Consider the following 202,847-nt stretch of genomic DNA (forward strand, 5'->3'; position numbering starts at 1 on the left):
TTGTTCTGTGTTTTTCTTTGGTAAAACTTTATATTTTTCACTTTTGATTTTATTTGAATCTGTTTTCTTGCATCAAATAATTTGCTTGTTGATTTTTAAAAGCAATAGCATGCAGAAAATGGTATATAGCACAATGGTATAAATATTGTTTAAATTAGTGGTGGGAAATATCAAACACTTCTGTCGATAAATAGCCGTACTACAATTTGTCAGAGGGTTTACAACCACAGTACCATGTCCAGACATGCATGTCATGTGCAGATGCATCAGAGCATGCAGACAGGTACGAACACACTCACACAGACACTCTCTCTCTCTCTCGCTCTCTCTCTATCTCTTGCAAACACATACACACACACACACACACACACACACTTGTTACACTTCAGAGCCAAGGTTAATTTAGCTCTCCGCTGAACAGACACATTAACCTCCTGCTGATTAATGTGGTTACTTATTCACCAACAAGATAATCTCACTAACAAGCTGGGCCCACTGCCTCTATTTGTGACAAATACACACACATGCACCCACAGATACACACACACACACACATGTGCATACAGATATTGGAGAGGATGAAAGCAATTATCAATTTAAATGTTCTATGCAATGACTCATTTGAACCTGGAAGTGATTCAACGTACAACAGTTTATTATCATGGCGGTATTCACAAGAAAACAACAAAATGATGAACTAAAACAGTTAAAAAAAAAAAAAAGGTACTGAAAATGTTTTTACTTAGCAACTTGTCTGTATGAATTTGAATATTGAATATTGAACTAGAATTGTTTTTATTTTTTCGTGGCATGTTCTCACCCCACACACCCCCCCCACACACGGGGGGACTTGTTGCCAAAGGGTAAACTGTGTAGACTGTCGGTTTTGAATGTCCACCATCATGTCGCTTTGAAGCATGGGTTTGCTTGGCTTCGTCTGGCTGTTTGTAAGCCCTCATTCAGTTTTTGTGCGTTTTTTGGCTGACCTGGGCACCTCAGTGTTTGGCTTGCAGTGACTGTCCGTGCAGCTATAAACCTGTGATACAGATGGTCAGCACTTCTCATTAATACGTGTCAGTGTACATATTGGGTGTCAGTATAACCTGTGGGGTGAATGGAATGCTTCTATCAGATATTTCATTGTTGATTAAACCACTCAGCAGCCAAGCCATTCGAAAGGTGCATGATTAGATCTTATATTCTTGGAAGTTGTACCTAAATCTTGAAAAGAAAAAAGAAAAAAAAAAGAAAAGGAAAGGCATGATATCACTAAAGTTTCAAACCTTGACTTTCACAGGCCAACTTAGAAAATACTGATGAGTAAAATGTTCAGCCAGTCATTCACAAATCAGGGCATGTCATTTTGAAAGCACAAGCCTGACTGGTAGCACTTGCTTCTCGATTAAACACAGAAATATGGAGGTTGTGTATCGGCACCTCCAACTAAATAGTATGAGATATGTACATGAAAAGACGAGGTGGAGATGCTATCTGGTCGACATGAGGTGCATGAGACAAAAACAGCCTTCAGTGCGACCGGATTCACAGAGAGGCAGACGGACACACATTCTTACTGTAAATACAAATTAATTCTTCTGTACAGCTCTTGAGTTTTGAGTACGGCTGTCATGTGCATCCCCATGCCGTATTTGCTGCCAACTTTTGTGTATAAAAAGAATATTTATTACCACAATGAGGATGATGATGATGATGAAACTAATGATGATGATTATAATTATTATTATTGCATAAGCATAGTGTATGTGGCTGACTTGTATTGACTGTTTACAACAGTGGAACAACACTCATATTCACAAACATATCCAGTCTGTGTTGAGTTTCTATACATATTGTGTATTGTAAAACAAGACGGAAAAAAAAAAAAAAAAAAACAACCTCCGGGGCAATCACAGAGTGGGATGCCTTTATCAGACTATCAGGAGGTTTCGATTGGATGGATACGATCTGGAAGGTGACGAGAGTTATGGGAAGAAGCTGAAAAAATGAAACAAAAAATCTGGAAATTATCATTCACTGTTGTAAGTGCAATGGGCAAAATGTCAGTCGTGTATCCATTGTGAAACCTTGTGTTCTATTCAGTGTATTCCTGTAAACAGATAGAGTAAAATTTTGGTGCATCATGTCAAGTAATGTGATTAATGAAAAATATTGACCCTGCAATTTCCAAACAGAGAAAAGAATAAAAAGAAAATGAATATATTGTGGTTATTGTCTCAAATGGATGGATGTGTGTGTGTGTGTGTGTGTGTGTGTGTGTGTGTGTGTGTGTGTCACCTACTTCCTTTGCGGTAGAGATAGAGACACTTGGTAGAGGTTGTGTAGTAGCTTTGCTGCAGACAGAGAAGAGATCAAGAATAAAACCTTGAAGGCGGCCAGACTGTTCAGATAAGACCAGGCTTTACATGCCGAAGCGCTGATGACTTATCCCTGTGTGGGTAGCAGGGAGGCAAGAGCAGTGTGTTTGCCAATGCAATCGAGAGAGATGGAGGTGTGACTGTGTGAGGATGTGTGTGAACCTGCATATTCAGAGTGAGTGAAAAAAAAAATACTGTAGTTTCTAATCATCCTCGCTTTGTCTGCTGTTCTGTTCTCCGGTCTGAAAATCCTCCATCTCATGTTGCGAGATGTAAATAACCCGTTTAGTATTTATCTGCTGCCACATCTCTGTATTGCAAATACGGCTGAAAGTGGAATTGCTGAAGAGTGGTTTTAGTCGTTTGATTGATATTATGGGCTGGCAGAAGAGCATTTGGACACGCTGGTAAATCTTCAAGACATTTATGCGAGAGGGTTGAAATGGTGGGGAGGCCCAGGTATCGATGCACCGCAGAGGTTTAAAGGCTTCAGGGTGCGACAGACTAAATACTTACCACATCTTGTAACTGCCTTTTGAAACCCCCGTTTACAACAGCTGATCCAGGGTATGGTAATATGCAGTATGTGGAGATGTACATAAGAGATATGTGGGATTTAAACCTCTCTCACGATCTCTATTCTTATTCCTCACACAACTGAATCTGTCACTTCTCTCCCACAACAGCTGGGTCACAGAATCAGTTTAGTGTTAATGTTGGTTGGTATTGTTCTGTTAAAGGGATATTCATTCGGCCATTGCCATAATCTCTCTATAGTTTTAGGAGTAGGTTCCTTACCTTTAATTGTCATTGCAAGCTGCTTTTCGATCGGCAGGGCAGAGACGCGAGCTGCCCAGAGCTACACTACAGAGGCATTTCGCTCATCAAGCTCATCAAATGCACAATTCCAATTCCAAAACGTTCTGGTGGACAAGTTGTGACCTGCACATTCACTACGCTATAAAATAATAATGGAACGTTACCAGACAGAGTTGTTTTAGAGGCAAATGCATAGCCGGAACTACATTCCAGACACGGCTGCTGCGAGGAAAGATTTCAGAAGCAAGAAGTTCTGAGTATTTGCTTCATATGTCGTAATGTTACATAATTATATTATATATTATTATTTCATAGCGTGGCGAATGTGCGGGTCACACTTGTCCATGAGAGTGTTTTGGAGTTGTTGGATTGTGTATTTAGTTTGATGAGGGAAACGTGAAAAAACCGTGCAGCTCACGCCTCTGCCCCGCCGATCGGAAGACAGCTTGCACCGACAATTAAAGGTAATGAACCTACTCCTAAAACTATGGGATTATGGAAATGGGCGAATTTGCAAAAATGGTGAAATATCCCTTTAAGGATTGTTTGGTGTGTGTGTGTCCTATGCCTTGTAGGTACTGAGTGGGTACAGGAATTGGCTCACCTTTCATGTTAAGCCATGTGTCATTTCAGTATGTTTCATCTTGTATACATCTTCATATTCCTGGTGTCACTGTGGTGCATATGTTACGTTAATTCACTCACTCCCACTGACACACTGACTCACCCCTTTACGACGAGGTCTCATGCTGACACTGGAGTGCAGCTCTGGTATTAACTTACCAGCAGCCTGAGCGCACGGGTTGCTGCGTTCTTCATTGTGCTGGTACGTGAGGCAGCACAGCTCAGTGAAGGACTACTCCAGCGTAACAAAGTTGAATGAACCATCAGGTTACTATGAAATCACAACCCAGTCTCCAGCTCCCCTTTCCCACATAGCAGCATGGGCATCAATAATCCTGACTGCAGCTCTCGGCTGCCCTCAGCAGGTTAGGCACAGAATAGAAAGCAGAGGAGCACAAATAAGTACTTTTTTTAAATGATCAATTACATTTGCAAAGATTGATTTTCTATTAATGTGGTTTGTCATATATAACAATGATACTGACCTGGTCTAGTTATATTATTCAAAAGAAGTTATATGAGTGTGTGTGAGTGAGTGAGACAGACAGAGAGAAAAAGAGAGAGATATTGTAAAATGAACAATGATTCTCAGTTGTGACGATACACTCTTGACTTTTAGGAAAACTACATGACTGGACAAACAGACTTTTTTATTTAACAGAGTCACAAAACAATGCAGGTGCATTTTGAAATGTTTTATAACTTTGCATGCATGACCTAGGCATGAGCTTTTAAAGGGATAGTTCAACATTTTGGCAAATTGGCTCATTGCCATAATCCCATAGTTTTAGGAGTAGGTTTGTTACCTTTAGCTAATTGTCGGTGCAAGCTATTTTTAGAACGGCGGAGCAGAGCGGCGAGCTGCTCAGAGCTACGCTATGGAGGCTCATGGGATTTCTTGGTTTCCCTCATCAAACTCATCAAATACACAATCCAACAACTCCAAAACGCTCTGGTGGACAAGTTTTGACCTGCACATTCACCATGCTACAAGATAATAACTACTCTGTCAATACAGAGTCCAAAAGTGCAAACAGAGGTACACATGTTGGTTCTTGTTGTGCGTGACGTAGAGCTATGGATACAAGTTGAGTTTATTTTATTTTATTTTATTTCATTACCTGTTTATTCGGCTGGGCCAGTGCGCCAGTGTTATCACACTACATGCCCCAATGTTTTTTCTTTTCATCAACTGATCCGCGGAGCCTGTGTCCGTGAGACAGTTTTTCACTTAAACGAGAAATACTCAAAGGTGAAGACCAGATGAAAAATCAGAGCTAAATCTTTGGAACCTGGGCTAATTATGGCTGATAGAAAAAGACATTAAGTCTATTTAATACAACCAGCTGGGATCCTGTAAATGCAAAACAGGATGAGGCCTAAACCTGGACCTAAGTGCAACCTCCTGGATGCTACTCCAGAATATAAATTGGTGGTCAATTATAACTGCAAAGATTACACATTCAAAAACAACACTGGGATGTGAGAGGATTAAACTGAACTTTCACCCAATTCCACTGCTAAAAGAAGGTCACTGGTTTCCTTAATAATGTCAGCCTGTGTACTTTGCAAAGAAGAGTGGACCCAATATGAGCAGGGACATAATGCAGAGGAAGTTGAAATATCTAGAACGTTCTGTTGTGTGAGGTTAAACTGTCAAACACATTCTATCTAACATTTACTGTATAGAGAACTATAGCTCCTGCAGCATGTGAGATATTACTGGCAGGACTTCAGCAAGAACCAGCACATATTCATAGCCGATATGTTCATCTATTTTTATAACGATAGGTTCTCAAAGGTTAAAACACTATTAAATTGCCTTAATAAACTACCATGAACAGTCACATAGCTACAGTATATTGTGGTAATGTCTTAACCGCTATGTCTTTATTGCTGAGCCCATCTATCAGATTTAAAACTCAAAGACATTCATTTCCATCAGACAGAAGCAGGCCATGTGATTGGACATGGTCTCTGTGACCACGCAGTCTTAAAAGGGAAGACTAGCACAAGGAGGTCAAGGATGGACGCTGTGAGCACATGATGCGTGGGGTAGGGGGGAACAGTGAGTCAGCTCATACAGCCTGAACAGTGTCAGGTTAAAGAGTCAGCAGTATGCAAGTTCTACTTCCAGGATGCACTACAGGTGTGTGTGTGTGTAGTATTCACAAATACTACTAAAAGAAAATGATCAGATCACCTGGATAGGATGTCAATGCCAGGTCTGAACTCACTGCAGTCAGATCCCGGGATGGGGGGTGTCTCTAAACACTGATGGGAATAACGGCGCTACTTTTTTCAGTAACGATTAAACAAAAGAGTTACTGTTTCCCCCGTTATAACACTGTTATCGTTACTGATAATAAAATGTAACTTGTAACTTGCCTCGAGAAGTTCCATCACAAACCAATACACACTTTAAAGTGTACGTTATATAGCATTTTTTTCAGCCCATTAATAGTTATCTGGAAATACTGAGTGAGTTGTTTAGTTCCATATAAATGGGAGGTTAGGGTGGCAAATCCAAGTAATTTGACATATTATAACATTTTATAACAAAAGTAACGCAATAGTTATTTTTCCTGGTAATGAGTTACCTTTCTTAAAGGGATACTTCACCCAAAATCGACAATTCACCAATTTTCTACTCACCGTCATGCCAAGGAAGGGTTTGGAGAACTTTCGAGTTATCAAAACGCTTTTGGAGTTCCAGGGGGGTAGGGGGGGTTATGATGATGTTTACATCATACATCCAGTGGTTTACAACGCCGAACGAACATCTCGCAGCAAATCTTGTGCATGTGCACAAATATCAACAGAGCCACTGGGAGCTACTACTACAACAAGGCTAAAAACAGAGATCTAATTAATGTTTTCTGAACAACTTTTTCATGTCGCGGCTTCAGGACACTTGGGTCAGTATGGACGAGTAGTCTGGAGGTATTTGGATGTTTCATAGTGTGTATTTTGGACGATTCAAAAGTGAGCACTATCCGCCACCATTATATGAAAATCTGTTTCCAGCCAGACCCCCCCATGGAACTCCAAAAGTGTTTTGATAACTCTGAAAGTTTTCCAAACCCTTCCTTGGCATGACGGTGAGTAGAAAATTGGTGGACTATTGATTTTGGGTGAAGTAACCCTTTAAGAGTATGAGTAAAAAGTAACCGAGTTAGTAACTGAATTACTGGGGAAGTAACTAGTAACTATAACTACTTTTATAAACATGCCCAACACTGTCTAAAAAAAATTAGGAATTGTGGGGAATTGAGTTGGCTCATCGGTGTTGGTCTCTCAACAATCATGATTCTTGATTTCATCCATTTCCTGAAAGCCATCAGAGGAGGCTCTGCCTCTGAGCCAGGATTCATTTCCTCGACGATGACAGCAGAGAAACACTCTGAGTCATCCTCAAGTGATGGGAAGTGTGACATAAAGGAGGTAGATGGAGCAGGGAGTGACCACAAGCAGTGACCGCTCATCCAACAAAATGAATGTGTCATTATAACAGCTAGAGTGAACTCACACATGACCAGAATGAAGCTGACTCACTGTCCTTCAAGCAGATGATGTGCCCCCCCCCCCCCCACACACACACACACACACACACACACACACACAATGCAACTGCAACATTTCAGAGAGACACTTAGATATTTCTAGGAAAGTAGCCTAAAAGCAAAAGTGATTAAGGAGCCACTTAACAGGACTTTACTGTGTTTAACTGCAACACGAGAGGCCAGCAAAGAGCGGACCCGACCCACAACCCTATGGAGCCCTGAATACGTCCAGATCCATCAGGCTGTTAGAGCAAAATGACAAATGAATGGGGCAGAGGGAGAACTGGCTGCTCAGGCTTTCCTCCCTCACCTGTCACTCACAGTCTTAATCTGCTTGCCAGCAAGTCCTGCAGACTGCATAATCAATGCACAGCCCTTTAATAATGAAACAATCCTTTTTCCAGGCATTTATGTTTTCTAAAGGGGTTGTTTGTTGACCACTGCTGCTTCATCGGGGGGGGGATTAGAAATACATAAAGAATGAGATCAATAACTTGAAATTAGCTGCTGTCATGTCTCAGAAGAAGAAAAATTGCCTCTGGGGATCAGAAGAGAAGCTTCAATATTTGGGGAAAAGGGTGTTGAATCACCATGATTATCATTATCATCATCATGTGCTCAATTAAGACCTGGTTGGCTTTATCCCTGGCAATCAATGTAAGCAGATACACTATTGAAACTGTGAATGTGGTTTCTGAAAAGCCTTTTTTTCCTCCTTCCTCTATAATCTTGGTATTTTTGAAGAACAACTTCTCAGTTTTATATTTGGAAAAAAAAATCTATGTTGAATAATAATTAAAGATATAAAATATAATGTAGTGGGAATCCCTGGTCTGACACCAGACACAAACCATGAAAGAAGTTACATAGTAAGGACATGCAGAGTGATTCCCCCAAATTTGGCACTTTCCTACTCTTTCCACCATCAACTATTAAACTGATGGGAAACAGACGAGGGGCCGTCCTCTGACAAACAGACCAGCTTTTATTAGATCAGAGAGATGTACAACAGAGAACAGACCACAGGTCAGAAGGTCTGCTCCAGAGGAACAACTCTTCATTTTGTAACAATACCATTCTGTCAGTTGGTATTTGGTTCTAATACAGGAAAAGAGGGCAATTCCAGCTGACACAGTGTGAGGGCGGCCGGGTACACCCTGGACAGGGCCACACAGAGACCAACATTCATGTTCCCACACTGTGGGCGATTAAAAGTTGTAGATTTAGAGTAGTAGAATCGACCTGTTGTGAATGTCTTAAGACGGAGGGAAGAAGTTGGACAGAACCAGCACAACCCAAGCACGCAGGAAGAACATGCAAACCCCACCCAGAAAGGCCTCAGGCCTGGGGATCGGGCCTCTTGCTGAGGCAACAGTGCCACCGTGTCATCATGCCACGCCTAATTGCACAAAAACTGTTGTAGTTAGGACAATAATGAGCAGATTGATCATGATCATTCCATCTATTCACTCAGATAGGGACTGAGAGTAGGCTAATATAGTTATTTCATTATTTAATTATTCATAAATGGTTGATAGCTCCTATTAATATGACAGTACACAGTCTGACCTACTCAATAACCTTTGGTCTATCCCACAGAGTCAAAGTATTCAGTGAAGGCCTAAGAAAAATATCACAATTTTCTGATGGTCAGTGGATCAGTGGCAGACAGGGCCTTCAGTAAGAAGGCCAATTCAATCATGCATGTATTATAGGATTATGCATGTTTGTAACATTTCACATTAATGTGGACATGAATTTGATATTGACGTAGTAGGATATGTCTAAGCCAATCATATTTTTGTGATTACTTCCAGTTGAATGAATGCTGGCGGATTAGCTGCCTCTGTATTATGGGAAAAAAAGTGCTGACTTTTTTTCTTTTTTCTCAGAGCAGCCTACTGACTTTAAACTCAGTATTCTGAGAAAAAAAGTCAGAATTCTGTGTGTTTAAAGTCAGAACTTATTTTATTTATTTATTTTTAAGAGTGGCTCGATCCTCCTACTCTTGAGCTCTGGAGATTTTTTTTCTCAGAAAAAGAAAAGAAAAGAAAAACTTTTTTCTCACTTTTTCCCCCATAGTGGCCCTGATCCTCTTCCGTTCACTACGAACTTTTCGTCTGGTGTGTGTGCTTGGACTTACTTCAGCTACCTCCTCAGTCACCTGGTGGCTGCTGTCTTTCACCGGTATGTGGATCAATCAGCTGTTTGTATGGACGGTGCTGCAGGACTGTCCCGTCCTTAGCTTCATTTTCAATGTATTGATGGCGGTAACTCCGACAAACACTCTGCTACTTCCATCTGTCCAACGGCGCCGCTGTATCTCTGCCTTCACATCGGCCGTCATACCTGTCGGAAAACCTTGTCCTGGAGCTTTAAAACCGACGACTCCAAACCACTCCAAACCACTACTGTCCATCTGGTCTTCAACAACTCCGGACGGAAAGTTGACCTCAGTGTGTTAGCCAGTCTAGCTAGGTCGGCAGAGTCGGATAGAACCACAACAACTTCATCTTCAGACTCTTCACCTCCGCTCCCAGAGCAGGCTCCTCTCCTCCAGGACGTCCTGACACACCGAGAGTTGGATTTTCGGTGTTTGACAGAAACGTGGTAACAACATAATGACTTTTCACAGCTGAATGAATGAAATTAAATCTACTCCTGCGTTTGTTTACTTTGTTTACAAATCCCACTTATCTGGCAGAGGGAAAAATCTCGCGATAATTCCCCATTAGCTAAATTTGATAAGATTTAGCTAAAGCAGGATATTTGTTGAAGATGTTTCTGAGTAGATCAAAACTCTACATGATTACATGTTGCTGGTTGTTAACTTTGCTGGTCTCTAGGTGCGTTTACATGGACACAAATATTCGGAATAAAGGGCTGATCCGAATAAAAATGTGTCATGTAAACAAGTCAGTTGGAAGATTCTGATCGGATTCGGCTCGAGCCGAAAGAAATTCTGTTCGGATCGAGAGGGGTGGTTTATACCGATCGTTATTCCGAACGAGGTCCATGTAGGGTGACCTTTATTCAGTTTTGTGTCTTAATTTTTCCTATGTTTGAATTGTTTGCAGTGTTCAGGTACATGAGTCAATAGGCTATACATTTCATATTGAAAAACCTTTAAATGTGTTGAACTTCCATGTGACATTTTTTATTGCCATGTGTGGTCCCATGGTCCTATTGGAGGAAAAAGGCAGCTATCAGACAGAGGTCCTGTGATGATAACCTAATGCAACACGTTTACATCACCCATTTGTTGTATGCTTGTGGGTTAACATATTTTATTTTGATTAAATTATTACAGAGCAGACTCTCGACTCTGAGGACAACACCCATTGGTAAACCAAATGGAAGGAGGGGTGAGTTAATGACTTAGGACATAAGACTCTTTATTGATCCCACATGTGGGAAATTGTCTTGTAACAGTAGCAAAGAGTACATGATGTGTAAAGAAATTAGGAATAAAATAAAGGATTTACCCTGTAGCCTACAAGAATATAAATATAGCTACACTACTCACTAAAAGTTAGGGATATTCGGCTTTCAGGTGAAATTTTAGGGTGAAGCTAAAATGCCTTCTAACCTTTAAAGGTGAATTTAATGTGACCTTCTCTAAACTTTTGAATGCACATGTCCAACTGTTCAATGTTTCAGTAATTTTTGCACAAGTTGCTGTTCTCTGACAAGGAGCTTAACAGCAAATTTGATCCATGATGAATCAACCAATTTAAATGTCCTGGTTCAATTAGAACTGGTTAGCTGGTCTGTCGTCCGCATCATGCTGTTCACATTTTGACATCATGAGACCAAGACAACACCTAACAATTGATCAATTGTTCAATCAATCAGCCGTGTAGAGGCTGGTAACTCTGTAACCCAGAACCTCAATGACCTTTGGTTGCCCTTCAAGAAGAGTGGGACGTCTCAGCAGACATAAAATGAGGAAATAACCAGTGCATGCTTCTACTGAAATGCTCTACTTTCATTATATAATATCACTGTAGCATGAAGTTTTCACATTTTCCATAAATTTCACCCGAAAGCCAATATATAAACAAAGATATGTACTGTTATGTACAAAACATATTTTTAAGTAGAAAACTGTATGTTTGGTCAAAGAATGTGTTTAACGGCAGCAGCTTCCAGTTGATTGATTCTGAATGACTGAATGGCAGTATTGTTGCTCTGGATGGCGACAACTACGGGTTAACTCTGACAGCAGGTTATTGATTCTGCTTATGTAAGAGAGGCAGGGAGAATATTATTGGCTGAAAGGTGACCATGTGGTCCCTATGGAAGCCCATTTCCACCACTTGATGAAAAAAAATTATGAGATAGCCTACCAAGTATAATTATGCGATAAGTCAAAACAAGGAGCACGCTGTCCTTGGTAGCAGGATGGCTATGGAGTTTTCATCAGTTTCAAATTCCGGTTCCCTTATAATCTATCTACACGGACTGTAACTGGAGTTATAGACCTATTCATCTGAACGGATTAAAAAACATAACATATCTCACACACTGTCTGGCCACACAGTCCAGTGTCCAGTGTCACAGTCCAGTGTCCCAGAAGGATGAACTAATAAAACCGCCATCGGACGAGCTGTGAATGCACCGCAGACGAACCGACAGCATGTAGTCCAAAAGTTCGCTCTGAGCATAGACTGATTAAAAAGAGAGAGCCGTCTCTGACATGCCGGTAAACGGTGGCGGTCCTCTGGTGCTCCTCTCACACACTGTGTGGCCTCGCTGTCGCATCATAGCAGCCTCCCACCGCCGACCCAGAGTTTTATCCACCTGTTCACTGTATTTCCTCACTGTGAAAGTGTGTTCTTCATCCAGCTGTGGACCTACCGGTATGCTGCTAGTCCTGCCTAGCATGGCTAGATGACAGCACTGTTCCTGTGTCCCTTGAGCATTAATGTTTTTTAATCCATTCAGATAAATAACTCCAGTTACTGTCCATGTGGTACAGTATCTGTCCTCACTGTTTTAAAAAGTAAATTGTATGGGAACCGGAATTTGAAAACTCCATAGCCATCCTGCTACTGTGGAGCCCCTCTGTGTGCTCCTTGTTTTGATTTATCTCACAATTTTGACTTAGTATCTCATTTATGACTTAGCTATCTCATAATTATGACTTAGCTATCTCATAATTTTGACTTAGTATCTCATAATTTTTTTTCATCAAGTGGCGGAAATGGGCTTCCATTAGCCTGACAAGCCAGACTATAATGTCTAGTCTGGCAATGACCGGTAGACCTCGGCTCAATCCAGGGGGCAGGATGAAGGCTGTCTTTCAAACTGCCTCTGCACCAATAGGGTAGCGCTATGACTAATCAGAGCAAAGAGCAGGATGACTTTAGCCTGACAAGCCAATTAAAATGTGTCGTCATTGCGTTAAACCCGCCCAACAACTCTCTAAACAGATAGAGCGCTGTGATTGGTGAACACAAACGGTGTTCGAGACTCAAAAAGTTCCTATGGCTCGTTTCTAGACCCACCTGCGGAGCAAATATATTTGCTGCCGCTAGGGTGCGTCTAGATTTCTAGGCTAGGCTTCCATAGGTCCCTGTCATGAAGTTTTTTTTTGAATGAGACATGGAAAAAAGGCTCCAGTAGTCTGAAAGAGACAAGCACATCTACAGTAACCAGTCAGAACTCAGACTGCCAGTCATGGGCTCTCTCCTAGTGGAAATGTTGAGACGAAAATCAGCTGGAGCTCGAAGAGCCTCTAACTGTACCCATTTCTCCACTTCCTGTTCATATAACCTTGCATGTGTGCATGAGACAGAAAGAAAGAGGGAGACAGAGAGTGTGTTGTGTGTATCTGAGTGTTTGTGTTCAGGGCACAGAAATGCTGATGCCTCTCCTTTGGGCCCTGTCAAGCACGCTTAGCGTCAGTGTTTACAATGCAAAATGGGAGAAAGTCCCTGTAAATTCCAGGAGGCCTGAAGGCAGGCGAGGGGAACAGGAAGACAGAAGCCAGGGGTACATTGTTCTGTTTTGGAAAAGTCTGCAGGGCTCTCTGTTTGAACACTTCTGAAGGATGTATTCACCTCGTGGTGAAGTCACAGCATGTGATGTCCTGAGTATAGACTGATTCATGCTGCAACATAAGTTATTCTGTCAGACCTGCTCACTGTATCTGTGGTTGCCCCCAGGCAAATCTTATTTGTAATGCTGACAGTTTGAATAATGAAGAGGAGCCAGTTCAGGCCAGATAACATGTTGCTACTGTGTTGGTTGTGTCATGGCTCCAGCTGTTTGATAACTGTATTTTTTTTGTACAGATTAAACAATGGAGATATCATACAATATGTTAATTATTCATGTTTGGAGGTGCTGATGGGTAGATTTTGTTGCCTCTGGGCAGAGTCGCACTGTGAGCTGTTTCCCCCGGTTTCCTGACTGTTGACTGTAATTTCATATTCCATGCAGGCGTGAGAGTGGTATTGATCCTCTCATCTAACTCTCAGCAAGAGGGAATAAATGTTTTTACTAATGTGACTTTAATTTGAAATATTATAAACTTATACACACATCATCATATCCTATTCAGCATGATAGATGGACCCTAACCCTAATTTATCTTTACTTCCTCTCCTCAGCCAATAACATCTCAACTGGATCATCTGTGCAGGAGTAGTGAAGGAGCAAGAAATCAGGGGAAAGAGGCAGATAAGGACAAAAGAAACATTATAGCCCAGAGTAGTGCCTGTCAGGTGTGCTAGTGTCAGTTCAAACAGCTCCATCTCTCGGTATATCCCTAACATTACTTGTTCGTAGGTGTGTTCTGGTGCAGAACCACCACACGGACACAGTCAGGTATGCACACACATAGTAGACCACCACAGAGACCCAGCCCATTATTCTTTCTGGATAACTGCCAGCGGCTGGTGTCTGGTTACAGAGTAGTTGCTTTCTGTCTGACTCAGGGCGTTGCTCAAAGATTGGCGTTGGGTGAAGGCCACGGCAGAGGCATCATTCCAATTGAACTGTCAACCTTTGTCAGTCAGCTGGTAGAGTGGGTTGGCAACAGCAGCAAAGTCCCAGAAATAAGTGGTGATGCTTTAATGATTTCCAGAACCTTTTTGTAGATCACTAATGTTGTGTGTGTGAGGGGTAACCTGAGCAGGATCGGTGGCTACTCTGTGAGCATTTTTACTGTGTCAGCAGCAGACAACACTTTGCAGGGTTCAGCTGCATCTCGGCCTCAGAGATGAAAGTGAGGACCTCACTCAGGTTGGGCAGGCCTCCATTAAAGGGATAGTTCAACATTTTGGCAAATTGGCCCATTGCCATAATCACTTTAGTCATAGCAGTAGGTTTGTTACCTTTAATTGTCGGTGCAAGCTGTTTTTAGAACAGCGGAGCAGAGCCGCGAGCTGCTCAGAGCTACACTACGGAGGCTAACCCCGGATTTCCACGGGGTCCGTCAGCACTGCGGTACGGCTGTCCCACGGTTTTGCTCCATCCTCTAAAAAAATAGAACTGCTGGGAGAGAGCTGGGTCGCTGCTGAGACGCGCCGCGGCGCGCCCGGTGGAAATAATCACATTGATTAGAGTGGCATCGATGCTGATGGACCCGGTGGAAATCCGGGGTTATGGAATTTCTTGGTTTCCCTTATCAAACTCATCAAAAACACAATTCAACAACTCCAAAACTCTCTGGTGGACAAGTTGTGACCTGCACATTCACCACGCTGAGATAATAACGGAATGTTATGAGACAGAGTTGTTTTTGAGGTAAATTCATGCAAAACCGCTGATGCGTGTTCCCGTTGGCAGCAGTTTTTCGACAAGGAGTCTCTGCATTTTCCTAGAAAACAACTGTCCATGAATGTGGTCAAAGCAGTATTTGAACAGACAGAGAACTGCCCCAGCCCCTTGTGATGGCAGTTCTTGTCTTCCATCAGGGGCCAGCTCCAGGTTCCAGAGGTCAGAGGTTGAGGGGCCACTTCTTCCCTGGACCCTACAATTAAGTTGCTGGTGTTATCAGTTTGAGGAAGATGGTTAGTGACAGCATTCGGGATTTATTTTTCCATGCAGACCTGTCAGCTGCCTTCTGTCATACCAAAACAACCAGTGCCTCCAGTGGATTGTTGGTGGGCTTGATAACCTTAGAAACAGCCATATTGTGGGTTTGTTGCCACTGGTGGTGGGTAGTTTTCACTGGTGTAGGAGCCATTCTCGGCTTTTACTTTGGTATGTATTTTAGTGTTTATTTGTAACTTCCGCTCACACAGGAAGTGAGGTAGGGAATACGGTTACGGGGGCTATTTAAACTGAGCTGAGCTATCGGCAGATGTTGCTGATTATTTTTTTCCTATATTTTTTCATTTGGTGGCTTCAGGACACTTTGGACGAGCAGTATGGAGGTATTTGGATGTTTCATAGCGTGTGTTTTGGACGATTCAAAAGTGAACTCCATCCGCCGCCATTATATGAAAATCCGTTGCCAGCCGGACCCCCCCCTGGAACTCCTAAAGCGCTTTGATGACTCTGAAAGTTCTCCAAACCCTTCCTTGGCATGACGGTGAGTATAGAACATTGGTGAATTATCAATTTTGGGTGAAGTATCCCTGTAACCTCAAATGCCTGGACCTGGAAGCTGGCAGCAGCTGTGCTATGCTGCTGACTGCACTTGAAAGACATTGCTTTAGTTGTGTCATCCCATTATACCTGGGCAACTTGGCTGGTGTTGGGTGCAGCAGTGAGTTGCAGCAGACTTGGTTGTGCTATGTTAACAGCAATGGGCTGCAGTGGTTTGGTGTGTGGAGCAGGCATCAGGTTGCCACAGAGTAGACTGTAGGGTTACAACAACTGGCTTTGTCAGCTGACATCGCTTTAGGTACAGTACTCCTATGTTATCTCTGTGTCTGCAGTAATATCTTAGATTTTCAGTTGCTTCATAACCTTCCTACTTTTATATTGTCTTTGTTTTTACAAAAATAACATTTTACATGCATGACTACTTTATTTTTTTGTTTTATTCAGAAAAAGCAGCAATAGCCTATAAGATTTTTTTTTTTTTTTAAACGGAGTACCTTTTGCGTTTTCTAAAACCTGCAGCATTACACTCGTCTATGGGAGGAAATGCTGCACTAGAGTCTAATTTTAGGGCAGAATATTTCCTCTATACAAACATTTTGGGAAAAAAACAAACTTAAATCTACATGTACAAGTTTGGTTACATATCCCAAAATCTGAATCACCCATATGATTTTATATAATGTCCCTATCCTGACTATAGGCTGCTATATCTACATACATTAGGCTATAACCACGGTGAATGAGCGACCGATTTATTTAGAGCCAATTAGGTGATTCCCATAAGAGCTGGATTTGGATTTTTTTTTTTTTTTTTAAGCTAAACGTCAGCAGTTAATGTGAGTGGACAGGGTCAGTGATTCCCATTCAGCACCGAGATGATGTGAAATCCAGTGCAGGCCCCGCTCACCGCATCTCATCCGCCCATCCCCTCCTGCCAGCTGCCACTTGCAGTAGTGGTGATGCTGCTCCCTGGTGTGTAGAGGAGGAGAGAGAGTGCGTCCGCTGCCCAATGACAGCGCAGGATGCTGAGAGAGGCTGCGAGGGTGAATGGAGGCGACAAGATGCCGTCTAGAGCGGCGAAGGAGAGGAATTAACATCGATAAAGGTACATTTGTCTCTTTTATTCTGCACCCAGTCCACCCGCTTTTCATTAGACACACAATGATGCTTCAAATCCGTGGAGTGTCCTCTCGTTTTATCCCCCTTTTTTTATCAGCGACTTGCCGGAAAAAGCTCCGGCTATAACCCCCTTCTCATTCCGTGGACGTTGATTGCATAGACACAGCCAGTCACTGATCACTTGATGGCTGAGAATTTGCTTTTTTTTTTTAAAGCCGAGTCGAGGCGATGGTACTGTAGCAGCGCCGTATTTCAAAATAAAGGTTTGGGCACGGCGGGTAGGACTAATATTTCATTGGTGTGTTCAGGTGCTCGACGCGCGCCACACTGGAGCCGTCGAAGATGTACTAGGCCCAATGAGCTGTCAATGGCTCGGTCGTGCCTTCCTGTGCTGCATCAAATGTAATTCTGCCCACCTCAGGTGCAAGACACCGACAGGGGAGGAGAATAATTAAAAAGCAGATGCCTCCGTGTAATTAAGATAAACATCTGTCGAGGACGCTTCACGTGTTCACCGAGCCTGTTCGAAGCCGTTTGCTAACGAGCAGTTTTCAGCTCGGCACCGGGGACGTGTCGGGCTGGTTAACCGGGGCCGTTTTGGAGTCGCACATTTACATTTTTTTCTCATCCAATCAACCAACCGGTGAAGTCAACGAGAAGCACGGGGGCGTTAAGGCTCTGTAGTAGAATACGTGATGAAGAGGCTGCATGTGTTGCATGCATGCGCTTGGCCAAAGTGGCACTGCAGCCGCACTGAACCGGTTGGTGTCTTATTTTCACATTAAATGTCTCTATTATCAATCTGTTGTAAAGGCTATTTATAGATGAATGTCCTCCTTTGTCCCCCCTCCAGACATGCGCCCTGACCTTAAAAGCACACTCCTAAGATCCCTGGTTTTAACTTGTGGTCTCGTCCAGCACTGTTTTTTTTTATAGCCTATATCAGAGGGAAAGAAAGAGACGCCTGCATGCCCGGCTTTCAAAATGTCATGATTGCCTCATAGAAATCAGTCTCCCTGACCCCTTTGATAAACTCAGCAAGGCCTGTGGTGATTTTTTTTTTTTTCAGAACATCTGTATCCTCCTCTATCCTCTGTCTCTGCATCACTGCTCCCTGAATCACCAGTGATCATTTCTTCAGTATTGACATTTACTGACAGGTTTTTTGGGTGCTGCTGCTGGGAAGTGTAATTACTTATTAGTAGCTACCTGGGTAATGGCAGCAACAGCATAACCTGTATTTGCTTAAAACTGCATGAAAAAAAAATCAATGTTAAAGGAAACTATATCTGTAATTACACCTAATAGCTGAAAGCTGCAGAACATGTAACATGTGATGCACCTGCTTTTAGATTTTTACTAAAGTTAAAGTGTTGCGGCTGGGCCTGTCAGCTGAGATCCCCTGTGCTACACCGATATTAGCACTGTCTCTGCAATAATATGATAGTCTCCTGTCTTATTGCACTTTGGTCACTTCCCTCTCTCTGGCTTCCTCAGCAATGTGCCTTGGCACCGTGGGGATCTGGCTGATGCAGTGGTGAAATCCTCCATTGCAGATATGAAATTTTTACTTTAGGGTTAGAATGAGTATAAATAGATTTGTTAGCAAAGAACATTGGTTTAGAACTTCGTTGTCTATTATTATACATTTGATATTATTAATTTTAGCTCCACAGATAGGTAAATCTGCTGTTTTAATTTGTTTAATACAACAGAAACCATAACATATTTGGGTTTTGGACTGTTATAGTAAAACAAAAACGTATTTTCAACAATTATCATGAGCTAAAGGCGTAACCCAATTGGAAAAAATACAGATAGACATTTAACTCTCTAAACTGGTCTGATCAAATCACACAAATTCAGTATTTCCATTCCAAGACACTAAGGCAATCAATCTGTAAAATCTGATCAGCCCAATGTGATTAGACTGTGTAGCTACCGGATGGACAGAAAACAGAGGCATCATACCACACAATACAAAATAATGCCCCCCAGCGGTAAACTTAAGACATCTGATCTTTGTTGAGGTTGACAAGTGTGTTTTTTATTTCACATTTGAGCTTGTAGTCTGTTATATTCCTGGCATATGTGGCTTTGTTGGGTACAGTAGCTGACAGTAGGGTCTGGCAGGAAACATGGGCAGCGAACTTGCAACAAATATCCCCAGCTGGGATGTTGTGGTCACATGGCACAGATCCCAGATCACTGGTCCACTAGCATGCCACAGTTGGCATCATTTTTGAAACTCTCCCCCACCATCATATTACTTATTGTTTTTTGGCCTGTAGTTTACCATTACAAAGGCAGCCACATAAGTGAGTCATAGTTGAAGTTGAGTCCTTCTTGATAGAATGTGTCAGCTGCAATAGGGGCTGACAAAGGGCAGCGGAAGATAACATGAGGGAGATGTACAAAGGAGAGTCACTGTCTGGATTGCTGGTGAATCAGTGGGGACGTGGACAGAGTCTCAAAAAAGATGACAACATATGTCAAACACAGAGAAACTTCACAAAAGAGGAAAAGTCATTAGAAGTAGATCTTAACAAACACTGACTGAGCAAAGCTCATTGGACTCAGAAATGGCCGCTGAGTGGAATCAACAGCCTAACAGTTGTTCTGTTTGTTCTGTTTCCACTGGCCTGCTATTACTGTTTTTACTCTTAAACCATTTAGCGGCCAGTCTTCACAGACATGCTGTAGCAAGCTGAGCGCTGAAGATAAGCACTGCAGTATTTGTTGTTGCATATGTCTGCGTATTTAAAATTGGAATTTAATTTCCCAGTGTCTCTCAGAGGAACTAAAACATATTTTTACCAGTTTATACCACACAATATGAAGCCAAAATCTTAAGGCATGCTCCGCCCAAGCATTTAAACAGATTTGTTTGATCTGTTCTTTCTTTTTATCTCTGTACAGTCCCATTTGGAGACACCTGTTACTTAATAATGAACAGAAATGACAGTGTTCTATGAGACCTCCTGCAGTGATCTGCCCCTCGCCAGGACTTTGATACGCCAGTGAGCTAAGGGATGCTGCTCTCAGTTATTATATCACAATGAATAAAAGACTTTACATAAAGTTAAAAACTTGGGGCTGTAAGAAAGACAGCACCTGTACCGCTACCTGCTGTCATGTCACCTTGGTGCTCCTACATTCAGCTGCAGTTTGTTTTTTCATCCACACCTTTTCGGAAACTTCTGCTGCTGTTATGTCAGAAGGCTGACGTACTTTATCAGTGTTAGTCCAGGCGTAGTCACCATGGCAACTGAGTCAGAGCAAGAGTCACCAGAAGAGAAAAGTACCATAGTTCACTTTGACTGAAGAGTCAATTTTATTTTCTCCAAATAGCCTGTGACTGAGTCAGTGTCTTTGTCCTCACCCAGGAGTGTGATTCAGCTCTTGTCCACAGCTTTCACTATTCTACATAAAATATCCTCCATAGTGTAATAATAGTCCTGTCATCACCTGCCATCTCCAGCTTTATTAAATCATAGCCTGTGATGTATCTTGAGATATATTGGAGCTGAAGATAGCATGAAATGGCAGAGCCATTATTACACTATTAAAAATTAAGCATCCCACATCCTTCTCTCCTTGTTAGCCAGAAGGATCTGCACTATTGGACCTTTTTTGTGTGAATTAATTAAAATTTTAATTAGAATTGTGCCAACAAAAGCTGATTAGGTTTCTGTCCCAAAGCCTGGTATGCTTGTTATGATTATTTTATTTAGCTAATCATAATAGAACCATGCAAATATACGGTATTGTCCCCTCCATGTCCCAACAGTAATCAATATCATCAGGTATACAAAAACCCAGTTCTCTGCACAGTTTTGCTGTGAATTGCAGAACACCTGTGGTTATTGAGGTCCTCTTGTCTATTTTAATTTGTTAAATTTCATATGTTTATGAGACAATTCATTCAGCTGAGGGTTGATTACATTATGTCAAGTGCCATGGGACTGATGATGTTCACTGTCTGTTACAGCAGATTTTTTATTGCTTTGAGCTACAGTTATTGCATTGATTGTATTGCACAGGGCCCTTTGTTGATCTACTCTGCTGCTTTCTATACCATACACCATACATTGTTGGCTCTGTGTACATTAGTGATATGCTATGAGATAATTAATTAACATCCCACTCTATAAAGTCCTCAGGAAATATAAAAAGAGCTGATCAACTGTAGGCAAGGAGTTGATATCACATTCACATGAACTGATAATAAGCTATACATCATTACTTGATGTGCAGAATCTGTGCTTGTAATAAATCTAACTCATAAAACAGTAAGACATCATCTTTTGAATAATTAAATCACGGCCTGCATATTTTTTATAGAGTTCATTTCAAAAATACCACCTTCTTCTGGATCATATATATCCTGTCAGTAGACCATGGATGTTATTATTTACTTAACAAGAGACACTTCACTGTGCAGAACAGACAGTTATGCTCTAAGATATTTACTCCGTAGTGTATTGTATCCTGTGTTTTAATCACTGTGTTGTGAAGCTGAGACACGGTGTGGATGTGATGCTGCTCTGTCTTTCCTAAACGTATCAGCACAAGTAATGGGATTTAGATAAACGATGGCCACTGGGATATCCGGGATGATGCTGGTAAATTCCTGTGGGCCATTTCAAACAGGAGCCACACAAAATGTGACAGTTTCCTGCTGGTATTGACTAACACCGTCATAAAGCTACAGACTTACAGACTAAATCTATTTGTTTCTTCATGTTTGTTTTCTGAGGGGAATGTCCTTTTTTTTTAAAAGAGATACTTCAACATTTTGGCAAATTTGCCATTGCCATAATCCCTATAGTTTTAGGAGTAGGTTTGTTACCTTTAATTGTCGTTGCAAGCTGTTTTTTTGATTGGCGGGGCAGAAATATGAGCTGCTCAGCTAACGCTATGGAGGCATATGGTATTTCCTGGTTTCCCTCATCAAACTCATCAAATACACAATCCAACAACTCCAAAACGCTGTTGTGGACAAGTTGTGACCTGCACATTCATCACACTATGAGATAATAATGGAACGTTACGAGACAGAGGTGTAAAGCAAATGCGTAGCCAGAACTACATCCCAGACATGGCTGCTCGGCAGAGTGACTTCAAAATCACAAGTAGTTCCTTCCGAATATTTGCTTCATGTGTCATAATGTTACATAATTGTACATTATTATCTCATACAGTAGTGTGGTGAATGTGCAGGTCATAACTTGCTCACCAGAGCTTTTTGGAGTTGTTGGATTGTGTATTTGATGAGTTTGATGAGGGAAACCCGGAAATACCATATGCCTCCGTAGCATTAGCTGAGCAGCGCGCGACTCTGCCCCGCCAATCAGAAAACAGCTTGCACCGACAGTTAAAGGTAACAAACCTACTGTTACAGTATGACTATAGGGATTATGGCAATGAGTGAATTTGCCAAAATGTTGAAATATGCCTTTAAGTTGATACATGTTTACTGAGCCTTTCATCTGATACACACAAACGGTTGTTATTCACCTAACAGGTGCTTCTCTCCTGTTTTCCTCAGATCTGACTTTGATGTGCTGCACCTATTAAGGCATGAAATAAGCCCCCCATGTGTGGTACAGAGAGTCAGAGCAGTCTCATTTCAGCGTGCCCCCGTTAAGGACCCCCCTGGTGGCCACACCGCCGATTCACAGGACATGTACGGCAGTGCCAGAGCTGTAGGCCATATAGAGAGCAGCCCCGCACGGTCCCCGCGCCTGCCAAGGTCCCCCAGACTGGGCCATCGGAGGGCCAACAGCGGGGGCGGGGGTGGTGCGGGGGGCAAGACGCTCTCCATGGAGAACATCCAGTCCCTCAACGCCGCCTACGCCACTTCAGGGCCCATGTACCTGAGTGACCACGAGGGCGTGGGCTCCACTGCCACCTACCCCAAAGGCACTATGACTCTGGGTCGCGCCACCAGCCGGGCCATGTACGGGGGCCGCGTCACAGCCATGGGCAGCAGCCCCAACATCGCTTCAGTGGGGCTGCCCCACGCTGACCTTCTGTCTTACAGTGACCTGGGCTCCCTCTCCATGCTGCACCACCACCACCACCACCAGGGGGTGCCCTCTGCCCTGCTGAGGCAGGCGGTGCGGGGCAGTGGGGGGGAGCTGCTGGAGATGCAGGCCCAGCTCAGGGACATGCAGAGGGAGAATGAACTGCTGCGCAGGGAGCTTGACCTGAAGGACAGTAAGTTGGGCTCCTCCACCAACAGCATCAAGAGCTTCTGGAGCCCCGAGCTGAAGAAGGAGAGGATCATGAGGAAAGAGGAGGCGGCACGCACGTCCATCCTTAAAGAGCAGATGAGAGTCACTCACGAGGAGAACCAGGTGAGAGCTGCCCTCTGAGGTAATCCACTCATTACTGCAGTAGATATCAGTCGCTGCTAGTTTGCTGTCTTTCTTTCTTTTCTTTTTTCTTTTTTCGATCAACATTTTATTTCAATTTTCAAGTTAGAAGAAAAGAACATGGGTGAATAATACCAAGGCACAGGGGGGGTGTACATAAAGACAATACACATTACTCAAAAAGACACTGACAGACAAGACGCACACAGAAAATAAAATAATTTAGTATAGTACATTTAAAAAAAAGGTTAAATAATGTATGTACTGTATGTATATAAAAAAAAATTGCAAAGGCATTGGTTAGCAACTCGCCAACATTAAAGCCGCCCAAGGTACAAGAGAGGAAGAAAAAAATATATATATATATATACGTATATGCACATATATATAAACATACTGTATGTGTATACACATTCTGATGTAATGCAGCTCTGTAATCACAGTTATAGATATATATTTGTTTATTTCGATCTGTGCCTCTGCCTTCACCATTCCTTTCTCTGCAATAGACCACTGTCATCCCCAGTCCAAGAAATCAGAGAATTACTGCAGTCAGTCATGTTTTTCAGTACTTGTGGAAACCTTTCTGGACAGAGTTCTTTTGTGTGCATAAATATTTAACACACACACTCTCCTCGCCCAGGACTCCAGTATCGAATCAATGTCAGAGAGACCACTTGAGCCACAGGAAATACTAAACCCTTTCATCTTGTTTTCTATAATTTAGTTTTTGAAATCTGTGCTAATATGCCGAGCCACCAGGCCCGTAGGAAACCACCGCGCACAGTTTTTAACCCTGCCAACCGGCTCTCATTGGTTTATGGACCCGGAGCGGAAAAGGCACGACGACGCTGCCAACGGGTGAATTGTAGCTTCCGTGTAAAGTTTGGCCACGGCGACTCTGTATTCCGCTTTATTTGATCAGATTGTCTTTATCAGATGGACGATAGAGAGATTGCTTGCCCCGTCGTGGGGGGGGTTGTAGTCATGGCCCAGTTAAATCAGTTACTGACAAGAGTAGGCACAGGGCCCAGAGACAAATGTCAAGGACACTTAAACACTCAATGTTTGTCTTGGTCTCTATCTCTGTCTCTCTCCTTTCCCACCCTCTCTCCTTCACTTAGTCTGACTTTGAGCATCTCTCTCTGTCCACCTCTGTTTATCTCCTCTCTATTTCCACTTCCATGCAACAGGGAACATCTCTCTCAGTCTATTCATTTTGATAATCCTCATGTTTGACCTCAGTCGCAGTTACATTTTCCTCTTCAAAACCGAGAAACAAATTCCATCATCTCCGGAAATGTCCAGCATGTAGGCTAAGAGCCAACAGCTCGCTGACTCATGGTGCAGTCCAGACGTTTGCATATAAAACACCTTTTTTTTGCTTTAGTTTGATGTTTCCTCTGCGAGCCAAAGTGCACAACACACTCAGATAGATTGTGGAACAGGTCAACGTATTTCTGGAGTGGCTGGATGAAAAGTCCACAGTGAGACGGGGCTGTGGGATGATGCAGCAAATTAAACAACGCCTCCAGCAACGTAAAGGAATTTTACCAGCTGGTCGTGGTCTCCGTGTCAGTCCGTCTACGTTTTCCCCCATCTGTCCAGCTGAGTGATGCTGTCGGACACACAGTAACCAGAAGGCCACTCATTACTCAAGGCGGCGCACGCTGTCACTCCACCTCCTCAAGGTCATAGCCGGATGCTATTAGCGTGACCCTTAGATGAGAGCGGTCTGCAGACGTCTGGCCGGATGTGGGTTTATGGACATCCCCCCATCTGAAACGCAGGTTTTTCACTTGAGAGTTTAAAGAGGCTGCAGTTGAGTTTCCCCCAGCCCGTCCCTGAGGCAGTCCCTCGCTGGGGAGCATGTCAAGCTCTCCGCCTCACAATCGGGTGGTGGCGATCCCTAGAGGGGAAGCAAAGGTACTTTGATTCTCTTCTATCTTTATGATTCATGAAAATGTGTAAAGGACAGTGTTGTGGAGAAGAATGTGCCTATTGAAGCTGCCACTGACAGGACCCAGGCCATTCATCATTTCACTTATTTCTTATGCTCAGTGCGATTAAATACTCAGCACGGATCCTCGTGTACAGTGTATTTTTAGCCCGGCTTCATACACTGTAGGGAGCTGAATGTGTCCGGCTGAATGTGAAAGCTGTGGGCTTTTATGCTTTTATGCTCGACACAAAGATTTTTTTTTTTTTTTGATTTTTTTTATTTTTATCCACAGCCTTGTCCATCAGTGTTCACTCTGACTCTGCGTTGAATGATATTTATATCCCTCCTGGTTGGGTTCATTAATGAAGTATGTCAGCTAATAAAAGGCAGATGTGCCTTGTTACTATAATTGGTCTTTTCTGTCTTGATTTCTGGGGCTGGGAGGCATCCTTACGTAAGCGTACACTTACGGTGGGATGGTTTGGTCACGCCCATCGGGCCGGTTGAGAGTCTGACTGAGGAGCAAATTGCCTCATTAATAATGGAGTAATTTCAGGCCAGTCATTAACTCTGTCTTGTAGCACCCTTTGCAATTGCATCAGGTGCCTCGGGCCTCTATTAGCTTGAGCAAATGCCATGCATTATTTATCATGTGAAAAATCAAAAAAAAATCAGGGAATTATACGCTGCCTTTTTGATGCCACGTTTTAGGAAAAGACTAAAGCATTGGAGTGTGTTTTGCAAAGCTCACGTTCCACTGTGAGCGAAATACCAACCACTGCCCGCGGAGCTTTAATCAAGAGACGGTCATGTCATCACTGTAGGGATGATTAGCCCCAGACTGTTGTGTGTGCTGCATTTTTGAATGTACTTTAAAATTGTCCTGAACCGTTTGACTTGAATTCAGTGGGATTTTTTTTGTCGTGCTGAAGCTGGACACGAGCTGCTAGAGGCGAGTGTGTGAGCTAGAGCGTACCATATCTGACTGAGTCATGACCACTGCTGTTCAGCCGCCCAGTCAGCCTTCATCAACGCAATCCCCAAAATGGAGGCTGAGCTTCTGAGCTCACGCTGCCTCGTTCTGTGTCTGCGCCTCAGACATTTTCATCCTTTACCATAAACTGCTGATCGTCACACGTCACCGCACCGTCAAAGTGTGGACACGTGGATGCGGTGGGGGGGGGGCGTGGTGTCTAAACCAAGAGTGCTGTGGGTTGGGATTACAGTACTGTATGTGGAGCTGCAGCACACATGTGAATAAACATGCCATACAGTCTGTGGTGTGTGTGTACTGTGTGTGTGGATGGAGATGTTTGCATTTTTTGATTAGCAGTTTTCTTCCTTTGTAGTCACGCCAGCTGCTAATGTGTGTAGAGGTTTAGTCATCACCAGCAGGCTGGCTTGTGTGGGAGAGGTATTGTCACAATCGTTTGCACATGTGCTTCGCATACAGTACAGGCGTTTGGCTTCGTGCGGGCCCAGGCATAATGAGCAGACATATTGACGTTTTCAGTGATGCCGTGACACGGGCAGCTCATGTGGACGCAGGAAGTATCTTTTTTTTTTCTCTCTCCCTTTATTGCAAACAAATTAATTTACAAACTAGTCAAGCAAATAGGAGATTTCTGCAAAAACGTATAGCAGAGATTGAACGATGAATACAATTAAATACATAAAACATGAGATATAAGGGCATGAAATCAAATAAACAGACAAAAATAAATAAATGCATTAATAAAATGAAATAAAAAAAAAAAAACTACCTACATCTAAAGTATAGTAAATACATTAGGATTAAAGGGTTGACTTGATAATTGTTATGCTTCATTAGTCAGATCATTTTTGAACACTGAATAGAAGTCTTTGGCAAGTTTGGATTTGATACATTTAGGGACTTAAAGAGGAATTATGCAAGTCCGGTCGCTTTTCCTCTGTTTTGCTAACCTTCCTCCTGGCCATGTGCATTTGTTTACAACAAAGCCAGTGAGAAATCAATCAATCAAGCAGTAAAAAACGTATGATGTTACAACGTGCATATTTGTGTAGTTTAATCCGTCATAAACAAGAGATTATGGGTTACGGGGGCGTTTGTGTCACGATGCGCACAGACAAGAGCTAGGACGCCGGGGCGGCGGCACTGATCTTACAAGCTTGGTTTTCAGCCCAGAGATGCAATAAGTGACACGCACGTGGAAGGCAGAGAGCCTCCATTCTCCCTTGTAACAAGTTAAGCCATTTATTAAACCATCACAATTACTCCAAAGTTGTTTAATTAAGGTAAAAAATGTAGCATAGTTAAGATACAAATCCTGCATAGTTCCTCTTTACCATAAAGGTGAAATTCATTTAAGAAGCATGTGAAGACGGGTGAGGTTTTTAGATATTTGTCTTTATGAGTAAAGAATTTGGCTATGATTAGTAAAACATTTATCATGAAGTCCAATTGTTTGTCTTTTAAAATAACACCAAAAGTAATGTAAGTCAGACATTGCTGAGTTTTTTCTTTTTAACCAATCTGAAAATAATTTCCCGAATAGCTGGGTTTGAGAGCATGTAATAAAGAGGTGCTGTGTTGTTTCAATGTCACCTTTACAGAATCAGAAAACACATTTGTTGCTTTCAAATCCAATCTAATAATAGTCTTAAAAATTCACTACATGGGTAAAAATCACTCATTATTTTGTAACAGATTTCCTTTGTTATGGGTGAAACTGGTTGTTTAAAAAATTCACTCTCAATTTAGATACTGTAAGTTGATCAAATGTGTGCTTAATTTTATTTCTATCAGCTTGAGGAGGGTACACAGGAAGTATCATGTGAACAAACCGTTGCGAGCAACCCCCAACACCTCCATACTGTATACAGTATCTGAGCGCATAAGATGGCCGCTGCTCCACCCAGAGGACGGGAGGGTGGCGGAAATGAGGAGTCTCCCTCTCCTCACTTCAGCTCAACAAGATGAGATGAGAAGCAGGGAGACATTTGCGGAGAGCAAAGGCTGGTGAGATGAAGGTGGGAGTGGAGGGAGGAAGAACAAAGCAAAGGGGATGAGACGTGTTCCAGTCCGCTGCTGTCTCCCCCCTCCAGAGCTGTGCAGGTTTAGATGAGATAAGAGCAGCGTCGCCAGTGCAGAGATGTCCGTCTTAACAAGTCAAGTAAGAATTCAACGGTGGAGATATGTTCTTCTTAATTGGACAAGAAAGAGGTTTTCATTCAACGTCATTTCCACTGTAGTTTTACGTCTTTTTAGAAAACAGAACTGCAACATCGCAGAATAAATGTAGATAACATCATCTAAGTGTCTCATCTTAAATGATCAGTGTTCTGCATAACTTTTTGTTTTGTTTTGTTTTTTGGGGGGAGTCAAAAGAGAGACAGGAAATCGGGGAAAAGGAAAGGACCGCTCGATGCGGGATTCGAATCGGGGCCGCCTGCAGTGAGGACTGTAACCTCAACAAATGGGGCGGGTGCTCTACCAACTGAGCAGTGTTCGGCATAACTAATTACGGTACTTTAAAAAAGTAATTACTTTTAAAAAGTTTCGTGTTTAGTGGGGCAGTGTTTAGCTCAGTTGGCCTCGTGCTGGCGGACTACTTGTTTACATAGACCCTTGTTTATCCTGTTACATGCAGCGTCTGTTGTTTGTCTGACGTCTGCCCCATTTCATGTGAATGCAACATCAAGAATACGTTCCGATGTGCAACCACACCGCTAGATGGGGGTAATTCCTACATATTATACCTTTAACCTCCCATTTATCTGGAACTAACCAACTTACTCAGTATCCCTCCGCAACCCACATGGCCTTTTTCTGACTAGTTGATGGACTGAAAAAAATGTATAGGGTATATTGGAGAGGCAAAAAGTTTGCTCTATGGTGAGGAAGTAAAGACAACAAAAAGTCTCACTGAGATTATTACAGAATAGCATATCGAATTAGAATGAACAACCAGCAATAGTCAGCATTGCAATGATCATCAAAGAGATTCAGAGACCACGTCACGCTATTCGGCCAAATAGGCTGCAGTGTCTTTCAACCACGGGGGGTCTCAAGAGACTGGATCTTTATACAATTATGATCACGTACACATGTTTATCCAGACAGTACAGAGTATGTCTGGAAATTAAGCATTATTTGCCTAAGAGGTACATACTTATTTGTTTAAAGCAGAAGTAAGCGATCCGGTCGTTTTGGCTAACTTCCTGTCAGCAGATGGAGTTAGCAGTCCCCGCCCTCGTCCCTACGTCACCGCATCCCCTGGCTGCACACACAGAGAGGACTGCCCCTTTATGCCGTTCTCTCTCCTCATTGGATAAAGGTTGTAGGATACAAGGAAGTATACAAGAAGTTTTCTCCTCGGCTTACAGCAGAGCAGAGTGACTGACAGACCCGTGTTTCAGACCAAACACTCTATAGAAGTGATTGCTGTCGGAAGATATAACTATTTAAGACTTATATTAACACAAATATTCCGCTTACTTCTGCTTTAATTAGAACAGTTTGTCAAAAAAGAACAGAATCGATTATGAAATTGTTACACACCACAAAAAAGAAAAAACAAATTTCCCATTACATATATACAGTAACGTACACCCTAACAGGAGTATTCTTTTATGACAGGACTTGTTGAGTCAAGTAACGGCGCATTTTATTGTCACAGCGTTACAACAGGGGATACCGTAACTTTTTCGATTCCTTGTTACTGAAAAAAGTAGCGGCATTAGTAATGGTGTTATTCCCACCACTGTAAATGATGATGTTTTAACGTGTAGGACTGAGATTTCTTTTGTAGAAAGTCACACATGCAGTGAAAGAGAAGCCAAAGTACTCTTAGAAGGAGAGTGGGTGTTTGGCTGCAGCCTTATTTGAGCTGTGTGTCATGTTTGCAGTATTGAACTCCACAGAAATAGAGCAGTTTATGTAACGTCTTGTTAAGGATCATTGTCCACGTTGTTCCTCTGGTGTTGGCCTGGAGAGCTCAGTGTCTCTCCACTGTCTCAGTGACCTGCTGACACCTGCTCCGATCAGACACAATACGCCCTGGAGCAAAGGGTATTTACTCAGGGTGTTGTTTAGAATCAACAGCCGTGTGACAGTGGTTTAATGATTTCTATTTGAATGGTTCATTAATTGGTACTGACAGTCAGACTGTTTGTCTTTGTGTAAAATCACTGTGAAATGATACTTCACCTCCTCATCACCCTGCAGCTGTGAATCGCTGCAGGGCGATGAGGAGTATTTTTCATTAGCGTGAAGTGACAGATTTAATGCATCGTATTAAAGCACATAGCTGGGATCCATAGTGCCACTGCCCAACAAATGAATAGCTGCTAATGCAGCCTGTGTTGTTCTCTCACAGATACTGTATAACATAGAGGCTGACAACAGTCAGAGAGAGCAAAGATGTTTACATTTTCACTTTGTGGTTAAATATCTCGACGCCTAGTGTTTAGATTGCCCTGATAATTAGTACAGACATTTGCAACTTCCTCGGGAGGAATTGAATTAAAGTTGCTGTTGATCTCTATGGATCTAGTACCATCATCAGATCAGAATGTCACTTTGTCTTCAGTTCACAACAAAATATCTGCGTAACTCATCACATTCCCATCAGCCACTGCTGTAATTAGTAAATGCTAGCAAGCTAACACACTGAACTGAGATGGTGACCATGGTACATGGCAGAAATGTCACTCTGAACCATAGATGGCTTACATTTTCATATAGTCATTGTTGTGAATGAATTTCTTTTAGACTTAGTGCTGGAAATGCTGCAATGAAACTCTGTGTGTGTGTGCGTGTGCGCGTGCGCGTGTGTGCACATATAATACCATCAGTCACTTTGACACTTTGACACTGAGTAAATGAAAGAAAGTCTAGCTCCAGAAATCTGCCCTGGTAAGTCCTATAGTCAGATAATAAACAGAGGTATAAATAAAAGATATTAGAAAAAGCCTTCTGCAGAAGCACTGTAAAGAACATATATACATGTATATTCAGAATGCAGTATAATATTACTTAACTCATGCACAGGTAAATGTCCTGACTCTCAGATTTCTGCATTCACAGTCTTTCCTGCTTTGTTTCAGCAGAGTGGAGATGGATAAATGCCACGTGTGCTGGCAGGTCTAATTGTATATTGTCAGCCATCACGACATGCAACGCAGACATTAAGAATACGGTGAGCAATAGGCCTCTGACTCAGCGCTTTCAAGCTGTCCATCTGACACACCCACTCTTTGCAACACACTTACGCATATACAGTACACTGCACATGTAGCTGCCGGAGCAGTTTCAACGGTTCTAATTTCCCATTGCAAAACACATTTGTAGTCATGGCAACAGAGTAGTAAGAATCTTGTGGTCCGTTGGTCGCACCGGCACTTTCCTTCAGACTGAAATATCTCAACATCTACTGGATGAATTGCTATGAAATACAGACAATTCATTCACGTCCCCCGAGGCGAACAGTCAGTCTCCTGACACAAAGACGGAGACGGTTTTGATTTTTTGTCAAATGTCTCACTTGGATAGGTGTGATGATGAATGGACTGCAGTTCCCCTGTGGAGTTCATGGTGACCAGAGGATAAATCATAACAACTTTGTCTCTCGTGTGTCAAAAATTTTGTTTACCAGTGAAATTAAGCAGATCATTGATGGATGGCCAAAACATTTCGCTCAGTCATTCTGGGCCCCATAATAATAAATAATGATAAAAAAAAACTTACTTAAGTGATCCCCTCATCCTCATTAGAGGGTGGATTTCCATGTAATTTGACGCATCAACGTCCCCATCATGGTGAATTGTAACGGTTTTAGTGATTGTTTAATTTTCCTCTAGTGCCACCTTTAGGTCAAACATTAAATGTCAGTTTTGATTTAAGACCAAGTAATGTGCAAACTAATGACATTCCCGTCTGTCTCGGCTGCACTTTGTGTTAACTGCTAATTAACAAATGTCAACACTCTAATGAGAGGGTGAACTTTACAAGCATTACGGATTCTTAACATAAAGTTAAACCACACAGAGAAGAGAAACTGTTCATCTTGTGAAAAATCAAAAAATCAAACATGTAGCACGCTGCCGGCTTTATAATTAACCTGCATGTAAGCTTATTGGGCTTTTTGCGTCTTGAGCTTTTAGGGAGATGAAGGTAAGACAAGCTCCTTGTCTACTGTAGCTCTCAGAAGGATCTTGTGTTTCTGCACAAAAGGATTTTTGACATCCTGTTACTCCTGGCTGCCCCAGGTGTCAGTCAGAAGGGGCGGGGCGGGGGGGGAGGACTCCTGAAACCCCTGGAAGCTCATTTTCCGGACGTGCAGCGGAAGCGAAGCCTTTCCTGTAAGGTTTGGTGACCACAGCTCCAAGTATCTGCTGAGTCATGACTGACTCACAGGAACTGGTACTAATTTTTTTTTTTTTTTTGGCTGTAGATGACGGGGGATGCAGGAGGACTGGCCATATAGACCCTTTAACCCACAGTGCAATTATGCAAATGGAATCAGTGGAGTGCCTCCTGCAGTTTAGTTCCAAGACAGCAGGTTATTGATCAGGGCAGAGCACTGATGAGAAAGGCAGAGGGAGCAGTGTCAGGAACAAACAGGGGAGCAGCTCTGATATTTTCAGGGAGTTACTACTGACATGCTCATAACTCATGAAGGAAACCAGCTATTACTCATTTTGATTGGTTAACCCCACCACAGCAATATCACATGCATTAAATAATGGTTGAGAAGTAGTATTTTATACCCACAGCTAATAAATGATTATTTATGAAAGGATTACACCACACCCTAACCCATCCTTATTGTGCTGTCGTTGATTTACGCCTCTGACAGTGTGCAGATCCTGCCCATCTGTATTTCTAGTAATTACGTGCTGTGTTTGATAGCGTTAGATGTGAGTAAGCGATAGCATGGTGCATGCAAACGAATGTAAATTATACTCATTACACTCATACAGTGTGAATTTGAGATACGAAGTGGTTTCTGTTGCTGGACCGAATGCCACTGACTCACAAGGGAGTGTGACAAAAACTGTTGAAGATGGCAGCGCTCCTGCAGTCAGCTGGAGATCCATCAGGTCCATGTGCTAGTGCAAACACTGCCCTCCTGTGGCTGGAAGAGTAGGGTACACTGTCACTGTGTGAGGCCAGGGATGTTAGAGGGATGGAGAACAGATTCAGCCTTTTGATCTGGTGTTGGTCCTTTAAAGGGGACATATTATGGAAATATCACTTTTTGAAGGTTTTTTTAACATATATTTGGGTGTTTGTCTTGCCTTCCAGCCCCCAAAATGTGAGAATTGACAAAAAAAATCTGTAATGTTCAAGCTCACTAGGTTGAAATCCATGTGGTTTTACGAGCTGTTCCCTCAGTTGTCTTCCAGTGATGTAACCGGGATTCGAATTTGCATAACACCACCCCTACCTGGTAGCAGTAGAAGGGGTGGGGCAAGCAGTGGTTCATTTGCATTTAAAGGGACAGGCACTGAAACCAGCCGTTCTGAACAGGGCTGTTTTGAGAGGATGAGAAGAGCTGTGATGTTTGATCCTTGGGGTATTTTGACCAAAGCATGTCACAGCCGGGGAACTATTTAAATTTGTGGAAAGAGGGCATAATATGTCTCCTTTAATAAAGTTTCAGATTTACAGTAATACTCAGTATTAATAGTGTCAGCAGGTCGTAGCTGCCACTGATGACTAGTTTCACATGCTGCTAGTTTAAAAAAAAAGTATTAACCATTTCATCTGTAAATGTCAGAAAGTAGTGAACCAGTTAGGCCAGTTAAAATGTTTCTGAAGATGAACACATCAGAGCAGCGGTCTAAAGATATTCAGAGAGCTCATATTCACACTGCATAACAAGTGATCAGCTGATAAGTCAGCTTTTTCAGTCTCATCATTATCTGATCACCACTAAACTATCACTATTTTTCTTTCTTTAAATTGTAATGTCACCATCAGAGATCAGTAAAGATAAGACGATGGTGATGGATTGGATTGGAGCCATTTTACAGCCATTTCGAAGCTTTTTCCTCATCTCTCTCCAGAAAGGGCATCTTGATAAAGTCATATTTTGTCTGAAGCTGTATCGACTTCTCTCCCAGGAGACATTTTGACTTGTCGTAGCAGGAAAAGCACCGGTGAAACTAATTTCGTTAATAATGGCTCCGTTCTATCAGGTGGCTCAGAGAGCCAGAATGTAAAAATACCAAGACGAACAAGCTCACCTGAATGGAAAGCGATCGTTATGAAAATGATGCATTCAGATGTCAGATGCACACAATGCTTGTCATTATCATTTGATTTGTCATTGCTTGAATGAAAAAGGAAAAAAAAAAGGATGCATTCTGCCTGTGCTTTTGTTGCTATGAAAAGCCAAAGTGTCTGCTGCGAGAGAGGTCTGTTGTGACTGGGATGTGCTGACTAAAGGGCTGAGGGGTTGATAAACATGCAGCTGGACAGACGCTGATGAGTGGCTCTCATTTGAAACTCTGGCTGGTTTGTGTTGATCATCCGTCTCTGTTGCATCATGCTCTGACGCTCTGTTTTTTACCATACATTTGTTTTTTCTGTTCATTCTGCCCATGCTCTGCAGCTGCTGGATGCCAGGAGAACCAAGGTTTGTCCCTATGTTTGCACCACTTCCCGTGTGCACAACATAGAGTCACCTTCAGTGTGGCGTGTATTTTTTCAGACACCTGGCAATCCCTTTGCACCATACAACCTCCTCTCCTATGAATCCCGTAACCTCCAATAGGAAGTGAGATATCTGCAGCAGTCCGATCTACCCCTCCTTGTCCCGTGACTCCTCATATGTTTCCCCATAAACTCCATAGAGGGGGGGGTTAATAAGGGTTCCAAATGTGTCTGGTTTTCCATCTCCCTGTAGCACCACAAACCCCAGACTGCCTGTGAAGTTGATTTCAGTGTAAGAAACTGTTTCTTCTCCTTCATATCCAGACTGGGCCATTTTCTGGACTTGGATTGATTGGTCTGTTTTTCTCAGGGAAAACGTCAGCAGGCAAACTGAGCCTGAGCCTTGACAGAAACTGGCCCTTTGGCCCCAAACTTTATTCCCCTTTAATCTGGAATTCAACACAAAAAGAGAAATAATGAATCATATCCATTTTACTTTATTAAATCCCAGACAAACGCAAATTCAGACCTGTACAGCTGTGGTCAGAATATGACTGTTTCCTCTCAGTGTGTGAATCCGGAAGGTCCAATTTTCAATATTTCATATTTTTAGCTGTCCACATCCACCAGTGGTAACGGCTCATTATTATCTGACGCTTGCTATTTGTATCCAGGCCTCTCAGATTGAGTGTCAGAGAGCAAAGACCTCTGCTGCGCTGCAGGAAGGCATCAGGGGGGGGTTCTCTGCTTTGATTAAGTTTACAGCTCCCATTCATTCTGCTGTGTTTATTGGTGTAAAAACAGAGCAACGGCTGTAATTTAGTGTAATCCTTGTTTTTTTTTTCTACTAGTAGGAAAATTCAATGCATTCAAATTGTATTTAAAGAAAAGGATCTATTTTTCCTCACACATTATAGAGTTTGACAGAATCAGTCATGAACTGTCTCTGTGCTTCACAAGATATCCCAAGGTAAGTCAAGTATTCCCCATCTTTGACCCACTGTTGCATTTCTCCACAGAACCACAGTGTGCAACAGCATTTCAGCAGTGTGTGTCGATGTGTGGTTTTCCCTCATGTGTCGTGTAATCAAAGACAGACTTTTGCGCGTTTGTTCCTAAAATCAGTAATTGTTTAGTCTCTGTCTGTTTGCTTATGGGTCAATCAGCACCTCCAGATGACCATCCAGGCCCTGCAGGACGAGCTGCGCACACAGCGAGACCTGAACCACCTGCTGCAGCAGGAGAGCGGCAACCGCTCCGCCTCCGAGCACTTCACCACCATCGAGCTGACGGAGGAGAACTTCCGTCGGCTGCAGGCCGAGCACGACCGACAGGCCAAGGAGCTCTTCCTGCTGCGGAAGACGCTGGAGGAGATGGAGCTGAGGATCGAGACCCAGAAGCAGACGCTGGGCGCCAGAGACGAGTCCATCAAGAAGCTGCTGGAGATGCTGCAGAGCAAAGGGCTGCCGCCGGGGCCGGGCAGGGCGTCGGAGGAGGAGGAGCAGGAGAGAGCCAGGCGCATTGCCGAGGCGGAGGCCCAGCTGGGACACCTGGAGGTCATCCTGGACCAAAAGGAGAAGGAGAACATCCATCTGCGAGAGGTATCCTGTGACCAAGGTTATCTGGAAAGAAATACATGAGGTCCAGGGTGGGAGAGTTCAGACTGCCTGCTTTATATTTTGCCATCACTAGAGGGCAGCACAGTAGTGTTACCAAATCCATATGCTCTGCTTTGCTGCTAAAGTGTAGCATATTGATTATGTAATGGATGACTGTTTATGCATTTTTGGTTTTTTTCTCTATAGTCTTTTAAAGGGATAGTTCACTCAAAATTGAAATTTCACTCATTATCTACTCACCCTCATGTCGACTAAGGGCTGGGAGAAGTTTCAGAGTCCTCCGTGCGTTCTCTGAGTTACAGGGGGTCTCGGTGCAGCACTGCATGTCCATATGACGGTTGCAAATGGATACCACTTTTCTTCATATCAAAAAGACACACCAAAAAACATCCAAATACCTCCATGCTGCTCGTATGTAATGTCCGTCTTGTATTGAAGCCCCGAAATGCAAAATTCTTCTGAAAAAAATTAAATAAGTCTATATTTCAAGCTTGTTTGCAGCGGAAGCTCCTCTTCCTGGTTTGTCTAAATCTCACAAGATTTGCGCCGGCGTCAGTGCAATTACTGCCGCTGGCGCAAATATAGACAAAAATATAGACTTATTTAATTTTTTTCTGAACAATTTCGCATTTCGGGGCTTCAATACAAGACGAACATTACATACGAGCAGCATGGAGGTATTTGGATGTTTTCTGGTGTGTATTTTGTTACGAAGACAGTTGGTATCCATTTGCAACCGTTATATGGACATGTACTGCTACGCCGAGACCCCCTGTAACTCAGAGAAGGCACGGAGGACTCTGAAACTTCTCCCAGCCCTTAGTCGACATGAGGGTGAGTAGATAATGAGTGCAATTTGAATTTTGGGTGAACTATTCTTTTAAGTCCCTGCTTTCAGTTGAGCTGACATAGACTCTGCTGCACAGGTGCCAGATATTAATGTGTGTTTTCTGTAAGGAGCTGCACAGAAGGAACCAGCTGCATCAGGATCCAAGCAAAACCAAGGCCCTGCAGACCATCATAGAGATGAAAGTAAGAACCTGACTCACCATATACAGCCTGACCACAGCCAAACACTACAGTCACAGTTGGAAAAGATGTCTTTAAATAAGTTTCCTTCATCCAGTTGCAGCAATTTCCATTTGTTATGTTACACATTGTGAAGGTAATTCCTCTGTAACTGCACCAAACAAAACTACAGAACAGTTTATCTTAAAGGGATAGTTCAACATTTCGGCAACTTGGCCCATTGCCATAATCCCCATAGTTTTAGGAGTAGGTTTGTTACATTTAATTGTCGGTGCAAGCTGTTTTTAGACGGCAGAGCAGAGCTCAGAGCTACGCTACGGAGGCTCATGGAATTTCTTGGTTTCCCTCATCAAACTAATCAAATACACAATCCAACAACTCAAAAATGCACTCATGGACAAGTTGTGACCTGCACATTCAGTACGCTATGAGATAATAACGGAACATTATGAGACAGAGTTGTTTTCGACTGCTTGCTGAAAAACTTCCCCCGACAGGAACGCGCATCAGCAATTTTGCATGAATTCTTGAAAACAACTCTGTGTCGTAACGTTACGTTATTATCTCATAGTGTGGTGAATGTGCAGGTCACAACTTGTCCACCAGAGCGTTTTGGAGTTGTTGGATTGTGTATTTGATGAGTTTGATGAGGGAAACCAAGAAATCCCATGAGCCTCCGTAGTGTAGCTCTGAGCAGCTCGCGGCTCTGCTCCGCCGTTCTAAAAATAGCTCGCACCAACAAATAAAGGTAATGAACCTACTCCTAAAACTATAGGGATTATGGCAATGAGCCAGTTTGCCAAAATGTTGAACTATCCCTTTGAATAAGATGTTTATGCCTTAATATATGTTTGAGTCACTGCTACATGTCTAAACTGAGGCCTACACCAGTGTTTTGTATGTGTCTGTGTTCTACAGACTCTATTGTTGTCATTGTGATCCACAGCAGCTGAGTCAATAGTCAACACACCACATCACCCCTCTATCTCCCTGTCTCACAACACAGACGTGCAGACACTGTGCATCAGCTCACACAGCAGTTTGTGTTCACATAAAAAAGAATCAATATAACTGTTCAACATTTGCACTGGCGTCGCTCACCTTGGAGAGCAACGCAGTTCCCGGTCGGGTGGAACTGCGACATGCTGGTTTCATGACAAGTAGTGACAAATTAAATCATAAGGATTTATCCTGTCACATCACAGATGCTGGGTCTGTCATTTCAACTACAGTTTGTGCAGAGCTTCATTTAAAATGTGATGTTTCTGAAGACACATAACTAGAGCTGCAACTAACGATTATTTTTATTATTGATTAATCTGTTGATTATTTAAACAATTTCTCAATTAGTTGTTTGGTCAATAAAATGTTAAAAAATGTTGAAAAATGTCAGTGTTTCCCAAACTACAAGATGACGTCCTGAAATGTCTTGTTTTGTCCACAAACCAAAGAGATACTCAATTTATTGTCATGAAGGAACAAAGAAACCAGAAATATTCACATTTAAAGGGATAGTTGAACCTTTTGGCAGATTGGCCCATTACCATAATCCCATAGTTTTAGGAGTAGGTTCGTTACCTTTAATTGTCGGTGCAAGTTTTTTTTAGAACGACGAAGCAGAGCCGCGAGTTGCTCAGAGCTACGCTACGGAGGCTAATGGGATTTCTTGGTTTCCTTCATCCAACTAATCAAATACACAATCCAACAACTCAAACGCTCTCATGGACAAGTTGTGACCTGCACATTCACCACGCTATGAGATAATAATGGAACGCTACGAGACAGTCGTCGAAATGCAGAGACTGCTTGCCAGAAAACTGCCCCTGACGGGAATGCGCATCAGCTGTTTTGCATGAATTTACCTCGAAAACAACTCTGTCTTGTAAAGTTCCATTATTATCTCATAGTGTGGTGAATGATGAGGGAAACCAAGAAATCCCATTAGCCTCCGTAGTGTAGCTCTGAGCAGCTCGCGGCTCTGCTCTGCTGCTCTAAAATAGCTTGCACTGACAATTAAAGGTAACGAACCTACTGCTATGACTATAGGGATTATGGCAATGGGCCAATTCACCAAAATGTTGAACTATCCCTTTAAGAAGCTGAAATCAGAGAATTTTGACTTTTTGTCTTAAAAAAATACCCAAACTGATTATTTGATTATCGAAATAGTTGACGCTTAATTTAATAATCGATGAATTGCTGCAGCTCTACACATAACAGACAACGCATCAGGCTGAATCACATGTGATCATGTGGTGCACAGGGTGGGTAGAGCTTTCTGTGTGATGGAAGCAGATTGTGCAGGTTTTAAACTGGCATCTTGGGGGGAAAAAAGCAGGTTGTGGAGGAATGTGTGTGTAATGTTTTTATGTAACTTCCAAGCTTCAGGGGTTTAAAGGAGCTTTAAATATGAGGCAAACGTTCATTTTCAATGAGGAAGTGTTTAAGAAGACGGACTCGGATCAGAGTTTCACACCAGCATCATCATCAGATGTGAACGCTTTTAGCTCCTCGGCTCAAGTTTATTTCATTTTACAGACATTAATATTCCATCCTGTGATGAAGACGTCACACTGTTTGCAGATATGAAATGCTTTATATTCTGTTCTTAGGATAACGTTGTCTGCTCCAATCGGCACTTGTTGTACAGCAGCTGGATCTGGCAGCAGAGAGAAAGTGGGGCCATCCAGCTGTAGACACCCCCAGCCTCACTGCAGAGGCCTGACATCACTTCCTCAAAATAAATCATGACATCATTGCCGAGCTGACACAGCCCCTCTCAGCTCGGCTGGATCGGCGCTGTGCAGGCCCATGCAGCCCCCCCCCCCCCCCCCCCCCCCCCCCCCCTCCCCTCCGGTTGTGTGTCGATTTGCATGCAGAGCGAGGGAAGACCCGCCTCCTCCTCCTCCTCCTCCTCCTGTGCAGGAAGACCCTGCATGCATCTCTCCTCTCTCCCTCTGCTGCGTCGATGCTGATGGAAGCACGAACAATCCTCCCTCCCTCCCTCCCCTCCATCCCTCCCCGCCCCTCTCCTCCTCACTCACCAGAGACAGTGCACAGCTTATAGCCTGCCTGCTGCTACCATGGAAACAGGTGTGGTTGTTTATGACAGAGAGAGGCCAGTATGCAGGGAGATAGAGGGAAAGAGAGACACACAGAGGCAGGAAAAGAGAGATAAAGAGCCAGATTTACTGCCCAGGTCGATGTACCAGTGATCACATCATGTGGATGGAATAAACCCCCTCCCCTCCTCCTTTTTTGAAGGTATGGTGTCTTGTGTCTTACATCGCAGCGATGTTAGTTCACTGATGTTCGTCTCGTTAACACGGAGACTGAGGTGAGACGCAGCGGCAGGGCGCATGTACATGTAACACCGTTCACGCATCGATGTCAACCCCTCAGATCCCTCTGCGATAGTCCATCACTCCTCATTACGATACATGTTCCTCTGCAGCGGGCTGCGACTGACCCCCGCCGGCGGCCATAAGTTCATAAGTTCAGAGCCACTCGGAGGAAAAGGAGGAGACGCGCCAAAAGAGAGAGAAAGACAGGAAGGAGCAAGGTCGCTCTGCGCTTTGCTGGAGAAGGGAGATGGACCATGGCTAATCTTAAAGACGTTGTATTATTTATTTAAAAAGCCGTGAAGCTAAAGCTGCGCTCGCAGTCGCAGTCCAGAGACTGGATCCTGCATCGATCTGCGAGCAACTAACAGCGAAAGCTACAGCTTGTTACTTTTCTTTTCTTGCCCTCCTGTCGTTTTTTCTCCAGTCCTGGCCGATCCCTGCGTGCTGGATGTGCGCTCAGTATTTCCCAATGGTGATTAATCCTCTGAGCTGCTGCAAAGAGCTGGGTAGAAATCTTCAGATTTCACCGACAGATGCTGCAGTTGCTCTCAGATACACCAGAGAGCTTCTCCCAGCTTCTCTTTCTCTCACCGTATATCTCTCTGTCATTCTTTTTGTCTTTTACTCTCTCTAATTTTTTTTTTCTTCTGGGCTCTGGTTCAGGTTTATTTGCAGCATGCAACTTGTGGACATGCCGGCCAAGGTTTTGAGGTGTGTCTCCTCTGCCTGTTTGTTTGCAGGACACCAAAATCGCCTCTCTGGAGCGCAACATCCGAGATCTGGAGGATGAGATCCAAATGCTGAAAGCAAACGGCTTACTAAACACAGAGGACAGAGAGGAGGAGATCAAACAGATGGAGGTCTACAAGAATCACTCAAAGTTTATGAAGACCAAGGTAGATACCGTCTCTCCACTTTGCATGCACTGGTAGAAGTCCACATGCTGTGAGAACAGGCTGACAGAATCTGGGGAGAACACTAAATGCAGCTGATGAGTGACTTAAATGAGCTGTTTTTTTTAGTGTCATCAGCAAAGTGTCCTGCTGGCAACGACCTGAGATGCTTCTCTGCTGTTTTTCGAGAAGAGCTCAGTAACAAGAATACCAGAACAGGCTAAATCAGCAAGTACACGCTGTGGCTTGTAATAGAATACGCAACTTTTCCTTCATTAATTACATCTGAAAGGCCAGGACTTTATTAGTCTGCCGCCCACAGACGGTTCTGTGAGGTACATCATGTTCAGAGTGAGTTGGTGTTCACCTGCACAAAGTCAGAGTGATAGATCCGTTCTAATTCTAGTGACTTCAGCTGTCAGTGTTTCTATCAGCACACGCTCCCTGATGATATGAGAACTTGTGTTTTTTGATGGTGACACTGCGAGTGTGTCAAAGCGTGTGTGTGTGTGTGTGTGTGTGTGTGTGTGTGTGTGTTACCCTCTCCTTGAGCTTTGACTCTGTGTTTACAGTGTTGGGGAAACTTAAACTACATGTAGTTGAGCTACATAGCTTAACTACAATTTGCTGTAACTTACTGGTAGTTAAACTACATTCATATTTTGTGCTGCGTCAAGTATTTCAACTACTTTTTGCGTCATTTTTTGGAGTTTAACTCAATTTACAAACTACAATTTTGGCTAATAACAGGAAATATTTTTTATATAAAAAAAGACCTACAGTATATCATATAAATTTAAGTTTTCCATTATTGTGATCCAGAACTCTCTTGTGTTCCTATGTTTTTTTTCTTTTTTTTTTTGTTTTTTTTCGATTTCATCAACTTTTTCTTTATTTTCATGGGTCTTCTTGGTGTGAAGGATAATTTTGGTCCTGTCATGATTTTAAACATTGTTGTTCAAGACTCACCGATCTAGAATATGTCTATCTCTTTGTATTTTTTTATTACATTTTGTGTTGACTGATTTACATTTCTGATTTCCAAGTGGGTATTGGTGTAGGATTTTCATTTTCTCTTTATATTAGCCAACATGTCTATGGTGAACCTACAGTAGTATATTGACCAAAAATGTCTTTTTTTTTCCTTTAAAATATAAAAGTGAGTTGAGAGGCATATTTCTGCTGGCATGTGAATTTATTGTAGGATATATATTTTGTTTCATATACACCACATGTTGATTTAAATGAGTATAATTAAAGGGATAGTTCACCCAAAATTCAAATTTCACTCATCATCTACTCACCCTCATGTCGACTAAGAGCTGTACTGTGAGAATTTTCAGAGTCCTCCGTTCCTTCTCTGAGTTACGGGGGGGTCTGCGCAGCAGTATTTGTCCATATAATGGTTGTCAATGGATACCAACTTTCTTCGTCCAAAAAGACACACCAAAAAACATCCAAATACCTCCATACTGCTCGTCTGTAATGTCCCTCTTGTATTGAAGCCCCAACATGAGAAATTGTTCAGAAAAAAATTAAATAAGTCTATATTTTAAGCTTGTTTGTAGCAGAAGCTCCCAGTGTCTCGGTTCACTGCTCTTCCTGTGTCAGTGCAAATCTCTCGTGATTTGCACGAATGTCGGAACAATTTCTCATATTGGGGCTTCAATACAAGAGGGACATTACAGACGAGCTGTGTATTTGGATGTTTTTTGGTGTGTCTTTTTGGATGAAGAAAGTTGGTATCCATTGACAACCATCATATGGACAAATACTGCTGCGCGGACCCCCCCGTAACTCAGAGAAGGCACGGAGGACTCTGAAAATTCTCACAGCTCTTAGTCGACATGAGGGTGAGTAGATAGAAGAGGTAGAAATGTAGTTTGTTCAAACTACTGCCAGGCTCAACTACATGTAGTTTTACAAGCTGTGCAAACTAGGTTCCCCAACACTGTGTGTTTACATACGGCTCCTCATACAAGCCGACCAGCCGCAGACCAGCCACAGTTTTGTTATTCTATTTTTAGACTCTTTTCATCAATCATGAATAGAGATGATGTATAATATATGATGAATGCAGGGGGGTGGGGGGGGGAGTCAGTCCCAAATGCATTTTTAATGAGAGAGATGTGTGTTGATGTGTTGTGTTTTCTCCCGTGCCCTCTGTTACACACACGCGCCGCGGCGGTAAAACAATACAGCTAACGTAATGTAACGTAACGGGGCGGCGCCGCTGTCCTGTCTGTGTCACATGTCGCAGATCGACCAGCTGAAGCAGGAGCTGTCAAAGAAGGAGTCGGAGCTGCTGGCTCTGCAGACAAAACTAGAGACCCTCAACAACCAGAACTCAGACTGCAAACAGCATATCGAGGTGCTCAAAGAGTCTCTCACTGCCAAGGAGCAACGTGCTGCCATCTTGCAAACGGAGGTAATGAAAACATAATAATAAAAAAAAAACCTTCATTTGTTTGTACGCACGCAGTAAATCAAAGCACACTATTTGCTGCCTCGCTAACATCTTCATCCTCCCAGACAAACTGAGCAAATAATGGGGCTCGCCTTTGGCCCCAGGCTTATTACTGCAAATCACATCAGCACTGTATTTACTTTGGGGACTTCGACTGCAACTCGAGGCGCCGCCAAAGAAGAAGCAGGAAAAGTGGAGTGTAACCGTCACAGCACATCTAATAAACATCAAAAACATCAGAAAGCTGCACCAGCCAATGAATGATGGGAGCAGCATTACCGTCTCTGTAACGCACTCACTAATAAGTGCTGTCCCTTTTTTTTTCTGTAACTTCACGGAGATTAAGTGAAGATCAATAAACACTTCAAAGCACCTCCACTGAACGCTGAATGTTGTCCCTGCAGGCAGTCGAAGAATTAGCAAATTTGTTGTGTTTAATAACTCTGAAGTAGGGATGTCACGATTACTTATTTCACAATTAATCGCGGTATTAAACGCCACAATTAATTAATCGTAAAGATTCCTAAATACCGTCACTTTCCAAAAGAGATTATGTTGGAAACACAGAGGCAGATGTGCACAAAGGTTAAGGTAAATGTAAGAAATACTGGTCCATTTAACTAATGTAACATACTGTACAATTGGTAGGAATTTAAATGTTAGTGTCTCATTTGTGATTAAAAAAAACAATCAAACAATTAAAATAAACATAACCATTTGGTATAGATGACTAATAATGATTTGAATATTTAAAACACTTCCCCTGGAGGATTAATAATTGGTTATATATTAAAAGTAGATACTTAAAATATTTAGTGTATATAATTAGTAATGTAATTATTCATTAATCTCTTTATTTCAGACCCAAGGGGATCCATATCGCCATAAAAGCACAATAAGATAATAAAACAAAGACAGAATAAAAAATTGTTCACTATTAATTATTCCCTATTATATTTTGACTGTATTTGATTTTACACATTCATATGTTGTGAAATTAATTAATGCATAATAATCGTGATAATCGTAATAGCATGATTATTTCTCTGACAATAATCGTACAATGAAAATCTGTATTTTTTGTTGTTGTTGTTGAGTTACAGTCAGTTTCACATCATGAAGCTCTTTAGAATCACGATTTTGTCCGTGTGGTGCTGCAGGTGGATGCTCTACGTCTGCGTCTGGAGGAGAAAGAGTCCTTCCTGAACAAGAAGACCAAGCAGCTACAGGACCTGACGGAGGAGAAGGGCACGCTCGCCGGAGAAATCAGGGACATGAAGGACATGCTGGAGGTGAAAGAGAGAAAGATCAATGTCCTGCAGAAGAAGGTGAGAAGCTGAGATCAAGAAGAACCTCCCCACCGGTTTCTCTCTTGAGTTTTTTGTTATATTATTTATTGGCCAAACTAAACTGCAGTGTAGTGGGTTGGTGGGAGAGTGAGCTCCAGATGGAACTTGACCGTCAAAAAGAACAGAGTTACCTCCGTCAGTCCAGAGCAGTCACTCAGAGCAGAGTGGTTACTCTCTCCATTAAGAGTGAGAGAGTCTCTGTTGCTCTCAGGGGGAAAGTGTCCACAGAAAGACAAGCAAGAGGATATTTCTGCCTCACTGCCTCTAGTGTGTGTGTGTATGTGCTATAAATACTCTCCGAGTGTTACTCCTTCTCTCTCTCTCTCTCTCTCTCTCTCTCACCCATTCCTTTTTGCTCTTTCCTCCTCTCTTGTTCTACTGCACCTTCTTTCCTTCATCTTTCTACTTCCACCTGCCTCTTTGTGACCTCTCTGATTCCTACATTCTTATTTTTCACCTTATTTGGTTTTGTTTGTGCCATTCATATATTAATATGGTAAATTAATACACAATAATGATTATTCTACATTTTTAATATGCAGTACTTCTTAAAATTCTTTTTAAACGTGAAAAATGATTCCGTCTAAAGTCTCGGCTCATTTCAGCTAATGTACACGACGTTGTCTGCAGAGCGTGTTAATCTTCAAAGGCTTTTTTGCGATCTTACACAGACTTTGAAATATTGCTGTGGTTTTGAGATCATGCCGGTTACTTCTGTTTCACTGCTCCCTCTCCTCCCCCGTGGCACCACCACCATCCTGCCGGTCTCTCTCTCTCCCTCTCTCTCCGGGTCAGATCGAGAACCTGCAGGAGCAGCTGCGTGACAAAGACAAGCAGCTGGGGAACCTGAAGGACAGGGTCAAGTCCCTGCAGACCGACTCCAGCAACACAGACACTGCCCTGGCCACGCTGGAGGAGGCGCTGTCAGAGAAGGTACAGCACAGGACTGCAGCAAACGCAGCTTACCACCAGCTTCTGCAAGACTAAATCATTTTTCCTCCTCGGGGCTCTGTAGTGAATTCCTGAATCAATTTTACTCCCTCCCGCAGACTGAAGAGGTTAAATTTCTTACACCTTGAAAATGTTCTATAATAATACTGAGCTCCAGTGGTTCTGTGTGAGAACTCCAGCACAAAGTGATTAAGAGTAAAAGAGAACATTAATCAAGATGATGATGGGGTGCCAGAACAAACCAATAATTTCCTAAAACTAATCCAGTTTATAGATTGAGATTATTTTATTTCATTTTATCCTCTTTATTAGGGTTGGGCGCTATCCAAATGTTGATACTGTTAAACCTCCACATTCTACCGTGGTATACGGTATTACCGTGGCCAATTAAAAATCATGTTGCATAGCTCAGACAGAGTCACCAAAGTATACAAACAATAACTAAACATGTACATTACCAACATTGATTAACTTTTATTAACAACAAATAGCTTCTAACAAAATGTGGACGGCGCTGCCTCTCCAGCCGGTTCACCTGCAGCTGCACAGAGGAGCTCTGCTGCTCCTCTCTCCTCAGCTGCTGTTTGGCTGCACGTCGTCTCTATAACATGAGTTCAGCATCAGAAGGTCGAACCTCCATCGGAGCGCTGATCAGCTAGCAGCGTCTCTATGTGTTTTTATAACATATGCAAAAAAAAAATGTTGGCACAAGCCTACAAGACACACATGATAACCATGGCAACATAGTGCTTCAAATCTAGTCAAGGTTTTTGCAGAAGTTGAGTTTCTTCTTTTCCTCCATCTCTTCTCTGAAGCATCACGTGACCACGTCACATCCATCAACTTTATCAAACATCTTCCCAAAGTAAAACATGATGCTATTGGAGCAAAACTGAAAACTCAACCACACACATGTAGATGCCGGACATACACTTATTATTTAGGCAGAAAAATGAATTGTATTTAGTAGGTAATATATCAGGGCCCTATATGAGTGCACTGCAAGTCTTTTTTTAATGATGGTAATGAAACTGATACCGTTGCTATTTCAAGATACCGCTGTATACCTTATTACAGTGTTACCGCCCAACCCTACTATTTATTAAAATGTCTGCAACCACTGCAAATGAGGATTCTTAACAGTAATAGCGTGACACCAGTGTGGAAAATCTAGATGGTCTTCATGGATTTTGCATGAAAATACTCCTAACTCTGTGTGTGTGTGTGTGTGTGTGTGTGTGTGTGTGTGTGTGTGTGTGTGTGTGTCCGTGTCCGTGTGTGTGTGTGTGTGTGTGTGTGTGTGTGTGTCCGTGTGTGTCCGTGTGTGTTAGGAGAGGATCATAGAACGTTTAAAGGACCAAAGGGAGAGAGAAGACAGAGAACGTCTGGAAGAAGTGGAGTCGTATAAGAAGGAGAACAAGGACCTAAAGGAGAAAGTCAACAGCCTGCAGATAGAATTAACAGACAAAGAGGTCAGTGAGGGAAAAGATGTTGTTCTTATGTGAGGATGAAGGGGTGTGTTCAATTACAGAGTGCATCTACAATAGTCTCTCAATAATATTGATTTATGTAGACCCAAATTCCCACCATGTGCAAGCACAGCAGGAAAAATGTCCTCATGAGTGGCAGAACTAGATTCATTGTGGGCAGTTGAGAGAGAGAGGTAGAGAGCCGCAGTGCTCATGTGCATGAGGAAATAAACAAACAGGAAAGACCATGCAGTGATGCTCAGAAAATCACATCCAGAGGACAACATGGACAAAACTGTACAGTATGTACTGGGTTTATTTGATTAGTTGAAGCTGAGATTGACCTGCTGGTGCAAAGGGAAAGTTTAGATGGATTCAAGTTTGGATTTAAAGGCTTCAATAGAGTGAGCCAGGAAATGCTCTGCAGCTAACAGATGTCTTTTAAACTCTGAGACTAAACAAAATATACAGTTTAAAGTGATGAGACGAGAATGATGCCGGTATCTCATTAACACCGTAATGTCTGATCTGATTTGAATACTGTAGGAAGCCAATGAAAATGTTCTGTAATATGGTCAAAATGTGTGGATTTAGCTCAAATTCTAGCTAGACACAAAACATTCCAATAATAAAGTGGGATGAAACAGAATCAGTCATGGACACAAAAGTACAGAATTTTATCTCTGTCGATAAAATAAGAGTCTATGTGATGTCTTTAACGTGCTTTAATTCTGTGACGGTGAATAATTTGAAATGTAAAGAAAGAAAAGCAAAGGGCCCTGAGGTACTCCATATTTCACATTATGATTTGTTTATTATTATATGAAACATGCTGTGTTCAGGTAAGTAGGACTTAGAGGCACCAAAATCGCTTCCCAGCCAGTCCAGAAGAACACAGTGATCTGTGTGGACCAGCAGCTGTACTGAGGTTCAGAAAGGAAAGCACAGAGGTGGAATCTGGATCCATAGAAATCAGCAGATAGACTGCTGCAGTGAGAGCTGGTGCAGTGGAATAGCAGGCCCTCACAACAGACTGAAAATATTATTGTTTGATAAGTGAGCTCAGCTGAAAGCTACTGAGATCAAACTTTCCTGGAACTTTTGAGAAGAAGCGAGGATTTGATTCTGGGGAATAGGTGGAAACTCTGAAGGCGTGGCTCCTTCAGTAAAGTCTAACCACGACAGTTTTCAAACCAGTGGGGACAGTGCCAGCAGTCAGTGATAATTAACAATGTTCAGCCCTGACAGAGGTCTTTGGAGAGTTTTCCTGGCAGAGGGCCAATTAGACACGTGGTGGGTTTAGGACCTGAGCTAAGAAATATAATTAAATTTTTTAAAGAAACTATCTGGGACTCAATATAGAGCTCCGCTGGTTCTCCAGAGGAAGCTGAAGGAAAGAGCTGATCTGCTGCTAGGAGAAGGCTGCTGTTCAGTAAGTTTGGCTACGGCATTGAAATTAAAGCTATTGGATTTTTTTTATGACAAAAAAGGGGAGGAGAGTGAGAGAAGATGCAACAAAGGTCCATCGATCAGATTTGTTGTTAATGATTACCTTAAAGGGATAGTTCAACTTTTTGGCAGATTGGCCCATTGCCATGTACTGTAGGTTCGTTACCTTTAATTGTCGGAGTTGTTTTCAAGGTAACGGCACGGTGGCGCAGTGGTTAGCACTGTTAGCACTGTTGCCTCACAGCAAGAAGGTCCTGGGTTCGTATCCCCGGCCGCCCAGGTCCTTTCTGTGTGGAGTTTGCATGTTCTCCCCGTGTCTGCGTGGGTTTCCTCCGGGTGCTCCGGTTTCCCCCACCACTAAAAACATGTCGGCTAGGTTAATCCTCCAGTCAGCGCCACTGACCAAGGCACTGGCTCATGATCTGGAGTTGGTCCCCGGGCGCCGCTCCGTGGCTGCCCACTGCTCCTCAGGGATGGGTTAAATGCAGAGAAAGAATTTCACTGTACTAGCTGTATATGTGACAAATAAAGTACTTCTTCTTCTTCTTAAATGCAGAGACTGCTTGCCAAAAAACTGCCCCCATCAGCGGTTTTGTATGTATTTACCTCTAAAACAACTCTGTCTCGTAACGTTCCGTTATTATCTCATAGCGTGGCGAATGTGCAGGTCACAACTTGTCCATGAGTGCGTTTTGGAGTTGTTGGATTGTGTATTTGATGAGTTTGATGAGGGAAACCAAGAGCTGGTTCAAGCCTGGTTTTAACCTGTCTGTGCTCTCTGTCCGCCTGCAGTCGAGTCTCATCGACTTGAAGGAACACGCCTCATCGCTCGCATCTTCTGGCCTCAAGAAGGATTCAAAGCTCAAATCACTAGAGATCGCCATCGAGCAGAAAAAAGAGGAGTGTAGTAAGTTGGAGACGCAGTTACAGAAGGTAGGTGTGAGCATTTAGCACAGTCAACAGGAATGCATAAAATAAAAAGCTAAAGTAATGATTTAGATGTGTAATCTATGTTGTATACACCACTTGAGGTGTGTTATTTTCACAGTTAACACAATGGGCTCAAGGCCTCGTCTCTGTCATTTTAACTGGGAAATATCCAACCTCATTAATCACAAATAGTATTAGTCACTATTTCAGGGTGAAAAGACAAAGAAAGTTATTACAATGCTAAAATGATGCCAGTCATAAAAACATGTCCATACAAATGTATTAGAGCTACTGTAATGCTTGAACTGTGGAACACTCCTCTGTCCTGAATGAAGACTGTCGAGTCATCTTCATTGATCTTAACTGTAGATAGAAATCCAGAGCAGCATGTCCACTGTGCTGTGAAGAAAATAAGTAGCTCACTTAGAACCCATCGGCCACTTGAATGAGAACTATTAAACAGTTCTAGGCCTAAATGAATGAATTATTTCTTTTATTCTTATGATTTTGGTTTCATATGCAGGTTTTTCTTGCTCAACAAACTGTGATATTCAGCAGACAGAAAAACATACCAAAGTGAACACAAGTAAAACGTTGTGTTATTATCACTGTGAAACCGAGCAGACAGTCCATTAATTTCCCCTCCCTCTCCATAACCCACAGACTCTCCCTGTGTCTGTTCCTCTGCATTTGTCCGTTTGTGTTGCCCTTAACCTGTAACAACATGTGCTGTTACTGCTGTCACTGATGTGTCAAACATGTACTGTTCCTGCTGTTCTCTCCTCTGGCTCAAACAAAGTCTTAACACTTACTCTCCTGCCCCCCCTCCTCCCTCCCTCCTTCCACTCCTTCCCTCGACCCCTCCGTTTGCAATATAGCAAGCTGAGCAGCTATTCAGTCACATGAACAATCCTGTAAGTCCCGCTCTTCGGCTCTCTGAGGCACATATTGAAAGCATGAGGACACTGATAACTTCTCTGAACTATGCTAGGTGGTGATCATGCCAGACCCCAGCACAGGTTCTGCTTCCACCCACTGCCCCCGCCCAGATGCATGTTGACCATTGCACCGTACCGATATAACGAGCTTTATATTGCACTCAGAGTCCTGTGCAACGTGCTCATTCTGCAGCTGTTTGTGTTTGTGACACGTGGTGAAACTGGTGGTTCATATAGCCTAGTAATTACAGTTCACTGTACTCGGTCCGTTGGAATTTCAAATATGCAGAGCGTCCGTTTATTTGCAACTTTTTGAAGTGTGGCTCTGAAGTTAGTTCACCTGTTCACCTGTTTATATAACAACAGGGTTTTTTTTTCATCCACATGAGAAAGGCTTAATACACACTAAGGTCCACTGCAATTAGAGAGTTAGCTAGCGAAATGTTCTGGACCGAGATCATCTGGGCAAATGAGGAAATCCCAGAGTTAATACTGACATGTACAGCACTGGGCTTTGTAATCCAAGTAATTATGGGAAACACGGCTTTCAATGCTAGTTGTGAAAGGGTGTGGCCTAGAGTTAGAGGGATAGTTCACCCAAAATTGAAATTTCACTCATTATCTACTCACCCTCATGTCGACTAAAGGCTGGGAGAAGTTTCAGAGTTATCCGTGGCTTCTCTGAGTTACAGGGGGTCTCGGCGTAGCAGTGCATGTCCATATGACGGTTGCAAATGGATACCAACCGTCTTCGTAACAAAAAGACACACCAAAAAACATCCAAATACCTCCATGCTGCTCGTATGTAATGTCCGTCTTGTATTGAAGCCCCGAAATGCGAAATTGTCCCGAAAAAAATTAAATATGTCTATATTTCAAGCTTGTTTTGTAGCGGAAGCTCCTCGAAGCTCCTCTTCCTGGTCCGTCAAATTTGGACGAACCAGGGTCTGTCCTCTTCCCAGTTCATCCAAATTTGACGAACTGGGAAGAGGAGCTTCCGCTACAAGATTACGAAGACAGCTGGTATCCATTTGCAACCGTTATATGGACATGCACTGCTACGCCAAGGCCCCCTGTAACTCAGAGAAGCCACGGATAACTCTGAAACTTCTCCCAGCCCTTAGTCGACATGAGGGTGAGTAGATAATGAGTTTAATTTCAATTTTGGGTGAAGTTTTCCCTTTAACCTCTAGTTTTCTCATGTTGACGTGCACATCGGCCATGTGATGGTGAACTTTTCTCAAATATTCCTGTTACTTCTCTATCTTTGAAGATGAAAGGGGTCATCCCTATGTTTCCCGGGTTCTATGTTCCCAGCTCACCTGAAAAAGGCAGGAAACATAGCAGTAGCATTAGGGTTAGGATTTATGTTCCGTTGTGTGTGTGTGTGTGTGTGTGTGTGTGTGTTTAGAGATGTTAAAACAACATATTAATGCTACTGCTATGTTTCCTGCCTATTTTGAGTTAGCGGGGAACATAGAACCTGGGGGAACATAGATATGCTCTTTCTATTTCTAAGTTTTGCTATCGCTACTTAGCCAATGTTAGCATTAGCAGCTTGCTAAGAGCTTCAGCCACCATTGTGTTCACAAGACCAGATGTTAGACACGTCCTCTGAGCGGTGAGATTTCCTCAAGACAGACCGGACGCAGCAGTGACTTGGTTATGGACAGTGACAAGAGACAGACCAGAAGGTTTTCTCAGCTGGAGACAGCTCTCAGTGAGGAAAGCAGTCTGATGCTGAACTTAATGCTAACACTGGCTAAGCAGCAATACTTTTTTTTACCTAAATTTACAAACTTGCAAATAGTTCCTTCAAATATTATAATTATTATCAGTGTAGTAGCCTAGCACGAGTACCAATAGAATTTGATATTTTCTCATTTACATCACTAAAACACTAAAAACACATTTTGTTGAGTTCTTAAATTAAATTGTGAAGTTACAGCTGCTGACGGATAAAGTTTTTATTATTAGATAAGTAAATGATTAGTTGTTGTAATACATCATTGGACAAAGACAATAAATGGCAAAAGCAGCAGATAAACCAAATAAGCTAGGTCAACAAAACCCATCATGAAGTGCAGTTCGAAGTCTGGAGTTCTCCAAGAAGATTTTTTTTTTAATATTGTGATTCAATAATTTCTGGTTCCAAAATGGATTCATGTACATTTCACAGTCCAATCAGTGAGAATAATCTCTGAAACAGTCAATAAGTTAGCTCCTCATGCTTAAAATATGAAACTTCCCATTAGCAGATCTCTGTTGCATCTACTCCTCCACACTTTTTGACCGACAATCGCTAAGACTGTGCAGCTTTGTTGGGTTTGCATGATCTGGTCGACCTTGTTGCATGTTGTCACTGTCAGTGTCGCCACGCTTCTCTCTCGTCTCAGTGTGATGGTGCGGTTAGCCGAGGTGTCGGTCGTGGTCAGAGAACATCGCAGTGTTTTTTTTGGTGGATTTGCTTTTGTACAACTCTTGCACTTTTGCAAACTGTGTTGACATGTGTGGCTGCGTATCGTCCCAATGGGTGATGTGTACCAGTGTAATGTATTTCACGGAGAGCTACAAACTGTTGCAGCGATGGCGAGATTAGTCCATATTGAGCTGATTAGTTGGTGACAGATAGCTAATGTGACGGACTGATGATTCAGCATTTTACCGCCACTGATTTGTTACTATTTTTTGCTCACTGAAACACAGTCCTGTCCACACATACACAGTCCTGCACTTTGCACACTCACCAAGTCTGCAAAGTGACTGGGAGTCTCAACGGGCTGTTAAATGGAGCTAAATAATGGCTCTCTTAAAGCTAATGAGCCAGCGCCAGTAATGATGCCTTTGTCCACAACATTTTACTCATTCAGAAGGAGAGGGAGAGAGGAGGAGAGTAGCTAATATAAGACACTGATGGACTACAGTGTGCTGTATGTGTATCTCTTCCACGGGCAGGAAAGCATTCTGTGCTGCAGTGCGTGGTTGCGCTGGCGTCACAATGTCAACTGAGTGCATCTGTGTGCGTGTCTGTATGCCTCTCTGCCCGGTGTGTGGATGCAGAAAGCCCACGAGGTGGAGCAGCAGTCGGGCTCCAGAGGGAACCCGGACTACGTGGACAGAGTGAAGCTGCTGGAGAAGGAGGTGAGCTACTACAAGGACGAGGCCAACAAGGCCCAGACGGAGGTGGAGAGACTGCTGGACATCCTGCGAGAGGTGGAAACGGAAAAGAACGACAAGGACAAGAAGATTGCTGAGCTGGAAAGGTAACTGCCTGACTGGTTATAGGGGTTAGTGTTACAAGATATCTCATCTTCAGTTTAGCCTCTACTGATGTTGCACAGATCCGATCACATAGAGATCACATATCGGCCCAGATATTGACTCAGTATCTATTGATATAATGGGTATAGAGGGAGCCAGGGCTGACGTCAAAACCCGGAAGTTTAGCATTGCACTGGTTCCAGGAAAGGAAAGTGAATGGGTTTTTTGCTTTGCGTTTTGGATGATTTGGAGAAAGTCAGCTCTGTGGTTAACACAAGTTTATGATACTTACAAGCTTTGTTTTGTTTAATGTGGGTTTGTAGTTGTATTGAGCAACTTGTTAGCAACCGCCTTTTTTAGGACACGTAAAAGCTTCAAGATTCACAAGTAGGATATTTACTGATGTGTTTTATGTCATAGAACAAAACCTGAAACTTGCATAAGCTTTTGTTAACCACAGACCTAATTTGAGGTATTTCACCAAAATCACATTCAAAAAACGTACTGACTTTTAGACGAGAGAACCAGAAGCGCTACTGGCAACTTTACTTCACTAACTTTACTGGAAGACTCTATTGGATAATGGGGCTGATCCATGAGGCTGATCTATTCGCTTCAAATCAAATCAAATCAACTTTATTTGTCCAGCAAGGGGAAATTTGTCTTGGGCAAGTGGTGTCGTAACAGCTGCCTTGTACATGCAATACACAATACATACACTACTGTATAACAGTAACGAAGGCAAACATATCAGTTCTGTTTGTGAGGCGTGCTACATCACGTATCAGCAGCAGGTGCAACATGTCGGTAGACAACAAACACAGAGTAACAATGTTTTACAAAGTTAGGAAAGTAATGTTAAAAATAGTTACATAGAGACAGAGAAATAGAGAACATGCTATTAGATACCCTCAAAACTCAAAAGAAAAATGAAACATTGAGGTGAAGCAACCTTTTAGTCTTCTTATTTTCTACTCTGACCTTACGAGCAGTATTCACTTACCTCATGTCGAGTTTCACCTCAAAGTTCAAGTGTCGCTTGTTTTGCTTTGTCAGATATAAAGTGCTCTGTCCCGTGTGCTCCATATTTTAAATGACCCTCCATTTGCTTTTGTATCCGTGGCGTGAACGTGTCATTTCTGTGTGATGTCATAACGGTCTGTCCGCACACTGCACTGTACTGGATCCAGTCATGGTCTGAAATGCTGTGAGATACATCAGGTGACCGTTGGTGGCTCTGAAACTGCATTAGACGTGAGCACAAAGTGCCCTTCACTGTCCCCCAAGGTGGAAGAGATTTCATGTAATGGACCACATAAATAAAGCTGGTGGCCCCATCAGGTCTTGGCTCACCCCCTCAGTCTGCTACGTGGTCCAGAGTCTCCGCACTGGAAGAAGCTGATGTCTCTCTGGAGGAGAGCGTTCACCTGGAATGGATTTCAAACTGATGAGACGGACACGGATTGGTTGGAGCGCATGAGAACCACACATGAGCACTTTCTGTTAATGACAGCCCCCCCACCCCCCCACCCGTTTTATTGTCACTTATACAGTCCCAGACCCACAGCCTATTGTTAAAGGGATATTTCAACATTTTGGCAAATTTGCCTATTGCCGTAATCCCTGTAGTCGGTTAATTACCTTTAATTGTAAGTGCAAGCTATCGGTGGGGCAGAGATGTGAGCTCTGCACAGCGAGCAGTATTTCCGGGCGTTCCCTCATCAAACTCATCAAATACACAATCCAAACAACTCCCAAACGCTCTCATGGACAAGCTGTGACACATTGTGCACATTCACCACGCTATGAGATAATAATGGAATGTTACGAGACGAGTTGTTTTCAAGGTAAATACGTAGCTGGAACTACATTCCCGACACAGCTGCTCGATAAAAAGTGACTTCTAAAGCGAAAATAGTTCAGAGTATTTGCTTCATGTGTCATAATGTTACATAATTATACGTTATTTCATAGCGTGGTGAATGTGCAGGTCACAACTTGTCCACCAGAGCGTTTTGGAGTTGTTGAATCGTTTATTTACTGGTTTGATGAGGGCAACATAGAAATACCATGAGCCTCCGTTGCGTTAGCTGAGCAGCTCCCGTCTCTGCCCTGACGATCTCAAAACAGCTTGCACTGACAATTGAGGGTAATGAACCTACTCTAAGACTATAGGGATTATGGCAATAGGCGGATTTGCCAAAGTAACTTTAAAAGCAGTTACATTTTTTCTCTCCCAGCCAGTGGGATGGCCCACTTCGTTTCAGTGTCATGATAATTTGTCAGAGGTGTTGGATTAATTGAGTGTTCTTGTTCTGTTTTGCCATCTTTACCCACTTTTTCTGTCCTGTTCCCCCTTTCTATTTTCCGTTTCACGCCCACCTGTCCCTTCTTCATCCTCTGCCACTGATCACTTTCAACCCTTCAACCTTGTTATTTTCTTCTTTTTTTTTGTCCTTCCTTGAATCCATTTTTTCCAACCTCTTCTCCATCTTCCTTGCAACTCTCTCTGTTGTGCCCTCCCCTCCCACACCTCCCTGACACCAGTCCCCCTCCCTCTGCCCCTCGCCCCACCCCTCGCCCCGGTGGCAGAGCTCCCCCTGACCCGCTCCCTTCTGTGTCCGCTGCTCCCCAGCAGATAGGGGGCATGGTGTGGGATTTCCTGGGAAAGTGAGTGCTCTGCCCTGGCACTTCAGCTCGGCTGCGTGGTTAAAGTCCCCGACTGCGACTGCTGCAACTGCGTCTGGTTTCACCTGTGTGCCTGGGTCTGCCTGCTGTCTGAGGGATTCACAGATCTTTGTATCACAGTGACCTGCTCTGTTCTTAGTCCAAGCTGTCATAACCGTCTCTGAGCACATGATACAAAGATCCCTGGATTCATGTTTTGCTTTCTTTTCTTTGGCAAGTCTTTGCATAATAGTAGCTCTGTAGCCTGTGTGCCATGAATGGTTCCTGATCGATCTGTGTGAGCACGTGAACGAATGTGTGCATGATGCGAGTGTGTTTGAGTTTGAGAGAGAGAGAGAGAGTTTGTAGTGCATGTGCATTTATTCAGCCTGCATGTGCATTTAAAAGCCCTTTTTTCTCTGCCCTGATGACATAATGAGGATTTAAGTTAAAGGGACAACGAGGAGTTTTGGAAAAGCAAAGCGCTTTCACACTACATTTATGACGGCGGCGTTATTCCCATGACTCGCCACGAAACCGAAAGTAAAGAAATGCTGGTCGGCTCGACCAGCATTTCCACCACCACTAATAATAACAAAATAACGATAGAGACAGAACGATATATTTATCGAAAATGGGCCCATTAACAAGTGTGGGTAGCGTAGATTCATCCACATTAACGTGAGACTTTTTTATAACCAAATAGAAACTCCTCGTTGTCCCTTTAACAGAAATTTAGCTGTGTGACAAATCACATTACAAATGAACTGGATGTGTCTCAACATGAGGTACAAAGCTTAAAGTTTAAGGTTTGTACCTCAGCTAATGAAAAAGTGCAAATCATCAGGTCAGAAAGTTTCATTAAGTTTGAAATATATGGCATCTTGGCATATATTCTGTGATATTCATAGGATTCCCTGAAGATTAAGCATCACTTGACACTGTTGTTCCTGTTGTGGCCTGTTTCTGTGATGATGCATGGTATAGTAAAGTCACATGGTAAAAGTGATCACACCAAGGATTCAGCCAACAAGGAAGCAAATCAACATTTGTAACTCGGTCTCTCCAAAAATTGCTTCTGTAAATGCACTTTTAGTACTTAGTCATACTGTCAATCCTACACTGTATACTTGGTGTGATTTTCCCAACTGCTTTTGCTTCTGTACAATTTAGTTTACAATATCATACCTGCTATACCTCCTTTTGTCCTGTGCTGAAATATCTTGCGCACTAGTACACCTGCAGACACACACACGCACACACACCTGTTTGTTTCTTCTCGTGGTGTTTGTTGTGGCTGTTTGTTGTTGCTTCCTGTCTGTAAGACGTTTCTGTACTCAGAGCTGAGGCCTCCTCCTGCCGTGAGCACGCTTCCCCTGCTCATTCCAGCCACCCATCTGTTCCCTCCTCATCTGTAACTCTCAGTCACCCCCACACCTTTAAAGGGGTAGTTTAACATTTTGGCAAATTCGCCTATTGCCATAATCCCTATAGTCATAGCAGTAAGTTCATTACTTTTAATTATCAGTGCATGTTGTTTTGAGATCTGCGGGGCAGAGACGCAACCTGCTCAGCGAACACAATGGAGGTGAATGGTACAGCTCCCCTGTCCCTCATCAAACTCATCAAATACACAATCCAACATCTTTAAAATAAAAAAAAGTGGTGACCTGTACATTGACCACACTATGAAATAATCATGTATCATTATGTAACATTACAACACATGAAGCAAATACTCAGAACTACTTGCGCTTTTGAAATCACTCCGTCCAGCAACTGTGTCTGGAATGTAGCTCCGGCTACGCATTTGCCTCAAAAACAACTCGTAATGTTACATTATTATTTCATAGCATGACGGATGTCTATTTGAAGTAGTTTTCAGTATTTGCTTCATGTGTTGTAATGTTACATAATGATACACGATTATTTCATAGCGTGGTGAATGTGCAGGTCACAACTTGTCCACAAGAGCGTTTTAAAGATTTGTATTTGATGAGTTTTGAGGGACAGGGGAGCTGTACCATTGACCCCTATTATGCTCGCTGAGCAGCTCACGTCTCTGCCCCGCTTATATCAAAACAACATGCACCGATAATTAAAGGTAATGAACCTACTGCTATGACTGTAGGGATTATGGCAATGGGTGAATTTGCCAAAATGTTGAACTATCCCTTTAAATTACCCCAGTAACATCACCTGACAGCCCCAAACCCCCTTTTCAAGCGGTCTTTCCCGGTACCAACTCTCCTGCTCTCCCTGCCCAACCTGCCCCCCCCCCCATCCTCCCCCTGCCTAGCTTGCTCTACCAGACACTAAGGGACGTGATCAGCCTAGTGGCCTGCATGAATAGAGCGGCTGCACTCCAGGTCTACACGCGCTCAGTGAGTGAGGTGCTGTAGTAGGTAGGATCTGGACTGAACCCTTTTCCCTGAAGTGTCAGTTCAGTCGGGCCCCCCTCTGTCTGAACAACCCCTGCATCCATAACCGACCTCTCCCACCAGCTCACTACTTCCGGCCTACCCGGTCAAACCACTGTCGGCTTCCCCCTCCTCTTTGCTCGGCACTCACACCTCGTGCTCGTCACCTCTTCCTTTGCCCGGCTGACTTCTTGCCTGTCTGGCTGCATGTCTGCCACTCCCAGGCTTGGCAGCAGATGCACATGGTCCTAATGTTCCCAGAGAAGGTGCATCCTGCATCGGCTGCGTCAGGCTGCAGACGGCAGCAGCCGCCACAGGCAGCCTCTGTAGTCAGTGAACACAGTGAACGTGAACTCCTCCGGGTCCTCTGTATTGTTTTCTTCTGTTTGTTTCTTTTACGTTCTGGTTCTAATGGCTCTTTCTTTACTTCTTCCTGTGTGTGCTGTCGTCTCCTGTTTTCAAATGTCCACATGTCCCGTCGCCCCTTTCTCTTCCACCTTTTTTCCCCTTACCCATCTGCAGTCTAGCTCCAAGGTAAGCAATGCCCCTGCCCCCCGTCGTGCCTCCCACCGCTACCTACCCCCATGCTAACTCTGGTGCTTAAACCTGTGAGTCATCTCAGCAGTGCCATGTTAACACGAAGCTAACAATTCATTTGTGAGGCTCATGTCTTGTTGCTGTCGTGGTCATCTCATGGCTGGTACTATTTTGAAGTACATGTCATTCAAAATGCACCTGACGCTACACTCTTTCTACCTGTTGGTTTGTTTGTTGTGGCGTGTGGCAGCAGTGTAACTACAGTTTGGCATTTCAAAGGATTATTGGTATGAAATTGGTCTCATAGTTTTGTGGTTTTACAGACAAGGAGGCAAAGACCAGACTAAGAAGGGTTCAAATATCAAACTGGGACCACAAGGGGACAAGAAAGGCTTAGGATCAGACCCTCGGAAGGACTCCTCCATAGATGGTGGACACCACCTAAAGGTGCAGATTTAACTTAACGAAAAATTGTTAAACAGTTTTGAAATGCAGATGTTCACTGTGCTTCCCCTAAATGTGTGTTGTCTCTCAGCTGGAGGAGCTGATGAACACACTGGAAAGGACGAGGCAGGAGCTGGACGCCACCAAGCAGCGTCTGTCCTCCACACAGCAGTCCCTGCAGGAGAGGGACGGCCACCTCACCAACATGAGACAGGAGCGCAGGAAGCAGCTGGAAGAGATCCTGGAGATGAAGTTAGTATCTATACAACCTTTGACATGAGCCAAAGAGAGCCACTGTTCTACTTCTCTCAGTGTTTCTGATAAACACATGGAGGGATTTTTTTTGTCTCCATGCCAACACAGCTGTGTTACTTTTGAAAATATATATGAAGTCATCTTTTTTGTATTTGGGCCATATAATGGGTAAGATTATATTTGTGTCTTTATTATTCAATCAAAAAAAAAGTTGATTTAAACAAAAAAAAATATTTTCAATCAAATAATTACTAACTTCAATCAAAAAAATCTATTCATTCAAAGAAAAAAAAAGGGTTCACAGTCTCATATATTTATTTTGCATTCAAACACGTTTTTTATTGAAAAGGTTTTTTTTTTATTGAAGTGAAGTTTGTTTTGATATCTTTTTTGTTTCAATCAACTTTTTTTTTTTTTTGATTGAATAATCAAGACACAAATGTACTTCCATACACAACAGGCCACTATTTAACACTGTTACTCAGAACGAACATTAACACTTGTATTAAAGGTGTACAGAAATGGCCGTTTGTCCTGTTTGTCGCGCTGAGTTGTCACGAGCTGCAACACGAGTTTACTCGAGTAAGGAAAACAAATTTGATTGGTCGTTATCGAGCGGGCGGGATATTCAAAGCTTGGGGCGAGACCGAGCTCCGTGTGTGTGTGTTGTCTCAGACGTTTGAATGACGGATGACGGATCCAATATCAGTGGCTGATGAATCGTGCGCAGGCTGACGTATAATCCGTGCACCAAACAAAGTTTGGCCTACATCGTCTGATAGATGAGTTATTACACTCATTTTATGACCCAGAGTGGGCTCAAATTCAATTTTCTTTTCTGTACAGCTTTAAGCTTATTTCCTTCAACTTGGCATGTTTGTGGATACGGTCATTCTGTTTTTGTCTGGAAACATGGTTCAATTTGTCACACAACACTGAGGTGAGAAGTGGGGCATACAGTTCATGTTTCATCTTATACCAAAAAGCTATATCTATTTAAAGTTGTGTCAGCATTTATACCTCCACTGATTGCTGGTCCTGGTTTACAGTACAGTATATGGTTTTCATTAGGCCCATTGTGTATCTGATGAGGCTTCTGGCTTCTCAGAAGATATTTTTTATTTACAGACTTTAAGAAATAAAACCTCAATTTCATTTTCACACTCCATTTTTAACTGGCAGCTGGCTGTAGCTTTATATTTAATGAAAAGACAGGGGAATGGAATAAATCTTTGTATCTCTCAGCACAAAAGCAAATTAAGCATTTCTAAAATGTCAGACTAATCCTCTAAAATCTCAGCGTGAGATGAAAGCATGAGATATGTACGCAGTTGGAGTTGTGAAGCTAATTTATTGTCTTCTGTGAGAGAAGAACAAAGCAATCAAAGTTGTGATTGGTGTGTGGCATCAATCATGATCTGGCTCCTTTAAACTGGAGCCTGTCTAGAAGAAGATTCTCTGGCACATAAACAGCTTCTGACATTACTGAAGGTGAACTGATGCAGCTTGACTGTTCCTGTCTTAAAAGAACTTCAGAAATTCCTCCACAAAGTATTAATTTCATTCTAATATAAGTGCTGATTTGCTGATTGTGTTTGTCCACCTCAGACAACAAGCTCTCCTGGCAGCCATCAGTGAGAAAGATGCTAACATTGCACTGCTGGAGCTGTCTGCCTCCAACAAGAAGAAGACCCAGGAGGAGGTGATGGTCCTCAAGAGGGACCGGGACAAACTGATGCACCAGCTCAAACAACATGTAAGTACTGCAGAAGAATGTCATGGATTTTTTTATTTTTTTTATTTAATGCAGTGTAAGGTGTTCGTGGCATTCGCACTGATACTGTTCATCAGTATGAAAAGTATAGCATCTACAGCAAATACAAAGGCAGCCAGCCATTTTTTTCCATTTCATGAACAGGAGGTTGTACTGTACATACACACACTGAACATTTTCTGTGGGTAGTTTTAGCACTTTTCCAAAATATACCATTTTATTATTTTGAGAGCTGTGTTGTTTTTTGGGAGTAGTCAAGCCGTGTCTAGTCAAGTTTAAAACAAGTTGTTTATTTTCCATCTGAAATTTAAATCTTAATCTTCAATGTAAATCTATTCACTGTGTAGGCCCATTAATGTAATGTTCAACGTGTTCTTCTGCTCTGAACTTGAGACTCAAGTCAACTGTTTATCTCTGTGACTTGACTCTCACACAAGTTTAGCTCGTGCTCATGTGCAGTATAAATTAGCTCTGGGACAGATCATCTGGTCTGTTGTTGCCTTCATGACCTAATATGAAAATATGATGGTCAAAATATTAATACTGCTGACACATGCTGGTCATTTATATTTAATATAGGCTATAGTATGGAAGCCCTGAAGCAACTGAGACAGGAGTTTTTAAATAAAAAATATCCTTGCCTCTCATTTCCTATAATGCAGTGAAAGTGCATTAATAATAAAAAACAAGGATATAAATCAGAACTGACTGATTAAAGGAAGAATTCATCATTTTGGGAAATATGTGAATTTCCCAGTCTAGCAGAATAGCTGACGCAGTTTTACTGAAATACGTACATGTAAGCTACATATTTAGCATACAAAAGTGAGAGTGGTGTAATTATTTCCATCTAATATGACAAAAAAGTGTATGACTCCCATAAAGCCTATTTTTTCTTTTCACTGTGTTTTCTGATAATCAAGAGGTGGCCCATTCTAACAGTGCGTTCACACGCGCGAGTAAAATATTCGCCTCGCTCTACTCGCTCGAGTTTGCCCACTGGAATATTAGTTTTTACTCGCGGCACAAATATTTTGCTTGAGTTCAATATTTTAAACTTGCGCGAACAGGCGAATTTCGCTTGTTCGCTTCATGCACGTCATTCGCGCCACTCACACAAATTTGCATCCATTTGCGTCTTTACATTGACTTTGTATGTAATCTTATTGCGCAAAAAATTTGCCTCGTGCCTGGTGTGAACGCACTGTAAAAGACTGAACACTACAGCAACATGCGTATTATAATGTGTCTTTGTTCTCTTTCCACTATGATGGTGTGGTGTTCAGTGTAGCAGTTGCAGATCATGGTGCACTAACCACTCTCCTCCTCCCACAGACACAGAGCAGAATGAAGCTGATCGCTGACAACTACGAGGATGAGCAATATCACCCACACGGTCCTCACCACCCCCAGCCTCAGCCCCCACATGCTCAGTCTCAGCCCCAGTCCCAGTACCCCCACCCTCCCCACCCCCAGCAGACTCCATATCCACACACTGCACATCCGCAGCATCCTCAGCACCCACAGCATCCGCAGCACCCGCAGCACCAACAGCACCCACAGCACCCTCAGCATCCTCAGCATCCACAGGCCCCTCAACAGCAGCCGCATGCCCAGCAACCACAACCGCAGTACCCTCACCCACAGCACCCGCAGCACCCCCAGCAGCACCCTCAGCAGCACCCCCAGCAGCACCCCCAGCAGCACCCCCAGCAGCACCCTCAGCAGCACCCTCAGCAGCACCCTCAGCATCCCCAAGCACCCGCCCAGCACCAGCAGCACCCACGCCCTCCGCAGCCTCAGCACCCTCACCAACAGCACCCCCAGCACATGCCGCAGCACCCGCACGGACATGCCCCTCCGCAGCACCCTCACCCTCAGCACCCGCACGGTCCTCCCCAACAAGGACCACACCCCCAGCATCCACATCCTCAGCACGCCCAGCACCCTCAGCACCCGCAACACCCGCAGCATCCACACCACGGCCAGCATCCACGTCACCCGTCGCCTCATCACCGTGGAGGGCCAGCCCGGGGACCCCCACATGCTGGTCACCGCCCCTCCCCAGACCAGGTCAGATATCACTCCAGGTCATGTTATATAGGCAACGTGCACCAGGAGATACATCATACACACTCTTTAAAGGGATATTTCAACATTGTATTGGGGCTACACCGTGACATCCAGCAATTGCAGCGTGCACTCGCTCACCCCTCCCATCGGCAAAGTGACGGACGGTGGCCACCGAGGACAAACACGTTTGCAAACTAACAGCTAACTGATAACATAATCTTTGACCAATTACTTTCGGTTTTTAATCATTATTTTTTTAACACACGTGCAGACTTCCACTCGTGCCTTCAGTCATATTTCACAGCAAAAAGTTACACAGGAGGACTTACAGGATGTGCCAGTTACACAGTGCGGTCCCATGAAGGAAGATCAGAGGACAAACATACGGCCCTGCTAAAAAAAAAGGATGTGGGTCGCTGTGGTCTCCAGCCGGCTCTGCTGTCCCTCTCTCTTCAGCCTGGTGTTTGGCTGCACTTTATATAAACAGTTCAATGTTGTAAGATGTAGCCTAGCTGCTAATGCTAACTAGCACCATGAGTTGTTTGTAACAACAGAAAAATAAAATAAACAATACGTCGGTCATCCTCCGGGGGCACAAGCTTAGTCACAGACACTCAATAGTGCGTACCGTATTCAAAGATGGCGATGCAACATGGCAGCCTCCAGTGGGTGCACCCACCGCCTACTGTATGTATTTGTAAACAACTTATTCTGAGCTACAAGACAGCTTTTATTTGTATGCGGTTGTGATTAGAATTCGGTAAATACATATATGAAAGCAATATGTGATTTTTGCTAATAAAAAGCCAAATAAGCTACAGTACATACAGTCCCTTTAAGACAGCAGAAGTTTAAAAGCAGGTGATGCAGCAACAAAGAAAGAACAGGTTATATTTTAAAAGTATTGCTCCCTTTGCCTCGGCCCATTCTTGAGTTACCACTTTGGGAAAAAAAGAGTCATGACAGAAACTCACCCAGGTCAAAAAGTACACATTGCTCACAATATCCCAGGATCTGGAGATGTAGTATATTTCACACTCTGTCCCCGTCCATTTATGATAAGATGTGGACTGGACATGCTCTTAACTGATGTCAAATCACAACATCTCCAGATTTGCTCCAGGTTCTTACAAGAACCTTAGAAGAATTTTCTCTTGTGGTTTTGACACAGTGACAGCCACAAGGTTCTTTGCAAAGCACTAAACTTTTAATTTTGTATTTTAATACTCAAGCTTATTTTTCACACAGCTGTGTCAGTGACATTCCTCACTTCAGTTTGTGTTTTCTCCTCTTCATGCACATCGCTCCTGTTGGCCCACGACGCTGCCAACAACAGGATGACGAGGAGGGCATCTGGGCATAATCCTTGCTGTGACAACCAAAGCTCTAATGTTGTTTTGAGGGGTGAGACCCACTTTATAATTCTCTGTTTCCCGTGTGGCTGCAGTGTCCTCCGGGTTTTGTAACAAATGAAATACCTCTGTGACGTAATGTGACTTTTTCTTACCTCTTCAGATGATTCAGTCACTAATGGAGGAGCACAGCCACGTCATGATGTTGAAACACTACCCAACCAGACTTTTGTTATCTCCACTCAATCAACACTCAGCACCTGGACTTTTGTTTATTTTGCGGGGAAGAGGAGGGTGCACTCAGGTGTGCAGGTCAAGTGAGGAGGCTGACAGCTGGGCAGGTAAATTCATCTCTTTTATCTTTTATCGTGCTGTATATTTTCCTTTTTTTATTGTGAAATACAAATCCATCAGAGGTATTTCAGGGGATACAATATTACTGGAAAACATAAGAACGTGTCATGGGATACCATAGAACAGTATTGATGAAAAAATAATAAAATAGAAATTTTTAAAAAGAAAAAGAAGTAAGATTAATTACACACACACAAATTATTTTTACATACATAGGTAAATTCATGCAAAACCGTTGATGCGTGTTCCCGTCGGGGGCAAGTAACGTTCCGTTATTATCTCATAGCGTGGGGAATGTGCAGGTCACAACTTGTCCTGGGAAACCAAGAAATCCCATTAGCGTAGCTTAGCGTAGCTTAGCGTAGCTTAGCGTAGCTCTGAGCAGCTCACGGCTCTGCTCTGCCGTTCTAAAAAAAAAAAAAAACAGCTTGCACCAACAAAGGTACCAAACCTACTCCTAAAACTATAGTGATTATTGCAATACGCCAATTTGCCAAAATGTTGAACTATCCCTTTAAACTGTGACTTTCTTCATTTTCTACCTAGGGTGACCTGGGACCTATTCTTCATGTGAACAGGAGTAGATGTCGTCCACTTCCACCGTTCAAATTCAACCAAAACTCATGGATGTGGGACTGAGCCTGACGGCGGGCGCTCTCTGTCAGAGTGTTTGTGTGATCAGCATTAGCAGCCGTGCATCAGAAGTCTCACAGAGGTCACCTCACCTGTCCGTCGCCTGCTTCAGACTGACGATGCCCTCTCCATCCTCGTGACCGTCTGCCAGCCCACTTTTTTATTTCCCTCATTGTTTTTTGTTCCGACCGGTTCAAGATCATGGTTGTCCCGCTGTCCGTCTCACCTGCCTGACTGACTCCTCTGGCTCTGGTTGGCTCCCCTGCTGGTCTCTTGGTCCTCACTGCCCTGCTGACCCCACCTGGTGACATCTGACCCCTCTGCCTGGCTATCATGATGCAGAGTCTCTTCCGTTGTTTTCTTTTTTCTTTTCTTTTTTTTTTTTACCCCCATCACACCCCACCTCACCACCCCTCATGTTTAGCATCTCTTAAAACGTTGTAATATCTCCTCCCTTGCTTTTTTTTTTTTTTTTTACCCTGAGAATCGCATGTTCTACACATACCAGATTTGAGTACTTTTGACTTTTTTTTGTCATCATTTCTTGTTGGCAACAGAAAGAGCTTTGAGCTGACTGCTAGTACGCCTTTCGCCTTGTCTGCAGCATCGAGGGGTTTCCTTGGCTGCATGAGCAGGGCCCTCCAGTTCCTGGGCTTGTTTTGGCCTTAAGGCTGTGGTTGCCATTGATGTTTCTCTTCATGTTACCTCATTTAAATCAGAAGTAGTCAAAAAAAAGAAGCAATCTATGCAGATGTCAACGTAGAGTGAATGCATTTTTATTTACCCATCCTTACCAAAAAAAAAACTCCTCAATCAAAGTGTAATTAATCATCCAATCAGAGCGGCCAAGAGAGTGGTCAGAAAACGTCCATCAGAGTATTTTGAGTTTCTGATACTATGCACCTATGCACCTCCTCTGTGTTGCAGGAATCTTTTCTAATGGTGCTTCTGCTGGTGCTCAAACTAAATGGTGTCAGAAGACCTGGTCGAGAGCATCTTTTAGTCCTTTTACAGCAGAGGGATTCAATCCCACAATGGGCTTCACAACAACAACTGTAAAAGACTTTGTACATATGATTTGACAATGGGGGCTTTGTGAGCAACAATCACTTGATGACCCGCACAGAGGAGATTTCCCTCTCTGAATACTGCTAATAGAAGTACCATTATAGGCTATGAAGTGGAGGCCATGTCCAATAGATGTGTTCCCTGCAGGTCTGCTCCTGCCCCCCCTCCCCATCCCCATCCCCATCCCCCCATCCCTCCCTCGTATTCCTCCACCAGTAGTCTGTGTGACCTCCCTGAACATAGTGACTTGTTTTCTCCTTCTTGACAAGGTGGCCTGTGCCTCGTAAAAACTTAAACACATATATGATAGATATGCATATATTATACATATAGAGAGAAATCTATAGAGTGTGTCTATATGTGGTCAGAAAATTGTTTCAAACTGACGAGATACTATATGTTTTTTCTTCATGGTTATTTTTCTAACTGGCTAGAGGTCAGAGAGATGTCTTATCTAGAGTGTTGAGTGGTGTGATTTTTCCTCTGATTTGTACATTGTGAGAAAACCCCTCAGCAGCAAGTAACATTCCCTGTCTGAAAATACACGACAGCCCAAAAAAAAAAAAAAAAAAAAAGAGAGAGAGCTCTAGAACAGTCCATGGGAAATAGAGAAGTATATCCAAATCTATCTACAAGTCTGGAAAAGATGACATTATTACATTCCTCTCTAAATGTGAAAACAACTCAGTTGAAGACCACCTGGCCTGTGGTGACAACTAAGAACAAAAAAATAAAATGAAAAAGAACAAAAAAAAAAGGAATTTTGCAGCTCACAAAAGTAGCAATGAGATTATGTCTGCTGCGTGCAGCGGGCAGAAACTTGCACTTGTGAGTGAGGACTATCACTACCAACATCTAAGTGGAGGTTTGAGTGACTCTGTCGGGATGCATTTCTTTCGCGTGTTTGTTGTCGTCGTCTTGTAAACAGAAGTGGTGACATGTGACTGTGACAGCTGATTTAAATAGAAAAACCAACACATTGTTGCAGTATAGCAGAAAATTGAAGTAGACTGTTACTACCCCCACTTGCTCTCCTCCCCTCTCATGGTGCCTGTGTGTCTCCCTGATATGGCCAAGTGTTGATTGTTGTATATAAATGTCTTTTCACCAACCCCCCACCCCACCCCACCCACCCATCTTCACAAACAGAGGCGAGCCTCGCCTCGTTGTGTACGTGACCGCTTCCTCCATCAGCCCTTATAGCTCTTGTCACTGACCCAGAATCGACAGATTGTGTGAAACTTTGGTGTTTGTGTTTACAAATGTTAAGAGAAAGATCCTGATTTGGATTTGAGGAAAAAAAAAGAAAAAAAAAGGGACGACAATGCAAACAGACAGAGGAACGAAAATCCTCTCACTTCACCATCAGGGGGGCGGAGTACGAATCCTCCATTTTCAGGTCCTTATCTACTGAATACTTGAAGTAGGGGGTTCTCCTACCATGAAATAGCATATATGATTTACATGGTAGACCAACATGGAAACATTTCAACTGTGCCCATGCATGCTGATTTTTACATAATGTGCCAACTGAAAGTGATGATGTAAGGATAATCTCCTGTTCTCTATGCAGAGTGATTTCTCAACTGTTGTGTCAAAGAGGTTTAGGAGGACGCGAGGCTTATTAGAGGCTGGGGCTGGTTTCCTGGGCTTAGACTGAGAGGCTGATCCTGGTTGTGAATGACTGACACCTGCACTCAGCGTGAGGTGGAGTCAAGAAGTCAAAGTCTGCGTCCGTGCCTAGAAGCAGCCGTGTAGAGAGACGTGAGCAGAGAGGCCTGTAGATTCACCAGTCATTTTCAAAAGGCCTTCAAAAAAAAAGTATGAAAAGCCTAACATACATTTTCACTTTATTGTTGTATACAGGTCGTTTTTCTTTTCTTATGTACGTCGCTAAAAACTTTGGATTAAACAAATCACTGTGACCAATGCCAGAAACATTTTTGTTTGATAATAACAAATATTGCGTTTACTTTTTTATTCTTCATTTTTGTATTTAAGTTAGCTTTATTTATTGAATATGCCAGTTTGAGACTGTACTATTTGTATAAGTAAATGTTTTGAGCTGTACAGTAAAGACCTAGGAACAAAGTTAAATGTGAGTGTCCAGCATGCTGAATGATTACTTGTGTGAACGTGAGCTAAATCTCCCATTGAGCATCATTCCTCATACATTAATTGCATCTGCATCGTGCATTGTGACGGTGTGATGTTGTGTTTGAGAGTGATGTGTGTCTCACTTACTGTGTCCCCTTAGTAGACAGCCTGTGCAGTTTTGTGAGAGTGCAGCATGTTTTTGGGGTTGCTGGTGTAAATGTAATCAGAAAAAGAGTGCAAGCGTATGTGTGTGTGTGTGTGTGTGTGTGCAGCTGCATTAATTGATTTCTGGGTGTGTCTGTGTGTCAGTATGTGTGTGTGTGTGTGTGTGTGTGCGTTATGAATGCACAAGAGAAGAATCTATTTAAAAAGAAAAACTTTATCAGAGGAAGTCCCTAGAGAAAAAAAAAAGTGAGATTGAGTCAACGTTCTGAATGAAGCATGGATACTCTGTAATGTTTTGTTTTTTAAACCTAGGAGGCTGTCCTCAGTGCCCCAGTTTGCTATTGTATGTGCTGTATCAGAATATTACTATTGAGTGTTGGCCAGCTTGTTTATATCCATCAAATAAAGGTGACTTTCTTTCTGTCTCTGTTTGTGATTCTCTTCTCAAAGTTAAGATCAGTTTAATGTCCACAGTTTCCTGCTGTGTGTAATGCATAGTGCATATTACGCATTATGCACTAATAGGAGAATGTTTTTTTAATTCTCTAGAGTACTGCACTATACCTGTGCTTGAAAGAAAGCGTACATGGAGTATACTACAGGTGCAGCTCAATAAATGAGAATATCATGGAAAAGTTCATTTATTTCAGGAGTTCAATTCAAATAGTGAAACTTGTGTGCTGTATTATATACAGTAGATTCATTGCACACAGACTGAAATATATCACATCTTTCTTTATTTTAATTGTAATGGTTATTATGGCTTACACTGAATGAAAACCCAAAATTTCATGAATTAGAATATAGTGAAAAAGTTCCCTATTGTAACCTTATGGTGTCACATTCTAGTCAGCTGATGAACTCAAACTGTGGACCTGATAGTTGTATTCTAATTGAGATGCACCTTGTATTACCATACCAAATAATTCCGATAATTCGTAAATTTATTCCAGTAAAATCCTCAAATTTCATTGATATTGTTTTATCGACTATCAAAAGACTCATTCAGTTAATTTACAACATTATAAAATGATGACAGAGTTTAAGTAACCCTGTCAACGGTTGCCTGCAAAACACAAAGAATAATCCAGCGTACATTATGTTATACCTGTGTTGTTTATTTCATTGTTAATTGCAAAATTGGGAATTAGCAAACCTACACCACATTACAGCTTCAGTAAAGAGATTATGATTAACACGCTATGAGTGGAAAACAGTATACTACATACTTCATGAACTTACACTTGTACATATACTGTACTATATGTTGTAAATTCCTCATCATTACAGCCACCTGTACATCTTATATTGTATTTTGGCTGCTCCAAACACAAGCTGTTAAAAAGGACAATAAATATATTTAGTATAAAGACAATCACGGTTTATTTGAAGCTCACTGCCGGAACTGGTCAGTCAGTGAAATCTCTCCTCCTGTTTGTGAGCCGTGGCCAGACACGTACCTGTCTTCAGATTTGGCACAAAATTCACTTTTGGACTCAAAGATGAACTGATCACAATTTGGTCATTAAAGGTCAAGGTCACTGTGACCTCACAAAACACATTTGGGAAGTAACTTGTGAATTAATACACTAATGACACAATACAACATAAATGTCTAGTAGGACAAACAGCAATGTGACAACATTTTATATCCATGGACTAAGGCAATGATATAATCCCTGCAACTTGACAGGATGATAGTCATAGTGAGTCTGTAGTAATTGTAGTTCTTTCTCCTTGACATTACAGACCATGACCTTTAACCTTCACTGTACCTCACTTTCTTCATCAGTGGATGTAGTGAGAGCTGAGCAAAGATCACCCACTGATGAAGACAGTTGAAAAGCAGTTAACCTATTGGTAGACTTTGAACTGAGTCTACAGAGGTGAAAATACCTCACAGCCATCTACATTTACAGTAACATTCACCGTTTGTTCCTGCTCAGCTCTGTCATTAAAGTATGACATCTAAAAACGGTGGTGAAGGAGGTGGAGCTGCACAAATATCAAAATTGTCAGGTGGAAGATTCAAGTAGCAGGAGCTGTTTGTTTTTTTAATATAAAGGTAAAATGAAATGTAAAATAAATTCATGTATGGTGGTTTTACTGCCTGATGCCAGAGCCAGCAGATCATATTCTTATGAGGGAGTAGGTTTGTCTGACACAGCAGCAAATCAGCACTTTTGATTTTTCCGGGGAAAGCACAAACGACCAGTCCCATTGTAATTGTTGTCACTCATTCTGTGTGTGTGTGTGTGTGTGTGTGTGTGTGTGTGTGTGTGTGTGTGTGTGTGTGTGTGTGTGTGTGTGTGTGTGTGTGTGTGTGTGTGTGTGTGTGTGTGTGTGTGTGCGTGCGTGCGTTACTCAGGTATACTCACTGAAAATGCATTCATATTTCAGTATACCCACTACAACAAAACAACTATAGTTAGACAAGTATTGAACAGTGTATACCCACCTAAAAAGCAGTATACCCACTGCAAAAACTACTACACCACTGCGCTACACCCACATGTTATGTTGGCATAAAATTGTTTTTTTTTTTAAAGAGTTAAAAAACAACAACAAAAAGTTGAAGTCCTTTTTGGAAGTGATCTGAGTGTGTTTTTTTTAATCCCAGCCACCACCCCCTGTTGTGGGGACATTTTTTTCTCTCTTTCTTTCTCATTTATTTTTAACTTTTTTCTTTTCTGTTTTTCATTTTAAGCAAAAATGACACAGGTGGCAGTAACATACAACCCATCACAAACATAAGAGAGGACAGAAAACAAACACAACCCCCCCCAAAAAAACAACAACTAAAAAACCAAACAAGCTATAACAAGACAAAGCATCAGAAAAGTATCCAACTAAAAAATACCAAAAACAAAATCTGACACTGCGATCTAAGCGTTACCGAGTCTTGATGAAGCCCTGTAACAGACGGTCCCCCCTGTCAGAGAACCAGTACCCTGCCATGGCTGCCACGCCTCCCATGAAGACAGAGGTGTAGACCAGGTCTCCTTTAGCAGCCAGCGTGGCCAGAGCACAGAGCACCACCCCGAAGAACATCTGCTGCAGCACCTGCACCTCATCGTCCTGGATGTCCTCAAACAGACCCTTCTCCTCATCGCCTGCAGGAGGAAGCACGGACGGGTGAGCAGGTGCTGTGAGGTGTTAGGTGTGGCTCTGTGTGTGTGTGTGTGTGTGTGTGTGTGTGTGTGGGTGTGGCTCTGTGTGTGTGTGTGTGTGTGTGTGTGTGTGTGTGTGTGTTGACACTCACGGGGCAGCCGCTTCTTCTCACACACACCACGTCTACGGATGAATCCTTTAGCACAGTTGCAGCGGAAAGAGCCGTGTGTGTTGGTGCAAATCTCATCCAGGCCGTGGCAGGCCAGGACCCTGTCACTACACTCATCTATGTCTGAGCACAACAACCAGAAGAAAACACACAGTGACCACATGCTGATTAAATTATATTAAAAATGACCTCTGGTTTCTAATTTACCCAAACACTTGGACCCTGTCAGTCTGTAGCCTGGAGCACATTTTCTGCAGCGTGCTGGTCCACTGCCCATGCAGCCCACACAGGCCGAGTCACAGTCTGTGGAAAGAGAGAGGGAGACTGTGTGATATTTTCATTTACAGACTGTGTGAAGGGGAATTGCCGTTTTTTACAATCTGGACCTTATTTCTAACATAAAATATGATCATTTACTCACAGCTAACCCCGGACTCAGAGGGGAATAGCACTAGCGTATCATAACAACATATTAGCGAAATGAACGAGTTTTGTGGCAGATATGTGTTATTTAGAGGCTGCATTCCGCTGCCCTGTAAACTCGAATTACATGGATATACGCAGCTCTCAGCTGGATCTAATTTCGTCGGAACGACTTGTAATGACACCAGAGTTATCTGGGTAGGTAAATGATTTTATGCTAGAAATAAAGTCCAGAATGTAAAAAACGGCAATTACCCTTTAAGGGCTTAACCTGTCTTTTAAAAATCTGTAAGAAAGGTGGAGGTGAGTGTGGTTGTGATGTCAGTTGAAAAGTGGTGTAGAACATCTCTTCAAATACTGTTCCAAGTCATTTCTTTTTCTCCAGCCTCTTACATTTAAGATATTTTGCCTTTTTTTGCCTGCTTTGGACAAAACAAGCTGTTTGAAGACATGAACACATACTGTACATACATAGTGCTGAGTTGCTGACCCACTGACCTCTGCACTCAAAGGAGCCCTCGGTGTTGAAGCAGTAGCTGCTGGGAGGACATCTGCCCAGCTCAGTGCCACACTCATCAATGTCTATGAAACACATCAAGACATGTTGATGAATAGAATGACTGCGCTCTTTGTCTAAACAAGTAGGGGAGACCGGGGATGGTTGTAATATTTTTGACACTTCCGTCTGTATCTTGGAGCTCTTTTAAGCCAGTGTGTTCAAAATATGAGACAAACTAGTTCCATGTGTCTGCTATTAAATTGAGTAACTGTTATCTCTGCAACACAAACAGAAAATGCATGGTTTAGTCTTAAACACAAGGAGTGAAATGTTACAATTCACCCCATACAGTAGTCTGGGTTAGTTGTAACACACCCTGGGGTGAGATGTAACATTATTAAATAAGGATCATGACACTAACTAGATATTCAAAGCTTTTTAATCAACACTTAAATTACTTTTTAACATAATTGTGCGTGGGGGTGTGTGTGTGAAGGTGTGTAGGTGTGTGGGTGTGTTTGTGCGTGTCTCAAGCATGGATGTATTATATTAGATCCATGGTCTCAAGTATATTAGCTACTGTCAGCCGTAGTCTGATCCTAACCTGAACCTTAACACTTTCATCTTTGTCTTTCAAGACCTATATTGAAATTCAAAGAAAACATAATGCAATTAAAATTTGGGTTGGAGTAGGTTAATATACGAAATTGCCGTTACACCTAACTAGACTCTTACTCTTCAACTCTTACTCTTAACTAAAACATTAGCACTTCAACTTGCATGAAAGATATCTACATGGACACACATGATTTAGGTTTGATAATATAGCAGGCAATGCTATTACAAAAAAAAAAAAATATATATATATATATAAATAAATAAGAAAATAAAGTTTTTTCCCTCTAAAACTGTCCTGTCTGCCACTACTTTTTCATATATATATATAGAGTCAATCAGGTGATTCATAACTTGCTCCTGATTGGAGACCATCCCCCATCTCCCCTACATGATGATGTCCAGACTCATAGACAAATCTCGCTTACAGTACCTACACAGGTGTTATTATGGAGCGTCCATCCTGCTCTGCAGTCCTCACACCGGTCGCTCTCTGGGCCTGAACACTTGTTGCAGCTGTCAGGACAGCTGTGCACCTGAACGGCCAGCAGACAGCACAGCCAGGCAGCCTGCAGCAGCTTCAGGTTCCCGTCAAACGTCCTCGCTCCCATCGGCCTCATCTGCTCCAGACGAAGCCGTTTATCCCCTCCAAAACATCACATTCAGGTTTGTTAAATGTTGCTTGCAAGTATCAGAACAGCTCAGAAAAGATAGCTGTCACATTAGAATAGAGGTTAGTTTAGTTTTTATCCAATCACCCCGATAATGTTTTAATGTAACAACATGGATACTCTAACTCTAACTCTAATGGATACTCTAGCATAGGTAACAGGTACGTAACAGGAGAATTTCCACTTCATCTTACATAACAATATTTCACAGTTCTAATATTTCTAAATGTTTTTTTTTTTTTTTTACACTACACTAGCCTACATACTAGCTAGATCTACATTTATAGTTACTAAGAGTTGAAGTTATAGACATGTATACAGTATTCCAATGTTATGGTCCCTTTTCCATAATTAGTATTTTTAAGTTTCAAAGATTTTTATTCTAATAATACTTCCGTTGTTAGTCACTGCACACAGTTTCCTTGCTTGTGTGGCTTTGTGTTTCATTACAAAGAACATGAACAGAGTCAGTGAACTGAAATGTTCATTTTCTCCTGTAGATGCACAGATATAGGCTATATGTTGCTGGTTATGTAACAATTCCTCACAGTGCCTTTATTGCTAATGACAATTTAATGGCATTATATTGGTACTGAAACGTGGCCTGTAAACCTGTTGTGGTGTTAGTCTCCTACAGGTTCCTGTCTACAAATTAACTTACTGTCATTTTGTTACTGCAACAATCAACATACATTCAAGTCAACCTAAATAGTGGATAATACATGGTGGATCTTATTTACCTTGTGAATCTGGACTGTTCAGTCTTTGGTAAAGTTTCAAACCGCCGCAGACGCACTTGTCCCAGCTCTGCTTCGTATCAGGTTACAGGCCGAGACCCTCACGTGCCCACCGAGCGGGGCAATCAGGAGCCTCCTACCCCGCCCCACTAGAGTGTAATGTAGTTTGTAACAAGCGCTTCTCTTCATGCTGTACTTGACAGTGGGTTGCACCAATCAGATCCACCGTCCTCTATATTTATAGCCAATCACAAGCCGAGATCTGATATGCACAGAAAGAGGCACATTTATTTATAGACAAGTGTACATGGCCTACAGTAGGCCCACGTGGACACATTTAGTCTGTGGGCTGTTAGGTTTAACACTGTCCTGCATAAAAGATGAGTCCTGATGTATTTTATATTACATTGATCTTCACCAGAAACAACAATGGCAAAACAAACACTCTGACACTGCTATCAGCTGCATTGTTGTCCAGATCAAGAGCACTGCAGCTGTCATGGATTATCTATTTGTCTTAGTTCATGTTTTATTGAAGTTCAATTCCCTGTCTTCCTGTGTGCTCCCTGCTGTGATTACCTCATGTGTCTCACCTGTGTTGATTGCACCACCTGTGTCTCGTTCCCTCGTGTTTTTAACCTCAGTGTATTCCCATTGTCCCTTGTCGGTTCGTCTCTTGTCCATGTTCCATGCCTGTTTTCCTGCTTTCCTGCAGTGTTTCCCTTGCGTATTCCTGCTCTGTTTTTGTAAGTTAAAAAAATATTCGTACTTTGCTTTGTGTTTCTGCATTTTGGGTCCAGTTCCCTAAATCCTGACAGAACAAACCGACCAAGGACAATGGGAAAAAACACTGAGGTCAAATACACAATGAAACGATACACATGTGGTGCAATCAACACAGGTGAGACACATGAGGTAATTACAAGTGGGAGAACACAGGAAGACAGGACACTGAACTTCAAAATTAAACAGGAACTAGGGGCGGTGTTTAGCTCAGTTGGTAGAGCACCCGTCCCATGTGTTGAGGCTATAGTCCTCACTGCAGGCGGCCCCAGTTCAAATCCAGCGTCAAGAGGCCCTATCCTCCCCCTCTGCCTCCCATTTCCTGTGTCTCTCTCTACTATCCTGTACATTAAAGGCAAAAAAGCCCCAAAATATATATATATAAATTAATTAATTAAATAACAGGAACTAAATACTGGACGAGAGACACAAACCATGACAGCAACTTGTTATGTGGACATATTACACATCTCCTGCACTACCTGCACCAAATCTTCAGCTGATAACAGACCTACACAACTCCACTACTTCCTTGCTTGTGTAATGTTTGCTGCAGTGCCTAGAGGTCATGGGAAATTAAGTAAAATCTTACTGGAGAAATAAAAAGCAAGTGGGTCCTTTGAAATCAGCACTGTTTATAAAATTAATTCATGTACAAACCACAGTGACGTCTTCAACCAGGGGTCAAGCAAGAACAAACACTGACGAATTACATACTGATCATTGTTTTGTCAATGTACATGTTTAAAACAACAGACATTTACAGTGTAGGCTGGAAAACGTATGTGAACACTTTGGATAAAAATAAATAAAGCAAAGTGGATATTGGAGGTGTAGGTTAGGGTCAAGAAGACTTCTTCTATTAAGTGCTCAGTGCTATTAAAGTAGCACTATCGCAAATGCAGCAGTAATTGCAATAAAAAAAAAACTAAAATATGCAATAAATAGGTCCAGGGGAGCCATAACTATCTGTACACAAAATATAGCCAACAGTGTATTGCCTATGGAGCAAATGCAGAATTCCTTTTTGTTATGAGACAAGCCAGCCCGGCGCTTAGCCCCACCTCCTCAACGGCACGCTATGTAAGAGGACGAGGATGTTTATATACAGTAGGCTATGTCTGATACGCTGCACCACTGGTCCCATCTAGTGGCCGAACAAAGAATTGGAATTTGCGATAGTGCTACTTGAAGAAAACGTTTTTTGGGCTGATGAAACTAAGGTTGAATCCTTTCAGAGACACATTGGTGGTGACTGCCCACAGAATGTAAATGAAGATGGATGTAGCCTCCATGTCGTCACCCATATGTTTCTGAGGGGAGGTCCTGAGGCTCAGAGTGGACTGCTCTGCTCTGTATTCCTAGCTAATCCAAAAAAAAGTGGCTTGTGGGAGTAACATGTGCCTATTCTCTTTCACTGCAGTTTTTGGCACTTCCAATGGTGGTCTAATGTTTCACCCTCAGAGGTTGCCATTATGTGACTGCCCAGCAGCTAAAGTCAGAAGAGGGTTGGTTTAAAGCGGGAGAACCAAACCCAAGCATCAAAGTACATCTCCTGAGACTCATTTCAAACTACAAACCAGAATCACTGTGAGAAAGACAGAGCTGAGGCCTTTCTCTGTGTATGTAAGAGAAATGCTCCAGAAGCGCTATGTAAAGACAAAAGATTGTGTGAAGCTACTTCAGAGACACTTTGGCCCCATGCCTTTTTAACCACTTCTGTTTTCTGCATTTCTTTTTCGTTGGTTCATCAAACAAAGAAAGATCATCAAAGCCCACGCAACAGGTAACCTACCCGCTGGAGCTGGCTAGTCGTTTTTCAAGGTAAATTAATGCAAAACCGCTGATGCGCGTTCCCGTCGGGGGCAGTTTTTCGGCAAGCAGTCTCTGCATTTGCCTCGAAATCAGCTCGGTCTCGTAACGTGAATGTTAAACTATCCCTTAAAGGGAAGAGAAGTGGGACTGGGCCTTTGTCTACATTTGTGACTCACATGAAGAGCACATCATGGTTTATGACCAATCCATGCATACAACTAGGTCCTGTATGTGGACATGTCTGGCCTTGAAAACACTGAGAGGTAGAATCACCCACTGGTGATTTTGCTCCTGTTGACAACAACCATAATAAAGATTATTGCCAAGCTTCCAGAATGTCTGATCTTTATTTCATCCCAGTCTTGGATGAACGTCTCTTTCATGGATCCTTCAGAGGCTCTGACTCCAAGTTTTTATCAGCTGCAGTGTATTTACATAGCGATGTCATCTGCTGTTGTGGTTTCTCTTTAGTCTTTGCTTTCCATCCATATTTCCACCATGTCCATGTCTTTCCACCTGATCTTCCAGCCTGCTCCACAGTCAGCTCAGTTAGGAGAGCCTGAGTCTGGAAGGGGAGCTGGAACAGAGGCAGCCCCTGTAGAAGCTCAGGTAACTTCCTGTCACTGCTCAGGTGGGATTCAAATGTCACCAGAAGAAAGCGTTTTCCAGCCCTGCCCTGGAGCTTGTCAGCATGAATGATGCACAGGGCAGCTGTGAACAGATCAGAGTAAGGGGAGCACATCTGAGGGAGACCCCTCTCCTTTGTCTCAATAATCTCCTTGTTCTGATGCATCCACTGCTCTGCCCTCTCTATGGCTTTCCGGGTCAGAACCAACACAACTCGGTCTCCCTGGTTGTCCATCTCCTGTAGCTTTGAGTGCAACCACGGCAGAGGACCCCGGTTCCATTGCTCCTTCCTGCTCCACTGGTCCACAGACACATTGAAGCCTTTGTTGCAGAGCAGAGAGCCAAGACGACAAACTGAATCTGAAACACCACCATCCAGATCTGGGGGGCTCAGCAGCACCACGTGACCCTTTCTACCAACTGTAAACAGGGAAAACAATGGGACAAAAGTCAGAAAATTCACTTGTTCCACTGATGATGTCATGTATTTTTTAGGAAATGCAAAAAAAACAACTCACTTTTCACAAGTCCACCGTGATGCCAGCTCCATACCCATTCTATAAAAGTCAGAGAATTAAGAGTAAATTATGTGCATAAATAACTGCATACTTCAGGTCTGTTCTTTGAGGGAATACATATTTAGCACTCAAAATGCAAAATGATAGAGGCAAACAAAACCAAAACTTACTCTTGACAAAGTCATGTTGTAAATAAAACATGAGCACAGCCAAGCAAACCAGCAGCACAGCACAGACAACCAGGAGACTCCAGCGCCACCTGTCGGCTAAAAACACAACCCAGTTTATACCAGGTACTGTACATGAGCCGAACACTGGAAACCATGTCCCAACCAGAATCAGTTTCAATATTTATAATGTGTGACACACTTACTGTTTTTGAAGCAGAATGGACCCAGCTCAGACTCCATTCCCTTTACTTTTACCTGCACAAATGGATAAATACAGTAAAAACAATATAGTTATTCAGCTCTGAGAATTCATACTATATGACTTGCTTAGTGTTGAGAATACATTACCATAACACACGGTGAGAGCTGAAGGTCTATGTCTGCAAACGTCCCCATTTTTTCCTGAGAAGGACACAATTGTATCTGTTATTAGTCTCCTAAATATTATATATTATATTATATTATATTATATTATATTAGATTAGATTAGATTAGATTAGATTAGATTAGATTAGATTAGATTAAATTCGATTTTGGGTAACACTTTATAATAAATACACACTATTAAACATTAGTTAAGCATTAAATACTGAATTCATCATTTATAACACATGAATACTCATTAGTATGTAGTTTAAAAACACAGTTCGAAATATTTTACTTATCATTGATAACTCATACTCTATCGTTGATGAACTGTATTTCTAAACTAAATACCTCTATGCTAAATACTAGTATTAGTACTAGTACTAGTAAGAATTCAGTTATTGATACTTAACTAATGCTTAATAGTACTTATTATAAAGTGTTACCATATTTTGTGTATAAATTGGAGTTAAGGGGCTAAAGCCCAGAGAAAAACATTAAAATGAGGCTCACTATGGATTCCTTACCCAGAGTCCTTTGCTGTTTTGTGTCCATCTGCCACCAGTCAGCTGTTGTCGGTAGCCCTTCATCTCCCTGCAGCTGTGCTCTTTGTGACAGGGCCACACCTCACCCTCCAGCCTGCAGGGGGCAGATATGTTCCACAGCAGCATGGAGCCATGGGAGTTTGACTGAGCCTGGCCCACACCCACTGACACATTCTCCCACACGTTCCTGTGGGATATGTCTGGGACAGACATAAAAGAAACAGCAGAGCACCAGTGGTTAACAATCATTTATTCATTCATCATTCATCCTAAAACTGTCACTGACTTTGAGGCTTCTCACCCATGTTTTTGAAGGGGCAGCTTCCAGAGCGTACGTAGTTCTGATCATGCCACGCCTACAAAAACCATAAACACATCAATCATATAAATCTGTGTTGATCAGAGTGCTGTTAATTTGTCAACTTGTTAAAAACAGTACCTGAAGACACATGCAGTGGGTCACAGAATAGAGCGGGATTTTCCTCTTGGTCCAACTCTATAAAGTCACATATCAGAGAGAAATATATTTTGACTACATTTATCTTAGCTACTGTTTGTAGTTACTTACACTGACTTTTACAAACAGATGTGAACAGAGCGTGGAATTATTTCTTTAAACTCTCCAGTGCCACCACAGGAAAATAAATGAATGCTCCTAATGCGTAAGAAATAATAATAACTGGTCAACTTTAATTTGCAATTCTTTTACATAATGTTTTGTTTTCTTGTGCCTGAGTTAAATGTCTGAGTTCTCTCTCCACCTCTGCATCTAACAGGTGACTGTAACAGGCACCAGATGCAAACACTGATAACACTGACCTGACATGTCCCATTCTGCTCGTACTGGATGCACACAGACGGGAGGCTGCTGTTGCTGCCGTCAAACAGCAGCTCCACGTAGTTCACCTCCTCGTGGATTGAAATATTGAGTTCAGGCACTGTAAAAGAGGAAAGGGATACCTTGTTTATTGCCCAAAGACAAATAAAAAAGCAAGTGAAACCAATAAATGTTACGTGAGAACTTTTCTTTTTGTCTTACCGCGACACTCTTGTACACATCTCTTCAGCTCTTGGGAACACACTGAGGGCACATGATGATACAGTAAGTGTCACACACTCTTACCATATTTGTAGCAGACACTTGTGATTTAAATAGGTGCTTGGAAGTGAAACATTTACCCTCTTTTAGAGAAGGAGAGAGAACTTCTTGTCTTAGATGCAGGAATTCATGACGATAAACAAACACTTTACTGCTGAAGGAAAGCCCATATGGCTCAGTAATCACCATGGACACCTACAAAAGACACACAGTGAGTGAATAAGAGCAGAAAGCTGGAAGTGAGCCTACACTGTATGAGGCCATATTTCATTACATAGAGCTGACTGTACCTTCCCCTGGTTTTGTTGCGTAAGAGCTGTGTGATTAACCGTAAACTCCACCTTCTTGCATGTGGGCATGGACCACTGTGGTGTGTAGTAACACACTGTCACAGACACTGTTGCAACAGAGAGAACAAGTCAGAGATGAAGCTTTGGTGTGTGACTGAAACACAAATGATATCGTTACCTGTCAGAGAAGCTCTTCTAAATCTCTTCCACACCCACACCTCACATTCCATTCGCATTATGATTTTCGCATTAACACCAACTCTCCAGCATCTCACTGTCAGACCTTGGGTAGCGTTCAAAAGATTTTCCACTATAGCAACTACATCGACTATATTTCCTCAGAAAAGCTGGAAAAAATGATTTTCATGCATTAATAAAACAAATCTAATAGCTGAAAAATAGCTATATAGCTAATGTGGAATGCAATGTGGAAACTGAATGTTCTTTACTGTCCACTGTCTCTGGTTAACAAATAAATAAATAAAGCTTTGTGTCAAGCAGGAAATCACTAGGAGATGGTTCACAGTGACATAAATGGCCTGGTTCATGTTCTTTAAAGCCCCTACAAGGAACTTTCAGTTTGTATTGATTTTGGCGGCCCCTGTGGACAAAAGCGGTAATGTTTTGCCAGAATGAATGCATTTCCCATGAGCTTTAGCGCGTATTGTTGTAAAGACGTTTATCTGGCTCGCGCCTCAGAGTTCCAGACTATAACTTTTTTGTGAGCAGTTTTTAGTAAATTACTTTGGAAATGCATTTAAAATACTTTATACATCCTCTAGTCTAGCAGGACAGCGGAGCAGGCTGACGTTATAGCCCAGGACGGGAGCTCTGTGGGTGAGAGGAGTGGAGAGACTGGGCTGGCTGGAGCATAAACCAGCCACCTTGCCTTCACCCGCTGGGTGTTTGAAACTCGGGGCCGAGGAGGAAAAACCGAGTCTCAGTCAGCCAACCGTCGTCTGTTGTCTGTCGGCCGCCCACCGCGGAGTGTGAACTCTGATCAGCCAAGACAGACTTGGTCTGTGGAGCACCAGGACCGCTGAGGTTAGTGAGACCTCCTCTGTTGCTCACCCTGAGGTTTCTCCGATTTTTCCCTGTTAAAAGGGTTTCCATGGAGTTTTTCCTCAGTCGATGTGAGGGTCTAAGGACAGAGGATGTTGTTACGATGCCATGTAAAGCCCTTTGAGACAAACTGTTTGTAAAGGGTTAGGGCTACTTTGTTTTCATGCTAATGCAGCATTAGTATAATGGCCATTCACTTGTTCATTGTAATAGTTATTTCTTTGGAGATTCTCATGTGATATTAAAATAAAACTTGTTTCAATATTTTGTCGATCAAAATATGCATCACATAGCCTAGGTTTTTTTCCCACCATAAAGTAAACATCACTCGAGTCGTGTCTCACAGATGAGAGCCCGGAAAATCAAAGTGACGTCTTAGAACCCATGCAGTGAAGTTCAGAAGCATCACATTAACCAGGTGAGAGAAATTATTTGATGATAAGATATTGATTTTTGGGGCTGCCCTTATTAATGAAAGAGACTGCTGCAGCTGAGCCTACAATTTCTCTGCCTATCTGAGCCAAACGCGGCCGCCTCGGTGATTTTGGTCACCTCTTTGGTCTTTAGTGCGCGAGTGGGTTTCGGTGGGAAAGGGCCCAAACGGCTCTTTTAATGCTAAAGGTTGCCGACCCCTGATCAGGGTCTTATGCAGAATAAATCAGTTATTCAAAGATTAGACTACCGGGGTTTTTTGTGGGCCCTACTGGGCACGGGCCCCCTCGAATTATCATCACCTTTCTCCCCTATACAACGGCCCTGGCTGCAGCTGTGGCAGACAGGTCTGCAGGAGTCTCTTGCTGCAAGAATTTGTGCACTGTCTGTGTAGTAACAGTGATATGCGCATTTTCAGTGAAAAAACAAACTGTGCCCTGGGGGTTATTAATTATCATCCTAAATACATATTTTACGGGGACTGTCCTGAGCCCTGTCGCGTGTGCCATCCCCAGTCTGAGTGCCGTAAATTGTTTGTCCGTGGTCTGACCCGACCACTGCCTCCTGGTTTAGAAAAAGCTAGTCTTTACACAGATTGGTTCATTTCCTGTTTTAGGTCACACAGAGACATCAGCAGAAACCAGAGACTACTGCATATCCAGGTTAAAGTTCCTTGTAGGGGCTTTAACATACAAAACCACTAGTCATTGCCTGCAATGTTACAATAAAGGGCTGCATGTAGTTCTTTGTTATACCTTTTGGATTTTTCATCTCTTCACTGTCCTCCTCCTCCTCCTCATCAAGCCCAGAGTGTTCTTCATCCTCTCTGTCATTCTCCAGATGGATGTAGAGCTCTGTGTCTATCACCAGACACAAAGTGCACGACTCGCCACTCTTTGAGCACAACTTCAAATTTGCCGTCAGGTTTAGAACATCCACAGCATCACCATCGTCGTCCGGCAGCAGGGGACTTTTATCCTTCATGGTGCATTCAGAGAAACCCTGGAAGAAAAAAGCAACATGTGACATTTTATACAGTCAGTGTGGACAACAAATATTTGGACGTCCAACAGGCCTGTGATGTGACAAGCTGGTAGGTGGCTGTAACCCTTGGTCTGCTTTTAATGAAATGTTTGACAATCAAACATTAAATCAGTGTGAAGGGAAATTAAAACGTCAGAGCGGCGTAGGTCAACTCTCTAAGAAAATTAAATGTGTAATCTGTCAACAAGAACTGTCTGTACTGTACTGCAGCACGGGAAGTGTGTGTTTATTCAAGCTGTGTGTCCCGGAGTATACCTGTGAGCAAACAACTTCATCGCTGTCACGTCCCAGAAGCTCCAAAGCGCTGGCTGACGAGAGGATGGTCAGTGAAACCCACAGGATGAGCCATCCATGTGGGGACATATTTCCTGGGGACACTCAGAAAGGTTGGAGTCCTACAGCGGCTGTCTGCACCGATTCTTCTCCAAAACTGAAAATGTGAAACACAGCCAGATTCTTCCCCTCCATCCCGCTGCTGGGTTGGAGATAAACATAGTGATGATTTCCAGTGAAGAAACGTCACAGTTGAGCGGCAATCAGTGAATCATAACAAGCTGCCCAGGTTCAACCTTCGTTTATTGCCTGTGGGAGAAAAGAGTCATACTGTAAATGAATGCCGGTGCCGGTGCCGGTGTAGGATTCCTGTCAACTGCTGTGAAAACAACTCCGAACAAGCTAGCTCCAATAGTTTTCTTGTGTAACATTGACTTGATGTGTCAAGTTCACAGATCCTTTAATGGATATGATAACTGGGAAGATAAAAGCCTATTCTTTAAAAAAAAAAAAAAAAAAAAGAAACCCAGGCATTATACAAACAATCAGATATTTGAGATCAAGTTTTATAATTATGGTAATATTAGAAGTTGTTTTAAATGACACTCATAGACATATCATTGTGTTACCTACTTGGTTTGAGGCCGTCTTCAAGCTCTTCCTCTCCACGGATACTCAGCTCTACACCTCGTCAGAGCAGCCAATGTGTCATGAAAACAGTGTCAGTGTCCTGAGTCATGAGACGCCCCACCCTCCCTCCCCCGCTCTCTCTCTCTCTGTCTCTCTCTCTCTCTCTCTCTCTCTCTATTTGTCCTTCTCTGATTTAGTCTCAGCATAGTCCCCTTACATGTTAGTTAGTTAATTTCAGTTTATTTCGGACATATTGAAAGAAATAAGAAATACAGTAATGGACAGACATAACAAATAAATACTTTGCAAAGACAACACATAGAAAAAAAAAGATTGAAAATGAGGATAGTCTTTTTTGTTCATATCCGAAAAGGAGTGGGAAGAAGTAAAACTTATTTACTCCCACCCCCTACTCATAAATTAGCTATCAAGCTTCCTTGTCATAATCGATACAATAAGTTAATTTATAAGTTCATCTAACTGGATTTATTCTAATATATTATCACTAATCTTTATCTCTCTAATATATAGGCATATACATATATAAACTAAAGACATACAAATACATGTACAAACACATACTGAAGGTAACACCAACAGAGCAACAAATAAAACTAAGTGGGTAAATACCCAAATAAATAATAATAAGCACCTTGTGGTTGTCAAACACCCTCTTCCTGTTAAAATGGACATAACTGAAACTCCCCACTCTGAATTCCTCCACACTGTGCAACCAGACTACTACAACTACTTTTTCTTTAAAACAAGACTCCACCATCGTCCAGCAGATTAGTTATTTTAACTTTTGAATGTGTTCCATGTAGTTTAGTGTAACTGTGCCTTGACGAACATGTTTATTGCCTCTGCTCAGAAGAGTGTACCTTTGACCTGGACTTGTTCTGCGCTCTGGGGAGAACTATCTTGCACGAAATAAAAGCATGCACTGCTGACATGTAGCTGCTAAACTGGTTTTACCACATAACACTGAACTGTATACACTCCTGTCTTCCTGTCACTCCTGAGAAATGTGTTCAAACTGGATTCAAAACAAACTGTGTACACTGACCCTGAACTTTCACATTTTCTAAGTGTTTATACAGTGGCGGTTACTCATTAACTTTGAAGCATCCTTTAGCTGTAAAACACTGAGATACTTATGTGGAGTGGAGGTTATTCCAATCCAAAGAGGCCAGAATTTCTTCCTAAGGTCAACTCTGCTGCTAATAACCATTTGACAAAATCATTAAATATGACATGATTAAGTTCAAGACAACCAAATATGTAGGAAGCCATTTATTTCTTTAAGTTTGTAACATGTTGAACATTTTTGTCTATAATGATGAATCTTATTTCTATTCTGAACTAAATTGACTGAAGTAAAGTGATTCAACACTTGACATCATCCAGGGGTCTCTGCAGGGCAGCCTCGGCAGACATGAACCAGCAGTCCAGTGTGGTGGGAGGGGCAGTACTGTGGTCGTCAGCCCTGGATCTGCACAGCAGAGACACATATTGTCATAATCTTTGTAATCATAATTGGTTGTGTCTTGAAAACGGGAGCGTGCCTATGTTCCCACAGCCCTATGTTCCCACTGGATTCTCTCTACCTATCTGGACTCTATCTATCTGGCCTGTCTAGCCTCTACCTGGTCTTTTTATTAAACTTATCCAACTCCTTTCTTCATTGCCTAAACCCAACCAATGGTGGGACCAAAGGGCTGTGGGAAATGAACTGCACAGTCTGCACAATATCTTGATTACGAGCTTGTTTTCTTATCTCCAATGCTTTCTCTAGGCAACAAGCTAGTCTAAATGTTTCATGTGTAAACAGCTAATAAAATAGTAATTATTCTATCGCTTCCCATTAGTACTATCTGATCGTACCTGGTGACGTCAATCTCCTGGTCTTTAATCTTCAGTTTTGTTGAGGGAGTTTGCTGCACCTCCTCATAAACGGCTGGATTTAGGCCTGAACACACAAAGGACACATAGATATGATTTCATTTAATAAGACACTTTATCAAACTCCAAAATTGATGCAAATATTGATTCAATCCATTGCTTACTTGATATTACAGCTTGAAAGCAGATGCAACACTTTCACATGGTGCACAGATGTACATACAAGAACAAGCAGCATATTATCACCCACCGAAAATCCCTCTGGTGTTGGTATCATCAGATGGCTTCTGTCTCAAAACCGGCCACAGGAATTCTGCGCCATCCTTCTCGTGCATTAAGATAATGATGCGGATGTCTCCGACTGCCACGTCTACTTCCTTGTTCCTCCTGATTACTGTCAAGCTAGAAAAATATACTGCTTGTTTAACATTTCACTTTCACATTCACTCCCCAGGATCTTAGTTTGGAACACCTGTGTAGCTGTTATTGTTATTAGAGCTGTGTAGTTTTCACATTACACATCAGAATATGAAAAAATTATGATGGGATTGATCTTTTCTTATGATCTATTGCGACAATCAATAATTTATAAAAATGTAATTATTATTATTATTATTATTAATAATAATAATAATAACAATAATAATACATTTTATCTATGTTTTAGCACGTTTTTATTTGAATTAATTAATGTGTATTAATTCATCTTTACACCTGAAAGGGATAGTTCAACATTTTGGCAAATTGGCCCATTGCTATAATCCCTATAGTTTTAGGAGTAGGTTCGTCACCACGTTATGAGATAATATCAGAACGTTACGAGACGGAGTTGTTTTGGAGAGAATTTTGGAGTTGTTGGATTGTATATTTGATGAGTTTGATGAAAGAAACCAAGAAATCCCATTTGCCTCCGTAGCGTAGCTCTGAGCAGCTCACGGCTCTGCACTGCCATTCTAAAAATAGCTTGCACCGACAATTAAAGGTAACGAACCTACTCCTAAAACTAAAGGGATTATGGCAGTGGGCCAATTTGCCAAAATGTTGAACTATCCTTTTAAGATAGCATTTCCTCAATTCAGTTCAGTCCCTGCTTTTAAGTTTACTTTGATGCTGTAAGAGATCCAGACTCTTTAAACAGCAGTTAGAAGATATTGAGTTGTTTTGTGAGCAAAGCAAAGCCCTAACCCGTATCAGTGTAGTGTTCCTGTCTGATAACAAGCTCAGTGAGTGTATCTTGGCTCAAAAGGCGCTAAGCTATGCAGGGTCACAGCTTCAACAGGAATGATAAAGATCTGGTTTGTCTCACTGCGGCAAGTGCAGCAAACCAAACAGACAGGAGAATGAGGAAGATGTCAACCAAACAGTGTTTACACTCTGACAGTTTTTAAATGCAGTGGTTGTATTGGTGAATTAATAAACACCCTCAAGCGGTAGAAGGTGCATGTATGGATAAACACTCTCAGTGATGTGTAGTGTTTGGGGCTGCACAGCTCTGTTTGATTAATAATTAATTCAGATGTAATATTTGTGTGCCTTGATTAGACACATGTGTGTTTCATTTTCATTTACAGCACAGGGCACTTGGTTTAAATGAAAAGTGATGCCTCAACTCATGATCCCTGAACATAATAACGCAAAGTCACCTTCCGACTGAGACGGGATCCTGTCCTGTGATGCTCCTCCGTGTCTGTCCATCTTGTAAGTTGACTTCAATGGTGGTAACCTCCAAAAACTGGCCTGCTTTGAAGTGGATGGTGATTTTTGAGAAGCCTCCATTTGTTACTGAATCAAGCTCACCATTCACAGTCACCTCTGGTACAGGAGAGAACAAATGCAACTCAATACCACACTTCAAATTGGGTAAAACTATGAAATCAAATACAAACAAATAGAGGAAGTTCAATTTTGTGAATGAAAGTGGCACATTACTGACCCCTGCTGGGATAGTGAAGCAGCTTAAGGCAGATATTTCCAGTGATATCAAAACAAAGTGGAAGAGACTGAATCTCACTTTTAAGCAAAAACCTGTGGGACAGAGGAACTAGAAAAACACAGACACAATGTCACATACAGGGAAACACACGTGCTGAAAATAAACTGACTTTGCTTTCAATTACAATTGAACAAACTAAGGGTGCATTTTGATAATGACAAATCTAGGCAATTCTTGACTTTGGTGGTGCCCAGTAGAGATCAACATGTTTTGCAGCAGACAGGGTATTTTATTTATTTATTTATTTTTAGATCATTTGAGATTTGTATTGCTGTGATAAAATAATATATGTGCTTGTGTGGAACCAGCACAGAGAATTGAATAGATCTACTACTATGTTCTCTGACTCATAAGATTCAAGGAGCCCCAGTGGCCTTATGGTGTGTACCCATGTGTACTAGTGGAATACTATGTGGACCTAATTCATATAAAAAAAAATACAACAAAACGGAATACGCCGCACGTGCAATATCACAAAAATGTTAAGTGGTTTAATTTTATAAGTCACAGGCAAGTTTGTCTACATCTTTAAATCCTATGAATCGGCACCCTTTGTATAAATATTGACAAATTAATAAATCAATAAATCATAACTATACAATTAATTAAATGTATGCAGTACCAGTACCAGTGGTTGTTGCTGCTGGTGATGATACAGTGGCCGCAATGACAGCCGCATCAAACACCTCCACAAAATCATAATGTACATCGGCATAAGCTGGGAAAAAAACAAACAAACCAAAAAAACAATATATATATATACAAAACAATATATATATACATATATATATATATATAGAGAGAGAGATATAAATATAAGATCTAATAACTCAAAACAATGAGATAATTTCTCAAAAATAATGAGACACTCAAAATAATGACATAGGTACTAACTCAAAATAATAAGATACTTAGTCAGAATATTATATATATAAATGCAGTAAAATATCACTGATTTTAGTTGTTCTGTTAGGACATTAGAGTTAAAGGTAGAGTCTGTAGGATTTTCCTAAGAAAAATCTAAGACTGACACCGCAGCAAGCGAAACTGCGACGAAATCTTGCGCAAAGGTGTCCTGATATGCAGCGTGACGATTTTGTTTTGAGTATGTTATAATGGTTCAGAATCCAAACCAATCAAATTATCGAGGGACGTAAAGAAACCTCTGCCGCTATTTTTAGATTCCTGGCATTTCCTGGTTGCTTTTCAGCCAATAAGAAGTGTTCGCTTGCGTTGCTGTATGTCAGGACAACAGAAATCCTGCTAAATCATCACCTATGAGCTTCTACTCATGTGTGGTAGTGACTGTGTCTGCAGCTCGGTGGCTTGGTATGGCCCCCATACTCCAGAACCACGTTTGTACTGTATTTCCTTTGCTTCGCTGCTAAGCATGCATCCACCGTTTCTCCTTGACAGCGTCCAGTGTCTACCTACTGTAGTATTATCCACCTGAACTTTTTGCTTTAACATCATGCATTATGTTCTTCTGTTTTTCTTGGAACTGAAGGAAAGTGTTTAGTAACAGTAATAGATGAGACATGAGTGACCCTTGTGAGATGCACCCTAGGTGAATGTGTTTTTGTTGTTCAGAGCCTTAAGCTGATGTTCAGCCCTGTCCTGTCTAGATCCTGTCTTGTGTTTATGAACACAATACATGAACTGTGTATGTTAGACAGATACAGCTAATGTTTGGATTTGCAGAATGCTTCCATTAATGTCGAACAGTTAATGCCTAATATGGAAAGCTATATCCTTATGTTGGGAGAAGGTGGAGTTTTGGAGTTAGAAAGCATATAAAGATTGTGGTTTTGAGCCATAGAAAGAGATCTCACACTGGCACCATGAGATGCTCCAAGATTCGACATTTTTTGTGCACTGCTCTTCTTCTTGTTAATAAACTTCTTTTTAAATACAAGTGAAGACGTGTCGGCGGTAGTCCCTTCTTTTCATCAACACATCAATATACCACACTACCTTGGTGGTTGTTTTTATACAAGCCCACAGTGCTGTTCGCCCAGCTTCACCTGCGCTCTGTCATTGGCTGGGGAAAACACACTGACGCCGCCCAGAAATGTCCTGAGTACACCAAAACATCAAAGTATAGAGGCTTATATGTGGTGATGATGATGAAGCAGGACTTCTGTTGTATAAGTCCTTATTTTGTTCTTTAGGAAAATCCTACAGACTCAACCGTTAACTTAATATTTTTACTTAGTATCTCATTATTTTGAGAAAGAATCTCATTATTTTGCGTTAGTATCTCATTATTTCGATAAAGTAGGCTATCTCATTATTTAAAGTTAGTGTCTCATTATTTTGAGTAAGGCCAGAGATGTTCTATATTGAATATAAAGACTTTGGTAAGACTATAATCTTGTTTTTTTCCATCAAGTGGCGGAAATGGTGTTCCATAAAAAAGCCTACCGGAGTAGTCAGCACTTTGGAGACTGGTTCCGGAGGCATCTAGATCATGGTCTGGAGAAAAAGAAAATCAAAAAAGTTGTATATGGGCGTATTTTGGGTTGAACAAGACCGCTGAGGGACAGCTGGCTGAAGACACTTGTCCTGTCTCCAGAGCGTTCCCGTTTCGTTAGCTTTTTTCCTGAATGGAAACATTGTTTAATTAATTTCACTCGCATTATAGCCTACTGTATGCAATGATGGGAATAACGGATAACGGCGTCACTGACAGAAGTTTTACCTCAGTGGATGATGTGAGGGTCTAAGGGCAGAGGATGTTGTAATGATGCTGTGTAAAGCCCTTTGAGACAAAAAGTGTCTGAAAAATGGGCTATACTAATAGAATTGCTTTGCCTTGCAACTTTTTTCAGTAACGAGTAGGCTATAGGCTAATCATGAAAAGTTACTGTTTCCCCCATTATAACGCCGTTTCCGTTACTGACAATAAAATGCGCCTTTACTCGAAAGTCCCATCACAAAATAATACACATGTTAAAGTGTACATTATATAGCCTAGCCTACACATTTTTTAGCCGTTAAAAGCCAGGAAGTTAGGGAGGCGAGTCCAAGTAATTTGAGCAGTTTATAAAGAATAAGTAACGGAATAGTTATTTTTACTGGTAATTAGTTAGGCTACTAACTCTTATACGGCATAGCCTACTCCGCTTGTGTTTCACATGGACCTTTATAACTGACGAGCAGCATTGTCAGAATTCAGTGAAGCGATCAGAGGAGAGATGGAGCAAAGCCAAGAAAAGACAGAAAAGAAAAAAAAAGGTTGATGTTAGAGGACCATTTCATGTTGCATCCACTGCTGAGCTCTCACACACTAACAGCTCCCTACACATAATGTAAGGCAACGTGGCTTCATGTAAACGTGTTCATTTAAAAGAACTTGCTGTAATTATGTTTATATCGGCGGCTAGTTACATATATCTACAGCTCAAGAAATTGTATTTTTAATGTTTTAATGTGATGTTTTCAATTAGTTTTAAAGGAAGTTTTGCTGATCATTGGAGGCACTGATTTACAGCTTTTGCATGTCTTCTATGCTGAGAACTTAAAGGTAGAGTCTGTAGGATTTTCCTAAAAAACAAAATATAGACAACAGAAATCCTGCTTCATCATCACCTATGGGCTTCTACTCATGTGTGATGGTGACTGTGTCTGCAGAGCCCCCCCCCCCCTTCTGTATTTTGACGTTTTGGTGTGGATGGGACGTTTATCTGCCTGTGAATTTTCTCATTTGTCCAGTCATAGTTATCTCAAATAAATTTAAATTGAACTCAAGTGGACTTGGTTATTTGTCTAGGAAGACGTTTCACCTCTCATCCAAGAGGCTTCATCAGTTCATGTACGCATCTGACCAGGCTGGGACTGGTCCAACCATCTGGTGTGGAGATCCAGGTATTTAACCTCTGTGAGGGCTGTCACAAGACCGATGATGTCACTGGAACCCTTTGTGCTCCATGTGCCAATGACCATCGTTAGAGTGACAAAGTGTCACTCTAACGATGGTTGTTTAAATTTATTTGAGATGACGTTTATGTGGTATTTTCTCCCCGGCCAATGACAGATGCACTTACCAGTAAAGAAAAGGAAATTCAGTCAGAATTCAAACAAGAACTTTGAAGGCCGAAGTGGAGAAGGGCTCCATGGGTTAGTCCTGACAACTGCTACCGAGAGGAGGGGCCAAGTTTGAATGTTGTGTTCACAAATTGCAGCGAACAAACCTACTGACTCTACCTTTAAGAAATAGAAGTTCACCTTGGCGTGGCGCTGTATGGATGTGTGTAGAGGAGCTTTTGACCCTTTTTGACCCTAGAAAACAAACAGCCAAGCTTAATATCTGTGTTATCTGCAGTGATGTTTTAGTGAAGCATCAGTTAGTTGTATCAATATTTAGCAAAGATGCAGCACATTTTTTCATGTGATAACTTTTTGGATTTGGGGTTTTAGCAAACAATGCACTTGTCTTGGTAGCCTACTGAAATCTTTCTTTCTTTCTTTTGCATCTTTTGTTGACTGATCATTGACAGCCTTAGTAAAGTATACATGCCCTCTATGCTAACATGGGTGGTTAAAGGGATAGTTCAACATTTTTGGCAAATTGGCCCATTGCCATAATCGCTATAATCATAGCAGTGGGTTCACTGCCTTTATTTGTTGGTGTAAGCTATTTTTAGAACGACCGAGCGCAGCCGCGAGCTGCTCAGAGCTACGCTACAGAGGCTAATGGGATTTCTTGGTTTCCCTCATCAAATACACAATCCAACAACTCCAAAATGCTCTGGTGGACAAGTTGTGACCTGCACATTCACCACGCAATGAGATAATAACGCAACGTTACGAGACCGAGTTGTTTTAGAGGCAAATACAGAGACTGCTTGCTGAAAAACTGTCCCTGAAGGCAACGCACATCAGCGGTTTTGCATGAATTTACCTCTAAAACAACTCTGTCTCACGTTCCGTTATTATCTCATAGCGTGGTGAATGTGCAGGTCACAACATGTCCACTTCTCCACTTGTCCTTGGACTGTAGGCTATTTGATGAGTTTGATGAAAGAAACCAAGAAATCCCCTTAGCCTCCGTAGCGTAGCTCTGAGCAGCTCGCGGCTCTGCTCCGCTGCTCTAAAAATAGCTTGCACCGACAAATAAAGGCAGTGAACCCACTGCTATGACTATAGCGATTATGGCAATGGGCCAATTTGCCAAAATGTTGAACTATCCCTTTAAGAAATAGAAGTTCACCTTTGCGTGGCGATAGACGGTACGATGGACGGGACAGTGAAGGGACGCTTTGAAACACACGTGAAACTGGAAAACAAACAGCCAAGCTTAACATCTGTGTTATCTGCAGTGATGTTTTAGTGAAACATCAGTTAGCTGTATCAATGTTTAGAAAAGATGCAGCATATTTTTTTCATGTGATAACTTTTGGGTTGTTACACTAATGTATCCCACACAGACAGATGGGTTTTAGCAAACAATGCACTTGTCTTGGTATTGAAACCTTTCTTTCTTTGCATCTTTTGTTGACTGCCTCGGTAAAGTATGCATGTCATCTATGCTGAGTAACTGAACATGGGTGGTTAAGAAATAGAAGTTCACCTTTGGTCACTGAAGGGTGGCCTTCAATAACGCGTGTAACTGGAAAACAAACAGCCAAGCTTAACATCTGTGTTATCTGCAGTGATGTTTTAGTGAAGCATCGGTTAGCTCTATCAATGTTTAGAAAAGATGCAGCATATTTTTTTCATGTGATAACTTTTTGGTTAGTACTCTAAGTCAGTGGTTCTCAACTGGTGGGTCGGGGCCCAAAAGTGGGTCGCGGACCCGTTCTGGATGGGTCGCGGACAGCTGGTCAAAAAAGTAAATAATATTTAATGCAAATCTGATGTTGGACATGTCTTTTATTTTGAAAAATAACTTATATTGAAAGGCACGCGTCATGTGAACACATGCAGTTGTAATGCTCCTCCTCAGTTTCTTATTATTTGCTCTGAATGCAAAGAAATCAGTTTCTTATTAATGTGGCTTGAATGCAGTGAATCTTGTTTTGTTTTGTGGGTCTTTATTTTGTGCAATTTGATATTTATTCACTTTTGTGAATATGCTCTGAATGCAGAGATGCATTAGAAGTCAAATATATCATTTTGTTGGTCTCCATTTTGTGCAGTTTGATATTTTTTTATTCACTTCCGTACATGCAGTTGTCATGGTCCTCCTCAGTTTCATTCATGTGCTCTGAAATGCACTTTGCTCAATAAAGAGCAAAATTAGTTTTTAAAGGCTTAAAAAAATTCTTGGTTTGAATTCTATAAAAGTGGGTTGTGACTTAATGACCATGGGAAAATGTGGCTCCCAGAGTGAGACCAGTTGAGAACCCCTGCTCTAAATGTATCACAGACAGATGGGTTTTAGCAAACAATGCACTTGTCTTGGTACTGAAACCTTTCTTTCTTTGCATCTTTTGTTGACTGATCATTGACAGCCTTGGTAAAGTATACATGTCCTCTATGCTGAGTAACTGAACATGGGTGGTTAAGAAATAGAAGTTCACCTTTGGTCACTGAAGAGTCGCCTTCAATAACGTGTGTAACTAGAAAACAGACAGCCAAGCTTAACATCTGTGTTATCTGCAGTGATGTTTTAGTGAAGCATCAGTTAGCTGTATCAATGTTTAGAAAAGATGCAGCATATTTTTTTCATGTGATAACTTTTGGGTTGTTACACTAATGTATCCCACACAGACAGATGGGTTTTAGCAAACAATGCACTTGTCTTGGTATTGAAACTTTTCTTTCTTTGCATCTTTTGTTGACTGATCATTGACAGCCTTGGTAAAGTATGCATGTCCTCTATGCTGAGTAACTGAACATGGGTGGTTAAGAAATAGAAGTTCACCTTTGGTCACTGAAGAGTCGCCTTCAATAACGCGTGTAACTAGAAAACAGACAGCCAAGCTTAACATCTGTGTTATCTGCAGTGATGTTTTAGTGAAGCATCAGTTAGCTGTATCAATGTTTAGAAAAGATGCAGCATATTTTTTTCATGTGATAACTTTTTGGTTAGTACTAATGTATCACAGACAGATGGATTTTAGCAAACAATGCACTTGTCTTGGTATTGAAACTTTTCTTTCTTTGCATCTTTTGTTGACTGATCATTGACAGCCTTGGTAAAGTATGCATGTCCTCTATGCTGAGTAACTGAACATGAGTGGTTAAGAAATAGAAGTTCACCTTTGGTCACTGAAGGCTCGCTTTCAATCACGTGTTTAACTGGAAAACAAACAGCCAAGCTTAACATCTGTGTTATCTGCAGTGATGTTTTAGTGGAGCATCGGTTAGTTGTATCAATATTTAGCAAAGATGCAGCATATTTTTTCATGTGATAACTTTTGGTTGTTACTCTTGTATCTGACACAGACAGATGGATTTTTTTGCAAACATACTGAAGCCTTTTTTCTTTCTTTCTTTCTTTCTTTCTTTCTTTCTTTCTTTCTTTCTTTCTTTCTTTCTTTCTTTCTTTCTTTTGATGGACCTGTCCCATTAGGCTGTATGATCTTTGCATCTTTTGCTGATTGATCATTAGAGGGACTGATTTACAACCTTGGTTGTTATGCATGTCCTCTATGCTTAGTAACTGAACATGGGAAGTTCACCTAGGATTGGGTGGTCATGTGAAGTCACGTGATGGATCATTGATGTTTCCGGAAAATTAACATCCAAGCTTGACATCTGCCCTGCAGTGATGTTTCAGCGAGACATGAGTTGGGTGTATCAACATTTAGCAAATATGCAGCATAGTTGTTCATGTGATAACTTTTTGGTTGTTGCTCAAATGTGTGACTCACTGATAGATGGATTTTAGCAAATATACAATGCACTGTCTTGATTCTGAAATGTCCATTATGCATTTGGTATGTGTATGTAGTAGGTGGTAATTATTTCACTGTCAGGATCTCATATTTAATATACAGTAAAATACATACATGACATTAATGGAGGATGGCTGAAGGTTTTGCCTGTCAAAGAGAAAAGAGAAAACAACATGAATTTGATGTAGAATACAGCATCAAACAAATTCATAATTAAATTCATTCTTCAGTTCAGCTTCACATCCCACACTTGAAATCTGAATTGTCATTACACACAAAACATGAACAGTGAGTTCTACAGTGAGTGTACTAGGCATAGTTTTTTTTTCTGGAATTAAAAAAAAAATCTACTGATTGTAAATAGCATGTTCTGTTCACAAATGTGTTGCTCACTTTGTCCTGGACGTGAGGTTCTTGCTGATACTGCTGATCCTGCTGATCCTGCTGCACCAACCATTCCAGGATACCCTCTCTGTGGTGGCTGATGCTGGCCCTCCTTGGGTTTATCAAGCACATCTGTGCTCTCCCCCGGAGGCTTGGTGACCACCATGGATGTGAGTGGGGTCACAAAGCTGTACTTCAGCGACAGCTCCAGGGCCTCTTTCTTCACTTTTTCCTTCTCAGTTTCATTTAACAGCAGCCTGTGTGCACATGTTTTAAACATGATAGCTAACAACACAGTAGGCTTGTTTGTTATTTGAAACAGTAGCCAACCCAACTATCTACCACTGTTTGATTTCAAGAGAAAATCATCAGCTACAAATGAGAAATCTGTTTTTTTGTTTAAAAAAAATCAACCTGAAGTTCTGGGAAATTGTGATTAGCCTTTTCCAATATTTCTTTACATTTTATAGATTAAAGGTAGAGTAGGAGATCCTATGCAGGCTAGATTTTGAAAAAACGTCATTCAAAAGTCCAAGCCCCTTTCTTCAAACTTCTCTCTGAAGAGCCTGTTCAATTTCGTTGAATCTTTTTGACTTTAGCAAGCTACCGTAAGCTCTGGCACTGTTTTTCTGTATCATTAATCGTTGAAGACCCTGAGAAAGCACAGCAGTTTGAAAGACACATTCATTCGTGATGTTCAAAATGATTGGATGATGTTTTTACAGGACTGTCTGTTCCACAGCTGACTGACATTTTTCATTGTTGTGAAAAAGCCTTTGGTTGCAGTTGGGATGTGAGGAGGATTTCAAGCAATACAGTAAAAAATGCTCAAAAAAAGATCTCCTCCCCTATACCTTTAATAATAATAATAAAAAGATTATGAAACAAACAAACAACAACAACAAAAACCCAGAGAAAAAAACGCTTACTCTTTCTCCAGGAGCTGTTTGACAGTGAGGTAGGCCCAGACCCTCTTGATAAGGCCGTCAGACACTGCTTCAGGAGACTTCACTGTGGTGCTCGACTCAGAGAACGTTACCCTCCGAGTGCCCTGTGATAATGAATGAATAAATGAATGAATTTTATTTTCGAACATGTATTAAAAAAAATTATGTAACTATTTGTACATACAAAAGAAAGAAAAAAATAAAATAAATAAAAATAGAGCCAAGACATAACAAAACACTGCACATTGTTTGAAAAAGGAGTGGGAAGAAGTACAAAACTTTTTTTTAAATTTCCCACCCCTTTTGAACTATTCTTCAGTTTGTAACTAAACAGATATCCTTATAACTACATAATACACCTATATAAATATATACCATATATACACTTCATAAATATCTATAAAAATATATAATTACAAAAATAAAAATATACTACATACATATCCTTATAAATATAAATAAATAAATAAATAAATATACGTATATATATATATATAAACTATCCCCATAAATATATACCATATATACCAATACCATATACTAAGTTAGTTACAATATAACAATCAACACTATTCGATTTATAGATTTATCCCTCATCATTATCCTCCGTTAACATACTTCCTCTTCCATGATAAAGTCCACGTGAATCATGGAAACCTTTGAGAAGAGCATATCTCGTGCAGAGTGGACTGATTCTTACCGAAATGGCTACAACTTGTGGGCTGAAGGTCTCGATGTCATTGTCAGTGATCTGACCGGCCACCACTATCTCAGATCCATTGTAATACTGGCTGAAATTAGTCTGGGTTAGATTGCTCCCTCCTGTATAGATCATTGTCACATCCGTCAGCAGAGGAGTGGCCACCTCCTCATAGAAGCCCTGTTGATACACAGAGGACGTGTCAACTATGCTCAGTTTGTTTTCAGTGAAAATGTATCAGTGTGTTAAAGCAGAAGTAAGCGGAATGTTTGTGTTAATATAAGTCTTAGTTAGGCTATATCTTCCGACAGCAATCACTTACATAGAGTGTTTGGTCTGAAACATGGGTCTGTCAGTCACTCTGCTCTGCTGTAAGCCGAGGAGAAAACTTTCCTTGTATCCTACAACCTTTATCCAATGAGGAGAGAGAACGGCATAAAGGGGCGGTCCTCTCTGTGTGTGCAGCCAAGGGATGCGCGTGAATGTGGTGACGTAGGGACGAGGGCGGGGACTGCTAACTCCATCCGCTGACAGGAAGTTAGCCAAAACGACCGGATCGCTTACTTCTGCTTTAGTCAGGCTGTTTCATGTAGGTAATGTCATGCTTTAGCTTCATGTTTAGTCTTTGTGTCCTTTTATGTTAATGGTGTTCAGAAAATTGAATTTGATCCCACTATGGGTCTTAAAATCATCTCTATCAGACGTAGCCCAAACTTTGTGCAAAATTCTATTTTAAATCCGGGGTTAAAGTGGGGTAGTTTGTTTCGCATTGGATAATGCAGGCACGCAAATTCATCAGCCAATGATATCAGGATCCATCATCCGTCAATCAAATATCTGAGAAGAAGCTTTGACAGCGAGTAGTAGCAGATCCCTGGGGTCCATCACTTACTGTAGCCTAGCTAGCTAAGTTAGCAAGCTATAATGTAGCTAGCCTACTAGCTAACAGTTAGTTACAGCCGTTTTCCCACTAAAATTAGCGGGTCGTCTGGTTTTTTAAACGCGGGTTGACCCGCTAACAATCGGCATTTGGCCCCTTTCCCATTGACCAAAATGAGCCGAGTCTGTGATGGGACCAGACAGAGCATAAACCAGTCGCCTAACTTGCCTCGCGTTCATCCGCCGCGGAGCGTGAGGTCCGTCGGCTGGCTGAGCACCAGGACCGCGGAGGACAGCGAGTCTGCCACGGCAAATTCACATACGGCGACGGGCCGTCAACTCGACGTGCTGTGTCCATCATGCACCGCGCTGCCGGATCTCCTGCTCTACATAGACAATGAATGGGATCCGTCTGTACCAGTCTATGGGCACAACACGTCAGTTAAACAGACTCTTGCTTCTTTTGTTTTTCAGTCGTTTTTGGTCAGTGTTCTTTGATCTTTTGATCCCAGTCACGAATGAGAGAAGAGCTTTGTTTTGGTACGTGATATGAGACGCGACCGGCGCGATGACGTGGCGGCTCGTAACGCTCAGTGTCATCACGTAAATTAGCGGGTTGACCCAGGTCTGGCGTTCCCACTGCAAGCCGATCAGAGCCGAGCCGATTAAAGGCGATTTTAACCCGCGTCGCTTGCCAAGTCGTTTGACGCGGGTCGACACGGCTCGGCCTTTCCCACTGCCACCAAAAGCTGATTGTTAGCAGGATTTAACGGGATTTTTTTGACAAGTTTCAGTTAAGTTTTCAAGATAAGTTTTGATCCTCACTGTGAGCGTCTTTTGTTAGATTGAATTTTGTGTTCAAATAAATACCCTTTTTGTCATATCCACGTCTGTCCAGGAGTCGTGCATTTGAGTCCACCAGTGTTGTGTCAAAGGTCGTGAGGCCTACATATTCACCATGTGAAGGAAGTGCAAGCGATTCAAATATACCTTCAGCTGTAAGTCAGCGTCAGAGTCCTCATAAATCCGTCGTGCCACACCGTTGTTCTGCAGTGACATGGTCTTCAGGAAGTCAAAATTGACATCAAAGCCAAAACCAAGACAGTAGAGTGGGAATTTGTCTGCGATGGCCCTTCTCACGTTTGACTGTATCATTTCCAGGTTTGTCACCCCTGCGAAAACACAAGACATGTGGTTTAGAAAGGTTAGAAATTAAACTCAAACTCTCTGACATGATACAATCAAACAATTATCATGTGATCAGTAAAAGGTGTGCAAAGAGTTAAATAAATAAAATAATGTCCATGATCCTCCAAGTTCAGACAGAACTCTCTCTTTCAGATCTTTAAAAGATCCACATAATTCCTTTTATTTTAAATTTGTGCATGTGTGTTTTATCATAACCTGAGGTTGGGTCTCCATCAGTGAGAAGTATGAGGATGGATGCTGAGCCTTCTCTGGGATGGGCATTCAGCATTTTCGCTCCTTCCAACACTGCTTCATTGATGTCCGTGGCTGAAATGAAACGAAAAAAAAGGACAAATGTTCATTCCTTACACTCTGCTGTCAACCGTTGAGAATAAATCTATCCATTATACCACCTTACCTCCTCTATCTTGAATTCCCCGTGCAAATGTCTTGGCACTATCCAGGTTTTCCTTACTGGCCTGGACAAGTTCTCGTTTCCAGTGAGAAACGGAGCCATCAAAGGTGATGAGACCAAAGTGGTCATCCTCTGCCAGGTCATTCAAGATGTGGATTAAAGCAATTCTGGTCTGAGGGAGAAAATATATAAATACATATATAAAATATGTGATATATGATGAGTTTGTTTCATGAGTGTTCGTATATTTTCTGCAAAGTAAAGTTGATTGAAAATACATGACACACACTGACCTGTTGTATTTTTTTGCCATGCATGGAGCCACTTCGATCAATAATAAAGACAACATTCTTTGGTATGCGTGGAAGGCTAGATGGAGCAAAGTGATGAATGAAGTACCCGTCTGATTTCTTGAGGGAAGTCAGAAGAAAGTTGGATTTGGTTGAAAGGACAGGATAAAATCGGAATTTAAGGTATTTTAGTTATTTGTTGGTTTGTTTTTAGCTCTTACAGATTCATTACTGTATGTACCAAGTTAAAGGTAGAGTCTGTAGGTTTGCTCGTTGTGGTTTGTAAACACAACATTCATATTCATCCCATAGGTGATGATGAAGCAGGATTTTTGTTGTATTAGTCTATATTTTGTTTTTGGGAAAATCCTACACACTCTACCTTTAAGAAAGACGGAGTGCTGCTGTACCTTGAGGTCTCCGAATGTGGTGTTCCTGTTGACATCATACACAACAACCAGATCTCCATTCATACCCTCCTTTCCACAGCTGTCACATGTTAACTGCTGATCCTCGGTGGGGTAGAAGTACACCCAGGCCTGAAAACAGGATGAATGAATAAATGGCTTTCATTGGTTGAGTCTTCAGTTTGATTGATCTACGAAGGCATTGTGCAGTGTTGTTATTGCTGGAAGAAATAAATACAGCACATCTAGTACAAATGTGCAGGTAGATGTACTGTGTGTAGCAGTGCTAGGAGATGGGCTAAAGGATGAGCAATATTGGTATGTATACTGTGAGTCAAACAGTTAAATATGGATCAGAAATGATCATGATTGTGTTATTATGTGTGGTGTCACTACACACTGTACCTGTTTGTCAACATGTGTTTTGGTGATGGCATTAGCCAGGGCTTTGGTGCTCAGTCCTCCTTTGACGTCAACGAAACTGATGCCGGCTTTCTCATGAATGTACACATCGACCTGTCATTGAAAAAAACGCGATATTTAGAAGCTCTGGCCATGAAAGCTGTTGTTAGCACAGCAGTGATTTCCCCCCCAGATGAACAGGACAAACACACCTTGAAGTCTTTGACTGGCTGCATGGGGCGAGCGTGGATTTGCAGCTCATATTTCCCAAGCCTGCGTTTCAGCAGTTCCTCATATGTGAGTTCAAAAGTCACCTTTTTGTGCGGTGCAATGGTCACAGAGGTCTTAAATTCCTCCAGGGTCCTCCCAACAGAGCTGCAACACACACCATTAACATAGTACTAAATCAAAGGCATCCATGCCCCCACCCTGTCTGGCTTGTGTTATGACCCTTTAATATGAAACAATGTATTGTTGTGGCCCCTCGTCACAGGTTATGAGCTTAAAGGTATGAATTGTAAGTGATACTACTGCAACAGGGACTTTTTCCATCTGACCTGAAGATGTCAAAGCATTTAAAAGAAAGGAGCAAAAACAAGAAAAAGAGAAGTCAAAATGAACAAATGAACAATGTATGTATAAATGTACGCATGTACAGTACTGTGCAAACGTTTTAGGCGCTTTAAGTAAAGTGAAGGTCATGAATGGTCTTTATTTATGGATTAACTTCATCCAAAGGTCCGTCAACAGAAGAAACCTAAATCAGATCATCACTTGCTGTGACCACAGCTCCAGTTCTCCTCCAGACACTTGCACACAGTTCTTCAAGGTTCTGGTCTGGCAGCTTGTTGAAGCGTCTTGGAGAACTTGCCATAGTTCATCTGTATCAGTGTCTGTCTCTTCATAATGTTGGGATTGGGACTCTGTTGTGGGCTCTACCATCTGTTGCAGGACTTCTTGAATTGAAATAGTTATTTTTGACACTGACTGTAATGTTTGGGTCATTGTCATGCTGCAGAATAAATGTAGGACTGATCAGACACTTCTTGGTAAATGGACTTGTACTTATAAAGTGCTTTTCTAGTCACTTGGACCACTCAAAGCGCTTTACACTTATTGTTACATTCACACACATTCATACAGCTCTGTGCGCAGACAGGCTTGGAGGCTATTCATTCATTCTTCCACAAGGACACTTCGACATCCGGACTGGGGGAGCCGGGAATTGAACCTCAGACCTTCCGTTTGGTGGACGACCCGCTCTACCTCCTGAGCCACAGCTGCGGGGTCTTACTGCATAATGGATAAGAATCTAAACATCTGAAGTGCCCCAAACTTTTGCACAGTACTGTATATGTGTGTGTGGTGAGTGTGTGTGTGTGTGTGTGTGAGAGAGAGAGAGAGAGAGAGAGAGAGAGAGAGAGAGAGAGAGAGAGAGAGAGAGAGAGAGAGAGAGCTGTATAAGACTTGGCAATAATTTGAACCATTGGTCCATGTAATACCTGACAATCCCAGCACTTTGGCCACGGGACACAGCTTCAGTGTACTGCTGCTGAGCCTTCTCCTTAGCATTCACAATGCCATCGTACACCTGTCCATCTATAAACCTGAAGACCACCAAGAAAAATATCATGTTCATATACTTTCTCCTGCTTAAAATGTTTACTTTGTTATGTGCAAATAGCTGTAAATATTCACATACATTCTGAATTTACTGATGAAGGCATTCTTGGGAATCCGTACAAGGAATTCTATTTCTTTTGACTCATCCATACGATTGGCCACACGGCTTGTGATGACAGTGGTGGCGTAGCGACTGGTCACCGTGGAGTTGATGTGAAAGCTGTAGATGTCCCAGTCATCCTGCGCAAATAAGGGAGGCGGATTTCACAATAAAATAAACAAGACTTCATTGATCACTGGCTGAACACGAGCAGAGCAAAGATCAGATGAAGGAGAAAAACACAGTGTTGGTGGGAGGCATCAGTGAGGTCTCATTGGTCTAACTGCAGAAACTCCCCGTTCTCACTATTTTTCATCTTGATATTACATGAAAATGACTTGTACATATACATTCCAAATACTGTGTGTGTGCGAAGCAGTTGCATTACACTGAATTGTTGGCATTTTCTGAGGGCTTACTCTGATTTTAATTACGGTAACACTTTACAATAAGGGTCCCTTAATTAACGTTAGTTAGTACATTATTAAGCATTAATTAACTGTTTACAGATATATTAACAATCAGTATTACTTAGGATTAGGAAACACATTAATTAATGCCTATTAGTAAGCAGTTAATTAATGTTTACTACTCAAAGTTAGTTAATAAATTAATAATAAAAGTTGAATAATGTAATTAGTTATCATTATGTATGTATTAATTAACACATTAGTTTATATATTAATGCTTAATAATGTACTAACTAACGTTAATTAAGGGACCCTTATTGTAAAGTGTTACCAAGATTACTCTCAACTGATCATTAACCCTTAATTCTTAAGCCTGAAATGTAATGATCAATATATAGGGACTTTTTTTGTTGGCTTTTAAGTAGAGTAGAGATCCTTCACTCTCACTGTCTGGACAGATATATTCCCCACAGCATGACTAACACACAACCAAACACACATTTGAACATGAAACCATAAGGGGGGACAGAAACTGACAAAGATGTTGACAGACCAAATTTTTTTTTACCAAATCTATACCAAAAATTGCAGAAGCACAGTTCACAGACATCTGTTCATGTCTGTGTAAATCCATCTTCATTAATATAGATGCAGATTCTGCCTTTAGACAAATGTTCATTGATCACTGGCTGACAGCAAGCAGAGCAAAGATCAGATGAAGGTGAAAAACACAGTGTTGGTGGGAGGCATCAGTGAGGTCTCACAGTTCACAGATATCTGTGAAAATTAATCTGCATTTATATGGATATATATTCATATAGATTCTATGATCTTACCTTGTTTGGCAGTGCAGTAGCCAAAGCCAGCAGCAGCCCAAAGAGGGTGATCTGCAACACAGCTCTCTCCATGATGGCTCCCACCAGACTGCAGCCCAGGCAGCTCACACTGTCTTTTCAACTCAAACAGACACAATGTGTACATATGGTTTTGGGCAAACTTTTCTCTCTCCTCCTATCTCACTAGCACATAATCACACACGTGCACGCAGACACACACACACATGCACGCACACACATACCCCAACATAGAGAATTGGCTTGAAAATTTAAAGTGAAAGTGATGCACAGGGACATTCTGGGTTGATCTGCTCAGTCCACACTGTGAATGAAAACAAGAACATGACTGATACTGCATGGTGTCAAGCAAAAATGAATTTATTATTACTGTCTCCAAGTATGTACAGCTTTTGTGAAAGAGTACCGATCTGACGAGATCGGGAAAGTGTGTGGGGGGAAACAGCAGGCAAAAGCAAACGTACATCTAGCTTTCACTGCAAGCATTAAAGAGATCAAAGACAGGAAGTAGAGCACAAAGTAAATAGTAGTATAGACAAGAAAAAAACATCATTAGTCTTCATGAAGGAAAGACAAATGTTCAGTTTAAATAAAAATAGTATCACACTGTGCAAACTTGGAGGGATTTTATATGGGCATTAATTTACATACAGTTTATTATTCTTAACCTGTGCAAACAGCTGTTTAATGTCTTCTGTGGCTCTGGGAGAAATGCTCCCACATTTTGAAAAATAACTAATAATGTAAAAGATGTTACAGAGTTGTATTATGGGAAATGCGGCTCCAGCATTTCATGGACTTCACTCACACTCAGGACTAACAGGCAGGATATCTCAGCCTCTGCTGTTTCTGTGTGGTCTGGAGGTGTGCAGGACCTAATCAACTGATGAAGCCTCTTAACTGAAAAATGATGTATTTAGGTTAGAAGAAGCTCAGTCTGCACTTAAGCAAAGTGTCTACACTGGCTGACTCAGTTTTGAAGAACACAATTTGTGCCTCTTGTTTTTTGACTACATCATTTTTTTGCTACTGCTGTGTTTTCATGAGGATATGTCAACACACTGATGCACTCAACAAACTGCTCCTCGGAGGGATTCAAGGAACTTTATGAGAGGAAAGTATTGAGAGTGTTGTTTCTGAGGCGTTACTATTGACATAGCGAGAACGGTGATAGTGCAATATTTGGCGGAGGTCTTTGAACTAAGCAGTGATACATACAATTAGATGTACGAGCCAGATGATTGTGTGAGGCCAGGATCTAATGAACAGAAATTACAAAGCCTATGCATTATACAAAGACCATGTCAAACAGTTGTTGCTTCTCAGTAATTCACATTCTTCAATCATGGCTGTGCCTTTCACATCGTCAAATTATCAGCGTCTATCAAACAACAACCAACCACACAGTAATCTCTTAGTAACCACAAAGGCAACAATATATAAAGCTACAGACTGCATCAGCAGAGGTATGGGATGATTATGATTTTCGACTCGTGTGTTGAGTCCTTCAGCCCTCCTCTTCGTATGGTTTCAGTGCCAGTTTCTCTTCACAATGTCCTCCCGTCACCCACAACATCAACCTGTGCACATTCAGAATATCAGTGTATTCATGCAGGCTGTGGTGACGTCGGTAGAGCAATACCACAAGGAAATCAGTGAGCAAGGAAAAACCTACAGTTAACATATTAAATTATGTTAACCTACATAATATATTAAATTACCTAACTCAGATTTGGACTTTTTTTTTTCTTTTCTTTTTTTTTTTTACAATCTGTGATATTTTTTATCAACTGTCACATGACCAGATTATTGTGATTTATCATGTTCTGTTGCTATATTAAACATGTTTTAACCCACATTCATTATTCAAATCATGTTATTTACCTTCAAAGGTGAACGCATATACAATATCTAGTGTCTGCTTTTCTTCAGAAAACTGAAACTGCAATTCAAGGCACTCTCACAGGTGTTTTTTTTTCCACCTGAAGATAAAGTTCAAGTTCATTCAATCTCTTAAGGATATTTCAAGCGCTTGTGCTGGAAGCATTTCATTGATGAAGAGCGAAACCTATCCTTGGACTGAGAGAGCAGAGTAAAGCAACCAGTCCTAGTGACCAGGATGTCAAGTCTTCACAGTGACGGCATGATGGTGGCTAATTAGGTGTTGCATTAAGACACATAGCTGCAGCACCAACCTAGGGGTTATCTAATGTTAACTGTACAAACACAGGAGCTATGTACAGACTAACAAGGATTCGTATATACACACGGCAGCTTCTATATAGGAGTGATATGAGCAACACAAATATGAAATATTCATATAAACACAGGATGAATGAACAGTACAGTATGTACATTCAGTGAGTGGAAAGATATGTAAGCAATGACAAAAATCTGCACTTTTAAGCCTGACTGGGCTAACTATACATCTTTAAATGCACTACTACCATTACACTGCACTCAAGGATTATGTACTGCAATATGGACATGAGGTATGTTGATGCAAATGAAACAACATAAAACTCAAGAACAGAGGCGAGTATGTACATATGGTTACATACATGCTGGTTAAATATATACAGTATATGCACATAAGATTGATTAGAAGTATTATGAGATTTCTTTTTGGTAATAGAGTTGGAAGACACAATGCTACTCAGGTTAGAGAGTCCTGGCTTTGGGGTCGGGCGGCTGATGTGATGGAGCTGGAGCAGGACTGGGGGCATCCTGGGCTGAGGGCACAGCAGGAAAGGCAAAAACTCCTGTAGGGAGGGGGAAGAAGGACAAGGCCCTTAACGGAGCAGGGGAGTGGAGCTGATAGCTGGGATGGGACCCTGTGGACGGGCTGGTCATCAGTGATGAGCCCGGGCTGTCAGGCCATGTCAGGGGCAGACTGCAGGCCTCTGGACCAGAGGCTGTCCAGGATGAGACCTGCATGGTCAGAATGTGGACACATATTCACATTATTGGTTAACCGTGGACAATGTAACAACTCTATACTGCACTCTGTAAGCTTCACAGTAAACCTTTCTATTCTCATTAGCTGTACTGTGTTTGTGTTAATGTGTGTGTGCATCTATAGCCTATGTGCATTCATGATTTATATCTATGGGGTAAATTCACTGTCGCTGTCCTCACTGACATTTAAGTCAATTAACAAACTTACTAAATAGGCTATCTGCATTGGTGTTGTGTTGGCATGTGTACAGCTACACACATCTGAAGGTTTCTACTCCTGGTGTATAGAGAGGAATGTGTCTGGGTTCTAAAGGACTGTACTTTACTATACTATACCTTACTACAGTAGAGTATAGTAGAGTGGAGTAGAGCAGGTTGTTAACCGTGGTATATTGAGCATATACCACGGCTACTATTCGAAAGCCTTATCACAGCGTAAGCTATCACTCCGCGTCAGGCACGTATGACTGGTATGAAGAGAAGTTGTTGTCATCCATGACAACGGACTGTTGCAGTCCGTAGCCAAAGACAGTTGATGTTTTTACGATGTTAAAAAATGGACTAAAGTAGTTGAATTCACATGTTTAAGGTTAACTTTCACCTCCGGGGAGGGTTAACAACGGTAGAGGGGATTGAGCAGTGACTTTAACCTGAAAAAAAGCGGAGGAAAAGACGAGATGCAGAGCTAATTTGGAGCTAACGTCTGGAGAGGTGGGACTATTTTTTTCACAGTGAGGCTATTTTATTGGATAATATGTATTTCTGGTTGAATAAAACTACATGAAATTGATTGCGTATCCCTCTTTCATATTGTCATTATTGGTAACCGTTTTATAAAAGCAATATATCACTCCAGGCCGTGGTATATGCTCATTATACCACTCTAAGGGGCGTTGTTCGGCCCGACGCGAAGCATGGTATAATGAGCATATACCACGGCCTGGAGTGATATATTGCTTAAATACACTTTACATTGACAAATTTCTATATAACCAGCATGAATCTCACCTGTGAAGCATTAGTCAGTTGTCTGTGTGCTCGAGGCAGGACCTGATCCCACAGGTGCGGCCCACTGATGCTCAGAGAGTTAGTGCGTGGCCTGTGGGTGACAATAAGAACCTCCTGGGCCCAGTCGTCCATCAGCCGTTGCAAGTCTTCAGGCAGATTGTTTTCACTGGAATTCATAGACGTGCCAGAGTATGTGGCCGTCTTGTTGTTGCTGTTATTGGCCTGAGCTTGGGCCAGCCCCATCACTGGCTGATGAGGAGGAGGTGTGGCACCAGTAGGCGGCTGCTGTGATTGATTAAAAGCCCCTGATCCGGCTGCAGACCCTAGGAGGACACACACAAAAACACAAACACACAGACACACATCAAGTTCACTGAGTCAAGAGTAACTGGACTGTGAATGAATCTATTGTTAGTGAGGCACTAAATAAAGGCACTAATTCTACATACTGCCGCGCTCTTTGCCGAGACACAGTCGCTTCAGTGTCGACCCTATGAAGACAAAACAGACCTTAGACAGGTTATCATTACTATTACCTAGTATTAATGATCAGTAACAGGACGCAGTGCAAAACAAAGCTTCTAAATGCTGTCAGAGAGCAAAGGAACAAACTAAATGGATAGGCAATAGGTCCAGTGAAACAAGGCAGTGTATTTATTAGAAGAATCATGCAGGTGGTCCGGGTGAAGCCTGAGAGTCACACTGAAGTGCAGCGTCGGATTGTTAGAGAGGCTGAGATAAGAAACGTGAGAGTCAAAAGAGATGAGAGATTAGAAATGTCATGACAGACTGGTGTGCATGTGGCATGCAAATGTCCATTGCCTAGTAATGCAGGTCGGATAACAACAGCATTAGCATCAGTAGGAGAAACTTGGAAATGTTACAATTATAATGAATCTTGATTATCCAAACCTCAAACATCTGAGTCAAGTCAACACACATGTGGAATAGAAATGATTTACTATGATATTGGCCATTTTTTTTTATTGAAAAAAAAAAAGTGTAAATTCATCATTCCCTTTTGGAAACGTTTTTTCAAACAACCTCTATAACGAACAAACATTTAATGAATCAAAGGTTAACTTATTCAGAGCAAACGTGACTCTTCAGAGGGTTTGAATACACAATATCTTTCAGTGCAAACAAAGGACACGAGGTAGAAGCAAGTCATTCAGAATGAAGAGGAGCAAAAGGAAAAACCCAGGAGAGTTGCAGAACACTTTGGCAAAGACAGAAAAAAAAGATATCAGTGAGATTAAAGAGGAGAAATAGAAAGTGTGGAAAACAAACGAGTGACGCAATGCGAGAAGAGAGGAGATACAAACAGATAGACAAAGACACAGGCCCACTGAGAAATCTAGCTCGTGGCTTGCTACTGGATTTATAGGTCACTCTCTCAGACGGTTGAGGGTAATTAGACCAGCCTGTAAAGGAGCACAATCAAAGAGGGAGAAAGACACCAGGGTAAGAAGAGCACACACTGAAATACCCAATCATATTCAATCAAACACCACGGGAAGTCAGGATTTCCCCCCCCTGGATGTTTTAAACACTGGTAGTAGTGTACAGACTGAGTTTCACCTTGTCCGGGTCGAACTTGCGTTCCGGTGCCGTCTCCGTGGAGTCCAGCATAAATATTATCAGACGACAGAGAGCCCTTGAGGGAGCAGGGCTGCTGAGTCTGCACAGGCTCTGAGGTGGAGCTGGGAATGTGGCTGGTGCAGGACCGCGCCCTGCCATGAGTGGGGAAAGACCCTTTGGCTGGAGAGCCATTCAAACTCAGTGTGGGCTCACCTGTACCTGTAGCAGCACCTGGACACACAAACACACACATGCATAAGGATGACATACTCCATGTAAATATTCAACGTGTATCAGTGATTGTGGAAAAGATACGGACTGGATCTGCTGGAGTCACTTTTGGTGGTGACATTTCTAAACTGCTGAACCAGAGGGCTGAGGAGTTTGCCAGGCTTCAGCTTGTGCTTGCTGGACCTCTTTCTGCGGCCGCCGTGTGGCGCAACGTGTGAGAGACCCAGGCCAGTGGGAGGGGCTTTACCAAGCCGGCGATACAGCAGCTCCACTTCTCCCCGCTGATGGGCCTGCAGTTCAGAGATCTCCCTCAGATGTCTGAGGAGGTGAAGGCAAGAATATTTCAGGTCAGAATATTCACAGGTAAAGACCAGTGATGGGAATAACAGTGTTAAAAACGGTACCTTTTTTCCAGTAACAAGTAGGAATCAAAAAAGTTACTGTTTACCTTTTACTGTATAACAAAATATAGAGCATTTTATAATGGCTTATGAGGTCAAGTATTACAATAGAGTTATAATGCTCTATAATGTGTTATACTTATTGTTATAAAGCCTTATGATAATTTATGAGTGTTTATAATGATAGTTATACACGTTTATAAGATAATTATAACACATTTTATAACTATATTTATAATGCATTATCGATGCGGGCATTGTCAGTGAGTTACTAACAATTATAGTGTATTATAATACCTGACCTTATAAGTCATGATAAAATGCTTTATAGTGTGTTATGATTATTGTTATAAAGCATTATGATCATCTATGAGTGTTTATAACTATAGTTATACAGTGCTATTACTGACCTTATAAGTCATGATAAATATTGTTATAGAGATAGGAGTCAAATAAAGTGTTACCAAAGTGACTTTTCCTTGTAATCAGTTACTTTTATATAGTAGTAATCAGTTACTTACTCAGTTACTTTTGGGGGAGAGTAACTATAACTAATTACTTTTTAGAAGTAACATGCCTAACACTGGTAAAGACACAAAATAAGTGTGACAATAAAACACTGGCTCTTTACTTCTCCCTGAGTCTCTGTAGCTCCTTCTTCATGTCCGAGTCCTCCATCTCTGAGTCATTGTCGCTGCTGCCGTAGGCTGAGCCGTGCACGCCTCCGTGTCTGCTGGGCGAGTCGGAGCTCTGTACGCTGCTGCTGCGCCCTGACCGACGGAGGAAGGCCACCGCCCTCTTCATCAGGTCGCTTCCTCTGCGCTCGGAGCGAGTGTGCTGGGACGGGGTGGCGGGGGCCAGCTTGGCGGGGCTGCTCTCGGCCCCCGAGTCGGAGGAGAGGAAGCGACCGTGGATGGTGACGTCCACGGGGACGGAGGTGGAGGTCAGGGCGCGGGGCAGGGAGCCCCTCTTGGCCATGGAGGGAGGAGTGTCCAGGTAGAAGTCCGGCGGGGCAGAGTAGCGGCTGCAGCGCGTTCTCTGTGTGATGTCGTCTTCGGTGCTGATCACGGAGAAACGGCCGATGGTGGTGGAGACGACCATGGTCTCGGCCTGGACGTGCTCTCCGCCGTACGCCACAGGGTGAGCCGGGGAGGCGGCGCTGCTCCAGCTCCTCTGTTTCACATCTCGTCTGTTGGCCACTTCAGGAGGAGCTGAGATTATCTGCCGAAAGCAAATAAAGACTGTTCACACCGCATCACGATGCTTCTCCAACAACAAGAGCAGAGGGAATTTATCTGAATGAAATATCTCTAATCTCTTTTTCATACCTTAAATCGACCTCTTGTTCCAGAGCAGGAGGCGGAGTGAGGAACCTGTCTCCTCGACAATGAAGCTGCAAAAAACGTCCACGACACTGAATATACAGTAACAAACTAACACATTACAGTAATTCAGTTAGCATCTATTGATGCCAAATGTGTTGCATTAATTAACAAATGATGTACATACCACACACGGCTGAGTCACTTAGCGTGCTCAAACTATCCATCCTCTCTGGAATTTGAGGCTGATAGAGGAGATTAAATCAGAGGAGAAAACCACAAACACAAACACACCATTAATCATTGTCCTTTAATATAATAGACTTCTTTATATTGCATAAATGAGTGAGGACTGTCTAAAAATGTATATAGTATCTGTATCTGTATCTGTATCTGTATCTGTATCTGTATATCTATATCTATATACAGATACAGATACAGATACCGCATCTCAATAACGTAGAATATGATGGAGGTCATCAGTCTCCTCCATGATAGTGGAGCTACTGAACCACACTGACCATTTAAGGCTCAGGAAACCATTGCAGATGTTTGGTGTTAATCAGCTGATCAGAGTGTGACATCATTAGGTTATAATAGTGATTTTTTTCACTATATTCTAATTCTTTGACTTACTGAATTAGGTTTTTTTTAATTAAATGTAAGCCATAATTATTACAATTAAAAGAAATAAAGACATGTAATGAATCTATATTTGATATATTTGTTTGAATTGAACTACTGAAATAAATCAACTTTTACATGATATTCTAATTCATTGAGATGCACTTGTATATGCATATGTATATGATTATTATATTTAGACTGTGCACATAAATTCAATTTTTCATGTAAAACAAATTCAATCTTCCTCCTCTGAATTCGCAATGTGATTGAAATATAATAAACATGTCTATATTTTCCATAAGATTAATTGAAATAGGCAGTACTTTGTTGTCTATCCAGCTGCATTATTATAATCTACACACATATTGTACTCTTTAATTTACTGATGGGACTCTGATTTCATTGCACTCACCAGCTGTTCTCCTGCCCTGTACCGTCCCTCCCCCATCGGCCCTGGCGTGCTGTTTCCTGACCCTCCGGTGGCGCTGTCTGGCCCAGGAGGGGACTGAATGTACTCGGTCCCGGAGCCTGGTGTCTCTGCAGCGCTGCCTGATGGATACATGGGGGCGTATTCCTGGTAGAGCAGGTTCCGTAGTTTCTCATCCAGTGTTTTTATGGTGCTGTCCACAAAGCCTCCCCGGCCGAGTCGTCCCTCGCCATCGGACTCACCAGGGCCGGCTCCCGGCTGGGACGGCGCCGGGCTCTGGGGTAGGGAGGACACCTTGGTCCCTCCCACGCTGGAAAAAGGCTGATGGAGCACCACAGGCTGCTGCGGTCGCTCGCTCCGAGCAGCGGAGGCGGCGTAAGAGACGGACAGCGGCTCTTTGGACGAACCCGGGTCCTGGAGAGGGAGTGGGGTGAGAGGAGACCCACCCTGTGAACCGCTGACATCCAGAGACAGCGGCATGACCAGAGGGCAGCAGGGCACCTCGTCGGCCATAGAAACAGGACATGTCATGTCAGCCATCTGATGAGCGGCGTGGACCGGGGAGACGGAGCCCAGAGGGGATCCCTGGGACTCCTCCGCTGGGAAAGACGCATGCGGGGACGCCGGCGGCAGAGGCTGAGCCCTGGCCGGCTGGGCCTGATGCACACTGGGCTGCACCAAGCTGCCGGGAGGCTCCACCGACGATACGGACTGGAGGGTTGGGGGAGCAGACACAGGAGGGGACAGAGTGGCAAAAACAAGCGGGTCTGTGTTGGACATTATTGGGGGACTACAGAATCCATACACGTCGTAGGAGAAGCCTCCACTTCCACCAGACATAGTAGAGGATGACCCCTCTTCTGCAGAAGGAAAAAAAGCCAAATGAATAAAAGATCACAAGATTGAAAAATATTTTTAGAAAGTCATCAAACACCCATGAGGGAGCTGAGGAATGTCTTTGTTTCAGCTGCCACAAGATGGCGCTATTGTCCTGTGCAGCTGTCAGACATTGTGGACATGAAGTCACCTCTTACACAACAAAGAAATATGAATGATGTTTTAAAACGAAATTAAGAGTATATTATTTAACTCATAATTTTGCCTATTAGTTCAAATTTGTAAAATGGTCTGTCGTAAATATTTGATTCGGCATCTATGTGTGACAGGAAACACCGTAAATGTTTTTGTAATGATTCAATGTAGGAACTTGTAACTTTTATGTTTTGTGTCGTCTCGGTTGTTTTGTGTGTATTTGTATGTATTAAGTATGTACCTTTTGTATGTGTTTTTGTTTTTTATGTATCAAGTATGTGTTATTCATAGTTGGTTTGTATTGTCACTTATGAAAATGAAAAGACCCCAGGAAGAATAGCTGCTGCTTTGCAAAAACTAATGGGGATCTTAATAAACCAAACCAAACCAAACCTCTGGATGTAGATGGCCGTGCGATGCCGCTGTCAGCGGGCTGGGTGGTGGTTGAACTCCCAGGTGACTGTGTAGTTGTGCCATCGGATGGGGTGTCCTGGCTGGATGTGGGCGTCTCCTCCACGGGGCAGATTATGAACCATCTTTTTCCTGTATGAAGAACTGCAACCCAAGACATCAATTCATCTTTCAACATGAACGCAACATATGCAGAAAAGGATTTAGTAGATATGCAGATGGTGACATGTTAGAGACAGATCATTGTTTACCGTTCTGCTGGTAGACAGGCTGAGGCGCTCCAGGCTGCTGACTCTGCAGAGTGATACATGTGATATGAATATGCTACTACTTGCTACTCTGTGTTTATTTATTTGTATTTATACGTCTGAATAAGATCTATCTAAATAATATATGCATTGTATAAGCATGTGTGGTGCCCAGTGATGGGAATAACGTTAATAATGGCATTACTAATGGTACTACTTTTTTCAGTAACGAGTAATCAAAAATGTTACTGTTTCCCCCGTTATAATGCTGTTAGCGTTACTGACAATAAAAGGTGCCGTTACAAAATAATACACCGATTAAAGTGTCCATCAACTAGTCTGAAAAAAGACGTTTATCTGGAACTACAACACTGGTGGTGCCCTGTATTACCTCTCCCACTAGCCCCTCAGAGATTTGGCCCTGTTGTGGACTGCAGCTCAAGCTGGAGGCCCTTTCACCTTCTATGTCTTCATTCAGCATGTCTTCAGCTTTATCCATAATGTCCTTGAGCTGGTCAATGAAGATCTCCTTCTCTAACAGTAAGATAAAGCCGTTCTCCACCTGCAGGTTTACAATAAACAATATCAAAATACAAATATGGCCAATGCATAAGGCAAAAGCTGTGACTTAGATGCTGAACTAACCATATAGGTGGCGATTTCCTCTGGAGCATCTCCGTCGAGGTCAAATTTAAATGTCACCATTTTGTGATTGTGGGTCTCCAGCTGACATTCGACCATTTTATCACCGGTGTTGCAGACCTGTGGTGGCAGAGGTTTCAATTCAGAAAACATGGTGGCTTTCAGACATTAAAAACGTCTGTTGTCACAACGTTCATCGTGACTAACGTTGAGCATGCTGAGTTTGGGTTTGCTCGTCTTCTCTTGCCGCGAACGTGTGCGCGCCGACTTGCGGTGGTGTTTCCTGGGTTTCCCATCCCCCTTTCCTCCGCTGGCCAAGCTGTCGTAGCCGTCACTCATTTCCTTTCCGGACGCCACATCAGAGTTGAGACTACGAAAAAGAAAACATAAACACACTTTTGTCATCTCTAGATTTGTGACGTTTTCATCACAGTAAGTTACAGTACCTGTAGGGACACACACCTGTCATAGGCGTAGCTGGGTAAAGACACTGGTTTGTCCTGAAGCACGTCCTGAAGACAGAAAGTACAGCAGTGGTATTAATGTCAATTTGTGCTATTAGCTCTTGATATAATGGATTAAAGGGATAGTTCAACATTTTGGCAAATTTGTCTATTGCCATCTATAGTCTTAGTAGTAGTAAGTAGGTTCATTACATTTAATTGTCAGTGCAAGCTGTTTTTAGATCAGTGGGGCAGAGACGCGAGCTCTGCACGGCGCGCTGTATTTCCGCCTTTCCCTCATCAAACTCTTTAATTCTCTCACAATTCAACAACTCCAAAACACTCTAGTGGACAAGTTGTGACCTGCACATTCACCACGCCACAAAATAATGATGTCATGTTATGAGACAGAGTTGTTTTCGAGGCAAATGCCCGGCTACGCATTTGTAGTAGTAGTTCCGAGTATTTGCTTCATGTGTCGTAATGTTACATATAACTATACGTTATTATTTCATAGCGTGGCGAATGTGCAGGTCACAACTTGGCCACGAGAGTGTTTTGAAGTTGTTGGATTGTGTATAGTTTGATGAGTGAAACAGAAAAGCACTGTGAGCCTCCGTTGCGTTACAGTAGCTGAGCAGCTCGCGTCACTGCCCCACCAATCTAAAAACAGCTTGCACCGACAATTAAAGGCAATGAACCTACAGTACTCCTAAAACTATAGGGATTATGGCAATAGGCAAATTTGCCAAAATGTTGAACTATCCCTTTAACTTAGTCAGTCATTATTGGAAAAAAAAAAGGTTTAAAACTAATGTGAATTTGATTAGAAAGGCAGACAGTTGGAATATGTTTTCTGAGTAATAATAAGATGTTGCTGATTCAGAGACAATTTTTATCTGTGCGTGTGCATAGATGCGTAAGACACTCAAAAAGGTGCAAACTGCGGCCTCACCCATACCTCTACAGGAGGCTCTGTCTGAAGGGTGTTGGGCGCAGGTGTCATTTCGAGGTTTTGCTGAGCTGTGGCTGGGCTGGCACACTCAGGCAACGAGGCTGCTGTCTGGATGCCAGTAAGCTGCAGAGCTGGAGCTGCACCAGGAGCAGGAGCGGGGGCTGCAGACTGAAGCGGGGCTGGTAGGGTGGCAGGGATCGGGGCTGGGTGTTGGTGTTTACCGATGACAAAAGACGAGTCTGAACTTGTAGCTGAGACTTTGAGTGGTTCAAAATTGAGCCCTGATGCAGAAACCGGTGCTGTTACTGGGGCCGAGGCTGGGGCTGGTACTGCTACTGGAACCTGTATCGGAGTCGAAACTGGAGCTTGAGACATGGCTGCAGCTTGGGCTGATACTGGGACTGGTGTTTGGGTTTGTGCTGGGACCATAGCTGGGCTTTGTGCCGCCACTTGGGATTCAACTTGGACTGCAGCTGAGACTGAGATGCAGGCTGGGGCTGGGACTGGAGGTGGGACTGCGGGGCCTACAGATAAGTCCAGACCAGCTGCAGTAGTCTCTGCATCAACCCCATTTCTCCAGAGAGAAGTCTGAACAGAAGGCAAGACGGGGTGGACCGGAGCCAGAAGCTGAACATCTCCCAAATTCCCCTGTGGAGCAATCGTCTGTACCTGGAAAAACAAACCAGCACATTTAGGGTAATGTTCATCAGTTGGTTCAAATATTGTTTACCCTTAAGGTGAGATGCTATAGGTGAATAGGGTAAAAGAAAATAATCCAACATATATGAAACTTCCCAAGTTTTACATTAAAGAGACCCAGAGGAGTTTGCTTTTGGTTATAAGAGAGTCTCATATTAATGTGGATGAATCTACGTTACCCACACTTGTAAATGGGTCCATTTTCGATAAATATATTGTTTTGTCTTTATAGTTATTTTAATATTATTATTTAGTGGTCGACTCGCCCAGCATTTCTTAGTTTTGGTTTCCTGGACGCTGCCTGGCGGGTCATGGGAATAACGCCATCGAATCGCTAGTTGGCGTCGTTTATGGTCGGAACTACAACGGTATCTGATAGTCTTCTGTTTTCGCTTTTGTCCGTCTTGCACCAAGAATCCAAGAATTTCACCGTGTGCGCGGAGGCTCATGGGAAATGCAGTGTGAAAACACTTTGCTTTCCGAAACTCCTCGTAGTCCCTTTAAGACAATTATTTTTTGTATTACAAGTTTTGTCAAATTGTATGTTTAAATATGAAAATGAGGCAATATCTAATGATAAATATGCTAATTTGCATAAATTTTAGAGTCAAAGGTTTTTATGGAGGGGATTTTGGATATCTCTTTTTATCACTCTGTAAAAATCTAATTTCGCCCTGTATTTAGTAATAAAATGTTGTATAAATCAGGCGGTGAATGATATATCAACAAACCCTTCTGTAAAAACCTTCATAGTATAGAAAGGAATAAAACTGGAAGGTTTGGTGTCTCTAAGTGCTGCTGAAGTGATTTCTAGCTCAGAGTCTGAGGAAAATCTCATTTTAAGAAAATGACCTTTAAAGATTTGTATTGTAAAATTCCATAGATTGTAATTGTCAATCGTAATTTTAGGATTTTTTTTATCATTGTCCAGGGCAGAGCTTTACAATGATACCTGACATGACATGGGTCAGACAACAGGCAGTTGAACACAGAACACAGTTTGAAAATAACCACCTTAATGTGGATTTTCTACCATTTCTTTACAGTACACCTTTCTGAAAGAATACATGTTAAAGGGTAGTAGCATTTTTTTAAAGTGGGGTTGTATGATCTACATATATCCCCCAAGTACTAATTGCAGTAGAAGACTCTCTGCAGTCCTCCCGTTAGCAACGCCAGCCCATAGCCCTGCCCAGAGATTTACAACATACAGTGTTGTGAACAGACCCAAAGAAACGGCCTATTTTCGCGGCCTAAAAGAGGTTTTACCTGAAAAGAAATACACAGTTCCATTGTTCGCTATAATATAATTTTTTCCAGCCCCTCAAAGTGCAGGAAAAACGCAGTTTTTATTTGGACCTAACCAACTGCTGATCGGCGGGCGCTAACCCTGGGCGGAGGGATACGTGAGTTGGTTAGGTCCAAATAAAAACTGTGTTCTTGGGCTGGAAAAAATTATATTATAGCGAACAATGGAACTGTTTTTTTTTTTTTTCAGGTAAAACCTCTTTTAGGCCACGAAAATAGGCCGTTTCTTTGGGTCTGTTCACAACACTGTGTGTTGTAAATCTCTGGGCAGGGCTATGGGCTGGCGTTGCTAACGGGAGGAGTGCAGAGAGTCTTCTACTGCAATTAAAGTACTTAGGGGCTATTTGTAGATCATACAACCCCACTTTAAAAGAAATGCTACTATCCCTTTAAGGTAGAAAAATAGCCAAAAATCTCAAAATTGATCAGTACACGAGACAAGACACGTGCATGTCCTGCATGCACTGACTACGCCAACGGATAAGATAGATTGCCACCTTAGTATTACAGATTTCCCATGAGCAGCCATTACAGTGATAACTGAGTCGAATATTCACCTGGACAGGCTGCTCAGCCATTTCCATTTCAGGGTGGGGGGCGGGGTATGGGGTGGTTCGTACCTGGGAGAGAGGTAAGGGATGGGTGGTATGGAAGCTACAAAGGTTTGTCTTAGATGTGGGAGGGCCACCCTGCTGCCGGGGCGCTGCAGGGGCCATGGCCATGGTAAGAAGTGGGATTGGGAGTGCCACATTGGGCACGTGCTGAGGTGTGGATAGAGGGGTCTGGGGGGTGCCGAGGGTAGGTATAGAGGGCATGGCAGCATGAGGGGTCAGAGGCAGGGAGGGACGGTGGGGTGAGGGTGAGTAGTAGGCGCTCGACATAGGGCCACTGCTGCTGTAGGCAGATGGCAGAGGAGCTGGGGAGAAGGGAGGGGGCTGGTGGCCCCCTGTTTTAACAACAGGGTATGGTGAGGGAAACTGGGAAGAGAGAGGGAAAATGGATATACAATGAACAAAGACAACCAGTCGATAGAGAGAACATTCACACAGGCCTTTCATGAATTACTCAACCCTCTAACCTACATTGACCTTTGGAGGACGTTTCCAGCAGATTCTGTCTAGTTAGGGTCCGGGCAGCTAAGCTGCCGGGACACTATTGTATTCCTAGGAATTCTTCTTCTTTCTTTCTTTCTTTCTTTCTTTCTTCTTCCAAGGAAGTCATACTTCCCATGGGCGAAAACTCACCAAACTTCACAGAAACATCCGACCCCATGCCAGATTCACTCAACTCCAAGGACATGTGCCCCCTCCTCCTAGGGGGGGCACAATAAGCGTTTAAATTTAAAAACTTTAAAAATTCCTACCAAACCAACGGTAGATGCTACAGTGTTGAAACTTCACCACAATGTAGCCTCAATACTGCTGAAACTTTTGTCCACTTAAACTCATTACAAATTATGAAGTCCATCACTCTGTTTTTTTCAATAACTGTAAAACTTTTAAAATGTATCTCCTCCCACAATTTTTGCTCAATTGTCACCAAACTTGCTACAGAGCATCTCCTGACTGTCCTCCACAAAACTTGTTTCTCGGATTTTTGATTAAGCAAAAATTGAGCCTACAGTGCATGAAAACGTTTGACTGTAAACACTACTGTAAACATATACCATCAAATTCTTGCTAAATACATTTTCAAACTTCCTGAAAAAAAATTAGAATATTTTGGAGTCATGGTTAATGAAGTTTGGCAAATATCAGAATTTTAATTCAAAAACTGAATTTTTGAGAACATTTTGAATTCTGCTCTCATGGGAACAACTGCAGCCAATGTGAGTGTGGAATTTTTAAACATCAGATTTTCTCTTATGAAGCAAAACACTTATCATTAAAAACAAATCACCAACATTTTCATGCTGTCAAGATGCAATTTATGTATTATCAGATTTTTGTTTAGATGACTGAATTTCTGAAATTTTGACCATTTCATCACAACAGCTGCCCGGGCACCGACTCACCTGAGTGGATAAATGAAGCTACACAGCAGGTCTCACTACCAGCCAATTAGCTCAGCGAGTTAGGAGCTGGTTCTTGGTGTCAGAGGTTGTGGGTTCGAGACCCAGCAAGGGTGATGATGATGATGATGATGATGATGATGATGATGATGACAGATCAAAATGTCACATGTCCTCAAGCTGTTTTGCTGTCTAAATGCCATTTATGTATTAACAGATTTTTGTTTAGATAACATAATTTCTGACTTTTTGACCATTTTTGAAATCTGCCTTGACAACAGCTGCCCGGGCACTGGCTCACCTGAGTGGATAAATGAAGCTACACAGCAGGTTTCAACTACAAGCCAATTAGCTCAGCCAGTTAGGAGCTGGTTCTTGGTGTCAGAGGCTGTGGGTTCGAGTCCCAGCAAGGGTGATGATGATGATGATGACAGATCAAAATGTCAGATGTCCTCAACACGAAACACAAGACAATTGTCCTAATGGTGGCACCACAGCAAGCTTCTAATTTTAAAAATCCAAATAGCTTGGACTGGACTATGTGCGAAGGCTCCTAACATCTTAGAGTCACAGTAGATGTTTAACAAATACATATCATTACCTCAAAAACTGATTTTTCTTTTTACTGTGGTTTCAAATCTGCCTACACGACAGTGAATGGCTTACTCAATTTGTGAAGCCACTGTTGAACTGCCACTTGTCAATTAGCTCAGTGCGATAGACAACGGTCTTTGGTTCCCGAGGTTGTGGGTTCAATCCTCAACTGGTCCAAATTGGACATTATAAGGACAACTGTCTTGTCTTCCTATTCTCCTGTTTGTTGCTCAGAATTGCCTAAATTTGCCCAAAAGTAGCCCGGACCCGACCCATCGCTGCGCAGCAGCTATAATTTTACCTGATGTTTCTACTTCTACCACAACGCACCTGTGTGCTGATCTGGAGGGGCAGGAGTGGGGGAGGAGCACTGAAGACTGACTGTGGGAAACTGGTAGATATGTCAGGAGGACTGAGATGAGATGGAGGCTCGTCGGCAGATAAAAGCTAAGGAATGAAACCAAATAGATGATTTTCACTGTGACTGGAGAGTAGGACTTCCAACCAATTCTCTGTATTCTAGTCTAAAAGCTCAGCTTTAATAAAAGTGAGCTGTGGGGCAGGTCGACAGTATATAATTCAATTACTCTGTGTGGTTTGCAGTCTAAGTACTACAGCCCGCACTAAGTTATAAAAAGATGGTGGTTGTACCTGGGGCAGGACAGCAGCTGGTTGGAGATGGCACTACAGAGAGGAAAGACAAATGGGAAGGAACACAAAGCTAATGAAAAGCTATTCATATACACACACACACGCATACAAACATACAGTATATGTGTGTGTGTGTGTGTGTGTGTGTGTGTGTGTGTGTGTGTGTATACAGGTGCCTCTCAATAAAGTAGAATATGATGGAACCAGACTAATGTTGCATTCGAGACAACTCGGAACTTGGATCTTTCCAACCTCCTACTTGAAAAAGTGCAATCGAACGCCACCTAGAGTCAGAGCTCCCACTCCGAGACAGTTGTGACGTCACACAACAATCTGCATCCATGTAGAACTACACCGTCAATGGTAAAACATTGATTCAAATGCATTTAAATGCATGAATCTATATAATTCATACAAAGAGTTTCAATATTTGAATTGAACTACTGGAATAAATGAACTTTTACATGAAATTCTCATTTATTGAGATGTGCCTGTATATGTGCATATGAATACGCATGCACATATACACACACATATACAGATATAGTTATACAGTAGATAAAGAATGTAGGAGGGGGACTTTTTACCACCTCACAAGCAGATTCCCTAGAAATACTGTGTTTTCAGGTGGGTGGAGCCTCTATACTGCAAGTTAAATTACTGTATGTTTGTGTGTTTCAGCATCTGACACAGAGTGCCCACTCCACTGTTGATCATTTTGGATGTGAAATAAGCTAAAGTTAATGAACACACACACACACCCAGCCTGCATTCCAAACCTGCTAAGTCACTGTAAACAAAAAATCTGCTATTTGATTTCAGACAGCCAGCAAACTAAACTCTTTTTTATGTTCCACTTCCACTACTCTGTCTCTGAGTCACTGAGGCTATCTATCTTGAATTTGTTGTAGCTGCTTTATGAGTAACAGCTAATGATAATAAATAATAGATAATATGTATAATATACATATTTCTATTATTTATTATCATTTCCTGGGTTATATTATAACCCAGGAAGGTGGCTCTGACTGGGCAGCAGTACTGTAGGTGACATCCAAACTATTTCTTTCCGATTCTGATCTGAGTCTCTCACTACAGCTGCTGCCAAGGCCTGTCGCAGTCAGATGCATGCAGTACCTGCTCCTGGCTGGGTGTCTGTAGAGTGGGGGCTGCAGCTGGGAAGCTCTGTGCTGTCTGTCTACTCTGGAGTGCAGTAGGGGCTGGCGTAGCCGGAGCAGAAACTGTCTGTCAGAAACACATAAGAGAGATGACATTTATTGGAGCCCCGTGAGAGCGGCTGATATGACTCACTATGGCACAGAAGATGATGTTTGGATATTTGCTACAATAAATCCAGCGCAAGGTTATAATGTTCAGTGTGTCAAAGCGAGGGAGCAGTGCAGCTGGCGAGGTTTAAAGGGATATTTCAACATTTTGGCAAATTCGCCCATTGCCATAATCCCAATAGTCATAGCAGTCGGTTTGTTACCTTTAGTTATCGGTGCAAGCTGTATTTCGATCGGCGGGGCAGAGATACAAGCTGCTCAGCTAATGCTATAGAGGCATATGGTATTTCTGGGTTTCCCCCATCAAACTCATCAACTACACAACAACTCGTGGACAAGTTGTGACCTGCACATTCACCACGCTATGAAACAGTAATGGAATGTTACGCGACAAGTAGTTCCAAGTATTTGCTTTGCGTGTCATAATGTCACATATACGTCTTATTTCATAGCGTGGTGAATGTGTAGGTCACAACTTGTCCACCGTTTTGAAGTTGTTGGATTGTGTATTTGATGAATTTAATGAGGGAAACCCGGAAATTCCATTAGCCATTATAGTCTTAGTCTCTGCCCTGCCGATCGAAAAATAGCTTGCACCGACAGTTAAAGGTAACAAACCTACTGCTATGACTATAGGGATTATGGCAATGGGGCGAATTTGCCAAAATGTTGAACTATCCCTTTAAGAAAGTAAAATGGAATAAAAAGGGGGAGTTAAAGCATTAATCTATGTTCAGCCACCCAATATTTTTACTGCATGTGCCCTTGTGCGTTATTTTGTATGCTGCCATACTATCCTACAATGTTCTGACTTTATCTAAGATTGAGACGAGAAATTAAGCCCTTATTTGGGATTAAGCAGAAGCAGGGACCGACTGTTGAACTTTGCTATTATCATGGAAAAGCCATGGGAGCAAAGCAGCTGCCAGACTGGTGAACGATGCAGCAGGCCGGTGCTACGGTGTATTTAGCCTAAATGAAATCTCTCTCTCTCTCTAACATACCGGTGGATCCAGTCTGCCTTTGGTGCTCTGTTGCAGTAACATCAGGTTCCTGTCCAGATTTGGACTACAGAAAAGAGGGACCTCCAGGCTCTGACTTTTGTTTCTATGCTCAAATGCAGAGGAGGTGGCACCGCCAGCCTCCCCGTGGTTGTGCGTCGGATGATGAATGACCCTCTCAGAGAGGATGGGAGAGCTGGTCCTACGACCGACGATGTGATGGAGACAGTGGTTGAGAAGAGTGAGATCTGCATCTCCTTCGTACAAACTCCATGGGAGCACCACTTGTGAAGGTGGGGAAAGATGTGAAGCGGAGTTAAGCGGAGCTGTTTGACAATTTGATGATGGGGGAGAGGTGGATACAGAAAGAGAAGGTAGAGTGACTGATGGAGTCCTTGACCGGTGAGGAGTCGGGGGTGAGCCCGGCCTAGAGATGGGAGTGAACGTGTATGCGGAGGAAGAGCGTACGTCTCTCAGAGATTCACCTTCCCTCATCCTGTCTCTCAGGAGGAGAGACATACACGCCTTGCAGCGCCGGTGGGTCTGTGGGCTGCGGGGGGCGCTCTGATGGAGCTCTGAGGGAGGTGGTGAATTAAAACGACTCGCTGAGTCATGATCAGAGTGTCGATGGGGGGACAGGAGAGGAGATAACAATGATGGACTGTGGGCAGAGTTGGAGCATGGGTAGTCTGTGGCATGCATTGAGCTCTCTGTGCTATTTGTGGACGTCAAATCCTGTGATGGACTTGGGCAGGGTCTTGGATACGTTGTCTCGGTGAGAGGGTGTGTCCTACACCGTAACATCTCAACCACGGAGGCGCTTCCACGCCTAAAACACTCAGTGATGAGCAGGCTGTCATGGCCTACAAAGGGCTCGCTATTGTGACGCTGATCAGGTATCATTGCAAAAAAAGAAATAAATATGTTGTTATTTCAGAAAAATGTGAAAAAGCCAAAAGAACTTAAAGGGATATTTCAACATTTTGGCAAATTCTCTTATTGCCATAATCCCTATAGTCTTAAGAGTATGTTCATTTCTTTAAATTGTTGGTGCAAGCTGTTTTTAGATCGGCCGGGCAGAGACGCGAGCTGCTCAGCTAACACACTGGAGGCACATGCTATTTCCACGTTTCCCTCATCAAACTAAATACATAATCCAACAACTGCAAAACGCTCTCGTGGACCAGTTGTGACCTGCACATTCACCACGCTATGAAATAAAAACGTATAATTATGTAACATTATGAAACATAAAGCAAATACTCTGAACTACTTGCTTTTGAAATCACTCTGCCGAGCAGCCGTTTCGGGAATGTAGTTCCGGCTACGCATTTGCCTCAAAAACAACTCCGTCTCGTAACGTTACATTATTATCTCATAGCGTGGTGAATGTGCAGGTCACAACTTGTCCACCAGAGCGTTTTGGAGGATTGTTGGATTGTGTATTTGATGAGTTTGATGAGGGAAAGGTGGAATACCGTGCGGCTCGCGTCTCTGAAATGAACCTACTCCTAAAACTATAGGGATTATGGCAATAGGAGAATTTGCCAAAATGATGAAATTAAAAAAAAAAAGTTGCAACAGAAATGAGTCATGCTTTTACTCACTGTTTGAGACTGATAAGGCCCCTGGTGCAGTTGTGCTGCTGTTTGTTGATAGGCCCCAGGATGCAGCTGACCTGTGGGTTGCTGGTAGGCTCCCTGGTGTAACTGCGTGGATACTTGTGTGTAGTTTTCATGTGAGGCCTGTGCTGTGGGTTGCTGGTAGGGCCCCTGGTGCAGCTGAGGGTCAGCCTGCGCTGGGGGACTGTAGACCATCTGGGCTGTGGAGATGGGCTCTGGAAGGGACTGGTAGGTCCCATTCTGCTGATTGTTGAGATCTTCTAACTGCATAGTCGAGATCACTCCACTGTCAGCTGGAACAACAGACAATAAAGCATTAGGATTCATGGTCGTGCCTTCTGCAGGAAGGACACACTGAGGAAGGACAGTGGGAGAAGACAGTGGAGTAGTGTGTCATTAAAATTGATGATATCTCATTGCTGACTAATAGCTGCTGGTCAGAGGTTGTGTTTTCCTCTAACATTCATGCATACCAATTTAGGTACTTTACGTCATAGTCAGCAGCTCAACTGAAGGCTGAGTGGGTTAGACCGGTGGTTAGATTTATGACCAGGGGCTGAGGCTGCATATCGTATAATAAGTTCATGTCATATGCAGTACTGGGCACGTTACTTTTAAAAAGTAATTAGTTATGGTTACTATAGTTGCCCCCAAACGTAACTGAGTTAGTAACTGAATTATAAAAGTAACTAATTACCAGGAAAAGTAATTACTTATTTGTTACTTTTTTTATATATAAAATGCTCAAACATCTCAAATTACTAGGACCCGCCACCCTAACCCCCTAACCATAACCCTAAACTGCCGTTTATCTGGAAATAACCAACTCACTCACAAAACAGCTGTTTTTCAACTAGTTGATGGACTGAAAAAAAAGAGTGTGGGGACCGCCAGGGGTTCCTCAGCAAATTTGCGTGAAGATGAGAACAAATGCAAATAACAAAATAAAATAAAATAATTGTATTTTGTGCATTATTATAAAATCTTTTTCATTATTGAAACCTTATTTGCCATGTTCATCTTTCTAATTGCCTGCCAGACAAATTATCATTCATGACATCATGACCATTAATTGCTAACTGTTTCAAAACTCAGTGGGTTTGCAAAGGGGGTCCCCGGCCAGAAGCTAATGCTATTGGGGGGGCCCTGCCATGGAAAGGTTTGGGAAACCCTGGGCTAGCCTATATAACATACACCTTAACAGGTGTATTATTTTGTGACAGGAATTCTTGAGTCAAGTTACGGCGAGTAACAGCGCGTTTCAGTAACAGTAAGGGCGTTGTAACGGGAAACAGTAACTTTTTTTTTATTACTTGTCACTGAAAAAAAGTAGCACCATTAGTAACGCCGTTATTTTTATAACACTGTTATTTTATAATGCCGTTATTCCCATCACTGGTCATGTGTGCTTCTGCTCAGGCTCTCACATGTTGTAGATGTGGTGGTTGGCACAGTGCAGGTCAGGGTCTGTGGCTCCACCTCTTGGTCTTCGTAATCTGTAGCCGCTAACGAGGCTCCCTGTGGCACACCGGTGCTGGGCACCTGCAGCAGGTTCTGCTGAGTCTCACCATTTCCCGGCGACACGGTCCGCTCCCTCCTCCACTTGATGAGGGCCACACGGTCCCGGATGGACTTCCCAACTATCTTCACATCGCAGTCCAGGAAAAAACCGGATTCAACCTACGGGACACAGGTGAGACACCAGGCGCAGATCCAGGCAAACTCCATCAGGATTGTAATTCAGCAATTTATGTATGTGGTAAATCAACAGACCAACTCCAGTTTCAGTCAATACAGTACATGCTTTAAAGTGAAATTCCGGCGTAAGTGTAAACCATGGTCAAACACACCGTAACACCGAGTTAGACCCCCCCTCGAGAGATCAATTTGCCCGACCGCTACATTCACGAGATCCACCAACTTCAGCAAATACCGCAATATCGCCACACACGGCGCTGTCCGGATCCACTGTCTGACCGCAACCAAAACGCCACCATTTGCCCAAAATAATGCTCAGAACTGCACCAAATGTCATCAATAGTACACACAGAGTCCCAGCACGTAGTACGAGTTGTCAAACATCTGCTAGCTTTGCCTGTTTTCTTTAGCAAGGAGATGCAACTCAACTCACCTACTTCTCCTCCGGGAGCCGCTCGTTCGTGAGGAAGCCCTGACGAGTCGATCACCGAGTGCACCGGAGTTCCGCAGCTCTTAAAAATGCTCATTTGCGCCTATATCGTGGCCAGCACTCGATAATAATAGTTATAAAGTGATATGCAAGATTAAAAAAAAAAAAACTCTGATTGTATTTCCATGAGGTAATTGTTGATTGAGCTGCGGAACTCCGGTGCACTCGGTGATCGACTCGTCAGGGCTTCCTCACCAACGAGCGGCTCCCGGAGGAGAAGTAGGTGAGTTGAGTTGCATCTCCTTGCTAAAGAAAACAGGCAAAGCTAGCAGATGTTTGACAACTCGTACTACGTGCTGGGACCCTGTGTGTACTATTGATGACATTTGGTGCAGTTCTGAGCATTATTTTGGGCAAATGGTGGCGTTTTGGTTGCGGTCAGACAGTGGATCCGGACAGCGCCGTGTGTGGCGATATTGCGGTATTTGCTGAAGTTGGTGGATCTCGTGAATGTAGCGGTCGGGCAAATTGATCTCTCGAGGGGGGGTCTAACTCGGTGTTACGGTGTGTTTGACCATGGTTTACACTTACGCCGGAATTTCACTTTAAGTCGATCATTACACACACTACATTACAGACCACTGACCAACTCCCAGTTACATGACACCTTATTACAAGAGGCTGAGATTAAGACAACCGCATCATTAGAAGACACTCAGACTACAGTGCATAGTGCTAATACATGTTACTCACCACTTAATCCACAATAATACTATATCAGAGGCACCTCACTTCATTTTCTCCACTACCTCCATGTGTATTACAGTGCTTATACCACAACCACCTATCATTGGCACACCAGCCAGTTTGTTTGAGCCATGTTAACCTGTGGTTCAACATTTACCAGTAACTGTTAAATTGTACTGTTATTATAAACAACAGAAAGAATAACTAATACTTTTTAAATTGTCCAATGATTCTAATAAAACTAGCCAGCCAATCTACTTTCAATTCAAGTCGACAAGTGGGAACTACAACAAAAGACAAGGTCAGAGGAGAGCAGGGACATTTAAACCAGTCTAAAGAGGAGACAGATTGCTGCCTTAGAATTCCTGATAAGCCTGGTTCCACACTTATTATTGTTACACAGTCAGTACAACTACAACCCATAATAAGGAAAGCATCAAACTCTACATTAAGGGTCTATTAATGTTCACAAATTACAAATATTCTGTTTGTAACTCAAAATATTTGCTCACCATTTCTTGGGCGACAACTTCTGGCACCTCGTTCACCAAGTTGAAAGTAAATTCAATGGCTCCAGTGTCCTTATATTTTCCTTTCAGCTTTTTGGGATCCTCGACCCACAGCTTTAGAGCAATAGATGATTTCTTCCCATCATCCTCCTCATTGAGCTCCACCCTCACACCTGTATCCTCTGCAAAGAATGCATGATTCAGGAGGTCCTTGATGGAGTACCTGCAGGAAATGTACACAAGTAAAACACCAGCTCCTGATCCGGACTAAACATCCCAGAGACAATTGGGCTAGACAACATAGAGGAACGCCGTCACTGCAGCAGAAAGTGTGTCAGTCTCATACCGGCATTCATGTCACACTGCAGGCAACAAAAACAAAAACAGCCCCTATCTACAGAGAAAATGCGTCACAAGCAAGGAGACGGTGTCAAAGATCCTGCTCCACTCACCTTTCTTCCCACCTGTGACATATGCACTCCCCTATTATTTCCTTAATCTCAGGGTCGCTGACTTTACTGTAGCTGGCAGGTTTCACCCCCTGCAAAACAAACCAGCATTAACATGTCTCAATTTAGCCAAACGATTATTATTATTATTAAAGGGATATTTCAACATTTTGACAAATTGGCCCATTGCCATAATCCCTATAGTCTCAGGAGTAGGTTCATTACCTTTAATTGTTGGTGCAAGCTGTTTTGAGATAGGCGGGGCAGAGACGCGAGCTGCTCAGCTAACACAAAGGAAGCTCATGGTATTTCTACTCTATATAATAATACTATAATTTCCCTGATCAAACTCATCAAATACACAATCCAACAACTCCATTCGCCACGTTGTGAAATAATAACGTATATAACATTACGACACATGAAGCTTTTTGAAGTCACTCTGCCGCGCAGCTGTGACTGGAATGTAGTTCTGGTTACATATTTACCTTGTTGTTGAGTTTGATGAGGGAAAGGCGAAAATACCGCGCACTGTGCGGAGCTCACGTCTCTGCCCCGCCGATCTCAAAACAGCTTGCACCGACAATTAAAAGTAATGAACCTACTGCTAAAACTATAGGGATTATGGCAAAGGTGTATTTGCCAAAATGTTGAAATATCCTTTTAAGAGTTACTGCACAAGCCTAACTGCACAAGAAGACTTAGAAGAGGAATTAGTTAAGCCACAAAAAATAGTTAACATTAGGCTATAACCAAGTCATAAAAAAAATTTGGTGGTTACAGGGGGAATTCAACTTTTTTTTATGAGGAGAAATAAAAAGTTGAATTCTTTAAACAACACTCTGTGATTTGCCAATATAACCTTGTATTGCTCACATGAGCAGCAGTTTTCATAACTAATGTTAGCTAGTGTTAGCAGACTTGAGGCACTGCTGTCACAACCTTCTCCACTTGTGTTGCTGATACATTTAGCTTTTTTTATAATAGGAATAAAAAGAGGGATGTGTCTGAAAACAAAATTATTCTAACTTTATGGGCAATAGGGTAGTTAACTTAGAAACTTCAAAACTTTTTCCAACACATGACTCACAATGGTTGAAGTCGCACTGACATCAGTTACAGTAGAAGCATTGAATGTGAACTCACACTGGTGACTTTGCGGTAGATCTGTGCAGCATTTTGACACTCGGAGTAGGGGTATTCTGAGGTGGCCATCTCCAGCATACACATCCCAAAGGCATACACGTCTACAGCTTCATCATAATGCTCCTCATACATCTCCGGGGCCATGAACTCTGGAGTGCCTGGGGAATTAATTCAAGAGACAGTGATAAATAATGAACTCACACACCGTTATCAGTGTTTCATCCTATTTCACTGGGATCAATACCAGTGTCAAGGACTGAAATTCAACACACCAGCTAAAACATGATTCCAATAATTTCCTAGTTGTGTGCAGTCAGTGACAGCTGACAGAATTAGCTGTAAGGGGAAAAATGTAAATTATGTATATTCTGTTCAATTTGAACACAATAATGTGAGATTACTGAAAGTATCTGCCCGGTGGAGTCTATGTGCTGGACCTGGGGAAATCAAGTGGTCAGTGTGGTCACTGCCTGCCAGTGGCCGCTGAAACCAGTTGTTGTGTTGTCAGTGCCTGGAAGCTATGCTGGACGTTTAAAGTTGCTGCATAGTGAATAACTGGAGGAGAGTGGGTGAGTTGTTTTCGTCTCTTTTCAATAGAAACCAGGCTAAGCTAACAGATGTTTGATGCCTTGTATTATGTGCTGGGACCCTGTTTGTACTGTTGATGACGTTTGGTGATATTCTGAGCATTATTTTTGGCTATGAGTGGCTTTTTGATCGGTTGCCAGTGGATCAATACTGCGTTGTTTGTTATGGTGCGGTCTTTGCTAAAGTTGCTACAACTAGAGAAGCTAGCGGTTAGCAGACTTCATCTCTCAAGGGGGGGTCTAACTCGTTGTCACGCCGGAATATCCCTTTAAAGTATAATCTATGCTGGTTTTTGTGCAAAAATGTCAATAACTGGCTGTACAGAGGTTCATTTATTTCCTATTACCAAATCTGTGCGTTGGGAAGGATCTATTTATTCCTGTGTGTAACATCTAATAACATAACATATCGACTTATCAGCCAGCTTCTCAGCTCTGAGCAACTTCTGAGCAGCATCTTTTTTTTTTTTTACAGCCCATTAAAGCAGAAGTAAGCGATATTTTTGTGTTAATATAAGTCTTAAACAGTTATATCTTCCGACAGCAATCAAAAGCCTGCCTGGAACGCAGCATTAGCCAAAACGACCGGATTGCTTACTTCTGCTTTAATCGACTGTTTTCAAGCGTTTTTGTCAATGCTTCTTTTGAGGCTGCAGCAGGCAAGATTAGTTAGAGGAAAAGTTACTAAACACTACCTGCCATGCACCTAGCCATGAACTGACCAAAACAGTGTTTAAAAAAGTGAATATTGTAGTAACATTTATCAGGTTACCATAACCATGACTTGGAATTAGTGGAGGTTTGAAATAAAGTCACAATACAATAAACGCAACTAACCAATAACACTTTTAGCGAAGGAGGCCCTCTTCAGTGTTGCCAGGCCCAGGTCTCCTATCTTGACAGAGCCTGTGGGACCTGTGATGAAGATGTTGTCACACTTCAGGTCTCTGTGGATGATTGGAGGAGTCCTCGTGTGGAGGAAGTGGAGACCTTTGAGAATCTGTCTGCACCAGCTCCTAAGAACTTTAGGCTTCATCACCTTAAAGCGTTTCAGATACCTGGGAGAAAATACCAACACCGTTACCATGACAGACATGTTGCAGGTGGGATATTTCGGATGATATTTGGCAAACTGACATATGGTCTGTCCCTCGCTAGCCACTGTGTTGATCAAATGTTTCCAATTAGCTGCCTCTCCATTGTTAATTGTCATTGCCTTCATTAAACAACAGCTGCAAACACACATTTAATAGAAATTTCTGATGACTATTCCCTTCCCAAACTAATCTCCTCATTTTGACTACCGTACTTAAAAAAGTCCCATTGTGTTGCTCATTATGTAAGTTGAATAATTCAGTTCAGCTAATTACATTTTGACTGAGAAAAACAATGCAAAATCACAGCTATTCATTATGTTGTTGTTTTTTTTATATGAATAATGGAGTGTCAGTCTCCACACTGTCTTGCATTAGATTTACTGTAACGGTGTCATTCAGTTGGTATGAAACTTGATACACATGACGTAGACAGTCTAATGGTCATTCCTGTAAGAAGCAGCAGTAAGAGAGATTAATATTTGCATCTTATGGACAGTGATTTACAGTCAAATATAAAGTTTGAAAGAAATAAGTGGGAAACATACAAAGACATGTCAGTGTTTGTCTCGTGGTTCTTACGTTTTGAGTGTCCCTGAGGTCATTAGTTCCGTCACCAGAACGATGCACTTCTTCCCTTTCACCGGTGATTCCCAGAAGTCATAAAATCGCACAATGTTGGGATGCTGGAGAGCCTTCAACATCTCGGCCTCCTCTTTGAACCTCTGTCTCTCAGCTTTGGACAGTTTCCGTTCCTGAGAAAATTGATGAAGGACAATTACATTTTTAAAATGAGAAATCATGAATCCCGAGTTGGCCCACTCATTTTTTCCCCAGTGTCCTGGAGAATTATGAAAGAAGAAGCTCCAGGAAAAGTTAATTTGACTAATGTGACAAGTTTGGGTGGAGGGGGGCAAATGATCATTTTCTGAGTTGTTGTTATATAAAGTTTTGAAGGTCCAGTGTGTAATAATTGGCAGAGTTTTTTTTTTTTAAGTATATTTTTTGGCTTTTATGCCTTTATTTGATAGCCATAGTAGAGATAGACAGGAAAGGGGGAGGCAGAGAGAGGGGGAATGACATGCAGAAAAGGTCTGCCCGACGCGGGATTTGAACCGGGGACGCCTGCGTTGAGGACTGTAGCCTCTACATGGGGCAGCCGCTTTAACCACTGCGCCACGCACCGCCCCATAATTGGCAGAGTTTATTGGCAAAATCTGAATATACTACCCATGAATATATTTGTACAAGTGTATAATCCCTATAAAATAAAATTTGTTTGGATTTCGTAGCCTTATAAATATTATATCATATATTATTAAATATAGCCAGGGTCTCGCTTTAGAGAGTGTTGCCATCTTGCGCCGCCATGTTTGAGAGAGAGCATGTTTTGCAAGTTTCGCGTTCATAAATAAACCAATTAGAGAGGATGGAAGGAAAGAAGAAGGAGGAGGAAACAGCAGACATATCGTAAAATGGTTTAGATCTTCACCTCATAGCTCCATGCTCCTGAAATACTCCCAGTCATCCCAGTCGTGGTAAAAAAGGTTTTTTTGTCCTTGGAGGCCACCGTCACTTTGCCAACGGGAGGGGTGAGGGGCTGTAATCTAGAATCTGAATGCTAGGTATACGGTTTTACCCCCATTTTACACTCTGGAAGAGTGAAGAGTGGGCCTCTGTCTGAACTGCCTGTGGCTCACGTTTAGAGTGAACACAATCTTGGTATTTTGCGTGGGTAGACATGGGGGTTATTCTTTTTGTCCTCAATGTGTTTAAAACACACACACAGCACTAACACCCCTCAGACCTATTAGTAGAATGCAGACTCTATTTTCAGAGGGCTGATAAATGAAAGCCGCATTTAATCTGGTTTTACAACGTAGAAACAGTCTATCAAATCTGGTAAATAATGGAACAAAAAGAGACCATTAAGAGTTTGTAATGGTAAGCTGGAAATAAATCGCTTTTCATCACAACAAACTTTACTCTAAGTTAAGATCTTACATCTTTGGGTGTTCAAACTTGAGTCAATCTGTGTATGCTGGATCAATATTTTGGCCCTGTCTTCCCTGGACTGTTGTATAAATAGTAAAACAGCTAACAGCAAACATCCTCTGCATTTCTGTTTCTCTGCTGTCAGTGTGGCAGATACAACCCATTGGCTTTAGCCACTAGCAATGCGACACGGCCTCCAGGTTTACCTTCTTCTTGTCTTTCACTGACACATTTTAATGGGGGACAATGAGGGTGCATTTAAATGTCTTGGAGGCTAAATAACCTCCTGTACATCTCTTGTCATTGATTATTGACAGATGCTTGGGAATTAGATTTCATTCACAGCCCAGAGGGGCCTATGCAGTATGCAACCTAATGCATGCTGGATTGTGTGCAGCATCGTGAAGGATACGCCTCCTGCTTTAAACACCCTCATAATGCTGATTCTTACTCAGAACAAATGTATTACACTTCATCCCATCTCTCTGTCAATGTTGCCTTATTCCGTAAAACTGTTTACTAGCAGGTTATGAAAAATGCCATGCAGAGATGAGGTCTAAGCAGGGTGTGGCACTTCCAACACAGTATCAGAAGTCATTCTGTGTCGTAAAAACTGAGTGAAAAACACACTGGCAGCACTGATGTTTATGTTCCTGACTGTCCAGCACATAACGCTGCAATTAGAAAATGTAAACCTCTTGCTCCGCTGTGTATCCAGTACTATACATCTGACACGCCGTCCTTAGATGAGCCCACCCTTCCTCTCTCTCCCTGTCTTGGTGCAGAGAGCTGCATCAGCAGGATTCACTCTCCAGACACATCTGTGTAGTAATACCGCAGGCAGGGGTATAAATCCATGTTTAGTATTCATTACTAAAGCCATCAGACAAGACAAATAATAACAGATCTCTAAGTGTAAAATCGCTTCGGTATTTTACTAAATCATGTTGTATAATTTGTTCGTTTCGGGTAAACAACTCGCTTAGCAGATGTTTGATCATCATTAAGCAGATAAATAAGTAACAAGACTAGCTGTCTGGCCTGCTCCACGCCGGACACCAGGCAGCTCCTCTTGAAACCTGATCTAGAAATCTTCCTATAAGCATCGAGTTTTCTGCTGTCTCACTCTTAGTTTTACCCTCAAACACACACACAGCATTTGAGTTACAGCAGCTTTTTGTGAGCGAGCCACACCAGCACAGAAGCTCTGAAGGGCAAGGCCTCACCTCCAGGGACTGAACGGTTGAATCATCACCAGATCTCCCCTAAGAACTTGCTCGGATGCCACACAATCGCAAATATACAGACAAATACTGTGTATATACTCTTTCTGTTATGTGATTTTCCTATAATTTAAATTCATATTAATGGTGTAGAAGTGTTAAAGAAGTGTAGAAAAAAAAAAACCCACACACGCCGAAAGTTGGTTTCTCTGTTGAGGGATGACAGGATATAATGGGAAAAAAATCAGCTGGGCTTTAAATCCCCTTAAATCCCCGAGGAAGGATCAAATAACTGTATTTAAATATTATTCAAGCATGAACAACACTGTGAGCTGAGCTCAATTCAACACAAGCTACCAGAGTAGAGAGACAAGGCTTAAACCTGGGATGTCAGCAGCACCTATACGTTTACATTACCCCGTTCAGCCGCGGTGTGGGAGACATCCAGTGGACGATACAGTCACCACAACTATATTACACTGTGCACAATCAGCCCGATGCTGACTCACAAACATTATTCGTATTATGGTAATTTCATACAAATCTACGACTCTTAAACTGATGTTGGGGCGCTGACTCAGCCTGAGCCATCTTGATTGACATTTTTGTGCATTGACTAAAACAAGGCCACAAACTGCTTAGAGGTTGCTAAAGATGTGCTACACAGTGCTAGAAAACAGATCTGGACTGAGTTTTGTTTTGTTTTTTTTGCTTAAAGCAGCACAATGAACATTGTTTCTAGAAATGCATAAGACGAAAAAATGCGCTTTGTTGAAATCTGAAATCTGTACTGTGTTTAAAAAACTGGTGACTAAGCTTCTGCTGAGAATACTGAATGAAGATAGTAGCTCCCACACAAGTATAATACTTCATTTACAGTTTTTTCTTTGTTGTTTTTTTAATATAATCTCCCAGTTGTAATTTACTCTGGACTGGCTGCAAAAGCTCAGCACATTTTGAGCCGTGAAAGGGCAACCACTGTCTCCAGGTCCGCCTCCAGGCTAATCTGTCTATCACATGGATAGTTTCTAAACTGATCATTAGATTACCACATACACAGATTAGTAATACAGCAAGCTGTCACTGCAACCAAGCTACGTGTTTGCTGTATATTAGACCCTGCAAGAATACTTTGTAATCATATTCATGTGCTGACTTAGTGCATAAGGGCCGAGGACAGAGGACATTGAATACATCTCTGGTCAAAGAAGGAGAATACAGACTTCATAAGGTCCTTGTAAACTGAGCTGTCTACCTCTGGACACCTCATCGCGTCTCAGTATTTCTCCGTAAACCTGGATGACATGGTGACAACATGAAGGCAACTGAAACCTGAACTCCAAAGCTACGTGACAGCAACTCCCTCTCCAATCTTGCACTGTAACAATACTCTGAACAATACAGTTCTCCTCGGTTCACCAGGGAGAGCAAATACGTCTGTGATGGCTCATGAACTAAAAAATGATGGAGAACAGAATGGGGTAAAACAACGTCTCACCTGGGTGCTGTGCAGCTCAGCATGGCTGCAAAATGAAGTAATAAAAACACAAACCTGAACTATTCCTATGATAATCATTTTATCATCGGTAAGGAAGAACATAAAAGCGATTCATGCAGGCCCAGCAGCTCGCTGCTTCACTGAGGTGTCCCTCATATGCTATCACTCTGAATGACACGTAGCTGAAGCAGTGAGGGGACAAAAGGCAATAATGCACAGATTCCCCTGACAGTGATGCAGAGACCCCGGCCTGGGAGTTTGTTAGATAATGATCTGATCAGATTGGATCTTTGTTATTTCCACACTATAATAATTTATAATAGAACTGAATTGAGCTAGTCTTAGTCTTGTGTTTGATGTGGACCCACATATCCAGATGTTCAAACTGTTGGTCATCAGTGCCCCTGGCTGCACTCAAGGGTGAAGCCTCAACACTTAGGATAAGCAGGGCCGTCCCAAGCCTCCACAGGGCCCTAAGGAAAATGTTATTTTGGGGCCCCCTATTACTGCCAATAATACTGATTATTGATCATTTACACACCTACTACAAACTTATTTCATTTTTCTAATCTGTCATTGCGAATCATCATCCGAGCCTGGCATGTTTTTACCCATCTGTTTTGTTTTTTAAGCTAAAACGTGCAGCCTGGGGTTTATTTACACTTAGGCTAATATTCAAAATGAAGTGGGATAGCTACTGAATGTGAACTAGGCTGACTAAAAGTAACAAAATAAACTTATAGACAATGCATTTGCTGTAAACACGTCATCTGCTTATTTATCTTTGGTTTTAAATAAACTGCAACAACAATGTGAAGTGCAACAACCACAATTAGGGTAGGCTAATTAATTGTAGGCTATAGCCTATGCAGGGTTTTGGGGGGATTGACAGAAGTTACGCACTATAGCCTAGATTTTAAAAAGTTAATTGCTTTTTTTTAGGGGGGGGGGCAGTGGTCACTAAGCAGGTGTTCGCTCATGCCTTGGGCCGGCTCTATCGTATTGGACCTGATGGACAGGTGGACCCACCTGGAGCTCACACCACGCCACTTCCACCCAGGTGTCGGTGTCGAGACCCTTGTAGACGGTCTTGAAGGAGCCTCTCCCCAGCTCAATGTCAAACTTGAGGAAGCGGCCTCCAGGTGAGGTGGACACCGCCTTCATCCCGGGCTCCTCTTCGTTCTCGTCACTTCCTGCTTTACCTGTGACATCTGAGGGCACGACCTCAGCCTCCTCGCGCTCGGCTTCGCTCCTGCTCCTCTTCTCCTCGCCCGCGCTCGCGCTCACGCTCGCGCTCTCCGTGACGCTCTCCGTCAGCCCCGCCTGGCTCTCCTTGCCGAGACCCCGGGTCCGACTCCGGTCAACGATGGTCCGCAGGTCGATGCTGAGCACGGGGCTGCTGTTGTTGACACACTCCGCCGCCTCCGCCGCCTGCTCCTCGCAGTCCGACACCCACAGACTGCGGCGGATGAACCTCTGGCGGATGAGCCCCTGGTAGTCCGTGGGGGGGTAGGCGCTGGGGTCGCTGGCTCCTCGCAGGAGGGCAGCGTTCTGTAGGTTGGCATGGTGGTCCGTCCCGTTCTGATAGATAGGCCTGCAGGCATTGGCGTTAATGTCCGAGTCTAAATTGGGCGCAGAGGAAAATGTAGATCCCAGTGGCGGGTCTTTGCTCGAATCCTCCGCCGAATCCATCCCCGGTGAGTCGGTCCAGGCTCAGCCTACACCGGCGACATAGCGTAAGGGAGAGCCACGAGCATGCTCCTCTCCCCGGCGGTGGTGGGAGAGTTTGCTGCCTGTACCTGCTGCTGCAACACTCGCATGCAGTGACGCAGTTCGCCAGCTCAGGATGTAGGATGGCCTTAAGTCTTGAATTTGTTCAGCAGCACACACAACATCCCGACTGAAATGTCCAGCTCGGAGGATGCGTGCATCGCATCACTTCCCCCCCACCCCCCGCAAACAACCTCCTCCTTCCCGCCCCGCGGCTGCAGCACTATACACGGCTATTCAAGTTAAGCCTGATGTCATTGCCAGGTTAACCTATGAGCTCACCAAAACACTTTTCCTCCACACTGCATAAGGTAGCTCTTTCTCCTCTCCGGCGCATAGCAGCCTACACACAGACACACACACAAAAAAGTGATGGGTTCCGCAGACAGATGACCGGCCTATACAGTGGACAGGCCGGGATGTTTAGGCTCTGTCACGCATTAATCCCTCCAAAGACACATCACGGGACGGCCAAGTGCGCAGCTGTCATCCCCCCTGTACGCGCTCCTCGCTGCATGATGCAAATAAATAGCAGGTGTCTGAGGTGAAAGCCTGAATCAGCTCTGAGAAGTGTGACCTCAGCATCTCTGCATTGTTCCTGTAACTATCCGCACGTTATGTTTTTTTTCCTTCTTTTTTTTTTTACTCTCTGTCTTTCTCCATAGTGTTTCCTCCTGGATGGACGCAGCCAGAGCCAGCCGCTTATCAGATTACTGCTCACTGCGGCACAGGTCGGAGCAGCAGGCAGGCGACTCTCAGCGCATCCCTCCTCCAGCTGATCTGATCCCACCGTCCTCTCGGCTCGGATTTTTTTCTTTTTTCTTTTCTTTTTTTTTTTTTTTTTTACATTTGTTTGGTGGAGGTGGTTTCTGGAGAAAGTATAGAATATTTCACGGCACAGCCCACGCCCCTAGCAACAACACGTAACCAATGCCTCGGCACGCTTTTAGGCGGCACCCCCCGACACGGGGCTGTGTGGTCCACGCCACTGTCCGCCCCTCACCGTGACGCCGCTCCGTCTCCAATGGGAGGATGAGTGTTGAAAGCCTACCAACCAAAAGGGACGCAGCGAGGAATTATGGGACGGTGGATAGGACGCACCGGACATTTTAATGTTACACTCTCCCACATGGATCCTGTATCCTCACCTGAACCGCTCTCAGTCTCTCAAGTCGTTTTTCTCTCCCAAACACACACACACACACACACACACACACACACGAACAGATGAGTTATTATCGTTTCCTTCTCATTGGAAGTTAATTCGTTTTTCGTGCAACTTCATGATTTTTATAAAACACAAAAGCTATAGGGGAGACCGGGGATGGTTGTAACATTTCTGACACTTCTGTCTCTATCTTGGAGTGATTTTAAGCCAACGTGTTCAAAATGTGATACAAACTAGTTCCATGTGTCTGCTATTAAATGGTGTAGCTCTTATCGCTGCATGCAGAAAATGCACGGTTTAGTCTTAAACACAAGGAGTGAAATGCTACAATTCAGTTTTCCTTGGATGCATTTCAACAGCGAATGTCAGGGCACAAGGGATTCACTTCAACACTTCAAAAAATAAATAAATAAATTTGTAAATATCAAAGTAAAAACAATGCCAAGATCATACAGAATCAAATCATACCAAACAATGCAAGTTAAATAAAATAACCATATGAAAGAAATAGAAAATCCTGCCGTCATTCTTTCAAGACCTACTGTAGGCAAACTGAAATTCAAAGAAAACTTGTGCAATTAAATTTGGTTTGTAGTAAGTTGTAACATTCTTCATTGTTGTTCCAACTAAATCCAGACTCTTGTAGCCATGAACTCTTACCTTACAGCTACAACTAAAACATTACCAACAATTTGCATTAAAAATATCTACATAGGCCTAGTAGATGTAAAAAAGTAAAAGAACTAAAAAGAAAAAAAAATCTTTGATTTCATCCTCAAAATTGATCCTTAACTTGTTCCTGAATTGGAAGTGTTACAACTGACCCATGTTACAACATCCCTGGTCTCGCCCATCAGTTATGAAATTAATTAAGTTGCTGTTTTTAGATTTCTGCTGTGTCATTTTCTTCACTGTTCTGAATCAAACAAGCTCATTTACCCTTTCTTTTACTTTTTGTTTACCCCAGAATCATGAAATTAGAGCTCAGGGTAATAATAAGGAAGGATACTAAGGACACCAACTGTTAGATTAGCCCTTTAAAAGTATCCTTTTCTTTTCTTACCAATAAATCAACCTGAAGGAATTGTCTCAGATTTTATCAGGGCAGCTTGCTGCAACAAAACCTGCTCAGATCACCAAGGAAACGGTGGAAATAATAGGAACCAGTTTGTGGGTGGTGTCAGGTCTGTTTACAATGAGGCACCATGGATGTGACAATCACGGTGCTGTCTGATTCTATTCACTGGCTCACAGTCTGTAGTCACACATGTGTCTCATTAAAGGGCGTGCAGCAGCTGCTTTGACAACTTTGCTGGAAACATGAATTAAAGGATGTGCTTGTGGTGGAAAACAAACTCTGATCATTTTAGTAGGAAATGTATTGTGTCATTATGACTCAGACAAGATTTCTTGCTTATGTCTCGATTATGATTATAATAGCTTACAAAGCAATATGTGCTGTGAAACTTTAACCTTAAGATCAATAAACACAATTCTATATGAAATCAGTTCATTGATCGAGCCTGTTTACGTTGCTCTTCTTGAAGGAATAGTTCAACATTTCAGAAAATTGTCCCATTGCCATAATCGCTATAGTTAGGAGGTTTGTTACCTTATTGTCGGTGCAAGCTATTTTTAGAACGGCGTAGCAGAGCCGCGAGCTGCTCAGAGCTATAGAGGCTAATGGGATTTCTTGGTTTCCCTCATCAAACTCATCAAATACACAATCCAACAACTGCAAAATGCTCTCATGGACAAGTTGTGACCTGCACATTCACCACGATATGAAATAATAGGGTGAAGTCAGGTAATATGGGACACTTTTTTGGTAGAATGACCAAACCACCATCAAAAAGGTGCATGTTTGTATCATTTATCACAGATCTCTTCAATATTTCTGTGGTGAAATTATGTTGTAAAGTGTGATTGTTTAGAAACTACAGACCTATAAACTCACTGACACCCCCTCTCTCCCCCTTCTGAAAGTTTAAGGTAATATGGGACAGCTGTTGGGACATTCACTTTCAACCAAATTTTATTTTCTTTAGGCTATTTGAACATGTATGTGCTGATTTTAGTTTTTAAACATAGAAGATAATAATCATTGATAATACAGTGCAAACAATTAATGATCAGTCCTCTCAAAAGTTGATTTTGGCACATTCCTGGCAATGAACCTCAGCCTATAGGTTTCTGACCTGCTGCAAATACCCTATACGCATTGTTAGCCTTGGCTAGCCTATATTAGTGTAGAGAGTGTGAGGCAAAAATGTGTAGGTTATTGCAACTACTAGGCTATAAAGTGTCCCAATATAGCTGATTTTTTTTGCTAAAAATGCTATATTTTTATCAAAATTATAAGACTTCATTAAACACTTCATAAAAATACAATTTTGCAGATTCTTAAATAGTTTGTTTTTTGTCTAGAACCCTTATTATGCAAAAATGAAATTCCGCATGCCACTGCACTTTTCGCTTGAACTTCCCTCCTGAGTCTCCTTCAAAGTTTCATCAACAACTTTCTGGTTACCAACAACTGATCAAATTAATAGTTTTCTGTCAAGAGGTGTTAGGGCAACAATTCAAAATCGTTTTTTGTGATTGGCTGGTAATATTTTAATTGCCAAAGGCCTCAGACCTTATATGTCCCATATTACCTGACTTACCTGAACGGAACGTTACTAGACAGAGTTGTTTTCGAGGTAAATTCATGCAAAACTGCTGATGTGCATTCCTGTTGGGGGCAGTTTTTCGGCACGCAGTCTCTGTTGACTGTTGAACTATCCCTTTAAACCCTCACATTATACTCTTGCTTAAGATTGGCAGGCCATGTGGACAGGGGCCCAGGCCAGGGGTCTCAAATGACTCTTGGCTTATGCACCAACTCTGTGATCTCCTAATCACAATTATATATTATATATATTTTGATGTTTCACCTTATGTAAAATTGCAGGGTTCCATTTGAAATTTCAAAATTCCATACCTTTTCATGTCTTCTCGGTTAAAAAAAAATTCCAATAATTTGTGACATTTGAGTAACTAGATGCGCAATCATGTAAAAAAATAAAATAAAATAATAATAATAATGCATAATCGTTTGTTTTCATTATTCTGAATTTGTATGCCATTATGAATTTGTATGCCATTATGTCACCAAATAATTTCCAGGAGATTGTAGCTAATACAAAATAATGAACACAAATAACTTCAGATAGGCTAAGACCAAACCCATATGAGTATTAAGGTAAATATATTTCCAATAGTTTCCATTTTCCATTCTTTTCCAGACCTGGAAATATATAAAATCAAATTCCACAGTTTTCCATACTTGTGTAGGAACCCTGAAATTGTTTCATGTAATTCTGACAAACTTGATGTTTAGTGGAGTGGAGGCTGCTGACTGGAGAGGTGAGACCGCTGAGCCTGTGTTACCCATAGGTGTTACCACGTCTGGACACGCGATGGCAGTAAAGAGTCGTGTTCCCTGAGCGCAGTCCGTCAACGAACAACTCCATCTACTATTTTACTAAGGAGAGAGGGTCATCTGTCAACCACCAGCCCTTCAGCTCAACGACGGTGTAATAATTATGAATAGAAAGTTAAAGTCATGAGTGACCGTGACCTGGTCGCACTTCCCCCTGCAGTCAGTCAGTCAGAGGAACAGCCCCCTCCTGTTACACAGAGGGGCGGTAATCTCGGGCTCTTCTCCCCTCTTGTCGTCACAGCAGCAGTTCGTATAAACAATGAGCTGCCTGGTACCCGCCGGCTGGACCTACCACTCTGCCACTGTGTGACTGTGAAGCGAAGTGAAGTGGGCTCTCCGTGTGGGAACGAACGAGGCGGTTTAATGATAAGATGGCTACAGAAGAGATGGAAATGAACGGTGATGCTGACCGGAACGGAGAAATGGAGGTAAGGGCGGCGCTGCTCCCCGGTACAAAGAACTGAATAGAAGTAATATGAAGCCTCTTATCGGACTGTCTGAGTCCCCACAGAGACAGGGACATCCCCGGTCAAAGTGAAACTGATATTCATATGAGATATTCGGCCACCGTGTTCTCTCTCCGTCTCTCCTCCCTGCCGACATCACTTCATCTTCATGTTGTTTGATGTTGGCAACCGCAAGCGCGCGAGCCTTTATTGGGCTAATTATTGTAAGAGGCTAGCTTCTAGGATTAGCCCCGGTGTTAGTAGTTAGACCCGCTCCGGACATGGCACGCATGTAGCCTAGAGTCTGGTGTGTTTATGTTGGACTTTGCCTCTGTTCCTTCCTCTGGTCGCTGTTGCGTGCGGGGGTTCAGTTTACATGTAATGACAGGCGATACACCGCCTGAGAGCAGTACACCGTGTGATCACTGCGCTGTGGAGGAATCCAGCTGGATCAGACCCCAGATCAGTCTGTCGGGGCACCAGACCACAAACTGAAAGTCTGAAGTTATGGGGCAGCACTCTGCCAGACCAGGCCCGGCCCATCCTGTCTAATATAGGCTATATCCTCTCTAACATGTCCTCTCTCTCTGACACTGCCATCTTTGTCTTTCATCATGAAAGTCTGAGTCAGTGCCCTTGGATCAGAACGTGTCTATAAGTGATAATATAAGATAAGATAAGATAAGATAAGATAAGATAAGATAAGATAAGATAAGATAAGACATAGTCTGAACCCAGGGTGGAAAATGACTGTGTTTCAGTAGCAGGCACAGAAAGATACGAGAAAAAAACAAAACAAAAAAACAAGCAGAAAAAGCTAATGAAAAAGAATAGGCTATGAATAGGCTAGCCTTTCAGGCAGATTTATGTCCAAATCTTCACTGGAAAATTGTCTCAATGATAAAGATTCTTAATGAGAAGTTCCATCTGTTTTAGAAAAGTTCAACAGTGTGAAAGTAAAACTGTCTCCATCTGTGACTCCCATTGACAAAGCAGTGCACTGTAATTACACTACAGTTCAGTTTCTTTGTTGTTTTTGGAAGTTTCAGTGGGAGATGCTCAGGGTCAGTTGTACAGTGCAGCAACTGACAAAGAATGCAACTTATTTTAGTGATGGACACATTTTTATTACACTATTTTTAGCCAGTCACAAAACACTAATGTGACAACATAAGATCAAAACGAGAGTGGTTAGACTTGTGCTCAGTTTAGGTAAGGCAATTTTATTTGTAGCCCATATAACAACAATTAGTCTCAAAGGGCTTTACATCCTCTGCACTTAATAGACCCTCACACCAACTGAGGAAAAACTCCCAAGAAAACTCTTTTAGTTCACACTGTGTTTTGCAAGTTAAAAAGCCTTTGGTTCACTGGCTCTACTGCCTTCTTAGCCAACCCATTGGCCCATCTGTTTTTTAACTAATGTGACAATTTACTGCTTTTGCACTCTTCTATGTGAGTCTAAATTAAATACAATATATATTTGATGGCAGTTTGAAGATATGGGACATTGTAGTTGTTTTTTCTCATTCAATTGACAAACAAAAATGTAATCAATTAATGAATGTATGTTTTTTTTTGTTTTTTTACATTATTACCAGTAATAACACAGGTAGTTTTAGGCTTTGCTTGCATAAGCTTCACTGTTAATAATAAATAATAATGCTCATAATAAAAAATAATATCCTCTACATGATATCAATCTTCACCTGTTTAAGAAGTCAATACTGATAATATACAAAATACAACAGGCAGTATTCAGTGAGTAGGCAGTGTTGACAGTTTCACTATTTCAGTTCATTCCTGGGAAGAACCATATCTTAAATGGGAAGAAGGTAGTGACAAATACTGGAAATAAAACTAACAATTGAAGAAGTGAGAGTGATGGCTGCAGTGATCTCTTTCACTCTAGTGGACCACGAGACCGTACTCTTCCTCTGTGGCACCGCAGGTTTAGTTTTCAGACGTGAAGAGAGAGGGGCGGAATGTGGAGCAGAACCTCAGCGTGTGGTGCTGCCAACTAGGGCACAAAGGTGGCCTTGTTGCACCACTGAACTTATTATGCTTAACATAATAAGCTTTAGGAGGGGGCTCTGTATTGATTCATTCTCGTGATCTGGTCTGCACCCCTGGAATGAACCATTTACAACACACCGACTTCATTTGCAAAACAAAGTACAAAGGAAATAAGTTCTTTCTCTGCCACGCCGCGCCACAAAAGGGAAGGAAATAACTTCCTTGACAGAAGAACCCTTTCCTGGACAGATCAGCTGCTCGGTTCCACACTGACTGCAACATGCAATTTAATCACTTGTTTAACTATTGTAAAGCGCATTGAGTCTGCCCTGTGCATGAAATGCGCTTTATAAATAAAATTGAATTGAATTGAATTGAATTTAACTCTCCACAGATACATATTCCATAATTTAATTTACTCAAGAAATAACATTGAGTAATAATGATATTATATCTAATGAATAATAATAGCAGTAATCAGTGTTATTATTGCCAGAGGTGTGTGCCCTCATACTGTATACTTTCTAGCAGTTACGCAAGTCTTCACTCACTTTTTCCAATGTATTCGGGTGGAGCTTTATAAAGCATGACCTCTACTTAAAACAAAAGTGGTGACACACTATTTTTAACCCTTGGGTTAAGACTAACTCTGTGACCTTCCTAGTGTGACAGGGTGTCCTCATTTTTGTCGCTGACCGATCATTTTCACTTCCATTAAAAAGTACCGTGATTATGTAAGTGTTGATGAAATTAAAGTGGCCAAAAATAAATATGAAAAATGGTCAGGAATTGAGTTTTCTAATGATGATTCAGGTAACATGATGACTGCTGACTTTTTACATCACACACTATTTAGCAATACCTGATTACTATGTTTTTGATATAAGATAAGATGTACTCTATTCAGGAGAACTCGTCTTAGACATGAAGTGCAAGGTGCATCACCAGTCAAAAGGATGCAGTTTAATGGCTCATTGTACTCTGAATGAAATGAAAGCATAGAACAAAGGTTATAAAAGTTATAAAAATAAATAATAAATGTAATGTATTCTATCCTGCCTTTAATTTAATTTAATTGTATTTTATTTATTTATTTTTGTCCCATTTTATTCTTATTTATTTATTTATTTATTTAATTAATTTACTCCATTAGTCTGATGTCTGATGTCACTGTCCATTTGCTTTTTTATTTTATTTTTTTGTCTGTTCGAGGGGATATGGCAGAAAATGTTTGTACATTTAATGTTGAGTTTGAAATACATTTGAAATTTCAATAAAATATTGTTAAAAAAAATAAATAAATGTAATGTATTCTAAACTTCTGACTCATCAAAGTAGCCACCTTTGGCAGATCTAACAGCTGAACACACTCGTGGCATCTTTCTACAATGGCAATCAAAAACTCTTACCAACTCTGTTGCAGAAGTTCCCATAAATGTGTGGTACCTGAAGGTTGCTTTGCTTTCACTCTAAAGTCCAATTCATCCCAAACCAACTCAATGGAGACTGTTCTGGCCACTCCATATTTTCAACCTTACCATCTTGTTCTTCTAGTTATAGCTTCTACATACTTGTGGTAGGATGAACCCCTGACTAACTAGGCTCAAACCAGAGGGTCCTGCATGGCGCTGCAGAGTGCTGTGGTTGGTAGCTGTTTTGGTTCCTTTCGCTCTGTATAAGTCACCGACCCTGGATCCAGCAACACAGCCCCAGACCATCCTCCATGTTTGACAGTTAAAGAGGAATTATGCAAGTCTGGTTGCTAACCCTCCGCCTGGCCATGTGCATTTGTTTACAGCGAAGCCGGCGAAAAACCAATACATGGAGCAGTAGGTAACGTTATATAACAAATACAAGGTTACGACGTGTGTGTTTGTGTAGTCTAAACTGTCATAAACAAAAGATTATGGGTTACAGTCAGAGTGCGTTTGTGTTGTGGTGACGTTCCAAGGTTGGTTTTCAGCCATGAGACACCAGGTGGAAGGCAGAGAGCCTCCATTCTCACTTGTGACAAGTCATGTAGTTAACTATCACAGTTACTTCGGAGCTTTTTGATTAGGGTAAAAATGTAGCATAGCCACGGGAGAAATCCTGAATAGTTTCTAGGAACCATCCTTTTGCCCGCTCGACAGCGTACAAAAATCCTGTATGATGAACCGAAGATTTCAAATTTTCATTCACCAGTCCATAACACCTTTGGTGGTGGCCCAGGCATGCCTCTTTTTGCCCCTCTCTTTTTTTTGTACATTATTTTACAGTTTTGCGTCACCTTTTTTTAAAGGGGACATATTATGGAAATATCACCTTTTGAAGGCTCTTTAACATATATTTGGGTGTTTGCCTTATTTTCTGGTCCCCAAAATGTGAGAACTGACTAAAAAATCTGTAATTTACAGGCCCCCTAGGTTGAAATCCATGTGGTTTTATGAGCTGTTCCCTCAGATGTCTTCCAGTGATGTAACTAGGATTAGAATTTGCAGAAGGGGTGGGGCAGCGCAAGAAAATGCAGAAAATAAAACTTGAGAGGAGTCGTCTAGAATTGTCCGTGCCAATTTGACAACACTGCTTTCATAAAGGGACTGCAGTGGCTGATTTTCATCTGTTCCCATCACTTTAAAAGCATTTTTTGTAATGTTCAATAATCTGACCTTATTCTGAACAGTCAGAGATCCAAACCAAACAGCCATACCATATCCGATGATAGCACCAGTCCTGAAAGGCAGCTTAATGTTAATAACTTCTGCTATAATAAAAACAGAGTGGAGACAAATCTCAAATCCTCACTGAAAATAGATGACTATGCCACACAGTCAGGTGTTAGACCACTTGTGTTTGTCTGTGTTTGCATTCAGGTACCACTGCGGGGCCGGTTTAGGAGGCCGCAGGGCCCCATGAACATGAACCACTACGCCAATAAGAAGAGCGCAGCAGAAAGCATGCTGGACGTGGCTCTGCTGATGGCCAACGCCTCCCAGCTGAAGGCCGTGCTGCAGCAGGGACCAAACTTCACCTTCTACACGCCCCTCATCACTTTAATCAGCATCTCTCTCATCCTGCAGATTCTGGTGGGAATCATGCTCATCTTCATAGGTATGTCTGGACATCATGATGGGAATAATGGCGTTACTAACAGTGCTACTTTGTTCAGTAACGAGTAATCAAAAAAGTTTCTGTTTCTCTTGTTATAATGCTGTTTTACTGTTAATGACAATAAAATGTGCCGTTACTCCCCTTAAGAAGTCCCGTCAGAAAATAATATAGTTAAAGTGTATATTATATACCGTAAACATTTCGTTTCAGTCCAACAACTAGTCGGAAAAAAACAGTTTATCTGGAACTAACCAACTCACTCAGTACAGAGTGTTCCAGGGCTGATGTCAAAACCAGAAGTTTAGCATTGTGCTGGGCTAGTTCCAAGAAGAGAAAGTGAAAGAGATTTCTGCATTGCGTTTTGGCTGATGTCAGAAAATCCGCTCTGTGGCTAACACATGTTTATTATACTAACAACCTTTTATACCGTATTTGAAGCTGAAATGTGATCGGCAGATGTAAAAAGCTAACGTTAGGCTTTAACGGACTACTACACGGTTGCATGACTTTTGACGTCACCACCAGCTTTCCAGTGGTTTCGGCTGCTTTATTTTAAAAACATTATCTAATGGGGAAATAAGACTGTTTTTACTTGGTAAAGGCCCATAAATAATATAAAATAAGACTCTCTGGCCTGTTCGGGGGCGATGATGTTCAATGTCCCCCACAGGGTTTGTAGTCGTATTGAGCGTAAAAGCTTCACAAGTAGGGTATTTACTGACATGTTTTAGGTCATGGAACAACACCTGTAACTTTTTGTTAACCACAGACCATAGACCTGTGGTATAAAATCCCCTTCAAAACACGTACTGACTTTTAGACGAGAGAATAGGAAGTGATAAAAGCGCAGATTTTTACCTACAGACTATATTCCTCTGCACAGACAGGCTGTCGTGGAGCCTGCCTGAGCAGAGGAATAACTAATTACTTTTCAAAAGTAACATGGCCAAAACTGCTTGTATTCAATCAGGCATGAAAAGCTACATAGAGTTCACAGGATTTATAGAAAGTGTTGTTTATTTAGGCCAAATCACACATCTCTCACTTTACAGTCTGACAGAGTGAATATACACTACTAACAAAAAGTTAGGGATATTTGACAAGAATATCCCTATAAAAGTAGAAGGATGTAATGGTCATTTCTTTATCTCAAACAAAAGCTAACAACAGTGGTGGCTATAGCACAACAAAAATCTCAATGTCTAAATAACTTGATCAATTTGATCAAAGTGTTTGCTTGGTCTCATGATGTCAAAATGTGAACATGGTGGAGAGGGAGAGAGAAGAGGACTGTATACAAATTGAGTGACCACTTGACCACTAAATCAGACGGTGCTGGTGATGTTTGTGGTTAATCACCTTGTTAGAGAACAGCATGTTATTCAATGAGTACTGAAACACTGAACAATTGGACATGTGCATTCAAAAGTTTAGAGAAGGTTAAAGGGGAATTGCCGTTTTTTTACAATCTGGGCCTTATTTCTAACATAAACGCTAGTGCTATTCCCCTCTGAGTCCGGTTAGCTGTTATCAACATCCAGGGTCTGTAGGTTGACCCACTAACCTCTGACCTGGATTAGGTCATCTCCGAGCGCTGCCCGGCTCATTCTGATAATAATCATTCCGCTTTGGCATTCAGGTCCATTTTTAGCGCAACTAGCAAGAGCTTTAGTGAGTCCAGGTTGCAGAGAGGAAGCCTGTGGAAGCTGAACTTTGTTCAGCTGCTCATTTTGTTCTGACAAGACAGAAACATGCAGAAATGGACCGTAGCATTAGCGGTAGCAACAAGCTGCGGTGTGCGGCGCTCAGAGATGACATCATCCAGGTTAGAGGTTAGTAGGTCAACCTACAGACCCCGGATGAAATAACATGCCACCACTGGCTCGGAGGGGAATAGCACTAACATATCATAACAAAATATTGGTGAAATGAACGAGTTTCACGGCAGATAATGTGTTATTTAGTGGCTGCATTGCGCTGCCCTGTAGACTCCATTATACGGATATACGCGGCATCAGCTGGATCTAATTTTGTCAGAACGACTTGTAATGACACCAAAGTTATCTGGATGAGTAAATTATCATATGCTAGAAAAAAGGTCCAGATTGTAAAAAATAGCAATTCCCCTTAAAGGTGTAAAGAAAAGAAAATTGAATTTGAGCCCACTCTGGGTCATAAAATTAGTGTAATAACTCATCTTTCAGACGATGTAGGCCAAACTTTGTGCAAAATTCTATTTTTGAGTAAATCCGGGATGAAAGTGTGGTATTTTTCTTTCACATTGGTTAATGCAGGCGCACGGATTATACATCAGCCTGCGCACGATTCATCAGCCACTGATATTGGATCCGTCGTCCGTCATTCAAACGTCTGAGACACGCACACACACACTGAGCTCGGCCTTGCCCAAAGCTTTGAATATCCCGCCCGCTTGATAACGACCAATCAAATTTGTTTTCCTTACTCGGGTAAACTCGTGTTGCAGCTCGTGACAACTTGGTGCGACAAACAGGAAAAACTGCCATTTCTGTACACCTTTAAGTTCACATGTAAAGGTTATAGTGCATTTTAGGTGCATTCTGAAATTTAATCCTAAAGCCCAACATCCCTAACTTTTTGTGAGTAGTGTAATTTGTACAGTTTGACTCTTCATTGCCATGATAAGCAGCCACAAGGATGCGACTTTAGAGGGCCACAACAGGAAGAAGCGCCTGCCAAGTTAATTCTGCTTACAGCTGTTTCCAATCGAAAACAGCTCTCTTCACTCTTAGAAACGACATAATGTCAGAGGAGATTTACCAGTTCCAAGAGGGTGTGTAGAAATACAGACATTCATTCTGAATGCAAAGTCTCACACAGGTGAATCTCTCAGGCCAGTGAAGTGTGAAATGTGTCTAACGGAGGAAGAAGCTAATTATTCCCCTGAGGCTAGTGCTGTCAGAGTCTGTTAATTTCTTCACCCATGATTACTTCACTGCAGATCTGACAGGAATCTCTGTGCTGCCCCCTTCTGGCTGAAAGGCGGGAGGAAGCTGTTTGTGCTGTCCAAGCAAAAAGCTCTGTAACGTTTTGTCATCTCTGTGTGTCACCAGTTAAGTGGAACCTGAATGACGAAAGCACGCACTACAAGCTGAACATCATGGAAAACACAGCCACGGCCTGTGTGTTTGTAATAGTGGTCATCAACGTCTTCATCACTGCCTTCGGCGTCCAGCAGCCTATCCCAAAGTCTTAACCACCTTTCAAACTGACCTTGGCTCAGCAAGACTGCCCGTCAGCTGAGTGAAGATGGACCTCCGTGTTTATATATATATATACAAAACTGTCAGGATATTTATTCACCAGATTGAATCGCATGCAAGTGGCCTTTGCTGTTCTGTAAGTCGATCTCACAAGCTTGACCCAGTGTACCCCGCTGATCAAGTTACATTGTCTGATGTCTGTGTGTGTGTGTGTTAAAGGCGTTCCTCTCTTTACAAACTATGACTTTGGACAAATGTGTGGTCAGTTTTCATTTGATGTGGTGCAACTCTCCCCTTTGTTACCTCTTATCATACTCAGGTTACCGATGCAAATAAATCATTGCCTTCACTTAGAGACAAACATATCGGGAGCAATACACTGTGTCTTAGTCACAACCACTGTGAATGTTTCCTGGAGTTAAAAATGTCAACCAAATATAGTGTTGTTTGAAAGTTGAAATTTGTCAGAATAAGCCCAGTGTATATGTGTACTGAAAAGAAGAAAATCTAACTATCACCACAGCATAATCCAAACGAAAGTTTTAAATGCAACAGGAGCCATCTTGGCTCCGATGCTGATCAAGGTATTACCAAACAGCTCCATTATGGAGCAAATAAACTGTTTTACAGCATTTTAAACCTCATCCAATGAAGTGGACCTTACATGCTTGGTTTTTTTTTTAAAGTTCTATGCAACATTTAGTAATGTATTGTTTAAACCAATTTACATGTATTCTATACTATATATACTTTATTCATTAGTGTCTGTGTGTGTTATTGTTATTGTTGAATCACTTTTTTTAAAGGACCAAAAACTTTTACTTTGCTTTTCTGAAATTGTCTTCTTTTATGCACTGTCAGTACTATTTTGAATAAAAATTTATAAATAAACAAGAGTGAGACGATGTGGTGAATTTCTGGTGTTATTATCATGCATAGTTTTTATTGTACAAAGACATAAGTCAGTCATACAAATAAGAAGGCATTTTTGCATGACAAAATACACAGTGTGACTGTTAGGCACTGATCAACATCATTGACATCACTTTAGAATGAAATTACAAAGTGTTACAGATACAAGCTGCATCAAGTATGTTAGGTGCTTCTGACATCACAGTCTGAAATCCATCACAGACAGAAAGCAGGCTTTAACAGCTAGAATAATTGCCTGAGTAATAGCATCAAATGTCATAGGTCTGCCATTTGGGGGGGCAATTAATTTACTGTCAGACTTTGTATTTGAAATAGACTCATCACAAACAAACTGCACAAAAGGCACATTAAAAACAAACAAAAAAATATCCACAGTATTGGACGTGTTATCTGTCAATAATCAAGGCTGGAATTAATCTTTTTTACTATTTCTGGCAGGTACATAAATGCAGCAATCCCCCGTGAACCTTTTTAGAGAACCTCTTCCTGCTCTGACTTGGGAGGGGCAGACAGCTCAGTCGTACTTCCTGTTGTGAGGTCTATGTGTGAAGCCGCGGGTGGCGACATGAGTTAATGAGCAGTTACTACGTGTCGTTTGTTCACGTCCTCGTTCTTTGACAAACGTTGAGGTTTAATCCGTGAAAAAACTTGGTTAGAGATGCCACGAAGTAAGTGGCAGTGCCTTAACCGTATATGTGTTGCAGGCCACGAGGGCCAATTCCATCCTTGTCAAGGGGAGTGCTAACCTTCTCTCCTTTCATACAACACGTCATATCCACGGGCAGCGGGACTGACATATAGGAGCAACAACCCAAGCCCGTTTCACTTACGGTGCAGTTCCGGTTTTAGTACTTCATATATAATTCTGACATGTTTCCTTTAAATCCAATCGATCTATGTTCGTGCTTTCTTGTTCCAACTCTCAGATGTGTGTTTATTTTAGTTTCTTTTGGGCTACATTCTACCCATAATGCACTGTGGTGGTACAGCGGGACATCATTGGTTGCCGTAGTCACGTGATTGCTATGCTGACGACGAATTCGACACAAACATCGTCAAACAGCCGCTGTCCCGTGTTATTTCTGTCTAGTCCAGGGGACTAATCTGTTATTGAGACTAAATATGAACAGCAGAGCTCCGGGGAGCTTTTCTATAACCAACATAGAGCAGACTAGGTTTGGTGCTGCAGCTCCTCTTCTGACCGCAAGATGGCAGCCATGTCCTGGTCTGACCAGAGGGTGAAGGTGGACACTGTAGTGTAGTTCTATCAATATTCTTGATATAAGAGTTGGTGGGGCAGATGAAGCAGAATGATTCTCCATAAACCAAATCAATGAATATATAGTTCAGTGAACCGTAAAAAAAAAAAAAGGCCTACTACAGACTACTTTACATCTTTACAATTGACACTTGGACTGCTTTGTTTAGCTCTCCTGAAGGCGAGTGCATTTATCCCTTTAACCTATTTAAATAGACATAGCTAAACATGAAAAGAAAGAGGGGCAAAGTGCCAAATGTAACAAAATCATTTATAAAACTGTGTACAAAATTAGTAGTGAATCCTTGAGACGATAGTGTGCTTTGGTATAAATAGTCATCTACAGATCAGGACTGTTGAGGCACGTGGGATGGGTATGAAGGTATCACCTGTTATTTCATGAGGCTTTCTTCAGTGTACCAGATAAGAACCTCATGAGCTTTTTTCTTCAGACCCAGAGCGGCCGTCCCGAGGGCCCGGCTGCCTCCCGTCACTTTATCTTCTACAGAATAAGACACTTTCTTAGTAACACAAACTGACAGCTTGAAGTCCAATTGGTAATATCTACAACTGCCAGGTTAGGTAATGTTAGACTTACCACTGTAGTAATAGAGTAGGGCCATTCCCACAGCCAAGCCGAAACAACCCAGAAAGAAGAGGGGACCTGGGAAGAGGTAAACACAGGTAGGTAGTTCATCATCTGCTGTACTTGTTAAATAACCCACAGGCTCTCCTTCTGGCTGTCATGTTGACAGCTTTAGCTTACCTCTGTCATTCAGGACATAGCGTTGTTGGTAGACATGTGGATGTGCAAATGGATCCAAGGTATCTGGAAGCAGAACAGCTTAGTTTCAGTGTACAAAGAAAAAGTTGACCACACTAGAATACACAACTTATAACGTCAGATCAATTCTACAATAACTAGATAATACTGAGATCACACATGATAGGAAAAAGAAGACGAACCTCTCAGGCGGAGCCGAGTGGGTAAGCTGTAGTACACCTCCTCTACATGCAGGTGGAGAGCCCTGTAAAACTCTCTGCACGCCTCCTCGCCTTTGCCCTGCAGGTTTGTCAGGAGCTCACCCACTCGGACACTAGTGGGCACATCCAAGTTTCGGAACTGGATAACAATAAGAGTGATTATAAGGTTAGAAGGTTATTTTTTATCTCTAAAGGGAGTTATTCTTTAGGGTGCTCACTGACACGAGAGCTTGTATCAAGGTGCTCTGGGTGGATATCCCTGCTTAGAGCAAAACATTTAGACTGTAAATCTTTGAAGTATATTTACACTTAGTGCTGTTTTGTAATTAGCACATCTGAGACATAATTTATTTGATACAGCTCTTAAACCATCAACTGTTCAGGAAACGCTGATCGTAATCTACCAAGCCTGTAAGAATAATGAGAATCATTTTACACGTATTAGGACAACTGAGTAGCCTATATTTAGGATACAGTAAGTTCACTCTTGAATATTCTATATCCTGTTGAGTGAACCTGAAGAAGTCAGATGCAAAACTCATCGTTCGCTCAATAATCTTAAGTTGTCAGAGTGCTGTCGGTGGTTAATTATGTTTCTGACCTAGATGTTCCTGTGACCAACCAGCACCTGATTCTTATTTTGGCTGTGCCTGCTTTGTTAACACTCATTATGTTTAAATAAATATTCAGTTTCAGGAGGAAGTGATGCATATCTTACACCACTGCACGGATGTCACAGTTATACATGTGAAAATTCTGTAAAACCGATGATGACTTTATGAATCATGATTCTCAAGTATGTAATAAATTACAATAACATGGAAAAGTTCAGTTATTTCAAGAGTTCAATTCAAAAAGTTAAACTAATACATGATATACTGTAGATCCATGACACACAGACTGAAATATTCCATGTCAGTAATGATTATGGCTTACATTTAATGAAAACCCAAATTCAGTATCTCAAAAAATTAGAATATTACATTAGACCAATTTAAAAAATGAAGAATTGTTGGTCTTCTGGAAAGTATGTCCATACACAGTATATCCACTCAATACTTGGTTGGGGCGGCATAAAGGCAAACAGCCCATGGCACTGTTAAGTGGGTTATGGAGAAGCCCAGGTTGCCTCGATAGTGGCCTTCAGCTCGTTTGCATTTTTTCATTAAATGTAAGCCATAATCATTACAATTAAACGAAATAAACAAATTGAATATTTCAGTATGTGTGTAATAGATCTATATCATACGTTTCACTTTTTGAATTGAACTACTGGTATGAACTCTTCCATGATATTGTAATTTATTGAGATGCACCTGTACAGCCAGTGTTCAGTGTGGCTCACAATTCATCACTCCAAAAAAAACCTAGCCTACATTTACAGTGGTCACTCTGTGCTGTTTTGTATACTAAACATTTATTCCTTTCATGGCACTACAGTGGACTGTGTGGACGCCTTTACTGTGGAGCATCTTTTCTATGTGACTCTGGACCTCTGCTAACACCAGTAGGTCCAGTGTGCAGGAGGACTTACTCTGGTGGCCTCCTTGTCCGTGAGGACCTGCGGGTAGATTCTGTTGAGCTGCAGGATGAGTTTGTCCAACAGCTCGGTGTCCAGTCTGCGCTCAGCTCTGAGGAAGGCGCTGTCTTCCAGCAGCTGCTCGTGGAAACTGTCTGTCCGTGACACCAGAGAGACAAACCAACTCACTACAAGGCAACTTCACTACTACGACTTCATTAAGACCCCCAATTCATGTTTTTGATACCGGGTTTACAGCGTTTACTCTTGAACAGTGTTTGCATGTGAACTGACTATGTGGCGACGGTTTGGTCGCGCGACGACAAAACACTGAATGGTTATGAACTTTTATGTTGACAGTGTTATTGTGAAGTGAAAAGCAACAATGTCTCCTGTCAAACATTATTAAAAAAAAAAAAAAAAAAACTTTTCAGAAACGTCAACGGGACTGGGACTGGGAGACGTTACATTGACACCAGTAAAGCGAGACGAGGTTTCATGTCGTCGGTGCTGTGCTGCTGTTGGTGTTTCTGACCCAGTGAGAAGACATGACAGAGAGACAGAAGAATATATGTGCAAAAACACTTATTAGTTCTCTTTTGAGTTAGTTTAATCAAAGACACGAACCTCCCATTGTAGCGTCTCCTCTGTCCTTTGTTTGGACACGCCCTCTTACGTCACCTTACGTCGACGTCTTCCACGGAGAGAAAAAAAAACTCTCCCTTTTTTCACCGGAAAGAGGAATGGGTGTAGCAAAATAAAGCTGAGCACTACAGTGGGTTGTTTTTCTAGTTTTTACGGTTTTATACTAACTTTTCAACTTTTATTCTATTTTCTACGATGTCCTGTAGTTAAATTTTTTGTTGGATCGAACCTTGTTTTTAATAAGGACTACAGTTATTATAGTAAATCTCATTACAATGTTCATATTCATCGTCCTGCTATCCAGTACCTCATAGTTTCCAGTTATTTTGGACTTGAAATGTGTGCATTACCTTACGTGACCACTTCTTAACTTAATGTATAGGCTACCATATTGTTACATATGTGGTCTTCATCATTATCCGTTTATTATACCAATCATTATCAATTAATACTTTTATATGACTGTGTGTTGCCTGGTATTTAACCACTTCGTGTGTAAATTTACTCAAAGAAAATATACACAGGTAAAATATTAAGAATATTGTACATGTTACTGTAAGTAAAATAAGGAACAGTTTGTGTGTGTTATATCAGATCTGATAAGAGTGTGTCAACAAAGAAAGAATTTACATTAAATGTCAGAATAACTGTGACCAACTTGTGCTTTATTGAAAAAGACCAAAGACCTACACATTGTGAAGTTATATTTATTTCCTCATAACTGGAAGCAGAGACAGTAGCTAACAGTCATGAATTTGAGTGGCTTGCCACCAGTGTCTCAAGTCCTCTTACAGTTCTCCCTCATGAAACAAAAAGGATGGTGACATCCTGCAGTCTGAGCAGTGTCAAATAAATATAATGCAGTAATAGTAAAGACATATAAAATCAATTAGGACCAAGAATGTGAGCAACAATGTGTACACTTTTTTTTAACAAGCATTATGCCATGTTTGCAAATTGCACTTGTACACATGACACAACATGGCACTGCAGGCTTACTGTTAGCAGACAATGAGTTTTCAAACAGTTTAAAAATGTACTAAAACAAATACATTAGAGACTCTCCTTCATGAATAAAGTTTATGAATACTATTAACATCTGACCTTACCTTAGAAATCTTTAAATAAGCTTTGCATTAATACTCTTCCTCAGTCATAACACGCATACAGAAATTCTCAACAGCTCTGCCATGTCCACAGGAGGAGCCTGGTTATAGAAAATTTAGCTGACCCTGAAGTAAAGCTCCTTAAATGCAGGGTCATATGAATTGAATACATTGAAAAAATGTATTGTGTTTTAATGAGCATAATAGGACACACGTTTATAAAAAAAATTAGAAAGGCACCCTTAAGTCTAAGGCCAAAAGGAAAACAACTAAGGTTTGTCTATTTTGTTGAATTTCAACCAGTCGGTTGAAAGTACAGCTTTAAAAACAATTACCACATAATCTCAGGTTTTGTTGTTATGAAACAAATATGAATAAAACATGCTGCATCACTTGAAAGTATCACCAAGAACCTGGTACGCACACACAGTAAAAAAAAAAGGCCGTATACAACTACAAACATTTAGTATGACTTTAAAAAGGAGGAGGAAATAACTAAGAGCAGATAAGTAAAAGTGCTCAGTCAGAGTAACAGGCAATGAATAATCAGTAAAACACCCATCTTGAGTTTTTTCCTCTGGTTCAGTAATAATAGTGGTGCATATTGTTGGAAGACTGAAGGACTGCAGTGGGCGGCTGATGTGATGACTCACACTTTCTGCAGTCACACCGCTTGACAGAATCTTAAGAGATTTTTGTTTTGGCACACTAAAAAAGGCGCTTGACAAATACTGTTGGGTATGTGCTTGTGTTAGTAGTGACATGATTTGGACCAATGATTAGAGTGAAGAACCCAGGAGCACAGACCCTCACAGACACTCTGACGGAGCTCCTGAAGGCCGCCTGGCTTTATAGATTTACTGCAGATGGGAAGAAAAGAGAAGAAAAGAAAATCACATTCAATTGATTGTAATTGATTCAAGTTTTCACAGCATTATCAAGATTACACTGATTAATGAGGTTAGAAGTTGGGAAAGAAGGTGGATGTGGAGAGGAGGACTGAGATATGTCTAAGTTCAAATCACCAGCAAATTATCTTAAATTGTTTCCAGATTGTAGTGCAACTTTTGGAATGGGGCCTAGACTCACGAAACAGGAAACGCTGTCAAATTAAAATATCTGATAATATAATGGTAACAGTAACATAAAAATCGGTACAGTAAAACAGAAATACTTTCTGTTGTCAGCTCCTCAGAATGTGTTTTTAGGCTCGAACTGTAAAATATTGTGGACGTCTTCATCTGCTCATTTAGTGTCTTAAAGTCAACAAGTCAAACCACAGGACTCGGCTGGATAAAGGCTTGGTACTTTCCATGTAAAATTACACCTTATTATACTTATTACAACAAATCTGAGGGCGACAGCTGGATAGAAATGAGCATGTCAGTTTCCAGTTCCAGTTCAGTTTCTAGTTTGAAGATAAAAATATCACATGGAAATAAGAATTGTATTCATCTTCCATGTTTGGGACATTAGTGTTTTCCTGGTGCTACACAGGGATCCCTCCTTTGTCACTCACCCTGAGGTTTCTCCTGTTTTGTCTTGGGAGTTTTTCCTCAGTGGATGTGAGGCTCTAAGGGCAGAGGATGTTGTTATGATGCTGTGTAAAGCCCTTGAGACAAACGGTTTGTACTATACTAATAAACTTGTCTTGCCAAATGAGTTGACGCTGTGTATTAATTCAACAAAGAAAGCAACAACTATTCTGTTTCAAAGTCTGATAAGTACTGAACGCGTCAACAGTCTTGCATGGTGAGTGGGGCATAGAGGTCATGGTGGTTGAGTGCATTACTCATTGTTTTGTTTTTTTTAAACACCTGTACCTGTCTAAAGCTGTCTGTGAATGCTCCTCGGCTCTGTGACAACACTTCTGAGTATTCTGGATCAGAAATCCTGCAGCAGCAGCACCTGCTCGTGGACATTTTATGGTCAAATGATGTTCTTTTTCTCTTTCCGGCCCCAACGGTGCATTCAGGGGTTAAGAAACACGTCTGTAAGGTTGTGAAGGTCTTGACAGAGCTCTTTGTTTTGACCCATCATCTCAAACTTCTTGTGTGACACCTTGGTGATGACAAACCTTTTAATAGGCATCAATTAGGACTAAAGCAGCTGATATTAAAGGGATAGTTCACCCAAAATTGAAAGCTCCTCTTCCCGGTTCATCAAATTTGGATGAACCGGGAAGAGGAGCTTCGAGAAGCTTCTGCTACAAAACAAGCTTGAAATATAGACTTATTTAATTTTTTTCGGGACAATTTCGCATTCCGGGGCTTCAATACACGACGGACATTACATACGAGCAGCATGGAGGTATTTGGATGTTTTTTGGTGTCTTTTTGTTACGAAGACAGTTGGTATCCATTTGCAACCGTTATATGGACATGCACTGCTACGCCGAGACCCCCTGTAACCAGGGGTTAATTTGTGCCGGATCCTGCCGGAACAAGATCCGGCACCTCTTAATTTTGGCCTCCCTGTGTTCCGGTACTTATTTGGGCAGATCCGGCACCTCTCATAAAAAAAACATTTTAAAAATGTTTAAAATAAAATAATAATATGTATTTATTAATTTACAGAACAAATCCCCATAATTGCATGTTGTTTATAGATTTAACGTCATTTGAAAGAGTCGGAGATCTGTTGAAGTTGACGCACTGATCGGTATAGTTTCGCTTTTACCGCGTGCGCACTGCTGCACTCCCATTCTCTCTCTCTCTCTCGCCACCCCTCTCTGCCTGTGTGTGTGTGTGTGTGTGTGCATGCGCATGCGCATGCGTGCGTGCGTGTGCGTGCGTGTGTGTGCCGCGCGCGCCAATAACGGCGAAAGAGCGAGATGAATGAACGGAACGATATTGCTGAAAAATCTATTCGTGGCGGATGTAATTTATTTGAAACTGTGGGAAACAGTGGCCGGAGCAACAGGCGGGAACCCTGGCATCAGCCCGCTGACAGCAGGGAGATTCAGAAGAAGAGGAGAGCGCAGTGAGTGGAGAGTAGTGTGGGACGTCCAGCGACAGGTCAGGGATGAGATGCACAACTGTTTGGACAGCAGCTCAGTTCAAGCTGAAGCAGACTTACTATCCCTGGCTTCTTATGGAAAATTCAGTTTTTTTTTTGTTTTTTTTAAAGTATATTTTTTGGCTTTTTGCCTTTATTTGATAGTACGAGGTAGACAGGAAACGGGGAGGCAGAGAGAGGGGGAATGACATGCAGGAAAGGGCTGCCCGACGCGGGATTCGAACCGGGGCCACCTGCGGCGAGGACTGTAGCCTCTACATGGGGCGGCCGCTCTACCCACTGCGCCACGCACCACCCCGGAAAATTCAGGTTTTGCTGCACAACTGAGCTGAGCATACTGTCTATTAATAGGCCGCTGTGCCAATCTTTGAATAATAGAAAGATTTGTGTGATTTATTATAAGCTCTTTTTTTTGTTTGTTTTTACAAGTTAGACCTGTTGAGAAAATTCCTGCCTGTGGTGATGTGGGCATTTGCCTGTGCTGTACAGAGTAGGCTATAGCCTATATTTGAAATTGAGGCTTGTGAGGCTTGCCAATAGACCAATTAGAAGTATATTTACTTATATTTCTCTATATTATATGTTGAGTCTGTTGACGCATTCAATACTAATTTTCCCCACTGTTTTAATACTGTAAAAGTATTAGGTATTTAGCACTATAAAGTAGAAGTTAAAAGGACATTTCAAAATTTTGGCAAATTCACCCATTGCCATTATCCCTATAGTCATAGCAGTAGGGTCATTACCTTTAATTAGTGGAGCAAACTGTTTTTCAACCAGCAGGGCAGAGATACAAGCTGCTCAGAGCTACGCTACGGAGGCATATGGTATTTTCGGGTTTCCCTCATCAAACTCATCAAATACACAATTCAACAACTCCAAAACGCTCTGGTGGACAAGTTGTGACCTGCACATTCACCACGCTATGAGATAATAATGGAACGTTACGAGACAGAGTTGTTTTCAAGGTAAATGCGTAGCCGGAACTACATCCCAGACACGGCTGCTGGGCGGAGTGACTTCAAAAGTAAGTAGTTCTGAGTATTTGCTTCATGTGTTGTAATGTTACATAATTATATGTTATTATTTAATAGCGTGGTGAATGTGCAGGTCACAACTTGTCCACAAGAGTGTTTTGGAGTTGTTGGATTGTGTATTTGATGAGTTTGATGAGAGAAACCCGAAAATACCATATGCCTCGTTGCGTAGCTCTGAGCAGCTCGTATCTCTGCCCCGTCGATCAAAAAACAGCTTGCACTAACAATTAAAGCAGATATCAGTGGCACGGCCGTTTCGGCTAATGCTGTGTTCAAGGCAGGCTTTTGAAACCGTAAGTTACAGCTTCAAGTCACAACTACGACTTGGTAGCGTTCCAGGTAACCCGTAGCTCGTGTTTTTACCGTCCTGTTGTCTGTGAAAGTTCCCTATAACGGCCACTCGTAACTTCCGACCCGTGAACTCGTACCAGATCGAACTGGTATGACTTCACAGGAAGGAAAAACACAAAGTACGAGTTTCCTTGAACGCACCATGAGTTAGCAGCCCCCGCCCTTGTCAGGCATCAATTGGTCCTCGTGCTACGTCACCACATTCACGCGCATCCCTTGGCTGCACACACAGCCCTTCATGCCGTTCTCTCCCCTCATTGGATAACACTTGTATCCCACAAGGAAAATTTTCTCCTCGGGTTACAGCAGAGCAGAGTGACGGAGAGACTCGTGTTTAGGCTGAAATACTTCATGTAAGTGATTGCTGACGGAAAATAGGATTATTTAGGACTTATATTAACAAAAACATTCCACTGATATCTGCTTTAAAGGTAACGAACCTACTGCTATGACTATAGGGATTATGGCAATGGGCGAATTTGCCAAAATGTTGAAATATCCCTTTAAGTACTATAGCTTTTAACTATAGATCATAGAGGAGTGTTGGATGAGATCAATAAAAGAACCACAGATCTGTTTGGATGTTTTTAAAGAGCAGACCTGCAGAAGGACCCAGGATCTGGAGTTTTGCTCTGTGAGTTAAGAGCGAGCTCTGCAGTTCAGCCTGCGACTTACGTGATGGCTGGAAGAGGCTCCCTTGCCCTTTATTTTGCTCTTTCCTCCCACTGCTGAGGCACTGTTGCGCCGTGCCTGCTCGTGGTCAAACTCCAAGTCCTCCAGGCGCTGAGTCAAGGCCAGCTTCTGCTGAATGGCCATACGCAACAGAGAGTTCAGGGTCTTCTTCTCGTCCTCGGCAGCAGCCAGCTGCCTCTGCATGTCGTCCAGCTGGGTCACATACTCATCGCACCTGAGTGAAAGAGAGGGAGAGACGGAGGAGAGAGCGAGAGAGGGAGGGAGGATACAAGAGATAAGATTTATGACCAGTAGGTGGAGCAGTTGGCCTTGGATGGCTGTCACATGTTTCCTCCATTCCCCAGACAGCATTTTCCAGATGGGAAGATGAGTTCCCTGCTAGCTGACTCTAAGGATTACATCAGACTGTTCCCACAATGCTTTGTGCCTCCCTAACAGACAGAAGCTCAAAGAAAACACTTGAGCAGAATAAATGCTTATACTTAGAATAATCTTTTTCATTACTAAGACAATAGTGAATCACAAAACATAAAGATAAACAAATGTTTTGGGCATTTTTGTAATGTTTCCTGTAGCAGATAAAGCACATGATGCTTAATTTCATTAATTAAAGGTGAATTAGTGATTAGTGATCTACACAGGGCCCATTTTTTCAAGTCAAGACAAATGTGATAAATGCCATAGCTCTACTTGTCACCTTAGCCATACATTTTCTCTTGGCCCTGATCTGAAGGGATTCTGGAGCGGTGACTTAACCACATGTCCACTGTTCTTGGGGTAAATCTGCAGCCTTGCTCATCAATAGCTATATTCGAATTTCCTGACGCCTTACCTGCACTAAACTCTACACAAAAGGATATTAGAGCTCTCACATCCTTATTAGTAAAGATGTTCCTTACTGTTTAATTTATATGTATTGGCCATGAGCTGAGTGGGGGTGGGGGAGGGTGGGGGGTTTGTTCATTGTTCATTACATTGTACTTTATTTTTTTCAGTATATTTTTTTTGTTTTTTTCATGCATTTATTAGATAGTACAGTTGAGAGAGACAGGAAGTGGGGAGGCAGAGAGAGGGGAATAGAGAGCCTAAGCGGAAGCAGGAAGTAACGTCGCCATGGGACCTCAATTTGGAAAAAGTCTCCATGTAAGTGAATGGGAATCAAAATTTTATTTTGTGATCCGATTGAATTGTGTCATGAGAAAAATATATGACCTCTACCTATTTAAAACATCAAGTTTCATGCCAAAAAATCAGCAGTTTGTTGTAAAACCATTATAAAATAAAATCCGTAACCAGAAAGATGTTCGCGTAGGTGACGTCACACACCACATGCCGCCCTTTCCCGTGTCAGCTACTCCACTGCCTGTTACTGTAGTCCGTAGAGCGGTCTTCACACAAAATAAATTCTTCCGACAAACTGCTGATTTCTTGGCATGAAACGAGATGTCTTAAATAGGTTGAGGTCATATATTTTTCTCATGACACAATTCAATCGGATCACGAAATACAATTTTGACTCCCATTCACTTACATAGAGATTTTTTCTGAATTGAGGTCCCATGGCGAGCGCTACTTCCTGATTCCGCTTCGGCTCTCTATGACATGCAGGAAAGGGCTGCCCGATGTCAGATTCAAACCAGGGCCGCCTGAAGCGAGGAATGTAGCCTCTACACATGAGGCGCCTGTTCAACCTACTACATTGTACTTTTAAATGTAATCATTTTCTTCTATATTCTAGTCAGAGACTGCTTTTTTTTTCATTCGACATTTTCTCATCTACAGCGGGGAAAATAAGTATTGAACACGTCAACATTTTTCTCAGAAAATATATTTCTAATAGAGCTATTGACATGAAATTTTCACCAGATGTCGGCATCAACCCAAGTAATGCACACATACAAAGAAATCCGAACATTAATGTCCATAAATTAAGTTATGTGTAATAAAGTGAAATGACACAGGGATTAAGTATTGAACACATGAAGAAAAGGAGGGGCAAAAAGGTATGGAAAGCCAAGAAAGCAGCTGGAGTTTGTCAGTATTTAGAATGTAATCCTGTCTCCTATCAGTGCAAAGTAATATCTGCTGGTTTAGTCCTGATTGATGCCTTTTAAAAAGGTTTCTCACCACCAAGGTGTCAGACAAGAAGTATTGCATGATAGGTAATAGCAAAGAGCTGTCTAAGAGCTGTCTAAAGACCTACGCAACCAAAGATTTCAGACAGAAGAGTCAAAACAATAATCAGAAGGGTTCCCTAACAGTCCAGGACCACTGGTGGAGAGCTTCAGAAAGACCTGGGATCAGCAGGTACAGTTGTTTCAAAGAAAACAATAAGTAATGCACTCAACCGCCATGGCCTCCATGCACGCACACCATGCAAGACATGGAGGCCATGGCAGCAGATATTACTTTGCACTGATAGGAGACAGGATTACATTCTAAATACTGACAAACTCCAGCTGCTTTCTTGGCTTTCCATACCTTTTTGCCCCTCCTTTTCTTCATGTGTTCAATACTTATTCCCTGTGTCATTTCACTTTATTACACATAACTTAATTTATGGACATTAATGTTCGGATTTCTTTGTATGTGTGCATTACTTGGGTTGATGCCGACATCTGGTGAAAATTTCATGTCAATAGCTCTATTAGAAATATATTTTCTGAGAAAAATGTTGACGTGTTCAATACTTATTTTCCCCGCTGTATATGTGTAAGTTTATGTATGTATGCATATACTGTATGTATATACTTAACAAAAAAGCTAAATTGTATTTCTGTGACTGGAAGTATCTTTTTTTTCAATTAAAGAAATGTATCTTTTTTTTCAATTAAAGAAATGTATCTTTTTTTTTTATAATAATAATAAAAAGATCAGTGTTTAGTGTAGTCATACCTTGTAGCGAACATGGCTCGCAGAGAGGAGAAGGTAGCAGCGTCCTCTTTCAGAGCCTTGAGTTCGTTGCGGAGCTTCATCATGGTCTCCGTCACCATGGCCTTCTCGCTGTCATACTTGCTCTTCAGGTTGGCCAGAGCAACCTCAGCCGTCTGGAGAGAACGAGACGGCAGATAATTACACACTTGTTACACTTCAGTCAGGTCCAGTGGTTATTTTTAACCAAAGCCAGTGGTGCTGTCGTGTTGTATGTGTCAGTCTAAGAAACAATGAACATCCTTCCTCTGTGAAAACACACACAGCAGGTACACACTCACACACTCACGCACAAGGAGCTGCTCTGACCTGTTTGTTGGCCTTGAGCACGGCTCTCAAAGTGGCTATCTGTTCCCTTTTGGTGCTGAGCAGGGACTTGAGTTTGAGGATCTCTCCCATACAAGCCTCTTTGTCTTTGTCTGCCACGGTGCTCAGCTCCAGGTTGGCCAGTCTCTGGCGCGACAGTTCGGTGGTGCGGTCCACGGCCCGCTGCAGGTGGCGGATCTGATCCCTGATGATGGCTACGATGTTGTAGATGTTCATGGGCTCCGGCCGGTGCTCTGGGGCTGGAGCCGTGGAAACCGTAGTGTTGCCGGGGTCTGAGGTTCCGGGTTCGGTCCCGGGGATCATGTCGTTACTGATGAGTATGAAAGACTGCTGCTCCTTCCCTTCTTGCCCTCTCCTCACCACCTTGCCTTCCTTGTAGTAGTCCAGCATGACGCGGTTGGGGGTCTCGTTGTTGCACATGCACACGTGGTTGTAGAGGTTGGCCAGCTCCTCGCTGAAGGCTATGAGCTCGTCCTGGGCCACGTTGAGGCTGCCCAGCGATTCGCCCGCAGCCTTGGTGACCAGATTGAGCTCCTTCTCCAGACGGATCACCTCCGCTTTGTCCGCCTGGCTGATCTTCTCCAGGGACTCCAGCTTGGACCTCAAGTCCAGGACGTCGCCCTCCAGCTGCGCCCGCACGTCTTCGTAGCGGGTTCGACACTCCTCGTACTCGGCCCTTAGCGTCTTCAGCTCCTGCCTCAGCTCCCCGGCTTCGGACATGGCCACCGTGTATTTACACTGCAGGATCTCGGGCCCGTTGATGTCCAGCTCATAGTAATCTCCGTCGTCGTGGCTGTCCCTGTCTTTTTCGCTGTCCAGGGCGGACTGGCGCTCCTTACTGGCCTGAAGTTTCCTCATAGCGCTGAGGTTCTCCGTCAGTCTGTTGACAGTTTCCTTTTGCTCCGACACAGCCCCGTAGGCCTGCTCCAGCTGCTTCTGGGTCTCCTGCAGAGAGTTGATCAGGGCCGCTTTCTCCCGATCAACCTATAGAATATGAGAAGGAAATCAAAGGTTAGTTTCAGTCAGTTTCACAGCACTGATCAGCACAAAACACCCCAGAGGAAACACTACGGACGGTTCAAGAAGCTCTGGCTCTGTCTGATGTACAGAGTAATCTTATGAAGTCATTTTTCATATTCTCAATAATATATATATATATATTTTTTAAGTGATTCGTTTTTGACAATAACGTGAGGGCTTACCCTGAAATCCAACCATAGTACTAGCATCCTTTCCAATTAAATGTGGGCTCGGTCAGTAAATGCTTCTTCCTGAACCTTGTGTACTCTATTTAGATTTATTTAATACTGAGTGGAGAATGAGCATCGTGTATCTAATTAGTTCAGTCTATTCCGGTCCAATGAACAGACAAATGGAGAATTGGATTACTGGGAACAGATAAGTAAAGAATGATGTTAACATCTGAGGCCTGGCGCAGGCGTTCACCACAGTCCCTGTGTAGATGTCTAACACTGTTTTACTGACATCACTTTCAACCAAATCCTTTGGTTTGTCACCATGAGTGTAACCGTCGGAGACAGAATTTCATTTATTATGTAAATCTATGTTTCACATGTTACATGCCAATACAAAATTGGAGCTCATGAAGTGTTAAAAAGGTTAATAAATATAAAAATATATTCAGGATAATAAATAAGAGAATTAAAATTAGGTTTATGTTATGGATAGCTTGTGTGGAAAAATGTAATGCTAAATAATTTCAGTTCTGATTTTAAGATAAGATATTTTATTTAGAAGGTATACCGTCACATGACCCTGTTTTGCTTTGAGGAATTGTGGGTAAGAAACGGGACCACAGAGCAGGAAGTCGAGATGCATGGCCAATCTACACTATTATATGCTCTAGAGGCACACACCGTAACTGTGCTTCTCTTTTACCTGTATTTAATTTCTAGGTTGTTTATAATATGACTTGAGCACACAGTATTCCTTTCAAGTGTTTATTTATTTACGTTGTGTTAGCATTAGCCTCAATGGACTCATACTGACTCTTCTGCATTTATTAATAGTTTTCACTGTGTCTAAAGATTTTATGGAGTCGTCGGTGGAGAAATAAAACATGAATCTTAACATCAGTATGGATGGATCGTGGCCTTTTTTGTCCAACAGGTGTAGTTATATCTGTTGTAGTAGTTTAAGCAGCTGTAATCTCTGCTGAAGAGGCCTGAGCTGCAGAGTGAGTACATTTCATGGTGAATGTATTTACCAACTACCAGGATGTGTCCTGTAATCAACAGTTAGCCTAGTCTTATTCTGTTTAGGAAAGTCTCAGCTCATTTTAGTTGAACCAATGGATCAGACAGCAGTGGCTTGTTGTCAGAGTGTATTGAGTACTTGATACCTGTAGCAGCTGTTGTTTTAGTTTCTGGATCTCAGAGATGTTGAGCTCACTGAGCAGGTCGTCCACCAGGCTGGGGGCTGGTTTGGTCTTGTTGGCGGCCGCTCTGTTGTCTTCATCGCCCTCGCCCGCCTTCATCAAGCCGTTCTCAAAGCCTCTGATGAGGTCGTCGTTGTCAGGCTCGTTGATGGTGGCGTGGTCGTCGTGGAGCTTCAGGTTGTCCATGGAGATGTTGAAGGAGCTGTTGTACACGGAGCCGCCGATGGTCATGTAGTGGGAGAGCTGCTTGCGCAGGCCGGCCTTCTGCTCGCGCTCCGTTTTGATGGTCTCCAGAGCCTCAGTCAGCTGCCGCTCTGCGATCTCTCTCAGACGCATGGCTTCCTCCAGCTGGCTGTGCAGGCACTGGGAGTCCTCCTCCAGACGGCGGATCTCATGCTTTAGACCTTCAAACTCCACCTGTACAGATGGTGAGAAATATGAATAAAGTTGTGCACAATTTAACTCAACCCCTTCCCCCTGTAATTATAACAGCACATATTACAGGGGCTGCCAGTTTCTGACATTGCAAGTGCATGTCTAAGAGGATCTAAAACAAGGGTCAGACTCCTTTTAGTTCAGGGGCCACATACAGCGCAGTCTGATCTCCAGTGGGATGGACTAGTGAAATAATAATATTATAACCTATAAATAATGACAACTCTGAACCTTTCCCTTTGTTTTAGTGCAAAGAAATACATTCAGGGTTTCCGCTACATGTAATTGATCGTGGCGCACCGCCACGGCAAAATAAAAGCCGCCACACCTTCAGAATGATGATGTTTATTTAATAATTTGGCCTTTTTATTTAATGTTAAAACAATCCTAAAAGCAGGGTTTATCCACTAGGGATTGCACAGACTGTCTACTACTACTTTGGCAACCCCTGCTCCACGATGACGTTTTGAGCTTGACGTCGACTAGTCCGCTGATCATGTAACAGTAGCTACAAGATTAGCGGCTTGAAACAACAGCTGAGTGCGCTGAATGAAAAAAAATACGAGCGCGTCAAGCTCGGATAGAATGAGATGTACCAGACAGGAAGTCGGGCACAGAAAAGGCAGAGAAGAATCCGGTCAATTTCAAATAAAATAAAAAATTATGATTAAGTTTGCTTGTCCGTCTATAAATATATTGTCAGTTGGCCGTCTGTCACACCAAGACACACATCCATAGGCTACATACAGTCGCTAGAGACAGACCTGTAGTGTGTCCTGTGGGAAAACAGAGTAGCCTACAGACGGGTTTCGATGTTGTGACCGGAGATGAGAGAGAAGCCTGATGCCATCAGCTCCGCTTCCGCTGCAGTGTGTCCGGCCTGCCGGCAATTTAAAAAAAATAAAAAAACTCCGCTCATATCGACAGCTTTACGTCGCGCATCACAACAACAGCAGCAACCAACCAGCGGAAAAACAAAAACTGTGAGTGAAAACTGTGACTGAGCATGACTGTGATGGTGGACGAGGCCTGTGTTTCGTTTCCCACAGCCTAATTGTTTTAATGGACAGTAGCTACAGTATTATCTTTTGCACCTGCTATAGGAGTGTAGCTATGTTACAAAAAACAAACTGATTTACAGCTTGCTTGATGCGGGTTTATAAAGCTGCTGTACTGTGGACTAATAGTTCTCCTGTGCATTTTCTTGCCAAACCCCCCCCCGTCGATCAGACCACCCTCGGCCGCCACTCTTTTAAAAAAATCCTGGAGGAAACACTGACGTTATTAAGAAGTTTCAGTTACATGAACTGTCCTTTTACAAAACGTCTATGAATGGAAAACTTAAATTTATTATAGTATTATGCCTCCTTCTGTCTTCTATGTCTCTTCACATAACACATCCTGCAGGCCGGTTTTTGGCCCCAGTTTGACACCCCCTGATCTAAAAACAATACTACTATTTTGCTTTCCAGTAGGACGCTGAGGTCCAATCTCCAACTCGGAGAGGTTCAGACCAAATCCCACCAGCCCCAGGTTTATAAAACTTCATGATGGCTGCTAACCTACCTCTAAACAGTAGCCAACACACTATAACTCTTATACCGTATATTTTATTTCTCTCGGATAATTGTCTCACATTAAACTCAGCCATGAGCAAAGCATTGCTCACGGTCACCGGACACATGGACATAGTTTCCTACACTGTTGTGTTGTGTATGTGTGAAAACAGCCTGGAGGCATATTGAAAAATCCACTGGTGAACAGGGTTTTATTCCAACCAAAACAGCAGCACAAATTAACCAGACATGACGCTCCAATCTGATCAACCGATCTCAGTCTTCAGACAGTTGACTGGTCAAACTAATGTACTCCGATTGGTTGGAACAAAACTGCAGCCACACAGCCGTTGTGGTAGTGTTGGGAAAAGTAATGAAAGTAAATGAATCATTAGAATCCGTAAAAAATCCATTCAACATAAATCGTTCATTGCTTGGCGGATTGCACGGGGCATAGTCTGGCTCCTTGAACTGAATACACAGCCAAACCATTCATGATTAGTTCATGACTCAACCCTGAGGCTCACAATTGATAGCGTGTTTCGTGCACAGAGTTCGCGAGCAACACGACGTAGTGCGTTTCAATACTACACAGACGTGTCGTTATATCGTATCTCACGATGGAACAAACACTACTTTTCCGACTTCTGTGTTTGATTTTTCAACCTAAAAGGAGTCAAATCAGAGTCCACTCTGAGCTCCAACTTGTCCCAGTTCCAATATAAATGTAACTTTTAACATGAATTTCCTCCCAGTCCTAGCTTGGTAATAAAGTGAGGAGAGTGTTTCAGACTCATCCGTCTTACCGGGTCTGTCTCAACACTGACAACACCTGCTTCTGTAGAGAGATGTTCGATGCCTCCTTCCATCAGCTCGCTTTAGTCCTCGCAGCAAGAGCCTCTCGCACCTTGTACACATCTGATGTCATCACGTACTGACAGCGCTGCAGCTCCGCCAGCACTGTGCTCTGCACACACCTGATTCCAAGAGAGAGGAGAAGAGACAAGTAATGGCATGTTGTGGCAGAATTGCAGATAGCATGAATTGAAAATTGACGTTCACCATCTCCAGTGAAGTGAAACATCACCCCAGACAGCTCAAACAAACAACCTTGCAATTGTCATGTCACAGTGTGAAAATGAAGATCAGCGAGTCAGCATGTTTGGCATATACTCGACAAGGGAAGCAACTTGCAGGAGTGTGATGACGGAAGGAGGACACGGTCCACTTACCAGTGCATGCCTGCAGAGATGAGACATCTTTTGTGTTCACTCACTGTGGACCATGACATCATCTTTCCCTGCTGGGCTTCAGGCAAACTTACAAACTGACCCTCCCCCCACTAACAAGCACCAAAACTCTATCAACTTCCCCCAGACAACCACTGGTGAAGTCACACTGTACACCACAAACCTCTGTTTGCTTCCACACAACTTCCCCACTAATACCATTTCTATTATAACTGACACTGAATCATTTTTTGTTTTTAAAGATAGTTTTCAAACTTTTTAGCAAATTCGCCTATTCCATAATCCCTATAGTTTTAGGAGTAGGTTCATTACCTTTTGATTGTCAGTGCAAGCTGATTTTAGATCAGTGGGGCAAGACGTGAGCTCTGCACGGCACACACGGTATTTTCCGGTTTTCTTCATCAAACTCATCAAATACACAATCGAACAAACTCCAAAACACTCTCATTGGACAAGAATGTGGACCTGCACATATCACCACGCTATTGAGATAATATGAATGTAGTGACAAAACTTTCCATTGCTGTTTGTTTTTGAGGTAAATACGTAGTCAAACAGACACGGACGGCTGCTCAGCAGAAGTGACTTCAAAAACACAAGTAGTTTTAGAGTATTGCTTCATGTGTCGTATTGTTACATTATATCCGTTATTATATATAGTGTGGTTAAATGTGCAGGTCACAATTTGTCGCATGAAAAGTTGTTATTGTTAGATAGTGAATTTATTTGAGGAGAGAAACGTGAGAAATGCTGTGCGCCTCCGTTGCATTAAGCTGAGCAGCTCATGTCATCTGCCCCGCCGATCTAAAAACATCTGCACTTGACAATGAAAGGTAATGAACCTTCTCCTAAAACGACAGAGATTATGGCAACCGGCGAATTTGCCAAAATGTTGAAATTATCCCTTTAAAAGGCAAACAGATTAATATTACAGAATTGAAACAAATGAAAACCACTGACACTTGGTTATTTTTACAGTTTGACCAGAATTTAAGAAAGAGGTTAGTAATAAAAAAATGTATGTTTAACTACAAACAACATCATAAAGGTCACTGTACACATAGTACATAAAACCAAAGTTCCAGTAAACTCCAGTTTTCATTGACTGGATTAATTAAAAGTAGGTTGGTAAATCAGAATTAGTAGAAACTGTCCAGCTTTTGGTTAAAACTGAAACTTTAAAAAATCTGTTGAAACTTGTGAAAAACGTGTTTTTCCACTTGGTCGACACAGAGTGTTGATTGGTGGCAAAAATCAAAGCCCCCCCCCCCCCTTTAGCCAACAAGACAATTCAAGAGTGAAGGGAAAAAAATCAATGAAATAGAAATATTACACCTCTTTCCATCTCCAGGGCGATGGCCGAACAGGCTCGATTCCCCACCCCGTATTTCAGCCTGCGCACTGGAGTGAGGGAGGCTTTGCCGTCGTAGCTCAGCACTGTAGGTCCAGGACTTTTTTGCTGTTACACAGCCTCTTTACTGGCAGACTCCAGGATGTGACACCTTCCCCTGCTACCCCCCCTCACCCATCGGCTGCCACCTTCCTGTGGGTCGAGCCATACGCTTGTCCCAAAGGCCCCCTGGCAGACAGACAGAGAGGACAGACATCAGAACAATCTCTCCATAGATCAGGGAAAATAAACACAGGGTGTGTATTGGCAAAAATTGTGGGGAAACGATTCAATTTACTGCGATATATTGCGATAAAACTATAAACAACGTTGATTCCCAAATTGATTGATAATGTGGATTGTTTTTTTCCTTTTTTGAAAACTAACATGGCACAGATACTCTCTTGAGATCTCAATTGTTCCGTTGGAGGGGAGTGAGTCGATCTGAATCGCCCCCGACTGCTACCACCCAGCAGCCATCAGCCTTTTAAATGCAACACAAAAATGAACCACCACTCCCCCCACCCCCCATGGATGCATGTAAATTGTTACCCCCCCCCCTCCCCACCCCCCGCCACCGCCCCTCCCCCCTCCGATCCCCACCCTCCACTCGCCCGTATTGCGAGATTTCAGTATATCAAAATTTTCTTACACTCACAACACACCTGACCCCTGAAAATGGTATGACCAGAAAACCAACGTGACACAGGGAAGCTTATTTAAAGACTTCACCCCCTATCATCACTGGTTTATACTGACGGCTTGTTGCAGAGGATCTTGTCTCAAGACTCATCCGGAGTGCCCCTGTGTACACCCTGCTGCTAACATTTTCTCTTCATGGTGTTCATATTACACATCACACAGCATGGAAGGAGAACCATAGCAAACACTAATTGCATTTGGACAGCATGAAATTCAAATTAGTCTTACACAGGCTCGAACTCAAAGCTGCCTTTAGGGAGCAAAAACTTGTTCTTTTCAGACACCCAATTCACTGACAAAACCATTTAAAATAAAACAAACAACAAAAAACCCCCCCTGACCCAATACACCCCCCCCAAGTTTCACCCCCCCCCCAACAAAAATTGTGCAGACCCTCCATTTAGACACCCCCCTGTTACACTGCTGACCGCCCTTTTAAACACAATTTAAGTCCCTTTTTCTTCTTTCTTTTTTTTATTATTTGAGTTATTATAAGTGTGACTGCTGAAGAGTCACACTATTGTTCTTCTGTTTGGCCATTTACTTCCAGCCTTTTGTACGGTCTTCTTCTAGTCCTTCATATTTTCTTTGTGCTTATTTCAACAATTCATATATCAAAATGTGCAGCTATCTTTTTGAACTTTATTCGGCATTACTATTACATCTTTTTAACTATTTAAAAACTTTTTTAAAATATTTAACTTTTTCACAAAAAATCTCACATTCATCAAATTCTCAACCTCTCTTCTTCACAACTCCACTGTAGTGTAGGGGTTTAGGGTGGATGTTTGCCAACCCTAATGTCACTGGTTTCGAATCCAAGGGAAGAACTCTTGTTTATGTATTATGTTGAATACTGCTCTCCTCCCCCGCCTTCAATTGGTTACAGGTGTTTGTTATCTCCTTGATTACTCCATACCAGTTTGCAGCACAATCATCACATTACAATGAATGACAACAGTTTTTGAAAGCAGTGTGCTCTCTGTAGCCGAGTGGCAGAGTAAAAAAGGTTTAGTGATCATATGGTCATGGGTTCAGATTCCTGCCTCATCTTTTCACTTCATTGCTTGACTTTTGATTCCAAATTTTATTCAGCTGTCATTGGACAGTCTTTGATTACTCAATAGTATAAAGCTCATTGTAACTCAGGTTCTCTGAGGCCATATGTTATTGTGTTATGTGTTTGTGCTATTTCAACAATTCATATATCAATACGTGCAGCTTTTTTTGAACTTTACGCACTTCGGCATAATGCCTTTTCTCTTTTTACTATTTATACTTTATTTCAAATATTTAACTTTTCTGCAAATTAAACTCTAGACAAATTATTTTCTCCAGTTTGTAGCCACACTTGTCTTCATGGCTAAAATTCTGGTCAAAAATGCAAGAGACTTAGATAATAATTATTAAATATTTTTTAAAATGCAGCTCAGGTGAGCCCTCCAAAAATGCTCTCATTCAGCCCAATGCTGAGAATTCTCCACAACTCTGTCTGAAACATGCTTCTGTCTGTGCTCTCTGTGGGCGTTAGTGGCAGAGTAAAGGTTTATTGATCATGAGGTCTTGGGTCGATTCCTTACTTTTTTTTTTTAAGCAGAAGCCAGTTGATCCCTCTTATCAAAGGTTTTTCTTTACCCCTCACATACTGTCCTCTGTCTGTAGCCTAGTGGTTAGCTTGCTGGTCTGGAGACCTGAAGTTGCTGGTTCAAATCTTGCCTCAACAACAATTAATAGTGAATTATTTTCCCCCAGTTGTCCTCTGTTGACTTCTGATAACTTGCTTCATGTTGAAACTGCTGCTCACCCAGCCTGAAATTCACAGAAATTTTCAATCTATAGTCATTCAAGCTTGAAACTCTCAAGCTTTCTTGATGTTGACAGTGTGCAGATCATTAACAGACAAACAGTCTCTGCACTGTGTGTTCACTGTGGCCTAGAGGCAGAGTGAATTCTAATACCATGAGGTTGTGGGTTCGATTCTGACTTGGTCAAACATTTGTAATGGTGATCACTGTGCTTGCACTATTGCTAATTCTGCAACAGCGTTCAGTTGCTAACTTCACAATAGTCATCACCCATTTCCATTCTTGGAAATGCTTTTTTCTAGTTTTATTTTATTAGGCCACGGGCAATCGCACCGTGAAGTCCACACTGATCCCCCTACAGCTATGTAATCGCTGCAGGGACCATTCACCTTGCAAAGCCCGGGCCACTGGTAAAAGCCCGGGCACTACTGTTATTGTGTTGGATTCTGTTTGTGGATTCTGTTTGGCCATTTTTTTCAAATTCCGCCTTTTTACGGTCTTTCTTCTAGTCCCTTCATACTTTGTGTCTATTTCAACAATTCATATATCAAAACGTGCAGCTTTTTTTGAACTATTATCGGCATTACTTTTCACCTTTTAACTATTATATACTTTTTAAAATATTTAACTTTTTCACAAAAAACTCACATTCATCATAGTCTCAACCTCTCTTCTTCACAACCTCCACTGTAGGACAAGGTTGGGTGGCCGTTTGCCAACCCTAAAGGTCACTGAGGTTCGAATCCAAGGGAAGAACTCTTGTTATGTTATGTTTGAATTCTGCTCTCCTCCCCCGCCTTCAATTGGTTTACAGGTGTTTGTTATCTCCTTGATACTCATACCAGTTTGCAAGCACATCATCAGAGTGACTTACAATGAATGACAACAGTCTTGAAAGCAGTGTGCTCTTCTGTAGCCGAGTGGCAGAGTAAAGGTTTAGTGATCATAGTGTGGTCATGGGTTCGATTTCCCTGCCTCAGTTCTTATTCACTTCATTGCTTGACTTTTGATTCCAATTATTCAGCTGTCATGGACGTGGAAATAGTCTTTGAGTCCTTCATAGTATTAAAGCTCATTGTAACTCAGGTTCTCTGTGGCCAAATGGTTAGTGCTTGCAGAACAATGAAAATTCACAGAACCATTTTCATTCTAAGTCATTCAAGCTTGAACTCACAGCTTTCTTGATGTTGACATGTGCAGATCATTAACAGACAACAGTCTCTGCAACTGTGTGTGTGCACTGTGGCCTAGAGGCAGAGTGGAAAGTCTAATGACCATAGACAGGATTGTGGGTTCGATCTTCTGACCTTGGTACGAAAACATTTGTATGTGATGATCACAGCTTTTGCACTATTTGCTAATTCTGCACAGCGTTCAGTTTGCTAGTCAGCAGTCACATGAACCATTTCCATTCTTCTTGGAAATGCTTTTTCTAGTTGACTGGAGTTTAACAAAAGTCTATGTGCTCAGGCATACTTTTCACCTAGAGACTCCATTATAGAAACTTTAAACAGTAGACACAAGTCTTGTGTTATTGTCCCGTATTACTCCCCACGTTTTGATAGGTCATATAGTTTTTGATCAATCCCATGATCAATGACCATGATCATTGTTTTGGAGAAATTATGAGTGTTTATATTGGTGATTTGGGTATTGCATAGAATGTTCGTGTCAGAGTGCGTGACATCATCAGTTAGAGTGGGAGAGAGTGAAGAAACATTCAATGTATTTTTTTTCTGGATAAACTGTGAGCACGGCCACAATTTTACACTCTAACAGACATAATTTTTTTCGAGCCAGAATTTGTAAGACAAAACTTGTTATCTCTCATGTCATGTGCTCAAAATATCAGAGAGAACTTACAGGAACGTACAGATCAGCCTCTGTAGTGCGGCCACGTCTGTCCCTGCTCCTCATTGAGTCCAATACAAATATTTTCTGAGAGGGAGCAGAACTGCCTATGGTTTTAAAACTGCCAGCCGTCCGCCAAAAGAATATTTACTGTAGAAACACCAAATCGACCGAAATTTTCAGTAAGTCCTTAGAGCAACGATGTGATCTGTGTTATGTTCTGATAGGAGTTACCGTTTTGTCATGCTGAGCCTAAATGTGAGACCGGTTTAGAGCAGAAAATGGCTCTTTTTTCTCCACGTTTCTGTCTGTCTCAGCCTGCGGGGGCCCCTATCGCCGTGGTAACCTCTTTGATCCTCAGGCCAGAGCTCGTTAACTTCATAAACAAATCCACCTGGCGCTCGTTTAAAATGTTATAAACACAGACACAGCTAATCAGACTGACACAGGATGCATGTACTCAACTAACTACAACACACACACAGACTCTAGAGCCAGCTTCATGTGATACAGTTACACACACACACACACACACACACAAAACACACACACACACACACACAGTTAACCTAATGTGGTAACAGCTCCTCCATTCATGCTTATAGAAAGAATGATCATGTCTGTCTGATCACCCTCAGTCTTGACCTTAAATCGTGGGTTTGATTCCCATGTTGACAGAGATGGCACAAACCCGCAGTAGCTCCTCGTGGCCCATTCAAAATTTCCCGAGAGGAAATTTTCTAGTTAGTGACTGCTGAAGCAGTCACACTATTGTTCTTCTGTTTGGCCATTTTCTTCCGCCTTTCCTTAACGTCTTCTTCTAGTCCTTCATACTTTGTGCTATTTCATCCACAATTTATATAAAATCAAAACGGGCAGCTTTTTTTTGAACTTTACATCGGCATTACTTTTCTCTTTTTAACTATTTATACTTTTTTCAAATATTTAACTTTTTTCACATAAAAAATCTCACATTCATCAAGTCTCAACCTTCTCTTCTTCATGACTCCACTGAAGTGTAGGGGTTAGGGTAACTGCCTGCCAACCCTAAGGTCACTGGTTCAATCCAAAGGGAAGAACTTTTGTTATGTTATGTTAAATTCAGCTCTCCTCCCCCGCCTTCAATTGATACAGGTGTTTGTCTATCTCCTTGATTACTCCGTACCAGTTTGCAGCACATCATCACATTTACAATGAATGACAACAGTCTTAAGCAGTGTGCTCTCTGTAGCCGAGTGGCAGAGTAAAAGGTTTGTGATCATATGGTCATGGGTTCGATTCCTCCATCCATCTTTTCACTTCATTGCTTGACTTTTGATTCCAATTATTCAGCTGTCATTGGACACTTTGATTCCTCATAGTATAAAGCTCATTGTAACGCAGGTTCTCTGTGGCCATATGGTTAGTGCTCAGCCCTGAAATTCACAACATTTTCATTCTAAGTCATTCAAAGCTTGACTCTCAAGCTTCACTTGATGTTGACAGTGGTGCAGATCATTAACAGACAACAGTCTCTGCAACTGTGTGCAACAGTGGCCTAGAGGCAGAGTGGAAGTCTAATGACCATGAGGATGTGGGTTCGATTCTGACCTTGGTCAAACATTTGTATGGTGATCACAGCTTGCACTATTTGCTAATTCTGCAACAGCGTTCAGTTGCTGTCAGCAGTCACACCATTTCCATTCTTGGAAATGCTTTTTCTAGTTTTTTTCTACTCTCTTCTTCTTTTTACTCCCAACAAATTCAACACCCCTCAAAATGCCTGCTCTATACCCCTTATCACAATCCCTCTCTGCTTTGTTCTGTCCTAGTTTGTTTGTTTGTTTGTTCTGTTGCCCCCTTGTCCAATGCTGTTTTCTACTTGTCTAACTGTCCTGTAATGTTTGCATAAATGTTCATTTAAAAATAAATAAATCTAAACTTAAAGTCCAACAAACTAAGTTCAGACACAGCTCTCACTCTCCACAGCTTCACCTCCACAAAGCTTGAGTCAAGTCATCTGTGCAAAACCTCTCCTAACACATAACCCAGACCATACACCCACCACTTGATTTATGGAGCCTCTCTGGAAAGAAACACAGTCTGGGAGTGAGCATAAACCTGCTGGATATTAATCTGACATGCCCACGGCCCTGTAATATTAATCAAGCAAAATTACATTTTACATATGAAAACTTCCAAGACAAAAAGTAAATTCCATTCATACTAAAGCTGCCCACATGTTGAGATTATCAGTGGGTTCTTCGGTTCATTTATATTCTGAATCTATCCCATTGATTAGCATTTACTAGAAGTGGTCACCATTACAAAATCATAAAAAGTAACTTTTGGCAATTTATCTGTAAAGTTTTTGTTTTGTTATGTTGTGTTCTCTGGACTGGTCTTTCACAGAATAGAAGAAGGCAGGGGCAAAGGTCTTCCCTCATCTCTCTACTGTGGGACATTATGGGGTGACCGCTAATGGGGCTGTGAATACACTGATGGCTACATGGACAGAAAAGTGTCCAGGTTAAGGATAACAGTATTAAGACGGCGTCAGGTTAATACAAGAGCAGGTTAATAGGATGAAGACACTGGTGTCAGAGCGCCACAGGCTTCTGGACACCCAGCCAACATCTACTGACACTGGGCCAAACTCATGATGTCACAGTGACTGCCATAAAAGCCACCACAGAGCTGCTGCTCTCCTTCCCATGACCCCCTCCACAGTCTCAGTCCAACAAACTGAGGTGTCAGTCATGATATAAATTGATCAAGCTTAAAGGGATAGTTCAGTTTTTTTTAGGTGGGGTTGTATAAGGTACAAATGGCCCCTAAGTATAATATGTGCAGTAGACACCTCTCTACTCTCCTCCTGTTAGCCATACCAGCTCACAGATACAGGAGATAAACAGCTGTGAATGGAACCAAACTAACATTGTCATATCATTGCCTACAGGAAGTGCCATCTCAAAATAATACACTCAATAATAATAATAATAATACACATTCAAACTGAACTATCCCTTTAAACACACAGACAGAAGTGCTGATGGATGACTTACATTCCTACATCTGCCATACCCTCCTAAAAGAGGGAAGCAGCGGTCATTGTCATGAGATACCAGGAGAGTGACTGCAACCCTGAGTCACTTCATGACTGGACTGTCTCATCTACGTCTTTAAAAAGATGATGTGGGCGAAAACCACGATGCAATTAAGTATAAATAATTCAGAGATCTACAAAGAACAGGGTCAGATAAATTAATCTGCAACCATTTCAATTATTAATTTATCATTACAATAATTTATCAAGTAAAAGTTGCTAAGCAAGCACTCTCTGGCTGCAGCCTCTCTGACTTCTTTTTTTAAATCAAATGGGACAGTGAACTGATTGATGTTGGTGCTATAAAACAGGAAGTCAGTGCACTGCGGGAAAGTATAACCAAATTGATAATAAAGTTGTGTAGTCGTAAGCAAGTCCACTAAGTAATGATTTCTGTCTTAGCAGAACTTCTTCTACGTACAAGCTTATGGGTTTAAAACAGCAGCTCAGAACGGCGACTGAGCCGAGGGCCAGTACAAACACATCTAACACATTTTTAAAACCTAACAATGGAGGTTTAGTCGATAAGTGGTGACCACAACAGCCGATGTGGAAGTGCCTTCAGATGCAGTTCCTCTAAAGGCTGATAAAGACAGCAAGAAGAAGAAGGGAAAATCCCAACTTCTCTCCTGAGATCAAGTCAGAGTTTCCCACAAGTTGGGATTTGACTGAGTAACTGGTGTGGCTTATTAGTGTGTGGGGGGTTTACAAATAAATGCTCTGTTATTGGGGAAATTTTTTTGGCATTGCATTTTGACAGTACTGCTGACAGGTGTATTAAACTCTGTGGTGGTTTTTGCTTTTCCTCAGGCCACATCAGATTAGTCAAGACTCTTCCTCCATTAGTGCAGTTTTTGGAGGCCTCCGGCTGTCAGAGATGGTGGCACGTGATATAGCCAATCACTGCTTCAGGAATCAGTGGAGATGATACAGACCGCCATGTACAAACAAGCAGTTCTGCAATAAGTGAGAATAAAATCATTAAGAACTAGTAATGGATGTTAAAAATAGATTGGTATGGCCAACAAATTCTACAGGTAAATTCCGTTTCATTGATGAAAATGGATGAAAACCTCTTAGCCATATAGAAACACAGTCTTCTCTGTCCCAACCACACTGATGAGTACCAAGAATATGGCAGCTAGTGGGAAGAAATTCAAGGAAACCAGATGCTGCTGTGGCTGTGTGTTAGATCTCCTCACAGACTGGGGTGGTGTAAAATAGACTCAACTGCAGAACGAGTCTGAACCAAGAGCAGCTCGCGCCACATAGGCACGCGTTTGACGCAGGCTCGTGCAGCTGCTGATGTATGACATGAAGGCCTCGACCTCACACACCAAGAGCAAGTACGGACAAGTGACCAGAGAGTAATGACATATTCAGTTCCTTAATTCTGAGCTATTTCAAACATCTGGATACCATAGGGTAAATCTGCACGGGGGGGGGGGGCGTTCAGCTGCTGGATCTTTATGGCTCTGGCAGACCTGGAGTCAGGTCCTGGCTGAGCTTCACACACAGTGACAGCTTATACCACTTATAGCCCGGTGGTTCTGATTACAGCCTGTGATCCAGACTGACACGTCCAGCCTGCTGCTACAACACCAGACAGTCAAGTCTCCACACACACACACACACACACACACACACACACACACACACACACACACACACACACACACACACACCCTGATATAAAAATGACCATAACAGCCACCAGCAGCAGCAGCACCGTGCCCGGCTGCGTGGCTCTGACCCGGCCCCCGGGGTTACCTCCTTCAGCTGGTCCAGCTCGTGTCGGACCGTCTCGTACTCCGTCTCCAACTCATCAAATCGCTGCTTGAGCTGCTGCTTCTCCTCCAGCACCGCCAGCCCGTACTCCGCCGCCTGGATCTTCTCATGAGTCGTCTCTCGGAGCTCCCGGGCCAGTCGCTCCACCTCGGCTCGGAGCCACTGGGGCCCGGCCTCGGTCACCAGCACGGCGTCGGAGCAGTCCTGCTCCTCCATGGACACGGTGTCGGCTGTAACGGGACCCAGCCCTGGCTAGCAGGAGCAGCGGAGAAAACCACCGAGACACACAGCAAATCACTGCCGTCTTTGTTTGAACCGCATTGTTGGGACTTAAACAGTGTTTGGCCTTTCTCTTTGTCTTTTTCCACCGCGGGCTTCGACAACGCTCAGTCTACACGACACTTTTATCATTCTCCAGGAGTTTCTTTCTCCTCCTCATGAAGCTGACAGAGGAAACTTCAGCTGAGATCATCGATTGGGAAAACGTCTTCTTCTGCTGCTGTTGTGGTGTTGTTTTTTTTGGCGGGTGGCAAATATCTTCTGCGCACATTACCGCCCCCTTCTGAGACGGAGCACCGTGTCTTGTAGTCCGAGTTGTTTTCATTGTATACATTCTTCCGCCATTAAATTCGGCCTTATTAAAAATAAAAACATGACTATCGCCATATACCCGCGTGCCCTGCGTTCAAGCACAGCAATTATTTCAGCGCAAACTTGATGAAACCGCTTTCTAGTCTGTAGGCGCTTCACCCTCTCATCCTTCAAGTACCAGAATGCATTGCGCGGCCCCAGCCAAACCTGGTTTTGCTGAAGACGTCTTTACAACACTGACATCTAGTGACTCTACAATGAAATTACAACTTTACAGACACCAAAGCAACGACAGTCATTGTACACATAATTTCCTTGTTGAATGACCTGTCGAATGTGCTTTTTGGGGTTTTTGTTTTTTTTATCAAACCATTTATAGTTTTCTATTTCGTAATTTCCCTTCTTACCGGGCTCACGTTTTTTTTTTACTGTAGTATAGGCCTACAGAGGTGTAGCCTACATCTATAGAATTTCACGGAACTCATTTATTCCCTCTTTGGGGGAAAGATACTGGTGTAGGTGGAGTTAGTTTTGTCTAAAAAACAAACAAACAAAAAGGATGAAAAAAGGCACAAATTCCCCAAACCATTGTTAAGTTTTAAAATATCTCTTCTTTGATGACTGAAATCTCCAAAGCCAAAGATAATCAATTTAAAATGACATCAAATATGGAAGAGTAGTGTTTTTTTAATCCTTTTACTCAACAAGTGACACAATTCATTGATCCGTTGTCTTGAAGTCTCTCCAACTGAAGCTTTGAGACATAGGCCTACTATGGGCATATGAATGTGAAAGTAAAACATGCTTATCTGGGACTTCCCTTCTGTTTATGAACAGTACTAGTCACCTGGCTGGCAGAGCGGTTTGACCGGGTTCCGGGAGTTGTCCTCTTGGTGTCTGAATAACTTGTCAGTACACCTGCCTGCAGCTGAACTTTGTCTGGCGATCTTCTTCCTGTGGTTATGGTAATCTGCTCTCTCACACACTCTCTCTCTATACTGTAGGCTATATATAACCATATTGTGCTTCTGTATATTCTCTGTACTCCCGTCACTCTGTCTCTCCCCCATTCTTTGTGTTTATCCAGCAGAATGTCTGTGTTACTGTGTCTGTACCAGGAAATCATGAAAGCGTTTCTTTTTCAGGTGTAGGCTATGGGATGGATCATATTTCTAACTTTTATCAACACTGTATGTAGCCTAGAACTGCAAAGTTTACATACATCTACATTCAATATCTTTGAATAAATTCACCTCTGTCTAAATTTGATGTGATATTCTAATATAATTTTCACATTTTCAGACAAATATTTCCATTTTTATGCAATCTGCTTTGGTTTGGGATGTGGAACAGCACTCTATAGACCCTTTCGCTGTATGTAAACAAGTTCTCATATGGTCACCAAAAAAGAATATTTCAAATAACCTTCCTCTTTTTTTCCTGGTACATTTAAGAGGTTATAACACAGACTCTGTAAATTAATAATATTTGTGTTGTATTATAGCACTCATGGTTCCATCAGCTCTTGCTGTGTTTTTCACCATAGTGTTTGAGATTGTGGGCATAGTGTCTGGTAAGACAATAAGTTTTAAATATATATTACATATTTTAACCGGTGTTGTGTTGTGGGTAATCTCTGTTGTGTTGTTGTGACAATGTTCATTTTCTGTTTCTGTTAGGCCTGCCAGCTCATACTAAGGCATGTAAAGGCCGTCCTTATGAAAAAAGAGGTAGCTACCTTTTACACTTGACTTGTTTCTGTCCACTCTCGTTATTGTTATTGTTGTTGTTGTTGTTGTTGTTGTTGTTGTTGTTGTTGTTATATATTTCCATTACTTTGAATTATTCGTTTTTTCCATTATCTTAGATTGTTCAGTGAGTAAATCTTAAACTGTCAAAGTAGTTTCCATTGATTATAATACTGATTATACTATTAGCACCATACTCAGACTATTCTTCTTTACTCTCTATAGATGTTTTCTGGGGATTTTCTTTTGCACTCTTTGTGGCCTTTCTCCACCTCAACTCTTATCACGGTAAAGCCACCTGACTTTACAGCACATGACAAATGCAACAACCATGGGGAAGTAGTACTGTATGATTATACCAATATATAATACTGTGCTTTTTTCTAGCTTACACACTGTCATATGGATGTGGAATTATAGTGTTTGCTCTTCGAGGGGCAATGAGAAAATACAACTTTCTAAGGTAGGCAGGCTGATAAAAGCTGATTTTAAGTGTTGCATATTGGGTCTGTTGTGTAGGGTTTGTATGTTCTCCCTGTGCCTGCACAGACTTACTCTGGGTATTCTGCCTTCTTTTCACAATCTAGAAACAAAGAAAAAATCTGCACACCATAAGAGCTCCCTTTCAAAGATTTAATAGCGTTAATAGCGTAGTGACGTTTCGAGCACAATGCTCTTTTTTTCACAATATTTTTCACAATTTTTCTTTTCACAATCTAATATAGGCCTACATCTGGGGTTAGCTGGCAATTCTAAATTCCCCTCATGCTGATATGAGTACTATGACTGGTTGTTTGTAGTCAGCGCTATGATGATCTGGTAACCTGTCTGGGGTGTGCCCCAGCTGGCTGGAGGTCAGCCTCCTCATGATATACAAGGATAAGCATTCAGCTAGTGAATGGATGGATATTGTTTCTATAATGTAACAGTCTAACTATGTTGAATTCAGTGTCTTTAAATAATTTTGGGTTTTTAGAATACTGATATCTGTGTAATCTAAATATGTTACTTGTCTCTTTTGGACAGAAAGCTGAGGCGGAGAAGCCAACGCTGGTGGTAGAAGGATTTTACAACCATGGATATTAAAGTTATAAGCAGTGATACCCTGGTACGGAATGAAGTCAAAGAGCAGAGATTCAATGGACTTTAGACTCGGACACACTGATTTCTTCCAGGAAGACATTAATGATGTCTTTTATGATCCGAATTGATTGGTCACTTTCTAGTTTATAAAATAAATGTGAAAGTTAGCTCAGGGATATACAGCAAAGTAATTATTTATGAAATACAGATTTTTTTCTATTAAAAATAACACTGTTCTACTGTGATAATATTTGTTGTATGGTGATTTATAGTGTGGCATCACTTTGTTAGGCAATGTTTCAATTAAAAGTCCAGGTACAAATTCCTGCACACTGTCTGAAGTACACACATCAACACAGCTTCTGGGAAAAGGAACAAACTGTTGTGAATGCTGAAAGTCAAATGCAGAGGGCTTTATTACATGAAAGGTACATACAAAATTTCAAGTAACAAAGAAAGTGTTTGATCTTGGGTTCACAAGTCAGATGTAACTCTACCATCACAGTCACTGCCACCTTGGTTCTCCATCAGCACTGGCGGGACCTTTAACCCCCCACCCCGCCCCCCGCCTCATGTAAAAGAGATGATGTCACCGACCACACAATGATTATTGTCATACTGCTGCCATGGTCCAAATGTACGGGTAGCACAGATGAACACTGAGGTGTGTAGCTTTAGGGTAACCATAGTCAATAACAAAAGAACGTGCTGAAGAGAAATGATATAACTTTTGAAACCACAAAAGTTGCAACTGTCTGAAGATGAGAATTGTGGTTTTTGTGTGACTGCTCTTTATGACCTAACTACATTTGTTTGATTTTTTTTATACTACCGTCTACAAACAAAAAACTTGGGTAGCTTCTTTCTCACACCATTACCATGATAGACACCTGCTTTGACACTACGCCCCACCCAGTATGAAGAGCTACATCAGAACAATATAAAAACATTTTCAGTTGAATGAGGTCAATAAAGGGGAAATAAAAAAAAACACACACACAAACATATATATGAAAGCTTATGTATTGTTTTGCATGGTGAGTCAGTTATGACCACATTTTGATTACTGAGCTGGATCCATGACAACGCTGAGATTACAAGTGTGAGTGTTTGTATTTGTGTCTGTTTTAATCTATGTGATGTGATGGATGCATGAAAGAAAGAAGGTAAATGTGGAACGCTACTTCAAAGTGTACAGCACAAAATCACATTACTTTAATATACACTGAGGGGCATTCACAGTGAAGGACTTTTTAAGAGCTGGGTGTCGTGAATCAAAATTTGACTGTTTCTCTAAATCTGCAGGGGGGTGTGATCAGGTAGTTGGGTGGGTGGGTGGGTGGGGCAGGGGCAAAATTACTTGGCGTTGGTGGAGCTGCTGAGCATCTTGCGGACGGCCTGGGCGATGGCGTCGCGGTCGATGCCATAGATCTTGAGCAGCTCGTGAGGTTTGCCGCTGCGGGGGACGTGGGACACGGCCAGGCGGTGCAGGTTGAAACCGGACTCATTGACCATCGCTGAGCACACCGCCTCCCCGAGGCCACCTGTGGAATTACAATTTGTTCTATGAGACAAACGCTGGGAGGAAGGCTGGTGTTGTAGCTACGCAGATGGCAAATGAAAAGTGACGGGAATAACGGCGTTATAAAATAACAGCGATACTAACTGCGCTACTTTTTTCGGTAAGGAGTAAGCCAATCCAAAAAAGTTACTGTTTCCCTCTTATAATACTGTTACAGTTACTGACAATAGCACATTTTATTGTCAGTAACGGCATTATAACTTTAGTTACTCACCGTTAGGCTACTTGACTCAAGTCCCGTCACAAAATAGGCTAATACACCGGTTAAAAGGTAGCCATCAGCTAGTCTGAAAAAAGCCATTTATCCGGAACTAACCAACTCATTCAGAATTAGTTTGTATAATGTACCTAGTAATTCAGTTACTAAGTTAGGCTACTTTTGTGGGAAAGTAGCTAACTAGTAGCCTAACCATATTACTTTTTTAAAGTAGCCTAGCTAACGTGCCCAACACTGCAAATGAATATTTAACTACCAGAACTGTCAGGGCTTTGTAGGTAGATGATTGAAATATTTCATCAATTAATATTGTTCCATAATTTTCTACTAAACCCTAAAACTGAGCACTATGGCCACCAGCCTCCAATCAGTCGTTCCTTGGTGACCTGGGTGTTGCTTCCCATTGTGGTTCACCTTCTGCTCGACACCCTATCCACAGTAGAACCAGTTGGACCCATAGGTTGGACCCCATGTTGGCTGACCTCAGAATTCAGGTGGAAAATGCAACCCAGAACTTGAATAATTATTCTCACATTGGAGTAAGTGAAAAAGAAAAAGAATAACACTTTATGATAAGTAGGCTACACACTATTAGCCTAAGCATTACTTAACCTTTAAATACTGAATTCATCATTTATAACACATGGATTCATGCGTTGTAAATGAAGAATTCAGTATTTATTAATGCTTAACTAATGCTTAATAGTGTATAATCATCATAAAGTGTTACCAGAAAAATGTGTTGTCTGTCTGGAGAGGACTTCATATGATTACTTTCACAGCCTGGTATACTTGGATGGAGAAACCCTTGTGATGGCCTACCTTCCTTCTGGACTAAATAATTAAGGAGCAGACATACAGTTGCTTCAGAGGTAAGTGGTTGCCACCATTTTGTCGTCCTGCTGGTTTATGATGCTGTTAAATCTCTAACATAAACTGTGGAGAATATAGACTCTGTGTAGAGTGTCAATATAGACTTGAAGCAGAAGCTGTTACCAGACGTGACCAGGTGGTCTCAACACACCTTAGCTCCCTCAGTTGTATTTTTTCACTCGCTCTAAAGCTTAATGTGGACAAATAGAATTTAAAAAAAATGTTTGGTTGAGATAGATGTAAGTGGTCAAGGGGAAGGATTGAGACAAAGGCCCAGCCACCACTGAACACTCTAGATAAGAAAACATTAAAAGTGATATTGCAGTCAAATGTGCGGAAATGTTTTGTAAAATGTTTAAATAAAAAGTTCTAAAAAAATAAATAAAAGTGATATTGCTTTGATCAATTATCATAATCTGTCTGGGTTCAGATGTAAAACGAACCCTCATCGTTTTACTCAACAGCAGGCTCAATACAGTTGCCAAATATCCTTTGTCCAGTCAAGTCCATACTATCACCCATCCCCACTCCCTTAACAGGCGCAGGGCACGGCTGTCTGTGCTATCTAGGTCACGCTGAGCCCCATGGGCACATGCTCAGTTAAGGAAATCTGACAGCACTCTGCCTCTCTGGCTCTCACACTTACAAAATGCACCACAATACCAATACCTTGCCTGCAATGAGGGCACACGACAGTCAGCCTCCCGCTCGGCCAATAAGCAAATGCCACCACATTGCGTCTCTGTTGCTGCACCAATGAAAACATGCCACCACAGTGCACCCGAGGATATAGACCACTGACAGTGGCCCAGCTGCATTATGCTGAGGAGCTCGTCGCTGCTTGGCTGCTAGTGGTCATGCAATATGCAGGGGCTGAAACGGTACCAGGAACCCTCATGGAAACGTACCTTCATAGTAGTGGTCCTCCACGGTGAGGATCCGTCCCCTGGTGGCACGTGTGTGGTCGATGATGGTTTTGACGTCCAGTGGTTTGATTGTGAAGGGGTCGATGACCCTGATCGAGATCCTCTCTGCAAAATCAGTGAATTAAGTGGACGAACACAGCATATGAGCATACGAGCAAATATCGCCTGTGTATGAGAGCGACAGATTAACATTTGTGATTTAGCTCCAACGGATGAAAGCTTGGGTCCAAAAAAAAAAAAAAACTCATAAAGGGATTATACTGAAAGCACAGCTTAGTGCTATACTTTGTGACACTGAATCATCAAGTGTTATTAATAGCTTTTATTGAAGTGACCAGTGAGAAACATAATTAAAGTATTTCCACTGTTAGCAGCATAGTACAGGGGTCTTCAGGCCAAGGACCCCTAAACTGATGGAGAGATGGAGCAGGGACCCCCCACTATAACCCATTGTCTGAAACTGGGCCTAGTGCCATAACCTTCATCTTGTGTTAGCATTCTGCTACCATCTCTGGTGTTAGGGTCAGTTTTAACCCGTGTCATAAATCAGCTGTAAAATACAAATACAATTTGTTTTTCATCTCTTGGTTACATTGTTAGGCTTCCTTATCCATGAAAATGTTGATCTTAGTATTTCTGGTGTGGGGCCCTGGGCCTTTTTTTTGTCAGTATCCCCTTGTCTTCAATTTAACCTTCCTCTTAGCTTTCTGCTAAATCAGCTGTAAAACACACAAGAAACAATTATTTATCATCCCATTTGTTTCTCATCTCTTGGTTACATTCTTTGGCTTCCTTATCGACGAAAAGCTTGGTTTTGCACACATGATTTCAGTTTTAACTCTCATTATTGTTCTAACCAGGTCGTAACCGACCCTAACAACACAACTGTCATAATTTTTACCAGAGCATTTTAGAATTTTGTGGAAAAAAAAGTTTTTGTTTTATTTTGTTTAAATAGAGATTCCTGATAAATTCAAAAAGCCTTGATGCTATAAACACATTTATATTTATGCATTAAAAACCTAAAAACGGGTCAGTGGCGACCCTAACACAGGAGGAAGGATAAACATAACATACCTTGTTATTGTGCATTCAACACTAAGATATTCAAATAATACACAGGTTGACATTTTTATTTTAAACATAAATGAGAAAATATATTTGAAAAATTTTCTTAGAAACCAAACATTTTATGACCTCCCCTGCAGTCTGTTGAAGACCTCTGGCATAGTTCTAGATTAAAAATCAATAGTCATCAAAGATGTTATATGTGTTCCAACTGGTTCTTTTACTGTACCTTTCTTTAAATGTTCAGCTGCAGCCAGAGCCTCATGCAAAGTCACTCCAGCTGCCACCACGGTCACCTGGTCATCTTTGCTCTGGTACACCACCTGGAAACGAAGGGGGTGTTATCTTCTGTTGAGACTGGTTTGTGTGTATACATCTGTGTGTGTGTGTTTTCTTTTTAGTAGTTTCCCTTCTGTCTTACCAGCTCTTTACACACAGAGACAGTCTCACCTTTGCCTGCCCAACATGAAAGTCCTCGTTGCTGTTATAGATGATGGAACTGTCTTGGCGGCTGGTTCGGATGTAGCAGACACCCTGGATGAGGAGGAGGGGGAATTAAACAGGGCATCACCACAGGTTATAATACTGCAAATAGATGCTGTTCCATTTAGGCTGAGTCTTTTTACCCTTGTGGTTGCAGCCAGTTCCACGGCCTTCTCAGTGGACACACCATCACTGGGATAGAAGATGGTTGCTGTGGGCAGGGCCCTGAACATAGCCAGGTCCTCCAGACCCATCAGAGAGGGGCCTTCCTCTCCTGTAACATATACATCTTCAGTTGATTTCATACACCCAACATTTAAAAAAAAAACCTCAGAATTAGTTATTGACTGGTTAGGTGAGCGGATGCATGCAGATATTACACAGACATAAAGCCAGACCTTTGCATGCAGTGTACCTGCACTAACAGAGGGACACCTGTGTTCCCTTCAGACAGCTTCCAGGGCAGACAGGGAGAGAAAGGGAAGGGTTGAGTACTAGCTGGAAGGTCAGGGTGAAAGGTAAAACACTAAGGAAAAGACTGGATTAGAGGGAAAAAGATAGAAAGGATTGCAACAACTTCACACACACACAAACACACAACCAGGTTCATTTAGTGTAACAGCATCAAGTGACACAGTGAGTGGTGTGGTCGGAGAAGACTGGTGCTGTGAATCTGGCTTCAGTGTGAGGGGGAATAAAGGTGTCAGTGAGTTGCGGATGGATCACAAGCATCCGTCCACTTACCGGTGGACAGGCCACAGTGGGAGCCACACAGGTTGATGTTGCTCTCCGAGATGGCCGCCATGCGAAGCTGGTCGTAGGCACGGGTGAAAAAGGAAGCGAGAGTGCTGGCAAACACCACGTTCCTCTCCCGAGCAGCACATCCCATGGAAACACTCACCTGGGAAAGGAATGTATTGTTTCTTAGTACCTATACAGTATGTATATAAGCGATCTTAACCTCCTATATACTATGCCAGATTAGATAGACACAGGTCACATGTGCTTGATCCCAGAGAGAGATCACCCAGAGGGGTCAAATATCTGTGGCACGAGCCAGAGTTGAAAGCATCTTTGAACCAGAGACCATGTTGAGCAGAGCCTCAATGAAAAGAGTTTTTCCACAAATCTCTCCGGATTTTTTCCCCATATGGGCGGAATCAGCGGCATACCTCGTCTTACAAATAATTTCCTTTGTCCTGTCTGCAAAAATCTCCCAGATCCCACAACTCCTTTCCTGGCTCAGACAGAAGCAAGAACTAAGTATCCGTGAAAGTTCAAGCCTGATGCTAGATAAATTCTTAAACTTACATAGGCTGCTTTAATGTACAAAGACACTTTTTTTTTTAAAGGCTGCATTGTTCTTTCATTCAAACTAAGAAAATGAAAATCAATTGCAAATCAAGCATTTGACTTCTTTGTGTCAAACTCCTTATTTAAAATGCAGTGGGTTTTTATTCCCTCACTCTAATTCTGCCATTCAACTTTTGACTTTTCTCATGCATTCAGCCAGATGGTCCCGCCCTCCACACTGATTAATATTTCATTTCTGAATACACTTGTCATGATTGCTCATCATCATATACACGCCTGACCTACATTGAGCGGGGGCTTCTGCCGGCGCCATGACAGCACAAAGACTTAATGTCTGATCACTTCTTATTAATCTAAGATGAGATAGATAGATTAATGACTGAGGCAATAAAAAAAAAAATGCATCGGCAAACCACTGGTGTGAACAGCAGCTACATCGACCGCTGTTGTACTGTTTCCCATCTTTACATTATGGACAGACGGGTCATGTATAATTAAATCACACTGGCTCCGACTCACAGCTGTGAGATGCAGAGCTGAGGAAGATCAATTTACTCAGCAAAATCACCACATTAAGGAGACAAAAGGAGGTTTTAAACTGAAAATACCATTAGCCCTAGTGGAACAGGCTAAAATCTTATTTTAGTTTAGTTACTTTATTGTCTCCCTTGGGAGAAATTTGACTTGGACACAAGAGAAAATGTCTGTTCACATATAACATAAGATACATTTATCCATACATCAACTTTAAAAAGTTTTTTTTTTTTTTAATTGATGAACATCATACCATGTTCTGCTGTGCAATGTAGCACTCCACAAAGCGGTTGGGGTGCTCATTCTTGAAGATCTCTGAGTAGGTGAGGTTGTTGGTGTCTCCATCCAGGGCCACGACGCGTTCATTGTAGCGGCCCAGCTTGGCCAAAGCCATCCCATAAGCTTTCCGTGTCGCAATCTACAGAACAAAGAGAAGGGAGACTGTCCTTGTTGCATCCGGTCATTTGAATGTGTGCTTGTGCGTATAGGCCTACCACGCGTGACAAACCTTCTCTCCGGCCTTGTAGCTGGGAGCGCTTGGCATCCTGACGTTCCTCAGGCTGACGGGTGGGGAGTCCTCCATGGGGGCCGGTGGGTACAGGTGCTTGCTGCTGTTCATGATGCGGCTCTGCAGATCCTTCATAACCATCTCGGCCATGTCCTTGGGCAGAGTTTTGGCATGCCAGCCGAGCTTGTCCTCTGCAGCTGAAACCACAGAAACACATAAGTGTAGTCAGGGCCGTTGCTAGGAATTCTGGGCCCCCTTAAAGAATACTAAAGTGGGCCCCTACCCCCTAACTTTTCCAGTTTTTTTTTCTTAGACTACGTATGTATTATAATTTTTTATTTAGCCTACTTTGTTTTGATGCTAATGCAACATTACTAAGAGTATTAGTCAGAGTCTTATGCAGAATAAATCAGTCATACAAAGATTAGACTACTGGGGTTTTTTGTGGGCCCCACTGGGTGCTGGGCCCCTAGAATTATCATCACCTTTCTCCCCTATCCACAAGTTTCCAAACGTCATCTATGGTCAAAACCGGAAGCTGGTTTTGCCGGTTTGGTGTAATTTTAAGTTTGCGTTTCCATGGTTTTCAGTCGTTGTCATAGTTGCGGTAAACGCATGGATCTATTAACGCTGGCTTTTAACACGGATGTCAATTTGTGTGATATCCATTGTTAAAAGCTGGTGTGATGATCCATGCGTTTTACAGATTTTCATTGAAAAATAAAAAATAAAAAATCCATGCATTTACCACGACTACCATGGAAAACCATGGAAACGTAAACATAAAATTCCACCGGAAGAGCAAAACCGGCAAAACTGGCTTACGTTTTTAACGTTCGGAAAAAGGTGGATACCACGGCCCTGAGTGTAGTGGTCAAACACCAATCGGTGGGAGGACTGGTGACTCAGGGTGGGAAGTTGATGTGATTGGCTGTTTTCTAGAATGGGAGCAACGCATTTGCAGATGAATGGGAGTTACCTGGGATGCCTTTGCCCTTGATGGTTTTAGCGATGATGGCGGTGGGCTGATGGCGTGGCTGGCTCAGAGCCTTGCAAAGCTCCTCCACGCTGTGTCCATCCACAATTATAGCATGCCAACTACACACATATACACACACATTGAAACATACACGGTGTTGTTTTTATGATCAGATGGCATGAACACAGATCTTGCAGGATTTTTTATTTTATTTTTTTCATGTTCATGCTTTATTACCCAAAAGCTTCGCAGCGTTTCTGATATTTCTCCACGTGGTGCTGCAGGGGCGCGGGATCGCTCTGGCCCAGGCGGTTGATGTCCATGATGGCCACCAGGTTGTCCAGCTGGTAGTAGGAGGCGAAGGACATGGCCTCCCAGACAGAGCCCTCCGACATCTCACCATCCCCCAGCAGGCAGTAGACGCGGTAACTGAGGTGGAGAAAAGGGTGAGATTATACTATTAGCGTGTGCATGTGTGCATCTGTGTAGGGGTGGCTGGGGGTTGGGGGGGTGGGGTTTTGAAGGAGGGCGGGGTGCTGTGCTCACAAGGAGTGACATATCTCACGCAAATACAGTTTGACACTTTTCCAGTCAGACTGATTCGCTTTCCATTATATGACATTTGGCTCGGTAACCAGCTGTGACATGAGAAAAGCTTCCCCAGGCTCCTCAAGGTGTGGCCGCTAAATTTCACACCTGTCTCTGAAATATAACTCCCCAAAGAACCCAACAGATTCCTTTATTATTTTATTAAAAAGTAATCAATCATCAAATCTGTTATTGTTATGGTCTCAAATATCACCAGGTGAAGTCCTGCTTTTACAGTAGATGATTTGTGCTTTTTTTTTTTTTTGCCACCATTGCAAAGAAGAAAAAAAAAAAAGTAACAAAGGGAAGCAGAATCAGTGTGGGCGGATAAATTAGAGCAACAGACTGAAAAGAAAAAGAATAAATTGATAGGCCAATATCCAAATGTGATTCTGAGATGAAAACTGCTGGGATGGTAAAAATAACTGAGATGTGACTGCTGGGCCTGTGATTATTAGAGCAGAAGAATTGTGAGTGCAGAGCTGCAGCACACACCCACAAAATCTGGAAAATCCTCATCGCTAAGCACTCAACTGAAATATGACGACTGAACATTCAATTAAAGACAACTGAAAACCACAACACACAATGACACATTGATGCATCAGTTAAGTCTGTGTTTATTTATCCTATTTACTAAATCTAAAGTGCACGAAGAGCTAATTATGCAAATGAAGCATTTCATTATCTGTGTGTTGACTTGTATGGAGGATTACCTGGACTTGTCAAAGTATTTCCCGGTGTAAGCCATTCCACAGGCCACGCCGAGACCCTGGCCCAAGGAGCCGGTGGCCACATCAACAAACTGCTGCTTCTGAAAATGCACACACACATACAGAGTAAAGTGTCATCAAAAACAGTGGGTCCACTGGTTGCGTGTCCATGAGACAGCTCCTGAGTGTGTGCCAGCAGCTTACTGGGGTTGGGTGGCCCTCCAGGGTAGAGTCAACCTGGCACAGGCTGAGCAGCTCGCTCTCCTTCAGGTAACCTGTCTCAACCCACATGGAGTACAGGGCCGGAGCAGCATGGCCCTGTGGGATAAACACATGGAAATACACATTAGCCTTGTAAAAAAAAAAGAATAATCATTTGAGGTGAGGGGGCGGGGTGGGGGGCTGGGAAAAGGCAGGATCCTCTGCACCAATCAGAGGGTCTCCTGCTCTCACCTTGGACAGAATGAAACGGTCATTGTTGAAGTTCCTGGGGTCTTCGGGGCGGTACTTCATGGTGTGGAAGAAGAGCACCGACATGATCTCTGCCACACTGCAGCATGATGTCGGGTGTCTGAAATAACACAGAGGAGACGGTGCTCTAACCCACATGTCACACTCAAGTGAATACACGTGCACAAAGGAATGCACCGTAATCCCAATGTAATCCCAAAAAGAAACACAGGACCCCCATCTTTAACGTGCTCATCGAAACCATTGTATAACCAGATGGTCATCAACACTTATGAAACCACGGTCTAATAATGCTGCAGCATCTCTACAGATTGCATCTGCTAATTGTGCAGAAAATCATCCAAAACTGAAAAAAACACAGATTACAGAGAGAGGTGTTTGAAATGCATGGCTTACATTCATTCATTAGAACAATGTGTGCTCTAATAAACAATAATTACAGTTCTCTACTAGTGCTGTGGAATCTAAAGGGTAAAGTATTTTGGCGCGCTGAGGATTATTCATTCGTCCCACATGTAACAGAACTGGACCTGCTCACTGATAATGGACCAAAATGACACACAAAACTGGATTTCAACACATTCAGTCAAAACATTTGAAGAGTTATTCACATTTTTTGAAGCAAAACAACAAAAATTTCTACTTTTTCCTGTTGTTTCTGTATTCCCAACAGGAGATCCAATTTTTGTTAAATGTAGGCTAGATAAGATTATGGGTTTCATATGAGTGAAAAACGCTCGTCATTCCTCTCTCGGTAAAGAGACATCTTTGTCACAAACTGGCTGCTGTGATGCCACATCTGCATGGAAGAAATCAGTCATCTACAACACAACTCTATGGCGTTTTATCAAAGGTTTCGGCCTGTGGATGGGTATTTACAGCTCTTTTCACATTGAAAAGGATTACCGTGCTTGCCCCTGCATCAACCACGCAACACTCAAGTCTGTCTGCAACACATTCCACCGCGCATTACACATGACAGTCTATTGTACCGACCGCACTGAGGCATGTCTCTCCAAAATCAGAAATCAAAAACAACGTTCATCCTGCAAAGACAGTAAACGATATAAGATATTGACGCAATATCAGTGCACCAAAAACTATACATGAATATATTTAATGTTTTTTTCCAGAAATCATTTTAAAATATTAAATTAATTACTTTGAATTTCAGCCCAGTTTAAAGTATCTTGATAGCTATGCTTATTAACTACATTGCTCTCAAATTTATTAATTGAAATTTCTGTGAAAGTGGTGTTATATAAGTATACCACAAATGTTGTATAAAATAGAATGATATAGGAATTGTGTATACAATATTGTTTCATTTCATTCAGTGAATTGATAAAAACACAGTTTATGAAATAACAACTTTGTAAGTTGAATGATAGTGTGTAGAGGATGGCAGGAGAACAAAGGGAGGACACGCTGTTCCTTTGGCCCTTCACTTACATTTATGTCAGTGTGTGCGTGCATCTCAACATGTATGTAGTGTTCATCTTGTGATCATGTGTGCCGCACAGACATGTAGAGTTTTTCCTCTGTGTTTTGCATCCTACACAATGTCCAGTTTTCTATATTCAGCTCATTCAGAGTTGTAAATGTGATTGTGAGTCAGTGAGGAGACTCACCCGCTGCTCACTGCAGTCGTTGCCTTGATGGAGTTGATTCGGAGGCGGTTGGCGATGTTCCTCAGCGCCTGCACTGTCTGCTGGTCAGGTTTGTGGTAATCCTCCATGAGGGCAAAATGTCAAGTTCCGCAGCACCAGAAAAAAGTGGACCGACTGAGATTCTCTACTGAGTTTGTGTGGTTTTGAACGTGTGTGCGTGTGTATGTGTGTGAGGAGAGAAAGAGAGAGAGAGCAGATAGAAGGTTTGCCAAAGAGCAGCACCTGTACTGTATGTGTGTGTGAGGGGGTGTGTGAGAGTTGCAGAGGCAGAGAGAGAGAGAGAGAGAGAGTGGACGGGAAGCTGGATTTATCCTGCCGGGTGTGCAGACATAGATGCAACAAACTGCACGCACACACACACATGCACACACACACACACACACAGAGGAGGGGGGACCTTGTGACGTGGACTGGGTGTTGCTGCTAAAATCAAATAGCACTCGTTCCATTGGCTGCTGCGTGACTGGGATGATGGAGGTGTGTATGTGCGTGTGTGTGTATGTGTGCGTGCGTGCGTGTGTGCAAGGAGTGTCCGGATAATTGGGAGGAGGGGAGACATTTGAAGCATCTCACCCTGATTCACTTTGGCTTTAATGTCTAAACTAATAAGTCAGGTCTTGATGACTGATTGTTCTTTGTTATTAATTCACGCCAAACACCTCATGCGTATGGCTACAGCTCATGTTCGAACAGGCCCTCATTCTTTTATGACAGAATTTCAACTGTATAAAAAGATGACGGTTGGAATGTCTATAGGGAATTAAGCAAAAAAAAAAAAAAAGTAGAAAAAAAAGTAGCAAAATTTAATTTTTAACCCCCTTGTTTGTGTTAATTGTGGCAAATGAGCAACATAGGCTACATTCTTATTCCTAATGAATGAATAAAACAATAAAAATCAAAAGGATAAAAAGGAAGAATTCAGATAAATATAAATTAATCAACACAAGTCCAATGGCCAGCTCAGAGCAAAATAAGTGGAATGATGGGAACCCATTATTCTGGCATTGTTTATCCTTTGTCTTGTGTTAGCTTACTGCTACCATCTCTTGTGTTAGGGTCAGTTTCAACCCGTGTTTTAAATCAGCTGTAAAACACACTAAAAACATTTTTATTTTCATCCAATTTGTTTCTCATCTCTTGGTTACATTGTTAGGCTTCCTTATCCATGAAAATGTTGGTTTTAATATTTTTGGTATATGGGACCCTGAGCCTTTTTTTGTCAGTGTAGCTACCCCTTGTCTTCAATTGAACCTTCCTCTTGTTAGCTTTCTGCTAGCATCTTTTATGTTAGGGTCAGTTTTGACCCAAGTCTTAAATCAGCTGGAAAACACATAAAAACAATTATTTATCATTACATTTGTTTCTGATCTCTTGGTTACGTTGTTAGGCTTCCTTATCCATGAAAAGGTTGGTTTTGCACTTGTGATTTCAGTTTTAACTCTCATATAATCAGGTCAAAACCAACCTCAACAACACAAATGTTATAATATTGACCAGAGCATTTTAGAATTTTGTGATTTTTAAAAAAAATCCTTAATTTTGTATTTTGTTTAAATAGAGCTTCCTGACAAAGTCAAAAAACCTTGATGCAATAAACAAATTTAT

The 202,847-nt window shown here is 42.1% G+C and overlaps 10 protein-coding genes, 1 long non-coding RNA gene and 1 other non-coding gene across 45 annotated transcripts; 3 read left to right on the top strand and 9 right to left on the bottom strand.

Moving 5' to 3' along the window:
* Positions 1 to 16,818: 16,818 nt before the first annotated feature.
* On the top strand, positions 16,819 to 69,060 carry erc2 (ELKS/RAB6-interacting/CAST family member 2). 10 transcript variants are annotated; one of them, XM_085777324.1, is made up of 21 exons: positions 16,819 to 17,048; positions 22,614 to 23,424; positions 34,987 to 35,010; positions 36,194 to 36,628; positions 37,604 to 37,678; positions 41,760 to 41,915; positions 44,173 to 44,340; positions 45,540 to 45,707; positions 46,524 to 46,661; positions 48,011 to 48,151; positions 50,390 to 50,530; positions 51,406 to 51,441; positions 54,526 to 54,728; positions 57,274 to 57,396; positions 60,674 to 60,797; positions 60,886 to 61,046; positions 62,658 to 62,805; positions 64,159 to 64,896; positions 66,233 to 66,300; positions 66,412 to 66,589; positions 67,149 to 69,060. In XM_085777324.1, exons 2-19 carry the CDS (start codon positions 22,750 to 22,752, stop codon positions 66,257 to 66,259), a joined length of 3,681 nt encoding a protein of 1,226 aa, XP_085633450.1. In that variant the 5' UTR covers positions 16,819 to 17,048; positions 22,614 to 22,749; the 3' UTR covers positions 66,260 to 66,300; positions 66,412 to 66,589; positions 67,149 to 69,060. The 10 variants fall into 10 exon arrangements, with proteins under 10 accessions (XP_085633450.1, XP_085633454.1, XP_085633455.1 ...); XM_085777328.1 differs by lacking the exon at positions 57,274 to 57,396 and adding an exon at positions 60,336 to 60,347; XM_085777329.1 differs by lacking the exon at positions 57,274 to 57,396.
* Positions 69,061 to 73,203: 4,143 nt separating this feature from the next.
* On the bottom strand, positions 73,204 to 77,101 carry creld1a (CRELD disulfide isomerase 1a). 4 transcript variants are annotated; one of them, XM_085777339.1, is made up of 6 exons: positions 76,794 to 77,101; positions 75,816 to 76,002; positions 74,767 to 74,850; positions 74,053 to 74,148; positions 73,828 to 73,968; positions 73,204 to 73,678 (listed from the first exon to the last, which is right to left on the bottom strand). In XM_085777339.1, exons 2-6 carry the CDS (start codon positions 76,000 to 76,002, stop codon positions 73,458 to 73,460), a joined length of 729 nt encoding a protein of 242 aa, XP_085633465.1. In that variant the 5' UTR covers positions 76,794 to 77,101; the 3' UTR covers positions 73,204 to 73,457. The 4 variants fall into 4 exon arrangements, with proteins under 4 accessions (XP_085633465.1, XP_085633463.1, XP_085633464.1 ...); XM_085777337.1 differs by having other exon boundaries at positions 75,816 to 76,096; positions 76,794 to 77,100; XM_085777338.1 differs by having other exon boundaries at positions 76,776 to 77,100.
* Positions 77,102 to 79,541: 2,440 nt separating this feature from the next.
* Positions 79,542 to 86,123, bottom strand: il17rc (interleukin 17 receptor C). The gene is made up of 14 exons (XM_085777340.1): positions 85,797 to 86,123; positions 85,253 to 85,499; positions 83,004 to 83,110; positions 82,794 to 82,908; positions 82,654 to 82,695; positions 82,434 to 82,552; positions 82,054 to 82,110; positions 81,916 to 81,970; positions 81,597 to 81,814; positions 81,052 to 81,105; positions 80,907 to 80,958; positions 80,704 to 80,799; positions 80,534 to 80,572; positions 79,542 to 80,435 (listed from the first exon to the last, which is right to left on the bottom strand). Exons 1-14 carry the CDS (start codon positions 85,902 to 85,904, stop codon positions 79,768 to 79,770), a joined length of 1,977 nt encoding a protein of 658 aa, XP_085633466.1. The 5' UTR covers positions 85,905 to 86,123; the 3' UTR covers positions 79,542 to 79,767.
* A 1,599-nt stretch (positions 86,124 to 87,722) lies between these two features.
* Positions 87,723 to 106,863, bottom strand: LOC146987889 (inter-alpha-trypsin inhibitor heavy chain H3-like). The gene is made up of 19 exons (XM_085777947.1): positions 106,765 to 106,863; positions 105,498 to 105,658; positions 105,298 to 105,402; positions 104,008 to 104,170; positions 103,799 to 103,909; positions 103,397 to 103,525; positions 102,990 to 103,106; positions 102,700 to 102,868; positions 102,498 to 102,608; positions 102,084 to 102,265; positions 100,215 to 100,394; positions 99,497 to 99,618; positions 98,535 to 98,824; positions 90,962 to 91,057; positions 90,280 to 90,387; positions 89,990 to 90,158; positions 88,597 to 88,748; positions 88,329 to 88,413; positions 87,723 to 87,936 (listed from the first exon to the last, which is right to left on the bottom strand). The coding sequence occupies exons 1-19, from the start codon at positions 106,834 to 106,836 to the stop codon at positions 87,831 to 87,833; spliced, it is 2,628 nt and encodes an 875-aa protein (XP_085634073.1). The 5' UTR covers positions 106,837 to 106,863; the 3' UTR covers positions 87,723 to 87,830.
* Positions 94,485 to 98,333, bottom strand: LOC146987890 (uncharacterized). Its single transcript, XR_015035867.1, has 4 exons — positions 98,298 to 98,333; positions 97,208 to 97,246; positions 95,552 to 95,617; positions 94,485 to 94,620 (listed from the first exon to the last, which is right to left on the bottom strand). It is a non-coding gene; the product is annotated as an uncharacterized LOC146987890 (long non-coding RNA).
* Positions 106,864 to 107,126: 263 nt separating the features above from the next.
* Positions 107,127 to 142,307, bottom strand: wnk2 (WNK lysine deficient protein kinase 2). Of its 22 annotated transcripts, none has more exons than XM_085777346.1 (30): positions 140,646 to 141,435; positions 135,483 to 135,655; positions 134,644 to 134,864; positions 133,220 to 133,377; positions 132,077 to 132,165; positions 131,628 to 131,847; positions 129,809 to 129,920; positions 128,226 to 128,533; positions 126,622 to 127,506; positions 125,469 to 125,576; positions 124,332 to 124,364; positions 124,011 to 124,127; positions 121,633 to 122,052; positions 119,075 to 119,737; positions 118,133 to 118,182; positions 117,878 to 118,040; positions 117,674 to 117,790; positions 117,420 to 117,590; positions 117,032 to 117,074; positions 116,763 to 116,924; positions 115,323 to 116,197; positions 114,471 to 114,528; positions 114,290 to 114,354; positions 113,593 to 114,182; positions 112,649 to 112,878; positions 112,330 to 112,560; positions 112,074 to 112,172; positions 111,198 to 111,239; positions 110,749 to 111,071; positions 107,127 to 109,713 (listed from the first exon to the last, which is right to left on the bottom strand). In XM_085777346.1, the coding sequence occupies exons 1-30, from the start codon at positions 141,306 to 141,308 to the stop codon at positions 109,444 to 109,446; spliced, it is 7,659 nt and encodes a 2,552-aa protein (XP_085633472.1). In that variant the 5' UTR covers positions 141,309 to 141,435; the 3' UTR covers positions 107,127 to 109,443. The 22 variants fall into 22 exon arrangements, with proteins under 22 accessions (XP_085633472.1, XP_085633468.1, XP_085633467.1 ...); XM_085777342.1 differs by having other exon boundaries at positions 112,098 to 112,172; positions 129,668 to 129,920; positions 140,646 to 141,434; XM_085777341.1 differs by having other exon boundaries at positions 129,668 to 129,920; positions 140,646 to 141,434.
* A 3,918-nt stretch (positions 142,308 to 146,225) lies between these two features.
* On the top strand, positions 146,226 to 155,187 carry ninj1 (ninjurin 1). Its single transcript, XM_085777366.1, has 3 exons — positions 146,226 to 146,466; positions 151,353 to 151,590; positions 154,683 to 155,187. The coding sequence occupies exons 1-3, from the start codon at positions 146,410 to 146,412 to the stop codon at positions 154,823 to 154,825; spliced, it is 438 nt and encodes a 145-aa protein (XP_085633492.1). The 5' UTR covers positions 146,226 to 146,409; the 3' UTR covers positions 154,826 to 155,187.
* A 1,218-nt stretch (positions 155,188 to 156,405) lies between these two features.
* On the bottom strand, positions 156,406 to 156,533 carry LOC146987893 (U6atac minor spliceosomal RNA). The gene has a single exon (XR_015035957.1). It is a non-coding gene; the product is annotated as a U6atac minor spliceosomal RNA (small nuclear RNA).
* A 156-nt stretch (positions 156,534 to 156,689) lies between these two features.
* Positions 156,690 to 160,253, bottom strand: card19 (caspase recruitment domain family, member 19). Its single transcript, XM_085777367.1, has 6 exons — positions 160,154 to 160,253; positions 159,542 to 159,681; positions 157,990 to 158,146; positions 157,790 to 157,852; positions 157,622 to 157,687; positions 156,690 to 157,525 (listed from the first exon to the last, which is right to left on the bottom strand). The coding sequence occupies exons 1-6, from the start codon at positions 160,158 to 160,160 to the stop codon at positions 157,416 to 157,418; spliced, it is 543 nt and encodes a 180-aa protein (XP_085633493.1). The 5' UTR covers positions 160,161 to 160,253; the 3' UTR covers positions 156,690 to 157,415.
* Positions 160,254 to 161,110: 857 nt separating this feature from the next.
* bicd2b (BICD cargo adaptor 2b) lies at positions 161,111 to 186,378 on the bottom strand. The gene is made up of 10 exons (XM_085777848.1): positions 185,792 to 186,378; positions 176,799 to 176,852; positions 176,609 to 176,710; positions 175,256 to 175,265; positions 174,931 to 175,000; positions 171,997 to 172,509; positions 169,617 to 170,618; positions 169,272 to 169,423; positions 166,359 to 166,590; positions 161,111 to 162,137 (listed from the first exon to the last, which is right to left on the bottom strand). The coding sequence occupies exons 1-10, from the start codon at positions 186,108 to 186,110 to the stop codon at positions 162,135 to 162,137; spliced, it is 2,457 nt and encodes an 818-aa protein (XP_085633974.1). The 5' UTR covers positions 186,111 to 186,378; the 3' UTR covers positions 161,111 to 162,134.
* Positions 186,379 to 186,578: 200 nt separating this feature from the next.
* Positions 186,579 to 189,527, top strand: LOC146987896 (uncharacterized). The gene is made up of 7 exons (XM_085777369.1): positions 186,579 to 187,675; positions 187,788 to 187,859; positions 187,990 to 188,058; positions 188,165 to 188,215; positions 188,459 to 188,521; positions 188,621 to 188,696; positions 189,260 to 189,527. Exons 1-7 carry the CDS (start codon positions 187,645 to 187,647, stop codon positions 189,291 to 189,293), a joined length of 396 nt encoding a protein of 131 aa, XP_085633495.1. The 5' UTR covers positions 186,579 to 187,644; the 3' UTR covers positions 189,294 to 189,527.
* A 187-nt stretch (positions 189,528 to 189,714) lies between these two features.
* tkta (transketolase a) lies at positions 189,715 to 201,397 on the bottom strand. The gene is made up of 14 exons (XM_085777368.1): positions 201,204 to 201,397; positions 199,555 to 199,672; positions 199,306 to 199,419; positions 199,105 to 199,202; positions 198,038 to 198,229; positions 197,801 to 197,919; positions 196,822 to 197,018; positions 196,567 to 196,731; positions 195,210 to 195,366; positions 194,609 to 194,739; positions 194,433 to 194,516; positions 194,212 to 194,305; positions 192,897 to 193,019; positions 189,715 to 190,860 (listed from the first exon to the last, which is right to left on the bottom strand). Exons 1-14 carry the CDS (start codon positions 201,308 to 201,310, stop codon positions 190,673 to 190,675), a joined length of 1,887 nt encoding a protein of 628 aa, XP_085633494.1. The 5' UTR covers positions 201,311 to 201,397; the 3' UTR covers positions 189,715 to 190,672.
* Between the last annotated feature and the right edge of the window lie 1,450 nt (positions 201,398 to 202,847).

Source organism: Trachurus japonicus, chromosome 5 (genome assembly GCF_045865225.1).
Source record: "Trachurus japonicus isolate A0001 chromosome 5, Traja_1.0".
Classification (NCBI taxonomy): domain Eukaryota; kingdom Metazoa; phylum Chordata; class Actinopteri; order Carangiformes; family Carangidae; genus Trachurus; species Trachurus japonicus.

Bases quoted from the DNA above. Each gene is read 5' to 3' on its own strand.
- erc2 (XM_085777324.1), top strand. From the start codon at position 22,750: ATGTACGGCAGTGCCAGAGCTGTAGGCCATATAGAGAGCAGCCCCGCA. The intron at 45,708-46,523 runs GTGAGAAGCTGA...TCTCCGGGTCAG, and splicing joins TCAATGTCCTGCAGAAGAAG to ATCGAGAACCTGCAGGAGCA. The intron at 54,729-57,273 runs GTAACTGCCTGA...CCCTGACACCAG, and splicing joins AAGATTGCTGAGCTGGAAAG to TCCCCCTCCCTCTGCCCCTC.
- creld1a (XM_085777339.1), bottom strand. From the start codon at position 76,002: ATGAGGCCGATGGGAGCGAGGACGTTTGACGGGAACCTGAAGCTGCTG. The intron at 73,969-74,052 runs GTAAATTAGAAA...TGTTGTGCTCAG, and splicing joins GACAGGGTCCAAGTGTTTGG to ACATAGATGAGTGTAGTGAC. The intron at 73,679-73,827 runs GTGAGTGTCAAC...TTCCTCCTGCAG, and splicing joins TGAGAAGAAGCGGCTGCCCC to GCGATGAGGAGAAGGGTCTG.
- il17rc (XM_085777340.1), bottom strand. From the start codon at position 85,904: ATGTCCCCACATGGATGGCTCATCCTGTGGGTTTCACTGACCATCCTC. The intron at 82,553-82,653 runs GTAAGACAAAAA...CCTCTTTTACAG, and splicing joins ATGTGTACAAGAGTGTCGCG to TGCCTGAACTCAATATTTCA. The intron at 80,800-80,906 runs GTAAGTGTGTCA...TTGTGTTTTTAG, and splicing joins TCCATTCTGCTTCAAAAACA to CCGACAGGTGGCGCTGGAGT.
- LOC146987889 (XM_085777947.1), bottom strand. From the start codon at position 106,836: ATGGAGAGAGCTGTGTTGCAGATCACCCTCTTTGGGCTGCTGCTGGCT. The intron at 105,403-105,497 runs GTATGTGAATAT...GGTGGTCTTCAG, and splicing joins TTCATCAGTAAATTCAGAAT to GTTTATAGATGGACAGGTGT. The intron at 103,107-103,396 runs GTACAGCAGCAC...ACTTCCCTCAAG, and splicing joins CCACATTCGGAGACCTCAAG to AAATCAGACGGGTACTTCAT.
- wnk2 (XM_085777341.1), bottom strand. From the start codon at position 141,308: ATGGATTCGGCGGAGGATTCGAGCAAAGACCCGCCACTGGGATCTACA. The intron at 118,041-118,132 runs GTGTGTGTCCCT...TCTTTTTCGTAG, and splicing joins CCCAGCTACGCCTATGACAG to TCTCAACTCTGATGTGGCGT. The intron at 112,561-112,648 runs GTCCGTATCTTT...TTGTGTGTCCAG, and splicing joins AAGTGACTCCAGCAGATCCA to GTGCTGCTACAGGTACAGGT.
- ninj1 (XM_085777366.1), top strand. From the start codon at position 146,410: ATGGCTACAGAAGAGATGGAAATGAACGGTGATGCTGACCGGAACGGA. The intron at 146,467-151,352 runs GTAAGGGCGGCG...GTTTGCATTCAG, and splicing joins ACCGGAACGGAGAAATGGAG to GTACCACTGCGGGGCCGGTT. The intron at 151,591-154,682 runs GTATGTCTGGAC...GTGTGTCACCAG, and splicing joins AATCATGCTCATCTTCATAG to TTAAGTGGAACCTGAATGAC.
- card19 (XM_085777367.1), bottom strand. The intron at 157,853-157,989 runs GTTCGTCTTCTT...TTCTGCTTCCAG, and splicing joins CACTCGGCTCCGCCTGAGAG to ATACCTTGGATCCATTTGCA. The intron at 157,526-157,621 runs GTAAGTCTAACA...CTTATTCTGTAG, and splicing joins CCTACTCTATTACTACAGTG to AAGATAAAGTGACGGGAGGC.
- bicd2b (XM_085777848.1), bottom strand. From the start codon at position 186,110: ATGGAGGAGCAGGACTGCTCCGACGCCGTGCTGGTGACCGAGGCCGGG. The intron at 172,510-174,930 runs GTGCGAGAGGCT...TTATAATTACAG, and splicing joins TGACATCAGATGTGTACAAG to GGGGAAGGGGTTGAGTTAAA. The intron at 169,424-169,616 runs GTCAGAGCAGCT...CGTTCTCTCCAG, and splicing joins TGCTCAAGGCCAACAAACAG to ACGGCTGAGGTTGCTCTGGC.
- LOC146987896 (XM_085777369.1), top strand. From the start codon at position 187,645: ATGGATCATATTTCTAACTTTTATCAACACT. The intron at 187,860-187,989 runs GTATGTAAACAA...GTTGTATTATAG, and splicing joins ACTCTATAGACCCTTTCGCT to CACTCATGGTTCCATCAGCT. The intron at 188,059-188,164 runs GTAAGACAATAA...TGTTTCTGTTAG, and splicing joins GATTGTGGGCATAGTGTCTG to GCCTGCCAGCTCATACTAAG.
- tkta (XM_085777368.1), bottom strand. From the start codon at position 201,310: ATGGAGGATTACCACAAACCTGACCAGCAGACAGTGCAGGCGCTGAGG. The intron at 196,732-196,821 runs GTTTGTCACGCG...TTTGTTCTGTAG, and splicing joins GCTACAAGGCCGGAGAGAAG to ATTGCGACACGGAAAGCTTA. The intron at 193,020-194,211 runs GTACAGTAAAAG...CTGATTTTGCAG, and splicing joins AGCTGAACATTTAAAGAAAG to AGAGGATCTCGATCAGGGTC.